Source organism: Dasypus novemcinctus, chromosome X (assembly GCF_030445035.2).
Source record: "Dasypus novemcinctus isolate mDasNov1 chromosome X, mDasNov1.1.hap2, whole genome shotgun sequence".
Taxonomy (NCBI): domain Eukaryota; kingdom Metazoa; phylum Chordata; class Mammalia; order Cingulata; family Dasypodidae; genus Dasypus; species Dasypus novemcinctus.
The window spans coordinates 131,974,118-132,262,475 of NC_080704.1; the positions used below are offsets into that span (position 1 = coordinate 131,974,118).

Sequence of the window (288,358 nt, forward strand, 5' to 3'; positions counted from 1 at the left end):
AACTCAGATCCATATTCTTTAGATTGCATTCATACCCTGATATGCTTCACATTGCATGATATATTTCCCTAACAGTTGTATGTAAATTGAATTTTGTTACTCAATCATGGAAAGTGACAAGGAGTTCATTAATTTCTTACCAGATCTAGAAAAAACCCCAAACACATATATTCTCTGCATTCCGAATTACTAACCTGCAAATTTTAAAATAATTACAACTTTTTCATCTACATAATGCATTTTTTATTCTTAAAGGTTGTATTAGTAAGGGTCCTCTAGGAAAACAGAATCAGCAGGCGCTATCTGTCAATAGTATGAGATTTTATAACAGTCTCTCACATGACTGCGGGGATGCACAAGTCCAGGTTCCTCAGGCAGGCTGCAAACCAGGGGCTTCGATGAAAGTCCAATGATGTTTCTTTTTTTTTTTTCATTTGTATCATCCTTGTTAAGGACAGAATTCTCAATTTTTTTTTATTGATTTTGTAATAATATTACATTAAAAATATATATGTGAGGTCCCATTCAACCCCACCCCCCCACCCCACCTCTCCCCCCCCCCCAGCAACACTCGTTCCCATCATCATGACACATCCATTGGATTTGGTAAGTACAACTTTGGGCACCTCTGCACCTCATAGTCAATGGTCCACATCATGGCCCATGCTCTCCTACATTCCATCCAGTGGGCCCTGTGAGGATTTACAATGCCCGGTGATTGCCTCTGAAGCACCATCCAGGGCAGCTCCATGTCCCAAAGACGCCTCCACCTCTCATCTCTTCCTGCCTTTCCCCATACCCATCAGCCACCATGTCCACTTTTCCCAATCCAATGCCACCTCTTCTATGTGGACATCGGATTGGTTGTGTCCATTGCACCTCTATGTCAAGAGGAGGCTCAGATTCCACATGGATGTTGGATGCAATCCTCCCATTTTCAGTTGTAATCACTCTAGGCTCCATGGTGTGGTGGTTGTCCTTCTTCAACTCCATCTTAGCTGAGTGTGGTAAGTCCAATAAATCAGATTGTAGGTGCTGGAGTCTGTTGAGGCTCAGGACCTGGCTATCACATTGTCAGTCCAGAGATTCAAATCCCCTAAATATATCTTAAACCCCAACATTAACTGCACCTCCAGCACATTAGCATGAAAGTCTTATGAAGGAAGATCCCATCTGAGTCCACATTCATCACACATAAACACCAGTTCCAAAAAGGGGCCATCTGACCTGGTAGTTAACCCCATCGGCCATGACCATAATTCCCATGGGTCTCTTTAGCCCTCGAAGGAACCGATATCTGGGGGTTGTATCTGCTTTATCTGTCTCTCTGACTCTGCTCAGTTGTGCATGAGGGCAATCCTTCTGCCAGCCTCCAGACTCTTTTTTAGAAACTCGTAGCCATATAAACTCATTTCTCCTTTCCATTTCCCCCTTACTTTAGGTCAAACAGCATTTTAAAGTCATGGTATTTTATGTAGACATGGATATTCTGCTGATCCGCATTGACCCTTCCATATAAGGTCATTTTCCAGTTGCATCATCAGTTGGTAGTTGATAGTGGTCCCCCGGTGCCAGGGAGGCTCATCCCCGGGTGTCATGTCCCACACTGGGGGGAAGGCATTGCATTTACATGCTGAGTTTGGCTTCGAGACTGGCCACATTTGAGTAACATGAAGGCTGACAGGAGGAAATTCCCAGGCACAATGTTGCTCTAGGCCTTGTTCTTATTTTAGGCTTATCAGCTCACAAGCATAGTCATTAGCATCAGGGGCTCACTGTTGAACCCTCACTCCCTCTCGGTCCCCGCCACTGTACCTGGGAGACTGTCGCTGCTCCCCTAGGGACCACAACAGAGCACCACTGGCCAGGAACCCAGTACCCCCCCCTGCTGTGGTTTTTAATTGTTGCCACTATGAGTATATCCAAACATTACCATGCACCCTGGACATATGTTCTGTACAGCTCCCTGTCAGCCATATATCACCTGTCATTGGTATCCCATACCAGTATCCCTCCATTGCCATTGTTGAAACACTCTGTGATCCAGAACTCCCCGAAATTTGAAGCCCAATATACAATGATGTTTCTTGATTAGTTTACAGGAGACATTGGCTGTCCAAAGACGAAGTGGAAAATTCTTTCTGAATGCTGATGTACGACTTCCCCTTTTAAGGCATTCACCTGATTGGATAAACCTTCACTCATTTTTTATGGAAATCTCCCTGATTGTTGTAGATATAATCAGCTCTCTATGCTCTAAACTCACTATTGACTAAAGTTCATAATGTCCTTGTTTTACAATTAGCCCAGTGCTTCCTTGACCAAACAACTGGGCACAATTACCTCCAGAGTTGACACATTAGCCTAACCATCACAATCCACCCCTTGTCAACTAGGCAACCATGCATGTTACCTTAAACCATACTTAGGGGGGAGGCGGGGCAAGATGGCATCTGAGTGAGTGAACCTTATAATCTCTCCTGCAAAGAAGCGGCTGAGTAGGGTTGGAATTTTGCTGGACCAGGCTGTTTCAGGTGTTTGCAGGAGAGGAGGTGTCTGGACATCAATTTAGTTGGACGGTGACAGAGAAGATTCTTGTAAAAGGTAGAATTTTGGGTCTCTTTTATGAAGATCGAGGCTGAATGTAGGACACTTCCCCCTGATGCTTGTGGCCTGGAGGTAGTGATTCCTGGAAGTTTTACTGCACTGGGGAGTTCCCAAGCCTTGAGCGGGCTATTCCGGGGCTTGCAGGGTGGGAGGTGTCTGGAAGTCGATTTGATGAGACAGAGACAAAGGAGATTTTTGCAAGATGTGGAATTTTGGGTTTCAGACACAGAGATCAGAGCTTCTGGGTAGAGCCCCTCCCCCTAGGGCAGATGGCCCATCTGCAGTGTCCCCAAACTGCTTGTAGTACAGCAGCGCCCCCAGCAGGCTGTTTTGGGGGCTTACAGGGCGGGAGGTGTCTGGAAGCTGATTTGGTGAGACAGAGACGGAGGAGATTTTTGCACGACGTGGAATTTTGTGCTTCTGACACAGAGATCAGAGTTTCTGGTTAGAGGCCCTACCCCTAGGGCTGGTGGCACATCTGGGGCGGTCCCTGAATTGTTTGTAGTACAGTGGCACCCCCAGCAGGCTGTTTCAGGGGCTTGCAGGGCGGGAGGTGTCCTGAAGATGATTTGGTGAGACAGTGACAGAAGAGATGCTTGTGAGAGGTGGAATTTTGGGTTTCTGACACAGAGGTCAGAGTTTGCGTGTGTGACCCCTCCCCCTAGGGCTGGCGCCCAGCTTCAGGGATCCCTGAAGGCTGTGTTGTGCTGCGGTGCTCCCAGGCTCCCTGTTAACCAGATGTGCGGTTCCCAGGTCTGTGTCCCCTAAACCCTGGTGGCCCACACCCCAGAGACTCACACCTCTTGAGTCTGCAATATCACAGACTTTCCATCCCTGAATCCACCATGCCCTGAGGTCCATCTGAGGTCCATGATTGTCCTAGCCCTTGGCGTTTGTGTTTTTATTTTCTTTTTTCTCTTTTTTCTTTTTCTTTTTTAATTGCCTTGGTTGCTAATATTGCATTATCTCCTGGTCTTTTCTCCCATTGTATCCCCCAAGGTCATTTTTCATTTCTTTCTTTCTTCTTTTCTTTTTCTTGCTTCTTTTCTTTTTCTTTCTTCTTTTCTTTTTCTTGCTTGTTTCCCTCCCTTTTCTTTCCCCATCCCCTTTTTTTCTCTATTTTTTCTTTTCTCTCTTTTTCCTCTTATTTCATTTTATTTATACAGTAGGTGCTGCAGGGAGCACCTCACATTTGCTGTGTTTCCTTATCCTCAATTTCCTCGTTTCTGTGTGAATTGATTTTGACCACCTACACTACCCCTTTCCCCCACATCTTGTTATCCTCCATCATCTACTGTCTCTCTTACATTCCACCTCCCTTTCTTTGGTCCCCAAATTGTCTAACTTTTAATTTCTAATATCTTTGTTCTGTTTTCTCTCTTTTATCCACTCTTGATATTATTGTCTTTCTTTTCTCTTTCCCTCTATCATGAAAACACTGGCTTTTTATTCATACTGTATTCCTCCCCATATTCAGTTGACTATCTCATTATAGGTACTCTACTTACTGCTATAACTCTACACAACTTACATGAGTCTAATATCCGTTCTTCCAGATCTCACATTGTTGCTCTGTTAACATTTATTACCAAGACTAATTTGCACATTTTCTTTTCTTACACAGTTTCCTTTCCCTGGTCCTAATATTTTCCTTCAAAGTGACCTCAGCCAGCAACAAAAAATTAGAATAAGAAGAACAGAGTGACAAAGAGAAGACATAACACATAAGCAAGAGCAACAACTAATTAATCCCAAAGACTAGACAAAGAAGCTAAGGAACTGATTAAACCCATCAAGAGAAAATGATGACCAGACTGCAACAAAAAACTAGAAACAAAACCAATAATCAGGAAAACATGGCTGAATCCAATGAACAAACTAAAAACAAGGAAGGGGAGTGGAACTTCGGACAAGTAATTAAAGATCTCAGAACATATATCAGAGAAAAACTTAATGAAGTAAAGGAAGAGTTTAACAATATGAAGAAAACACTTGGAGAGGAAATTGAAGACATATGCAAAAAGATAACCGATATGATGGGAATGAACATCACAGTTCAAGAAATGAAAAATACACTCACAGCAAATAGCAGCAGATTAGAAGAGGCAGAGGAGAGATTAAGTGATGTGGAAGACAGTACATTGGAAATCAAACAGATAGTAGAACTGATCAATAAAAAGATAGAAAAAATCCAGCTAGGACTTAGGGACCTGAATTACAATGCAAAATGCACAAACATACATATTATAGGCATCCCAGAAGGAGAAGAGAAGGAAAAGGGGACAGAAGGGGCATTGCAGGAAATAATGGCTGAAAATCCCAAATCTACTGAGTGAGATGGATGTACATATCCAGGAAGCACAACACACCCCAAACATCATAACCCCAACAGGTCCGCCCCAAGACATATACTTGTCAACTTATACAATGCTCAAGACAAAGAGAAAATTCTAATAGAAGCAAGAGAAAAGAAAACCATCACATAAAGGGGAGGCTCCATAAGATCAAGTGCTGATTTCTCATCTGAAACCATAGATGCAAGAAGGCAATGGTATGATATAGTCAAGGTACTAAAAGAAAAAATTTCCAACAAAGAATTCTCTATCCAGCTAAACTAGCATTCAAAAATGATGGAGAGTTCAAAATATTCACAAGTAAACAGAAATTGAAAGAGTATGCAAACAAGAAACCTCCCCTTCAAGAAATACTAAAGGGAGTTCTGCAGGAAGAAAGGAAAAAAACAGGAGAGGCAGAGTTGGAGGAGAGTGTAAGAGCAACAAAAAAGACAAAAAGAGAAGGAAAAAAAAACAAACAAAATATGAGAAACACAAGTCCAATCAAAATATGACTAACATAAATGATTCCATGAAAGTAATAATACTGAATGTCAACAGATTAAACTCACCTATCAAAAGATTCAGTCTGGGACATTGGATAAGGAAGTATGACCCATCTATATGCTGTCTACAAGAAACACATCCTAGACCCAGGGATTCATGGAGGCTGAAAGTGAATGGTTGGAAAACAATCTTACAAGCAAACAATAACCAAAAAAAGGTAGGAGTAGCTATATTAATATCAGACAAAATAGATTTTAAATGTGAAACAATTTTGAGAGACAAAGAAGGATACTATATATTAGTGAAAGGAACAATCTCTCAAGAAGAACAAACAATCATAAATATTTATGCTCCTAACAAGGAGCCTCCAAATATGTGAGGCAAACACTTTAAAAACTATGTGAAAGAATAATTGCCTCTACAATTATAGTGGGAGATTTTAGTACACCACTATCAACTTTGGACAGAACATCTCAAAACAGAATCACTAAAGAAACAAAATATTTGAACAGCATAAAAGAGGAGCAGGATCTAATAGACATATACAAATCATTACACCTGAATACAGCAGGATATACATTTTTCACAAGTGCACATGGATCATTCTCCAAGATAGACCATATGCTAGGGCACACAGAAAGGCTCAATGAATTCAGAAAGATCAAAATCATACAAAATAATATCTCTAACCACGGTGGAGTGAAGCTGAAAATCTGCTAGGGCCAGAGGCCCAGATTTCACACCAAGATATGGAAATTAACCAGCACACTCTTAGAAAAACAGTGGGTCAAAGAGGGAATCTCAAAAGCAATTATTAACTACCTTGAAACTAATGATAATGATAACACAACATACCAAACTTTATGGGATGCAGCAAAAGCAGTACTGAGAGAGAAATTTAAAGCCATAAATTCATACATCAAAAAAGAAGAAAGAGCAAAAATTAAAGAAATAATGGTACATTTGGAGGAATTAGAAAAAAAAAAAGACCCCACAGGAAGAAGAAAGAAAGAAATAACAAAGATAAGAGCAGAACTAAATGAAATAGAAAATAAGAAAGCACTTGAAAAGATAAAAAAGACCAAGAGCTGGTTCTCTGAGAAGATCAATAAAATAGATAAACCCTTAGCAAGACTAACAAAGAAAAAAAGAGAGGATATGCAAATACACAAAATAAGAAATGAGAAAGGATATATCACCACTGACCCCTGAGAAATAGACTATCATAAGAGGATACTTTGAAAAACTATATTCCAACAAAAATGACAATTCAGAAGAAATGGACAAATTCCTAGAAACACATAAGCTGCCGATATTGATGAAAGAAGAAATTGATGATCTCAACAAACCAATTAAAATTAAAGAGATAGAATCAGTCATTAAAAACCTCCCAACTAAGAAAAGCCCTGGGCCAGACGGCTTCACAGGTGAATTCTACAAAACATTCCGGAATTAACTAACACCAAACCTGCTAAATTTCTTCCAAATTATCAAAAAAGAAGGAATATTACCAAACTTATTCTATGATGCCAGTATTACCCTAGGACCAAAGCCAAACAAAGACATCACAAGAAAGGAAAATTACAGACCAATTTCTCTAATGAAGCTAGATGCAAAAATACTCTACAAAACACTTGCTAACCATATTCAAAAACACATTATATGAAGAATACACCATGACCAAGTGGGATTCATTCCAGATATGCAAGATTGGTTCAACATAAGAAAATCAATCAATGTAATACACCATATAAGCAGATTGAAGGAAAAAAATCACATGATTATATCTATAGATGCAGAAAAAGCGTTTGACAAAATACAGCACCTTTTCTTGATAAAAACACTCCAAAAGATTGGAATACAAGGAAATTTTTTGAACATGATAAAGAGTATATATGAAAAAACCACAGCCAACATAATTTACAATGGTGAAATCCTAAAATCCTTCCCTCTAAGATCAGGAACAAGACAAGAATGCCCACTCTCTCCCCTTCTATTTAACATTGCCTTAGAAGTACTTGCTAAAGCACTGAGGCAAGAACCAGATATAAAAGGCATTCAAATTGAAAAGGAAGGAGTAAAAATTTCATTATTTGCAGATGACATTATCCTATACATAGAAAACCCCAAAAGGTCTACAACAAAGCTTCTAGAACTCATAAATGTATTTAGTAAAGTCGCAGGGTATAAGATCAATGGGCAAAAATCAGTAGCATTTCTGTACACGAATAATCAGCTAGCTCAGGAGGAAATCAAGAAACAAATACCATTTACAATAGTAAACAAAAAATCAAATACCTAGGAATAAATTCATGAAAGATGTAAAAAACTTATACACAGAGAACTACACAAGACTGTTCAAGGAAATCAAAGAAGACCTAAATAAATGGAAGAATATTCGCTATTCATGGATAGGAAGACTAAATATTATTAAGATGTCTATCCTACCAAAACTGATCTACACATTCAATGCAATCCCAATAGAAAACACAGCCTTCTTTAAGGCACTAGAAAAACTAACTATGAAATTTATTTGGAAAGGAAAGATGCCCTCAATAGCCAAAGACATATTGAAAAAGAGAAATGAAATTGGAGGAATCACACTACCTGCCTTCTAAACATACTACAAAGCTACAGTAGTGAAAACAGCATGGTATTGGCATAAGGAAAGACACACAGACCAATGGAACCAAATTGAGAGTTCTTATATAGAACCTCATATATATAGCCATATAATATTCGATAAAGCCACCAAACCCTCTCAACTGGGAGAGAATGGCCTGTTCAAATAATGGTGCCTGGAGACTCGATATCCATATGCAAAGAATGAAAGAGGATTACCTTCTCATGCACTATACAAAAATCAACTCAAAATGGATCAAAGACCTAAATATATGAGCCAAGACCATAAAGACTTCAGAAAGCAGTGTAGGGAAGCATAAACAAGACATTGCAATAGGAAATGGCTTCATGAACTTCACATCAAAAGCACGGGCAGGAAAAGAACAAAAAGATAAATGGGACCTCCTCAAAATTCAAGTCTTCGGCACCTCAAAGGAGTTTCTCAAGAAAGTGAAAAAGGAGCCTACAAAATGGGAGAAAATATTTGCTAACCATATATTAGATAGGAGTCTTATAACTTGCATATATAAAGAACTCCTGTATCTTGAAAATAAAAAGATTAACAACCTATTTTTAAAATGGGAAAAAGATTTAAACAGACACTTCTCCAAAGAAGAAATACAAATGGCTAAAAAGCACATGAAAAAAATGTTCCAAATCTCTAGCTATCAGGGAAATGCAAATCAAAACTACAAAGAGATATCATCTTATTCCCATAAGATTGGCAGCTATGAAAAAAAGAGAAGAATACAAATGCTGGAGAGAATGTGGAGGAATGGGAACACTCATCCACTGCTGGTGGGAATGCAGAAGGATCCAGCCATTCTGGAGGACAGTTTGGCGGTTTCTCAAAAACTAACCATAGACTTGCCATATGACCCAGCATTTCCACTGCTGGGTATATACCCAGCAGAACTGAAAACAAGGACACAAACTGATATATGCACACCAATGTTTATAGCAGAATTGTTCACTATTGCCATAAGTCGGAATCAACCCAAATGCCCATCAACAGATGAGTGGATAAATAAAATGTTGTGTATATATACACTGGAGTACTACTCAGCTTTAAGAACAAATACACTACAAACACACATCATAACATGGATGAATCTTGAGAACCTTATGTTGAGTGAAGCAACCCAGGTATTGAAGGACAAATACTACATGACCTCAATGATATGAAGTAAGTAAACCAAGCTGCCTCACAGAGTTAGAGACTGGATGATAGGCTTACAGGAAATCGGGGGTAGAAGAAGGACGTAAGCTGACATCTACATGGGTGAAATCTATGATAAGCTGGAGGTAAGTATGTGTACGTGGAATGGATAAAATGGGGGCATAGGGTTACCTTTGGGTGGTGCTTTGCAGGCCAGAGGGAGGTTAGGGATGGGAGGATGGGTAATATTGCCCAAGAAATTGGGGTGAGGGTGGGGCAACATATGAACATCGGAGATTGTCAGGTGTTCATTTAGAGTATAATGCTGAGAAAAACTTTTAAAATTATAATAAGGAAAGTTACCTGTTTAAGATTCTTAAAGGGGATAATCTGACACAGGACAGACTCTTAGCAATATGTGAAAGCTCATTTTGCCAGAGTGGGTTATATCATTGGGTAGAGCCCATATAATGAGAGTGAAGGTATACCCACATCCTGGGGAGGACTGAGACCATCAAATAGAGGGAACTGTATCTCTCAAGAGTAATGATGGCTCCCAGGGCATTAGGGCAGTTCAGCATATCAAGCACTCAACACTGTTGCAACTATCTCTGAACATGGCTCTTCAAGAAATGAAGAATTGGCTGTCACTGTGGGCCCTCAGGGGAGGGGGAAGTAAGTATTGAATAGATGGAATCAATGTAACTGTGTGGGCAATAGAAGTGTTTCACAGGAGTACGCAAGGATGGATATAAGACATGTAAAATTACACCAAAAATATATAGGGCCTGATAGGCTAAAATGTAAATCATAATGTAAAACATAAGATAACTAAAAATTTAGAAAATTGTATAGTCTAAAATACAAACCACAATGTAAACACAAATGTTACCTCATTTGAAAGCTATTGTCTCAATATGTGTACATCAGTTTCAGTAAATATGGTATGAATATGTTAAAAGATTATTGCTGTGGAAGGGAAAAGGTTTTATGTTGGATATGTGGTAGTACTTTATATTGTATAGATGAATTACTGTGATCTAAGACTCTTGTGAGGATAAGCTTAATAATTAGAAAAATGAAAAGAAAAAGATAGGATGCAGAATTTTTCCAAATTATTACATATTCTGTATATAACCTTTAAGCTCATTGCTATGTTCCATTTTACTATTAAGGGAACCTGGCAATGTATGGGGCTTCACTTTTCAGGAAGTTTTGGATCACAGAGAGGTTCAACAAGGGCAGTGGAGGAATATTAGTGTGGGATGTTATTGACAGGGGACATATGGTTGGCAGGGAGTTCTACAGGGCATATATCCAGGGTACATAAAAATGTTTGGATATTTTCATAGTGGAAACAATTAAAAACAACTAAGGGAGTGCTGAAATTCTAGACAGGGGAGCTCTATCACAGTCCCTAAAGGAACAGCAACAATCCCCCAAGTGCAACGGCAAAGAACAAAAAAGAGGGAAGGTCCAACAATAAGCCTTGAATACTAATGACTATGCTTGTGAGCCTGTGCACCTGAAATAAGAACAAAGCCTAGAGCTGCAGTGTGCCTAGGAGTTACCTCCTGAGAGCCTCTGTGTTGCTCAAATGTGGCCTGTCTTGAAGCCAAACTCAGCATGTAAATGCGTTGTCTTCCTCTCAGCCTGGGACATGACTCCCAGGGATGAGCCTCCCTGGCGCTGAGTGAGTACTACCAAGTACCAGCTGATGATGTAACTAGAAAAGGACCTTGAATAAAATGTTCAACTCGGACCAGCAGAATATCTCAGTCTACATATAATAACAGGAGTTAAAAGTTCTTTTTTTTTTTTTTTTTTTTTTTTTTTTTTTTTTTAATTTTTTTTTATTGACTTTGTAATAATATTACATTAAAAATATATATGTGAGGTCCCATTCAACCCCACCCCCCCACCCCCCCTCTCCCCCCCCCCCCCCAACAACACTCGTTCCCATCATCATGACACATCCATTGGATTTGGTAAGTACATCTTTGGGCACCTCTGCACCTCATATACATTGGTTCACATCATGGCCCATACTCTCCTCTATTTATCATGTAGGCCCTGTGAGGATTTACAATGTCCGGTGATTACCTCTGAAGCACCATCCAGGGCAGCTCCATGTCCCGAAGACGCCTCCACCTCTCATCTCTTCCTGCCTTTCCCCATACCCTTTGTCCATTATGTCCACTTTTCCCAATCCAATGCCACCTCTTCTATGTGGACACTGGATTGGTTGTGTCCATTGCACCTTTATGTCAAGAGGAGGCTCAGATTCCACCTGGATGCTGGATGCAATCCTCCCATTTTCAGTTGTAATCACTCTAGGCTCCATGGTGTGGTGGTTGTCCTTCACCTCCATCTTAGCTGAGTGTGGTAAGTCCAATAAATCAGATTGTAGGTGCTGGAGTCTGTTGAGGCTCAGGATCTGGCTATCACATTGTCAGTCCAGAGATTCAAATCCCCTAAATATATCTTAAACCCCAACATTAACTGCACCTCCAGCACATTAGCATGAAAGTCTTATGAAGGGAGATCCCATCTGAGTCCAGATTCATCACACATAAACACCATTTCCAAAGAGGGGCCATCTGCCCTGGTAGTTAACCCCATCGGCCATGACCATAACTCCCATGGGTCTCTTTAGCCCTCAAAGGAACCAATATCTGGGGGTTGTATCTGCTTTATCTGTCTCTCTGACTCTGCTCAGTTGTGCATGAGGGCAAACCTTCTGCCATCCTCCAGACTCTTTTTTAGAAACTCGTAGCCATATAAACTCATTTCTCCTTTCCATTTCCCCCTTACTTTAGGTCAAACAGCATTTTAAAGTCATGGTATTTTATGTAGACATGGATATTCTGCTGATCCGCATTGAACCTTCCGTATAAGGTCATTTTCCAGTTGCATCATCAGTTGGTAGTTGATAGTGGTCCCTCGTTGCCAGGGAGGCTCATCCCCGGGTGTCATGTCCCACGCTGGGGGGAAGGCATTGCATTTACATGCTGAGTTTGGCTTCGAGACTGGCCACATTTGAATAACATGAAGGCTGACAGAAGGAAATTCCCAGGCACAAAGTTGCTCTAGGCCTTGTTATTATTTTGGGTTTATCAGCTCACAAGCATAGTCATTAGTATCAGGGGCTCACTGTTGAACCCTCACTCCCTCCCGGTCCCCACCACTGTACCTGGGAGACTGTCGCTGCTCCCCTAGGGACCACGACAGAGCACCACTGGCCGGGAACCCAGTACCCCCCCTACTGTGGTTTTTAATTGTTGCCACTATGAGTATATCCAAACATTACCATGCACCCTGGACATATGTTCTGTACAGCTCCCTGTCAGTCATATATCATCTGTCATTGGTATCCCATACCAGTATCCCTCCATTGCCATTGTTGAAACACTCTGTGATCCAGAACTCCCCGAAATTTGAAGCCCAATATAATGTCATGGTCCCTTACTAGGGAATGGCATATAGCGATGAGTTTAAAGGATAGATAAAGAACTTGGATAAAGTTAGATAAAGAACTTAGATAAAGAATGTTGACTTGAAAAAATTTCCACATCCTATTTCCCCCCCCCCCCCCTAATTATTCAGCTTTTCTTCACAGGAGTCCTAGACCACAGCAATGTATATATATAATATACAGCACTCCCACACATCCACCAGAAAACCTTTTCCCTTCCACAGTGATACTCTTACGCCCTATTCATATCATATTTACTTAAAGTGATGTACAGAGTCTGAGACATTAGCTTTCTAACAAGGTGACATCTGTATTTACATTATGGTGCATACTTTAGGATACACAGTTCTTTACATTTTTAGTTATCCTATGTTTTACATTATGGTTTACATTATCAGTCTGTCATCTCCTATATGTTATGGTGTAATATTACATGTTTTATATCCATCCTTGTGTACTCTCAAGAAACTCCTCTCTTACCCCCCATTTACTTTGGTTCCACACATTTAACGTCCATTTTCCCTTCCACCTTAGTGCCCTCAGTGATAGCCAACCTCCGTTTCCTGAGGAGCCACTTCCAGAGATAGATGGAATAGTGTTCAGGGCCTAACTTGCTCAACTGCCCCAATGCCCTGGGAGCCACCCTTTCTCTCGAGGGATACATTTCCCTCTATTGGATGGCATTAGTCCTCCCCAGGATGTGGGTCCACCCCCACTCTCACTACTTGGGTTTCTACCCCATGGTGTCACCCACTCTGGCAGAATGAGCATTTAGACATTCCCCAGGAGCCCGTCCTGCATCAGACCCTCCCCTCCGAGCATTCTAAACAGGTAACCCTCTTTATTATATTTTGATATGATTTTCTCGGCATTTTACTCTCCACCAACACCTGACCCTCTCCTGGTTCGTATGCTACCCCTCCCTCCCCCCACTTTTGGGCAACGTTACCCACCCGTCCCTCCCCAGCCACCCCTCAAACCCGCAAAGCCCCAAGCAAAGGCAACCCCTTGCCCCCCTTTTATCTCTTCTTTGTGTTCATACTTACCACCATCTCGTCTTAAATTCCACCCCTGCAGACATCGGCTCATATCCTTCCTCCACCCTCCGATTTCCTGCAAGCCTATCGTTCAGTCTCTTGCTATCTAGGGCAGCTTGTTTATTTCATATCATTGAGGTCATGTAGTATTTGTCCTTCAATGTCTGGGTTGCTTCACTCAACATAAGGTTCTCAAGATTCATCCATGTTATCACATGTGTTTGTAGTGTGTTTGTTCTTACAGCCGAGTAGTATTCCATTGTGTGTATATACCACATTTTATTGATCCACTCGTCTGTTGATGGGCATTTGGGTTGATTCCAACTTTTGGCAATAGTGAACAATGCTGCTATGAACATTGGTGTACATATATTGGTTTGTGTTCTTGTTTTCAGTTCTGCTGGGTATATTCCCAGCAGTGGTATTGCTGGGTCATATGGCAAATCTATGGCTAGTTTTTTGAGAAACCGCCATACTGTTCTCCAGAATGGTTGGATCCTTCTGCATTCCCACCAGCAGTGGATGAGTGTTCCCCTTCCTTCACATCCTCTCCAGCACTTGTATTCTTCTGTTTTTTTCATAGCTGCCAATCTTATGGGTGTAAGATGGTATCTCATTGTGGTTTTGATTTGCATTTCCCTGATAGCTAGAGATTTGGAACATTTTTTCATGTGCTTTCTTGCCATTTGTATTTCTTCTTCGGAGAAGTGTCTGTTTAAGTCTTTTTCCCATTTTTTAAATGGATTGTTTATCTTTTTATTTTCAAGATGTAGGAGTTCTTTATATATGCAAGTTATAAGTTTCTTATCAGATATATGATTGCCAAATATTTTCTCCCACTGTGTGGGCTCCCTTTTTACTTTCTTGACAAACTCCTTTGAGGTGCAGAAGGCTTTAATTTTGAGGAAGTCCCATTTATCTATTAGTTCTTTTGCTGCTCGTGCTTTTGGTGAGATATTCATAAATCCATTACCTATTACAAGGTCCTGTAGATGTTTCCCTACACTGCTTTCTAAGGTTTTTATGGTCTTGGCTTTTATATTTAGGTCTTTGATCCATCTTGAGTTGATCTTTGTATAAGGTGTGAGATGGTAATCCTCTTTCATTCTTCTACATATGGCTATCCAGTTCTCCAGACACCATTTGTTGAATAGGCCACTCTCTCCCAGTTGAGAGGGTTTGGTGGCTTTATCGAATATTATGTGGTTGTATATGTGAGGTTCTATATCAGAGCTTTCAATTCGATTCCATTGGTCTATATGTCTCTCCTTATGCCAATACCATGCTGTTTTCACCACCGTAGCTTTATAGTATGTTTTGAAGTCAGGTAGTGTGATTCCTCCAATTTCGTTTTTCTTTTTCAGTATGTCTTTGGCTATTCGGGGTCTCTTTCCTTTCCAAATAAATTTCATAGTTAGTTTTTCTAATTCCTTAAAGAAGGCTGCATTGATTTTTATTGGGATTGCATTGAATGTGTAGATCAATTTTGGTAGGATAGACATCTTAATAATGTTCAGTCTTCCTATCCATGAACAAGGAATAGTCTTCCATTTATTTAGGTCTTCTTTGATTTCCTTGAACAATCTTGTATAGTTCTCAGTGTATAAGTTCTTTACCTCTTTAGTTAAATTTATTCCTAAGTATTTGATTTTTTTTATTTACTATTGTGAATGGTATTTGTTTCTTGATTTCCTCCTGATCTTGCTCATTATTGGTGTACAGAAATGCTACTGATTTTTGCGCATTGATCTTATAACCTGCGACTTTACTAAACTCATTTATGAGTTCTAGAATCTTCGTTGTAGATCTCTCAGGGTTTTCTATGTATAGGATCATGTCATCTGCAAATAATGAAATTTTGACTTCTTCCTTTCCAATTTGAATGCCTTTTATTTCTGGTTCTTGCCTCAGTGCTCGAGCAAGTACTTCTAAGACAATGTTAAATAGGAGCGGCGACAGTGGGCATCCTTGTCTTGTTCCTGAGTTTAGAGGGAAGGAGTCTAGGATTTCTCCATTGTAAACAATATTGGCTTTAGGTTTTTCATATATACTCTTTATCATGTTCAAAAAATTTCCTTGTATTCCAATCATTTGGAGTGTTTTTATCAAGAAAGGGTGCTGTATTTTGTCAAATGCTTTTTCTGCATCAATAGATATAATCATGTGATTTTTTTCCTTCAATCTGTTTATATGGTGTATTACGTTGATTGATTTTCTTATGTTGAACCATCCTTGCATACCTGGGATGAATCCCACTTGGTCGTGGTGTATAATTCGTTTAATGTGTTGTTGAATACGATTAGCAAGTATTTTGTTAAGTATTTTTGCGTCTAGGTTCATTAGAGAAATTGGTCTGTAATTTTCCTTTCTTGTGATGTCTTTGTTTGGCTTTGGTACTAGGGTAATGTTGGCATCATAGAAGGAGTTGGGTAATGTTCTTTCTGTTTCGATGGTTTGGAATAGTTTCAGCAGGATTGGTGTCAGTTCTTTCCGGAATGTTTTATAGAATTCACCTGTGAAGCCATCTGGCCCTGGGCTCTTCTTAGTTGGGAGATTTTTAATAACTGATTCTATCTCTCTGCTTGTGATTGGTTTGTTAAGATCATCAATTTCTTCTTTTGTCAATATGGGGTGTTTATGTGTTTCTAGGAATTTGTCCATTTCCTCTAGATTGTCATTTTTGTTGGAATATAGTTTTTCAAAATATCCTCTTATGATAGTCTTTATTTCTGTGGGGTCAGTGGTGATATCGCCTTTCTCATTTCTTATTTTGTGTATTTGCATCTTCTCTCTTTTTTTCTTTGTTAGTGTTGCTAAAGGTTGTCAATTTTGTTAATCTTCTCAAAAAACCAGCTCTTGGTCTTGTTTATCTGTTCAAGTGCTTTCTTATTTTCTATTTCATTTAGTTCTGCTCTTATCTTTGTTATTTCCTTCCTTCTTCTTCCTGTTGGGTTACTTTGTTGTTGTTTTTCTAATTCCTTCAAATGTGCAGTTAGTTCTTCAATTTTTGCTCTTTCTTCTTTTTTGATATATGAATTTATGGCTATAAACTTCCCTCTCAGTACTGCTTTTGCTGCATCCCATAAATTTTGGTATGTTGTGTTATCATTATCATTTGTTTCAAGGTAGTCATTGATTTCTTTTGAGATTTCCTCTTTGACCCACTGTTTTTCTAAGAGTGTGTTGTTTAATTTCCAAATCGTGGTGTGAAATCTGGGCTTCTTTCCCTTGCAAATCTCCAGCTTGACTCCACTGTGGTCAGAGATAATGTTTTGTATGATTTCAATCTTTCTGAATTCGTTCAGCCTTTCTTTGTGGCCTAGCATATGATCTATCTTGGAGAATGATCCATGTGCGCTTGAGAAAAATGTATATCCTGCTGTGTTTGGGTGTAGCGATCTATATATGTCTATTAGATCGAGCTCCTCTAATATACTATTCAGATGTTTTGTGTCTTTGGTGATTCTCTTTTGAGATGTTCTGTCCAGAATTGATAGTGGTGTATTAAAATCCCCCCACTATAATTGTAGATGTATCTATTCTTTCACTTAGTTTTTCCAGCGTTTGCCTGACGTATTTAGAGGCACCCTTGTTAGGGGCATAGATATTTATGATTGTTCGATCTTCTTGACAGATTTTCCCTTTGACTAAAATGTAGTATCCTTCTTTGTCTCTCACAATTGTTTCACATTTAAAGTCTATTTTGTCTGATATTAATATAGCTACTCCTGCCTTTTTTTGGTTATTGTTAGCTTGTATGATTGTTTTCCAGCCTTTCACTTTCAATCTCCATGCGTCTCTGGGTCTAAGATGTGTCTCTTGTAGACAGCATACGGATGGGTCATATTTCCTTATCCAGTGTCCCAGTCTGAATCTTTTGATAGGTGAGTTTAATCCATTGACATTCAGTGTTATTACTATCAAGGAATTATTTGTGTTAGCCATATTTTGATTGGATTTGTGTTTGTCATATTTTGTTTGTATATTTTTTTTGTCTTTTTTGTTGTTGTTGTTGGTCTTATACTCTCCTCCAACTTTGCCTTTCCTGTTTTTTCCTTTCTTCCTGCAGAACTCCCTTTAGAATTTCTTGAAGGGGAGGTTTCTTGTTGGTATACTCTTTCAGTTTCTGTTTGTCTGCGAATATTTTGAACTCTCCATCATGTTTGAATGCTAGTTTAGCTGGGTAGAGTATTCTTGGTTGGAAATTTTTTTCCTTTAGTACCTTGACTATATCATACCACTGTCTTCTTGCCTCCATGGTTTCAGAAGAGAAATCAGCACTTAATCTAATTGAGCTTCCCTTGTATGTGATGGTTTTCTTTTCTCTTGCTGCTTTTAGGATCTTCTCTTTGTCTTGAGCATTGGATAATTTGACAAGTATATGTCTTGGGGTGGGCCTGTTGGGGTTTATGACTTGTGGAGTGCGCTGTGCTTCTTGGATATGTACATCTGTCTCTTTCAGTAGATTTGGGAAGTTTTCAGTCATTATTTCCTGCAACACTCTTTCTGACCCCTTTCCCTTCTCTTCACCTTCTGGAATGCCTATAATACGTATGTTTGAGCGTTTTGCATTGTCATTCAGGTCCCTAAATCCTAATTGGATTTTTTCTATCTTCTTATTGACCCCTTCTACTATCTGTTTGATTTCTGATGTACTGTCTTCCACATCACTAATTCTCTGCTCTGTCTCTTCTAGTCTGCTGATATTTGCTGCAAGTGTATTTTTGATTTCTTGAACTGTGGTGTTCATTCCCATCATATCTGTTATGTTTTTGCGTATGTCTGCAATTTCCCCTCCAAGTGATGTCTTCATGTTGTTAACCTCTTTCATTACTGCATCAAATTTGTCAGTGATAAATGTTCTGAGATCTTTCATTGCTTGTGCCAAGTTTTGCTCCCCTTCGTGATTATTGGTTTGTTGATTGGATTCAGCCATGTTTTCCTGATTATTGGTTTGGTTCGTAGATTTTTGTTGCTTTCTGGTCATCTCTTTATTTTGACGAATTTAATCAGTTCCTTAGCTTCTTTGTCTGCTCTTGGAGGTTAATTAGTTGTTATTTTTGCACAGGTGTTATATCTTCTCTTTGTCACTTTTTTCTTCTTATTCTAGTTACTTGTTGTTGGTTAAGTTCACTTTCCACCCAATCGATGTCCAGGCACTTCTGCCCTGCAAAAATCCCGAAAAAGTCCCGCCTTGGAGAACCTGCAGCCACGCCCAGCCGTCTCTTCCCGGGACAGACCGCAAAGGCAAGTTCACTCAGCGACCATCTTGCCTCCTCCCCCCGCATCCCATAACTTTTGCTATGTTGTTCTTCTTTTCATTTGTCTCCAGCATTTATTATTTCTCTTGAAATTTCTCCTTGTGTTGTTTAAATTTCACAAATTAATAAATTTTCCACTTCTCCATTTTTTATTGACTTCCAGCTTCATTCCATTGTGGTCAGAAAAAATGTTTTGTAAAATTTCAAACTTTTAAAATTTATTGAGACATGTTTTGTGAACCAACATGTGGTTTATCCTTGAGAATGAAACAAGCACAGTTGAGAAGAATGCATATTCTGCTGCTTGGGGTGAAATGCTCTTTATATGTTTGTTAGGTCTCGATCATTTATTGTATTATTCAAGTTCTCTGTTTCTTTATATATCCTCTGTCTAGATGCTCTATTGATGAAACTAGTGCATTAAACTCTTGTTTTTTATTTTAATTTTAATTAATTAATTTTTAATGCTACATTTAAAAATATGAGGTCCCCATATTGCTCCCACAACCCTCACCCCAATCCTCCCACATCAATAACCTCTTTCATCAATGTGGCACATTCATTGCATTTGGTGAATACATTTTGGAGCACTACTCTACCTCATGTATAATGGTTTATATTGTAGTTTACATTCTCCCCCAGTCCACCCGGTGGGCCATAACAGGACCTATGATGTCCAGCAACTGTCCCAGCAGTACCACCCAGGACAACTCCAAGTCCTGAAAATGTCCCCACGTCATATCTCTTCTTCCCTTTCCCTACCTTCAGCAGCTACCATGGCCACTTTCTTCACATTAATGTTACATTTTCTTCCATTACTAATAACCATAGTTCCAGAATAAAATATCAGTAAGTCCACTCACAAACTCTTTATTATTGTAGAGACATCTATTTCTCCCTTAGGTTTGCCAGTGTTTGCTTCATGTGTTTTGAGACACCATGGCTAGGTGCATAAATATTTATCATTGTCATTTCTTCTTGTTGTATTGCCATCTATATTCATATATAGTGTCATTCTTTGTCACATATTACAGTCAGTTTTGAATAGCTTACAGTCATTTTTTCCAATACTACTATGTCTACCCCATATCTTTTTTGGTTGCTCTTTGTGTGAACATCTTTTGCCAACCTTTCATTTTCAAATTAATTGTGCCTTTTGGGTCTAATGTAAGTCTGTTGTATACAGCATATAGTTGGGTCATTCTTTTGTGTCCACTTTGTCAATTTGTCTTTTGATTGGGGAGTTTAATCCATTTACATTCAATGTTATTACTGCAGAGGCACTACTTACGCCATTTTATCCTTTAGTTTTTATATGGTATATATTTATTTTGTGTCTCTTTGTATCAATTTAGTTAGCCTTACTGACAATCTTTCTTTCTTCATACTAATTCAAGCCACTCTCTCCTGCTTTTCCTTTCAGCCTGACAAGTTACCTTTAGTAATTCTTTTAAAACAGGTATCTTGTGGAGGAACCCTCTCAATTTCTACTTACCAGTGAATATTTTAAACCCTTTCTGATTTTCAAAGGACAGTTTTGCTGGATAAAGAATTTTTGGCTTCTGTTTTTCTCTTTTACTACTCTAAATATATTGTACAACTCCTTTCTTGTCTCCATGGTTTCTAATGAGAAATTGCCACTTAGTCTTATTGAGGTTCCCTTCTTTGTGATGAATTGCTTTTCTCTTGTTGCATTCAGAATTCTCTCTTTATCATTGGCATTTGTCATTATGATTAGCTTGTGTCTCAGAGTACGCCTGCTAAGATTTTATTCTTTTTGGAATATACTGCACTTCTTTGACATGTGTATTTATGTTTCTTATTAGAGTTGGGAAATTTTTGGCCATTATTCCCTCAACTATTCTTTTTACCTCTTTTCCATTTTCTTCTCCTGGGACACCCATGATTTGTATATTTGCATTCTTTATTTTGTCATTCAAATCCCTGATACTCTACTCAATTTTTGTCCATTCTTTTCTCTAACTGTTCTTCTGTCTATAATATTTCAATAGTCCTGTTTTCTAGTTTGCTGATTCCTTCTTCTTCCTATTCTATTCAATTATTCTGTTCTATGACTCTACTGTATTTTAATCTCTTCTATTTTCCCTTTAATTCCCATCATTCCTTTTTATTTCTTTTTATAAATTCAAATTCTTTATACTCACACAGTGTCTTCCTCATATACTTTATTTGCTTAAATATATTTCATTCAACTCCTTGAACTGATTTAGCAGATTTGTATGAATGTCTTTTATTAGTTTTTCAATTGTTATACACCCCAGGAGAACGCTTCTTTTTGTCTGCTCCTACTCTGGGAATCTTATTCTGCTCTGTTTTAATTTTGCCTTTAAAATTTTTTAACACTCCTTTCATTGTCTCTTACTGCTTTTTCCTGGAGGGCAAATTCTGGAAGGATCATCACCCCAGAGAGGATTTCCACAAGACAGCATTTCCCAAACAAAACAGGTCCAGGAACCCATGATTGGGGCATAGAAAACTTCCAAAGTACCCTGGGGAGGGGACCAGGAAGAATGCCAAACAATTCTTTCATGGCTCCCCAAAGATGTGTTTGTGAAATTCTGTGTAATGATTTCTTTGACAACTCTTTCTGCCTCTTTTTTTCTCCTTTTGGGCCTTGCATAATGTGTATATAATGTCCCAGGGCTGCTTTAGTCTATTTTCACTTGTAATAATTCTTTTATCTCTCTGTTCCTCAGCCTGACTCATTTCACATATCTTAGCTTTGACTTTACTTATTCTTTCTTCTTCTAGCTCCAATATGTCCTTGAAACTCTTCTGGGCATTTTTTGTTCTTTTATTTTATTCTTTAACTCAAGTAGATTGGTTAGATTCCATTTATCTATCTATTTAAATTTACTTTTTTACCTTTTTAAAAAGATACTTAGATTACATAGGTGTTACATAAAAAATATGAGGGATTCCAATATGCCCTGTGCCCTACTCCTCATGTGTTTTCACACATTAACAACATCCTTCATTAGTATGATAGATTTGTTACAATTAATGAACACATTTTGGAGTATTGCCACTAAGCATGAATTATAGTTTAGATTGTAGTATTCACTCCTGCACAATTTTTTAAGTAATGAAAAGATATATAATGGCCTGTATCTGTCATTGCAATATAATTCAAGACAATTCCCAAGTCACCAAAATGGCCCCATATTACACTTGTTTATCCATCTACCTCCCCTCAGAACATCCAGTGCCACTGTCTCCACATCAATGATAACAGTTCTTTTATTGCTAGAATCACAATAAGTCTATAGTAGAATAACAGTAATGCTATTCTGATCCATCATTCATTCCCCAATCCTGATGATTCTGGGATGGTGAGGTACACTTTGCCTCTAATTGAGAGAGACTTTAAATCCCATGGGGCAGAAGGATGGGAGTATCTGGCTTGCAGTTGCAGACTCTCTCTGATACTTTGGATGGTCATTGTCCATCCTCTTGTCCTTGTTAATTGTTCTAGATGAGTCCAGTGCACTGGAAAGTAGGTGTTGCAATGCTTTTGAGATTCAGGGCTCAACTAGCACATGTACAGCCCACAGATTTAAGTCTCTTGGGCATCCACCTATCCTTGAGTATCAAATAGTTTCAACTAGAAGAGGCAGAACAGTCATATGTAGGAAAAACACAACTGAGTCCAACTCTGTCACACTGGGGAGCATAAATTCCAAAGTAAGGCCTACTGACAGGGTGCCAAACTCTGGAGCTGTCTACCCTGCCTATAGTTTCTGGGTGTCTCCAGAGCCCCCAGGAGGTCAACTATGTGAGATAATATTTACTGTGGCCATCAATGAGATCCTCCTGAGACATGCATAAGTGTAACTTCTGGAATGACCTCCTGACTCACTTTGAAATCTCTTAGACTTATAAACTCTTTTGCCTTTTCCCTTTCCTCCTTTTCATCAAGGTCTTTTTCCAGTTGAATTGCTACTTGGTGCTTTGTAGTAATCTTTGCATGTCAGGGAGGCTCATCCCCAGGAGTCATGTCCCATGCTGGGTTACTTTTAAGATTTTCTACCTCTTTAATAAAGCACTCATATTGTCCATTAACTGTTTTCCTGATATCCACAATTCTTTCTGCTTCATCAAGTTTAAACATGTATTTTGAGTACAGCATACCTGAAGCACACTTTTTCCTGTAAAGCATGGGGTATATTTACATTTTTCCCTCTTTTTTCTTATTACAGAATTTGTGGGTTTACAGAACAATCATGTATACAATAAAAGATTCCCATACACCTCTCCACCATCAACATCTTGCATTGGTGTGGAACATTTGTTATAATTGATGATAGCACTTCTTTATAATTGTACTATTTTTTCAGTAGTTACCTTTGTTACAATTCATGAAAAATTATTAAAGTAGTACTATTACCTACTGTCCATAGTTTACATTCAGTGTATTTCTCCAATGTACCACCCTAGTAACACCTTTTATTAGTGTCATTCATTTGTTATAATTCATGAAAGAATATACTTATATTTGTACTGTTAACTAGACTCCATCATCTATTACTGGGTTCACTGTATTAAAACGTCCAATATTTTGCCTTTTAAATTCTTAAATTTTATTGAAGTATATCATTCATACATGAACACACATAAACAATGAGAGTATAGTAAAAGTTGTGAACTTACAAAACAAACACGCATAACATCATACATGAGTTCCCTACATCACACACAAACCAAGATCTTGCATTGTTGTGAGACATTTGTTACAGGTTATGAAAGAATGTCATCAAAATATTGCTACAACTATAGTCCATATCTTACATTTGGTGTCTTTTCTCCCAACCTACTCTATTATTAGTTTTTTTTGTTTTTCTTTTTAAAAACACTTTTCATTTTGAAAAAAATACTTAGATTACATAAAATGCTACATAAAATATATGAGATTCTCATATGCCCCACTCCCCACAACTCCCAATTTTTCACACTTTAACAATTTCTTTCATTGCTGTGGTACATTCCTTGCTATTGATGTACACATGTTGGAGCACTGCCATTAAGCATGGATTATACTTTATATTGTCGTTTACACTCTCTCCCACTCAATTCTGTAGGTTATGGCAAGATAGGTAATAGCCCGTATCTGTCATTGTAATGTTTTTCAGGACAATTCCAATACCCTAAAATGACCTCAAATTACACCTATTTTTCTCTCTCCCTGCCTTCAGCACTGGCAGTGGCCTCTGTCTACAAATCAGTGATATAATTTCTTCCATTGCTGGAATCACAATAAGTTTATAGTATAATAGAGTACCAGTAAGTGCACTCTAGTCCATATTTTATTCCCCTATTCGGGGTATTCTCTGATGGTGATGATCACCCCACCTAAAATAGAGAGAGGGTTTTGATCATATATGGTTGATGGAAGGGATTCTCTTGCTTGCAGTCATAGACCCTTTCTGTGCATTGGTATGGTAGTTGTCCATCCTAACTTCCTTGTTAGTTGTCTTGGGCTGGTCCAATGAAATGGAGAGTAGTAAGTGTTGCAACTCCACTGAGGCTCAGGTCCAAGATGGCCCATTAACATCCCAAAGATTTAAATCTCTTGGATGTACATCTACTAACTCCAGCACCAGTGTTAGGGACAAATAGAAGGAAAAGAAGAGGCATGTGTAGAGAAATCACAACTGAGTCCAACACTGTCACACTTAGGAGCACAAGCTCCAAAGTAGGGCCCACTGGCAGAGCACCAAACTCTGGAGCTATCTACCATGACCATAGGACCTGGGTGTCTCCAGAGCTCTCAGGACCCCCACTATTTGGGGTAGTATCTACTTTGTCAGTCTGTGAGATCTTGCTGAGATTTTCTTAAATGTTACCTCTGGGATGTCCTCCCAACAAACTTTGAAGTCTCAACCATATAAGCTCATTTGTCTTTAATTTTTACACCATTTATTCAAGGTATTTTTCCAGCTGCATTGCTAGTTGGTGCTTGGTAGTAATCTCTCTGTGCCAGGGTTCTCATCCCAGCGAATCATGCCCCACACTAAGGGGAAGGTAATACATTTATATTCTGAGTTTGGATTAGAGAAAGGCCACATTTGAGCAACTTGGAGGATCTCAGGAGGTAACTCTTAGGTACCATACAACAATAGGCTAAGTTGCAATTTCAAGAGCAAAGGCTCACAAGCATAGTCATCAATATTAAGGGTCCATCAATGAACCAATCTTCTAGACTAGTCATTGCCCTTGTACTTGGGAAATTGCTGATGTTCCACTAGAAAATGTGGCAGAGTTCCCAAGAATGTGAATTCAGTATTCTTTTGGTTATTGTGTGAAACTCTACCTGCTGTGACAGTATCCCAAGAACAATTAAATGTATTTATATTCCTTATATGTACCTGCAGGTGAAATTCCTAACATGTATGCCAAACAAATGATCCTCCCCTGGCACAGTTGTAACCCTTCTGTGATCCAAAACTTCTTTAAAAAATGAAGCCAAGTTGAAATTCCAAGCACACAGAATCATAAGCATAGTCATCAGGATCAAGGGCCCATCATTGGACCTCCCTTCTTCACTGGTCTTTGCCCTTGTCCTTGCTCCAAAATGTATTTATCAAATGCAATAAATGTGCCACACTGATGAAAGGTTGTTGATGTAGGAGGAGTGGGGGTGGGGTGGGGAGTGTAGTATATAGCAACCTCATATTTTTAATGTAACCCCTTTGTGTGATATATGTATCTTTAAAAAAAAAAGACAAAAAAATGAAGCCAAGAATATTACCAAGTATGATTAATTGGAAAATGAAATAATAATGATAAGTTTCACCATAAGAAATAAAATATGTAATAATTTATAAAAACTAAAACCAAAATAAAATTTTAAAAGTTTTAGATCACAGTAAGGTCACATACACAAAATAAGGGCCTCTTCCATATACAATATCCACCCCCTTTTCCTTTCCCATATTAATAATCTTTTTATATGCTGGTGGTACATTTGTTACAACTGATGTACAAATATTGAAACATAGCTACTAATCATGGTTAATGGTTTGCATTATATTTCATATTTTAGACCATACACTTTTTAATATATTTTTATTTTTTAAAAGACACATAGATCACACAAAATGTTACATTAAAAAATATAAGCTTCTCCCAGTTTCTTTTGCACAGTTCAGCATGCAGCCAGAAGCCTGCCTAGGCTTCAGCCCCGCTGGCTCTGGTGGGGAGAAAGCTGAGGATACCTGCACCAGCCTAAATAGGTAACTGCAGGTAACTTTGGCTGCCACAGACTGAAAATCAGAAGTCTACCAGGGCAACTGTGGTCTTCTTGGACCTGAACTGCATAGATTGCTGCCCATACCTGCAGCTCCATCACAGTCCCAGGTAGGGGAGAAAGGGATGGGAAGCTTCATCAGTCTCTCTGGGCAACTGCAGTCTAGGCCTGCATGTGGATTATTCCACGTAGCTATGACTCTGTCCTTACCCCTGGCAAAGGAGAATGTTGGAAGAGGCTTCATTGGTCCCTGGTGCAATGAGAGCAGCTTGAGCCTCCACAGCTTACAGCACCAACAACATACTTGGCTCCAACTGCACAACCAGCAAGACAGAAAAGATAGGAAGCCCTAAACTAAAGAGAAAAACTGCACCCAGAATATATACCCTAGTAAACCAGAAGAGAAAACACCAACAAAAAATTACAATCCACACCAAGAACCAGCAAGCTATGGCCCAGTTAAAGGAAGAAGATAAGCCTCCAGATGACATAAAGAGGTTGAGACAACTTATCATAATGTTCAAACAAATCTCCTTAATAAATTCAATGAGATGGCAAAAAAGATTAAGGATATTACGAAGACATTAGATGAGCACAAAGAAGAATTTGAAAGCATACACAAAAAAATAGCATATCTTATGGGAATGAAAGTTGCAATAAATGAAATTTAAATAAACATTGGAATCATAGAATAGCAGATTTGAGGAGGCAGAAAAAGGATCGGTGAGTTTGAAGAAATGACCTCTGAAAGTGAACATACAAAAGAACAGATGAAGAAAAGAATGGAAAAAATTGAACATGGTCTTAAAGAACAAAATGACAGCAAAAGACATGCAAACATATGTGTCATGGGTGTACCTGAAGGAGAAGAGAAGGGAAAAGGGGCAGTAGGAATATTTAAAAAAGTAATGGTAGAAAATTTCCCAACCCTATTGAAGGACATAGATATCCCTGTACAAGAAGCACAACGTACTCCCATCAGAAAAAAAATTCAAATAGGCCAACTCCAAGGCACATACTCATCAAAATGTCAAAGGCCAAAGACAAAGAGAGAATTCTGAGAGCAGCAAGAGAAAAGCAATGCGTAACTTATAACAGATACCCCATAAGATTAAGTACTGCTTTCTCACCAGAAACCATGGAGGCAAGAAGACAGTGGTCTGATATGTTTAAGACACTACAAGAGAAAGATTTCCAGCCAAGAATCTTATATCCAGCAAGACTGCCCTTACAAAATGAGGGTGAAATTAGAATATTCATAGATAAACAGAGATTGAGAGAAATTCTAAGCAAGAGACCAGAACTTCAGGAAATACTAAAGAGTACGCTAGAGCCTGAAAAGAAAAGACAGGAGAGAGTGGCCTGGAAATGAGTCTAGAAATGAAAATTATATCAATAAAAGCAACTAAAAGTGTCCAAAGAATTTTGAAAATAAAATATGACAGATTAAACTTAAATAGTCAGGAATAAAGTTAACCAATGATGTAAAGCACTTGAATTCAGAAAACTGCAATTCAATGCTAAAACAAATCCAGAAACTATAACCCCAAAATAACTGGAAGAACATTCCATGATCATGGATTGGAAGACTAAATATCATTAAGAAGTCAATTCTTCTCAAATTGATATACAGATGTAATGCGATCCCAATAAAAATAATACCACCATTACAGAAAAAAATTGAAAACATGATCATTAATTTTATTTGGAAGGGTAAGGAATCCTGAATAGCCAGAAACTTCATAAAAAGGAAAAATTAACCCTCCCCTCCAGACTTTGAATCATAATACCTTCTTATAGTGGTAAAAACAACATGATACTGGCCTAAAGACAGACACAATAGACCAATGGAGCCAAATTTATGGTCCCCAAAAAGATCCTCAGAGGTATAATCAAGTGATTGTTGACTAGCCTGTCAAACTTACACAGCTCAGGCATAACAATCCATTCAAGAAATGATGCTGAAAAAATTGGACTTCCATAGCTGTAAGATGGAAAGATGACCCCTAACTAAAAATAAGTGCAAGAACCATAAAACTTCTAGAAGAAATTATTGGAAAATATCTTCAAGACCTGGTGGTAAGTGATGAAATCTTAAAGGAGATAAGAGAAGGACTGAGTGGACTACTGATATTTAACGTATACAGAAGTTTTAACTAGCTTTACTGTAAAATTGTGGAAATGTATATGGAGGATCGTAACACACAGTGAGTAACAGCTGATTTATAAATGGTGATGTGACTGAAAATGGTAGTCTAGTTGTGTAAATGCCAATTGGTGGAATGCTTGGGAATAATCTAGGAACTGGATAGCACAGTAAACCAAGAGTTGGGTGAGAATTGTGGTTGATGGTAGAGATGCAAGAGTGTCCTTTGTTAGCTAGAACAAACGTATATCACTACTGCGGGGCGATGGGAATGTGGAGAAGCATGGGAAAAGAAAAGTACAGCTGGAGTGACCTATGGACTGTGGTTAGTAGTAATAATATAATATTCTTGCATTTGTGCAAAAGATATACTCTGTTAATACTGAGGCAGCATGGAAAATATGAGCTAAATGTACACTATGGACATGGTAGGAATCAGATGAAATTATTTTATCTGTAGCAAATGACACACCACATTTGTTGTTGGAGGGATGTTGATGGAGGGATGTCGTTTGGGAATTCTGCACATGTTCATGATTGTTTTATAAGTTTACAACTTCTGTCATAAAAATATATTTAAAAAATAATAATAGGGTGGGTTGGGGGAAAAACACACCAAATGTAAGATAAGGACTATGATTAGTACTAAGATTTTGACAGTGTTCTTTCATAGTTTATAACAAACATCTCATGACAATGCAAGGTGTTGGTGGAGGGTTTATGTATGGGACCACTGTATGATGTTATGAATTTTTGCTTTGTAAGTTCACAACTTTTACTATACACTTAATTATTTATGTATGTTCATATATAAATGATATAAAGATAATAACAATTGGATTGGTTAGGGGAAAACTACTTTGTTTAGTAGTGATATTTTGACAATGCTCTTTAATCATTAGTTAAAAAGTTTAAAAACAATGCAAGTTATTGGTGGTAGAGTGAGATGTTATATATGTCTGCTTGATGTTATATATGTTTGCTGTGTAATTTCACAACTATTATGCGTTTATTGTTTATGTATGTTTATGCATGAGTGATATATTTCAACAAATTTTTTAAAAAGTAAAAAATACATTATTGGGGATTCAAAAAAATATGCATTTCCCATATACCTCATTCCCCAAAACTCCCACTCATCCCACATGGACAACTTCTTTCATTAGTGTGGTACATTCATTGCATTTGATGAGTACATTTTGGAACACTGCCACACAGCATGGATTATAGTTTACTTTGTAGATTACACTCTCTCCCAGTCCATTTGGTGGGTTATGGCAGGATATATAATGTCCTGCATCTATCCATGCAGCGTCATTGAGGACAACACCAAGACCACAAAATGTTCCAATATTACCCCTCTTTGTCCTTCTCTCTGTCCTCAGCAACTCCTGTGGCAACTGTCTCCACAACAATGACATAATTTCTTCCATTGGTAGAGTCATTTTTCTATACCAGAATTCCAGTAAGTCCACTCTAATCTATATTTTATTCTTCCATCCTGTGGACCCTGGGATTGTGATGCTCACTCCATCTCTAAATTCAGAGGGGACTTAGATCCCACATGACTCACGCATAGACCATAAACATTTATAAATTTTAGATAAAAGTTAATATGACCTGAATCCATCATTGCAAGATCATGCATAACACTTCCATTGCTCCCTAAATCACCCTCTTCCATCAATTCTACTGATCCCTCCCCTACCCTCAATGCACAAGGCGAACACCAGGCTTCACTCCATGAAGGACAAGATTCATAGTTACTTACAACAACACTGAGGGCTTGACACACTGCGCTCTCCTCCCCTATTTGGAACTGCCCATGCTGTCAAGAAACACCCTGTTTGAGAACAGATGGGTCCTCCTCAAAATGGGAGTCCAAATCCTCATTATGTAGGTCTCCACCCACTGATCCAACATGGTATGACAAATTGATCACTCGCACATTATTTTGAATACTGCCTCAGGTGTGCCCTATACTGAATGAGCCCCCATCCAACACCCTAAACCAATAACCCTTCCTTGTCATATTGCCAAAAGAGCTTTCCTAACATTGTTTCAACCTCATACTCGGCAATCACCAGTTTTCACCAGCTCCCTGCCCCAATCCACCCCCCAATTCCATGGTCTGTCCAACCCACCATCTCTACCCCACCCCCCTGCCAAACTTGCACCACATAACCCAATAATATCACTATACAACTGTCATATCCCTTCACTGCACAACTGTTCAATTCCACCTTACCATAGATTTTCCCTGTATGGGTGTTGGCTCACAAATTTCATCTCCCTTTCTATTTCCTGTAAACCTATCTTCCTGACTCTATCTCTCTGAGACTCCTTGAATTGCTTAATTCATATCAGCGAAGTCATAATATTTATCATTCAATGCCTAACTTGCTTCACTCAACATAAAGTCCTCAAGATTCATCCATGTTATCCCATGTGTTAGTACTGTATTCCTTCTTACAGCTGAGTAATATTCCATTGTATGCATATACCAAATTTTGTTTATCCATTCATCTGTTGAGGGGCTTTGGGTTGATTCAAATTTTTGGTAATAGTGAATAATGCTGCTATGAACATTGGTGTGAATATATCTTTTCATGTCCTTGCTTTCAGTTTTTCTGTGTGTATACCAGACAGTGGAAATGCTAGATCATATAGTAAATCTGTAGTTAGATTTTTCAGGAAATGTCGAACTGTCTTCCACAATGACTTGATCATTCAATATTCCCAGCAACAGTGGATAAGTGTTCCCATCCTCCACATCCTCTGCAACACCTGTAGACCTGTTTTTTAATGGCCACAAGTCTAATCAGTGTACGATGATATCTCATTGTAGTTTTGATTTGCATTTCCCTAGTACCTAATGACGTTGAGAATTTTTCATGTACTTTTAGCTATTTGTATCTCTTTTTTGGTGAAGTGTCTGTTCAAATCACTTGTCCATTTTTTAAATGGTTTGTCATTTTTTTTATTTTTCAAGATACAGGATTTCTTTATTTATGTTGTTATTAGGCTCCTATCAGATATATGATTACCAAATATTTTCTCCCATTGAATAGTCTGTCTTTTCACTTTCTTGACAAATTCCTTTAAGGTTCAAATTTTTTTAATTTCAAGGAGGTCTCATTTATATACTATTTCTTTCAGTTCTCATGCTTTGGGTGTGAAGTTTATTAAACCATTTCCTATTTCAAAATCCTGTAAAAGCTTCCCGACATTATCTTCTAAGGTATTTATGATCTTGGCTCTTACATTTAGATCTTTGATCCATCTTGAGTTGATTTTTATATAAGGTGTTAGGTAGTGTTCCTCTCTCATTCTTTTGGATATGGATATCTAGTTCTCCAAACACCATTTGTTGAACAGACCATTCTCTTCCTTTTGAGTGGGCATGGTGGCCTTGTCAAATATTACATGACTGTAAATGTGAGGATCTATATAAGAATTCTCAATTCTGATCGATTGGAGGGTATATCTATCCTTGTGCCGATACAATGCAGTTATGATCACTGTAGAGTTGTAGTATGTTTTAAACTCAGGTAGTGTGATTTCTCTGATTTCATTTTTCTTTTTCAATATCTTTGGCTATTTGGGGCCTCTTGTCCTTCCAAATAAATTTCACAGGTAGTTTTTCCAATTTGTTTAAAAAAATGCTGTGGTGATTTCTATTGGGATTGCATTAAATCTGTAGGTCATTTTGGGTAGGATAGACATCTTAATGATGATTACTATTCCCATCCATGAACAGGGAATATTCTTTCATTTATTTAACACTTTTTATTTCTTTTAACAATGTTGCATAGCTTTCTGTGTATGTCATTTACTTCTTCAGCTAAATTTATTCCTATGTATTTGATTCTTTTAGTTTCTCTTGTAAAGGGATTTTTTTCTTGATTTCTTCCTCAGATTGATCATTATTGGTTACAGAAATGTAACTGATTTTTGAACATTGATACTGTAACCTGCAACTTTACAGTATTTATATATAAGCTCCAGCAGCTTTGTTGTAGATTTTTGAGGTCCTATATATAAGATCATGTTATCTAGAATAGTGAAAGTTTGACTTCTTCTTTTCCAGTTTGGATGACTTTCTTATCTTTTTCTTGCCTAAGTGTTCGAATAAGTACTTCTAACACAATGTTAAATAGGACCAAAAAGAGTGGGCATCATTGTCTTATTCCCGATCTTAATGGGAAAGCATTTAGGATTTCACTATTGTATATGATATTAGCTGTGTGTTTTTCATATATATCCTTTATCATGCTATGAAAGTTTTCTTCTATTCCTATGCTGTGCAGTTTTGTTTTTTTTTAATCAGGAGATGTTGCTGAGTTTTGTTGAATGCTTTTTCTGCATCAATAGAAATGATCATGTATTTCCTCTCTTTTCATCTGTTTATGTAGTGTATTACACTGATTGATTTCCTTATGTTGAACCATCCTTGCATACCAGGGCTGAAACACACTTGATCATGGTGTACAATTCATTCGATGTGTTGTTGAATATAATCAGCAAGTATTCTGTTGAGGCTTCTAGCATCTAGGGCCATTAGAGAGATTGGTCTATTATTTTTCTTTCTTGTGGCATCTTTGGCTTTTGTATTAGGGTAATTTTGGCATGATGGAAGAGGTAGGCAATGTTTCTTCTACTCCTAATTTTTGGAAGATATTAAGCAGGATGGGTGTTAGTTCTTTCTGGAATGTTTGGTAGAATTCACTGGTGAAATAGTCTGGCCCTGGGTTCTTCTTAAGTGGGAGGTTTTTGATGATTAATTCAAATTTGTTACTTGTGATTGGTATGCTGTGTTCATCAATTTCTTCTTTTATCCTTGTAGGCTGCTTGTGTGTTTCTAGGAATTTGTCCTTCTTGTTGGCATATCATTTTTCAAACTATCCTTTTATTTCTGTGGGGTCAGTGGTGATATCCCCTTCCTCATTTCTTATTTTGTTTATTTCCATCTTCTTGGTTTTTTTTTTCTTAGTTAGCTAAGCGTTTGTCAATTTTATTGATCTTCTTGGAGAAACAACTTTTGGTTTTACATATTTTTCTAGTGTGTATTTATATTTATTTTTTCTAGTGCCTTATTTCCTATTTCTTTTAGTTCTCCTCTAATTTTGTTCTTTGCTTCTTTCTAGTTCCTATGAGGCTAGTTTGTTGTTATCTAAATCATTAAGGTGTGCACTCAGGTCATCAATTTTAGCTCTTCTTTTTTAATATATGTATTTATGGCTATGAATTTAATTCTCAGTAGAACTTTTGCTGCATCATATATGTTTTGATATGTTGTGTTTTCATTTTCATTTGTTTCAAGGTAGTTACAGATTTCCTTTAAGATTTCCTCCTTGAATCACTGTTTGTCTAAGAGTGTGTTGCTTAACTTCCATATCTTTGTGCCTAATCTAGTTCCCTGGCCCTTACTGATTTCCAGCTTTATTCCATTGTGGTCAGAGAAATTACTTCATATAATTTCAATCTTTCTGAATTCACTGAGAATTGTTCTGTGCCCTTGCGTGTGATCCAACTTGGAGAATGATCCACATGCACTTGAGAAGAATGTATATTCTGCTTTATTTGGATGTAGTGTTCTGTATATGTCTGTTAGGTCCAGATCCTTAAATCTATTATTCAAAGTCTGTTTTTTTATTGATTCTCTGTCAAAATGTTCTGATTAATGGTGATAATATTGTATTAAAGTCCCCCAATATAATTGTAAGGGTATTTTTTCTCCACTTAGTTTTTCCAATGTTTGCCTCATGTATTCTGTGGTTCCCTGGTTAGGTGCATAAATGCTTATCATTGTTCTTTTTTCTTGAAAGATTATCTCATTTTCTAATATATAGTGTCCCTCTTTGTCTCTTAGAATAATTTTACATTTAAAGTCTACTTTATCTGGTATTAGTATAGCTACTCCCACCCTTTTTGGTTATTGTTTCCTTGTAAGATTGTTTTCCATCCATTCAGTTTCAGCCCGCTTGAATCCATGGGTCTAAGGTGGGTTTCTAATAAACAGTATATAGATAGGTCATATTTCCTTATCCATTATGCCAATTTGTATCTCTTGCCTAGTGAGTTTAATTAATTAACATTCAGTCTTATTACTCTCAAGGAATTACTTACATAAGCCATATTTTCTTTGGGTTAATGTATGTCACATGTTGTTCTTATTTCTCTCTTTTAAAATTTTTTTTCTTACAATCACCTCCACATCTCTCTTGTGTTTTTTTTCCTTTCAACCTGCAGATCTCCCTTTAGTATTTATTGAAGGGCAGGTTTTTTATTGGCATACTCTCTTAATTTCTGTTTATTTGTGAAAATTGTGAACTCTCCATCATTTTTGAATGCCAGGTTTGCTGTATAGAGAAGTCTTGGCTGGAAGATTTTTTTTCCTTTTGCACCTTAATTATGTCATACCACTGCTTTCTTGCATCCATGGTTTCAAATGAAAGACCAGCACTTTATCTTATTGAGTTTCTTTCATATGTGATGGTTTTCTTTTCCCTTACTGCTTTCAATATTCTCTCTCTTTGTCTTGAACATTGGACAATTTGACAAGTATATGTCCTGGAGTAAGTCTGTTGGGATTTATACTGTTTGGGGTGTGCTGCACTTCTTGAACATGTGCATCCTTCTCCCTCAGTATGGTTGTGACATTTGCAGGTATTATTTCCTACAATACTCCATATGTACCTTTTCCCTTCTTTTCTCCCTCTGTGATGCCTATAATATGTGTGTATGTGTGTTTTGTGTTGTTGTTCAGATCCTTAAGTCCTAGCTGGATTTTTTCTTTCTTTTTATCTATCTTTTCTACTATCTGATTTCAGATGTATTTTCTTCCACATCACTAATTCTTTCCTTTGCCTGTTCAAATCTGATGCCGTGTTCTTCCAGTATATTTTTTCTCATATTGTGCCATTTATCAATAAAATATCTGTTATCTTTTTATGTATGTTTATAATTTCTTCAGTATGTTCCCTCAGTGTTTTCTTAATATCCTTGATCTTTTCCTTCACTTCATTAAGTTGGTCCATGATATTTGTTTGGCCAGCTCTGATTACTTGCTCCATGTTCTTCATCTGCTCCTGGTTTTTAGTTTGTTCTTTGGTCTGGACTATGTCTTCCTGTTTCTTAGTATTGTTTGTGATTTTCTGTTGGTGTTTAAGCAACTTTTTATCTTGGTGATTTTATTCCGTTGATTAGTTCCTATCTCTACTCTAGGGTTGTATTTAATTGCTGTTTGTGTGTGTGTGTGGTAAGTTTTCACTTGATTCTTTGATATGCTTATTCTATTCCCATGCTTTTGTATATGTTCCTTTGAAAGAAAAAGATTACAGTAAGGGAAAGGGAAAGTGGTCAAGAAGAGAGAAAGGGTAATGATAATAGTAATAGTAAAATGGAGAAGAGGAACAATATAAGACCTATGACTATGAATAGTTAACTCATATTAGAACTGTAGAGGAATAAGAATAAAAATTGAGGTACAAAAAGAAATGAAAAACTGAATAGAGAAAAATATGTAGAATGATTTTAAGTCCTTTTAAAGGACAGAATGATAAGAAGAGAGGGAAAGAAAAGACAATAAGCAAAAAAGTTTAATAAAAAACAAAATGGAGACTAGAGTAGATAGAAATAAAAATAAGAAAAATTAAAGATTAAACAAAAAGAAGTTTAATGTAATAACAAAAACAGAAAACAGAAGATAAGAAGATGAAGGAAGGAAAAAATAGCATTAAGAAAGAAGGTTAAAAAAGAACGAAAAATAAAGCAAGCAAGCAATCAAACAAAAACTTAGGAAAAACAGCTTTCACTCCTAGTTGCCTAAGGAGCTTCTAGGGCTGTTAGTGTTCATCAATTAATTATCCTGCAGCCTGCCCTCTGCAGGTTTTGAGTCAGGTTTTAGTGAGTAAATTAATTTAACTTTTCTTAAAAAGGAAAAAATAAATTAAGAAAAATAAGAAACCCAAGAGATCTAATACAAAAATAATGCCTATGTGTTCCCTGTCCTAAAATATCAGCTCAGTGTTAGATAACCCGATGGATCACTACTCTAAGGAGAGCTGGGAATCGAACCAGGGACCTTGTATATTCAAAATGGAGAATCCTCCACTGAACTAAGCTTTCTAGTTTGGGCTGTTAGCTAGAGAGATATCCATTCACTTTCCCTAGGGCAGGTTTGACTCTGCACTTGGGTAGATTCCTACTGATTAGGAGTCTTTCTATCCCTGCCTCTTTCTATTCTTATTGCTTTCTCTCCCAGAGCAGCACGATGTGATAGCCTGTGTGGTTTGATCCCTCCTCACCTCTCCTGGTCAAGTTTAGTTCCTTTCTGAAATTCCAGTGGGACTCTGGTATCAACACTCTCTGCAGAGAAACTCTTAACCTTCTTTAAGACCTCCCCCTCCAACCAGGGGACCCTTAATAGGACCTTGGAAGGTTATTAAGCACTTCCTACTGCTTGCCTCCCTTAAGGGAATTGGAATTTTGATAGTTTTCAGCACCACACCAGTGGTGTGGCAACTGACTCCACCCTCTCCCAGACCAAGTTTCTCTCTCCCAAGTCAGCTAGTAAATCAGGCTGACTACGCAAATTTACCTCTTTCCTCTTCTTGGGTCCACCTCTTATTAGCTGTTATGCTCCTTAATGTTCAAAAGGCATCTAGATAATTAATCCCACAGAAAGGAAACCACTCTCCTGTCTTCACCAGAATACTCTTACTCCCAAAGTACACTCCCTTCCTCTTGGTGGCTGGTTGGAGTTGGGTTTAACAGCAGCTTTTTGCCTTGAGGGGGGTTAGCCTCCTGCCATTTCCAGGCATCGGGGTGAAAAACTCATCGTTTTTCTTTGGGCTTTTTATATTATTGTCCAGTTCCCTCCAGATAGATGCCCTGAAGCCTCCTGCTATGTGGGTTCCCAAAACAGCTCACTCAAATAGGATTTTGCCCCTTCTCAGCCATTTTTTTTGTGAGAGAGCTCATGAGTGCCCATTTAAACTGATGCCATCTTGCTCAATCTTCTCTCAAGAAACCCTATTATTTGTTTTTTAAATATATTTTTATTACAGAAGTTGTGAACTTACAAAACAATCATGCATGTATAGAGAATTCCTATATAACATCCCTTTGCTGACACACCACAATGTGGTGGAACATTTGTTACAGATTTTGAGATAATACCGTCAGATTATTACCACAACCATGGTACATAGTGTACAATTTGGCACACTTGTACCATACTCTCCCATTATCAACACAATATATATTTGGCATTGATACAAGAATGTTACAGCATTGCTATTTACCACAGTCCATAAGTCACACCAACTGTATCTTTCCTATGCTTCTCCACATTCCCACCACCCTGCAATACTGATGTACATCCACTCTAGCTCACAGAAGGACACTCCACTATCATTATCATTAACAATTCCCATACACCTTTGGGTTCAGTCCCTAGAATATTCTCTAGCTTTATTTTAATTGACATTTATGTGCCTAGACTACCCCTTCCAACCACATTCCCATTTATAAACCAGCAGTCACTCACTATAATGTGTTACCATCAACTCTATTCATTTCCACACATTTACAGGCAAGTTAATTAAGTTTTCTACATACGTTAAGCATCAGTAGTCCTTCTCAGCCCACTTCTTATCTCCTAATAACTTACACAATAAATTTAGCTCCATGAATTACTCTTCCTATTTAGTTCATATTAATGAGATCATGCTGTAGTTGTCCTTTTGTGTCTGGCTTACCTCACTTAGCATAATTTCTTCAAGATTCATCCATGTGGTCATCTGTGTCTCAATTTCATTTCTTCTTACTGCAGCATAGTTTTCCATTGTATGCATATACCACATTTTGTTTATTCACTCATTGGTTGATGGACACTTGGGTTTTTTCCATCTTTGGCAATTGTGACTAATGCTGCTATGAACATTGGCATGCAGATGTCTGTTCATGTCACAGTTTTCAGTCATACTTCCAGGTATATTCCTAGTAGAGGAATTGCTGAATCATATGGCAGTTCTGTTTTTAGCTTCCTGAGGAACTGCCAGACTCTCTTTCACAGAGGATGTACCATTTCATAACCCCACCCAAAATGAAGGACTAATCTTATTTCTCCACAGCCTCTCCAGCACTTACTGTTTTCTTTTTTTATATAATGGCCATTATTGTCATTTTGACTTGTATTTCCCTAATAGATGTGTCTTCTTTTTTTTGGTCATTATTATTTCTGCTTTGAAGAAATATCTATTTAAATCTTTTGCCCATTTTTAATTGTATTACTTGTTCTTTTATTGTTGAGTTGTATGATGTTTTTTGAATTTTTATTCTAACATATATAACTTAAAGTTAAGATAATTTTTTAAAAGGCTTTCCTCAGTATGTCCATATTCTTATCTTTATTTTTGGTGTTTCTTGGATTTTTATCCTCTTTCTTTGGCTGATCATCATTTCCTGTTTCTTTCTTTGTCTTGTACATTTTTGTTGCACACTGAACATTTTAATATTTTTAAATGTTAACTCTGGAATTTATTCTGGGATGTTTATTTCTTAATTTTTTAACCATGTGGTGATGAGACAGATTTTCCTGAGCATCAGTCTTCCTATCAGGAAGATTTGTCCATGGTGAATACAGTGTGTATGTTTTTTCCTGTCTTTCTGGACCTCTGTTGTATCCTGTGGTTTTGCTAGTTAATTGGTTTGAAGCTTACCTGTTTACAGAATTGGTTGTCCACTGTTTCCAAGGAGATAAACTTCCCTCTCCTAGATGTTTAAAGGTGGCAGGCATTTGTCCCAGACTGTTCACCTCTATAGTTTCTTACATACCTTTCATTGTCTCAAGGCAGTTTTGCCTGGAGGGCAAGTTCTAGGACAGGCACACAGATAGATCTTTCTCAAGTCAGTATTTCCTAGTCAAAACAGGGCCATGGATACACTAAGGCGATACAGTGTAGCTTCAAAATGCCCTTGGGAAGGGATCAATAAGGGCACCAGAGCTTTACTGATGGATCCTCAAAGCTGAGCTTTCATGACCTTGAAGGGAATCCACTAAATGTCCCACCAGTTGTGAAGAAGTGCAGCATCTTTAAACCTCCCTCATGGCTGCCCCTGTCTGAGGAAGGGTGAAACAATACACACTGCTTCCTTTGTCCAAGTAGGTTGAAATAATACATACTGCTGTCACCTTTCTGGGCTGGCTGAAACAATGGCTGCTACTGACTTTATCCTGGGTGGGTTGAAACAAAGGCTGCCCTCAGAGCCGGCCTTCTAGAAATCTGAAGTTGTTAAATAAAACCTATGGTTAATGATTATCCATGCCCACCCCTGGTCTTAGGGAAGGGGATTTTCATGTCACTTTCTGTCTCCAGAAAGCTACTCATGAACTAGACCCCATGTCAGCCTGCTGTGAGACTGGGATATGGGTGATGGTAACCTCAGCATGGAGAAAATAATTTACTGTTCTTTACTGTAATTATCAGCATCTTCCAGTTCTTCCCTGGATGATGTACAGTGTTCTGTCCTCTGGAGTTTCAAAGTACCTGTTTCAAATCCTTCCTGCCTGTTTAATAATTCTTTTGGTGGAAGAGCTGGATCTTGGAGCTCACTACTTCACTATCTACCCACATGCACCTCCCCAGTAGATTTTTTTTACAGTTCCATATATTTTTATTCTGTTGCCATATATACAACCTAATATGTCCTTTTTAACCACATTCAGATAAATATTTCACTACTGTCAATTACATTTACAGTATTGTGATACCACCTCCACCATCCATTATCAAAATATTTTTATCACTCCAAATAGGAAACTTGTATGTTTTAAGTCTTAACTTTTCATTCCTTATCTCCACCCATTATTCTCATTGGGAAAATAGTAGTTTCTTCAACAAATGCTGCTGGGAAAACTGGATATCCATATGCAAAAGAATGAAGAAGGGTCTCTACTTCACACCATATACAAAAATAAACTCAAATTGTATCAAAAACCTAAACATAAGAATAAAAACTACAAAATTCCTAGAGTAAAACATAAGAAAACATCCTTCAGTACTGTCTGTTGGGCAATGGTTTCTTAGACTCTATACCAAAAACACATGCAGCAAAAGAACATAGACATACATAGGTCTTCAACAAAATTTAAAAACTTTTGGGTCTCTGGGCTCTCAGGGCTGAAGATTGTGGCCACTTCTGACTGTGGACCTTACTACCGGGACCATCCTGATGCATCAAACTGCCTGGAAAATGCTGCCGCTGCCCTGAGTGTGGCTCCCAGCTCGAGACCCATGATGCCTACACAAGAGTTGAACCTGCATGTTGTAGACCATGCTCCATAGTGTACTGTTCCCTCAGATACAGCCATTGCTCCAGGGGTGGAGGCAGTGATGTGACCTCTCTATATGGATATACAAGCTATATCGCTTCTGGACCCACTGGTGCTCTATGCCATGCTCTCTTACCTTGTCAACTACTATGAGAACTCACATTCCTGATCACATGCTTATGACTGGGAGAGCGAGGCAGTTGTAGAATATACTTGCAAGCAAGTAGTATCTCTGATTGGAGCTGACCCCTGTGAGATCCTTTTCCCTAGTGCATATGAGTCATTTTCTGGGGATCAACTGGAATGACGCCTTCAAGAGCAAGCATCATCAACTGAGATTTAATTTTTTGTGACTCCAAAGTTTGCCTCTTCACATAAATTGTAGACTGAACAATGAGCTACTTAGAAGGCTTGTCTCCTTTCTGAAATCATCTTTCTTTTCTCCTAATACTGCTAGAAATACCTATATGACTCCTCCTTTTTTTTCCCAAGAATTTCTTTCCTTGAAATTTGTTAACTTGCAGATTTGAAGAATGAATTAACTTTCTTGTAAAAAAAACTTTTGGGTCTCAAAGGACTTCATGAAAGTAAAAACAATGTACACAATGAGATAAAATATTGAAAAATCACATACAATATGGGTTTAATATAAAGAATATATAAAATTTCCTAGAATTTAGCAACAAAAAGAAAAACAACCTGGGGAGCAGATGTAGCTCAACTGGTTGAGTACCTGCTTCCCATGTACAAGGTCTTAGGTTCAATCCCTCATACCTCCTAAAAACAAACAAACAAAGAAAAACTCTTTGGGGAGTGAATGTAGCTCAGTGATTGAGTGCCTACTTCCTATTATGAGATCCTGGGTTCATTCCCTGGTACCTCCTAAAACAAACAAAAAAAGACAACCCAATTTAAAAAATGGGCAAACCCTTGAATAGATATTTCTCCAAAGAAGATTTAGAAATGTCCAATAAGAGCGGAAAGGGTGCTCAACATCATTAGCCATTAGGCACATGCAAATAGAAACCACAATGCATACTACCTCACATCAACTAGAATGGCCTTATTCAAAAATGGAAAATAGCAATTTGGAGAGGGTATGGAAAAATAAGAGCATTCATTTATTGTTGGTGGTCATGAAATATGGTGGAACTGCTGTGGAAAACAGTCTGGCATTTCCTCAGAATGTTAAGTATAGAATTACCATATGACCTGTGAATTACATCCCTAAATATATACCCACAAGAATTAAACAGAGGAACGGATATTTTCTCACTAATGATCATAGCAGTTTTATTCAAAATTGCCCCAAAATGGAAGCAACCTGTATGTATATCAACAGATGAATGGATGAACAAAGTATGGTATACACATACAATATAATATTCAGCTATAAAAAGAATGAAGCTCTGATACACCTGAAAACATGGATGAATCTTGAAGACAACATATTGAGTGAAATAAGCATGACACACAAGGAGAAATACTGTGCGAACTCACTGATATGAAATAACCAGAACAAGTAAATTTGTAGTGTGAAAACCTGTAATAGAGTTTACCAGGAGCTGGGTTGTAGGGAATGGGGAGACAATACTTTAATCAGAACAGAATTTCTCTTTGGGATGATGGAAAAGTTTTTGGTAATGGATGGCAATGATTGTAGCACAAGATTGTGAATTTAGCTGTCAGCATTTTATTATATATCTATATGTAGTTAAAAGGGGAAATTTTATGTTTTTTATATATAGTGTTAGAATAAATATTAATAATATCATAGGACTATACAACCAAAGCAGTGAACCCTAACTCAAAGTACAGACTATAGTTAATAGCACAGTTATAATAATCTTGCATTAATCATAACAAAACACTACAGTAATGCAAGTTGTTAATAACGGGGGTGGAGTTATGGGTGAATTATCTACTTTCTGAATGATGTTTTTTGTAAATCCACAGCTTCTCTAATAAAATATATAATTTAATTTAAACATATAGGTGGACATCAATTTGGATAGACAGTGACAGAGGTAGTGCTTGTTAAAGGTAGAATTGTGAGTTGCAATAACAGAGGTCAGAGGCTGTGGGGAAATGGTACCCTTCCCCCTAGGGCTGGCTACCCTGGTGTTCCCTGAGAACTGTGGGTTGTGCAGTGGCGTACCTGGGCCCCATGATCCCCAGATGTGTGGTCCCCAGGTCCATGTCCCCTAAACCCCCATAGCCCACATTCCACAGACGTACATACCCTGAGTCTTCAGTGTCCCAGACTTCCCTTCCTGAGTGCAGGATTTGGTAGGGGGTGTACCAGAAGGGCCAGTGAGTGCAGGTTAAATTTTCTGTTCCCCTCCTTTTATTTATTTATTTACTTTTTGCACCTGGAGGAGCATACTGGTTGGCTTGGAGGGAGTCTGGGAAGAGAGGAGTGGTGAATCTGCTGAGAAAGTCCAATTCACCAAAATACCCTGGGATAGGAAACTTGGCCCGGGAGAAGGTGGAGTCAGAAATTCAACTAACCCTATTGTAGCACAACTAAAGGAGATGGGCTGTTGGAGGTGCTTTCCATGCTTCCAATAGAATACTTGGGGGTTTCTGGTGAGGTTGGACTCTCTGGAAATTAAGAGTCATTGTTTTCTATGCAGAGATGATTCAATAAGAACCCACTTGAATCTCCTACTGGACCTCTTAGGCAGTTTTCCTGCTGTCTGAGAAAGAGGGAAGTGAGGAAGGGAGAAAGGGGGAATGTCAGATACCTAAGCATTTTATTTAACTATAAAGAGGATTCCTTGCTTGAATCTTTGCCTAGTATTTTGTTGGTTTGTCTTCTTATTTTTCCTTCTTCTTTATCCCCCCAAGGCCCTTTTTTCTTTCTTTTTTCTTTTCTTGCTTACTTTCCCCTTCCTTCTGTCCTTTTTTTTCTCTTTCTTTCTTTCTCTTCTTTTGTATTATTTTTATATTAGGTGCTTCAGAAAGCATTCCACATTTGCTGTATATGCTCTTGTCTGTGCGTATTGATTTTGGCCACCAACACTATCCCCTTTCGTCTACATCTTTCTATCCTACATCATTTATTGTTTTTTTCACATTACACCTCTCTTTGTTTGCCCCCTAATTTTCTGACTTTTTATTTCTAATACCTTTGTTCTGTTTTCTGTCTTTTATTCACTCTTTATATTCTTTTCTTTTCTTTTCTCTTCCCTCTCTCCTGAAAAACACTGGCCTTTTAATTCATACTATATTCCTCCCCATATTCAGTTTACTATCTCATTATATGTACTCTACTTTTCTTACTGTTATAACTCTACATAGCTTATGTGAGTCTAATATCAATTCACGTATATCTCACATGGTCCCTGTGTTAACTTTTGCTATCAATACTGCTATTATACATTTTCTTTCCTTACACATTTTGCTTTCTCTGGCCCTAATATTTTCCTTGAAATGAACATAGCCAACAACAAGGAAATAGAATAAGAACAAAACGACAGAGAGAAGATTTAACACGCATGCAAAAACAACAACTAATTAAACCCCAAGACCTGTGGTTGGCATTTGGGTTGGTGTATACTCAGGAGACCTGAATCTCTGGACAGTCCATGTCACAGCCAGACTCTGGGCCTCAGCAGACTTGCAGTTCCTATCTTCTAGTTTGTTGGACTTACCCTGGCCTGCTGACAGGGAGGTGAAGAGGGTCAACCACCACACCAGGAAGCCAAGAGTACCTACAGCTGCAAGCAGGAGAATTGCATCGGTCATCTATGTGGAATCTAAGGCCCCTATTGAATGTACAGGGGGATTGGACATAATCATCCTAGGGTCTACAGGATGAAGGACTAGAGTATGAATTAGAGTGGACTTACTGGTGTTCTGCAGGGGAATTATTGTGATTAGTAAGGAAAGAAATTGTAATATTGACATGAAGAATGTGGCCATGGTAGCTGCTGATAGTATGGAGAGGGAAGAAGTGGTATGATACAGGTGCATTTTCAGGATTTGGAGTTGTTGTGGGTGGTGCTGCAGGGATGGATGCTGGATGTTGTGTGTCCTGCTGTGGCCTACTGGGTGGACTGGGGGAGAGTGTGGACTACAGTGTGGATCACTGTCCATGTGGTGCAGCGGTGCTCCAGAATTTATTTGCCAGGTGCAGTGGATGTGCTGCAATGATGGAAGAGGTTGTTGATGTGGGATGGTTGGGATGGGTGGTTTGGGGGTATATATGGGTACTTCATATTTTTTTAATGTAACATTTAAAATAAAATAAAGAAGAAGAAAAAAGAATAGATGGTAGCAAGGTAACTGGGACAATGGATGTAAGTGCTCCATAAGATCATATAATGATGGATATAGGACATATTAATATACACCAAAAATATTTAAAAGTCTTTAAGCAAAAATGTACATCATAATGTAAAATATAAGGAAACTAAAAATTTAGAAATTTGTACAGTCTAAAATATAAACCATAATATAAACAACAACAAAAAAAGAAGGGCATGTCCAAGACTGAATGTTTTCTCCTTAAGCTCAGGAACAATGCAAAGATATCAGCTCTCACCACTTCCATTCAAAATTGTACTAGAGGTTCTGTGCAATAAGACAAGTAAAAGAAATAAAAGTCCTCAAGATTGGAAAGAAAGCAGCAAAGTTGTGTTTACTTACAGGGACAATATAATTATTCATAAAATTATTCATAAAATATCTTCAAAAAAGCTACTAAAACTAGTAAGTGATTTTATCAAAGTTGCAAGATAAAAGGTGATTATACAAAAATCAAAGGTAAGAAATGTCTACTTCCAAGAAGGTTGAATAGATCTATATCTCCCTAATCCTCCCAGTACCTACATCTTAAAATCTTTAATTTTTATGTATATATATATATAAATTATATATATATATATATATGCAAACAAAAATTGGAGAGAAGGCAGAACAAATCAAGAAATTGGGACCCATGCAATAACATGATGGTGAGTTCCCTGGGTTTTCTTTTTGTCTCATATATCAAGATGTTTTGCTGAAGAAGCCAGCAACTAGGAAATACCAATAGGCAAATACAAAACAAGCAAACAACTCTGCCCTTTCCAGACAAAAGACCAGGAACAGAAACAACCTAACAAGGCAATAAGCATTGAGACAATAACCATTCTACTTTAGCCAAACAAACAAACAAACAACAACAAAGAAAAAACGCATGGTCCCACCATTACTTATTCTGGCAAAAGCCAATTGGAGAGCCTAGACTCATAACCCGCAAGGTTGTGATGAAGCACCCAACACTTTCACTGAGGTGGTGTCAGAGGAGACCAAATAGAGATCCAAGATTTTCATGATTACATAGTGTAAGCAAACTCTAACCCAATGGTATTAGTGGAAATGACATGAGGAGCCTGTACTGCAACACACACCTGGAAGTTATGAGGCAAACTTCCTCTTCTTTGTTGGTATGATATGAGAGGAGGTATAGAGGAGAATCATGACTTTCATTACCTCCAGTGGCAATGAAGCCACCCCCACAGTGGCGTCAGCAGAAACCATGTGGGAAACCAGAACTTCCACCTCAATCAAACAGAAATGAAAAACTCTCCCTAGTGGGTGTCAATGGAGACTGAGTTGTGAACCCTCATTTGGGATTAATGAGGCAGGAATCACTCCCCCTTCATCTGCCAGAGCAATGTCATAAAAAGCCAGTTAAAACATACCTTTTTAAAAAAGTCCAGAATCTCATTACATAATATGGAAATGTCCAGGTTTCGTGAGAAAATCATTCATCATACCAAGAATCGGAAAGATCTCCAATGGAATTAAAAACTACATTCAATAGATGACAACACAAATATGACAGAGAAGTTAAAATCATATGAAAAAGATTTTAAGGCAGATTTAATAATATTTTGACCAGCAAGTGCAAACTTGCTTGAAATAAAGGAAAATACAGAAGCAGTTAGCAAAGAAATAAAAATCTCAGCAAAGAAAGAGAAGATATAAAGGAGAACCAAAATGGAAATAGTTGAACTGAAAAATATCAATTACAAAGCCAGTGGATGGATGCATTGGATGAATTCAATGGAAGCATGGAGAGGACAGAGGAAACAATCAGCAATTGTCCAATCGTACAACAGAGATAAAACAGGTCTAAAAAAATCAACAGTCCTCAGAAACTTGTGCAGTTGTAACAAAAACTCTAACACATGTGTAACCATCAGAGTCCTGGAAGGAGAGGGGAAAGGGGTTGTAGCTTAAAAAGAACTAGAAAAAAATAGTAGCTGAATACTTTCTGAATTTGGCAGGAGACATGAACCTATAGGTTCAAAAAGCAGATTTAACCTGAAACAAGAGAAACCCAAAAGAAATTCACACCAACACATATGAAATTTCTCCAAAATAAAAACGATGACAAAATCTTGAAAGTTTATAGAAAATTATGACACCTTATAGGTGAAAAAATGTGAGTGACAGTGATTTCTCATAAGAAACCATGGAGGTCAGAAGGAAATGACACAATACATTTCACATGTAGAAAGAAAAATTTGTCAGCCTAGAATCCTATGACCAGGGAAAATATTTCCCAGGAATTAAGTGGAAATCAAGGTACTTTCAGATGAAGGAAAACTACAAGAATTTGTCACCAGCAGGACTACCCTAAAAGAATGGCAAAAGGAAGTTCTCTAAACAGAAAGGAAATATAATAAAGTAAACTTGAAACATCAGGATATGAGAAAAATGAGGGCAATAAAAGATATGATTAAATCTAATAGGATTTCATTATCTTCTGGACTTTTCTAAATTATTGTTGACAGTTGCAACAATAATATGATGCTGTCTAACATGGTTCTAAATATATTTAGAGGAAATATGTAGACACAATTATATTAAAACAAAGAAGGAAGAATAGGCAAAGGGAGGTAAGATTTCTACACTTCACTCAAACTGGTAAAATGATGCCATTAAAAGACTGTGTGAAGTTATGAATATATAATAAAATACCTAAAGCAACTACTAGAAGAGCTATAAAAGAGATATATACAAGCACAGTATGAAAAAAATCAAAATAGAAATCTTAAAAATGTTCATGCATCCAAAAGGAAGGCAGTAAAAGGAAACAGGAGAAAACAAGAGAGAAAAAACCAAAAAGAATAAAATAGCAAACGAAGTTCTAACATAGTAATAATCATATTAAATATAAATTATTCAAATATACCAATTAAAAAAAGATATTCATTAATGTCTACCCTACCCAAATTAATCTACAGATTTAATGCAATCCCAATAAAAATCAACACATCATTTTTTAATGAACTGAAAAAGCTAACAATGAAATTTATTTGGAAGGGAAAGAAGCCCTGAATAGCCAAAGAAATACTGAAAAAAGAAAAATGAAATCACACTACCTGACTTTAAAACATACCACAAATCTACAGTAGTTGAAACAGCATAGTATTGGCATAAGGATAGAAATACAGACCAATGGAACTGAATTGAGAGTTCTGATATAGATCCTCACATATGCAGTCACAAGGCCACCAAGCCCACTCAACTAGGAGAGAATGGTCTCTTCAACAAATGGTGCTTGGAGAACTGGACGTCCATATGCAAAAGAATGAGAAAGGATTACCATTCCACACCTTATACAAAATCAAAGCAAGATGGATCAAAGATATAATATAAGAGCCAAGACCATAAAAACCTAGGAAAACAAAGTATAGAAGCATCTATAGGATCTTGTAATAGGAAATTGTTTCATGAACTTCACACCCAAAGCACAATCAGCAAAAGATAAAAAGGAAAATGGGACGTCATCAAAATTAAAGCCTTTATCACCTTAAAGGGGTTTCTCAAGAAAGTCAAAAGAGAGCCTACCCAATAGGAGAAAAGATTTGGGAACCACATATCTGATAGAAACCTAATATATAGCATATAAAAAGAAATCATATATTTCAAAAATAAAAAGACAACCCATTTTAAAAATGGGGAAGAGATTTGAACAGACGATTTCCAATGAAGAAATACAAATGAATTAAAAGCATGGAAAGATGTTCAACATCACTAGCCATAAGGGAAATGCAAATCAAATCTACAGTGAAATATCATATCACACCCATTAGACTGGCATCTATTAAAAAACAGGACTATAAGTGTTGGAGAGGATGTGGAGTAATAGAAACCCTCATCCACTGCTGGTGGAAAATTAGGAAGATCCAGCCATTCTGGATCTGTTCTGGAGAACAGTTTAGCAGTTTCTCAAAAAATAGCTATAGATTTGGATATGGTCGAGCAATTCCACTGCTGGGGATTTACCCAGAAAAACTGAAAACAAGGACACGAACTGATATATGTATGCCAACACTCATAGCGGCATCAATTGTTATTACCAAAAGTTGGAACCAACCCAAATGACCACCAACAGATGAATGATAAATAAAATGTGGTATATACATACAATGGAACACTACTCAGGTGGAAGAAGGAATACAGTATTAACACAGCATTAATACGTAGGCAAGGACAGCTAGTATGTCAAGCCTTCAGCATTGTTGCAAGTATCTGTGAATCTTGTCCTTCAAGCAGTGAAGCTTGGTATTCACTGTGGACCCTGAGAGGAGTGTGAGAGAGAAATAGGATAGTTGGAAGTGGGGTAAATTGGGGGCAATGGAAGTGTTCTGTATGATCCTGCAATGATGATACAGGCCATGTAAAATATCTCCAAAAACTTTAAAGGTCTATAGTCTAAAATGTAAACCATTATGTAATAAAAAATTTATAAAAGTGTACAATCTGAAATGTAAACCATAATGTAACCATGGTTAGTAGCTATTTTTCAATATCTGTACATCAGTTGCAGCAAAAGTTACATCCACATGTATAAAGGTCACTGGTGGAGAAGGGGGAATAGGGTCTGATGTTCAGTGTATGGGAATTTCCTATATTCTATATGCAACTTTACTGTGACATAAAATTTTTTTGAAGACATGATAAAAAAATGAAGTAGACACTGAGGAAGAAATGGAAGAGATTGCCTTGCCACTGTATGTACAGGGCAACACCTATTATAGTGACAAAAGGCAAAATTTCAGAAACTTTTTTCTTATGATATTTTTCATTTTTTAATACCCCAATTTATTTTTTACTTTATTTTAGTTTTTATAAATTATTATATATTGTATATCTCAACTTTAAACCTATCATTACCATTTCATTTTCCTATTAATTGAATTTGGCAATATATTAGACTTTATTTTTTAAGAAGTTTTGGATCACAGATGGATTCAACTATGTCAGGGTAGGAGAAGTGATGTGGGTCATCATTGATGATGGATGCATGGGTGGGAGGAAGTTCTTCAGGGTATGATTACAGGATACATGGGTATGTTCAGATATTCATTGGGTATTGTCATGGGTGTAAAATGTCACATGATAAGTGAGGGGGTGCTGAGTGCCCATTCTTGGAAACTCTGTTGCCCTCCCCAATGCAGGACCAACAATCCCCCAAGTACAGGTGCAAAGACCAGTGAAGAAGGATGGTCCAATGATGGGCCCTTGATACTGAAGACTATGCTTATGAGCCTGTGTGCCTGAAGTTTCAACTAGGTCTATAGTTTCAGGGTAGCTAAGAGTTACATCCTAGGAGCCTCCAATTTGCTCAAATGTGGTCATTCTCTAAGCCAAATTCAGCATGTAAATGCATTACCTTCCCCCAGAGTGTGATATGACTCCCAGGGATGAGCTTCCCTGGCACCAAGGGATTACTACCAAGCACCAGCTGGTGATGCCACTAGAAAAAGACATTGAATAAAAGGGGGAAATGGTAAAGACACATGAGTTTTTATGGCTAAGAGACTTCAAAATGAGTTAGGAGTTCATTAGATGGGTTGCACTTACTCATATCTCAGCAGGATATCAGAGACAGTCAAAGTGGATACAACCCCAGGTAGTGGTGCTCCTGAGGTCTATGGAGACCCTCAGGCACTACAGTCATAACAGATGGCTCTGGAGTTCAGTGCCTTGCTAGTGTGCCCTACTTTGGACTTTGGGCTACTGAGCGTGGTGGGGTGGTAGTCTGATGTGACCTATCTATGCATGACTCTTTTCTCACTTTTACTGAAACTGTGTTTTGTGCTGGAGCTGGTGTATGCTCAGAAGACTTGAATCTTGAGACTGTCTATGGGCGAGCTGGACCCTGAGTCTAGCAGAGTTGCAACACCTACTCTCTGTTTCATTGTTCTTACCCAGGTAAGCTAACAGGGAGTTGATAATGGTCAACCACCACACTAGGGAACCAAGAGAGTCTACAACTGCAAGCAGAATTTCATCCATCATCCATGAGGGATCTAAGAGTCCTCTCAATTTAGAGGTTGAGTGAAAATCCCCATCCCAGTGTCTTCAGGATGGAGGAAAAAATATGGATTAGACTGGATTTACTGGTATTCATCTATAGAAATATTGAGAACCTGGAATGGAAGAAATTATATCATGATGTAGAGATAGTGGCCACGGATTGCTGAAGGCAGGGAGAGGGAAAAAGAGGGATGATATCGGGGTATTTTCGGTACTTGGACTTGTCCTCAATGATATTGCAGAGGGAGATGCAGGACACTATATATCTTGCCATTACCCACTGAAGGGACTGGGAGAGAGTGTAAGCTGCAGCATAAACTATAATCCATGATGTATAGCAATGCTCCAATATGTACTCATCAAATGCAATGCATTTACCACACTAGTGAAAAAAGTTGTCAATGTTGGAGGAGGGGCACGGGAGGGTAGTGGGGTATATATTTTATGTATTTTAATGTAACACTTTGTGTGATCCATGTATCTTTTTTAAAAGAGAAAATAGAAAGATTTTGGTGAGATGAAATTAAAAATATATTACCCTTTATCAGATATGTGATTTCTAAATAATATTTCCTTTCATTGTGTAGGTTGCCATGTTACTTTCTTGATAAAGGCTTTTGAGGCAATTTTTTAAAAATTTCATGAGACCCCATTATCTACATTTCTCTTTTGTTTCCTGTGCTTTGGGATTAAAGTCTGAGGAACCATTTCCTAACACAAGGTCCTTAAGATGCTTCTCTACACTCTATAGGATTTTCCTTGTTATAACCCTTTTGTTTTGTTCTATGAACCATTCTGAGTTGATTTTTTGTATACAGTGAAATGTAGGGGTCCTCCTTTTCTTCTTTTTTTTAAGGATGCCCGGTTTTCAAAGCACCATTTGTTGAAGAGACTATTATTTCCCAAATTTGTGGTCTTTACCCTTTGTCAATTATGATTTGACCATAAAGGTGAGAGTTCATTTCTAAGCTCTCAGTTGTATTGCATCGTTCTATATGTCTGTCTTTGTGTCAGTACCATGTTGTTTTCACTACCACATCTTTGTAAGAACTTTTAAGTACTAGAAGTATGATTCTTCAAATTTAGATTTTCTTTTTAAAGATGGTTTTGATTCTTTGAGACCTCTTGCAGTTCCATTTAAATTTGATGATTGGCTTTTCCATTTCAGCAAGAAGGCTCCATTATAATTTTGATTGGGATTTTATTGAATATATCAATATTCAGTCTTCCAATCCATGAATATATAATTTCCTTCCATATTCTTAAAAAATAATTCAATGTGTGGGAATATCCAGGAATAATAGCTGTGTATGGCAGGGGAAGCACAGTGAGATTTGGAGGTGAAGAATTTTCTTGTTTTTCTGTTTCTTGTTTCTTACTATTAGTATTACTATTAGTATTAGTATTATTAGAGCAATTAACTGCTCTAATAATGGTTGAAGTGATAAATGCACAATTATGTGAATATACCAAATACGATTGCTTATGTGCTTTGGATGAATTATGTAATTTATTAATATGTATCAATAAAATTGATTTGCTTAAAAAACTGGAAAAGATTAAGATGTTCCCAATTACACAAAAGCTGAAGAAGTTCATTGCCACTAGACCAGCAGAAAACCTGTGCCAGATCTTCACTAAGTAATATGAATAGGCGTTCTTCAGACTAAAATGAAGACACAAGGCAGTTGTTCAAATTAGCATAAAGGAATAAAGACCTGTGTTAAAGGTAATCATTTGGGTAATTATACATGCCATTATTATTGTATTGTATTTTTTGGTATATAACTCAACTTCTTACTTCCTACACATGCTAAAATTCAAGTGATAGATCACAAAAAATGTTGTATTAAAAAAATATAAGAGGTTCCCCTATAGTCCCCACCCCCTCACCCTACTTCTCCCACATCAACAATTTCTTTCATCATTGTGGCACATTCATTGCATAAAAACTAATGGTAAGTCAATATTTTGGATATATAATACAACGTACAAAGATATCAATGGAAAGAAGTTGAAAATGGGGAGAGGAGACAGAGGTTTACAGGGAAAGTATGCATGCATGCTCTTGAAGATAAGTTGGTATCAAATCAAATATAATTCTTATAGATTTAGAATGTTAATTTTTAACACCATGGTAACCACAAGGGAAGCAGAAGAAAAATATGTCCAGGGAGAAATGAGAAGGAACTCAATATGGTATAACACATGAAAGAAAATAAATATAAAAGGAGGCTTTACTGGAAATGAGGGACAAAAGAGTTAAAAGATTTACAAAGGTTAAATAGAAAAAAAAACCAGAAGAAATCTCTGTATAATCAGTAGTGATTTTGAATATAACTGGATTAAACTCTCCAGTGAAAAGGCAGAGATTGGCAGAATGGATAGAAAAGTATGAACCAACTATATGCTATCTGCAAGAGGTTCACCTTAAAGTTAAAGTTACAGGTAGGTTGATGGTTAAAGGATGGAAAAATACTTCATGTAAGTAGTAAACCATAGGGACTGGAGTGGCTGTTCTACTATTGGATAAAATACTTTAATTAAAAAATAGTCATGAGGGATAAAAATGGTCCTCACATATTGATAAAGGGTACAGTTCTACAGGAAAGTATACAATTATAAACATATATACACATAAGAGCAGAACCCCAAAATAAAGGATGCAAATACTGATAGATTTTTAACAAGAAATAGATGGTTCTACATTAATCGTAGAAACAATCTCAATAATGGATAGAACGTCTAGTCAAAAGATCAGTAAGGAAGTTCAGGAATTGAATGATATACTAAAACTATTGGAACTAACAAACATATATAGAATATTGCACCCAAATTAACAAAATAAGCATTCTTCTCAAGTGCACATGGATCTTTCTCCAGGATAGACCCCATGTTGCATCACAAAACTAGCCTCAATAAACTAAAACTATTGAAATCATACAATATATATTCTCCAAACACAACAGAATGAAGCTAGAAATCAATAGCAGAGGGAGAAATAGAAAATTCACAAATATGTGAAAATTTAAAAAATGTACAAGTAAACAACCAATGACTTAAAGAGGATATCAGAAATGAAATTAGAAATATTTTAAGGCTAATTAAAATGCAACATACCAAACCTTATGCAGTGACAGTAGTAAATGGGAGGGAAATATATAGCTCTAAATGCTTGCATTCAAAAAAGAAGAAAGATTTCAAATCAGAACTAGAAAAAAGAAGAGCAATCTAAAGACAAAGCAAGCAGAAGAAAGGAAATAACAAAAATTAGAGTGGAGATAAGTGAAGTGGAAAAAAAGACAATAGAAAGAATTAGCACAACCAAAAGTTGGTTCTTTGACAAAATCAATATAATCAATAAACCTTTAGCTAGACCAAAAAAAAAAAAAAAAAGAGAGAGAGAGATGGATACTACTGAACTATTGAAATAAATTTATGTAATTTATACCAATAAATTACATAACCTAGATGAAAGGGAAGATTTCTTAGAAACACACAAACTATCTCCATTGATTCAAGAAGAAATATAATATCTCATCAATCCAAGAGAATGAATCAGTAATCAAAAATCTTTCAGTAAATAAATGCCCAGGATCAGAAGGCTTCACAAGGTGAGTCTACCAAACATTCCAACAAAAATTAACTCCACAGCAGCACAAACTCTTCCAGAAATTTGAAGAGGAGAGAATACTCCCTTACTCATTCTACTAGGCCAACATCACCCTCACACCAAAGCTGGATAAAGATATCCCCAAGAAATGTAGTTTTTGTCCCTTTTCATATCTTTTTATGAATAGATATTTGCACACTGATATACACAAAGGTATTGTTTACGATTACCAAAAGATAGAAACAACCCAAGTTCCCATCAAACAATGAATGGATAAAAAAATGTGGTGTTCGTTATATAATATTAATACAATATTATTCAGCCATAAAAATGATAGATGCAACAACATGGAAAAACCTGAAGACATTGTGTTGAGTGAAAAAAAAAACAGACACAAACGGACACATATTGCTGATCTCACTGATTTGAAAAATTTGAATAAGCAAACTCCTTGATTCAGAATGTAGACTATAGGTTATCAGGGGATGTGGTGGAGGTAGAGAATGGGAAGTTCAGCCATGTAAAAATGTATGGAGTTCCTGTTTGTAATGAGGGGAATATTTTGGTGGTGGATGGTGGAACAGCATTGTGAAATATATACCTGAATGTGACTAAAAGGGGAAAGGTTTGATTATGTGTATGGTACTAGAATATTTTTTTTAAAATCCTTCAATTATCAGTTATAACAAATGTTCCACAACAATGCAAAGTATTGGTGGTGGAGTGGTATATGGGAATCTTATATTTTACACATGATTGTTTTTATAAACACACAATTTCTCTAATAGAGAAAAATATGTTTTTAATTTCCTCTTATTTGCGAATTTCCCATTTCTCCCCCTTTAATTGATTTATGGTTTAATTTCATTGTGGTCAGAGTAGGTACATTATATGATTTCAATAGTATTGAATTTACTGAAACTTGTTTTGTGACAACCTATGATCTATCCTAGAGAATAATCCATGTGCCCTAGAAGAATGTGCATTCTGGTGCTACGGCTAGCTTAATTACTATATATATATATATTAGGTCTAATTCATTTAGAGTATCATTCAAATCTTTAAGGCTTTACTGATACTTTGAAACTGGTGTCTTAAAGCCTCCTACTATTAATAGAACTGTCTATTTTTCTCTTCATATTTGGGGGCTCTACTGTTAGGTGTATATATATTTATAATTGTTATATCTTCTTGTTTAATTACACCTTTTATCAGTGCTCTTCTTTTGCTTCTAAAAGTTTTTTAATTAAACTTAATTTTAGCTGATACTCTTATAGCTACTCCTACTCTCATTTTGCATAGTATATGCATGCTTTTTCCATCATTTCACTTTCAAGTGGCTCATGTCTTTGAATTTAAGGTGAGTCACTTATAGAAAGCAAACAGTTGGGTCATGCTTTTTTATCCATTCTGCCATCTGTCATCTGCTTTTTGACTATAGCATTTATTCCTTTTAAATTTAAAGTAACTACTAATAATGCATTACTTTCTTCTGCCATATTGATGTTTAGTCTTTGCAGATCAAATCTTACACCTTTTTTAATTTAATTTTTAAATTCATTTTTAAAAAATATTACATTAAAAAAATATGAGGTCCCATTCAACCCCACCGCCCCCACCCCACCACTCCCCCCACAGCAACACTCTCCCACATCATCATGACATATCCATTGCATTTGGTGAATACATCTCTGGGCATCATTGCACCTCATGGTCAATGGTCCACATCATAGCCCACACTCTCCCACGTTCCATCCAGTGGGCCATGGGAGGATCTACAATGTCCGGTAATTGTTCCTGCAGCACCACCCAGGACAACTCTTCCATTAATGTCAATTGTTAATATTTTCTGGCTGCCAAAGCAAATACCACATAATGGGTTGCCTTTAAGAACTGGAATTTATTGTCTCGTGGTTTTGGGTTTAGGAGAAGTACAAAATAAAGGCATCATTAAGGTAATGCATTCTCCCAGAAAACTACTGCATTCTGGGGCTGACTACTGGCAGTCCTTGGTCCTTAACTTTTCTGTCACACAGCAATGCACACCCTGGGTTCTCCTGGTTTCTTGGTTATGTTAATTTCCAACTTCTGTTTGCTTCCTGTGTGACTTTCCTCTCTGTGTCTGAATTTTATTCTGCTTAGAAAAGCTTTCAGTAATAGGATTATGGCCCATACTCATTCATTTGGGCCACAATTTAACTGTAATAAGTTCATCAGAAGTACTATTTACAATGTTTCTCATCCACAGGAATGGATTAAATTTAAGAACATTTTTTTTTCCTGGGATACATAGTTCCAAGGCACAAGTCTATTTTCATATATATTTGATTTTTTCTTTTATCATATTGAGTCCCTTCTCATTTGTTTCAGTATATATTTTTTCACATATTTTTGTTGACACTCTGAAGTTAAAATTTGACATCCTAATATACAGAGCAATCGTTTTTAATTTGGTACCAACTTAACTTCAAGAATATACACATATGCTATTCTTACACCCCTCCATCCCACATATTTTTGTACTTGTTACAAATTGTATCTTTGCATATTGTATGTCCAAACCCATGGATTTATTATTACAATATAGCACCTGTGAGAATTAAGAAGTAGAAGTGGAATTACATACCAAAAATACAATACAATAGTATTGACAGTTATAATTACCCAACTTGTTACCTTTACTGAAGATCTTTATTTCTTTATGTCACTTTTATCCACTGTATATTTTCCTTACCTTTCAGTCTGAAGAACTTTCTTTAGCATTGCTTCTAGGGCAGGTTTATTGGTATTGAACTCCTTCATCCTTTATTGGGGAACATCTTAATTGCTTCCTCATTTATAAAAGTCTAGCTGAATATATAATTCTTAGTTAGTAATTGTTTTTCCACAGGACTTTAAAAATTTTAGCATGCTGCCATCTTGCCTGAATGGTTTCTGATAAAAAATCAGAGCTTATTCTAATAGGGACCCTGTTGTACATAACACATTGGTTTTCTCTTGCAACTTTTTTTTTAAACCATGAACTGGGTGTCTTTATTCTTCAGACCAGAAGAGATTTTCAAGATCACTTTGATTTTTAAAGCCAATCAAATATCAATCACATCAGGGAAGAACACTCTGACTGGTCTTTTTTTTTTTTTTGTCTTAATTATTTTTTTAATATTACCTTCAAAAAATATGAGGTCCCTATATATTCTCCACCCCCCTCTTCCCACTCCTCCCCCCATAGCAACAATCTCCTCCATCATCATGAGACATTCATTGCATTTGGTGAATACGTCTCTGAGCACCACTGCACATCATGGTTAATGGTCCACATCATAGCCCACACTCTCCCATGTTCCACCCAGTGGGCCATGGGAGGACATACAGTGTCCGGTAACTGTCCCTGCAGCATCACCCAGGGCAACTCCAAGTCCCAAAAATGCCTCCACATCTCATCTCTTCCTCCCATTCCCCACACCCAGCAGCCACCATGGCCACTTTCTCCACAACAATACTACATTTTCTTCGATTACTAATCACAATAGTTCATTAATAGAATATTAGTAAGTCCACTCTAATCCATATTCTATTCCTCCATCCTGTGGACCTTGGATTGGTTGTGTCCACTCCACATCTATATCAAGAGGGGGCTTAGATTCTACATGGATGCTGGATGCAATCCTCCTGCTTTCAGTTGTAAACACTCTTGGCTCCATGCTGTGGTGGTTGACCTTCTTCAACTCCATGTTAGCTGAGTCAGGTAAGTCCGATAAACCAGAGTGTAGGAGCTGAAGTCTGTTGAGGCTCAGGGCCTGACTATCATATGGTCAGTCTAGAGATTCAGATCCTCTGGGTATATATTAAATCCCAGCACCAACTACAATTCTGGTAATGTAACAGGAAAGGCTTGTGAAAAAAGATCACATGTGAGTCCAGCTCCATCACACAGAAACATAAACTCCAAAGAAGGACCAACTGACATGGCACTGAACTCCATCTGCCATGACCATAGAACCTGTGGGTCTCTGTAGCCCTCAGAAGAACCAATACTCGGGGTTGTATCTACTTTGTCTGTCTCTGGGACTCTGCTCAGGTGTGCATAAGGGCAACCCCTCTGATAACCTCCCGGCTCTTTGTGGAGACTCATAGCCATATAAACTCATTTGTCCTTTCCATTTCCCTCTTGATCTAGGTCAAAAATCATTTTTAACTCCTGGTGTTATATGTAGACTGAGATATTCTGCTGGTCCGAGTTGACCCTTTTATTCAAGGTCATTTTCTAGTTACATCATCAGCTGGTACTTGGTAGTAATCCCTCAGTGCCAGGGAGGCAACTTTTTGACCTCTTTCCTTGTCCTTTGCAATATAACCACCATGCGTTTCTGCGTATTTTTGTTCAGGTTTGCCCTATCTGGAATTTGATGTTCTCCTTAGATTGCATATTCATGTCTTTTGCCAATTTTTGGAAGTTTTGGGTATTTTTATGTTATTGTTTCTTTGAGCATTCCTTCTACTTTCTCTCCTTCACCCTCTGGGATTCCCATAATGTCTATAGAAGTTGTCCCGGAAGTGTCTTAGGCAGTTCTTCCATTTATTATTTCTTTTCTTTTTCTGGTCTTCAGCCTGGCTCATTTTCATTGTCTTGATTTCAGTTTCTGATTTTTTTTTCTGCCTCCTGCTATCTGTTGTTGAAACCATCCTAGAAATTTTTCATTTCAGTTATTGTGGTCTGTGACTCCAGTAGTTCTGTTTTGTTTGTATAATTTCTGTCTTTATTGACATTCTCTTATTTTCCATTCATTGTTTTACTAATATCCTTTACTTCTTTCTCTGTATTTTCCTTCATATTCTTGAGTATACTGAAGGTCATGTTTTAAAACTCTTTGGTATGGTCACAGTCTGGGTTTTTTCATTGATATTTTCTGGATTTTTATTCTTTTCCTTTGGATGGGTCACCATCTTCTATTCTTTGTTTATCTTGTAATCGTTTGTTACACACTGTATGCTTTAATATTTTAAAATATAAACTCTTAATGTGCAATCTGAGGAAGAAGTCAGGAAAAAATTTCCTTTACAATAGCAACTAAAAGAATCAAATATTTAGCAATAAACTTAGCGAAGGATGTAAAGTATTCAGAAAACTACAATGCATTGTTAAAAGAAATGAAAAAGACTGAAATAATTTGAAGAACATTCCATGCTCATGGGATGGAACACTAAGTATCATTAAGATGTCAGTCCTACCCAGATTGATATACAGATTCAATGCAATCCCAATAAACATTTCACCAGCATTTTTTAAACAAATGTAAAACACAATTATCAAATTTATTTGGAAGGGTAAGTGACCCCGACTAGTCAGAAACATCTTAAACTGGACAAGTGAAATTGGAGGACTCTCATTTCCAGACTTTGAATCACATTACCCAGCTACAATGGTCAAAACAGCATGGTATTGACATAAATATAGACACATACACCAATGGAACTGGACTGATGGTTCAGAAACGGACCCTCACATATATGTTCAAGTGATTTTTGACAAGCTTGTAAAACCTACACAGCAGGGGCACAATAGTCCATTCAACAAATTGTGCTGGGAGAACTGGATATCCATAGCCAAAAGAAAAAAAGAGGGCTCTTATCTCACACTTATACAAAAATTAACTCAAAAAGGGTCAAAGTCCTAAATATAAAAGCAAGAAAAATAAAGAAGAAAATGTAGGAATATCTCTTCAAGTCCTGGTCGTAGGTGGTGGATTAGTAACCTTACACTGAAAACACAAATAATGAAAGAAAACATGGAAAAATGGGGTCTCCTCAAACTTAAAAACACTTTTGTGGTTCAAAGGACTTCATGAAGAAGGTGAAATATCAGCCCACTCAATGGGAGAAAATATTTGGAAAACACATATCCAATAAGGGTTTGATTTCCATTCTATATACAGAGATTACACAACACAAGAGCAAGCAATCCAATTTTAAAAAGAGAAAATATTTAAATGGACATTTCTTCAAAGAGTAAATACAAATGGCAGAAAAGCACATGAAAAAATGTTCCATATTGCTAGCTATTAGGGAACTGTAAATCAAAGCTACAATGAGATATCATCTCACACTGCATAAAATGATCATTATTTTTAAAAAATAGAAAACAACAAGTGCTGGAGAGGATGTGGAGAATAAGGAATATTCCTTTACTCTTGGAGAGATTGAAAAATGGTGCAGCCTCTGTGGAAAACAGTTGGGTAAATCCTCAGGAACTAAATATAGAACTGCCATATGATCCAGCAATTCCTTAAGAATATAGCCAGAAGAACTGAAAACTGTGATATGAACAGACATTTGTACATCAATATTCATAGCAGTATTATCCACCATTGCCAAAAGACAGAAGCAACCCAAGTGCCCATCAATCAATGAATGGAGAAGAAAAATGTGGTACATACATGTGATGGAATAATATGCCACAATAAGAAGAAATTAAATTGGGACACAGATGATAACATGGATGAATTTTGAAGACATTGTGCTAGGTGATGTAAGTCAGACACAAAAGGACAACTATTGCATGGTCTCATGAATATTAACTAAATATGAAGAATAAATGCATGGATTTAAGACCTAGAGTATAATTTATTAGGAGATATGAGGAGGGTTGAGAAGAACTATTGATGCTTAATGTATGTAGAAATTTTAATTAACTTGACTGTAAATGTGTGGAAATGTATGGAGCTGATGGTAACATTTTAGTGAGTAACAGCTCATTATAAAATGTCAATTGAAAGAAAGCTAGAAGATAATCTAGGGACTGAATAACACAGTGAACTCAGAAAAAATTAAGAATGGTTGTTGATGGTACAGATGCAAGAGCATGAACTAGAGCAGATATATGTAACTATATGTAACTATTAGCAGGAGGTGGGAATTTGTTGAAGCATTGGAAAAATACAATTGGTGAGACCTATGAACTGTGGGAAACAGCAATATTGTAACATTTTTGCATCAATTCCAAATGTGTACTGTGTTGATAATGGGGATATGGAAAAAGTGTGCCAAATGTGTACTATGGCCCATGGTTAGTGGTAGTAGTCTGATGAAATTATCTCATAAACTGTAACAAATATTTCACCATGGTATGGTGCATTGGTGAAGGAGTGATGTATTGGAATTCTACACATGCACATGATTATTTTGTAAGTTCACAACCTCTGTGAAAATATATTTTAAAAAGTTGGGTGGGAGTATTAGTCAGACAAAGGGGTGCTGATGCGAAATACCATAAATTGGTTGGTTTTTATTAAGGGTGTTTATTTGGGGTAGAAGCTTACAGACACCAGGCCATAAAGCATGAGTTACTTCCCTCACAAAAGTCTATTTTTACATTTTGGAGCAAGTTGGCTGCTGACATTTCTAGGGTTCAGGCTTCTTAGGTTCCTCTCTTCCAGGGTCTTGTTTCTCTCTGGGTTCAGGGTTCCTCTCTTCCCAGGGCTTGCTTCTTCCTGGGTGCAGGGTTCCTCTCTTCCTGGGGCTTGCTTCTCTTGCCTCTGTGAACTTACTTCCCAGGGCTGGAGCTTAAGGCTTCAGCATCAAACTCCAACATCAAATCTCCAACATCAGATTCCCTCAACTCTATCCTTTGCCATGCCTTTTATCTGTCAGTCCCCATCCACCAAAGGTTGGGGACCCAACACCCTAATGACATGGCCCAAACAAAGCCCTAATCATAACTTAATCATGCCCAGGTACAGATCAGATTACAGATATAATCCAATATCTATTTTTGGAATTCATAACCATATCAAACTGGTACATTGGGTTAGTGGGAAAATATACCAAATATAAGATATGAATTATAGTAGTAGTAATATGTTGTTAATAATTTTGCATAGTGTAAAACAGTTGTTTCACAATAATGTAAAGTGTCAGTGGAGGGGGGATGTATGGGTCCCCTCTATGATGTTATGTGTTTATTTTGTAAGTGTAAAACATTTTGGATACACTTATGTTTATGCTTGTTAATATATCAATGATATATTTCAATTTAAAAATAATTTTAAAAATGTAAACTCTCAGATTTTGTCCCTAAGCTGTTTCTTATGTTTGTATTGAGTTACTGACATGCAGAGATACTCTTGAATGTTAGCAGCTAACAAACAAAACAGTGCAAAAATGAAAAGGAAAGGAAAAGAAAAGGGAAAAGGAAAGCAAAAAGGAGAGGAAAGGGAAAGGAAGGGAAGGAAAGGAAAGGAAAGGGAAAAAAAAAAACAAAGAGCTTTCACATTCTTCACAAATTGCTTTTGTGTTGGCTGGTGCTCTCCTTTGGAGTTCAGGTCAAGGTCAGCCCAAGCAAATGAAAAGTGTAGGGTCCTTCATGTCTTTTCTGGGCCTGTGTCTTTCCATGGCCTCTTGTTTATAAGTTGCCTTAGGAGTTCCCCTGTTTACAGGAATTTGAATTCCCCTTCCACTCCTTAGGAAACAGAATGTCTCCACCTCCATTGTGCTCCACTGCAGGACTTTCCGATGCCTTATGACTCAACTATTTTTCTTCTGCTTTTGCCTGGATGACAATGTCTTAGAGAGGGGTAAGCAGCAGAAGAATTTTCCAATGTAGACTTTCTTTGCTGGAACAAGGCCAGGGATACGTAAAGGGAGTGCTAGCTGTCTCCACAGTGCCTCTGTGGAAGGTTTGGGGAAGGGGCCAGCAAGGGTGCCAGGAGCTTTTTCTATGACTCTTTGAAGCTGCATTTTCTTGATTTGGCACTTGCACAATAAATGCAGTCCTTTAACACTTTTCTGTAATTTTGAGGAAGACCGATATCTTTAAGTCTCTTATATTATTTTTGCCTGAGGCCAGTTGGAACAATGGATACCCTCAGAGCCAGTTCCCAAGCAATCTGAAGTTACTAATCAAAAGCAGTGATCAGCAAGTGGACTGCACACCCCTGGATTTTGGGAAACTAGGTCTTATATCCAGCCCTGGCACCATTAACCTGCACCAGGCCTGGGACTGTGTACCTCACTATTGTCTGCCATGAGGCTGGAGAATATGTGATGGTGGCCTTTTCAGGGAGAGTGAAATTCACTAGTATTTACTCATTTATCAACATCATCCACCTGCCTTTCCCTAGATGCAACATGGTATTCTATTAAACTCCAGAGTTTCAAAATATTTGATTAAGACTGTTTGTGCCTGTTAAATAGTTGTTCTGGTGGACAGACTGACACCTGGGAGCTTCCTATACTCTCATCTTTGGACAATCCTCAACTTTATTTCCACTTTGGACGTATTTTATTTCTGTTTCTTCCCTGATTGTTCTGTCTTGATGTTCCAGTACAATGTTAAATGCAGTGGTAATATTGGGAATACTTGCATTGCTCCTGATCTTAGGAGGAAAGCTTTTATTATTTCACAATTAGGCATGATGTTAGCAGTGAGATTTTCCTATATGTTCTTTATCATGTTGAAGAAGTTTCCTTCTATTCCTAATGTACTAAATGTTTTTATCCAGAAGATATACAGGATTTTGTCAGATGCCCTTTCTGCATCAATTGAGGTGACCATTTTTCTCTTTGTTCTATTGATGTGGCAGATTATATTAATTGAGTTTCTTATGTTGAATTATCCTTGCATACTTAAGTTAAATCCCAATTGCGAGACAAGATGTGGCTCTAACAATTGAGAGCCCACCTTCCACAAGGGAGGTTCTGAATTTGGTTACCAGTGTCTCCTAAAAAAAATGAAAACAAACATCATGCAAACAAATGAAAAAAACAACTCAAGGGAGCCAATGTGGCTCAGTGGTTGAGCACCAGCCTCCCTCATATGAGATTCCAGTTTCAATTCCCAGTCCTGGTACATCAAAAAACAATCCCAGTAGATCATGGTATATAATTGTTTTAATTTGCAGTTTAATATGGTTTGCTAATATTTTTTTGAGATTTTTTATGTCTGCATTCATAAGGTATATTGGTCTGTAATTTTCTTTTCTTGTAGTAACTTTATCTGGCTTAGGTAACACGGTGAGGGTATTAGCCTCATAGAATGAGTGAGGGAATGATCCCTCCTCCTTAATTTTTTGAAAGAGTATGAGCACGATTGGTTTTAATTCTTGGAATGTTTGATAAAATTCACCAGTGAAGCCATCTGGGCCTGGGCTTTCCTTTGTTGGGATTTTTTGTGTTTTTTATTTAAAGATTAATTTTATTTATCCCCTCCCCCCACCTAGAGTTTGCACTCACTGTCTGCTCTCTTTGTCCATTGTGTGCTTGTTTTCTTCTTTGGAGACCCTGAGAATTGAACCTTAGACCTCCCAAGTGGGAAGGAGGCACCCAATGACTTGAACCACCTCTGCTCCCTGCTTGTTGTATCTCTCATTGTGTGTCCTCATTGTGTCTCTTCATTGAATCATCTTATTGCATCATCTAATCATGTCAGCTTGCTATCCTGCTCATTTTCTTCAGGAAGCACTGGGAACTGAACCTGAGACTTCCCATATGGTAAGTGGGCACCCAAGTGCTTGAGCCACATCAATTTCCACATGTTGGGAGATTTTTAAATTACTTATTCTGACTCTTTACTAGTTATTTGTCATTTAAGATTTTCTATTCTTTATTTTTTTGAGGTACTGGGGGCCAGGGATTGAACTCGGGACCTCATATTTTGGCAGCTGGTACTCTACCACTGAGCCACGTCTCTGAGTTGTTTTTTTCATTTGTTTTGCTTGGTATTTGTTTTTGTTTTTGTTTTTGTTTTCAGGAGGCAGTGTAGACAGTTTGTATGTTTCTAGGAATTTGCCCATTTCATCTAGGTTATCTAATTTATTGGCATACAGTTGTTCCTAGTATCCTCTTAAAATCATTTTTATTTCTCTAGGTTCAATAATAACATTCCCCTTTTTATTTCTGATTTTGGTTATTTGCACCCTCTCTTTTTATTTTTTTCAGTCTAGCTAAATTTTTGTTAATTTTATTGACCTTTTCAAAGAACTAATTTTTGGTATTGTTGATTTTCTTATTGTTACTCCCTCTAGGAAAGAGGCCTTTCCTGAAATCCATCCTGATTTAGGTATCTGTCATCTCTGTTTACAAATAAATTATTCAGCACTTCTCTCTTTTTAGCATTTACCACAATGTAATTGGAATTTTACTAGACTGTTTTCTACATTGTGGTATAAGCTCCAAGACGGCATCGACTGTGTTTCTCTTGTCCACAATTAACTCATCAGAACTTTGCACAAGTACCTGACACATAGTAGGAACTTAATAAATATGCAAGAAGAGCAGACAGAAAAGGAGGGGAGAAGTGTGGAAAAGATTAAAAATTCAGTCCAGAAGAGTGCTCACTTGTTTAGTGTTCATTGGATACAAATAACTTAAGGCACAATATAGAATTTGCTTTGAGTAAAAACTTTTTGTTCATGCAATTGATTTATAAATTTTCTTATTGAGGGAAGGAATAATTTTTCCCCAACTCCATCTTACCTCTACAACCCCATACTTCTGATCAAAAATAAATTCTGTCAACAACCTGCTAGTTCACAATTCTATCTAAAAGAAGCATTGCAGTGTCATTAAAATCAATTAAAAATTTCAATTATCTTGTAAGAAAGTCAAGCCCTTATTACTACAATACAGTTAATCTCATTAATATATTAATTACACAGAGACATGGGAGGAACATCACTAACATCACTAACTCCTCAAACATTAAATATTACTTGTAGCGTAATATATTTTAAAAACACAATTGCAAATTTTCCCTAGCCAATTTATAGCACTTTGCAATTTTTAATTTTTATAATTATATCAAAAACAAAAGGGAATCCCACATAACTCATCCCCTCCCCCCTCACATTTTCCTCTATTAATAACATCCTATATTAGCATGGTGCATTTTTTAAAATTGATGAACACATAATGAAGCATTGTTACTAATCATGGTTGATAGTTTACATAATGCTTTACACTTTACATCATACAATTTTATAGGTTTTGACAAAATGTATAATGGACTATATCTGCCCTTTATTTAATTTTTAAAAAAATAATTAATTAATTAATTAATTAATTAATTAATTTCTCTTCCCTTCCCCTCGCCCCGGTTGTTTGTTCTCTGTGTCTATTTGCTGCATCGTCTTCTTTGTCCACTTCTGTTGTTGTCAGCGGCATGGGAATCTGTGTTTCTTTTTGTTGTGTTATCTTGTTGTGTCAGCTTTCCATGGGCAGGCTGCACTTTCTTTCGTGCTGGGCGGCTCTCCTTACAGGGCATACTTCTTGAGCATGGGGCTCCCCTACACGGTGGACACCCCTGTGTGGCAGGACACTCCTTGCATGGATCAGCGCTGCACATGGGCCAGCTCCACATGGGTCAAGGAGGCCTGGGGTTTGAACTGCGGACCTCCCATGTGGTAGATGGACGCCCTAATCACTATGCCAAGTCCACTTCCCTCTGTCCTTTAAATACCATGCAGAACAACTCCAATGCCCCCAAAATGCCCCTTGTTTCACCTATCCTTCCCTCCTCCTCCCCTCAGAACCTCTGATAACCACTATCTTTACATCAGTGTTACAAGTTATTTTCTTAATACTATGATAATTCTACTTTGGTCCATGGTTGCGTTTCTCCCTTTTGTTTGTTCATGCCTAAATCTTGATAACTTTGAGATTGTGATGCCCACTTCTGCATCTTACCAGGTTGATGGAAGGAACTGTCTTGCTTGCAGCTGTAGATACTCTCTGTGTTTTGGGATGGGTGCTGTTCATCTATTTTGAAAACTTAGCACCATTAATTTCATTTCAAGGATTGTCTTTAAAGACACTGAGCGGAAAATTTATTTATCCAAACCCATAAGCAAATAATCAGATTTTCCACTCTTCTCCCAAATCATTTTCCTTTGTGTATTACTAAGCTTTATCATTTTAATTTATCTTATACAGTCTTTCTTCAGATATTTAATCCCAATAATTTGTAACCTTGCCTCTGTCCTTAGTAATCCATTTCATTCCAGAGGTTTCCATTTTCTTTAGAATTTTTTGAGAGATTACTTGTCAGAGTCCAAGGGAACCATCCACATGAGTAACTCCAGGCAGGTAAGATAACTCTGCAATCATCAGTATAGCTCTTTGATTCACATAAAAACAAAACAAAACAGATACAATCTTCTTCCTCATATTATTAGTTCAATATTTTGCAGAGCCTGTCCTAAAGAACTGAGGGAAGAACAGACAAAGCAATATTTGCTATTTTAGGCTCTAAAAAGTAATTCTGTGTCTACAGAGCTAACTCCAAATGTTTGTACAGAGGAAAAATCCTGTTAAATTTCTACTTTGTCTTACTTGTCCACAGGACCTGAACAATCAGTTTTACTGAACACTATCACTGAATTGATCAATTTCTTACAGATAGTGCAGGAAATAAGAATGTAATGAAGTGTTTCTGAGTAATGAAACTAGCTTCAGATCACTGATCTGATTGAGTAGTCCAGACAATCTAAAACCATTTCCATTATGACAACATCGTTTTGGGCAGATTTAGACAGAATGGATTTGTATATCTTCTTGTATCCAATTAGCTAATACACATAAACATTGCCAGTGTCTGGGGAACATTCTAGTCCTTGAAATATAAAGTCATTGTTGACTTTGTTCCTTCCTGCACCGCCTCCCCTGTCACAGTCACTGCTTTTCTCTCTGTCCCATCTTATTGCTTTTGTTTCCAATGTGAAGTTTTTTCAAATAGCATAACTTGGCAGTTTGATGTTATTTATGAATTCCAAAGAGATATTGATTATATTTTTAAACTGGTCTGTTCCTCTGGGTGTGATACCCTTTGATTGTATTAAATGTAAGTGTTTTATCTTTCTTGATTATTTTAAGATTAGGGCTTTGATTCAACCACATCATTAGGGTATACAGGGTTGAATCACTTCCCCCTTGGTGGGCTATATAAATGGACACTCAATCAAGGAGATTGAAGCAGATACTCAAGAAAAAGTAAGCTCCATAGACAAGGAAGTGGTTCCAGAAGCCCTGGGAAGAGAGATGAGCCATTAGTCTGGCAGTTTTTAGTGCTGAGAAGCCCCTGGAAGAGTGACAAGCCCTATACCAGCCTACAGCTGAGATCAGAGGAACCTAGGACCATGACATTTTAAGAGGAAGAAGGAAGGCTGAACCCTTACAGACATCAGCAACCATCTTTGGTGAGAAAGTATCTCTTATGGTACCTTCAGTTGGACTCTTTAGGACCTTGTAATTGTAAGATTCTACCCAAAATAATTACACTTAAAAAAACTGACAGATTTCTGGTACTTTGCATCAGCACCCCTTTGCCCGACTAATATAGATTTTGGTACCAGGAGAAGTGGGATCATGCTTTTGCAATTACCAGAGATGCTGGAATGGTTTTATAAATGGATAAGGGGTATTTTTTGGAGGAATTGTGAGATACTTGATAGAAAAGACCTAGATTTCTGTGAGGAGGTTGACGCTAAAAATATGTATGCTAAGAATACTTTTGATAAGGCTTTAGAAGAAAATGATGAAGCTATTATTGGAAACTGGAGGAAAAATGATCCTTGTTTCAATGTTGCAGAGAACTTAGCAAAATTGACTCGATGTTATATGGAAGGCAGAATTTGAAAATTACAAACTTGGACATTTAGCCAAGGAGATTTCCAAACTAAATGTGGAAAATACATCCTGGCTTCTCCTTGCAGCTTATAGCAAAATGTAAGAGGAAAGAGATAGGGTGATAACTGAATTCTTGGCCACAAAGAAACCAGAAATTGATTCTGGAAATTCCAAACCTCTAGAAATCACACCCCCAGAAGACAGCACCCCATTTGAGGAATTAGCTAAACTTGGAAATTGTAAGCCAGTATTGAAATTGCAGTTATCCAGGAAGGACTTGTTGAAAATCTTACAATCTGATGGCTTGGGTCTCTGCTTCCTGTATGCTAAACCAACAAGCTTGTTGAGCGAGCTGTACAAACAAAGCTACTCTTAGCCTGGACCAAAAAGGACAGGGAGGGGAGAGATGGAAGGGAAAAAATGACTTTAAGAGGAAAACCATGGAAGCTGAGGTAAGGAATTAAGATATCTCCTTGGGCCAAGAGAGGAACATGTGGCAGTTTTATATCATTCATGAATTCCAAAAAGAGATATAGATTGTGTTTGTAAACTGGCCTATTCCCTGAGTTTGAAACCCTTTGATTGTATTAGATTCAACTAAGACATCTGATTAAATTATATTAAGATTAGGGCTTTGATTCAACCATGTCATTAAAGTGTAACTCAGCATTGAGTCCCAGCCCCCTTGGTGGGCTGATTAAACAGACTCTCACACTAAAGTAGATACACTGAAAAAGACATGGAAGAGAGGATTTAGTTCTGACACTGGAGTCTCGGAAAGAGATGAGACATTTCCCTCAGAGTTTATAGCTGAACTTGTGAAGATAACAGAGTAGCTGAGAAGCACTGAGAGGAATCTTATTCCAGCCTACAGCTGAGATTAGAAGAAGCTGGGACAATGGAGCCTTAAGAGGAAAGGAGAAGGCTGAACCCTCACAGACATCACCTGCCATCTTGCATCAACAGGTGGCAACTGATTTTGGGTAAGAAAGTTAACATATGGTACCTTAAGTTTGCCTTTTTAGGGCCTTGTGACTATAAGCTTCTATCTTAAATAAATACCCTTTATAAACACCAACATATTTCTGGTACTTTGCATCAACCCCCCTTTTGGCTAACTAATACAGATGCCCACCCATGTGCTAAGAAAGAATGAGTTTTCCCCTGCAATTGAAGAGGGTGGAAGTTCCAACCTGCTGTTCAGAGAAAATTTAGCCACCCCAGGCTACAGAGTGTGTGGAGCATATTCCCCAAGGGTTGGGGAGAGTGTGGTTGACACCCCTAATCTATGTCCCCTATAGGTTAGGGAAGGTCTGTCCCCCATAGATTAGGGGAGGCCAGGTCATGAACTCATTGCTCTGAGAAGGTTGGGCCTGTAAGCCAGAGATTAGGGAGATTGTTGCTATCACCTCACTGTACTAAGGGTGTTGAGACTCTACCCCAGAGATTGGGTAAATTGTGGCCAAAACCCCGACATTCTTGGAGTGTGGGCTCTAGAGCTTTATCAACACCCCAGATACTTGATGATGGTGGAATCAAGAAAATGGCCATTGGGAAAGCTTTTGAAAATTGTGGGCCCCCATGAGGCCAAGGATGAGAAGAAACCATCATCTTAAGAATGACTTTCAGAATTTGAAATCTAATGAAGTATGTCCCGCAGTTTTTTACAACTGTAGGGGACCAGTGACTCATATTTCCTTCCCAAATTTTCCTTATGTTAATGCAAATGTTTATTCTATGTCATACACTTTGTATACTGGAAGCAGGTAAATTGCTTTGTAAGTTTCACAGTTCTATAGCCAGATCAAAATTTGTCCCAAGACAAATTATTTCTTTAAACTGTCATGTGATTTTGTACTTAACATTGCTACCGAAAGGATTTAAGACTTTTTTGAATATTGTAATGTCTTTTTGGAAATCAGAAGATGGAGTGTGGCAATTTGATATTATTTATGAATTCAAAATAGAGATATTGATTATGTTTTTTCCTCTGGGTGTGATATCTTTTGTTTGTATTAAATTAAAAGGTTTTACCTTTACTTGATTATGTTAAGATTATAGCTTTGATTCAACAATGTCTTTAGGTAATGCAGGGTTGAGTCCCTGGCCCCTTGGTGGGCTATATAAATGGACACTCAATTAAGGAGACAGAAACAGATATATGAGAAAAAGAGAGTACCATATACACAGAAGAAGATCTAGAGGCCCGAGGAGGAGAGATGAGCAATTTGCCTGATAATTTTCAGAACTTAGAAAGCCCCAGGAAAAGAGACAAGCACTATGCCAGGCTACAGCTGAGATCAGAAGAAGGTAGGACCCTAGAGCCATAAGAGGAAGAAGGAATGCTGAACCCTCACAAACATCAGCAACCATCTTCATTGAGAATGTACCTCTTATGGTGCCTTGAAGTTGGACTCTTTAGGGCCTTGTAATTGCAAGCCTCTACCCTAAATAAAAACCCTTAATAAAAACAAGAGATTTCTGGTACTTTGTATCAACACCCTTTGACTGACTAATACACATAATTTATCAAATTCGTCATGTCAACATATTTCATTAAGTGACCTCCAGTCCTCTTTGGAATAAAAATTCCAAATACCCTATGTATTTGTAAAAATTTTAATAGTGTGGTCACATGGAATAGAGCACAAGCAGAATTATACCTAAAATTACCTAGTTTGGCAAATTACCATCTGTAAAACTTTGAAGAAGATTACTAAGCCTTTAAAAAATGTATGTTCCTCATTTTGAAATGGGAAGAATAATGATCTCATAAAGTCTTAGTAAGAATTAAATGAAAGCATATTGCATATTGGAAGTACTAAGTAGTTCATAGTTCCTTCCACCTTCTGTTTTGTGAACCTACAAATTTAGTTTTCCAAGCACTTTATTTTTTTTTAATTTTTTCATTCATTTTGTAAAAATTTTACATTAAAAAAATATGAGGTCCCATTCAACCCCACCGCCCCCACCCCAACACTCCCCACAGCAACACTCTCTCCCATCATCATGACATATCCATTGCATTTGGTAAGTATATCTCTGGGCATCGCTGCACCTCATGGTCAATGGTCTACATCATAGCCCATACTCTCCCACGTTCCATCCAGTGGGCCCTGGGAGGATCTACAATGTTCGGTAATTGTCCCTGAAGCACCACCCAGGACAACTCCAAGTCCCGAAACGCCCCCACATATCATCTCTTCCTCCCATTCCCCAAACCCAGCAGCCACCATGGCCACTTTTCCCACACCAGTGCCACCTTTTCTCTGTGGACCTTGGATTGGTTGTGTCCATTGCACATCTATGTCAAGAGGAGGCTTAGATTCCACATGGATACTGGATGCAATCCTCCTACTTTCAGTTGTAGGCAGTCTAGGCTCCATGGTGTGGTGGTTGACATTCTTCAACTCCATGTTAGCTGAGTGGGGTAAGTCCAATAAATCAGAGTGTAGGAGTTGAAGTCTGTTGAGGCTCAAGGCCTGGCTATCATATTGTCAGTCCAGAGATTCAAATCCCCTAGATATATCTTAAACCCCAGCACCAACTACAATTCCAGTAAAGTAGCATGAAAGCCTTGTGAAAAGAGATCCCATCTGTGTCCAGCTCCATCACGCTGAAGCACCAGCTCCAAAGAAGGGCCAACTGACATGGCAGTGAACCGCATCTGCCATGACCATAGAACCTGTGGGTCTCTTTAGCCCTCAAAAGAACCAATACTTTGGGTTGTATCTACTTTATCTGTCTCTGAGACTCTGCTCAGGTGTGCATAAGGGCAATCCTTTGACATCCTCCAGACTCTTTTTTAGAGACTCATAGCCATATAAACTCATTTCTCCTTTCCATTTCCCCCTTACATTAGGTCAAACAGCATTTTTAACTCCTGTTATTATACATAGACAGGGATATTCTGCTGGTCCACGTTGAACATTTAATTCAAAGTCATTTTCTAGTTGCATCATCAGCTGGTACTTGGTAGTGATCCCTCGGTGCCAGAGAGGCTCATCCCTGGGTGTCATGTCCCACACTGGGGGGAATGCATTGCATTTACATGCTGAGTTTGGCTTCGAGACTGGCCACATTTGAGTAACATGAAGCCTGTCAGGAAGAAACTCCTAGGCACAGTGCTGCTCTAGGCCTTGTTCTTATTTCAGGCGTATAGGCTCACAAGCATATTCATTAGTATCAGGGACTCACTGTTGGACCCTCATTCCTTCCTGGTCCTTATCGTTGCGCCTGGGGGACTGCCGCTGCTCCCCTAGGCACCACAACAGAGCACCCCCAGCCAGGAACCCAGTATCCCTCCAGCTGTTGTTTTTAATTGTTGCCACTATGAGTATATCCAAACATTACCATGCACCCTGGACATATGCCCTGTATAACTCCCTGTCAACCATATAGCGCCTGTCCATAACATCCCATACCAGTATTCCTCTGCTGCCATTGTTGAACCACTCTGTGATCCAAAACTTCCTGAAAAGTGAAGCCCAATATAATGTCAGGATCCCTTACTAGTAAAATGGAATATAGCAATGGGTTTAAAGGTTAGTCCAAGCACTTTAAAAGAGGACCATAGGTCCTTCATTTTCTCTAGTCGATAAAATAGAGGGTTTTTGTAGTTTGACATTGATACAATGTCCATGTTTGATATTGAGTCTTAGCACATTGAAGTATACACCCAATGAAGTTTTATTAGTTTCTGAGATTCTACTAGTGAAGCATTTTTCTTACTCCATATGGCTTACTGTCCTTTCCTTTCATACTGAATGATTCTGGCAGCACTGATGTCCTCCTGCAATTCTAATCATCCTGAAGGGGAACTTTAGAAAATCTAATAAATAAACAACCACTCAGCCATGCTCCTTTAGTTTTCATCCATTTCAATCCAACAGCAGCAATAATTGAGACCTCCTAAATGTTTAAGCAATGTAAAAATTTGAAACTATGTCTCTCACAAGCTACCTAACTATATTCCATAGTCATGAGCAAAAGTTTCTGTGTTTCAGAGTAGAGTGGTCCATATATAAAGTCTTGGCTTAATTCAGTGTTGTAAATGGGCATGGAATCTAGCATTTGAGATCCTCCCAGACCTTACTCTAAGCATCTATTCTTTCAGCCTCTCATATATATCATTTTACTGTATTACAACTATCATCAGCTTCTCAAGAGAATATTAGGAAGTATAGAGGGAAATGCAACAGACAAACAAAAATCTGGCATTCTGACAAAGTCTCACTATTGGGAAGGTGAAAGCCCTTGTAAAAAATTCTATAAGACTCCAGATCTCAGTTTCTCCATCCTTAAAATGAAAGAGTTGGACTTGATGATCTGAGGACCATCTTTGAGTTTGTTCTATAGCTTTAATATAGCTAATGTAGTGACAGATTATTGATTTTCCTACTTTAAAAAATGTTGGTCTGAACATTTCCAACAGAGACAAAAAATTACAATAACTACTATGCAAATGCAGGGCTATGGAAGAATGGAAATTAGCATCCAATGGCAAGTAATATTGTTGAGAGACAATTTAACATGGATCTCAAATTTTTGCACATTTTCTGAGCAGAGGCATTTAATTTTAGTTCAAGATTATCTTATCAAGTATGTTTGTATAGAAAATAGCCTGAAAGATGGACATAATATCTCCCTCCAGGGCAGAGGGCAGATATTTTGATGTACACAAGGAATAAGGTAATGTCTCCCTCCAGGGAAAATTTTGGGAAGGTTAAAATATTGAGGTTTCCTAATCTTGGGGATTCTCAATTGTGAAGAAACTCATTGAATGAGCAGGAGCCCCCTACTTGAGCCATTCCATATTACCCTTTCTGGACTTGAGGGGCAAAGTAAACAGATACAAATATGATCAAGCTGTCTGATGAGCCATGAGTAATACAATCCTTTGTCTCTGACCCAGGAATCTCCTGTTTTCTGCCAGCTTCCAGCTAACACTGGCAGGTTAACCTGTTAGCTTATGAGCAAGATAAAACCTCAAACATTTCATTGTTCTTGACAGTTATGACACTGAACATTCTTGGAATTCTCTGAGCTTCAAATCACTTATTTGTAATGGATAAATGATAATCATATACCTATATTTACCTTATAAAGCTATTAAGAGATTAAATTAGATACCAGTAGTGAAAGTTAATTGCAAGCTATTGAGCACTTTAGTAACAATTTGGATATGAATCATCATTGCCATTTAATTTTATCTATCATTAAAATCATTTTAATTTTCCTCAACTCCTGACCTGTTCCCTATTTCCTAATAGTTGCTGAGTAACTCAATTTGTTACCAGATTTGTTTATTTAGTTATTTCCTATTAATATCTTGCCTGAATTTTTCTATTGGTGAATGTAGTAGTCACCCCACCTCCATTCTTACAGCTTTCAAATTCATTTTTGATATGCAGTCAGATTGAGCTTTATAAAACATGAGTCTGATCATATCTCTTTCTTGCTTAAAAACCTTTTTTTCATTTTTAAAAATTAATTTATTGAAGTATATCACTCATGCATAAATATACATAAACAATAAGTGTGTAATAATAGTTGTGAACTTACAAAACAAACATATATAACATCTTTAATGCTTTCTCCTAACACTTAGGATAAGTCTCAAATTCACAAACTTACTTACCAGGCTGTGCTTCTTTCTCTAATCTCCTACTCATACAAGTGAATTATATGCTTCTACTGTTTTGAATTCCTTTCAGTCCTTTAAAAATGCTGTATCATTTTTAATCTCAGGGTCTTAGCATACCCTGAACTCATTCCTACCTTCCTAGTCCTTGTTCACTTACCTAACTCTTACTATTTCTTTAGGCTTCAACCTAGAAAGGCAAACAGTGTTGGAAGGTCTACTCTGAAATAAGTAACACACATACACACCCAAATACACGCTCATATACAAACCTCCATGTGGAATGAATCACTCTAAATCCATGCAAGGAGTTCCTTCCTCTCTTTTAGTGGTGACTTTAGCCATCACCAAGAAAAGTTGTTCTGTTTTTCTTTTTTCCCACAGCAGTAACAATGATGTACCATTGCTATTTAATAATTTTACTATGATTGCATCCAACCAAAACAGACATTAAAGGGTGACTAGTCTGAAATCATGAATTACATTTCCATTCAGAAATGTTTGTTCCCTTGGACAATCAAAGTAAGGAAATTGTGTCTTCCTCTTAGAGAGATTTTTTAAAATTCAATAAGGTCATTCGAGTTATAAAGAACTTTCCACAACAGGATTTGTTCTTTGCTGACATGTTCCTAATGTCTTAATATTTTCTTAAAGTACAACACCCATAATATCAGTATTTTCAGGAAACCTTAAAAACAAGATGATCTCTCTAAGAATTTTGCCTAAGAAGACAATTCTTATATAACTCCTGTCCCAACAGTTTGGCTTTATTTTTTCCTGAGAGTTTTTCACTCAGACCCTAGTTGCTCAGAGTACAGAATACTACTACTTAAAACTTCTTGAGGTTTTTCCAACTCCCCTCCAGTTAAACCTTCATAAAGAGAGGCCATATCAGTGGGTTCCATCACATAAGATGACTAACATTTCTTCAGCCTGGACTGTGGACTGAGGTTAGAAATTGTTTCATGAACCTCAAAATTCAGCACACAACACAAAGAAAGTTTTGCCTGGCAGACACTAGAATTTCCTACTAAAGGAAATATTTTTTCCAAAGAAGTACATTCTCAAATCCTAGAAGCACTTTTAACTACAGAAGTAGAAAGTGCAAAGAAATTATATAACTTTTGGAAATGGCCAACCATATCCTCTTCTAAAGCTGTTATTACTCAAAATAATAACAAAGTGATGGAAGAGGAAAAATGAGAAAGTTGGACATTTAAGGTATTGATTATTTGCACTAATGGTGGGGAGCACTGCTTCAAAGAATTTGTTAGAAAGCTACAGATAATCCAATAAATATTCTAGGTAATTTTAGTCTATTCCAAGGTAGAAATAATTACTAGGTTAATATAAAATATCCACTCAGGCATTAATTTTTCATTGTGTACGTTTTTTATTCCATTACTAAATGGTCAGTGAGTAAGATGAATAAATTATAAGACAGAAAACTGTACCAAAATACTGATGGGAGAAAATAAAACCCTGGAAAATAAAAATGTAACAAACCTCATATGTTTACCAGCTAATGTAACAAATTGACTACAAAGGGCCAATCTTATTTTCAGCTCAAACTTATTAAACTTCAGACTAAATGCCATGGATTCGCCTTGACATGTCATCCTTAAACTTATAATGTTCCAGTTGAAATGTTTAGGATCCTTCTTGTGTCATAAACTGAGAGGAAGTTCAGATCCACACGTTTCTGATTCATTTACACTGACTCATCAAAATGTACTTCCTTTTGTGGCACTTGATACACAAAGAATCCTTAGATTACTTTGATGCACCAATTCAGCATTTCCCCTTGTATAAACAGGAAATCACATGTTTTTCCATGAATAAAATACCATAGATGAACTCATCAAGAGATGGACTCAAGTTTAAGGGATATAAGTAATTCCATAAAGGGTGTTATTTGAGGGGTATATCCACCCCAAATTGTTTCCTGCCTTTTCTCTCTACAACAGTGCTCACTCTTCCTCCTGGGCAAGATACTCTCATCTTCAGTGATTGCTCTAAGACTTAGACCACAAATTCCTTTAAATATATCTTGGCATGTTTTCAAAGAATCTACCTTATTGCTTCCCTTTTTCTGGTAGACTCTTGGCCACCTTCACAATTCATGCCAATGAAATTCATCTTTGGTTTTCCATTATCCAAGGGCAGCAGTCTGTCTTTCAATACAACAAATTTACTAATTTGATCAGTGATCTGTGCTAGTCATTTAAATAGTGACCTTTGGGATATAATTAAAGATCAAGGTTCCAAACAGTCAAATAGATGGCTATGATATAAATTTTCATCCTCTTTTTATTTATAGCTGGTACTGTGGATTCCAAAGGAAATTTTTATGAGTGCAACCATCAGGTTCTCAGCTCTTATTCTGATTATTAATTTATTTAATTCCGAAATGGCTCTAGCCTTTATAATTTCCATTTTGATAAATTTGTATATGTGTGCATGGCATTCATTTAATATAAAGTACAGAGCCAATGGAAACTAATTTCATTAACTCTCAAGAAATCTTTGAAAATCTGTCATAATCTACATGATATTGTATTATCTAATTGGTACACTCTTTTATTGGTTCTCCTCATGTCAGAAGTAACTTGACAACTTTCTTTTTAAAATTGCTTTTATCTTTTTATTCTGATTGCAAAAGTAAAATAGGCACTTAGTTAAATACTCAAACAACACACATGCAAATGAACACAAATTGAAAATTTCTTGTAATTCCACCCCACCCAAATCTCAAAATATAAATCTCTCCTCCACTTCATTGAAGTTCAATCTGTACACTCATAAATGACACATGTCCATTTAAAAAAATGGCAGATTTCTACAAGTTCACTATGTCATATGCATAATTTCCCTAAAAACGTTCTAGCATGTACTGGACACTGGTGATATATATTAGATGAAGATGTGAATATACGGCATTTTCCATTGCTTGACTACACAATAAACATATGAATATATATTCATATCATGCAAACATAAATAAGCAATGCACATGAATTTTTATATATGTATATACACATGTACACACACACCTGTTTGATATGCATAAGCATTTAAATGAATTCAGCTCCCCAGCTAGCAATTCTCCCAAATTGCTTCCCTCAGGTGTATCATGCCTCCAAAATAAATAAACATTTTGACCAGAGAAAAGGTATAACTACAATCAATATTATTTGTATTTAAACAAATGGGGTCAAAATTTAACAGTATAATTTAAACTATTTCCACCTTACTTTCTGGGATGTAGAGCTCTCAAAGACAAGAAAAGTATATATGTGTCTGTGTTTGTATATGAGCATGTGTATGCACTTGTGTGTAAATCCAACTGGTATAACTAACAATGAAACATGGTGTACTATTTTCTTCAAAAATAGCTGTTGGCAGACATGTCACTGTACATGTAGACTATAAATAACCAACCACTGGTGCTATTTAGTGCATGGTAAAAAAAAATTTCCTCGTCTCAATCACAATATTCATTTGGATATGTTGATTTATAAATGTCCTTTGCATACACTCATTTCCAGCCTGTCCTTAAGGAGCACAAAGCCTATTGGGGAGCTAGGCAGGTAAACAGAAAATATTGTCTCATAAGTATTGAGATAGAGGATAAACAAGATGCCGTGGTAGCACAAAGATTGTGCATTAACCCAGATCAGGAATGTAGGAGGTTCGAGGAGCACTTACCAATATAGGCGATGATTGAATTAATCGTTTAATTCCAGAAAGCAATTACAGAAAGAAGAGTACATAAAAAGATATAGATATAAGCATGCCTAAGTTTCACAACACTTTTGTCAAGTAAATAACATAATTTACATTTAGTAAAGGGAAAAATGCTATTCTTAAGAGATATTAAGAAATCTTCTATACAGCAAGTAAATTGTGGAGTCATAAATTGAACACAAATTTGATTCTATGGCCACTATCTACAGTACATTACACTGCTGCTGTTTGTATATGAGAGTAATATTATTTGATGAAAGATAAGAGATATATTGGTATTATCCTATTTTTTCTTCAAGGAAAAAATGGGTGACACAGAAGTTCATAATTATTATTTAAATAATGGTTTAATGAACGAGCACTTTTCTAGGATTCCACATTGACTTATAAAGAACAAGTCATACCAAAGTAATCTCATTTCCCTTTCTGTTAGGGTTTGTGTGTCTAGTAGATCGGGGAAAATGATGTAGTCAAACCATATCTGACCTTTGAGCAGGGCATCTGACAATATCATTAATGGACAAAGATTGCAAAATACGGACTGGTTGCTGATAGAGTTAGATTGATTTTTGTCTGAGATACCTTACAAGAATGTGATAATTGGTGAAATAGTGTCAACATAAAACTTCAGTGACATTCTATGGCCATTATTGTTCAAAATTGTTATTAATTATTTGGAAGACAATTATGTGTGGTTTATCAATTTTGTCAATGATATGAACTTAGATGAGAATTACCACATTGCATGACATAGGCAAGGGCCAAGATATTAAAGAGATGAATTATACCTAGAAATACTGCAGAATTTTGCCCTTGGGTCTAAATAATAAAGGTTTTCAAGTAAAGACTGGGGATATCATGGTTCCACAGTCACATATATCAAGAAATTAAAGTTGGGTGGACTAACCATATATTTAACATGTCAACTGTTTAAAAATGGATGTGATCATGGGATGTAAACCAAGGAATACAGTTAGTAAAACAAAGGAGATGTTAAAACTGTTCTAATCTATGATAATCCAACTTCTGGGATAGGTCTTTTCTGGACTCCACAGTGACAAACCACATGCCCAGAGGAGGGTAAGAAAATTGGTGAGGGGCAGAAGCCATATTAACTGAAAAATAGTTGAAAGAACTGTGGCTATTGGGCCTAGAAAAGAATATAATTATCAGTGGATTTAATTATCTGATGGATTGCTACATAGAAAAGGAGATCAGATTTGTTCCAGTTACTCTCTAGTATCAATGAATGTGAGTTTTAGCAAATCAGGTTTTGTTCTACATGAAAAGCTGTTTTCTAATGAGTAGAGATATCTACAATTGAAATCAGGTAATTCCACAGATAATGAAATTCTTGTCACCACAGGTGAGTAGGGATGTTAGAGTCTTATCTTTGAGTCATGAGAGTTGGAAGGGATCTTAGTGTTGATCTTCAAGACCAACACCTTCATTTCGCATGTATAGAACTGAAACTAGAAAGAGGAAATGACTTGCCTATGGTGTATTCATTTGCAAAGTGGCTGCAGATGCAACGTACCAGAAATTTCTTGACTTTTATAATGGGGATCTACTTGTAGTAAAAGCTCACTGTTCCAAGGCCATGGAAAGTCCAACTCAAGGCACCATAAGAGATGCTTTTTCACCAAAGTCAGCTGGCACATGTTGAAGCATGATCTCTGCCTAGGTTTCGGCCCTACCCTCTGGGCTCACCCTTTCCTCTTGAGCTCTATGGGTCCAGCCTCCTAGGGATACATACTTAAGTAATGTTGTAGTCGTCTCTCTCCTGGCATTAGGCTTGTTTCTTTTTTGGGGGGGGCCTCCTATATCACCCTTGGCTGTTCTGCTCTCTTTCCAATTTTAGTTGTAAGCTATCAGGCTAATGGCTCTTCTCTCCTGGGGCCTCAGCTGTTTGAACCTTCTTCTTTCTGCAACATGGCAGAATAGAAAATGGCAGATCTCTCTTTTTCTTTGTCTGACTGTGTGAGTCTATTTATATCAGACTCAGCAAGGAGGTGGGGACACAACCTGAGTTATGGCTTACTGACTGTCCAATTAAAAGCCTCACAGCACTCTTAACAGGTAATATAATCAAAGTCCCCTCAGCTGAATTTGATGCAATCAAAGGGTACCACAGCCAGAGGAATAGATTAATTTACAAACACAAGCTTTCCCTTTTGGGGATTTATAAAAAAACCTCAAACTGCTTCATATGGTGTCATAGGCAGTAATTAAATCCAGATTTTGGGGCTTCCAGTGAAGTGCTGTTTTCACTATATGTATGATAAGCATGAGTGTTTTAAATCACCCTTTTAAAGTTTAACCATCAGTTTTTGTTTTAGGAGATATCTGGGATTGAACCCAGGACCTCATACATGGGAAGCAGGTGCTCAACCACCTGAGGACATCTGCTCCCCCGCATGAGTGTTTTATTTTATTTTATTTTTTTAATTTTTTTATTTTTTATTGACTTTGTAATAATATTACATTAAAAATATATATGTGAAGTCCCATTCAACCCCACCCCCCCACCCCCCCTCGCCCCCCCCCCAACAACACTCGTTCCCATCATCATGACATATCCATTGGATTTGGTAAGTACATCTTTGGGCACCTCTGCACCTCATATACATTGGTTCACATCATGGCCCATACTCTCCTCTATTCCATCAAGTAGGCCCTGTGAGGATTTACAATGTCCGGTGATTACCTCTGAAGCACCATCCAGGGCAGCTCCATGTCCCGAAGACGCCTCCACCTCTCATCTCTTCCTGCCTTTCCCCATACCCTTTGTCCATTATGTCCCCTTTTCCCAATCCAATGCCACCTCTTCTATGTGGACACTGGATTGGTTGTGTCCATTGCACCTTTATGTCAAGAGGAGGCTCAGATTCCACCTGGATGCTGGATGCAATCCTCCCATTTTCAGTTGTAATCACTCTAGGCTCCATGGTGTGGTGGTTGTCCTTCTTCACCTCCATCTTAGCACCATCTCGTCTTAAATTCCACCCCTGCAGACATCGGCTCATATCCTTCCTCCACCCTCCGATTTCCTGGAAGCCTATCGTTCAGTCTCTTGCTATCTAGGGCAGCTTGTTTATTTCATATCATTGAGGTCATGTAGTATTTGTCCTTCAATGTCTGGGTTGCTTCACTCAACATAAGGTTCTCAAGATTCATCCATGTTATCACATGTATTTGTAGTGTGTTTGTTCTTACAGCCGAGTAGTATTCCATTGTGTGTATATACCACATTTTATTGATCCACTCGTCTGTTGATGGGCATTTGGGTTGATTCCAACTTTTGGCAATAGTGAACAATGCTGCTATGAACATTGGTGTACATATATTGGTTTGTGTTCTTGTTTTCAGTTCTGCTGGGTATATTCCCAGCAGTGGTATTGCTGGGTCATATGGCAAATCTATGGCTAGTTTTTTGAGAAACCGCCATACTGTTCTCCAGAATGGTTGGATCCTTCTGCATTCCCACCAGCAGTGGATGAGTGTTCCCCTTCCTTCACATCCTCTCCAGCACTTGTATTCTTCTGTTTTTTTCATAGCTGCCAATCTTATGGGTGTAAGATGGTATCTCATTGTGGTTTTGATTTGCATTTCCCTGATAGCTAGAGATTTGGAACATTTTTTCATGTGCTTTCTTGCCATTTGTATTTCTTCTTCGGAGAAGTGTCTGTTTAAGTCTTTTTCCCATTTTTTAAATGGATTGTTTATCTTTTTATTTTCAAGATGTAGGAGTTCTTTATATATGCAAGTTATAAGTTTCTTATCAGATATATGATTGCCAAATATTTTCTCCCACTGTGTGGGCTCCCTTTTTATTTTCTTGACAAACTCCTTTGAGGTGCAGAAGGCTTTAATTTTGAGGAAGTCCCATTTATCTATTAGTTCTTTTGCTGCTCGTGCTTTTGGTGAGATATTCATAAATCCATTACCTATTACAAGGTCCTGTAGATGTTTCCCTACACTGCTTTCTAAGGTTTTTATGGTCTTGGCTCTTATATTTAGGTCTTTGATCCATCTTGAGTTGATCTTTGTATAAGGTGTGAGATGGTAATCCTCTTTCATTCTTCTACATATGGCTATCCAGTTCTCCAGACACCATTTGTTGAATAGGCCACTCTCTCCCAGTTGAGAGGGTTTGGTGGCTTTATCGAATATTATGTGGTTGTATATGTGAGGTTCTATATCAGAGCTTTCAATTCGATTCCATTGGTCTATATGTCTCTCCTTATGCCAATACCATGCTGTTTTCACCACCGTAGCTTTATAGTATGTTTTGAAGTCAGGTAGTGTGATTCCTCCAATTTCGTTTTTCTTTTTCAGTATGTCTTTGGCTATTCGGGGTCTCTTTCCTTTCCAAATAAATTTCATAGTTAGTTTTTCTAGTTCCTTAAAGAAGGCTGCATTGATTTTTATTGGGATTGCATTGAATGTGTAGATCAGTTTTGGTAGGATAGACATCTTAATAATGTTCAGTCTTCCTATCCATGAACAAGGAATAGTCTTCCATTTATTTAGGTCTTCTTTGATTTCCTTGAACAATCTTGTGTAGTTCTCAGTGTATAAGTTCTTTACCTCTTTAGTTAAATTTATTCCTAAGTATTTGATTTTTTTATTTACTATTGTGAATGGTATTTGTTTCTTGATTTCCTCCTGATCTTGCTCATTATTGGTGTACAGAAATGCTACTGATTTTTGCGCATTGATCTTATAACCTGCGACTTTACTAAACTCATTTATGAGTTCTAGAATCTTCGTTGTAGATCTCTCAGGGTTTTCTATGTATAGGATCATGTCATCTGCAAATAATGAAATTTTGACTTCTTCCTTTCCAATTTGAATGCCTTTTATTTCTGGTTCTTGCCTCAGTGCTCGAGCAAGTACTTCTAAGACAATGTTAAATAGGAGCGGCGACAGTGGGCATCCTTGTCTTGTTCCTGAGTTTAGAGGGAAGGAGTCTAGGATTTCTCCATTGTAAACAATATTGGCTTTAGGTTTTTCATATATACTCTTTATCATGTTCAAAAAATTTCCTTGTATTCCAATCATTTGGAGTGTTTTTATCAAGAAAGGGTGCTGTATTTTGTCAAATGCTTTTTCTGCATCAATAGATATAATCATGTGATTTTTTTCCTTCAATCTGTTTATATGGTGTATTACGTTGATTGATTTTCTTATGTTGAACCATCCTTGCATACCTGGGATGAATCCCACTTGGTCGTGGTGTATAATTCGTTTAATGTGTTGTTGAATACGATTAGCAAGTATTTTGTTAAGTATTTTTGCGTCTAGGTTCATTAGAGAAATTGGTCTGTAATTTTCCTTTCTTGTGATGTCTTTGTTTGGCTTTGGTACTAGGGTAATGTTGGCATCATAGAAGGAGTTGGGTAATGTTCTTTCTGTTTCGATGGTTTGGAATAGTTTCAGCAGGATTGGTGTCAGTTCTTTCCGGAATGTTTTATAGAATTCACCTGTGAAGCCATCTGGCCCTGGGCTCTTCTTAGTTGGGAGATTTTTAATAACTGATTCTATCTCTCTGCTTGTGATTGGTTTGTTAAGATCATCAATTTCTTCTTTTGTCAATATGGGGTGTTTATGTGTTTCTAGGAATTTGTCCATTTCCTCTAGATTGTCATTTTTGTTGGAATATAGTTTTTCAAAATATCCTCTTATGATAGTCTTTATTTCTGTGGGGTCAGTGGTGATATCGCCTTTCTCATTTCTTATTTTGTGTATTTGCATCTTCTCTCTTTTTTTCTTTGTTAGTGTTGCTAAAGGTTTGTCAATTTTGTTAATCTTCTCAAAAAACCAGCTCTTGGTCTTGTTTATCTGTTCAAGTGCTTTCTTATTTTCTATTTCATTTAGTTCTGCTCTTATCTTTGTTATTTCCTTCCTTCTTCTTCCTGTTGGGTTACTTTGTTGTTGTTTTTCTAATTCCTTCAAATGTGCAGTTAGTTCTTCAATTTTTGCTCTTTCTTCTTTTTTGATATATGAATTTATGGCTATAAACTTCCCTCTCAGTACTGCTTTTGCTGCATCCCATAAATTTTGGTATGTTGTGTTATCATTATCATTTGTTTCAAGGTAGTCATTGATTTCTTTTGAGATTTCCTCTTTGACCCACTGTTTTTCTAAGAGTGTGTTGTTTAATTTCCAAATCGTGGTGTGAAATCTGGGCTTCTTTCCCTTGCAAATCTCCAGCTTGACTCCACTGTGGTCAGAGATAATGTTTTGTATGATTTCAATCTTTCTGAATTCGTTCAGCCTTTCTTTGTGGCCTAGCATATGATCTATCTTGGAGAATGATCCATGTGCGCTTGAGAAAAATGTATATCCTGCTGTGTTTGGGTGTAGCGATCTATATATGTCTATTAGATCGAGCTCCTCTAATATACTATTCAGATGTTTTGTTTCTTTGGTGATTCTCTTTTGAGATGTTCTGTCCAGAGTTGATAGTGGTGTATTAAAATCCCCCACTATAATTGTAGATGTATCTATTCTTTCACTTAGTTTTTCCAGCGTTTGCCTGACGTATTTAGAGGCACCCTTGTTAGGGGCATAGATATTTATGATTGTTCGATCTTCTTGACAGATTTTCCCTTTGACTAAAATGTAGTATCCTTCTTTGTCTCTCACAATTGTTTCACATTTAAAGTCTATTTTGTCTGATATTAATATAGCTACTCCTGCCTTTTTTTGGTTATTGTTAGCTTGTATGATTGTTTTCCAGCCTTTCACTTTCAATCTCCATGCGTCTCTGGGTCTAAGATGTGTCTCTTGTAGACAGCATATGGATGGGTCATATTTCCTTATCCAATGTCCCAGTCTGAATCTTTTGATAGGTGAGTTTAATCCGTTGACATTCAGTGTTATTACTATCAAGGAATTATTTGTGTTAGCCATACTTTGATTGGATTTGTGTTTGTCATATTTTGTTTGTATATTTTTTTTTGTCTTTTTTGTTGTTGTTGTTGGTCTTATACTCTCCTCCAACTTTGCCTTTCCTGTTTTTTCCTTTCTTCCTGCAGCACTCCCTTTAGAATTTCTTGAAGGGGAGGTTTCTTGTTGGTATACTCTTTCAGTTTCTGTTTGTCTGCAAATATTTTGAACTCTCCATCATATTTGAATGCTAGTTTAGCTGGATAAAGTATTCTTGGTTGGAAATTTCTTTCCTTTAGTACCTTGACTATATCATACCACTGTTTTCTTGCCTCCATGGTTTCAGAAGAGAAATCAGCACTTAATCTAATTGAGCTTCCCTTGTATGTGATGGTTTTCTTTTCTCTTGCTGCTTTTAGGATTTTCTCTTTGTCTTCAGCATTGGATAATTTGACAAGTATATGTCTTGGGGTGGGCCTGTTGGGGTTTATGACTTGTGGAGTGCGCTGTGCTTCTTGGATATGTACATCTGTCTCTTTCAGTAGATTTGGGAAGTTTTCAGCCATTATTTCCTGCAACACTCTTTCTGACTCCTTTCCCTTCTCTTCACCTTCTGGAATGCCTATAATACGTATGTTTGAGCGTTTTGCATTGTCATTCAGGTCCCTAAATCCTAATTGGATTTTTTCTATCTTCTTATTGACCCCTTCTACTATCTGTTTGATTTCTGATGTACTGTCTTCCACATCACTAATTCTCTGCTCTGTCTCTTCTAGTCTGCTGATATTTGCTGCAAGTGTATTTTTGATTTCTTGAACTGTGGTGTTCATTCCCATCATATCTGTTATGTTTTTGCGTATGTCTGCAATTTCCCCTCCAAGTGATGTCTTCATGTTGTTAACCTCTTTCATTACTGCATCAAATTTGTCGGCAATAAATGTTCTGAGATCTTTCATTGCTTGTGCCAAGTTTTGCTCCCCTTCGTGATTATTGGTTTGTTGATTGGATTCAGCCATGTTTTCCTGATTATTGGTTTGGTTCGTAGATTTTTGTTGCTTTCTGGTCATCTCTTTATTTTGACGAATTTAATCAGTTCTTTAGCTTCTTTGTCTGCTCTTGGAGGTTAATTAGTTGTTATTTTTGCACAGGTGTTATATCTTCTCTTTGTCACTTTTTTCTTCTTATTCTAGTTACTTGTTGTTGGTTAAGTTCACTTTAGAGGAAAGTATTAGTGTTGGGGAAAGGCAATTGTGTAAGCAAGGGAAAAGTGTAAAGTTGTATTGGTGATGTATGTTAAAAAAGCAGGAATATGAGATCTGGAAGGATGGAGGTTAGATTCATGTAGATTGTATAGAGTTATAGCTGTAGGTAGAGTACCTTTTATGAAGTTGATGACTGAATTTGGGAGGAATATGGTATGAACTACACAGCTATTGTTTTCATGAGAGAGGGAAAAAGAAAAGAAAGGTAATAGTTTCAAGAGTGGATAATAGACAGAAAACAGAACAAAGGTATTAGAAATTAAGAGTTAGACACTTTGTGGATCAAAGAACGGGAGGTGGGGGGTGGAATATAGGAGAGACAGTAGATGATAGTGGATATCTAGATGCAGGGGAAGGGGGATAGTGTAGGTAGCCTAAATCAGTTCACACAGAAATGAGGCAGTGGAGGATGGGAAAACCCAGCAAATGTGAGGTGTTCCCTGTAGCACCTTCCCTCCAAATCGATGTCCAGACACCTCCGGACCAGCAAAAATCCCGAAACAATCCGGTCCCAAAGAGTCTCCAACGCCGCCCAGCCGATTCCCTGCAGAAGACTCTAACAGGGATGTTCACTCAGCCGCCATCTTGCCCCCCTCCTCCCCGCATGAGTGTTTTAGATTACATGTTTACTGCACAGTCTACCAGTGTAAAAATTCTATTGTGCTTAGGCTCAAACTTTATTAGATAGAGAACTCGTAGAAAGAAAGGTCCACATCCAGAAACAACCTGAGAAGAAACCTGTTTTATTTCTGCCTGTGACATACTTAAGAGATACTCTCTATCCTTCACTCAAATGCCATTCACTCTACTACACAAATTCCTTGGGAAGTGCTAATTGAGATAACCTCCTTTCTGTATCACTGTCCCTTACATTCATCTATACCACTGCACTCATTCCAAATAATCTTTCTTCTTAAGTGTTGAGAATTTCTTGCACAAGGACCCTCATGAATCTCACTGTGACACTTTGGTAACATCCTTTTGCCTTTCTGGATCTCTGTTTCCTCACCATTAAATGAGAAGATTGGGCCAAAGAATTGCTAATTTTTCTTCCATTTCTGATATATAATAATTCTATATCAAATTACTTTCCATTCTGTTGATAAAATCAAGTTACAGAACAATTTACTGCAATTAAAAACATCTAATCATATATCTAATCACATATACTATCATATATACTAATCTCTAAAAATATCTGAATATTTGATTGCTCAGTTTATTTTACTTTGCATTCCTCTTCTATAAAGGATCATTCACTCTGATGAGAGATATCATAATCAGGAAATGAGTTTCTTTCATTAAAAAATAAAGAGAATACGACTAATATTTATACTAACATGCTATAGTTGGCTTTTAATGGACGGAGTTGTTATAAATCCTGTAATATATTTGACCAAAGGACGTTTAGGGCTGTGTAATAGTACTCAAGGGCTCTACTCTCTTTGATGTAAGCATGGTAAACAGCAAATCTTTTAGAAGTGAGTATCTAAATAGAGATTAGGCCTAACATTCCTCCTTGTGGGTTAAATTTTCTGAGTCCATATTCAATTTTCAATTTTATTGCTGTCACTTTATTTATTTTTTAAGATTTATTTTATTTATTTCTCTCCCCTTTGCCCCCCACCCTGGTTGTCCACTCCCCATGTCCATTCGCTGTGTCTTCTTTGTCCGCTTCTGTTGCCACCAGCAGCACAGGAATCTGTGCAGCGCGGGAATCTGTGCCTCTCCCTGCTGTGTCATGCTGTTGTGTCAGCTCTCCGCGTGTACAGTGCTACTCCTGAGCAGGCTGCACCCTCCTTCGTGCTGGGCGGCTCTCCCTACGGGGCGCACTCCTTGTGCTTGGGGACACCCCCACACGGGGGACACCCCCACGTGGCACGGCAATCCCTGCGTGCATCAGCACTGCGCATGGGCCAGCTCCACATGGGTCAAGGAGGCCCGGGGTTTGAACCACGGACCTCCCATGTGGTAGACCGATGCCCTAACCACTGGGCCAAGTCTGCCACCTGCTGTCACTTTAAAATCTAAGTTTCCAGAGCAAGCATTTGATTTCAAGGAGTGTTAGCCTCTCTGCCAAGACAGCTGACATGAAAGCCACTATTTACCTGTGTAAGCAGAATCCATTTTCCAGTGTGTATCTAATCCAGTGCTCTGAAACTTTCTTTGCTCACACTCAAACTTCTTAGGACTAGGGTCTTTATCTCCAAGAGTTATTTCTCCTGCTCATGCTCCTATGTTTCCTAGCAGAGCATAAAAGCCAGAGGTTTAGCAGCTATCATTATGCAATTAATCTCTATGATCAGAATAAATTAACTAGCTATCATGTATGAAAACAATTGGAAACGAGATAAGAAGGAATGGTATCACAAAGTGACATAAATATGTGATAATGTGATAAGTTTGGGACATTCTTGGAATTATGCTGTGTTTGATAGCAGTCTGGTGTAGTGCAGACACCAGTAAACTTTCTCTGTAAAGGACCAGTAGTAAATATTTTGGCTTGGTGTGTCATATAATCTTTCTAGCAACTAATCAACTCTTCTGTTGTATGAAAGCTTCCATAGGCAATTATGCAATATATAAAGAATTGAGCATGGCTATATTTCAACAAAACAAGCAGGGGATCACACTTGCCCATGGACTGTAATTTGCCAACCCTTGGTCTAGTCAAATAAGTCTCAGAGATGTGGGCTTAAATAACACTTATTAGCTCTGTGACCTTTAGGCAGTTAATTAATATCTATTAGATTTCATTTCATCATAGGTAAATTAGGAGTAATATTCCATAGATTTGTCATTAGGATTAGCTATGATCAAATGAAGATTTTAGTATAAGACTGGTGACATGGTATAATGGTTTAACAAATGCTAGTCCAATTTCCAACTCCCCATAGTCATAAAGCTATCTGTAGATCAACAGAATAAAACTAGAAATACTATCCAAATATGCCTTGCCATGAAAGTTTCATTTTAACATACAAAGAAATTGTGAAAGAAAACATTTTTACCAATGCTCTGATGGACTCCAGTGCTGAATGAGTTCCATCAATACATTTCTATAGCATAAAAGTAGGCTTCATTTTATTTCCTAGTTGAGTCTCATGATTCATTTTTTTTAACTTACCAAACATATACCAAGCCTCTTTATTCACCTGCCTTGGTCCAGGCACTCATTCTGTTTGCCTGGAAGACTGAAGCTTTACTTTCCTAAGTGGCTTCCTTGCCTCTAACTTTGTCCCCATTTACATTACAACTGCAATGATGTATGTAAATTGAAAGTGTAACTATGTTTAAATGACTCCCCATCAGCTGTAGGATAAAGTCTAACCTCATACATGCAACCATGTAGAATAACTGAGATGGACCTATATGTATGGGCATAGGAATATGCCCAACAGACATTAACTAAAAAAGCAAGTTACAAAAAATGCATGTTATGGGGACTTCCAGGAAAGATCTTAGAATAGGGAGTTCCAGGACTCAGAAATTACACACAAAAAACTACTGAACAGTCAGGAACTATCTGAAACCACTATATGAAATTCCAGAGGCCAGAAGAACATCCATGGAAGAGTAGAGTAAGTGAAATCAGGGGATACTGGATTCCTCTAGTGTCTTGGCTATGTCACATAAAAGAGTTTAAGAACATGCCAGTTTAATTAGACTAGTAAAAGAGTTTATTGAGAAATGGGAGAAAAAGAAAGAAGAACACACCCAAGATGTGGATGTGGACTCTGTCAGGCAAAGAGGGACATTTGGGTTAGGGGATTGCCTTTATTAAGGCTGTTCTTCACTCCTCCTCTTTCCTAATGTTAGGGGAGAAGCCCCAGCTGTTTGCTGTTTTGATTGGTTGCCCCACCTTTTAGTTCTTAGGGACCCAATGGTGAGGTCTTTCATTTGGAGTTATCAAGGAGCACTGGGGAGACCTGTTTGGAATCATTCAGGGCTTCTCCTTGACCTTGGAAAGAGTTTCAAAAGGGACTTTGTTGCCAGGATCATAGAGGTGTCTTTACAGCTTTGTTCTTAGTAGCAGCCTTCCCTCAGGGGGTTTCTGGGCAGGGATTCATGGTAATTTTCTCTGCTGGATCCCAGCTGTGATTTGTCTCTCCTCTTCTCCCTATACTAGCCTGCCTCAGAAGAGACTGATAAATTATGGTAAAGAACTGTAAATGTTTCCCTCTGTGTGGCAGCTAATACCTCCTTACCCCATTCTTATGGCATGTTGTCACAGGGTCCAATCCTTAGTTAGCTGCTGGAAATAGAAAGAGACATAAAAATCCTCTTACCAAAGAACAGAGGTGGGCGTAGTTGATCACTATTCAAAGTTTTTGATTAGCAAATTCAGATCCCTGTGTCCAGGCTCTAAAAGTAGCTATTGTTTCAACCCACCCTGGAGAAAGGCAGCTACAACCAGTGTTTCAAACTTCCACAGATAGCGGCAGAGGCAACAGAGATTTAAAAATGCAGTGTTTCCTCAGTCCTGCCAGCAACAGTCAACTGAAGGGCTACATTCTCTGGGCAGGCTAGGAAATTCAGCTTTGGGGAGCCATAAGAGAAGTTTTTGGGGCCCTTCCGGACATCCTCCACAGGGCAAATTGGAGCTGGTCAGCAACCCTTTTGTGGGTCGCTGGTCTGGTTTTAGCTTAGAAAGACAAACACTGGAATAATCCTCCTCATGGTGACACACCTGCCAGAACTTTCCTCCATACAAAACCAACATGAGTTAACAAAAGGAGTATAAGAACTGTAGAAGTGGACAGTCTGGGACAAAAGCCAGACAGCTTCAAATATCAAGGAGAGGTAGCTTTGTACCATAAGAAACAGAGGGACAAGCAAAATCCTATAAACAGGGGAATTCTCAAATAATTAACAAGCAAAAGCCCAGGACAAGACAGAGGTCCAGACAGACAGGAAAACCCCTAATAATGTATTTAACCTGGTCATACTTTCCTGATTGTGAAGCTCAAGAAACTCTCTCTGAGAAACTGCCAGACTGTCCTCCAGAATGGCTGGATCCTTCTACATTCTCACCAGCAGTGGATAAGTGTTCCCATTCTTCCACATCCTCTCCAATATTTGTAGTCTTCTCTTTTTTCATATCTGCCAATCTTATGGGAGTAAGATGGTATCTCATTGTAGTTTTGATTTGCATTTCCCTGATGTATATGTGAATTACTGTGATCTAAAACTCTTGTGAAGATAAGCTTAATAATTAGAAAAAAGAAAAGAAAAAGATAGGACATAGACACTGAGGAAAAGACAGACATATTTACCTTGCCAATTTGCATACAGGGCAACACATATTGCAGTGATGGAAGGCAAAACATCGAAACAAAGCTTTTGCATTTTTTAATTATTTGATACCCCAATTTATTTTTACCTTCATTTTTCCAAGTTAATATGTATTCTATATCTAACCTTTAAACTCTTCGCTATATTCCATTTTACTATTAATGGAACATGGCAATATATTGGGCTTCACTTTTCAGGAAGTTTTGGATCACAGAGAGGTTCAACAATGGCAGCGGAGGAATACTGGTGTGGGATGTTATTGACAGGGGACACAAGGTTGACAGGGAGTTCTCCAAGGCATATAACCAGGGTACATAAAAATGTTTGGATATTTTGATAGTGGATGCAATTTAAAACAATAACTGAGGGAGTCCTGAGTTCCTAGCCAGGGGAGCTTTATCACAGTCCCTAAAGGAACAACAACAATCCTCCAAGTGCAATGGCAAAGACCAAAAAAGAATGAAGGTCCAACAATGAGCCCTTGATACTAATGACTATGCTTGTGAGCCTATACACCTGAAATAAGAACAAGGCCTCGACCTGCAGGGTGCCTAAGAGTTGACTCCTGAGAGCCTCCATGTTGCTCAAATGTGGCCAGTCTCAAAGTCAAACTCAGCATGTAAATGCGTGCTTTCCCCCCAGCGTAGGACATGACTCCCAGGGATGAGCCTCCCTGGTGCTGAGGGATTACTACCAAGTACCAGCTGATGATGTAACTAGAAAATGACCTTGAAGAAAAGGGTCAACTTGGACCAGCAGAATATCTCAGTCTACATATAATATCAGGAGTTAAAATGCTTTTTGACCTGGATCAAGGGGGAAATGGAAAGGGCAAATGAGTTTATATGGCTATGAGTCTCCAAAAAAAGAGCTGGGATGTTATCAGAGGGGTTGCCCTTATGCACACCTGAGCAGAGTCCCAGAGACAGATAAAGTAGATACAACCCCAGGTATTGGTTCTTCTGAGGGCTCCAGAGACCCACAGGTTCTATGATCATGGCAGATGGAGTTCAATGCCATGTCAGTAGGCCCTTCTTTGGAGTTTGTATTTCTGTGTGATGGAGCTGGACTCACCTGTGATCTCTTTTTCACAAGCCTCTCCTATTACATTTACCAGAACTGTAGTTGGTGCTGGGATTTAATATATACCCAGAGGATCTGAATCTCTGGACTGACCATATGATAGCCAGGCCCTGAGCCTCAACAGACTTCAGCTCTTACACTCTGGTTTATTGGACTTACCCCACTCAGCCAACATGGAGTTGAAGAAAGTCAACCAGGACACCATGGAGCAAAGAGTGCCTACAACTGAAAGCAGGAGGATTGCATCCAGCATCCAGGTGGAATCTAAGCCACCTCTTGATATAGATGTGGAGTGAACATAACCAATCCAAGGTCCACAGGATGGAGGAACAGAGTATGGATTAGATTGGACTTCTGATATTCTCTTCATTAACTATTGTGATTAGTAATTGAAGAAAGTGTGGCATTGGTGTGGCAAAAGTGGCCATGGTGGCTGCTGGGTTTGGGGAATGGGAGGAAGAGATGAGATTTGGAGGCATTTTCGGGACTTGGAGTTGTCCTGGGTGGTGCTGCAGAGACAATTACTGGGCTTTTAATGTCCTCCCATAGTCCACTGGGTGGACTGTGGGAGAATGTGGACTGTGATGTGGACCATTGACCATGAGGTGCAGTGGTGCTCAGAGATGAGCTCACCAAATGCAATGAATGTCTCATGATGATGGAAGAGATTGTTGCTATGGGGGGAGTAGTGGAGTGAGGGGAATGAGTGCTATATGAGGACCTCATATTTTCTGAATGTAAAAAAAAATTAAATGAATTAATTAATTTAAAAAAAAGAAAGGAAAAAGCACATTTACTGAAATAGGGGCAAAATATTTGGAAAAAAAAAAGAAATAAACTCTCTCTTATTGCAAGCAGTTTAAAAAGCCAAAAACTCCCAGAAATCCTGGGTGTAAACAGAAAATAGTGGTCTAATAAAAGGAAAATGATAGAAATGCAAAAAACACCAATGAAAATGAGAATGTGGACATACCAAATGAAACCTTTAAAGATGATCTTAAGAATGCGAGAAGATGAAAGTACAAAGAAATAACTAAAGTTTATTAAGATAACAACGAATTAACAATATGGGAGTATAACTAAGGAGATAGTTTTTTTTTTACAGAAACCAAGGAGAACTACTAGAGTTGAAGTCCACAGATACGGAAATGAAAAATGCCTTGGAGGTTTCTGAGAGCTGATTGAAGCTGGCAGGAGAAAGAACCAGTGAAATTAAGGAGACGATATTTGAAATGAATTAGCCTGAGAAGCAGTAAGAAAAAAAGAAACAATATGAATGAAAATGTCCTAAGACTGCTAAGGGACACCATCAAGTACACCAATATATCCATTATTGACTTCCCAGAAAGAAGGAGTCAGAGAAAGGGACAGAAGGAAGAGGTAAGTAAATAATGACACAGAACATCACAAACTCATCTAAAGATGTGAATATCCACATCCAAGAAGTACAGAGAATATCAAACAGGATCGACATGAAGAATAATACATTCCATAATATATTTATTACACTAACAAATACAAAGCACAAGGAGAGTGTTCTGAAATCTGCAGGAGAAAGTCAGATCCCAATTCCTCATGAGAAACCATGCAGGAAAGAAAAGAATGGGTTGAAATATTTAATGTCCTGATATAAAACAACTATGTGCCAGGAGTTTTATGTCTGATGAGACTCTCCCAAAATTTAGGGAGAGTTTAGGAAATCCTCTGATAAACAAAAGGTTAGAGAGTTCTTACCCTCTAAGCAATGATAAATGGAGTTCTTCAGACAGAAATGAAAGGTCACTAGACAGTGCTTCGGAAGAGCATAGAGAAAAAAAGACCAGTGGTAAAGATAATCATTTGTGTAATTATAAATGCAAGTATTGTTGCATCATATTGTTTGTACTTACTTCCTAGAGGTGCTAAAATGCAAATGAATAAAAGTCATGATGAATCTATATTTTTGGACATAAAATGTACAGAGATATAAATGTCAACAAGTACAAAAAATAGTGTGGGGGTGAAGGGATATAGGAAAATATGTGTGCATGCTATTGAAGTTAAGATGGTATAAAAAATATATAATTGCTGCATATTTAGGATGTTAAATTTAACCCCATAGTAGGCACAAGGAAAATAAATGAAAAATATATTTAAATATAGATGAGAAGGCATTCAGTATGGTCCAGCATAAGAAAGCGAATGAATATAAAAGTACACTTTAAGAGAAGTGAGGGATAAAATGAGTATAAAACTTACAGAGGCTAAATAGCAAACTGATGGAAAGAATACCTATATTATCATTTGTGATTGTAAATGTAAATGGATTAAACTCTCCAATCAAAAGGCAGAGATTGGCAGAATGGATTAAAAAAAACTTTATCCAAATATAAGCTGTCTGTAAAAGATTCATCTTAAAGTTAAAGTTACAAGTAGGATGATGGTTGAAGGATGGAAAAAATATATCATGCAAGTAGTAAAAATAAAATAGAGCTCTTGTGGTTATACTAATATCAGATAAACAGAATTTAATTTAGTAACAGTTATGTGAACAAAGATGGTCATGACACACAATAAAGGGGAAAATTCAACAAGAAGATATAACAATTATAAATATATGTGCATCTAATAGCAGAACCCAAATATATGATGCAAATACTGAGAGATTTGAAAGAGGAAATTGATAGTTCTACATTAGCAATAAGAAACTTTAACACACCACTCTCAATAATATATAGAACATCTAGTCAGAAGATCATTAAGAAGCTCATGAATTGAATGATACACTAATCTAACTTGACCAAGCAGACATATATAGAACATTTATTCAGAATATCAACACGGAAGTACTGGGCTTGAATGATATACTAAACCTACTGGACTTAAACGTATAGAACACTTCATTCAGTGAAAAGAGAATGCACTTTGTTCACAAGTGCACATGGGCTATTCTCCAGGATAGACCATATTTTGGATCAAAAAACATCATAGTAAATTTTAAAAATTGAAGTCATACAATATAAATTATCACAACAGCATGGAGCTAGAAATCAATAACAGAAGGAGAAAAGGAAAATTTACAATATGTGGAAATTAAAGTACATATTCCTTAACAATAAATGATATAAAAAGGAATTCAAGAAAAAAATTAAGAAATATTGTGAGGAGAAATAAAATGAAAATGCAACATACCAAAGCTTATGGGATGCAGTGAAGGCAGTGCTGAGAAGGAAATTTATAGCTATGAATATTTATATAAGAAGAAAGACTTCAAGTCCAAAACTTAACCTCAAAACTGGAAGAACTAGCACAAGAAGAGCAAACTAAATGTAAAGGAATCAATAGGAAGGACATGACAAAGATTAAACCAGAAATATGTAAAATATTAAACGAAACACTAGAAGAATGACCACAACCAAAAATTGGTTCTTTGAAAATGTCGATAAAATTGACAAACTATTAGCTAGACTGACAAAGAAAAGAAAGAGGATAATAATAATAATCAAAAATGAAAAGGGAATATTACTACCAACCTGGGTGAAATACAAAAGGGCTATAAGTGGATACTGTGAATAAATATATGCCAACAAATTATATAAGCAAGATTAAGTGGACATATTCTTAGAAACACTCAAATTTTGTACATTGAAAAACAAGAAATATAAGATCTCAACAAATAAATCATGACTGAAGAGATTTAATTAGTAATAGAAGACCTCCCAACAAAGAAAAGCCAGAACCAGTTGGCTTCACAGAAGAATACTACAAAACATTCCAGGAAGATTTAACTATTTTACACAATCTCTTCAAAAAAATTGAGGACAAGGGAACACTCCTTAAGTCACACTATTAGGTCAACCTTCAAACCAAATATTGATAAAGATACCACAGGAAATGAAAGCTACAGACCAATATTTTTCATGCATATAGATGCAAATTTCCTCAAATAAATGTGTGTAAATCAAACCAAGAGCACATTAAAAGAATTAAACATCATCATCAGGTGGGTTTTATCCCAGGTAAGCAATAGTGTTTCAACACAAGAAAATTAATTAATGTAATACACCACATTAAAAAAATTCAAGGGTAAAAAAAACACATGATCATCACACTAGGTGTAGAAAAGTTAATTGGCAAATCCAGTATCCTTTCTTGACAAAAATACTTTCAAATATCAGAAAAGAAGGAAACATCCTCAACATGATAAAGTGCATATATATGATAAAAAAAAACAATTAACATCATATCCAATTGTGAAAAATGGAAAGCTTTCCCTCCAAGATCTAGACCTATAAGGATATCCACTGCCACCATAGTTATTCAACTTTTTGTTAGTCATTCTATCTAGAACAATCAGGCAATAAAAAGAAACAATAGGCACTGAAATTAGAAAGGAAGGAGTAAACTACCAGTATGTAGATGACATGATCCTATATATAGAAAGTCCCTGAAAACTACAACAAAGCTACTAGAGCTAATAAAAGAAAGTGACAGGATACAAGATCAACAAGCTGAGATCAGTAGTTTTTCTATACACTAGTAGTGAGAAATCTGAGGAGGAAATCGAGAAAATATTTTCACTTACAATAACAAGTAGAAGAATCAAATATCCAGGAATAAACTTTACCAAGAATAGGATCTGTACACAGAACACTACAAAACATTACTAAAAGAAACAAACAAAAAACCTAAATAAATGGAAAGGTCCATGCATCTGAAGACTTAATATCATTAAGATGTCAATTCTACCCAAATTAATTTATAGATTCAGTTCAATCCCAATTAAAATTCCAAAAGCCTACATTGCCAAAATGGAAAGGCCAATTATCAAGTTTATTTGGAATGATAAGGAGCAGCAAATAGCCAAAAACTTTATGAGAAAAAAGAATGAAGCTGGAGAACACACATTTCCTGTCTTTGAAGCATAATATAAATCTACAGTGGTCTAAACAAAATGGTTCTAGCACAAAGATAGATGTATTGACCAATGAAATAGAATTGAGAGTTCATATATAGAGACCCTCATTTGATTTCTGACAATGCTGTCAAGTACACTCAACTGGGACTGAATAGTTTCTTCAATAAATGATTCAGGAAGAACTAAATATCGGTATCCAAAAAAATAAATAAAAGACTATCCTTTCTCATGCACAGTTTAACTCAAGATGGATCAAAACCTAAATTTTTGAGCCAGGATCATAAAATCCTAGAAGAAAAAAATTTAGAGAAACATCTTCAAGAACTTGGCATAGGCAAAGTTTTATTAGGCTTTACACCCAAAGCACAAACAATGAAAAAAAAAACCTGAAAAGTAAGACTTCCTCAAAATTGAAAACTATTATGCTTCAAGGGTATTTATCAAGAAAGTGAAAAGGCAGCCTACAAAATGGGTGACTGTATTTGGAAACCATATGTCTGATAAGGGTGTAATATCTAGAATATGCAAATACTACAACTCAACAAAAACAGAAAGGACAAACAACCCATTTAAAATGGGCTATGTACTTGAACGGACACTTTTCCATGTAGATGAAGTACAAATGGCTAATAAGCATATGAAAAGATGCTTCATATCATTAGCTAATAGGTAAATGCAAAAAAAATCACAATGAGATAACATTTCACACTTAGTAGCATGGCCACTATTTTTTAAAAAACCAGAAAGCTGCAAGTGTTGGAAAGAATGTGGATAAATAAGAACATTCATCCCTTGCTTTTGGTAATATAACATGGTTCAGTCACTGTAGAAGACAGTTTGTGGGTTCCTCAGGATGCTTAGTATAAATTGCCATATTAGCAGACAATCCCATGACTAGGTATGTACCCAGAATAACTGAAATCAAGGAGGTGAACAGTCATTTGCATACTGATGTTAATAACAGCATTTTTCCTATTGTCAAAAAAATGGAAACAACTCAAGGTCCAACAAGCAATGAATGGATAAACAAAGTGTGGTATATACATATGATGGAATATTATTTGTCTGTAAGAATGAATGAAGTCCTGATACATGTAACAACATAGATGAACATTGAGGACATTATGTTGAATAAAATAAATCAGACACAAAAGGCCAATACTGTATCACTAATATTAATTAATTATTATAAGCAAACTCACAGTATTAAATCTAGTATATAAGCTACCAGGAAATGGAATGAGTGTGGAGAATGGAGGTAATGCTTTATTTATATGGAATTTCTAATTAGGTTGACTGTAAAAGTTTGTATATGAATGGGAGTGATAGTATCACATTATTTTTGGTATAATGAACAGCACTAATTTGTGTGTGAACATGGTTAAAAGGGTAGGTTTAGGGTATAATTCATTTCTGGAGTAATGAATATGTTCTAAAACTTTTTTTTAAAATTTTATTCATTTTGTAAAAATATTACATTCAAAAAATATGAGGTCCCATTCAACCCCACCACCCCCACCCCACTGATTGTGGTAATGAACACACAACTCTGTGGTTATAATGAGAGACATTGATTCTACGCTTTGGATGGATTGTATGGTGTGGGAATATAACTCAACAAAGTAAAAAAAAATGGTATTGGCACAAGGACAAACATAAATAAATGGGACAGAACTGAAAGCTCAGAATTAACCCCTCATATGTATGACAAAATAATTTTTGACAAGGTTGCAAAGGCCACTCAATTTGGAAAAAATAATCTCTTCTACAAATGGTGCTGGGAAAACTGGAACAAGGAAGGAAGGAAGGAAGGAAGGAAGGAAGGGAGGGAGGGAGGGAGGGAGGGAGGGAGGGAGGGAGGAAGGAAGGAAGGAAGCAGCTCCCTACATAACTTCTTATACAAATATCAATTGAAAATGAATCAGAGACTAAAATATGACAGATAGAACTATCAAACTCCTAGAAGAAAATGTAGGGAAGCATAATCAGGACCTTGTGTTAGGCAAAGTTTTCTCACAGTTTACAGCCAAAGCATAGGAAACAAACAAACAAAAAAAGATAGATAAATGGAACCTCACCAAAATTAAAAACTTTTAGTCTTCAAAGGAATTTATCATGAAAGTAAAAATACAGCCTATACAATGGAATAAAATATCTGGATATCACATATCCAATAAAGGATTAATATCCAGTATGTATAAAGTAATCCTTCAACACAACAACATTTTAAAAATGGGCAAAATACTTTAATAGAGAGCTCTCCATGAAGATATACAGGAAAAATTGCTAAATAAAGTCCTTGTTAGTGAAATCTTGCTTGTAAGGGAACTCTCTGTTAAAGCGTTAACTAAGATAAGGAAACTATTCTGGCAGCAACTCTGCAAACCGCCTGCTGCCTACATGATTATGTAGATGTGGGCTCCTGGGGGTTAATAGAATTAAGCTGCTGGAGGAGGAGAAAAACATAGCAACATTGGTGTTCTGTTTTGTTTCCATGCTGACTCTGAATGGGCCTATTAGGCCAAATTAATAAAATTAGTACAAAACTTTTGTCAATGTGTTAAAAAGAATTTTTGGTTTTGAACCAATAGCTTACTCCAGAACTTCAAGTCTCAGTGTAGTCTAAAAGAGCAGAATCCAAAAAATGAGTGCTAACTGTCTGTCTAAACTGTTAAATAAAAAGCTTAACTACATTTATGCTGCTCAAGTTATCTTAACTTGTTGCTAATAACTAATAAAATTGTTTCCAAAAACAAGCTTGCATGCTACAGGCAACATGGATTCCAAAAGAAATTTTAAAAGCAGTAAAATCTAATATGTAAAGTAGTGGAGAACTTAAAAACAACTAAACCAAAAGGGTAAGAATCATGAGTCAAACTGTAAACTTTATGTTTCTATTGGTGTGTTGTATGTGTTTTGTGTTTGTCTGTTTGTTCAATGTCAGTGTATATTTTGATAACTTCAGATGGTAATATAAGTTAATAAATAAAAATTATTAAAGAGCTCTATTCAAAAGGTCAAAAATTAAATAAGCACTTATATTAATACATAAATTTAAATGCTGGTAAGATCTCTACAATGATAAAAATTATAAGTCTTGATTAACGAAATTACTATCAGTCTCCTCATAAAGAATAGTTCTTGCCTAAATTGAAATGGTTTATTTTTCTTCACAGGATAAAATGAAGGATGTAAAACTTAAATGAATATTTAAATAGATAAAAAGTTTGTGGGAGTGCTGATTGAAATTTAATAATTTTGTTCAAAAATGTGTGTTTTAACTTAAAATAAGATAGATAGTTTTCATAAAATCAAAATGTCTATAAGGTGCAGAGGTGCCCAAAGATGTACTTACCAAATCCAATGGATGTGTCATGATGATGGAAACGAGTGTTGTTGGGGGGGGAGAGGGGGGGTGGGGGGGTGGGGATGAATGGGACCTCACATATATATTTTTAATGTAACATTATTACAAAGTCAATAAAAAAATTAATTAAAAAAAAATCAAAATGGAAATATGCAGGATAAGACTTGAATACATATGACAAGTTGTTAAAGGTATTGTGGTAACTTTAAGTAAGGAAATGTGTTCTGTAAAGATAAAATTTGTCCTAAAATAATAAAATTATAGTCTATGTAGTTATAAATAATTGTAAGAAGTTTATAGAAGCATTGTTTAAATTGAGGTGTTTAAATGGCTAATTCCAAAAAGTCACTATTAAACAAAAACTGAATTGATAATAATAATAAAAGGTGATTTTATCTTATTTTTTAAATTTAATTTATTTTACTTTTTGTCTTTATTTTTTTAATATTACGTTAAAAAAATATGAGGTCCCCATATATTCCCCACCCCCCTCACCACACTATTCCCCCCATAGCAACAATCTCCTCCATCATCATTGAAACATTCATTGAATTTGGTGAATTCATCTCTGACCACCACTGCACATCATGGTCAATGGTCCACATCATAACCCACACTCTCCCACGTTCCACCCAGTGAGCCATGGGAGGACATACAAGGTCCGGTAACTGTCCCTGCAGCATCACCCAGGACAACTCCAATTCCCAAAAATGCCTCCACATCTCATCTCTTCCTCCCATTCCCCACACCCAGCAGCCACGATGTCCACTTTCTCCTCACCAATGCCACATGTTTTTCAATTACTAATCACAATAGTTCATGAATAGAATATCAGTAAGTCCACTCTAATCCATATTCTATTCCTCCATCCTGTGGACCTTGGATTGGTTGTGTCCATTCCACATCTATATCAAGAGGGGGCTTAGATTCTACATGGATCCTAGATGCAATCCTCCTGCTTTCAGTTGTAAGCACTCTTGGCTCCATGGTATGCTGGTTGACCTTCTTCAACTCCATGTTAGCTGAGTCAGGTAAGTCCAATAAACCAGAGTGTAGGAGCTGAAGTCTGTTGAGGCTCAGGGCCTGGTTATCATATGGTCAGTCCAGAGATTCAGATCCTCTGGGAATACATTAAACCCCAGCACCAACTACAGTTCTGGTAAAAGTAGCAGGAGAGGCTTGTGAAAAAAGATCACATGTGAGTCCAGCTCCATCACACAGAAACACAAACTCCAAAGAAGGGCCTACTGACATGGCATTGAACTCCATCTGCCATGATCATAGAACCTGTGGGTCTCTGGAGCCCTCAGAAGAACCAATACCTGGGGTTGTATCTACTTTATCTGTCTCTGGGACTCTGCTCAGGTGTGCATAAGGGCAACCCCTCTGATAACATCCCAGCTCTTTTTGGAGACTCATAGCCATATAAACTCATTTGTCCTTTCCATTTCCCCCTTGATCCAGGTCAAAAAGCATTTTTAACTTCTGATATTATATGTAGACTGAGATATTCTGCTGGTCCAAGTTGACCCTTTTCTTCAAGGTCATTTTCTAGTTACATCATCAGCTGGTACTTGGTAGTAATCCCTTGGCACCAGGGAGGCTCATTCCAGGGAGTCATGTCCCACACTGGGGGGAAAGCAATGCATTTACATGCTGAGTTTGACTTTGAGACTGGCCACATTTGAGCAACATGGAGGCTCTCAGGAGTCAACTCTTAGGCACCCTGCAGGTCGAGGCCTTGTTCTTATTTCAGGTGTATAGGCTCACAAGCATAGTCATTAGTATCAAGGGCTCATTGTTGGACCTTCATTCTTTTTTGGTCTTTGCCGTTGCACTTGGGGGATTGTTGTTGTTCCTTTAGGGACTGTGATAAAGCTCCCCTGGCTAGGAACTCAGGACTCCCTCAGTTATTGTTTTAAATTGCATCCACTATCAAAATATCCAAACATTTTTATGTACCCTGGTTATATGGCTTGGAGAACTCCCTGCCAACCATGTGTCCCCTGTCAATAACATCCCACACTGTATTCCTCCGCTGCCATTGTTGAACCTCTCTGTGATCCAAAACTTCCTGAAAAGTGAAGCCCAATATATTGCCATGTTCCATTAATAGTAAAATGGAATGTAGCGAAGAGTTTAAAGGTTAGATATAGAATACATATTAACTTGGAAAAATGAAGGTAAAAATAAATTGGGGTATCAAATACTTAAAAAATGCAAAAGCTTTGTTTTGATGTTTTGCCTTCCATCACTGCAAAAAGTGTTGCCCTGTATGCAAATTGGCAAGACAACTACTTCCATCTTTTCCTCAGTGTCTGTGTCCTATCTTTTTCTTTTGTTTTTTCTAATTATTAAGTTTATCTTCACAAGAGTTTTAGATCACAAAATTCATATATACGATATACAATACTCCCACATATCCAACATAAAACCTTTTCCCTTCCACAGCAATAATCTTTTTACATATTCATTCTATATTTACTGAAACTGATGTACGGATATTGAGACAATAGCTTTCAAACAAGGTAACATTTGTGTTTACATTGTGGTTTATATTTTAGACTATACAATTTTCTAAATTTTTAGTTACCTTATGTTTTACATTATGATTTATATTTTAGCCTATCAGCCCCTATGTATTTTTGGTGTAATTTTGCATGTCTTTCATCCATGCTTGCATACTCTTGTGGAACATTTCTATTGCCCACACAGTTACATTGGTTCCAAAAAGGTAATTTCATAACAGGAAAACTTCTTAGCACCAACCTCCCCTGCCAGCTTGTTTCTAAAATACTGTTTCTAATATTGCATGCTAAAAAGTATTTAAAGTGAAAAAAAATTCATTACTTTAACAAATTTGTTTAGTGTTGATGGTAAATATATATTGTAAGAAGTTTGCCTGGAGGCAGTTTCCAAAACTGCTTTGGTAACTTATGTATGTAGAATGTGTAGAATGTGTTTTTATTATTAAGGAAACAGGAAATAATTTTGTCCTAAAATAAAATGATTGGTTATTCAGAAAGAATAAAATGTGGGACAAAATATGAATAAGTACAGAAAGTGCAAAAGGTTTGTGGAAAAGGAATTTTTATGGTTAAAGTTAAGTAAGGTTTGATGGATCTATCTATAAAGTTTTAAAAGGTTTAGTATCAAGTTGTATACTGAGGCAAATTTAAGATTTAGGTCTTTCTCAAAGTTTCTGAACTCATTAGTCTGTTTTAGTAAAAGTTTATTAAATGATTTTATCCTGTATAATCAGTATAAAAAGAAAGTCTGTTTTATCAAAATAGCTTCTTGTGTTTTAACCTTATTATTTCCTTGGTGTTCTAAGAAGAAAAGGTAATCTCTTTTAAAGGAACATAATGTTTAAACCCGCTTTCTCAAAATCAAATCCTCAAAAGTATCTTTTAATTTCATACTATTTACAAAAGATTTATTCTTTTACCTTGAAAGAAAAATTAAAGTAATAAAACAGTTGAGTTCATTTAATAATATAAGTTGAATGGAAAGTGTTTAAAAGTGCTATAAAATTAAAAGGATTTTTTAACTTTGTGAATTAAAGTTGTATGAGTAAAAAGTTCATATGAATACTTAAGAGTGTACAAATTTACCAATATTTCAGCATAATAGTAAACAAAATACAATATGTTTAATTATGGTGTTAATTATTATAAAAAGGTATGTGTCACAGAAACAACCTCTTATCATAAATTAAAATAACAACACTGTAGTATTCAGCAATCCCAAATATTGCTAGTTTGTTGCAATAAATTGCTAGTTTGTTGTGTCACTAACACTTTGTTTTAAAACTTGCTAAGACTTTCTTTAGTATCTTCTTAAACAAGACAAACCAGGCTGCATTTCCCTATCTGTTGAAAACCCAGCAAAAGGCTTTTGCAGTGTTTCCCAAAGGCTGTGTGCATAGCCCAACCATCTGTCCTGGCACGGTGATAAAAAATCTGGGTGTGTAGAAAGAATCTGTGGCTGAAACCCTACTGATAACATTATGTTAACCAGTAATCCTTTTTTTTAGAATTAAAGGAAACACCAGAAAGTATAATATTTTATCTTAAAAGCCTAAAATAGGCAAACAATTAGAAGAGGCTGCAAAGTCCCTTCTGCTCTATCAAATTATTAAATGTTGTTTGGTTGGGTAAAACAAAATTAAACTCTCTGCTGTAATTGATAAAGTACAATGTTTTCTCATGTTAATAAAGTTTGTAATATTTGTTGGAATACTAAAAATCTTTCATCCCTCACTTAGCTCAAGTATTAAAACCATTGTAAGTATTAACTGGGAAAAGCCCTTCATGGAAGTAGGAAAACTTCCAGCAAGCTGCTCTAAGTAATAACAATAAGGAGGGTAAAGGTAGACATTAACTTAGCTTATGAATTGGATGTTGTCAGCATCAATACTGGCTTTGGGTGGGGTTTGTTGTGAAGGCAAAATTCTAAACAAGTTCCCCTTGGGTTTTCATCACAATTCTGAATAGAGGCCAAAAGTACAATATAAAAAGGCAATTGTGTGCATCATAGGAAGCCCTGCTGAAAGTGAAAGATTTAACCCAATATTATTTGGTCACTCTGAAGACTGCCACCCCTATCTGGGGTTGATTGCAAATACTAAAAGCAGTACTGAAATAATGGACTGTTTTAAATCACCCTCAGATTTATGGAAAAACATCTGGAATACCTGCTAGTTGTAACAGGTAACTGTCTGTCATGTCCCTGCCCACTCCTCTAACATTCCTTTTTAGGACTATTGAGGCAGATGCCTTCATAAAAATCCAGTCATACCACTGAAACCTGAAAAGTTGTTGAGTGGCTCTACTGGCTCATGAACATCACCTGTGAGTGTCCTTTATGCTTACTCCAAGGACTGTGGCACTGACACCTCCTGCTCTTGGGAGGAATGAGGTATAATTTCACTGCTACAGACAATGCATCAGAACTCTTATAACAAAACGGCTACCATTCTCTGGTATGTAACTGGCATTTCATACACTCCCCAAGGACAGGCTATCATTAAACATGCCAATAACACTCTTAAAACTTTGCTTAATAAAACATAAATGGTGAAGAAACGTGGGAAGAGCTAATAAACCCACAGCACTACATGACAGCTGCGTTATTCACTTTTAATGGCACTGTGTTTATGTTCACAACATCACAGAATGCCATACGGTATTGTATACCTGGGCTCATCGTGTTAACCATATACATCCGCACTTCCATTTTCTGTCAGCCGGAGATTTTGTCAGCAATGTTTTCACCAGCCCAGAACATGTACTCCAGTGAGACCTTTGGCAATTGGTGGCTGCCAGGAATCATATTAGCTTTACAAAATCCTGGAACTACAAGCTTATATTTTCTGTCTGCCTAAGGGCTTCAGGACTGTGTGTGCTGTTGTACATTGTTTGCATTGTAATTTAACTAACTGTTACTACTGCTAAATGGGATGATGATCTCTTGATAGTACATCAGCCTCCTTTTTTCATGATTCCCACACACTTAAACACTCCCTGGTATAGTGAAACTGGAGGGAGAGTACTTTACATTATTCAACAGCAATTAGCCCCCAGGTGCCCTCTAAACTTAGGTTTAATTATAATCTGCATTATCACACTTATAAAAATCATTGCATCCTCCACTACTGCTGGACTTGTGCTTTCTCAAAATATTCAAACGGCAAATTTTGTTAATTCCTTAGCACATAGTACTTCTGTAGCTTTCAAGACCAGGAACATATTCATCACAAATTGGAAAAAAAACTAAATGTTTTAGAAGAAACTGTAATCTCCTTGGGTAATCAACTTGATGTTTTACCATATCAAATGCATTTACAATGTCATCCTCAAAATGTTTTTGTTTGTGTTACCCCCCTATTATTCAATGATACAATGTGGAATTGGACTACTGTCTGTCTCCATTTACAAGGGATTTGGGATCATGAAAATATTAATATAGATTTATGGAGCCTGCAGGATGAAATCCTAGCCCTGCAATCAGCTCATCTCACTACGGTAAATCCTGAATCTATTGCTAACAGTCTGTTAAATAGTTTGCATAAGTTCACCCCTTGGGATCTCCTCCATAAATACTTTTGGTATTTGTTAGCCCTGGTCAGCTTTCTGTTACTTCTCTGGTGCCTATTTCCTATAATCTGTGTGCATTTACAACAGCACATATACCACATACAAACTGAAAGCACCCAATTATGTCTAACTCGAAAGGCCTTGTCGCATAATAAGATGTGAACAGTCCCTGTGAATAGGAGCTGCCTGGGACAAATTTACTGTCCTCGCTGGCTGGTAGTCAATGATAGGTAAGAGCCTCAGAGGAGGCCAACCTATGAGAGACACAGTCATAGCTGGCAGTCTTTTTCTTAATTTTATAACAAAAAGGGGACTATGTGAAGAGCGATGCAAAGCAGGCTCCAAGGTTCACAGAAAGAATGTAGATAAAGAAGAAAGTGCACCTGGAGAGACTGGACATAAGGAAGGAGATAAGGAAGGAAGGAGAATTGGTATTGCAACTCTGCTAATGCTCAGGGCCCAGGTAGCACATGAACAGTCCAAAGAATCCAGTTTCTTGACTTTTAGTCACTATTGTCAATGGATTTTTTCCTGACTTCCTTCTAAGATTGAGCATTACTAGTGTCTTTTAAAGCATAGTTCATCTGATACAAGTATAGCTACTCTGGCTTGTTGTTGTTGTTGTTGTTGTTGTTGTTGTTACTGTATGCATGGAATATATTTTTCCAGACTTTCATTTTCAATCTATTGGTATCCTTGGTTCTAAGGTGAGTCTACTTCAAACAGCATATAGGCTCATATTTTCTTATCCATTCTGTCATTCTGTGTTGTTTGATTGAAGTATTTAATCCATTAAAAATTCACTGCTATTACTGTAAGGCAGCTCTTATTGCACCCATTTTGACCTTTGGGTTTTACCTGTCATATTTTATTTTCACCACATTTTTGAGGTTTTTCAGTCAGTTTTTACTGGTAAAATCTTCATTTCTAGACTCTCTTCCAGGCCTCTCTCTACTGTCTTTTGTTTTCAACCTGTAGCACTCCATGTAGTATTTTCTGCAAGGCTGGTCTCTTGGTTACAAACTCTCTCATTCTGTTTATCTGTGAATATTCTAAACTCACCCTCATTTTTGAAAGACAGCCTTGCCAGATATAAGATTCTTGGCTGAAAGTTTTTCTCTTGCAGTATTTTATTTTATTTTATTTTATTTTTTAATTAAAATTATTTATTTTTACGAATTACATTCAAAAAATATGAGGTCCCAATCAACCCCACCGCCCCCACCCCCCACCCCCCATAGCAACACTCTCTCCCATCATTGTGAGACATCCATTGCACCCAGTAAGTACATCTCTGAACATCACTGCACCCCGTAGTCAATGGTCCACATCATAGCCCACACTCTCCCCCCTTCCATCCAGTGGGCCCTGGGGGGGGTCTACAATGTCCTGTAATTGTCCGTGAAGCACCACCCAGGACAACTCCACGTCCCGAAAACGCCTCCACATCTCATCTCTTCCTCCCATTCCCCAAACCCAGCAGCCACCATGGCTACCCTTCCCACACCCATTCCACATTTTCTCTGTGGACATTAGATTGGTTATGTCCATTGCACATCTATGTCAAGTGGGGGCTTAGATTCCACATGGATACTGGATGCACTCCTCCTGCTTTCAGTTGTAGACACTCTAGGCTCCATGGTGTGGTGGTTGACCTTCTTCAACTCCATGTTAGCTGAGTGGGGTCAGTCCAATAAATCAAAGTGTAGGAGCTGAAGTCTGTTGAGGCTCTGGGCCTGGGTGTCTTATTATCAGTCCAGAGATTCAAATCCCCTAAATATATCTTAAACCCCAGCACCAACTACAATTCCAATAAAGTAGCATGCAAGTCTTGTGGGAAAAGATCCCCTCCGAGTTCAATTCCATCATGTAGAAACACCAGCTCCAAAGAAGAGCCATCTGCCATGGCAGTGAACCCCATCTGCCATGACCATAGAACCCGTGGGTCTCTTTATCCCTCAGAAGAACCAATACCTGGGGCTGTATCTACTTTATCTGTCTCTTAGACTCTGCTCAGTTGTGCATAAGGGCATTCCTTCTGACAACCTCCAGACTCTTTTTTAGAGACTCATAGCCTTATAATCTCATTTCTCCTTTCCATTTCCCCCTTATATTAGGTCAAACAGCATTTTGAAGTCATGTTATTATATGTAGACAGGGATATTCTGCTGATCCATATTGAATCTTTAATTCAAGGTCATTTTCTAGTTGCATCTTCAGCTGGTATGTGGTAGTGATCCCTCGGTGCCAGGGAGGCTCATCCCTGGGTGTCATATCCCACGTTGGGGGGAATGCACTGCATCTACATGCTGAGTTTGGCTGTGAGAGTGGCCACATTTGAGTAACATGAAGGCTGTCAGGAGGAAACTGCCAGGCACAGTGCTACTCTAGGCCTTGTTCTTATTCTTGCAGTATTTTAAATATACCATACCACTCCCTTCTTACCTCCATGGTATCTGATGATAAATTGTCACTAAATTTTATTGGGTATCCCTTATGCGTTATGCATTGCTTTTATCTCGCTCCTCTCAAAATACTCTCTTTGTCTTTGGCATTCTGATTAGCATGTGTCTTGGTGTTGTTATATTCAGATTTATTCAGATGGCTGTATGTTGTACTTCTTGGACATGGGTATCTATGTCTTTCAACAGCATTGGAAAATTTTCTGCCATTATTTTTTCAAATATTCATTCTGTCCCTTTTCCCTTCTCTTCTCCTTCTGGGTCACCCATGACACATATGTTTGCTCATATCTTGTTGTCATTTATGTCCCTGAGAACTTGTTGAATTTTTCTATTCTTTTCTTCCTCTATTCTTTCATTGGAGGCCATTTATTCATGCTCACCAATCCTTTCTTTTCCCTCCTAATATCTGCTATTATAGGATTCCAGTGCATTTTTTCTTTCATTTATAGCACCTTTCATTCCTGTATGTTCTGCTATATTTCTATGTATGCTTTCAAGTATTTCTTTGTGCTTATCCAATATCTTCTTAATATCCTTAATCTCTTTAACCATCTCATTGAATTTATTAAGGAGATTTGTTTGAAACTCTATGATTAGATGTCTCAACTCCTTTATGTCATCTAGAGGCTTATCACATTCCTTTAACTGGACCATATCTTCCTGTTTCTTGATGTGGATTGTAATATTTTGTTAGTGTCTTGGCATCTGGCTTACTAGAGTATTTATTCTGGATGCCATTTCTCTCTTTGGTTTAGGGCTTTCTTGCCCTTTCTCCCTTGCTGGTTGTATAGTAAAAGCCAAGGACGTAGTTGGTGATGCAAGCTATGGAATCTCAAGATGCTCTCATTGCTCCAGAGACCAATGAAACTTCTCCAAACTTTCTCCTTGCCAGGAGTAGGGACAGAGCTACAGCCATGTGCAATATTCCAAGTTTTGCAGGCCTAGAATGTAGTTGTCCAGAGAACCTGATGAAACTTCATGCCCCTTTCTCCCCTATCTGAAGTGGGGATGGAGCTGCAGGTGTGTGCAGCAATCTGTGCAATGTGGGTCCAAGATGACGACAGTTGCCCTGGTAGACTTCCAATTTTCAGTCTGTGCCAGCCAAAGGTAACTGCAGGTACCTGGATAGGCTGATGCAGGGCCTGCCAGTCTCCTTCCTGCCAGATGTGGGGCTGAAGCCTAGACTAGGGCTGCAGCTTGACGTGGGTGAAAGAAGCTGGTTCCTACCTTTATTGTGATTTGCAGTCAGCTGGGTTTCCACTTATGCCAGGATGGAGTCAAAATGTTGGCTACTTGTCTCTTTCCAAATTGGATAGCTTTCAATTTCAGCTGTTCTTAGGGTTATAATTAAGTCAGCTGAATTTACTAATCAATATCTGAAGTCAATGACCAACCATCACTTCCTCCTTTGTATTTGGCAAATGGAGTTTCCCATTCCAAGCAAAGACTATCTCTTGAGGCTGCTTGCACTGCCAGAGTAGGATGAGCTCTGGCCTTGAAAGTCTGGCCTATGTTTTCCTAGAGAGGCTGGCACATGTACCCCCAGTTTCTTCCCTCCCAGAGGTGGGTTAGGGGCTTAGTCTAGAGCTGCAATCTGAACTGGATGGAAAGAAGCCAGTCCTTATGAGCACTATGAATTTCTGTCTTCCCCACTTCCCCTCATGCAGGGATGGAGATAAAATGGTGGCTACCAGCCTCTTTCTGGTTTAGACAGCTTCAAATTTTAGCTGTTCTTAGTATTATAATTTAGTCTGCTGAATTTACTAATCAGTAGCAGAAGTTGGTTCCCAACTATCTCTTCCTCTCCAACTTTTGGGAAGTGGAGCTTCCAATTCCAGCTGTGGAATAGCTCCTGAGGCAACTTTAGCTTCCAGTGGACTATGGGCACTAGCTTCTGTGGCGTGGAGTGCTCTACTTATGAATCTTCTCTGCATATGGGTAGTCTACCCCTTCCATTCCTTCAAGGATGTTAATGGATGCTCTTCTTGTCTCCTGGATCCCCCAAACAGGTGCTTTAGATATCTCTGGGTGATACTAACTGCTCTGTAGCACAAGCTGACTCTAGGAGCTCCTTACTCTCCTGCCATCTTGCTTGTTGTCCCTCAGCATTATTTTTGAAAGGAAATTTTGCTGCATAAAGAATACTTGGCCAGCAATTTTTCTCTGTCAGTTTCTTAAACATATTATACAACCGTCTTCTTGTCACCATGGTTTTCTAATTAGAAATCTTCACTCTCTTATTTTATGTCCCTTGTATGTGATGAATCACTTTTCCCTTGTTGCTTTCAGAATTCTCTCTTCAACTTTTGCATCTGACATTCTGAATAGTATATCTCTTGGAGTGGGTTTATATGGGGTTATTCTTTTGTGAGTACATTGTACTTTTTGATATGTACATTCACGTCTTTCATGAAAGTTGGGAAATTTTCTGCTATTATTTCCTCAAATATTCTCTCTGAACATTTTCCCAACTCTTCTTCTTCTGGAACTCCTATGGCATATATGTTGGTGTACTCTGTGCTATTATTCAAGTCCCTGAACCCCTGCTTACTTTTTTCCATTTTTTTTATCTATCTTTTCAATTTCAGCTGTACATCTTCTAATTCACTATTTTTTTATTCTCTCATTTCAAATCTGTTGTTGCATGCATCTAGTGAATTTTTAAAGTAGTTTTTAAATTTTTAATTTAAGTTTATCATTCATACATGAACATACATAAACAATAAATGTATAGTAAAAGTTGTGAACTTGTAAAATAAACACACATAACATAACATCATACAGGGATCCCATGCTCCACCGCCACCACCTTGCTTTTTTGTGAAGTGCTTTATGTATCTTTAATCTAATCCATTGTGTCTTTCATTCTCATAAGTTCTGTTATTTTCTTTTTCAAACTTTCCAATTTTTTTGTGCCTAACCAGTGTCTTCTTAATGTCCTTTTCATTTTACCCATATATTCCTTCAACTCCTTGAATTGATTTAGGAGCTATGTACAAAAACAATTGATTAGTTGTTTCAAATCTTGAGTCTCATCAGAATTTTTTATTTGATCCTTTGGATGGGCCATTTATTCTTGTTTCTTAGTATGGTTTGTAAACATTTTGCTGATGTATAAACATTTGATTATGATGATGAGTTTACTTGGATGATCAGTTTCTCTCTCTTGCCTAGGGAATTTGTTATGAGTGGCTTTGTATTATGACTCTTCTTTGATTCTCAGTTTAACTTATTCTAGATCTTCAGTATTGCCCCTGTTTAGCTTCTCAATATAGGGCCAGGAACCCACTAATAATGTGCAGAAGAGTTTTCAGGGACCTTGTGGAGTGGGGCAGTAAAGGAACCAATATGCCTTGTTTACTTACTTATTTTCCCCCTGGAGTGCACTTTCCTGGCCTTCCAGCAGATGGCACTTTTTAGCAATCCTGTTCACTCAAACGCTAGGGGGTAATGTGTTCACTGGAACCCAGCCCACAGGTGTGATGCAGAAGCAGTATCACAGAAAGTTCCCCTCCTAATGGACTATTAAAAGCCAAGCCTCATGATTCAAGCCCCCCCTCCCTTGGCCACATCCTCCCTTTTCCCAGGGAGGAATGCTATTTCCACACCCTTCTCTTGACAGCTGCCAGTCCAAGTCAGTAATGATGGTATTTGAAAGAAGGCAGCCTATCTTTAGCTCTCCATTGGCTCTTCTGGGAAGGCATGAAGGGCATGAAGCTGAAGGTTGGAACCCATGGGACAGAGCAGAATCACAGACCTAGTCTGGATGACAGCTTAACAGGAGAGAAACGTGCTGGGGAGCAGGGTTGTGAGCAGATGCTCAATATGGGTAAAATCTGTAATAAGGTGGAAGGATGGAATTGCACAGTGGATGGGTGTGATAGTGGTGTAGTGATGTGATTGGAATCTATTGTGTAGGAATATGAGGTTTTGTAGGGAGGGGAAATTGGGTTGGTCTATTCATAGAAAAGGGGGAGGGATGGAAGAAGGAGCAGGTGAACTCTGGAGATTTGCAGGTCTGTGGCCAAAACTACAATGGTGAGAATGTTCTTTTGGTAAGTATGGCAGGGTCTCCTAGTGTGGGATGTCATGGGTAGCAGTCATCTGTGATAGGACACACCTGGGGCATGCTTATATGGAATATGAAAGTTTTCATTGTGTCATCATGTGCTATCTCACTAGGTGGAGGCCACATGATAAAAAAGGAAACATTAAACTCCCACTGGGGGAGTCTTGCTTTGTGCTCAGTTATAGCAGAAAGAGTCTCTCAAGAACATAGGCAGGGTCTAACAGACGAATATGAAAAGCCCTTAATATTATTGCATGTAACTATGAAACTTATTCTTCAAAAATTGAAACTTAGAAGTTATCATATGTTCTGAGGTAAGGGGAGGGAAGAATGGAATAGATGGAACATAGAGCATTTTAAGGCATTAAAATTGTTCTATGTGATATTGCAGTATCACATACAGTACATTTTATTTTTTTCAACACCTACAGATGGGTACAGTGCACAATGTAAACCAAAATGTCAACCATTGACCTTGGTTATTAGCAATCCCTAAATATTTGTATATCAAGTGTAACAAATGTGTCATCCAAACATAAAATGTTATGAATAGGGGAAAGTGAGAGAGGGGTAGGGCATTGGTATACGTGAATCCCAAAAATTCCTTGTGACTTTTTTGTAACTTAAAGATTCTTTGAAGAAAAAGCAAAAAAATAAAAATAAAAATAAGACAGTGGAGGAACATATGGAAAATATTGTCACTGGACATAAAAGATAAGAGCTCTTAAGTGATGAAAAACACAATGAATACTTTTTAATGTTGTATTTTTGCTTTATATTTTACTTGTTACTTATTTTTAGTATTATTTTATTTTCTTATTAATATTAAATGGTTATTTTTTGGCTTTGTTTTTGGGGAGGTTTTGGATAACAGATGGGTCACAAATGTGGAAGGGGAGAATCACAGGTATGGGATGTCTTTGATGGGGGAATGTGTGGGGAAGAGTGCACCTTGGGCATGACACTAAGTCATATTAAAATGTTTCACAACAATGCAAGGTATTGGTGATAGGGTAAGGTACAAGAGTTCTGTATGATGTTATATATGTTTGCTTTGTAAGTTCACAACTATTGCTATACACTTATTGTTTGTGTATGTTTATATATGAGTGATACAGTTCAATAAATTTTAAAAAGTTAAAAAAAAACTGTATTGGCAGTAAGCTGTGTCCCTCCCTCTTCCCTTTCTTGGGGAAGCAGACCTCTGCAGCACTCTCAGTTCATAGCCACTGGCCAGGGACCAGGGGACCCCATGTTGTCTGCTCCAAGAATGGCTACTGACAGCAACAGACCCAAGAATATCTTTTACTTCTACGCTGTCTCTTCTGGGTGATGTCCAGCCTTCTACTCGTCTCCTGAGCCTTAGAAAATTTTTTTACAGATAGTTTTCACTTGTCTTTTAGCTGTTTTTCTGGTAGAGATGTAAGCCCAGTGCCTCTTTCTTCCTAGAAGTACAATATGATTTTATGTGTGTATACTTTACTAAAGACATAATTATCAATCAGCAAGATTGATAGATAAGTAGGTAGATATACAGATTGATACATTCAACTTTCGTTTTATGCTTTATTTATTTCTGTAATGATTAATTTTTATCACTAATGTGTTACTTTTCTAAGCAGAAAACGCAATACAAACCTTAAAGTCCAAATTCTTTAACACGACGTTCAAAACCACTGGTACCTACTGACACAGCCTATCTGCTACTTCTAACACATACTCTGGGGATCTAGGCCTTCTTGTGGTTCTCCACATGTGACATGCTGTTTCTTTCTGCATTGTCTTTGCATATGCAATCCTTAAAACCTTTACAACAATTTCCCTTCTGACATTTAATTAAATCCTATGCATTCAAGTGTTAGTGCAAGTGCCATCAGTTCTAGGTTTTTGACAACACAATCTGTCTAACAGAGTGTTAGATTAAATGTTCCACCATAAAGCTTCAAGAGTCTTATATCTATCATTATATTAACCACTACTATGTATATTTCTAAGTCTTCATGACAAGATTATACCTTAATCCTCTTTATTTCTGTACAAATTAGCTCAGTACCTGATTAAATAGGTGGTCACTAAATATTTCCTGGCTGTACTATATTATCTTTAAGGATTATTTTAACTCTAAATTTAGCTCTAACTGCTCTGAAAGATAACATATTTATAAAACTCTAATCAATGGCAGGGAAACCCATGGGCTAGCACTTAAACTCATAAAACAATTCTAATAATGCAGACGGAGGTATGGATCAGTGGTCATGAACATTAGGAACATGAAAAATTGTACTTTTAAAAAAAATAGCTTAAATTATTTTGCAATTTTACCAATCATAGAACAATAATATTCAAGTACTATTCATAATCAATACAGAAACAATGTTTGACAGAATGAACCAGTCAGGGCTTTCAAAGTCTCATATTGTGTTTATTCTTTAGTCATTATGTAAATCCTATAGTCTGTTATCTATGCAATAAATAAGATCTAGTGAAAGAGAAAAAAACAAAAATAAAAAAATTAAAACAACAAAAAACAAAGCAAAACAAAAAAAAGATATGATGTTATATTTTTCGTAAGTTCATAACTATTACTATACACTTATTGTTTATGTATGTTTATGTATTGGTGGTATACTTCAATAAATTTTGAAAAGCATAAAAAATAAAATGAAAATTTGATTACAGTATGGATTTCTCAAAACGGAAAAATGTCGCAGAAAGATATTTATGTTTCCTTTTAAATCAAATAACTTGGAAAGTTATCAGTCTAAGAAAAAATAGGTTGACATTTCCAATCCTGGCTAAATCAGTTTAAGTAAACCACAGTTTCTCTCTCCCACTGATTATAAAGAAAAACCTTGAAAAAATATAGAAAAAAAATAATATCTGTGCGCTCTGAAAAATTGTTTTGTTTTTGCTTTTGTTTTTATTCTGGACATACTGCTATACTTTCCATGCTGCAAAACTTTAGTGCTGTTGGTCATTAACAGGGAAATCATAAACTAGCTCTCTGGCCCTTATTTCTGTCCTACTGCACTGCATAGATAGTGCATTCCCTTGTCTGATAGACTGTAACAGAATTTACTTCAACCTATTAGAAAAAAAAAACATCCTCTATAAGGAGGGGCACAGCATCCCAGAACAGCTCTAAGTGCTTTCAATTCTTTGTAAAAAAGGTTTTATATAATTTACTTATTCAGAATAAAAGCAGCCATCCTAAACTCACCTATTTGGAAATTCCATCTCCTGTATAATAAAATGGGAATATCTATTATTTCCAGTTTGATTATATATTCTTAAAAATACTTTTCACTACTGTAATAACTTTTAGCTGAGACTCAAGGGGATTGCTGCTCAGGTAATAAGCCAGTTTTTTTTTTCAGGGCCCAATATACATGCAAATAAAATTCCCTTACATTTATATATTCTCAAAAAATTTTGTAATTCTCTTACATTTAACACCATTGGATTCTCCTAACACAACCTTGGATGTTAGTCAAGACGTGTTTTAGTATACTCATACAGAAGGAAACTGTAGCTCAGGGAAGCAATATGATATACACAAGATCATACAGATCATAAGTAAAGCAGTCAGAACAAGATTTAGATGTTGTGACCATGATGAAGTTTTCAAAATATTTTCATGCAAAGCAAAAACTGATTTTGGTTTCACCTCTTAATGAAAAAAAATCTCAACACAGGATTTTAAAAATTTGTTTGTTTCTCCAGCTTTGGGAAGAATAATACACTGAGAAAATTTTAATCATTCTCGGATGATGGAAAACATTACAGTGCTTCAGGTGCCTCAGTTTTCATCATGAGTCATAAAGTTATTTATTATCAGGGAAAATATAAGAGTTTTGGTTGAAGAAAGTCAAAGCATTGGTTAAAGAGTTTGATTCCCTGGCTGGGAAACCCTCAGGTTGACTCTAACCTCAGATGATTGGACGCTCTTTGACTCCTGCTGCAACCTCCTGGTAAAAAAGTCTCACCTTTTTTAATATAAAAATATTTTAAAATAAGATTTAGATGACATAAATGTTACATTGAAAATATAGGGGATTGTCATATACCTCACCACCTCCCTTGCACAAATTCCCCCATTAACTACATCTTTTATTAGTGAGGAACATTTGTTTCAATTGAAGAACACATATGGTAGCATTGTTACTAACCATTGTCTATATTTACATTATGGTTTACTCTTTGCACCACACAATTTTCTAGGTTTTGACAAAATATGTCATGGCCTGTATCCATCTTTGCAATGTCATGCAGGGCAATTCCAATGTCCTAAAAATGCCCCATAATACACCTATTCTTTCCTCTCCCTCTTCTCAGAACATCTGGTCATCAATGTCTTTATATCAATATTATAATTTCTTCCATTTCTAGAACGATAAATCTACTTTAGTCCGTACAATAAATCTACTTTAGATGTATTCTCACCCTTATGATTATTCACTCCTCAAGCTTGAGGATTTTAGGATCTTAGTACCCACTCTGCTTCCAGCTGAGAGGGGGCTGAGATCCTATGTGGCAGATCAATGGAACTGTCTTGCATGCATTTGTAGATACACTATGTTTTTGGGGATGGGCATTGCCCTTCACCATCATTTTGTTAGTTGTCCTGAGTGAGTACAATGAACTGGAGACTATGTGTTGGCTGCAATCTTGCTGAGATGCCGGGCTCAACTGGCATATGAACAGACCAAAGATTTAAGTCTCCGGGATATATATTTAATGGGTATAGTGATAATTATAGGTTCAAATAAAAGGGACAGAAGAATCATGTGTAGGAAAATTAGAAATGAGTCAAACTCCAATACACTGTGAAGACAGGTTATCATATGTTCCAAAGTAAGGGTCACTGACAGGGTGATAATTTCCTGGGATTGCCTGCCCCACCTATAGTATCTAGATGTCTCTAAAGCCCTCGGGAGCACCCCTGCTTGAGTCACTGTTTACTGCGGCAGTCAGTGAGAACCTCATGAAACGTAAAATAAGTGTAACCTCTAGAATAACTTCCTGACTAACTTTGAAATATCAGCCTTAAAATGGATTTAATAGTTCCCCTTTTTCATCCAGATATTTTCCAAACTTGTCACTAGTTGGTGCTTGGTAATAATCACTCAGGACCAGGGAACCTCATCCCTGGGAGTCATGTCGCAAGCTGGGAGGAAGGTAGTGAATTTATATGCTGAGTTTGGCTTAGAGAGAGGCCACATTTGAGCATCAACGAGGCTTTCAGGAGGTAACTCTTAGGCAATATATATTGCTAGGCTAAATTTCAGTTTCACAAGAACAAGGTTCATAGATACAAGCATCTATATCAAGGGCCTGGAAAATTAGTCTATCCTCCTATGCCAGGCACTGCCATTGTACTCTAAGTGTTCTTGCCACTCTATTAGAGAAAGTAGGAGAATGCACCAGGACGGGAATTCAATATTCTGTTGGTTATTGTATTTATCTCCATCTACCAAGACAACATCCCAAGAATACATGGACACATTAATCTTCCATAGAGCCAAGCCCCAGGTGCCCTCCTCCCCATAATCCCCCCAACCCCAACACCCCACACCAGTAATCATTCCCTACTACATTTGCAAACTTTCTGCAATCTAAAGCCTCCCCCAGAACAAAGTCAAAAAATAAGAGCATAAAATAAAAAATAAAAAAACAAATAATTTTTTTGCATTGTGTCTTTCGTCCTTGTAATATGTTATCTTTTATGTATATTGACAAATTCTTCTGGATGTTCCCCCAGTGCCTTATTTTTTTCACTTTAGTTTCAAAGAAGCTTTAAATTATAGAAAAGTCACATAGAAAATATAGGGGATTCCTACTACCCCCCATCCCCTACTTTCTGACATCTTCCCCTACCAGTAACATCCTACATATGTATTGTACATTTGTTTCAATTGATGAACAAATATTAAAGCATTGCTACTAAGCATGGTGAATGGTTTACATTATGGTTTACATTTTGTACTGTACACTTTTACATGTTTTGACAAAATTTATAATGGTTTGTTTCTGCCATCATTGAAATGACTTGCCATCATTGCAAGATTGTGCACAATTCCAATGCCCCAAATATGCCCTATGTTTCAGTCATTCTTTTCTCCTCCTCCCCTTGGAACCTATGGAAACCACTAAGGTTCAATTTTTGAAAGACAAGATTAATAGTCACATACATTAATACTGAGGGCCTGATAATACTGGTCTGTTTTCTGTTATTAGGGACCACTTATGTTCCCAAGAGATTCTTGTCCCTCTAATTGAGAACATAGCAGATGTTCCAGGATGGGAGTTTAATATTTTCTTGGGCACCCACTGAGTTAACACCCTATGATAAGATGAACACATTCATATTCCGTGGAAACATCCCCCAAGTGTACTTTTTCCCACATATCCTCCCACCCTGGATGCCCTGCACCAGTGACTATTGCCTGCCATATTGCCAAATAATATTCCCACCCTTGTAGTTTCAACCATAGACCTACAAATCCCCAGAGTTCACCTCTTCCTTCTTCAAGCCTTCCTCCCAGTTCCATGGGTAGTCCAAACTAAGACATATTCAGTGATTACCCTCAAACTCCAGCACCATCAGCCCCACTCCCATCCATCATTCCCATCCATGCCAAACCACTTCCTTCCACCTTGTCATGGGTTTTGACAATATTGAGCATCAGAGACCTTGTCTTAATTCCAGCTGCTTCTCCCTCTCCAAACCCTGTTTAAGTTCTAAATTTCCATTTCTTACATAATTTTCTTCCCAAAGTGGAACTGCAACACCCTCACCCCATTTAATGATTAAAAGGCTAGAACACCTTCCTGGTTCATTCTCAGTCTAAGTCTTAGCCCACTGCCTAATAACCTCAGTATCACACAGAGCTATAACTCAGACTATTAGAAGTATTTTGAACCATATTAAATCCCCTGCACTTAGTAGAGCTTTGGGTATATAATACAAGCTAAAAAATATTTGTTGAGAAAATAATTGAACAAACCAATGGATTAATTAACTAAGTATAAAAGGTTCTTTATTTTCATGACAGAAATTTGACAAATGAAGGTATTTTGATAATTACTTGCTGCCAAGAAACGATGCCACAGTGGCACACTGAGGAATACTTGCAGGTGGCCAGGGAATTAAAAAGAAGCAAACAAACAAGGATAGCTACAATTGTGCTCAGATCCAGGCTAGAGGAGATGTCAGAAATCTAGGATCACTGAGCTGTTAGACTCATTTTGAGTCTTTTTACTTTCTATAAAACAGAATTTCATTGATTTTTTAAAAATTAGATAAGCCTTGAATAACCGTAATTTAAAAAATTTGGTTGTTAAAAATGATACAAACATTTAAATTTTCTCTTTAAAGTCCTGTTTGAAATTTAAGAAACGCACAAATGTTGTCAATCTAAACAAACAGCTCTGATTGAATTTTCCTTCCTGAACACTCATTGAAGATTATGCATTTAAAGGTTTTATATAACTTAATTTGCATAACCTTGAAGAGTCTCTCTTCATCCATTAGATGATTAAAAATATTTTTCATAGCCCATAAAACAAGATATGACTACATTCTATGTGTATGTAATAGAGGAAATATGCTTTATGTGCTCCATTATGTCATTTGTGAAATTGTATTATTGCCATACCATTAGTACACCTCTTTCAGATACATCTGTGGCCCTATCATGATAGGAAAAGTAGTACTTTCATCAATCTACCCAGAGGTTTTAATGACCTTCCAATACAAAGAAAATGCTTATCATATCAGGAATTACAAAAGAAATCAAACATAATTTTCAACAGAATGCCATAGAAATGAGTGGGAGAAGACAGTATCACACTTCTAGACAGTAATGACATATTTTAGAAAGAATAAATTATATCCATATTAAGGTTAAAAATATCAAAATACAATATGCAGGTGGAAATTGCTAGTAATAGGATAGTGTTTAAAATATGATGAATTTTTTAAATGCCAAGAAAATTATTAGAATAAAAATCATTTGTATCCATAGCATGAAAACTGTTCAATCACAAGCATATCATGTTGATAGTATCCACACAGCAAGTTTTCCTTCCAAAAAAAATCACATTACTAATTCCAATCTTTTTGCTATTGTCTGAAAGTCTAGTATTGTAGCATAATGGCATCATTTTTCTGCTCAAAGTTTTCAATATGATTCATTAATCTTTCAAAGATAGATTTCAGATTTCACTTCCCACTTTCCTTCTGTCTTTAGTTCTTTGTTTTTTTGAATATTTACTGTTAGTGTATATTGTTTCCACAACAATAAATCACAGAAGAAGCAAATTTTACTGATGCATCCTTGTCTCAAATCATCTAACATCTTTCCAATATTTTTGGCATCCCAATTCCACCCTTACCTCCCAATATTTTCTTGTTAATTGTGGACACACTGGCATCACCACGAATTTCTCTGTGTTCACCCCAATCCAAACTGCCCTCTTTTTACTCTGAATTTTGACAGCACTTACTGTTTATTCAACTCATTTCATAAATGCTATTTGGTATTGTTAATAAACTTTTCTATAGATATGTAATTTTTCTCCCCAACTGGAGTGTAAATATGGGCATATGAAATATGGCTAAAGCATGGGCTCTATAGCAGCAGTCAGCCTTGGTGTCAAATCCTGTATTGGCCATTTGAGTAGTTGTGACCTTGGACAAGTTGCTTCACCTCTCCAAATCCTGGTTTCCTCATCTGTAAAATAAGGATGACATAGGAATATACATTATAGGATTATTGTATGCCCCCACAATGTTTATCACTGATATATAAGTAGAAAAAGCACCATAAAAATGATTTGATTACAAAAAAAATCCCCTCTGATTTCAGTGTAAACTTCAAAAGTTACTGATAAAAATTTTGCATGGTTGAAATTATAATTAATTCATTTTTAATTTAAAAATTTGAGTTTCAATCTCCTTTGTCTAAGACCACTAAAGAATTAGAGTCCATCAGGAGAGATATGCTAGGACTGCCTCTGATTAAATCCTACCTCTGCCATTCATAATCTAAACTTGACTAAACTTTTTAAGCTTCAGATTCTCCATCTATAATATGGGGTTGATTATAACAATAACTACTTCCTAATGTTATTGTAAAGATTGTATGAGTTAATGAATGTGAGGCATTTAAAACAAAACCTAGTGCTCAGAGTTGTATTCACCAAATGCAATGAATGTTTCCTGATGATTGAGGAGGTTGTTGTTATGGGGGGAGGAATGGGGTGAGGGGGGTGGAGGTATATGGCCACCTCATATTTTTTTAATGTAACATTAAAAAAATAAAGACAAATATATATATATATATATATATATATATATATATATATATATATATATACACACACACACACACACAAAGAATCCCACCATTGACCGTGCTACAAATAAAACAAACAAACAAACAAAAAACATCACCTGGGACTTAGAATTCAATAAAATGCTACTAATTAATGTTGTATGTGTTTTCTTCTTTCAGATATAATGGATTCTTAATTTTGGACCCTTATGAAATAGAAAATGTAAGATTAGAATGTAGGGAGAATTTATTATGGGAAACCTCATAGAAGGTGGTCAGAACTTGAAACTCCTATCCCTAAATTCTGTTTTCAGTTATTTACAATCTGTAGTCAAAATATTTTTCAGAGTGAGAAATTGAGCAATGTTTATATTGGTTGCTCAAAGAAGATAAGAATTATCAATTTAAGATTTGTCAGCAATTCATTCTCAAATACCTAGCTCATGCCCCACCGTTTATAGGAAGCTCACCATGCTAATTAGCATCCTTTTCTGAAATCTTCCAGCACTTTTTCATCTGTAGAAAGGATAGGCAAACTGTTCTTTCTGGCCAAATCCAATTACAGGTCTGCTTTTGTACAGCCTTTGAGCTAAGAATGGATTTTATATTTCAAAATATTGTAAACAAAAAGGAATATGTAACAGAGCACATGTGGCCTGAAAAATCTAAAATATCTGTCAAATGTTCCTTCACATAAGAAAGATCCCTGTTCCTTAGCCCTCAGTTGCCCTTTAATCACATACTCTCTTAGAACATACCCTGTGTTCACTGTTATTAATAGATAATAACAATAATAACTATTATTAATATAATAGCAACTATTATTATTATAATAATAAAAACATGACTATTAAGTGCTTACAGTGTTTGAGGTATTTTGCTAAGTATTTGAATTCATTATATTATTTTTCACCATAGTCCAAAGAGTCAGGTAATATTAATTACCTACCTGAGACAAAGCAGCATCATGCCAAGGTTCCATAGATAGCCAGGATATAAAGTATATCTATCTTGTTTGAAAACTCATGTTTTTTTGTACTGTGGACCACTGCTATTTCTTGTGTTCTCATTTTTATATATGTAAGTATTATGTGAGATATATATTTTTTTAAATAATTATTTCTCCCCACTCATTTTTTGTACTTGCTATCTACTCAGTGTGTCTGTTCATTGTGTGCTCTCTGTGTCTGTGTCTCTTCATCTTCTTTATTTTAGGAGACACTGTGAACCAAATCCAGGACCTGCCATATGGGAGGGAGACACCCAATTGCTTGAGCCACATTTGCTCCCTGCTTGTTGTGTCTCTCATTGTGTTTCCTCATTGTAACTCCTTGTTGCGTCATCTCGCTGCACCACCCCATTGCACCAGGACATCAGTTCATCTCACTGTCTTGCTCACTTTCTTTAGAACCCACCAGAAAATGAACCTGAGATCTCCCATGTAGCGTGTGGGCACCCAACTGCTTGAGCCACATATGCTTCCCTCTTTGTGTTTTCTTAAATCGTTTAAATTATGTGCATGTGAGTTTAAGACTTGTATATAAACTCCTTAAAGGCAAAGATCCTATGCCCCCACAATGCTTAGAAAATTTGATCTATACATTGGTTATTCAATAAACATTTATTAAATGAATGAAAAAATATTCAATGCCAACATTCGATCTATTGCAAAAGTACTGGGAGAATTATTAAAGGATATACATTTGTACTCATAAATTAGAATTGTACCTATCAATTCGTATCTTTCCCCCAATCCCTAAACAAACCTTTCTATTTTGCCTTTTATTTTCTTATGCTTAGTTTTCATTGACATCCAGATGTCAATTGGAATTATCTTCCACTTATGGTCTAGGTAAGTTAGGCATAAAAGGCCAGTTGCCTTGTGTTTTAGTTAGCCAAAGGCATGTTGTACATAATACCAAAAATCTGCTGGGCATCATAAAGGGTATTTATTTGGGGTAGGAGCTTACAGTTACCAGGCCATAAAGCATAAATTACTTCCCTCACCAAAGTCTATTTCCACATGTTGGAGTAAAATGGCAGCTGAACATCTGTGAGGGTTCAGGCTTTCTGGGTTCCTTTGGACTAGCCTCCTCTGTTTCCTCCACAATATCAGCCTTTTATCTGTGAGTCCCCACCCACCAAGGGGTGGGAACTAAATGCCCTAATCATAACTCAGTCATGCCCAGGTACAGAGCAGATTACAAACATTATCCAATATTTCTTTTTGGAATTCATCAATAATATCAACTTGTTACACCATGGGAATCTGATACATCTGACTAATAATTCTGCATATACTGTGGATTTAAGTTTTTAAAAATTCTCTCTAGCTCTGATTCATGGTTTCTGCAGTATTACTTTTATTTTGCATCATCCTTCTGTCTTTTATCACTGCACAGGCTTCAGCAATTACTAAACTGGTAAATGTTTTAAAGCAGCTTAAAAACTCTCCCATTCCATTGTACAAAAGTGCTACCAATAGAAGAAAAAGTAGTGAATAAGTGGAAATCCTTATTTTCAACCAAGTTCATTCTTTGGACCAATTTTTCATTTCTAGTCATTGTTTTACAAACATTATGCTTTTGATCAATTCACCTGAGGGTGCATGGTTGGGATTATTTCAGGATTTGCTCAACAGTGATATGGATATAGATCTTGATTATAGCAAGGGCTTTCTTTTGATGTTCTGAAATGTAGAAAGGAGTGGGTGTGGTCTAGTATGTTCAGTGGTGGTACGCATATAGAAATAAGAGCACAAGTTTGAGAAGAGTGCGGATTGTAGTACTTGTAATGTAAAAGAACTGGAAGCAATCTAAATATCCATATATAAAGCTTTAAATAAATTCACTACAGCATATCCATGTTATACAGCCATAAAAATTTAAGGAAATCTATATGGACTGCCATATAAAGGTGACCTATGTGCACCCTTCTTTTGGAAAGAGGGGGAAGAAAAGATACCATTTTAGTTTATCCTGTATTGACAAATCTTGTAATCTTTTCAGAAATATTTTTTAACTTTTTATTTTAAAATACTTTCATACTTACATAAGTTACAAAAGTAATACCAACCCCTTACAGAGAGTTCCACCATATAAAAGACGTCAACCAAGCCAAACTTTTACACTCTCAATTCCACTTCTCTGCGCGATCTATCCAGAGGCTCTTTCCAGACCTCCCCATCGAAACATGCAAACATCTTGTGCGTTCCTGCCGAACATGCGCACCTCTGCTACCCCTTGGACCCTTGCAGCCCCGCGGAGCTAATCCCCGCGGCCTGCGGCCTAACTCCCGCTGGCAGCTAGACGTCACCCATGTTAGTGCTTTTGGGCGCCTTAAATATCTTCATGTTGCAGTTGATACCTTTTCGCACCTATGCTACGCCGTGCCCCTCACAGGAGAGAATGCCAAACATTGCATCAAAGCGCTTCGGCAAGCCATTCTATTCATGGGAATTCCCTGGGATCTCAAAACTGACAATGGACCAGCCTATCGCAGTGCCACCTTTGCCAGCTTTGTGCAGATGTACCACATCACACACCATTTCGGCATCCCCTACAACCCGCAAGGGCAAGGAATTATTGAGCGTACTCACCAGCAGCTCAAGCTACTCATTCAAAAAGAAAAAGCTTCCTCTCCCCACAAGGCCCCTGCCGACGTCATTATTGCCTGCCTTATCCATCACAATCTCCTGACTTTCGATGACAAAGGACTCTCCCCAACCCATAAACATTGGGGACCCATGTGGCAACCTTCGCAAGTTCCCCTTGTTCATTGGAAAGACCCTGCCACAAACCTTTGGCAAGATCCAGCTCCCTTGCTAGCACAGGGGAGAGGTTTTGCTTGTGTCTTCCCAGACTCCGAGCCACAACCGCTCTGGGTTCCTGGGCGCTACATCCGGCCTGCCACCGACCCCAAAGTTCCACCGAATGATGAACACACTATGCCCTCCGTAAGAGACAACATCGACTGCGGAGGCCCAGATGTCACCCCATTCGCTCAAATCCAGCACCAACCAGCCCCTCCCTGAAATGTTTATATTAGATAAGTGCTCTCTCCGAGTTTCTTTCTGCTGATTATCCCTCCCCTATGAGGGCTCTCTTCTCCTTTCTTTGTCTTTACAGATTCCGCAAAAGGACTCACCTCTGCACAGTCTACAAGAAGAGCCTTATTGCCGCCTCTACAACCTGCTGCTGACAAGTGCCTAACCTCCACCGAAACGTGCCTTACAATTTATCAGAGAAAAACTCTCAGTGCAGATGCTCTTCCCACTCCCCTCGCACCCTCACCCACTTTTATACTTCTTTTTTATAGTCTTCATTTTTTTAACAATCTTTTCAGCTGTCTGTCTCGCAGCCACAGCCCCAACAGATTGGAACCTTCGTCAACGCCTTCTCCTCGCTGTCGCCTGGCTGCTTCTGATTGGCATCTTCACTTCCCTTGTTGTCCTCCTCCCATGGCTACTATGCGCCCCCAAGTACATTCATCTGAGCCTGCTACTCCAACACCGTCGCCCATGGGGACCACACCAGCTCTCTCTCGCCGCGAACGACGTCGACAACGCTTCTTTGCCCGCCGCCTAAGCCGTCTTTCTCTTGAAGATGATGACCCCATCGAGCGCCAAGTTCTCCAGCTCCTCCGACAGGCCCGCTCTGTTCACACCCCCGCCTCCTGTTCCCCTACCCTTCCCTACCTCATCCATCTCCTCATTCTCATGTTGTCTCTAGCCTCTTCTGCCCAAAACTCCTCATCCCATCAGCCATTCAACTGGACCTTGCAGACATTCCCGAAAAAACGCATTCTCGCTTATAATGTTACTAGTGTCGCTCCCTCCTTTCTCACACACGTCTGCCCTCTTGCTGGAATTTCCTTCCGTCCCGAATGCCAAGTAAACAACATCAGAAAAGCGAAAGTAGGCCACCACTCCTCCTCATCCTGTCGAGGCGGGAATACAGCATGCCTGCTTTCTCGAAACAACCGTCTCCTTGGCCCTCAATTCAACCCTGTGTCTGGTTTTTACATCTGTCCTGCTAGTGCTCGAGGTTGTCATGACCCATCACACTTCTACTGCCCCTCTTGGGGATGTGTGACCATGGCCCATGGATGGTCCGGCGCCCCCAACAGAGACCCGTATCTCTCTCTCCAAGTAGCCAACAATTCCTGTTGGGACTTCATTTGGCTGACAGTAAAAAACCCAAACGACGATACATGGCTGGCCGCTCGCCCCTATGGACTCCGGTTGTACATGAGCAACTATGATCGTGGCGCTTTGTTTGAAATCCAAAAGCGTGTTGTCTCCGCCCCACGCTCTGCTATTGGTCCCAACCACATCCTTAACCCTCCTCCCTCACCCACTGTTCACCTTCTTCCGTCCTCATCTACCCCCCTCAAAATCTCTTCCACCTCGGCCGCCGTCGTCCCTTCTACAAGCCCCACTTCCCCCCCCCGCTTCAGGTATACAACCACATCCTCTCATCCCCTCTAGTCCCTACTTCAAACTCCTAAACGCCTCCTATTCCTCTCTCAACGCCTCCCACCCCAACCTCACTCGCTCTTGCTGGTTGTGTCTTTCCCCCAGCCTCCCCCTCTATGATCCACTTGCTATCCCTTCACCACTCTTTACTTCCTCCACCGACGATTCCCCCTCTTCCTGCAATTGGAATCAATCTACTCATGTCCCACTCACTTTTACGCACATCTCTTCCAAAGGTTTATGCATTCACCCCCGTTCTTCCCACACTCCTAGCCTTACTGCCTGTACCAACTATACCTCCCCAAACATCTCTGCCAAATACTTAGTTCCCCTAAACACCACCCAATGGCTCTGCTCTTCCACCGGACTTACCCCATGCTTATCTGTTGCCACACTTAACAAGACCAAAGAAATGTGTGCTCTCATCCTCCTCACGCCTCGAGTCATCTATCACACTCCTCTACATTTCTTTGAAGCCTTTGACCACACTCAAGAAGCTATTTACCTCCACAAACGCAAACCTATTACTTCCCTCCTAGCTACAGCTGGAGCTGCCACTGGTGTTGCAGCCCTAGCCACACAAGCCTCCGCCCTCCAAAACCTCAGACAAGCAGTAGACTCTGATATCATCTACCTCTGAGATGCAGTCAAATATCTTAAAGACTCCCTCAATTCCCTTTCAGAAGTTGTCCTACAAAACCGCCGAGGCCTTGACCTCCTCCTCCTCAAAGAAGGTGGCCTATGTGCAGCTCTGGGAGAAGAATGCTGTGTCTATGCCAACTATACCGGTTTAGTAGACTCCAGCTTAAAAGAACTTGAAAAAGGTCTCAACCAACGCCGACTTGAACGAGCCCAAACTGCTGGTTCCTGGGGCTTCCTGCAGCCCCTCCTCCCCTATCTCCTCCCGCTAATAACCCCAGTTCTGCTCATCATCCTAGGTCTCACCGTTGGTCCTTGGGCCATTCGACGAATCATCCGCCTTGCCAAAGATCACGCTGACAGTGTATTTTCCTCGTTTGTTCAAATCCATTACCACCATCTTGCTACCTCTGATCTCGCTCCTCAATCTCGCCCTTGTCCTCGCCCCCCTTCCCACCATACTTCCCGCCTGTGAAGCTGCTTGCTGTGAAACTCCCTGACTTTAGCCGCCGGCACGGGTTTGTTTCCCTCGGAGTAAAGGGCTTGGGTGCACCCTCCGCCCCCCTTTATTGCTATACGTCTGAGAGTCCTTCGCGGTTAAGCCAGCCACAGCGCTATCCACCCCAAAAAAGCGTGCGCAACATCATGTTAGATATTTCGTCTAGCACCGGCATGCACCGACCCTAAGGGCTATGCATACATTCTGGCCAAATGATATGTCATTTGCCCATCGCCAGTCGATCCTACCCCCTTTTTTCTCTCACCCTCCACAGCCCATCCCCCTACTCTCTCACGCCCTTTTTTTAAATAAAACAAAAGGAGCAATTGTTGCTGCCTCCCTTCACCCCTCCTCCTAGCCTTTGTTATCTCCCTTTTCCAGCCGTTGCTATCCTTCCCGCCAGTCCCGTCCACTTAGCCAACTCATAATCTGCCCCCTTTCTTAATCACCGCCTACTTCATAGCTGCCTGCACAGTTCCGCCTATCCACTACCGCCCCGTAGTTTACCCGCCCCAATTCCTACCCCTCCCTTGACCCGACCTTATATAATCAAGTGTATTTCCGCAAAAAAGTAGACTAGCTCATTCTCACAGGCTGTCTCCGTGGTTTTTACCGCGCGTCCCCCACGCCTGGAGAACCTAGGCTTACGCGCTGGCCTAGGGGCTCACCGCCGAGCCGTGGAAGCCCGCCCGGTCCTCGTAGGTTGCTAACTTAGAATAGCAGCCCACAGCAGGGGTTGCTAACTTGGAATAGCAGCCCACAGCAGGGGTTGCTAACTTGGAATTGCAGCTCACAATTTAGGATTATTTTTAAAAAGTATTTGTCTGGTATGTTCCAGGTCATATCATCCTTATTGATGCTTTCTAAGGTTTTTATCTTCTCCTTTGTTTAGATTATCACTTAGTATTTCTTGGTAAGTTTTGTAATCTTTTGTTGAAACCTGGATCTTTTTATTTTTTAACATGTAGACATGCAGGGCAGTGTTTGGGAAGGTGAGTCCTTCAGGCCACCACCAAAGAGATTGAGACAAACATACTTGCTCCCAGTTTGTGCATGAGGGATACACAGCTACCTCCAGAACCAGGAACAGGGATTCGCCTTAAGATCACAGGTCAGTGTGGAGCCATTGAAGTGGAGGATGGAACAGTCATGGTACCATGAGATCTTACTGCTTTTAAGCAGCCTTTTTCTTGTTTCAGCATTAATCCTATAACTGTAGTCCAATTGTATTTCCTCCATTCCTAAGGTGCTTAATTTGGTATTTTCCAAAATGAATAAATAATTCTTCTTATAAGGTACTCCAAAGTCAGCTGTTGAACTATAAAGTAAGCACAAACCATTCACTATTATTCTTTTCTTCTGTGCTTATATTACAACACAAGGTCATGCACATAGCAGTTACTCCATAGTAGTCCAATGAAAGAAAGAGAAACTTCTATAAACTGGACTCTTATGCAGCCATTAAAAACAATATAGAAAATAATTATTGATTCAAAAATATACTCATATTATTTAGGCAAAAGCAGATTACAGGATTACAGATTATAAAATCACCCCATTTTGAAAGGTATTATACAAAAAAGATTGAATGGTAGTGATTAATTCTGGGTAGAGGAATGTTATGGTTGCATTTTAATTTATTCTTTATATACTCTCTGTCTTTAAAATTTCCCATAATTAGCTTGAAAAATATTTTTTATAAATATAAAGTATTTTTAATAAAGTGAGAAAAAAATATTCTTTAAAGGGATTTTTTTTAAAAAAAGTTAAGCTACTGCCTTAAATCTTTAATCTTTATATTATAAAATTAAAGAAAGTAAGAGTAATACATAAGGAGAAAAGGTAAGCTTACTATAAGAAGGAACTGCAACTTTACACACATGAGGGATAATGAAGTAGGAGACTTCATTAATTATATTTACTCTTCAAAGAATAAGGCAGGAGAAAGAGCTAATTTTCTGGAGTTAGGAATGCATTAGTTACCAGGATCCAAAGTGAGGTAGTGTTGCTCACCATGGATTCAACCAAAACATTATTTTTTCTTAAGGAAAGAGCACTAAACTCTGAATGACCAAGTCTACCCTTATGATTTCAGACATCCCCTCTTTCAGTTTCAGTTCCCCTGTTCTGTAATTTCCTTCAAATCCAGGCACTGCCTTATTCGTCTTTGGGTTTCCTGTGGACAGAGTACATAGCACAGAGTTGTCATATTATAAATGTTGATTGCATGAACTATAAAATGAGGAAGTTAAATTAAGGGATTTCTAGGTTCATTTCCAGTTTATTCAATAAAATACTTACTTAGTACATACTATTTATAATGTACTGTGTTGTGTAAAGTAGAAGTACAAGTTAAAATTATTAGTTTCAAGGAACTGATTATTTAAGGGAGACCATATTCCTTGGTGACTTTCTAGCATTTACCGATGGTGCATATGTATAACTGTTTCTGGTAAAATCAATCTGCAAAAAGAAGAGTAGAAGTTGATGCAGCCAAATAACTTTCTTTAAGTGAATAGATCTGCTCTCCTTCCTATCTCATTCCCAAATTGGAGAATATCTGCTGGATTATTTACAAGGGAATCACAAATCACCAAATTATTTAGCTCACTCTGAAGCTTAAAGTAGACCCTAAAACATAACCCCTGAATCTAAGGTATTTCTTAAGCAACAATTATCTCATTTCTAAACTACACATTTCTAAGTTTAACTGCCAAAATTGCTGGTTATAGGAGAGAAAGAGAAAGAATATAGATGAAGACAGTTTTACAGTGATCATGTGGCACTGAAAGATTCCAATATATATATATATTTATTTTTATTTTTATTGAAGTATATCATTCAGACATGAACATGCATAAACAATACATATATAGTAAAGATTGTGAACTTACAAAATAAACATACATAACATCACACAGAGATCTCATACATCACCCTTCCAACAACTCTTTGCTTTGTTGTGAAACATTCATTACAAACTATGTAACAGCGTCGTCAAAGTATTACTACCAACTACAATCCTTATCTTATATTTAGTGTATTTTCCCCCAACCCACACTATTTTTTAAAAAATATATTTTTGTTACAGATATTGTGAACTTGCGAATCAATCATACAGATGTGTAGATTTCCCATACAACTCCACACCCTGGTGGAATATTTGTTAAAGATTATTAGACAGTATCATCAGACTATTACCAAAAATCATGGTCCATAGCATTCATTTAGCACACTTTTCCATACACCTCCATTATCAACACAGTACAGTTTTGGCATTGATGCAAGAATATTATTGTATTGCTGCAGATCACAGTCCATAAGTCACACCAGTTGTAGTTTACCCATGTTTCTCCATATTCTCACTACCATGCAATAGTGATGTACATCTGCTCTAGCTCACAGAAGGACTCTCTTGCATTTGTACCCTTAACCACAATTCTCAATCACCTCTGGGTTCAGTGTTATTCAGTCCCTAGATTATTCTTTAGCTTTCTTTCTAGTGACATTTACATCCCCAGACTACCTTTTTCAACCACAATCCCATTTATAAACTAGGTGCTACTCATTATAATATGTTACTATCAACTCTATCCATCTCCACACTTTTACAGTCAAGTTATTTAAAGCTTCTACATACATTAAGCATCTGTAGTTCTTCTCAACCCTCCTCTTATCTCCTAATAACCTATGCTCTAGGTTTTAATTGCATGTGTTTATTATTTGTATTCAGTTTATATTAATGAGACCATGCAATATTTTTCCTTTTGTGACTGGCTTACTTCACTTATTATAATGTCTTCAAGACTCATCCATGTTATCACATATGTGCAATTTGATTTCTTCTTACTGCAGTGTATATACCATATTTTGTTTATCCATTTATTGGTGGATAGACTCTTGGGTTGTTTCCATCATTTGGCAAAAGTGAACAATGCCGATATGAACATTGGTGTGCAGATGTCTGTTCATGTCACAGTTTTTGGTTCTTTTTGATATATTTCTAGTAGAGAAATTGCTGGATCTAATGGCAGTTCTATATTTAGCTTCCTGAGGAACCGCCAAACTGTCTTCCACAGAGGCTGCACCATTTTACACTCCCACCAACAGTGAAGGAGTGTTCCTATTTTTCCACATCCTCTCCAGCACTTATTGTTGTCAGCTTTTTAAATGGCCATTCTATGTGGTATTAGATATCTCACTGTTGTTTTAATTTGCATTTCCCTAATAGCTAGTGATATGCAAAATTTTTAATGTGTTTTTTGGCCATTTGTATTTCCTCTTTGGAGAAATGTCTGTTTAAATCTTTTACCCATTCTTAATTGGATTACTTCCTCTTTTATTGTTGAGTTGTATGATCTCTTTATATAGAATGGAAATTAAACTCTTATCAGATAAGTGGTTTGCAAATATTTTCTCCCATGTACTGGGTTGACTTTTCACATTCTTAATGATGTCCTTTGAATCACAGAAATGTTTAAGTTTGAATCACAGAAATGTTTGATGAGGTCCCATTTGTCCATGTTTTATTTAGTTGCTTGTGCTTTTTGGTGTAAGGTTCAAGATTCCACCACCTACCACCAGGACTTGAAGATGTTTCCCTAAATTTTCTTTTAGGAGCTTGTAGCAGTTTGATATAACTGATGAATTCCAAAAAGAAATATTGGATTATGCTTGTAATTTGATCTGTACCTGAGCATGATTGGGTCATGATTATGGAATTGCCTCCCCACCCCTTGGTGGGTGGAGACTAAAGATAAAGGCATGGAAAATAACAGATTGGGAATTTCTGATGTTAGAGTTTAATACTGAAGACGTGGGAAGTCATCACCCAGAGGAAAGAGAAGCCAGCACCGGGATGGAAGGAAATTTCAACCCAGAGAAAAGCAAGCCCCAGCAATGTAGGAATCCAGGAATCCTGAACCCTCACAGACGTCAACAGTCATCTTGCTCCAAATGGACTTTGGTGAGGGAAGTAACTTATGCCCTATGGCCTGGTATCTGTAAGCTTCTACTCCAAATAAATCCCCTTTATAAAACCAACCAGTTTCTGGTGTTTTGCTTCAGTGCCCCTTAGACTGACTAATAAAGAATTTGGTACCGAGGAGTGAGGAAGAGCTTTTGCAATTACCAAAATGCTGGAATGGTTTTCTAAATGGGTAATGGGTATTTTTTGGAGGAATTGTGAGATGCCTGGAAAAAAAGACCTAAAGTGCTTTGAAGAGACTGTTGATAGCAATATGGATGCTAAAGAGACGTTTTATGATGCCTTAGATGTAAATGATGAAAAATTGGAAACTGGAGGAAAGGTGGTTTGTGTTTTAAAGTTGCAGAGAACTTAGCAAAATTAACTCCTGGTGTTGTACAGAATGCAGAAATTGAAAATGGCAATCCTGGGCATTTTGCTGAAGAAATTTCCAAAGTAAACACAGAGAATGCAGCTTGGTTTCTGCTTGCAGCTTATAGCAAAATGCTAGATGAGAGAGATAACCTAAAGACTGAACTGTTTGACACAAAGAAAACAGAAACTGATTCTAGAAATTCCAAGCCTCTGGAGATCAAGTTCCCAGATGAAAGTGCCCCACTGGAGGACTTGACTAAACCTGGGAATTGTAAATCAGGATTGAAGATGCAGTTATGCTGGAAAGACTTGTGGAAAGTCTTACTGTCTGATGGCTTGGACCCCTGCTTCCTGCATGCTAAATCAACAGACTTTCTGAGAGAGCTGTATAAACAAAACCACTGTCAGCCTGGAATAAAAAGTACATAGACACCTCCAAATCCTGAAAATGCTCCCACACCATATCACTTCTTCCATCCCTACCATCAGCAGGCACCATGGTCACCCTCTCCACATCACTATTACAATTTTTTCCCTTACTAATCACAATAGTTCCCTAGCAGAACACCAGTAAGTCCACTCTAATCCATACTCTATTCCTCCATTTTGTGGACCCTGGTATGATTATATCCAGTCTCCCTCTACATCAAGATGTGGCCTGGGGTAGACTGTGGACTATAATGTGGATCACTGTCCATGTGGTGCATCAGTGCTCAAGAATGTATTTGCCAGGTGCAGTGGATGTTCTGTGATGATGGAAGTGTTTGTTGATGTGGGAGTGGTGGGATAGGGGGTATATGGGGACCTCATATTTTTTTGAATGTAACAATTAAAAGGAAATAAAGAAGAAGAAAAAAGGACATGAAAAGGAGATTGAAGGGGAAACAACTTCAGTAGGAAAACCATGGAAGCAGAGAACTGGAATTAGGACATTATCTTGGGCCAAGAGAGGAACCCCACCCATGTGCACAGAGAGGATGAGTTTGCCCCAGCAGTTGAGGAGGGTGGATGTTCCTGTGAGATGTTCTGAGAGAGTTTTGCCACCACAGGTATAGAGAAGGAGGAGCACATTCCCGAAGGATTAGGGTGGTTAAGGTCAACACGCCTCAGGTCTGAGAGGGATGGACCTGTCCCCCATAGTTTAGGGGAGGCCAGGTGGTCAACTCATTGCTCTGAGCGAGTTGAGCCTGTATGACAAAAGTTAGGGGAGAACTAGTCTTCACATCACTGTGCTAGGGGGGTTAAGTCTCTAGCACAAAGATTGGGTAAGGTTTGGCAATCAACCCAACACTCTTGGAACGAGAGGTCTGGAGCTTGGTCAACATCCAGATGCTTGATGAGTGTGGAACCAAGAAAATGGCCATTGGTCAAACATGTGGAAAAGGTGGGTTCCTATAAGGCCCCAAGGAGAAGAAACCATCATATTTAGAATGACTCTCATACTTTGAAATCTAATATAGGATGCCCTGCAGGTATACTGAACTGCAGAGAAACTGTAACTCATGTTTTCCTCCAATTTCTCCTTATTGTAATGAAATGTTTATCCTTTTTCTATCCATTTGTGTATTGGAAGCAGATAAATTGTTTTGTAAGTTTCAGAGGTCTATAGCAGACAGGACTTTGCCCCAAGACAAACTATATTTCTTTAAATTGATTATGATATGATTTAGTACTTGCACTGTCACTGATTTAAGGCTTTTTTGAATATTGTGATGACTTTTTCAAATTCAGAGGGTGGAATGTAGCAGTTTGACATAATTGATGAATTCCAAAAAGAAATATTGAATTATGCTTGCAATCTGGTCTGTACCTGAGCATGCTTGAGTTATGAATAGGGTGTTGTGTCCTCACTAATTGGTGGGAGGGAACTCACAGATAAAATACATGGTGAAGAACACATTTAGGGATTTCTGATGTTAGACTTTGATGCTGAAGACCTGGGAAGTCAGCACCCAGAGGAAAGAGAAGCCAGAACCGGGATGGAAGGAAACTTCAACCCAGAGAAAAGCAAGCCCCAGGCACATAGGAACTCAGGAAGCCTGAACCCTCGCGGATGTTGTCAGTCATCTTGCTTCAAATTGACTTTGGTGAGCAAAGTAACTTATGCTTTATGGTATGGTATCTGTAAACTACTACCCCAAATAAATCCTCTTTATAAAACTAACCAGTTTCTTGTATTTTGCATCAGCACCCCTATGACTGATTGCAGAGCTTATTGTACTTTCTTTTATTTTTAGATCTTTGATGCATTTTGAGTTAAATTTTGTACAAGGTATGAGGTAGATATCTTCTTTCTTTCTTTTGGCTATGGATATCCAGGTCTCCCAACACCATTTGCTGAGTAAACTGTTCTGCCCCACTTGGGAAGCCTTGACAGATTTGTCAAAAATCACTTGGCCGTAAATGTGAGGGTCTGTTTCTGAACCATTAATTCGGTTCCATTGCTCTAGGTATCTCTATTTATGCCAATACCATGCTGTTTTTACCACTGTAGTTAATATGATTTAAAGTCTGGAAGTGAGAGTCTTGCAATTTCACTTTTCCTTTGAAGATGTTTCTGGCTATTCGGGGTCACTTACCCTTCTGATAAATTTGATAATTGTGTTTTCCATATGCTTAAAAAATGCTGCTGGAATTTTTATTGGGATTGCATTGAATCTGTATATCAGTTTTGGGTAGAATTGACATCTTAATGATATTTAGTCTTCCAATCGATGAGCATGGAATGTTCTTCCAATTATTTAGGTCTTGTCTTTTATCAATGCATTATAGTTTTCTGAATACAACTTCTTTGCATACTTGGTTAAGTTTATTCCTAGATATTTGATTCTTTTACTTGCTATTGTAAATGGAATTTTTTCCTGATTTCCTCCTCAGCATTATTAGTGTATAGAAATACTACTGATTTTTGCTTACTGGTCTTGTATTCTGAAACTACTGAAATCATTTATTAGCTCTAGCAGCTTTGTTGTAGATTTTTGGGGGACTTTCTAGATATACAATCATATCATTTGTGAATAGTGAAAATTTTAATTCTTTCTTTCCAATTTGGATGCCTTTTATTTCTTTTTATTGTATGATTGCTCTAGCTAGAAACTAGCACTATATGAACAACAGTGGTGACAGTGGGCATTCTTTCTTGTCCCTGACCTCAACAGGAAAGCTTTTAGTCTTTCATCATTGAGGACAATATTATTTGTGGGTTTTTCATATATGGTCTTTATCATGTTGAGAAAGTTTCCTTCAATTCTGACATTTTGTAGTATTTTTATCAAGAATGGATGCTATATTTTATCAAATGCCTTTTCTTTGTCAATTGATAAGATCATGTGATTTTTCTTCTTTGATTTATTAATGTGGTGTATTATGCTGACAGATTTTTTTTTGTGTTGAACCAGTCTTGCATGCCTGGTATAAAACCTACTTGATCATGATGGATAATTCTTTTAATGTTTTGTTGGATTTGATTAGCAAATATTTTATTGAGGATTTTTGCCTCTGTATTCATTAGAGAAATGGGTCTCTAATTTTCTTTTTTTGTAATATCTTTACCTGGATTTGGTGTTAGGGTGATATTGGCTTCATAGAATGTGTTTGGTAGCTTTCCTTTTTGTTCAATATTTTGGAAGAGCTTGAATAAAATTGGTATTAAATCTTTGAATGTTTGGTAGAACTCACCTGTGAAACCATCTCATTCTGGACTTTTGATTTTGGGGAGCTGTTTGATGTCTGCTCCAATCTCTTTACTTGTGATTGATTTGTTGAAGTCTTCTATTTCTTCTAGTGTCAGTGTAGGTTGTTTGTACATTCCTAAGAATTTCTCCATTTCATCCACATTGTCTAATTTTTCAACATAAAGTTGTTCATAGTATCCTCTTATGATCTCTCTTATTTCTGTGGGGTCAGTAGTTAGGTTCCCCTTTTCATTTTTTTTGTCATTTATTTGCATCTTCTCTCTTTTTTTCCTAGTCAGTCTAGCTAAAGTTTTGTCAATTTTGTTAATCTTCTGGAGAACCAACTTTTGGTTTTATTAATTTTCTCTCTTGTTTTTTATTCTCATTTTCATTTATTTCTGCTCTGATCTTTGTTATTTCACTCCTTGGGCTTGCTTTAGGATTAGCTTGCGGTTTTTTTCCTAGTCCCTCCAGCTGTGTAGTTAGGCCATTGATTTTAGCTCTTTCTTCTTTTTCAATGTAAGCATTGAGGGCTATAAATTTTCCTCTCAACACTGCCTTTGCAGCATCCCATAGGTTCTGATATGTTGTATTCTCATTGTCATTTGTCTTGAGATATTTATTGATTTCTTTTGAAGTTTCTTCTTTAACCCACTGACTATTTAAGAGTGTTTTGTTTTATCACCATATACATGTGAATTTTCTCTTTATTTGCCACTTGCTGATTTCCTGCTTTACTCCATGATTATCAGAGAAAGTGCCTTGTATAATTTGATTTTTTTGAATTTATTGATATCTGCTTTGTGTCCCAACATATGGGCTATTCTGGAGAATAATCCATGAGCACTTGAAAAGAATGTATAGACTGCTGTTTTGGGGTGCAATGTTCTGTATATGTCTATTAGGTTTAGTGCATTTATCAAATTATTTAAGCTCTCTGGTTTCTTTATTGATCTTCTGCTCAGATGTTCTATCCAATGGTGAAAGTGGTGTATTGATATCTCCAACTATTATTGTAGAGATGTCTATTTCTCCCTTCAGTTTTGCCAGTATTTGCCTCATGTATCTTGGGGTATCCCAGTTAGGTGCATATATACTTATGATTGTTATTTCTTCCTGGTTACTCATCCCTTTTATTGATATGTAATGGCCTTCCTTGTCTCTAATAACAGTTTTACTTTTAAAGTCTATATCATCTGATATAAGTATAGCTACTTCAATTTTTTTTTTTCTTTTTTGGTTACTGCCTGTGTGGAATATCTTTTTCCAACCTTTCACTTTCAAATCCTTGGTATCCTTGGGTCTAAGATGAGTCTCTTGCAGACAACAAATAGAAGGCTTATATTTTCTTATCCATTCTGCCAGTCTCTTTCTTTTGTTTGGGGGGTTTAATTCATTAACATTCAATGGTATTACTGTAAAGGCAGTTCTTATTTCATCCATTTTGATATTTGTGTTTTATCTGTCATTTTATATTTGACACTTTTAGTTACTGTTACTGATAGATTTGTCCTTTCTGGACTCTCTTCCAGGTCTCTCTCCCCTGTCTTTTCTTTTCAGGTTGTAACACTCCCTTTAGTATTTCCTGCAAAGCTGGGCTTTTTCTTATAAGCCCTCTCAGTTTCTGTTTATCTGTAATTATTCTAATCTCATCCTCTTTTTTAAAAGATAGTCTTGTTGGGTAAAAAATCCTTGGCTGGCAGTTTTTATCCTGCAGTATCTTAAATATATCATACCACTACCTTCTTGCTTCCATGGTTTCTGACAAGAAATCGGCACTTAATCTTATTGAGCATCCCTTATATGTTATACATTGCTTTTCTCTTGCTGCTCTCAGAATTCTCTTTGTCTCTGGCATTTGACATTCTGATTAGTATGTGTCTTGGAGTTGGTTTATTTGAATTTATTCAGATGGGAGTATATTGTCCTTCTTGGACATGGATATCTGTGTCTTACATTAGGATTGTGACATTTTCCACCATTATTTCTACAAATATTCCTTCTGCAGCTTTTCCCTTCTCTTCTCCTTCTGGGACACCCATGACAATATGTTTGCATGTCTCTTGCTATCATTTAGTTCCATGAGACCCTGTTCAATTTTTTCCATTCTTTTCTTCATCTGTTCTTTTGTTTGTTTGCTTTCAGAGGCTATGTATTTGAGCTCACCTATCCTTTCTTCTGCTTCCTCAATCCTCCTGTTATACACCTCCAGTGTATTTTTAATTTTGTTTATTGCACCTTTCATTCCCATAAGGAATGCTCTCAAATTCTCTTTGTGCTCATCCAATGTCCTCTTAATGTCTTTAATCTCTTTAGCCATCTCATTGAATTTATTAAGGAAAGGTGTTTGAACATCTAAGATTAGTTGTCTCCACTCCTTTATGTCATCTGCAGGCTTATCTTGTTCCTTTAATTGGGCCATCTCTTCCTGTTTCTTTGTATGGATTTTAATTTTTTGTTGGTTTTTCTGCATCTGGCTTGCAAGATGTATTTTTTCTGAGTGCAGTTTCTCCCTCTAGTTAGGGATTTCTTATCTTTTCTCCCTTGCTGGTTGTGTAGTAGGAGTCAAGGATTTCATTGGTGCTGTACGTTATGGAGGCTGAAGCTGCCCACATAGCCCCAGCAAGTAATGAAGCTTCTCCCACCTTTCTGCTGTGTCATTGGTAAGGACAGGAGCTGCAGCAGTGTGCAATAATCCCAGTTGGGCACAAATTTGTTTTTAGTTGCCCAGAACAACTGATGAAGCTTCAATCCCCTTCATCCCTTACCTTAGGTAGGGATGGAGCTATAGTTTTGGTCAGCAATCTATTTTCTGTGGGTCCAAAATGACCAAAATTGCTCAGGTAAACTGATGTATCACCATACCTTCTCCCTGCTGGGAGTGGGAATGGACCCTCTGGATTGCCCAATAATCTAATCTCTGTGCACCAAATATGCCTGCAATTGCTCTGATAGGCTTAGTGAGTACTGTCCTTCTGCCCTTAGGGGGTGGAAACAGGACCCCAAATGCTCAACATTTCAGTCCTGTAGGCTGAAAATACCCACCATTGCCAGGAGAGGTTGAGGTTCTATGGATGCTCAACAGTTCCATCCCTTTAGGCCAAGAATACCTGCTGTTGCCTGGAGAGGCTGACGAAACACAAGCTCCCTTCTATTCTCTTAAAGCATGGTGTTGTGTGTGGTTGGATCCACAGGCCCCTGACAGTTCAGTCCCTGTTGGCTGAAAATACCACCATTGTACAGAGAGGCTGTGGAGACACCAGACCCTTCTTATCCTATTGGGGTGGGGGTGAATTCATAGACATCCAATAGCTCAGTCCATGTGTGCTGAAGGTCTGCTCTTGCCCAAAACGTCTGTGGAAATACCAGACCCCTTCTTTCCTATTGGGGAGTGAGGGTGGGTCCACAAGTAGCCACAAGACCAGGTTGTGTAGGCCAAAAGCACCTGCAGTTACCCAGAGAGGTTGGGCAAACACAGTCCATCTATTGTCTTATTGGGGATGGAAATGGAGTCACAGGTGCCCAACAGTCAGGCTTGTGCAGCCCAAAGCTATTGTCTGAGAGGTTGAAATAACACCAGCCCCCTCTTATCCTGTGGGGGGACAGAGGTGGAGATGGGTTCAAAGGCACTCAACAAATCTGTGTGGGCTGAAAACTCCTGCCATTGTCTGGAGAAGCTGAGGACACCCAGCTCCTCTCCTATTCTCTTGGGGTACAAGGACACATCCCTAGGTGTCTGACTATTCAGTCTCTGACAGCGGAGAGCACTTGCACTTCCCTGGAAGAGCCTGGTGCAGTTTCCTCCAGCTACCTCGCTGCTGGAGGTAGGGATGAAGCCTAGACTAGGGCTGCAGTCTGATCTTGGTGGAAAGAAGCCTGTCTCTAACTTCACTGAATTTCAGTCAGCCAGGCTTCCTCTTATGACAGGAGGCATAGTCAAAATGGTAGCTACCAAACTCTTTCCAGGTAGGACAGGCTCAGACCCTAGTTGTCTCTAAGAATATATGTTAGACAGCCAAGTCCACTAATAAGTAGCTGAGGCCAGTGGACATCTGTCTCTTCCTCCACCATTTATGAGAAATGGAACTTCTAACTCCATCCACATAATAGCTCCTGAGGTGACTTGCTCCCCTAGATTAGGATGGGCATCAGCCTCTGCAATGTGTCTTGCAGCTTCCCAGAGAGTTGGTGCAGGTCACCCCAGCCTCCTCACTTCTGGAAGTGGTACTGAGGTTTAGGCTAGACCTGCAATCCAGCCTGGGTGAAAAGAAGCCAGTCCTTACAAGCACTATGATTTTCAATCAGGGCTGTGGCGGCTTGCTCGGTCGGTAGAGGTGGGGTCTGGCTGCGGACGAGGGGTCGGTCCCACCTGGGACGAGGGATCGGTCCGGCAGCAGACGAGGGATCGGTCTCACAAGGGGTTGCGCGGTTCGGCTGAAGGGGTCGCCCGGCGAAGCCGGTGACGAAGGGGTCGCCCGGAGAAGCAGGCGACGAACTTGGGACAAGGGAGGCCAGGCCCTTGTCGGGGGCTCTCAGGACTGGAGGGCGCACGGCAGAAGAACTACCGCGGAGACAAGGTAAACACGCAAGTCCACTTTACTGAGGGAGAGGCAACAGTTTTATAGGGGCTGGGGAAGGCTGATTGGTCGAAGCCACGCCCTGTTCTGATTGGTTGCTGGCGAAAGGTCAGTGGGCGGTACTGGACGGGGGAGGGGTGGTGGTTAGGGATTGGCTGTCGCTGTTGCTGGGGGAAGGGGCAGGGTTTAGGGATTGGTGGCTGCTGTTGCTGGGGTGGAGGGCAGACTGGATTTTTCCGCCCACGCCTGGCTGTTGCTGCTGTCGGGGGAGGGGAAAAGGGCGGGCTGGATTTTTCCGCCCACACCTGGCTGTTGCTGCTGTCGGGGGAGGGGAAAAGGGCGGGCTGGATTTTTCCGCCCACACCTGGCTGTTGTTGCTGTCGGGGGAGGGGAAAAGGGCAGATTGGAATTTTCTGCCCTGCGCCTGCGCAGGGAGAAGGAAGAAGAAGGGTGCCACCCCACAAGGCATCGGGTGGCGCCATCTGGGAGGAGGGGCGGCCGTGGAAGCATGGCTGCCGAGAAGGGGAGACCCGAGGGCACTCTGCGCCCATGCCGAGCTTCCTTCAGGGGTGGTGGTGAGTCCGACCAGCCACCCTATTATGGGGGCAGCGGAATTAGGCCTACCGCGGCCGCTCCCCTGCCAGGCCAGCAAACCACACTTCAGCCCGAGGGGTGACCGCACAGCGCCACTTCCCCTCATGCCTGGGGTGGAGTCAAAATGGTGGCCACTGGCTTCCCTCTTACTTGGACAGGCTCACAGCTTAGTTGTTCCTAGGATTATACTTTAATCCACTGAATCCACTAATCAGTAGCTGAAGTCAGTGCCACACCGTGTTTTCCTCCCGTTTTTATTGGGGTAAATTGAACTCCTGAGGTGACTTGCACGCTACAGTCACCGACCTCCGTGGTGTGGAGTGCTCTACTCATGATTCCTCTGTGCAGATGGGTAGTGTCCTCCTTCCACACTGTCAAGGAAATTGCAGGATAGTCCTCTGGTCTCCTGGGTGCTTTAGGTAACTCTGGGTGACCACCAAGTGCCCTGTTTCACAAGCTGACTCCAGGAGCTCCTTACTCTGCTGCCATCTTCTCTACTATATATTTTTGCAATGCTTTGACATTCAGTGAAAGAAGGATAGAGGGGACATGTCTGCATCTCTATTGCCTGCAGGGTAGGGCACTTTAATACTTTCTTCTTGTTGCATAGTGCCTGTCTATAATTTCTTTTTTTCTTTTTTGCAGTTTCTCAGAACTTTTAAATTAATGTTTCCTTTTGCCAAACTTTAAACCCCATTCACTTTCTGTAGTATGTTTATAAATAAAAATATTTTAAAATACTTTAAAAATAAAATTATTGATATACATAGTGCAAAGCAGGCATGCTTTTCTCCATACCTCACTTCCCCAAAATACTAATAGTGAGGGATCAGAATGGTAAGATATAAAGAGAAGAATGGGTCCACCTATGATCAAATTATTATAAAATTAAGAATTAATGAAATGATAATAACCTTGTATGAGACACTTACTGAGTTTTATAAGAGTGTAAATGAGAAATTTTATCTTGACTAGTCATGAACGAATTCAGGAAGAGGGTAGAATATGAGTTGTGATATGAAAGATGAGTGGGATTATCAATAGGTAGAATTCAGGGGCATGAGAATAGATAGAGACTGAACAAAGCCCAGAATGTATGTGGGAAATAGCAAGAAGACCAGTTTGGCTTGAGTGAAAGAAAGTGTCACCTAAGAGGATTATAGGATAGAAGATTGGTAATGAAGTAGGAATCAGAATCTAGAGTAATTACTTTCTTTTTTGTTGTTGTTGTTTTATTTTGGTCCAAAATTCTCCAGGAAGGATCAAGACATCCATCAACAACAGTAAACCAAACAGCAATTCTTTCTTGGAAGCCTGTGAGAGTGGGGATGGTATGCAACCCTGGGACAACTATGAATATGTACTGTAAAGAAACCGCAATTTTGTAAAGAGTCTCTTTGTCATGATAAAGCATTCCCTCCCCTTTACCAACAGTATCAATATATCTTTCTTAAAAGTCAATAAAAATTCTAATTAAAAAAGTTTATATATGATTCTTGAAATTGGAATATTTGTTCCAAGAGTTTATATATAATCTTTGAAATTGGAACTCACATATTCAACAAATATTTTTATGGAAAACCTACTAAATGTCAGAAAGTTTTGTTAGATACTAGGGACATGGAGGTAAACAAATAGATGGTTCTCTAACTTCCTGGCATTTATAGTTTAGTGATGGCGACAAGAATAAATTACCCCCACAAATAAATATTTTAAGTTGAAAAATATGACTCTGCCAATACTTGACAGTTTTTGACCTATGTAACTACTACATAAGGATTCATAAAAGTCAACTTAATATGACATAATGTGATAACCAATATGAAGGAGAAATAGAAGGGATAATTAGAGCTAATAATGTGGAGATCTTACAGATTCTGGGATATCATGGAAGGTTTCCTTGAGAAATTGATGCCTAAACTGAGATCTGAATGATGAGCGGCAGTTACCTAGTGAAAGTGCAGTTGTGTATGTGTGGTTCATGTCAAGTGAAGAAACCAAGATAGTAGGAGAGGCATTCACTTGGTTCCTCAAACCTTTCCTTTGATTCTTCATGAAATCACAAAAGATGTTCATGATGGCAAGCTCATGGACTCAGAGGACAAAAGTCAGATGATGGTAAAGGAGAGTTAGCAATGGCCCTGAAGATGAAGAGCAATGAGAACCTTGCCTCAAAGCAAGGTGTAATTCCTGTGCATAGTTTCTTTTTATGTATACAGTTTTAAATGCCAAATGTTACCAGATCTTTTATTCTCAGAATAGAGGTCACTCCAGTGGCTCAGAAAGTGAGAACTTCCTTTCTTGCAGTAGCAATTCAACAAAAAATCTGATCAAACTACAGCTAATCCCATATACAATGGTATGTTCACATGATAATTGTCTGAAGCTAGATTTTAAAACTCACATTAGATTAATTTGTCATCCTGATAGGTTGTTTTGTATTGAAGATGCATCAATAGAAATGGGGGAACACTTAATTATCAAGCATTCTCTGACAACTGCTTGGGAAAATGTTCAGGGGCTGCATTTTCATGAGAAAATAACTATTATTTTGGTATGATTCATTTTTTTTCTCTTCCATCTTTTTCTCAGGCTGTTGGATTGATCTTACGCTCATAAAGGGAAATACATCACTTATTAAAAAGAAGGATTCAGCATTATATAGTGCCATCTTAGATGTCATTAAAAGGACTGAGAAATTAAAATACCTTGAAGACTTATGACAAAGCTATCTCTCCCAAAATGTAGTTCCACAACAGAGCTACAGTGGGATCTCAAGGCTAATAAAAAAAAATACAATAAATAAATAAATAAATAAATAATAGTGACTACAAGCAGAGGCAGCATTTCTTAACATGTACATTTAGATTTAGCTCTTGACAACTTATAAGTTCTAGTCACACATATACTTAGGCATATTATTTTGAGTTATGCATATTTCATTTAACCAAAAATTTAAAACACACATACATATATATATACAATTACAGTAACACTTACATATATATATATATATTATGTGCTATAGACTATGTATTATGTATTGCATTTAATCCTCAAAATAACATTATAAGACTGGATCTAAGGCCCCTGTAAATTAGAGGTAAAGTGGGCATCACCATCCCTGAATCCTCAGGATTGGGGAATGAATGATGGACTATGGACTAGAGTAGACAATATTATTCTACTACAGAGTTATGTTTTTCTAGCAATGAAAGAACTTTTATCATTGATGTGGAGGCAGTGGCCACCAGAGTTTCTGAGTAGAGAGAGAGAGAAATCTATATGTAATATGGGGCCATTTTTGGACTTTGAAATTGTCCTGAATGATATTGCAATGACGGATACAGGCCATTATATATCTTGTCATATCTTACAAAATTGTGCAGGACAGAGTTGAAACTGTAATGTAAACTATAATCTACACTTAGTGGCAGTGTTACATTGATTGTAACAAATTCAACACACTAATGAAGGATATTGTTAAGGTAGGAAAGTGTGGAAGGGGTAGGTAGTGGGACATATGGGAAATCCATACAGGTTTTTGTGTTGTTTTTTTTTTTTGCATTTACCTTTTTTTTCTTTATTTTCTTTAAAATGTTACATTCACAAAATATGATATCCCCATATACCCCCCAACTTACCCACCAAACCCTCCCATATCAACAACCTCTTCCATCACTGCAGCACATACACTGCACCTGGCTAATACATGCTGGAGCACTTCTCCAGCACATGGACAGTGGTCCAAATTGTAGTCCACACTCTCCCCCAGTCCACCCAGTGGGCCATGACAGGACACACAATGTCCAGCATCCATCCCTGCAGCACCACCTAGGACAACTTCAAATCCTGAAAATGCTCCCACACCATACTCTTCTTCCCTCTCCTGACCATCAGCAGCCACCGTGGCCACCCTTTCCACATCACTACTACAATTTCTTCCCTTACTAATTATAATAGTTCCCCAGCAGAACACCAGTAAGTCCACTCTAATCCATACTCTATTCCTCAATCCTGTGGACCCTGGGATGGTTATGTCCAGTCCCCCTCTACCTCAAGAGGGGGCTTAGATTCCACTTGGATGATGGATGCAATTCTCCTGCTTGCAGCTGTAGGCACTCTTGGCTCCCTGGTGTGGTGGTTGACCCTCTTCACTTCCCTGTCAGCTGGCCAGGGTAAGTCCAAGAAACCAGAGGGTAGGAACCACAAGTCTGCTGAGGCCCATGGCCTGGCCATTATATGGACAGTTCAGTAATCTAAGTATCTTTTAAAATATTTTTAAAATGACGTACATTCATTTTCCCCCATTTCATAGATGATCATACTGAGGTTCACAGAAGTTAAGAAACTCACACAACCAGTCAATGTCACAGCCAGGATGTGAACCCATGTCTGGTTCTTTCTAATATGCCATATTGCCTAAACTGCACCAGCCCCATATAGGGAAGTATACTTTTTGTCTAAGAAAATTCTGCAAAGCTTCATAGTGTAGAGATTTTAATGGCAAAATGTCACCTTAGCAGAGGTAAACATAGAATAATCTGTCAGCAGGTACCTGTACCTCCCAGACTAACAGCCTTCTTCTGGTTTGTGATTAAAGACCTTAAAGACACCATCAAACAATGCAATTACTTAGAATATATAATATAAAGCTAAATCCTTTTAGTGTGCATTATCTAACAGTCAGTAGATTTCTTTGCCTGTTGAGGACAATAATGATAATTGTACCACTAGAGAAAAATGGTTTTGTTCTTAGCAGCAGAATTCCTTACTTTAGCTAGACCTGTTTATTTACGTAGGGGCTGGGAGCAGGAGGAGGCTGGAGTGGGAAAGTGGAATGGAACTTCAAATTCATGTTTGGAGAGAATTGAATTACTCATACACTATGGAAACTTTAAGAATCTGCGTAAGGGAAAAGTGAAAAGGAGGAACTGAAGCAGCAGATTGCCAGTTAGAACATTTAAAAAAAGAGTAGAAAAATATCTCATGAAAAGTGTTGGACTATATTTTCTGTGTGGTATGAAATTAACTTTCTCCTTTGTAACCCCATGAAACAAGAACAGTAACATTTTATATTTATACTACTACTAAAAGCTGTTAACATTTGAGTATTTACCTTGTGTCCAGCTCTTATGTCATTTGATCCTTATTACAACCTTACAAGATAAGTAATTTTGTTATCACAATTTGACTGTGAGGAAATTGAGGCTTAATGAGGATAAATAACTTTACCCAAAGTCAGGAAATACTGAGTAAGGATGTTATTCTAATGTACCTGTTTCCTAAGTCCATGCTACTGGAAACAATGTCCAAGAAGTAATGAAGAGCAAGAAGAAACAGGAAGGAACCAATTCCTTTCTGCTTTCTCTTCTAATGCAACAGTCACTAATTCTGTTCAAGAAACCCTTGCATTACATTGCATTCTTGTAGATATCCATTTGTCTTGCATTCAACAAAAAACAAGCAATTCTGTTTCTGAAAAGTTTTCTTAGGGTCTCTTTTTCAATCCTCACATCTTTTGAAAACGCTCCACAAATGAAGCCAGTTCCCAAAAGGAGAACAATAAATAGAAAGAAACGAAACTGAGATTCAAAATGTACTTGCACCTGCCATTTGCGGAATACTTTAACATGTTTGTTTTTGTTCTTTGTGTGTGTTACAAATACAACTAGTCACTGAGTTTCTGTTGTGTTGGCAGCAGAAATTTGGAAACGTTGATTCTGAAAAGGAAGAGGAACAAACCCTAGCCCTTCTGCATTAATTAGCAATTCCATATGTAAAAGCTGCACAATTTTCAGGTTAGCTAAAAGAAAAGGATCACTTTGGATGTTACCAGAAGGAATGAAGACAGTTTAGTGGGAGATGGTATTGAAAATGATAACAGGAATTAATTTGTTTATAAGCCATTCAAATTTTGTGAATTCTGAACTTTAAATTGAATCCTAACCTTTGGGTTAAGTATTGTTGTCTTAATTAAAAAAGAGAGAGAGCAAGACAGATTTAAAACATGTGGGATCAGATCTACTTCTGATATAAGGGCACTTAAATAATTATGGTACAAAAGAATTTTATGAATTAAATTGCTCTTGAATTCTTTATGAGCATCAAAGTATAATAAAATCTTAAGACTATACCACCACCAAGAACCTAGGTATGAGGGCAGACAGGGGGAAGAAGAGATGGGATATGGGGACATTTTCGGGACTTGAATTGTCCTAACTGATATTGCTGGGACAGATACTGGATATTATATATACTGTCATAACCAACTGAGTGTACTGGAGGAGAATGTAAACTACAAGGTAAAATATAATCCATGTGGTGCAGCAATGTTCCAAAATGTATTCACCAAAAGCAATGAATGTGCCACAATGATGAAAGAGGTTGTTGATGTGGGAGGAGTGGAGGTTGGGGGGTGGGGTTCGTGAGAACCTCATATTTTTTTAACACAGCATTTTTTGTGATTTATGTACCATTTAAAAATTGACAATTTGATTTAAAAAATAAAAAGAATATCCTTTACTATAGAACTATTCTCACTGTAGCAATGGAATAAATTGTATCATTGATGTGGAAACAGTGGCCACAGGAGTTGCTGAGGGCAGGGAAAGGTAGGAAGAGGTGTGATATTGGGGCGTTCTTGAGACTTGGAGTTGTCCTGAATGATATTGCAGGGAGAGATGCAAGATATTATATATCCTGCCATAACCCACTGAATGGACTGGAAGAGAGTGTAAAGTACTATGTAAACTATAATGCATGTGGTATAGCGGTGCTCCAAAATGTATTCATCAAATGCAATGAATGTGCCACAATTATGAAAGAAGTTGTTGCTGTGGGAGGAATGGGGGAGGGTAGGGAGTAGGGTAGATGGGAACATTTTATATATTTTTTACTGTAAAATTTTGTGTGATCTATGTATCTTTTAAAAAAAGATTAAAATTTTTTCATTTTCAAAAATAAAAAATATCCTTATATATATATATATATATATATATATATATATATATCCAGGAGTACTAACATGACATTTTTAGCACATACAAAGTCTCCTGACACCTGAATATATAGTGATGGAAGAGTTGATAAGTAAAATTCACAATCATATTTTTTACAGGCTGGGTAGCGATATAGGTCTATTCCAGTCTAAAATCATCATATTATATTTGAAGAAACAGCTGCAGGGAGAGTGAGATGATTTTCCCAAGATCACACAGATAGATAGCATGGGCAATATATGAGATATAAGAGGGGGAGTAGCAAGAGGAGTATACGAAAAATCAGGCAGAATTGGGGGAGTGCCCAAGGAATCTGAAAGAAATCAGACAAAGGCTAGTGCTATACGTCTCCTTAGGGAGTTTAAACTTGAACTTAAAGCCTTTGTGAAACTACTTAAAGTTTTTAACTGGGGAAACAACATGATTAGATTTATATTTTAGAAAAACCACCCTAAGGAAGTTAGGAAACATGTTCAAAAGGACTAACCTTATGGAAGAAAAGATTAGTTAAAGTACGATAACATAGCAGCATTATTCACAATTGCTAAAATATGGAAACATTCCAAGTGTCCATCAAGTGATGAATGAATAAACAATATATGGTATATACACACAATTGAGTACTATTCAGCTGTAGGAAGAAATAAAATAAGAATGCATATGTCAACATGGATGAACCTAGAAGATATTATGTTGAGTGAAATAAGTCAGACACAAAAGGACAAGTATTGTATGATGTTACTAATATGAACTAAATATGATGAATAAACTCATGAAAGTAAACTAGAGTATAGGTTACTAGGAAATAGAATGTGCATTGACAATAGAAGGTGATGCCTAATGCGTGTAGAATTTTTAATAAGGTTTATTGTAAAAGTGTGGAAATGAATAGCATTGAGAGTAACACATTATAGTGAGTATAATTAACAGCTGATTTATAAATTTGATTTTGGCTGAAAGGGGTAGTCTGTGGACTTAAATGTCAATCGAAAGGAATCTAGAGATAATCTAAAGTATGTAAAACAGTAATTTTGGTGGTGGATGAAGATGGTGGTTAATAGTATAAGAATGTCCTTCCAATAAAAAGTGTTAAGTATATGGTGATACAAGGGAAAATTACAACTAGTGTCATTCATGGGTGATAGTTAACAGTAACATAATATTTTATAGCAATTGTAAGAAGAAATTATTTCAATACTAAGGGACAACAATTAGAGATGATAAGTGTGTATGGTATTTTTCCTTCTGTAGTAATGAAAAATTATACATTTGACTGAGGTGATAACAGCACAACTCTGATGAAATTGAGAGCCACTGGATGTACACTTTGAATGGAGTATACAAAGCATTGGACTGTATAACATAGGGAATCCAGTGGTGGAGAATGGACTGTGGTTAACAGGACAAATATGAGAATATTTTCTTCTGAACAATAACAGATATATAATACTAATATAGTGTGTGAATAATTGTTTGGGTTGGAGGGAAAACACACCAAATGTAAGATATGGTCTATAATTAGTAATAATATTTTGATAGTGCTCTTTCATTATTTGTAACAAATATTTCACAACTGTGCAAGTTGTTGGTGGGGAGATGTATGGGACTCTTCTATGGTGATTTGCATACTTGTTTTATAAATTCAAACATTTTACTATACTTATTGTTTATGTATGTTCATGTATGTAGGATTTAGTTTGGTAAAATTTATTAAAATACAAGAACAAAAAAAAACAAGAAGAAAAGAAATGAGAATAGAAAAAGAACATAAAACATGAGTTGGGAACCAGGGATAGGGAAATGGAATGCCAAAATTGTCTACAAGCATGAAGAAGAGGGAAAAGAATTGCAATTTATGACTGAAGTAAAGGGAGACTCAAAAGCATTTGGTGGCTGCCAAATTAGATAGGAAAGGGGAGGGGACACTTTTATCATTGATATGGAGGCAGTGGTCACTGGAGGTTCTCAGTCGAGGAAGAGGGAAAAATAAGTGTAATATGGGGGAATTTTCAGGACATTGGAATAGTCCTGAATGACACTGCAATGACAGAAACAGGGCATTATATATCTTGTCATAACTTACAAAATTGTGTGGAAGAGAGTGTAAACTATAATGTAAACTATAATCTACGCTTGGTGGCAATGCTTCATTGTGTTCATAAATTGTGACAAATGTACCACACTAATGAAGTATGTTGCTAATGTTGTAAATTGTGGGAGTGGTAGGGCATGGGGCATATGGGAATCCTCTATATTTTTTATCTAACATTTATGTAACCTAAGTACCTTTAAAACTAATAAACATTTAAACATTTTAAAAAGTAGTTTAAGGTAAATGTCTATGACTCAATGAACACAGGAGTTCATATATAGATTAAACATTGCCATATTTGAAACATTAACAATTATATTGTGTAGTCCTTTTAACATTTTCTACTGCAAATCCATTACAGAACAGGATAGAAACATGGAGATAAACATTATGTCATTTTTATACACAAGCACACAAACCAATTTATGTAAATATTTTTATTTAGCTATGGTATTAAACACTGACATACCATAAAAAAAGGGTATCTGGCTAGCAGCTCCTGACCCAACCTCTTACAACGAAGTCATTGAGAAAGAAAAAAAACTGATAATGTTGCCTAATATTAAGAATAAAATGTAACTATTATTGGAGTTTGGGAGGTATTGATCTCCAATCATGAGGTTAAGAAGGCAATTCAAAGGATAGCCAAGTGGAAAGAGTCAGGCCAGAGGCAGACTTTCCAAGACCCTTTTTTATCTCTTGTTCTCTCTCTGTGTCTCTCTATGTCTGTCTCTCTCTCTGTATATGTATATGTGTGTGTATATATATATATGTGTGTGTGTGTGTGTAATATATAAAATATATATTTCATTCTCTATATAAATTTATGCATACACATATCACACACGCATATATATATTTATACATATATATATATTTCTTGTTCTTTCATTACTGACCTATGACCTCAACATTCACTCTCAGCAGGTTAACTTGCCTCTTACTTCACAGAAAATAGAAGCCAATAGGTGTAGGATGAAGATTGTTATTTTCCCATCACTATTTCTGAAAATTTTCTTGCATTTATACCCATCTTTTCCCCCTACCTTATTGTTACAATGAAATAGATACCTCTTCTGTCTAAGGTTAATATTTTCATTTATTTATGTTTTCCATTCCATCAATCATTTTTAAATTCTTCAGAAAACTTAGTACATGGATTGACCTTTTCCTTCTTTTATCTTCAACCTGTCTTTATATACTAGGTCCTTTCCTCTGGCATTCAATTAAGCTCAGTTTCTCACATCTTAAGAAGAGAACTGCCTAGGCCTCTCCAGTTACTATATCTTTCTCTCCTCCAGGTCATAGTAAAAATTTTTGTAAGAGGTAAGTACAATTGCTATCTCCACTTCAAATCTTCACTCATTACTCATCTTATCATAATCTGCTTTCTATCCCCAGTAATCCTCCAAGGCCTTTCTCACTAAGGATATCCAGGAGCTCCTTATATTAAATTCAATGGATATGTACTTGTCATTATCATACTTGTCCTCTCAAAAGCATTTGCTATTGTTAACAAAGACTTGCTTCTAGAAATACTATCTTCCTTTGATTCTCCTGCTAAGATTTTCAGCAGGGATTGTCTTTCTATGTTCACCTTCTGTTGTTCCTCAGGGTTTGGTATTGATTCCTCTTCTCTCTTCATTACATTTCAGCTGGTGGATGATCTTGTCCACTCCCAGAATTTAAATTGCCGTGGATATGCTGAATATTCCAAAATCTATATCTCTAACCATCTTCTCTATCCTTAGCTTCAGACACATATATCCAACTTCATACTAGGATAGGCTTCTCAATGATTAATATCCAGAATGACATTTCCCATATTTTTCTCTCCTTTAAAGATCTTATCCCTGAATTTGTCTGACATTCTTAATGGTTCGCTTAAATCATCTGCTGTTTATAGTGTCCAACAGGCGAACTCAGTGTATTCAAAACAGAAATTTTGATTCTTTCTCCCAATTTTGTTACTTTCCAAGTCTTAAATATTTCCATCTAATAATTAGTCTAAATTAAAAGCAAAGATTCCATCCGTAAGGCCTCCCTTACCCATATCCCCTAATGGAGGTCTCTATAACATTGTAATAATTCTTTGGGCAAATATTTGTTTTAATTTTACTTTATATTTTTTATAATAAAATATACACCCTAAACTCATTAATCAAGCTCACTGACAATTCTGGATAATGAGGACTTGTCAGAAACAATTCCCATATTTTCATTTACTCAAAGAATTTTCTATGCAGCAAAATGTCCATCATATTCTACTAAATCATGGGCTATATGACATTGAGAAACATGAAGTTGTCTGATAAAACAGTACACAGCCCATATTAAACAAAAAAGACCTTTTCCAGGGTCAACTCAATAATCTGTGCTACTATAGTAGTATTTTGCTTACAGATTCATTACTACTAATCCCATCAGGCCTACCCACCAGCATTTCCCTAAATTTGTCCTGTCTTTCCAATCCCCATAATTACCACCGTAGCCTATGCCAACACTATTGTTTGTTTAAGATCTCCCAATGGTCTATTTCTTGCTTTGAAGTTGGCCTCCTAATGTTTATTCTCGACATAGCAACTAGGGTATATCTTTCCAAAGGACAAATCACATCACATGACTCCCCTGTTTCAAACCTTTGAAAGGCTTACCATTGTACTAGGAATAATATTAACACCGCTTGCCATGACCTACCTGATTTCTTCTTACCTGTCAAAGTCATTTCTTGTCACTGTCCTCAATCCCCTACATATACACTCAGAAGGGAATCAAGATATATTTAGGAATTAAACCAAAATAATCTGTAGGATAGGTATAACAAATGTCATATCAAACAAAATTTTTGGTAAAACAATAGTACCTAATAAATGCCCATTACTTTATGGGTTATAAAGCATTATTACATATATTAATTTATTTGGACCTAAAAGTGTATAAAATAGGTGGAACACATCTCATTATGTCCACTTCATAAACTATAAAACTGAGGCAATGGCAAAAGCCTAGAATTACCTTTCCTGTCTCCTAGTCAATCCTGTATTATATTGCATTATATGTTCATAGTAATGTGAAAAATGGCACATAGAAATGTGAAAATATCACCTTATTTAGAAGCTTCTTCTACTAACAAAGCATTTATTCTGTCATTATTCTTTTACCATAGCTTGTAAATTGTAAAGCCAGGTTTACGACCAAAGTATTCTATTTTATTTTATATTTATTTATTTGTTGGTTGGTTGGTTTGTTGGTTGGTTGGTTGGTTGGTTGATTGATTGATTGATTGATTTTTCTTCTTTACTTTCTTTTAAATGTTACATTCAAAAAATATGAGGTCCCAAATACCCCCCATCCCACCCACCAACCCTCCCACATCAACAACCTCTTCCATCAATGCTGCACATCCACTCCAACTGACGAATACATTCTGGAGCACTGCTTCACCAGGGGGACGGTGGTCCACATTGTAGTCCAAACTCTCCCCCAGTCCACCCAGTGGGCCGTGGCAGGATGCACAATGTTGAGCATCATTCCCTACAGCACTGCCCAAGACAACTCCAAATCCACAAAATGCCCCCACACCATATCTTTTCTTCTGTCTCCCTACCATCAGCAGCCACCTTGACCACCCTCTCCACATCACTACTGCAATTTCTTCCCTTACTAATCACAGTATTTCCCCAGCAGAACACCAGTAAGTCTACTCTAATCCATACACTATTCCTCCATCTTGTGGACCTGGGATGGCTATGTCCAGTCACCCTCTACCTCAACAGGGGGTTTAGATTCCACATGGATGATGGATGCAATTCTCCTGCTTGCAGCTTTAGGCACTCTTGGCTCCCTGGTGTGGTGGTTGACTGTCTTCAACTCCCTGTCAGTTGGCCAGGGTAAGTCCAACAAACCAGGCAGTAGAAATCACAAGTCTGCTGAGGCCCAGGGCCTGGCCGTCACATGGACAGTCTGGAGATTTAGGTCTCCTGAATATACACCAACCCAAGTGCCAACCACAAGTCCAGTAAAAGTTATAGAAGAGACATATGTAGAAAGGTCGTATCTGAGTCCAACTCTGTCACACTCAGGAACACAAACTCCAAAGTAGGCTTAACTGACATGGCCCTGAACTCCAGAGCCACCTGCCATCACCATAGAATGTGTGGGTATCTGCAGCCCTCAGGAGAACCAGCACCTGGGTTTCCATCTACCTTGCCTGTCTCTGGTACCCTGCTGAAACGTGCATAAGCATTACCCCTCTAATGACCTCCTGACTCTTTTTTGGAGACTCAAAGCCACATAAACTCACTTGTCCTTTCCATTTGCCCTTTTTATCCAAAGTCAAAGAGTAATTTTTAACACCTGTTTTAAATGAAAACTGAGATATTCTGCCAGTCTGAGTTGATCCCTTTATTCAAGGTATTTTTCTAGTTACATCATCACCTGATGTTTGCTAGTAATCCCTCAGCACCAAGGAGTCTCATCCCTGGGAGTCATGTCCCACACTGGGGGGAAAGCAATGCATCTACATGCTGAGTTTGACTTAGACAGTGGCCATATTTGAGCAGCATGGAGGCTCTCAGGAGGTAAATCTTAGGCTCCCCTCAACTCTAGGCCTGGTTCATATTTCAAGCACACAGGCTCTTGAGATTTTTCGTTGCTATGGAGACTTTAAACAAAATAGGATCATTATTGCTAAAAATCAATTATTTTTTTTAAGGCAGGGGTTCTTAAATATTTTTTCTTCCACAGACCCCTTTGCCATTCAGGTGAAAACCACAGACCTCTTACCAAGTCCATACTATACTGTGTATTATTTAATAAATATATCACATTTCCACCAATATGTCCCCTGAAAAATAATGTATTATTTTTGAATTTCATTTCAAGCTCATGGAGCCGTTGTTAAGAACTCCTGCTTTTTTTTTTTTTACTGACTTTGTAATAATATTACATTAAAAGTATATATATGAGGTCCCATTCAACCCCAACCCCCCACCCCACCTCTCCCCCCCCCCCCCCCCCAGCAACACTCGTTCCCATCATCATGACACATCAATTGCATTTGGTAAGTACATCTTTGGGCACCTCTGCACCTCATGGTCAATGGTCCACATCATGGCCCATACTCTCCCGCATTCCATCCAGTGGGCCCTGTGAGGATTTACAATGTCCGGTGATTGCCCATGAAGCACCATCCAGGGCAGCTCCATGTCCCAAAGATGCCTCCACCTCTCATCTCTTCCTGTATTTCCCCATACCCATCAGCCACCCTGTCCACTTTTCCCAATCCAATGTCACCTCTTCTATGTGGACATTGGATTGGTTGTGTCCATTGCACCTCTATGTCAGGAGGAGGCTCAGATTCCACATGGATGCTGGATGCAATCCTCCCACTTTCAGTTGTAATCACTCTAGGCTCCATGGTGTGGTGGTTGTCCTTCTTCAACTCCATCTTAGCTGAGTGTGGTAAGTCCAATAAATCAGATTGTAGGTGCTGGAGTCTGTTGAGGCTCAGGACCTGGCTATCACATTGTCAGTCCAGAGATTCAAATCCCCTAAATATATCTTAAACCCCAACACTAACTGCACCTCCAGCACATTAGCATGAAAGTCTTATGAAGAGAGATCCCATCTGAGTCCAGATTCATCACACATAAACACCATTTCCAAAGAGGGGCCATCTGACCTGGTAGTTAACCCCATTGGCCATGACCATAACTCCCATGGGTCTCTTTAGCCCTCAAAGGAACAAATATCTGGGGGTTGTATCTGCTTTATCTGTCTCTCAGACTCTGCTCAGTTGTGCATAAGGGCAATCCTTCTGCCAGCCTCCAGACTCTTTTTTAGAGACTCGTAGCCATGTAAACTCATTTCTCCTTTTCATTTCCCCCTTACATTAGGTCAAATAGCATTTTAAAGTCATGTTATTTTATGTAGACAGGGATATTCTGCTGATCCGCATTGAACCTTCCGTATAAGGTCATTTTCCAGTTGCATCATCAGTTGGTAGTTGATAGTGGTCCCTCGGTGCCAGGGAGGCTCATCCCCGGGTGTCATGTCCCACGCTGCGGGGAAGGCATTGCATTTACATGCTGAGTTTGGCTTCGAGACTGGCCACATTTGAGTAACATGAAGGCTGACAGGAGGAAATTCCCAGGCACAATACTGCTCTAGGCCTTGTTCTTATTTTAGGCTTATCAGCTCACAAGCATAGTCATTAGCATCAGGGGCTCACTGTTGAACCCTTACTCCCTCCCGGTCCCCGCCGCTGCACCTGGGAACTGTTGCTGCTCCCCTAGGGACCACGACAGAGCACAACTGGCCAGGAACCCAGTACCCCCCCTGCTGTGGTTTTTAATTGTTGCCACTATGAGTATATCCAAACATTACCATGCACCCTGGACATATGTTCTGTACAGCTCCCTGTCAGCCATATATCACCTGTCAATGGTATCCTATACCAGTATCCCTCCATTGCCATTGTTGAAACACTCTGTGATCCAGAACTCCCTGAAATTTGAAGCCCAATATAATGTCAGGGTCCCTTGCTAGGGAATGGCATATAGCGATGGGTTTAAAGGTTAGATAAAGAATACGTGTTGACTTGGAAAAAATTCTACATCCTATCTTTTTCTTTTTTTTTTCCCCTAATTATTGAGCTTCTCTTCACAGGAGCCCTAGACCACAGCAATGCATATATATAATATACAGCACTCCCATACATCCACCACAAAACCTTTTCCCTTCCACAGCGATACCCTTACACCCTATTCACATCATATTTACTTAACGTGATGTACAGCGTCTAAGACAATAGCTTTCTAACAAGGTGACATCTGTGCTTACATTGTGGTGCATACTTTAGGATACACAGTTTTTTACATTCTTAGTTATCCTATGTTTTACATTATGGTTTACATTATCAGTCTGTCATCTCCTATATGTTATGGTGTAATATTACATGTTTTATATCCATCCTTGTGTACTCTCACGAAACTCCTCTCTTACCCCCCATTTACCTTGGTTCCACACATTTAACGTCCATTTTCCCTTCCATCTTGGTGCCCACAGTGACAGCCAACCTCCGTTTCCCAAGGAGCCACTTCCAGAGATAGATGGAATAGTGTTCAGGGCCTAACTTGCTCAAATGCCCCAATGCCCTGGGAGCCACCCTTTCTCTCGAGGGATACAGTTCCCTCTATTTGATGGCATTAGTCCTCCCCAGGATGTGGGTCCACCCCCACTCTCACTACTTGGGTTTCTACCCCATGGTGTCACCCACTCTGGCAGAATGAGCATTTAGACATTCCCCAGGGGCCCGTCCTGCATCAGACCCTCCCCTCCGAGCGTTCTAAACAGGTAACCCTCTTTATTATATTGTGATATGATTTTCTCGGCATTTTACTCTCCACCAACACCTGACCCTCTCCTGTGTTAGTATGCTACCCCTCCCTCCCCCCACTTTTGGGCAATGTTACCCATCCGCCCCTCCCCAGCCACCCTCAAACCCGCAAAGCCCCAACCAGAGGCAACCCCTTGCCCCCCTTTTATCTCTTCTTTGTGTTCATACTTACCACCATCTCGTCTTAAATTTCACCCCTGCAGACATCGGCTCACATCCTTCCTCCACCCTCCGATTTCTTGTAAGCCTATCGTTCAGTCTCTTGCTATCTAGGGCAGCTTGGTTATTTCATATCATTGAGGTCATGTAGTATTTGTCCTTCAATGTCTGGGTTGCTTCACTCAACGTAAGGTTCTCAAGATTCATCCATGTTATCACATGTGTTTGTAGTGTGTTTGTTCTTACAGCCGAAGGAATTCTTGTTTTAAGGACAATGGGAAACATGAAATCTTAATTAGGATTTCACACCAATAGTGTGAACTACACACACAGACTAAAAAATTTCAGTGCTTACTTTTAAAAACAAGAAAAATATCCTCATCTCTAACAATCTATGCTTATCCATTGCCACATATCCTCATTATAATGTGATCTTCTCCATTGAAGTTAGGCATGTTTAACTCATCATGACATATCTAATATCTAGTACAGTGCCTGGCACTAAGAACATTCCTAAAATATTAGTGTTAAATAAATATATTCACTAGAAAATCTTTCAGGTTAAGTGGCTATGAACACAAAAAAAGAAAGATAAATCATGGTGTCTTGACAATTTAGTAAGTCTATTTGTCTGTATCTCTATCATTGTGATCATCAAATGACCATATGATTTTTAATTTCTGTGGGCATCCACTAAACTTTCACTAGGATTACTTACCTACAAATTTTTTCTCCTACATTTTATTGTGTTGTACCATGGCCAAATATGTTTACTAGTTTTGACAGAGAGTGCTAATTGTCCCTTAGTGTCCCTTCTTTCCTTCTCCATTTTAACTCAGCACAGGGGTACACAGCTAGAACCTATATTTCCCAGCTTCAGTGCATTTAGACCTGACTATGTTACTATATTCTACACAACGTGGTGTGGACAGAATATATACTATGTACAGCACCTGTACCATTAAGGATAAAAGTACCTCCCCTGGACCTCATCATTTCCCCTTTCAGGAACCCAGATTGGGTAACATCTCATCTTTCAAATCACCGATTAGATAAACATCTAGGAGATAGTGGAAGCAAGTTGGAAGGAATTTTCAACCGATGATCCTGAATGATTGTGTGGAGCATGTTAACCTGCCAGCTCCAGTCTATTTTGTAAAAGAGAAACTTACTTATCTTCTGTTAGAACTACTAAGTTTTTTTTCTTTTAAAGCAATTTTTTTAGATATATTCATATATCATACAACCTATCCAAAGGATGCATTCAATGGCTTTTGATATAATTGCAGAGCTGTGCATTCATCACACACAATCAATATTAAAGCATTTTCATTACTCCACAAAGAAAACTCCCCACCCTTATCCACTATGTTTTAGACACATTTTATAATAGCAGCTTAGCCGATTCCTTAACCAATGGGCTAGATTACATTCGTTAATGAGAAATATTACAAGGCCAAAAAGTGACATTTTATATTGAGACTAATTTAAATGTAAAAGTCTCTGTTTTGAGTTGGCTTTGACTTACATACTGAATGTTTTGTTTTTCATAATGTGAGTAGTTAGAAATCAAAAGCCTATTATATAACATCTAAGAGAGATACCCATTGTAAAGTTATTGACTGCCTGAAATTTTAAATAAGTTTCCTGAGAAAAACATTTACCACATTCCCACAGATCACTAACATCCCACAAGAAGTAAATAGGTGCTGTGTGTTTCATTGTATCCATGTTCTGACACACAGATATGAAGGAGGGGTAGTGGTATTTGGAAAAGAAGACACTTTTATCAAATTTGGAAACTCTTCATTAAAGAAGTTTCTTGAAAATAAAGTATTTCTCAGAGCCTTTAATATGTTTTTATAGCCAATTAACTTAATTTTTTGTCACTATAATCTAATAAGTTGCCATGTGAGAATAGTCATGATGTTGAAAAATCCATTAAATAGTGTTACAAGCTCACTTGAATTTATTTAAAAGAGGGAAACACTCTCCAGTTCACCACAGGCCTTACCATTACTTAAAATCCCACATTCAATCTGTTTACAAATTTATTAGCTGCTTAGTTCTTAAAATCATTTACATTTGTAATCTCTGGTTTAAACAAGCAATTCTACTCAGCAGAGTTGCAGCTCCCACCCTCTGGTTTCTTGGATTTACCTTGGCCAGCTGACAGTGAGTTGAAGAGGGTCAACTACCACACCAGGGAGCCAAGAGTGCCTACAGCTGCAAACAGGAGAATTTCATCCACCATCCATGTGGAATCTAAACCCCCTCTTGATGTAAAGGGGGACTGGACATAGCCATCCCAGGTCCACAAGATGGAGAAATAGTGTATGGATTAGAGTGCACTTACTGGTGTTCTGCTGGGGAAATACTGTGATTAGTAAGGGAAGAAATTGCAGTAGTGATGTGGAGAGGGTGGCCACGGTGGCTGCTGATGGTCAGGAGAGGGAAGAAGAGATATGGTGTGGGGGTATTTTCTGGATTTGGAGTTGTCCTAAGTGGTGCTGCAGGGACGCATGCTGGATTTGTGTGTCCTGTCGTGGCCCACTGGGTGGACTGGGGGAGAGTGTGGACTACAATTTGGACCACTGTCCATGTGCTGCAGCAGTTCTCCAGAATGTATTCGCTGGGTGTAGTGGATGTGCCACAATGATGGAAGAGTTTGTTGATGTGGGAGGGGTGGCGTGGGTGGGGTGGGGGTTATATGGGGACCTTATATTTTTTGAATGTAACATTTAAAAGAAAATAAAGAAAAAAAATGAAAAATAAAACCAAACCAAACAAACAAACAGAAAAAGCCAAGCAATTCAAGAATTAAGCCTAAACTAGTCTTCTAGACTTGCCTTGAGCCCCAGGCCAATTTACTTTCAAGGAAAGTTTCTGAACTCTAATGGTTTAAAGTTTATTAAACTAGCAGGAGTGCTTCTCTTTGAATGCCACCTGATAAAATATGGAGAACTCTAGCTTTGGACACTGAACACTCCCTTTTTTTGGTTATTTCACTGACTAAAACAAAAAGGATTTACTTTGCATGAAGTTTCTTGACACTGGAAAACAACTTTACCTTATTTTGCAACCAAAGAATAAGTGGAAAAATGTCTTGTCATCGATTTCCATATGACCAAATTTGTCTCAGTTTGCTATTGCTCCAAAAATCATAAAATCTAATTAAGCAAGCTAGCTAGAATTTGATAATACAATAAAGCTTCCGTTGAGGAATTATGGAAGGATGCTGAAGAGAAAAAAATATCCAGCCTAGTCATTGAAGCAGCAAGGATCTTAAATATTTGTGATTTCCTTCCCACTTAATAAACTTTAAAAAAATGTATGATGGTATTGGTTGTCATTTATATTAAGCAGGCTGGAGAATTACATGTTCCAGATATATGCCTCAGAGCAAAGTGATTTTTATGTATCTGAGCACTTAGCCAAAATTGATCAGCAATGTTCCATCAATGAGGCAATTTACATGAGGTGAGGAAATGGTGTCACTTGTGTCACTCTCTTTATTTCAATGAAGATATTTCGCCTCCTTCCCTGTCTTTCATCTCTAAATTTTATAAAAACAAAAATGAAATGAATTTTCAAGCTAGTTGAGAGGAAAAAAACCTTTGGGGTAGAGTCCCTTAAGTGTATTTTGGAGTTCATTATGGATGGTAATGAAATGAAAAGACACTGAAATGAATCCACGATTCACTGCTGTGAACTTCCTAGCATTCAGAGGACCCCAGGGTGATTGCTCACCAAACCTACTGATTTGTTCTTTTCAACCAATCTCTTTGCTTTGGAATCTTCACTTGGTGCAACTAAACAAATGGTTAGAGTCTCTACTTTTAGGAAACATCTGGATTTCTCCCAAAACAGTTAAATTGCAAAAGCACAGTATTTGACTTACAGCTACATAATGAATACACAATGTGCTTTCTCATGGAAACTGCTGTGAACATTTCCTTTCATTTTTCTTTTAAAATAAAATTTTAAATGACTATATAAACCATGTAGACATATGAACAAAGTTTTCAGTGTCCAAGCAGAATATAAATATTCCATTGTGGTTCCCCCCTTTTATTTAACAACTTTGTTATGTGCAATTATAGAAATAATCCAGTTTCTTTTCAGGATCTATTCTCAGATGTTCTTAGACATTTTTCTCAAATACAGTATACATGTATGAATTGTCAAAGGCAGAATTATTCTGGATTTATTTCACATATCTTATAGTATAAATGCAAAATAACCCTATAATTGGAATTAATGAAATGAGAAAAATAAATATCATGAGCTACAAAGGTTGCATATGTGTAGCTATGCTCACAAAGTAACAAAGTGAAAACCAGAACAGTGACAACAATTCCATATATCCGAGAGATTTGAGATTTTGTCATTCACAACTTTACTTTTTCTATACAATTGTATTTTAAAAATTGAACTTTTTAGAATTTCCAGTAGGATGTAAACAACAGCCATTGATTTGTGGTCCAAGAAGGCATAAAATTGAAGTCAGGGAGGTCTAGTAATAAAAACTTGGCAAATTGCCCTGACATAGGTGGAATAAAGTCTTACAAAAGTCAAAAAGAGAGGGTAGTTTTTCAGCACATAATAGGTAAAGATCTAGTTAGGGCTGCCTCATTGCACAACTCCAGGGGGCATGATTCCCATCATATCCTTCACAATGGTGTCCTCTGGAATTGTGCAGTACACAGCTTGCATAGCCATATGGGACAGTCCTGAGGTCTTTGCAGATAAGCAGGCATTTTCAGGTAAATCAGATAGCACTTATCAGGAGTCAAGTCACTGAGAATAAAATTTTGGGTCCGGATTGTAGTCTGTAGATATATACAATAATAACGAAAAAGTAAGAACTGAATTGCAAAGAAATCAGAATATTTGACAGAGGAGCAATCAAAGGAAACAGAGGGACCTAGTTATAGGCATTGTAGAAGAAAGCAGAGATCTACCTGACCATAGGAAAAAAAGCAAGAAAGAGGTCAGTTATTGTACAGAGTCAGAATGTGATCCTTAGCAAGAATACCTTGATTTTTAGTTATTGGCCACCACTTACCTAAATTCCCTTTACAAGAGAATCAGATGATTACCAGAACTTGAGGAAATTTTGAAACTACTTATAGTAGATAATGACAGTTTCTGGAGTTCAGATGGTGTAGCCGTTTGGTGTTATTGATGAATTCCAAAAATAGATATTGGATTATGTTTGTAATCTGATCTGTACCTGTAATCTGATCTGGGCATGACTGAGTTATGATTAGAGGATAAAAGGCATGGCAAAGAAAAGAGTTGAGGTTTTTCTGCTGTTAAGAGTTTGATGCTGAAGACTTAAACTGGAGTTTGGGGAAGTAAGCTCAAAGAGGAAAGAGAAGCCAGCCCCAGAAAGAAAGAAACATTGAACCCAAGGAAAAGCAAGAGCATGGAAGGGAGGAATCCAGGAAGCCTGAACCTTCACAGCCATCAGCAGCCATCTTTCTCCAACAAGTGAAAATAGACTTTGGTGAGGGAAGTAACTTACGCTTTATGACCTGGTATCTGAAGGCTCCTACCCCAAATAAATACCCTTTATAAAAACCAACCAATTTCTGGTATTTTTCATCAGCACCCCTTTGGTTGACTAACACAAATGGATTCAAGGACATACTTCAGTCAAACTTCACTCAACATACCAGCTTCCTTGTTTAATCTTTGTTCCCAAAATATTATTAAAATATAAAGCCAGTTTCACATCTATATGACATCAAACTACCTGTGAAAAAGTGAAAAAATCTCTAACTACAGAGAGAGTTGAGTTGCCAATGCCAAAGACCTATGTATTTACAAACACGGTGAAATAGAGACAGATATCTGGATGGCTAAAATATTATTTCTGGATGACTAAAATATTATTTCTCATACTAATTATTTTAAGTTTCTTATCTAAAACATTTCCCCCATGTCTGCATTTAACTAGCTCTCTGGTTAACCTCATAGAGATTTTACTTTGAAGCACTTGCCATTCATATAACTTTTATCTCAAGGAAGACATTTTTCTTTGTACAAGTTACCAAAAATTTACATTACTTGTGAAGTTCTACGAAGCACTAAAAGACAGCATCAACAAAGGAGAACTTTTGCCAAATGACACATGCCCTGGCAAAGTATTTAAAACAGAAGATTATTAGCAAGAAAGCATTGAAATTAATCTGTAATATTTATGATCGATTAATTCATGTTCAAAGACCTGTGTACATGTCATTATATTAAAGTAACCAAATTCTGCTTTAAAAATTGTGGGGTTTTTGGATAGACATTCTCAAACATTGGTGAATCAGAACTATGAAAACTCATTTTCGATTATTTGTGCTTAGAGTTGGAGATATAAGGAGGTGGGGAAATGGTAGTTCTATAAGGAAGTGGGGAAAGTAAAGAAAAGTTCTCAGGATTTAGGATAGGAGTTTAATTTTAAACTTGGTGTATTTTAAGTGACTTGGCATACAGAAAGGCAGCTTATAGCAATAATTGATCCCTTGAAGTCAGAATAAATGAGTTCAAATTTGAGCTCCAACACTTACTAGTTTATGTGAACTTGGAAAACTTATGAAAAGTTTCAAAACTTGTGACCTCTTCTATATAAGGATAATGATAGTACCTACCTCACAAGGTTTTTGAATCAAATGAGTTTGTACATTCAAAACATTTGGAGCAGTTCCTAGCAGTGCTCAATAAATAATGATTCTTATTATTGGTGATGTTTTTGGCTATTTCTGCTGTTTCTATTGTTGTTATTGCAGTTACCGTTATATTCAGAGATATTGTCCAGCAAATTTTTATAAAAGCAGAAACAGATTGGGAAAGAGATTTGGATCTGGAAATATAGGTTTGTCATAGCACTGGTGAATTTTAGGAGTATAGATTTAGTAGAATGGTGGAAATCAATTTCTGATGAAATTTATTTCATTTAAGGGGTTAAGGAGGGACTGGATGTTGAGGATAGAAAGACAGCTTGTAAGGAGAAGATTAGTTGTAAAAGGAAGGAAAGAAACAAGGAGGAATATAGAAAGAGCATAAGGGTAAAGTAAAGATGATTTTTCGGATAAGGAGAATGTATGAAAGAAGCCAATAACTACTATTTCAGTGGATTCCATTGGCTTTCTTAGTTCAGGTAACATATTTTCTCTCAACGCCACCTCGCCATATATACAATCAGTTCTAATGATTCAGCAGTTTGTAAACTCCATTATTTTCCTAACTCTTCCTCCTGATTTTGTGCTCCAATATTTTCCTTACTTGCTTTGTTAATAGGCTTCTCCCTCCCTCAAAGAGTAAGGAGAGAGTATGTAATTTTCACAGAGGGCACAATTGTCCTCAAAGAAAGAACAAACAAATGTTCTAATTTCCTCTGCATCTGGACTCAGCATGCTCTTTTTGATGACCTACTCTCAGAAGTAAATTTTCCACTGGGGCCTCTAATTTTGCTCATATGCTTCTTCTCAAGGTTACAATCTGTTTGCAGGTGCAAAAAAACTGCATGCGAGGGAAAATATTCAAAAGAATCTATGGCTAATCAAGCTGTCTCTGCCTTTTTGAAAATTTTTACTTCAACACTCATTTTTTTCCCCTGTGCCATAGAAAATATGTAATATGACAGTATGGTAATCAGTCGTGACAAGGACAAAGCCGGTTGATAGTTTTAAGGTGGCTTTCACATATCAGTATACTGTAGTGGAGTATTTCCTAGTCCAGGATTTGGTCCTCAACTCTGTAAATTATAAAACTATGATTCATCCAAGTCTAAATAACAGAAGACTGATTTATGCATAGAAATGAGAATGCATTATATTCTGACAGGGTATAAAGTTATTCCCAGTGACATCTCTGTCAGGGAATTCATATCTCAGCATCATGGCACCTTGAATATAAAATTTGTAAAGTCTCTTGAATGTGAACCAAGGAAAAATGTATTTCCATTTTGAGTGTGATGAAAACTAATGATAGTTATTTTTCTAACTATCTTCTTCTCTAAAATAGAATGTATTCTAGTACTAATTGTGTATATTCTGAATCAGGGTCTGCATGCATAATTCTAGGGGATGTCATTTGCATCGTATTCTATGTGAGTGAAGCCCCACAGAGTTGCACAGTGCCCAGTTTGTGAAGCTGTACAAAGTATCCCTGATGATGCTATGCCCCTCCTTTGTATGTACGGGGCTGGCCAATTTCTGTAGTTTGTTCATGTATATTTCAAGTCATTACTACAAGGTTTCCAAGTCATGATACAGTTCCCAAAAGTAATTATGTGAAAGAAAAGAAAAGCAGTCCTTGCTTAAAATTCAGATTTCAAGAACCCACATCTAGGGTCTCTGCTTCAGTAGGTCTGAGGTGAAGCAGACAAATATGCATTTTAAAAAAGTCTAGTTGATTCTGAAGAAGGGGGTCTTTGATAAATAACGACTAATACATGCAGATTAATCTCTTCATTTACGTTTTTCCAAAGCAACTCTCTAAGATGTGTTACTGCTGGGCAGTTTTCTCTGCATAACTGATTTCATCCATGATGTAGAGTTTTTGTGTGTTTCACTAATAGCTGTGAAATTCTGATCAGTAGGTCTATCTTCAAAGACAGTGGTTCTTTGTCCCTTGGCTTCACCAACACTTAGAATAACACTTCAAAGTAAAATATGTTTGTGTGTGTGTGTGTGTGTGTGTGTGTTTAGAGAGAAGTTAGGAATTCAGTATGAATATTTTCATTCCTTGCTTGAGAATTTTACTTAGCCTAATTCTATTCTGGTGTGAGTCAAATGTTCACAGTATGGCTGATTTCCAGCCAGTTTTCTCCTCAGTCTGATTTATCTTATTTTTAAAATCATTTTCCCTATATGAATCTTTCTACATGATAGGGCAAATCTGGCTTTTGTTTCTACTTACGTCCTTAACCTGTCCCTGAGATGTTATTGTTCGGATTTTCAATAATATTCACAACACTTTCTCCTTTACTATCACTTCAAATTTAATCAACATGCTATTCAACTTCTTTTCAAAGTCATTAATGAAGATGTTAGCCAAATGCAGACATAAGAGCCCTCCATCTGCAACTGGAAATACTGTCATTGAGAAAATAAGTGCATGTGTCAATTTCTTCAGCTCCATTTCAAGGTTTCTACAAATATAGGGCCACTTACTGGTAACAAATATCTATAAGAAAAATATTTATTCAAACAGACTACATGCATATAGAACAGAAACAACTAATAATTTGAATTCAGACAAACACCTAGATCAAAACTAAATCCTTATTTTTCAGGGTGCTTTTGAAGGGATATGTGGTATTATGATCCAATTGGCTCCCTGTGATCAAGACTTGTAACTGGAATCTGCATTATCTCCACAAGTCTTAATCTTCAGAGTAATCCATTTCCACTAAAACTGGGACTCTGACTTCCTCTATCTCAACTTCCTCTCTCTAGAATCCAGGATTAGAAACCAAGATCAGACCCAAGGATGCAGTTACTCCTGGCAGATGTCCAGATTACTTACTATCTTCTTTCTACCTGATCTCAGACTTCCATTGTGCATTCACAAAGTAATTTCAAAGAGAATTTTTAAATTACTGTTGTGATAAGAAATATGAAGAAACAGAAAAGTGTGGTGAGATGTAAAATAAAATACCTAACCTAGGATGAGCAAGTAAGATTCCTCAAGCGAGTAACTGACATTTAAGATAACCTCTGAAATTAGCTAAAAGAAAAAGGGAGGAGAAAGAGCACTTCAGGCAGGTGCACAGGATAATTGAAACCTATCTGATATTTCCCTCTAAGAGAAATACCATATTTTATATTAGTAAAGTTGAAACATTTTTTCTTCACCTCCTACCACCAAAACTGTGCCTTCTCTACCCCTGCCCATTTCAATAAATCACACAGCCCACGTCCTATTTGTCTAAGCTTAAGATCTAAGTCATACTTGATTGCTCTTTTCCTTCATCAACCACATTCAATTCTTCAGCAAATCCTCTCAGTTCCACTACAAATTCTCATCATATCAATTCTCTCCCACTCCACTGCTATCTCCTACTCCAAGACACCATCAGTTCTCCTCTGCATTACTGCAATAGCCTTTCTTAACTGGTGCTCTAGCTTTCTACTCTTGCCCTGCCCGATAGGGCAGGAAGTGTAACCTTAAATTGCAAATAAGATCTTTTCATATTCTGGATCAAAACCCTATAATGTCCATAGTACTAGAGTAAGTAGCAACTATTATAGGTATTATTTGGAGGAGATAACTAAACCATATAGATGCAACTAATTATTACACTATGTGTGCCCTGCGGAGTGCCCTAATGATAAAAACAGGAAATACTTATAATGCAAACCTCCCCTACAAACAGTGGGCTTCTCAAATTTATAGCATCTGGACATTCCTGATCTGCATTATACAAAAAGTCCTGAACCTCTAATTTGATACATAATCATAAATAGATTGTATGTAGAGACATTATATTGTGTTCTTATAAAATAATTTTTTACTGATAAAGCCAAAACTGGTCATGAATCCTAATAGAATGTTTGAGGATCTTAAAAATTTATTCTTCCAAAATGAAAATAGATTTTAAAATTTAATATTGCTAAGCAAATTACATAAACTTAATTACATAAACTTAATGTATAACAATATAATCTTAATATATTAAAGATACACATATAGAATATTCAAGATTATGGAAAATTATAAATTAATATTTGTTAAATGAATTACTATTTTGGTGACTAGTTTGCTAAAGTTTTCCAAACTGTGTTATGCCAAAGAGTAATTTCAGAAAGGTCAATAAGTGATCTTTTAAAATAATGTGTATTAAAAATTTTAAGTATTCCGTATTCAAATAAGTTTGGGAAACATTGCATATTGCATGGCTTTCTTGGAAATGCATAATGCACACTAGCATTTTAAAAGCTTAGAAAAATGTACAGAAAATAAATGTTTAATCATGTTTTTAACCTGTATTTACAAAGCACAACTTTTAGAAAAGCCTTTATTTTTTTCTCACTGATCATCTATAAACACTCTTGAACAGTTCTGAGAAACATCATTTTGGAAAAGCATCTATGCATAATTTTATATGAATGAAAACAAACATACTTTCATAACGTGACTTTTCCTCAATACCATATTGTCAAGAGCTTCAATATGAGTGAAAATAACCTGGTCTTTTAAAAATTTCTGAAATATTCCAAAATGTTGGTGGATGATTATCATATTTAACCAATGTCACACTTAAGAACATTTCCAACATTTAGCTATTAAAAAATATTCTGGTACATATACCTTTGCACCCTTGACATATTATATCCTAGAGTACAATTCTGAAGTTTGATTTTTGGAACAAAGAATAAACACATTTAAAATTGTGATATATACTGCCTTCCAGAAATTGTGTATCAATTTACATTCTTGTTAATGTTTTCTCATATATTCCCCAACATTTGGTAATATCTTGTTTTTAGCTTTTGTTTCTACCAATGTGATAATAAAATGTGAGGTCTGTTGTATTTGAACTTCTTTGATTAATAATGTGGTTAACATTTTTGGTCTTTAAATTTTGTGTGTTTCTTTTTAAGTTTTTTTTTTTAATTTTATGTTTCAAAAATCCTTACATTATCATATATGTTGTGTCTTTTCTACAATGGTGCTGACATTCACCTGTGATAATAGTATTTTTTCTGATTGTGAACTTTTTTTTAATGCACTAAATGTACCATTTTTTTTCCGTTATCGGTCCCAGTTTCCTCAAAATAATTCTAAAGATTTCCTCAAAACATGATCATATTTCTATTCAGCTATATTTGTATTCCTATTTTCTTTACTGTTTACACATTTAAATCTTTGATCTACCTTCGATTTATTTTGATTCAAGGAGTGTTAGAAGAATCCAGAAACGACCACTTTTTGAGAATTTACTGTGTGGTAGGCACAAACATTATTTCATTGTGAAGTAACTATTATTGTTTCATCATTCAGATGATGAAACTAATGTTCAGAGAGCTTGAGTAGGTTGCTCAAGGTCATAAAACAAGTCAATGGCAGAGCAAGACTTTGAAATCAGGACTGCCATGCTTAATAATTAGATTAACTCTAAAATTGCGATGCTGTGTGCCATTGGATTATGAATCTTTAGTGTACTTACTAACGTGTCTGAAGTCTCTAATCAATTCCATTGCTGTGGCAACACCAACTGTTTTAATTTCTGTATAGTTTTGTAGTAGGTTTTAAAATATGAGATCACTTTTCAGAAGTTTTCTGGCTATTGAGATATGTTTTTTTTTTTTTAGATAAACACTAAAATCATTTTCCAAGTTTTAAAAGTGACTCAATGAAATTTCAATTGAGATTGCATTCATGTATGCATTAATTTAGGGGAGAATTGAAATATTTACGATCAGAGAAAAAGGCATCTTTCCATTATTCAAGTATTTTATATGTCTTGTTAAATTGTATAGTATTATTCAAGTTCCATTTATTTGTTGTCTATTGAGATTTTGTTAACGAATTTTAATATTTGTGAATGGGATTTGATTATGAGTATGTATATATGTGTATGCATATACAACTTTTCCTTCTAGATTTTACTTTATACATAATTTTTATATAAATGTTATTAAATATTATAGTCATTGTATATGATTTTGTTTAATATTTTCATAAGGGTTTACCCAATCAACATTATCTGTACTGAAAAATAATTAACAAAATACTTTAAACATACAAAATTAAATATATATGACATATTTAAAGGATAAAGAAAATTTACAGTGTGCTAACAATATAATAATTTTAGCAATTTTTATCTATTAATTGGTGTTAGAAAAATTAATAGCCAACTATTTTACTGATTACTCATATTGCGTCTAGGCTTTTTTCTTTTTTCTTTTTAAAAAAATCAATTTTATTGATACATATTAATAAAGCATAAATCCATCCAAAGTGTACAATCAATGGTATTAAGTATTTCTTTTAGTTGCTCTTGTTTTTATACAAGTATACAATGATCAGAAAATAGAGGTAAATTTGAAAATTTATTTTAAAATATTTATACTTTTCATGTTATATTATTGCTTTAGATAGTAATTGCAGAAAAAATGTAAATAATAATAGTGATTTACACAATACTGGAGGTTTCTGGAACCATTGTTTTGTTTTTAATTATATGGTTGTAATATCTGACCATTCAATATGATGCATACTACTACATGAAAGAAGAATCCCTTTATTTGTATTTTATTAATTAAGTGTTTTATCTGTAATAGATGTTGAATTTTATAATTTTGGCATCTGTCTACATGAGCATATTCTTTATTTTTTCTCTTTGGACCTGCTATTACTGTTGTGAATAAGATCAGCTTTCCTGACACTGAACTATCTTATATCCTTGGAAAAAAATTCACTTATTTAATAATATTTTGTTTTAGATGTTCATATCTATATTCAGAAGTGAAATTTATAACTACTTTTATTTTTTAACTGTTGAGTTTAGTTATTTGGATAATGCAGGCTTCATAAAAAGAACATCTCATATCTCTATGTTCTGATACAATATCAGAAATTTTTCTGACTGAAGGTCTGAAAGAATTTTCCAGTGAAATAGTTTGGGTTCAATATTTTTAGTGACTCTCTCATTCTCCCTCCCATGGCAACAATTTTTCTTAACTTTTTCTCTTATTTAGCCCATTTTGGAAATTAATATTTGCATACAAAATTATTTGTTTATCCAGGTTTTCGAAGTTATGTGCAAAATAGCATATAATGCATTATCTTAATACTTTTACATGTGATAATTTTTTTATTCTTTATGTTACATATCTGTTTTCTTTTGTACTTTTTCATATTTATCAGTCATTAGTTTAACCTGCTTATTGTTTATTAACATACTTAGAATCAACTTTATATTTCTATTGTTTATTTTTCTGCTTTCATTTTTATTTATTCACTTTTATTTTTATCAATTTCTTCATTCTCTGTTTAAATTTAGTATTTTATTGTCTAATTTCTTGACTACAAATAGGGGTTCATCTTTTCTTCTCCTAATGAAGATGTTTAAGGATTGAATTTCCTTTCAGTACAACTTTTTCTCATCCCAAGTATTTTAGTACATCACATTATTTCCCATGAATATCATCCCCAATTATTTTATAAATCTGATTTACCTTTTCACTTTTAGCAAGTATATTTAAGGAGAGAATTTTTAAAAATAATATTATTAAACTTTTCATGTACTTGGTTTTTGTGCACCTTCATTTAAATTTATTTCTAGACATATTGTTTTATGGGATAAAATCTCTCTTATACTATTATCCTGGCAAATTCATTGAGGTTTGTGTTGAAAACTATTCAATTTTATAAAAGTAACACAAGAACTATATAAGTAAGAGCCAAGGCCATAAAGCTCACAGAAGATAATATAGGGAAGTATCTATAAGACCTGGTAGTAGGAAAAGGTTTCATAAACTTTACAACAAAAGCATGAGCAATGATAGGAAAAGTAGATAAATGGGACCTCCTGAAAATTAAAAACTTTGTTTCATCAACAGAGTTTGGCAAGAAAGTGAAGAAGCAACCTATTAAATGGGAGAAAATATTTGGGAAACACCTATCTGACAAGGGTCTAATATCTAGCACATATAAAGAAAAATTACATATCGAAAATAAAAAGACAAACAACCCATTTTAAAAATGGGCAAGAGATTTGAATAGACCCTTTTCCAATGAGGAAATGAAAAGGCTAAAATGCACAGGAGAGAGAGGGTTAGAGGAGAGGGTAGAAAGGAATATTATAAGTAACAGTAACTAAAAGAATAAAAGAGAAATAAAAGCAATATATAACATACATAAACCTAAAGAAAAATGGCTTATACAAGTACTGCCTTGACAGAAATAACATTGACCGTTAATGGATTAAGTTCTCCAATGAAAATATATAAATTTGCAGAATGGATAAGGAAACATGACACCCTTATATGCTATCTACAAGAAATTCACCTTAGGCCCAGGGAAGCAAGTAGGCTACAAGTGAAAGTTTGAAAAAAGATTCTTCATGAAAACAATAACCAAAAATGGGCAGTAGTAGCTAAACAAATATCGGACAAAATAGACTTTAAATGAAAATATTGTAAGAGACAAAGAAGGACACTATTAATAAAAAAGGATAATGTATCAAGAAGGAAGAATAATCATAAACATTTATGCAAATAACTAAGTTCACTAAAACATATGAGATAAGCATTGGCAAAAAATAAGGGGAGAAGTAAATGCCTTTACAATCATACTGGGGAGCATTAATACACGATTACTGCTATTAGAAAGAACACCTTGGCAGTGGTGAATAATGAAATAGATAAATTGATTAGAACATTAAAGGAACTAGACTTAATAGACACATAGAATATCATGCGTAAATACAGCAGGGTATACATTCTTCTCGAGTGTACATGGATCATTCTACAGGTAGGACTACATGCTAGGCCATAGAACAACTCTCATTGAATTCAGAAACACTGAAATTGTACAAAATAGTTTCTCTGATTACAATTGAATAAAACTGGAAATTAATATGGGGCAGAGAACAATAATAGGCACAATCATATGGAAGTAAAACAACACCGTCTTAAAAAATCAGTGGATCAAGGGAGAAACTGCAAAAGAAATCAGTAACTATGTTGACATGAATTAAAATGAGAACACAACATACCGAAACCTATGAGATGCAGCAAAAGCAGTGTAGAGAAGGAAATCTATAGCCATGAATACCTATATTAAAAGGAAGAAAGAGCTAAAATCAAAGTTCTAATTGCACACAGGGAGGAATTAGAAGAACAATAAACTAATCCAAAAACAAACAAAGTGAAGAAAATGACAAAGATTGGTGCAGAACTATATGAAACAGACTATTTAAAAACCCCTAGAAAATTTAACAAAACCAGAAGCAGTTTCTTTGAGAATATTAATAAAACTGGCATACCCTTAGCTAAACTATCAAAGAAAAAAAGAGAGTAGAAGCAAATTAATAGCATAAAATACAAGACAGGAGATATACAACATGATCAAGTGGGTTTTACCCCAGGTAGCAAGGATGATTAAATATAAGAAAATCAATCAACATAATACACCATATTAACAGACCAAAAGAAAAAAAATTACATGATCATCCCTATTGATGCAGAAAAACATTTGACATAATATAGCATCCTCTCTTGATAAAAGCACTTTGAAAAGTAAGAATAGAAGGAAAAATCCTCAACATGGAAAGAGTATAAATGAAAAAGCCACAGCTAACATAATACTCAATGGTGAAAAGCTAAATCCTTTCCCTCTAACATCTGGAACAAGACAGGGAAACTACTGTCACTGCTCTCTTTTGAGAAGAAGAAATTCAAATAGAAAGGAAGAAGCAAAACTTTCACTATTTGCAGATGGCATGATCCTATGCACAGAAAACTCTGAAAAATCAACAAACAAAGCTTCTAGAGGTGATTAAAAAAAAGTGCAGTAAAGTGGCAGGTATAAGATCAACATGCAAAATTCAGTAGCATTTCTGTACATTAATAACAAGCAATCCGGGTAGGAAATCAAGGAAATTAATCCATTTACAATAACAATTAAATGAATCAAATATCTAGCAATAAACTTAACTAAGAATATAAAGTACACAGAATTTCTGTACACAGAAAGCTACACAACATTTTTAAAAGAAATCAAAGAAAACTTAAATAAATGGAAGAATATTCCATGCACATGAGTTGGGAGACTAAATATCATTAAGATGTCTATGCTACCAAAATTGATTTACAGATTAAGTACATTCCCAATACAGATTGCAACAAAGTTTTTTACTGAACTAGAAAAAGCCAATTATGAAATTTATTTTGAAAGGCAAGGAGCCCCAAATAGCCAAGAACATATTGATAAAGAAAACAACATTAAAGGAATCACGTCACCTGACTTTAAAACATACTATCAAGATACAGTGTTCAAAAGTACATGGTATTGGCACAAGGACACACATACTGACCAATGGAATCAAATTCGGAGTTCTGATATAGACTCATGCATAAAGAGCGAGCTGATCTTCAACAAGGCCACCAAACACACTCAACTGGGACAGAATAGCCACTTCAAAAACTGTTGCTTGGCAAACTGGATATTCATATCCAAAAGAATGGGAGAGGATCACCATCTGATGCCCTATACAAAAATTAACTCAAGATGTATCAAAGGTCTAAATACAAGAACCAAGATGATAAAGCTCCTAGAAGATAATGTAGGGAAGAATCTACAAGATCTTGTGGTTGGAAATGGTTTCATAAACTTTAGGCCCAAAGTACCATTACTGATAGAAAAAATTAGATAAATGGAACCTCCTCAAAATTAAAAACTTTTGTGCTTCAAAGGAGTTTGTCAAGAAAGTGAAAAGGTAGCCTACCTAATGGGAAAAAATATTTGGGAACCACTTAACCAGTAAGGGTCTAATCTAGAGCATATATCAAGAAACCCAACATCTTGAAAATGAAAAGAGTAACAACCCATTTTAAAAATGGGTAATGGCATTTCAATGATGCATACAGGCCATGAAACATTTTGTCAAAATCTATAAAATTGTGTGGTGCAGTGTATGAACCATAATTTAAATTATAGACCATGGTGAGTAGCAAAGCTTCAATATGTGTTCATCAATTGTAACAAATGTACCACACTAATGAAAGATGTTGTTAATAGGAGAATGTGGGAGGGAAAGTAGGTGGGGTATATGGGAATCCCCTATATATTTTATGTAATATTTATGAAATCTAATGGGTCTTTAAATTTTTTACCAAAAAATTGGTAAAAGATTTGAATAAACATTGTTCCAAGGAGAAAATACAAATGGCTACAGAGCACATGAAAGGGTGCTCATCATCACTAGCTGATAGAGAAATGCAAATCAAAACTTCAATGTGATATCATCTTTCCCTCATTAGAATGGCAGCTTTAAAAAAAAAAGAATACTCGTGATGGAGAGAATGTGGAGGAATGAAAACAGTCATCCACTGTTGGTGGGAATGTAGTATGGTACAGCCATTGTGGAGCACGGCCTGGGGATTCCTCAGAAACCTAAATACAGAATTGCCATATGATCCTACAATCCCACTACTAAGTATATAACCTGAGGAATTGAAATGAGGGATATGAATAGTTATGCACACACCTATATTCACAGTGGCATTATACACTATTGCCAAAAGTTGGAGGTGACACAAGTTTCCCTCAGCAGAATATTGGATAAACAAAATGTGGTATATATACACAATGGAATATTATTCAGTTGTAAGAAGGATGAGTTGTTTTTTATCAGATTTTTTCTTTATTTTCTTTTAAATGTTACATTAAAAAAATATGAGGTCCCCATACACCCCCTACCCCCCTACCCCACTCCTCCCACATCAACAACCTCTTCCATCATTGTGGCACTTTGAAAATACAATTGTAGGAATGTTCCATTAACTAATAGAGCTGGGGATGGTCACTGGTGCACAATATCAGTGTCGGGGGAATATGTGGGAATGGGTGCTCCTGTTACACACTTCTATGGAATATGAATGTGTTCATCAAGTTATACAATTACATCTCAGTGGGTGGAAACCCACACAATAAACAACAAAATATTTAACTCCCTTCCTGGGGAGTCCTGCTGCATTCTCAAATAGAGAGACAAGAATCTCTTGAAAATACAGGCAATGCCTAACAAAAGAAAACAGACCAGTATATCAAGGCCTCAGTGTTAAGCATGTAATTATGAACCTTATCTTTGTACAATTGAAACTTACTCTATTAATAACTATTGCCTAATAGCTGCCTCATGAAAACCTCTTTGTTATGCAAATGTGGCCCTTTTCAAAGCCAAACTCAGCATATAAACTCACTGCCATTCACTCAGTTTGGGAATGATTCCTGGGACCTGGGCTCCCTGACACCAAGGGATTATTATCAAGCACCAACTAACAATGTACTTGAAAAAAGACCTTGACCAAAAAGGGGAAACATTAAATACAAAGGAAGGTTTTTTCGTGCTTTGTTTATATTTTTTTTTATTTGTTATGTTTAAAGAAGCTTTAGATTATGTAAATATTACATAAGAAATATAGGAGACTCGCATATACTCCACCTTTCCCCCTCCCTCACTTTCTGCCATTAACAAAATATTTCATTAGTGTGGTACATTTGTTACAATTGGTGAACACATACTGAAGCATTGCTACTAACCATGGACCATAGTTTACATTATAGTTTACACTCCATCTAACAAAATTTTGTAGATTATAACACTCCTCCCCACACATACTCCCATCACCAACATCCTACACTATAGATCCTTCCTTGCCACAGTTATGACCCTTCTGTGATCCAAAACCTCTCCAAAAATGGAGCCAAAAAATAACCATATGAAATAAATAAGAAAATGAAGTAATAGCTTTTGAAAAATTTTAAAATTTTCTTCTTATTATCATTTTTTATAAAAGATACATGGAGGAAAGAGATGTGGCTCAACCAATTGGGATCCTGCCTACCATATAGGAGGTCTAGGGTTCAATGCCCAGGGCCTCCTCATGAGGGCAAGCTGGCCCACACAGCAAGGTGACCCATTTGGAGTGCCAGTCCATGATGGAATGTTGCCACCCTATGTGGGAATGCCATTCACTGCAGGAAAGCTGCCCCATGCAAGAGTGCCAGCTGACTGAGAGCTGGCACAAGAGGATGATGCAACAGGAGACACGGAGGAGAGAACATAAGAAGATGTAGCAAAACTGAGAGTTGAGGTGGCACAAGAGAGTAATCACTTCTTTCCCACTCCGGAAGGTCCTAGGATCGGTTCCTGGAGCTGCCTAATGAGAATACAAGAAGATACAGAAGAACACACAGAGAATGGATACAGAGAACAGACAATGGGGAAAACGGAGGTAAGGAGAAATAAATAAAATAAATCTAAAAAAATATAAAAAGATGCATGAATCATGCAAAATGTTACACTAAAAAATATAAAAGATTCCCATATACCCCACTCCCCACACCCCCAACTCTTCCTACATCAAAAACTTCTTTCATTAGTGTGGCACATTCATTGCATTTGATGAGTACATTTTCAAGCATTGCTACCCAGCATGGATTTTTTTAATGCTTTATTTAGAAGTTGTTTTAAACATGCTTGGTATCCCCCTTCCCCAAGATGACTCCCTCATCTGTTTGCTCATTGTTTTTGCTTGTTGTTTGTGCACATTGTCTGCTCATTTTTTTCCCTCATTGTCTGCTCATTGGTCGATTGTCTTCTTTAGGAAACATCAGGAACTGAACCAAGGTCCTGTCATGTCAAAGGCAGTAGCTCAACTGCTTGAGCTACATATACTGCAAGTAATACTTTTAAAAATAACAATAAAATACAAAAAAAAATTTAAACTGAAATGATATGAAATTTTTTGGACATTCTATCTACAAAATAATTTTTACACCTAAGAAATTTCAAAATATGTTGGAAGAATATCCTAGAATTTACTCTTATGAATGTCTCAGGAAGATCTCACTCACTGCCACTTCATAAAAAGCCACAAATAGGAGTATTCCTGAGGACTCTAAATCCATCTGGACATTATACACAAGGCACACAACCCCTTGAAATCAGCACATTGTCAGTAGGCCTTACCTTGAACCATATAAAAATCTCTTGCCCCAGTGTAAAACAATTACACTCATATATAATTTCCCTACACATGATTTTCTTCCCCTTTTATTTAAGCCTATAATTAGCACACTATACATATTAAATATATGTCTCTGATACTTAAATCTTTGGTCTATTAATGTGCCAGTTGTGATTGTTAGACTAATATATCAACTCAGCCAAGTAATTTTGTCCAGTTGTTAGGTCAAGCAAGCACTGGGCTAATTGTTATACAAGGACATTTAGGGCCTTTAGTCACCAGTGAGTTTATTACATAGATGGCATATTACATTTACAATTAACCAAGGTAAATGTTGTCAGCAATGATTGACATTTTATCCAATCATTTGAATGCCTTAAAAGGGGACGTGATTTCAACATTCAAAAAGAACTTTCCATGCTTAGTGGTTCAGTGGAAGAATTCATGCCTTGCATGTAGAAATTCCCTGATTTGAGCCCTGGTACCTCCTAAGGGGAGGGATCTAAGGCATGATCCACCACATTATCAGCTAGTCCCCTATAATACAGTCATATAGATTGAGATACTGTTGTTTGATTTTATGATTTTTTAGATATGCTACTTTATAATTTTTCTATATGATGTATTTTTTTCTCTTTCCTTTATTTTATTTATTAAAACTGGGTACGCCACCTGCAGAGGGCAGACTGCAGGGTGATTAATTGATGAGCAAAAGTGGATGGAGAAGATCCCTATGGGTCTAAGAGGGAAGGTGTTTTTCTCGGGTTGTTTATTTTGTTACTGCTTTCTTTCTTGTTAAATTTCTTTTCCCTTTCTTTGTTTCCACTTTCTGGTTTGCTTTTTTTTTTTTTAAACCTACATTATTTATTTTATTTCCTTCATTTTTCTATCTTCTGACTTTTGTTACTTTTCTTTATTCCACATCTCTTGTTTGGTCTTCATTTTTTTCTTTTTCTCTATCTCCCTTCCCCCCTCCCCTTTTGTTCTTTTCTCATTTGTCTGGACTTTTAATTCATTCAGTTTTTTCTCTCTGGTTTTTTTATATTTAATTTTTTATTCCACTTGTTTCAGTCTTATTCTTTGTATTTTTTTATGATTTTCCCTAGTATTACTTATTTAATCTCAGGAGATCTTCTACAGCTCCTCTTCTAAATTATTATTTTTTTCACTTCTTATCTCTTTCCTGTTCTCTGGTCCTAAATTTTATTCAAGGATACACATACAATTGCAAGGATATAGAATAAGAGGAAACAATTATCAAAATGGAATCTTAAAACACACAAAGAAAAAAAACAAAAATAAAACCCTAAATTAGAAAGACAAGCTAGCAAACAAATAAGCACATCAAGATAAACAGATTCCTAGACACCAACAAAAAATTACATGTCATTCTAAGAAACAAGAAGACATGGCCCAGTCTAATAAAAAAAAAACTGAAAAATAGGAGATGTAGAACATGGAAAAACTATTCAAGGATGTTGAAACTAATATGAACCAACTTAATGAAGTAACAGTGATGTGGAGTGGACACAACCATTCTAAGGTCCACAGGATGGAGGAATAGAGTATGGATTAGAGTGGACTTACTGATACTCTATTCATAAACTTTTGTGATTAGTAATCGAAGAAAATGTGGCATTGGTGTGGAGAAAGAGGCCATGGTGGCTGCTGGGGGTAGGGAGTGGGGGGAAGAGATGTGATGTGGGGGGCATTTTTGGGACTTGGAGTTGTCCTTGGTGGTGCTGCAGGAACAGTTACTGGACATTGTATGGCCTACCATGGCCCACTGGGTGGACTGTGGGAGAGTGTGGGCTATGGTGTTGACCGTTGACCATTGACCATGAGGTGCAGCGGTGCTCAGAGATGTATTGACCAAATGCAATGAAAGTCTCATGATGATGGAGGAGATTGTTGTTATGGGGGGCATAGTGGGGTGAGGAGGGTGGGGGGTATATGGGGACCTCATATTGTTTGAATGTAACATTAAAAACTAAAGGCAAAAAAAAACCACTGGAGAAACATATGAAGAAAATGTAAACATACATAAAATTATAATGGATATGATGGTCCATTAATGGCACAATGCAATAAATCAAAAATACACTGGAAATTTGAATATTTCCATAACAAGACATTTGAATAGGCAGAAGAAAGTATCAGTGATGTTGAAGACAGCACATCTGAAATCAAACAGCTAGATAAAAAAATCAGAAAAAATTCACCAGGTACTTATGGATTTGAATGACTACATAAAATGCACAAAAAATGCACATTATAGGCATTCCAGAGAGAGAAGAGAAGGGAAAGGGGCAGAAGTAGTGTTAGAGTAAATAATGGCTGAAAACTCCCCAACTCTTTTGTAGGATATTATATTAGTCAGCCAAAGGGGTGCTGATGCAAAATACCAGAAATTTGTGGGTTGTTATAAAGGGTATTTATTTGGGGTAGAAGCTTACAGTTCCTAAGCCATTAAGCATAATTTACCTCCCTGATCAAATTTATTTGCCATGTGTTGGAGCAAGAGGGCTGCCCACATCTGTCAGGGTTTAGGCTTCCTGGGTTCCTCTCTTCCCAGGTCTTGCTTCTCTCTGGGATCAGGTCCTTTGTTTTCTCCACAAGGTCAGTTCTAGACTATGAGGCTCTAGGCTTTACCTTTCTCCACAATGTCAGCTGTAGAATATCACATGAATAGCTCTGTCTCTCTCCCTGGGGTTTCTGCCATGTCTAAGGAGCCATGTCTACTCCTTTTGTCTACTCTTCTGATTCAGGTTTTCTCTTCCTGGGGCTTGCTTCTCTTTCCTCTCTGCTTATTTGCTGGTGCTCCAGCTCAAAACCAGCATCAAACTCCAAATCAAATCTCCAACATCAAAATCTCCAACTCTGTCCTTTGCCATGTCTGTCTGTGAGTCCCATCACCAAGGGGTGGGGATTCAACACGCTAATGAGGTGGCTCAAACAAAGCCCTAATCATAATCTAATTATTCCAAGGTACAGACCAGTTTACAAACAAAATCCAATATCTATTTTTGTAATACATAATTATATCAAACTGCTACACTTCACCCTCTGAATTCCAAAAAGAGATTACAATATTCAAAGAAAACTTAAATCATATAAAATGCAAGTACTAAACATAGTACAATCAATTTAAAGAAATACAGCTTGTTTAGGGGAAAACTCCTGTCTGCTATATACCTCTGAAACTTATGAAATGATTTATCTGCTTCCAATACACAAATGAACAAAGGATAAACACTTTCCTTACAATTAGTAGAAATTCAGAAGGAAAGATGAGTTATAGATCCAGAGCAGTTCAGTAAACCTGCAGGACCTCCTCCATTCAATTTCAAAGTCTGAGAGTCATTCTTAAGATGATGGTTTCTTCTCCTTGGAGGCTTATGGAAACCCATCCTTTCCACAGGCTTGCCCAATGGTAATTTTCTTGGTTCCACCCTCATCAAGCACTTGGGTGTCAACCAAGCTCCAGACCTCACCCTTCAAGAGTATTGAGATGATAACCAACCTCACCCAAACTTTGGGTTAGAGTCCTAAACCCACTAGTACAGTGACATGAAGAAAACATTCCCCCCAACTTTTGGCATACAGGCTCAACCTTCTCAGAGCAATGACTTGACCACCTGGTCCTCCTTAATCCATGGGGGACAGGTCCACTCCTCTCAGACCTATGGGGCATTGAGCTCAACCTACCTAATCCTTGCAGAATTTGTTACACTGTTTTTTGTAGCCTGGGACAGTAAAATTTTCCCCAAATATCTTCTGTTAACATCCACCCTCCTTAACTGCTGGAACAAACTCACTCTCTCTGTACACATGGGTGGATTTCATCTATTGGCCCAAGATGATGTCTTAATTCCAGATATCAACTTCCATGGTTTTCCTCCTGAAATCATTTTCCCTTCAATCTATCCTTTCCATATTCCTTTGTGTTTCAGGTTGACAGTGGTTTTGTTCACACAGCTCTCTCAAAAAGTCTGATGGTTTAGCCTGCAGGAAGCAGGGGTGGAAGCCTTTAGACAATAAGACTTTCCACAAGTCTCTCAGAGCTAATTGCATCTTCACTCCTGATTTATAAGTTCCAAGTTTAGTTAAGTCCTGCAATCGGGCACTATCATCTAGGAGCTTGACTTCCAGAGACTTTGACTTTCCAGAATCAGTTTCTGTTTGTTTTGTGCCCAACAGTTCTGTCTTCAGCTTATAGCTATTGTTGAGTATTTTATGAGAAGCTGCAAGGAGAAGCCAAGTGGCATTCTGCAGGTTTATTTTGGAAAGTTCTTCAGCTAAATGCCCAGGCTTACCATTTTCAAATTCTCCTTTCTATAAAACAACATGAGTTGATCTTGCTAAGTTCTCTGTAACTTTAAAACACATATTGCATTTCCTCCAGTTTGCAGTAATAGTTTCATCATGTACTTTTAAGGCATCATAAAAAGTCTCTTTAGCATCCATATTCCTATCAGCAATCTCTTCAAAGCCATCTTGGCCTCTTCCATCAATCATTTCACAATTCTTACAAAAAATCCCCCTTACCAATTTATAGAACATTTCCAGAATTTTGGTAATTGCAAAAGCACTACCCCATTCCTGGTTCCAATTATGAATTAGTCAGCCAAATGGGTTCTGATGCAAAACACCAGAAATTGGTGGGTTTTTATAAAGGGTATTTATTTGGGTTAGAAATTACAATTCCTAGGACATAAAGCATAAGGTACTTCCCTCATCAAAGTTGTTTGCCATGTAGACTATCAGGTGAATGGCACTGTCTCTCTCCCTCAGGTTTCTGCCATGTCTAAGGGGACATGTCTATTCATAATTTAATCTTGCCCAGAAACAGACCAGTTTAGAAACATAGGAAAGTCAATATTTTGTAATTCGTAACTATATCAAACTGCTAAAGACATGCATGTCCATGCCCAGGAAGCACAACACATGCCAAACATTATGAACGCTAACAGGTCTGCCACAAGACATATACTTATCATATTGTCCAGTGCTCAGAATACTGAAAGCAACAAGTTAATACAGATCCATCACATACAAGGGAAGTTTGATAAGATTAAGTGATGATTTCTCACCTGACACCATGAACACAGGTAGGCAGTGGAATGACATAGTTACTATGCCAAAAGAAAAAAGAAATCAGCAAAGAATTGTATATTCAGAAAAGCTGTGTGGTTGAAATTTCAACTAGGTCTAGAGCTGCAGGGTGCCTATGACTTACCTCCTGAGAGACTCAATGTTGCTCAAAAGTAGCTACTTTCTAAGCCAAATTCACCATATAAATGCATTACCTTCATCCCAATGTGGGCCATGACTCCCAGGGATGAACCACTCTGGCACCAAGGGATTAACATCAAACACTGGCTGGTGAGGCAACTAGAAAAAGTCCTCGAATAAAAGGGGGAAATGGTAAAGAAAAATGAGTTTATATGGCTAAGAGACTTCAAAATGAGTTGGGAGGTTATCAGAAGGGTCACAATTATGCACATCTCAGCAGGATCTCAGAGACAGCCAAAAGTAGATACAGAGACAGCCAAAGTAGATACAAACCCAGGCAGGGGTGCTCCTGAGAGCTACAGAGACACCAAGGTTCTAGTCATGGAAGATAGCTCTGGAGTTCAATGTTTTGCCATTGGGCCCTACTTTGGAATCTGTGCTCCTGATTGTGATGGTCTTAGACTCAGACATGATTTCTCTACATATGCTTCTTCTGTCAATTTACTGAACCTATGGTTGGCACTCAGATTGATGTATGCCTAGGAGACTTGAATCTCTGAACTGTTCATATGCAAGCTGGTCCCTGAGCCTCAGTAGAGCTGCAACTCCTACTCTTCAAAACCTTGGACTTATCCAGGACAGCTAAGAAGGAGGTGAGGATGGTCAACCAACACACCAAGAAACCAGGAGAGTCTACAACTGCAAGAAGGAAAATTCCATCCATTAGCCATGTGGGATCTAAGTCTCCTCTCAATTTAGTGGTGGAGTGGGCATTGCCATCCCAGGGTCTTCAGGATAGAGGAATAAAATATGGATTAGAGTAGATTTACATGTATTTTACTATAGAATCTTTGTGACTCTAACAATGGAAGAAATTATATCATTGATGTGGAGACTGTGGCCATGGTAGTTGCTAAAGGCAGGGGGAGGGAAAAAGGGATGTCATATGGGGGCATTTTCTGGACTTGGAGTTGTCCTGAATGATATTGCAGGACAGATGCAGGGCATTATATATCATGCCATAATCCACTGAATGGAATGGCTATGTAAAACTATAATCCATGCTGTGTAGCAGTGCTCCAAAATGTATTCATCAAATGCAATGAATGTACCGATCTAATGTAAGAAGTTCGTGAAGTAGGAGGAGTGGGGATGTAGGGAATGGGGTATATGGGAATCATTTTCATTTTTTAATGTAACAATTTGTGTGGTCTGTGTATCTTTAATAAAGATAAAAAATGAAATAGAAATAAATGAGGGAGAGTTCAAAATATTCACAGTTAAATAGAAATTAAGAGTTCGTCAATAAGGAACCTGCCTTTCAAGAAATGCTAAAGAGAGTTCTGCAGCTTGAAAGGAAAAAAAAAAAAAACCAAGAGAGAGAGGATTGAAGGAGGATATAGGAAGGAGGATTATTGGTAAAAATAACTTAGAAGATAAAAAGAGAAATAAAAACAACACATGGCATATATAAACCAAAAGAAAATATCATTAATGTAAGTAATGTCTTGACAGTAATTACATTGAATGTTAATGGCTTAAATTCTCCAATTGAGACACAGATTTGCAGAATGGATAAGGAAATATTACCCATCTATATGTTGCTTATGAAATTCAAGTTATATACAGGAATTCAGGGAGGTTGAAAGTGAATGGTAGGAAAACAATTTTACTTGTAAACAATAACAAAAAATGGCAGAGTATTTATATTAACATCAGATAAAATAGACTTTCATTGAAAACTATTTTAAGAGACAAAGAAGGGCACTAGATATCAATGAAAGTTGTAATCTATCAAGAAGAAAAAACAATCATAATCATTTATGCACCTAACTAGTGCACATCAAAATATATGAGACAAACATTGGAAAAACTAAGTGGAGAAATAGATATATTTACAATTATTGCAGGGGACTTTAATACAACATTATCACCATTAGACAGAATATCTTGGCAGAAGATCAATAAAGAAGCAGAGACCTTGAATAATATGTTAGAGGATCTAGATTTAATAGACTTATACAGAGCATTACACCCAAATACAGTGTGATATACATTAATTTCAAAGGCACATGGATCATTCTCCAGGATAGACCACATGCTAGGCCACAGAACAATTCTCAATTCAGAAAGACTGAACTATACAAGATCTTTGCTCTGACCACAATGGAACATAGGTGGAAATCAGTAAAGGGCAGAGAAACAGATTAAGCATAAATATATGGAAGTTAAACAGCACTCTTAGACAATCAGTGGGTCAAGGAGGAAATTGCAAAAGAAATTAGTAAATACCTTGAAATGAATGAAAATGACAGCACAATATATCAGAACCTATGGGATGTAGTGAAATCATTGCTGAGAATGAAATTTATAGCCCTAAATGCCTATTAAAAAAAAAAGAGAGAGGTAAAATCGCAGACCCAACTGCATAAGTAGAGGAATTCAAAAAACATCAACAAATTAATCCTAAAGAAAGGAGAAAGTAGGAAATAACAAAGATGAGAGCAGAGATATATGAAATTGAAAATAAGAAAGCACTAGAAAAAATTAAGAAAACCAAAAGGTGGTTCTTTAAGATTAATAAAATTGACAAACTCTCAGCTAGATTAATAAAGAAAAAAGAGAGAAGATGTAAATACATAAAATACAAAATGAGGAAGTGGATATCACCAATGATCCCACAGAAAGGAATGTGTCATAAGAGAATACTTTCAAAATTTGTTTGCCAAAAAGGATAATTTAGATGAAATGGCAAAATTTCCAGAAACACAAAAGCAGCCTACATTGATGAAAGAAGAATTTGATGAACTCAGTGGATGAATTACAATTAATGAGAGTGAATTAATTATCAAAAACCTCCCAATTGAAATGCAAATCAAAACCACAATGAGATACCATCTTACACCCATAAGATTGGCAGCTATGAAAAAAACAGAAGAATACAAGTGCTGGAGAGGATGTGAAGGAAGGGGAACACTCATCCACTGCTGGTGGGAATGCAGAAGGATCCAACCATTCTGGAGAACAGTATGGCGGTTTCTCAAAGAACTAGCCATAGATTTGCCATATGACCCAGCAATACCACTGCTGGGAATATACCCAGCAGAACTGAAAACAAGAACACAAACCAATATATGTACACCAATGTTCATAGCAGCATTGTTCACTATTGCCAAAAGTTGGAATCAACCCAAATGCCCATCAACAGACGAGTGGATCAATAAAATGTGGTATATACACACAATGGAATACTACTCGGCTGTAAGAACAAACACACTACAAACACATGTGATAACATGGATGAATCTTGAGAACCTTATGTTGAGTGAAGCAACCCAGACATTGAAGGACAAATACTACATGACCTCAATGATATGAAATAAACAAGCTGCCCTAGATAGCAAGAGACTGAACGATAGGCTTACAGGAAATCGGAGGGTGGAGGAAGGATATGAGCCGATGTCTGCAGGGGTGGAATTTAAGACGAGATGGTGGTAAGTATGAACACAAAGAAGAGATAAAAGGGGGGCAAGGGGTTGCCTTTGCTTGGGGCTTTGCGGGTTTGAGGGTGGCTGGGGAGGGACGGGTGGGTAACGTTGCCCAAAAGTGGGGGGAGGGAGGGGTAGCATACGAACCAGGAGAGGGTCAGGTGTTGGTGGAGAGTAAAATGCCGAGAAAATCATATCAAAATATAATAAAGAGGGTTAACTGTTTAGAATGCTCGGTGGGGAGGGTCTGATGCAGGACGGGCTCCTGGGGAATGTCTAAATGCTCATTCTGCCAGAGTGGGTGACACCATGGGGTAGAAACCCAAGTAGTGAGAGTGGGGGTGGACCCACATCCTGGGGAGGACTAATGCCATCCAATAGAGGGAACTGTATCCCTCGAGAGAAAGGGTGGCTCCCAGGGCATTGGGGCAGTTGAGCAAGTTAGGCCCTGAACACTATTCCATCTATCTCTGGAAGTGGCTCCTCAGGAAACGGAGGTTGGCTATCACTGAGGGCACCAAGGTGGAAGGGAAAATGGACGTTAAATGTGTGGAACCAAAGTAAATGGGGGGTAAGAGAGGAGTTTCTTGAGAGTACACAAGGATGGATATAAAACATGTAATATTACACCATAACATATAGGAGATGACAGACTGATAATGTAAACCATAATGTAAAACATAGGATAACTAAAAATGTAAAGAACTGTGTATCCTAAAGTATGCACCATAATGTAAACACAGATGTCACCTTGTTAGAAAGCTAATGTCTCAGACTCTGTACATCACTTTAAGTAAATATGATATGAATAGGGCGTAAGAGTATCACTGTGGAAGGGAAAAGGTTTTCTGGTGGATGTGTGGGAGTGCTGTATATTATATATATACATTGCTGTGGTCTAGGACTCCTGTGAAGAAAAGCTGAATAATTAGGGGGGGGGGGGAAAAAAAAAAAAAAAAGAAAAAAATAGGATGTGGAATTTTTTCAAGTCAACATTCTTTATCTAAGTTCTTTATCTAACTTTATCCAAGTTCTTTATCTATCCTTTAAACTCATCGCTATATGCCATTCCCTAGTAAGGGACCATGACATTATATTGGGCTTCAAATTTCGGGGAGTTCTGGATCACAGAGTGTTTCAACAATGGCAATGGAGGGATACTGGTATGGGATACCAATGACAGGTGATATATGACTGACAGGGAGCTGTACAGAACATATGTCCAGGGTGCATGGTAATGTTTGGATATACTCATAGTGGCAACAATTAAAAACCACAGTAGGGGGGGTACTGGGTTCCTGGCCAGTGGTGCTCTGTCGTGGTCCCTAGGGGAGCAGCGACAGTCTCCCAGGTACAGTGGTGGGGACCGGGAGGGAGTGAGGGTTCAACAGTGAGCCCCTGATGCTAATGACTATGCTTGTGAGCTGATAAACCCAAAATAAGAACAAGGCCTAGAGCAAATTTGTGCCTGGGAATTTCCTTCTGTCAGCCTTCATGTTACTCAAATGTGGCCAGTCTCGAAGCCAAACTCAGCATGTAAATGCAATGCCTTCCCCCCAGCGTGGGACATGACACCCGGGGATGAGCCTCCCTGGCAACGAGGGACCACTATCAACTACCAACTGATGATGCAACTGGAAAATGACCTTATACGGAAGGTTCAATGCGGATCAGCAGAATATCCATGTCTACATAAAATACCATGACTTTAAAATGCTGTTTGACCTAAAGTAAGGGGGAAATGGAAAGGAGAAATGAGTTTATATGGCTACGAGTTTCTAAAAAAGAGTCTGGAGGCTGGCAGAAGGTTTGCCCTCATGCACAACTGAGCAGAGTCAGAGAGACAGATAAAGCAGATACAACCCCCAGATATTGGTTCCTTTGAGGGCTAAAGAGACCCATGGGAGTTATGGTCATGGCCGATGGGGTTAACTACCAGGGCAGATAGCCCCTCTTTGGAAATGGTGTTTATGTGTGATGAATCTGGACTCAGATGGGATCTCCCTTCATAAGACTTTCATGCTAATGTGCTGGAGGTGCAGTTAATGTTGGGGTTTAAGATATATTTAGGGGATTTGAATCTCTGGACTGACAATGTGATAGCCAGATCCTGAGCCTCAACAGACTCCAGCACCTACAATCTCATTTATTGGACTTACCACACTCAGCTAAGATGGAGGTGAAGAAGGACAACCACCACACCATGGAGCCTAGAGTGATTACAACTGAAAATGGGAGGATTGCATCCAGCATCCAGGTGGAATCTGAGCCTCCTCTTGACATAAAGGTGCAATGGACACAGCCAATCCAGTGTCCACATAGAAGAGGTGGCATTGGATTGGGAAAAGTGGACATAATGGACAAAGGGTATGGGGAAAGGCAGGAAGAGATGAGAGGTGGAGGCGTCTTCGGGACATGGAGCTGCCCTGGATGGTGCTTCAGAGGTAATCACCGGACATTGTAAATCCTCACAGGGCCTACATGATGGAATAGAGGAGAGTATGGGCCATGATGTGAACCAATGTATATGAGGTGCAGAGGTGCCCAAAGATGTACTTACCAAATCCAATGGATGTGTCATGATGATGGGAACGAGTGTTGTTGGGGGGGGGGAGAGGGGGGGTGGGGGGGTGGGGTTGAATGGGACCTCACATATATATTTTTAGTGTAATATTATTACAAAGTCAATAAAAAATAAAAAAATTAAAAAAAAAAAAAAAAAGAGCAACTTAGTGTTTACCATAGGTTATGAGGTGAGGGGTAATTAGAATAGATTAGATGAAATGTAAGTATTTTTACTGCATTGGAATTGTTCAGCATGATCATGCAATAACAGATATAGGACACTTCAAATATTGCAAAACTTATGAAAGTGTGCAATAAAAATGTAAACCATAAATTAAACCATTGACCATGGTTAGAAGTGATGCTTCTATATTTGTGTCTCAATTTTAACAAATGTACCATCTGTATGTAAAATGTTATTAATAAGGGAGAGGGAAAATGGGGAGGGTGCTGGGCATATACAAATCACGTGTGTTCTCTATGTGACTTTTCAATATTCTAAAGCTACTTTGAAGGTAAAATGGGAAAAAATAAGACACGGGGAATATATGGAAGAAAACATCGCTGTACACTCAAGACAACAGATCTTGTAGTGATGAAAGACACAACATCAAAATTTTTAAAAATTATTTCAAATTGTATTAATTTAAAAATTTTATTGTTATTTTTTAATTATTATTTCATTTTCTTATTAATTTTATTCAGTTATTTTGTTGGGTTCATTTTTGGAGAGGTTTTGTATCACAAAAGGGTCACAGCAGTGGTGGGATAGGACCCTGGTGTGAGGTGTCAGGGATGTGAGGATGCATAGGAAGGGATTCACCTGGATCATGCCTCTTAGACATATGAATAGGTTCAAGTTGTCCATAGGACATTGTCTTGGTGGGTGAAGATCCACACAATAACTGAAATAATATTGAATTCACACACTGGGGAGTTCTGCTACATTCTCTAATAAGACAGTAAGAATCCCCCAAGTGCAAGGGAAATGTCTGCTGAAGGAAGACAGACCATTATCCAGGCCCTTGACATTGATGATTGTACTTATGACCCTTTTCTTGTGAAATTGAAACTTCGCCTACTATTATATACTGTGAAAGTGTTACCTCCTGAAAGCCTCCTTGTTGTTCAAATGTTCCATCACTCTAACTCAAACTCAGCTTATAAACATACTACTTTTGCCTTGGCATGTTGCATGACTCCTGGGGATGAGCCTCCCTGGCACAACCAAAAAAGAGGCACAATGCTTAGTTCGTTCTCTTCGTATTTTGGAGACAACACATTTCACACTTATGTCTGCTACTTTGACCCATTACTGAGTGCCCAGAAAAGCTACTAATTTTGATTAGGAGTCAGAACAAGAGGAGGGTCTGTGACAGTTTCAGGATGCTGTGGAAGTTATACTACCAATTGGGCCATATGATCCAACATTTGAATGGTGCTTGGAAGTTTCAGTGGCAAATAGAAATGCCGTCTGTAGTCTTTGAAAGTCACCTATAGGAGAATCACAATGCAGACCTTTAGGAATTTGGAGCAAAGCTCTCTGCATCCTCTGCAGATAACTACTCTCCCTTTGAGAAATAGCTTTTGGCCTACTAATGGGCCTTAGTAGATACTTAACATTTAACCATGGACCATCAATTTACCATGAGACCTAAGTTACCTACCATGAGCTGAGTATTGACTGTCCCACAAAACTATAAAGTTGGGCATGGGCAGCAGCACTCTGTAGTAAAGTGGAAGTGGTATATAGGAGATAGGGTTCAAATGAGTCCTGAAGGCACAAGTAATTTACATGAGGAAGTGGCCCAAATGCCCATGGTCACAACCTCTGCCATCTTACCTTCTCTTTACCAACCCACAACTTTGGCCTCTTGGGAAGTCCCTTACAATTAGCTGACTGAGAAAGAGAAAACTCAGGCATGGTTTATAGATGGTACTACACAATGTTCAGGTATCACCCAAAAGTGGCCAGCTGCTGCACTGCAGGCCCTTTCTGGGATGTCCTTGAAGGACAGTGGTTAGGGCACATCCTCCTAGTGGGCAGAATTATGAGAATGCACCTGGTTTTTCATTTTGTCTGGAAGAAGAAATGGCCAGAGGTGCATTTGTATACTGATTCATGGACTGTTGCCAATTATTTGGAAGGAGGATCAAGGATTTGGAAGGAACATCTTTGGAAAATTGGTGACAAAGAGGTCAGGGAAAAGGTATATGGATAGACTTTTATGAGTGAGCAAAAAAATGAAAGTATTTGTGTCTCACATGAATACTTACCAGAGGGTGACTTCAGCAGAGGAATATTTTAGAACTCAAGTGGATAAGATGACCTGCTCTGCTCTGTGACTAATATTCAGCCACTTTCCCCAGCCACTGCTGTCATTTCTCAAATGGGCTCAAGAAAATAGTGGCCATGGAGGTAGGAGTTTATGCATGTGCTCCGCAGCAAGGGCTTCCGCTCACCATGGCTGACTTAGCTAAAGCCACTGCTGAATGACCAATCTGCCACCAGCATTGACCCACACTCTCAGCTCCCTATATGGCACCATTTCCTGAGGTGATCAGCTTGCTAGGTGGTGGCAGACTGATTACATTGGACCACTTCCATCGTGGAAGAGGCAGAGATTTGTTTGACTGGAATAGACACATACTCTGGATATGGGTTTGCATTCCCTGTATGCAATATTTCTTCCAAAACTGCCATCTGTGGATTTACCATCATGACTTTCCACAAAACATTGCTTCTGATCAAGAAACCCATTTCAGAGCAAATGATGTAAGGGAATGGGCTTGTGGCTGTGGAATTCACTGGTCTCACCATGTTCCCATCATCTGAAAGAAGCTAGATTGATAGAACAGTGGAATGGCCTTTTTTCTTTTTAGATTTTTAAAAAGTTATTTATCCCTGCTCCTGCAGCTTGCTTGCTGTCTGCTCTCTGTGTCCATTCACTGTACATTCTTCTGTGTCTGCTTGTCTCCCTGTGTTGCATCATTTTGCTGCACCAGCTCTCCGTGAGCATGGACAATCAGCTCTCCGTGGTTGTTGGGCAGCTTGCCTTCACAAGGAGGCCCTACAATGCGAGCCCAAGGCCTCCCGTGTGGTAGACGGGAGCCCAATTGATTGAGCCACAGCTGCTTCCCTGGAATGACCTTTTGAAGACTCAATTATGGAAGCACATGTAACCTTGATATAAAGATATTGGTTGTCAGAGGTTCTGAGAGGAAGTGAAAGGAAGAATAGGTGGAACATAGTGCACTTTGAGGGCATTGGAATTAAATGTAACCCACAATGCAAACTTTAGATTTTGAATAGCAGCAATTTTTCAATATTTATTCACCAATCATTAACAAATGTACCACAGAAATGTAAGATGCTATCAATTTGGGAAGATGTGGGAGGGGGAGGCATTTGGGTGTACGGGAACCCCTTATACTGTCATTGTAACTTTTCTGTAAGTGAAAACCTCCTTAAAATCATTTATTACATTAAGAAAAAACCCTTAATTTGTGGAATATAACTTTGAATTTATGTCTAATCATAACAAAATTATTAATGGATTAGTCAGAATATATTTATTCTTATTTATTATCTACTTGTTCTCTAATTAACTGAGATTTGCAGACAGAAACTATTCTTATGCTCTTCATTTATTCAGGAGCTTATAACTATTGTCAACTTTTAACCTGTGCAATGTTTCAGGTACCACTTTTTGTGTTTTATATGTACAAATCATTTGATACTCATAACATTATGAGGCAGGCATTTTTACTCTCCCTATTTTACAAATGACAAAAATTGATGCACAGTGAGGTTAAGTAATTTTTAAAGGTCACACAGCAAATTTGAACCAGGATTTAAACCCAGAAAATCTAGTCCTAGAGTCCATGCTCTTAACTGTTATAGGGTTCTCTGTGTATGTATTTTATATTTCATATTTAATTATGATGTTATCTTTTGCATAATGGTTCATGAAGATGTTAATCATTACTCTGGAATGCACCCACCATCATTTTGATGTGACTATTTTTCTCATGTTTAATGTTTTTTTTCCTCAATTCCACTTTGCTTGAATTAAGAGGGCAATCACCACATTTATTTGCACTAGGAGGAACCATTCAAGAATGGTTGAGTCTATAAATTAAGACATATCTACTATTATAGACATATCTACTATTATAAAGCTGGTATGCAGGGTGAGCATTTCTGGAATTAGTCATGTACAAAATAGGCTACTTATAGTGTCTACTTCACAGTTTTTTTAAGTACTAAAAGACAGAACACCAAAAATTTTAGCAGCAGCTGACATATAGCAGGCATTCAATAAATATTATAAATGATGATGATGGTGATGTTGATAAGAATAAAACCAAAAATATACTCATATACATAATGGTCCAAAGACCAATGCCAGGCAGAAAGTGCAAAAATAGAATTATTAAATAAAGATCAATTAAAACCTTGTAAAAAAGTCTTAAAATTTCTAGAAGCAGCATCAGATGTACCTAAGTAGGAATGGGAAAACTAATACATTAATATGTTGGTCAAATAAAAACTGTTCATTTTCTTAAGTAAAATTTAAAAATCTGGTTATGAAACATCACAAGTGCTGTGGTATATTGTGTGTGCATATTCACATACACAAACAGTAATTTACATGTGTTGACATATGAAATAGCTATTTAATATGATTTAGCTTCCAGTGGGTTATGAGAATTATGTGGGATTTCTTTGGTTGGATGGAGTGAGATATTTTAGTTTGCATTTTCAAACTTTTGAGTAGTATATATAAAATGTTTTAGTTATAAGAGTAATATATAAAAGACCATTTAATTAAAAAGGTACAGGTGGGGTGAGTTCTGGGAAGATGGCAATCAAATAGCTCAGCAGGGCTCAGCACTCTTACAAGAACAATGGAGGAAGGGCAAAAGCTATATGAGGGAACGGCATTGGGTATCTGCTGACCAGAAGAGTGCCACATGTATTGTTCAGGGAGGAGAGGGACAGAGAGACAAAGAGGCAGAAATGAAAGCTGTGAGTTACTTGTCCCTGCAGCTATGAATAACACTCACCCTCAGGGTGAAAATCCTTGGTAAAACTCAGAGCTGACAGTGACCAACAGAGGGGAATTAACATTTTCCCACCTGAGAGTAGGAAGGATGTAACAGAAAGCTGAGTGTGGTTTCTGTTCAGTGAGTTTGGACAGCAGGGTCCCACTTTGAATTGTGACTCTAGCTAGCCCAGTAACATCAGAAAGCAGAGGTTGCCAGTCACCTCCATGGGAAGGTTTTCCAAGGAGTGCCATCTGCTGGCAGTCTGGGAAAGTGAAAGAGGAAAAAAACATTTTGAAGTTTTTCACATCCTTATCTCTGGACCCCCTTAGATCTGGTCTGTATCACATTAGTGGGTCTCTAGCCCTGTTTTGATAAATTAAGCAGGGCAATTTAAAAGTTTTAGAATAAGTTGAACCAAAAACCAAGAATATCCATGAAAACAAACTATTAAGCAAGAGAAAGAAATTGACCATCAGAGTAAATTCACCAACATAATCAGATGCAAATACATAAGAAAAAAATAATCACAGCTATACTAAAAAACAGAAACATATGGGAGAGTCAAAAGAATGAATTCAAAATCCTGAAGAAATATAGGATATAAAACAACTAGTCAATGATATTCATACAAATTTCCTAAATCAATTCAAGGAGTTGAAAGAAAATGGTTAAAGAGATAAATGATCTTAAGAAGACAGCAATTGATCAAAAAAAAAGAAATTGAGAGCTTGCCAAAAATGTACATGTTCTTATGTGAATAAAAATCACAATGGATGAGAATAAAAGTATATTAGAGGCATATAACAGTAGAAATTAAATGACAGAAGAACAAATAAGTGAAATCAAAGACAGAGAATGTGAACTTAAATAGACAGAAGAACAGAGAAAACAAAGACTGTAAAAAATTGGGCAGGGCCTCAGGGAATTGAATGAAAACATGAAATGAACAGCTATAAATATTGTGCATGTCCTGGAAGGATAGGAGAATGCAAAAGTGGCAGAAATAATATTTGAGGAAATAATGGCCCCAAATTTCCCAATAACTATTATAAACATAAATATCAATATCCAGGAACAACTACAGACACCAAACAGAATAAATCCAAATAGGCCTCTTCCAAGACACCTACTACTCAGAATGTCATATGCAGGGATGAAGAGGTAATTCTGAAAGCAGCAAGAGAAAAACAAATCACCACATAGAAGAGACACTAAATAAGTCTAAGTTTCAATTTATCATCAGAAACCATGGAAGTGAGAAGGCAGTGGTATGATATATTTCAGATAAAGAAAAAAAAACCCTGCAAGCCAAGAATTTTTTATCTGGTAAAACTCAAAAATCAGTGTCACTTTAAGTCTTCACAGATAAACAAAACCTGAGAAAGATTGTCACTAAGGACTGAACTTACAAGACATCCTAAAAGGAATCAAACAGACTGAAAGGAAAAAAGAGTTGAGAAAGGCTTGGAGATGAGTGTAGAAATAAAGATTATAAGTAAGGATAACTAAATGGGTAAAAAGACTGACCGTAGTAAGATAAAACAATGGAAACCCAGGGGATATAATGAATGAAGTAAGTAATGCCTTTACAGTAACAACTCTGAATGTGAATTGAATAAATTCCCCAATAAAAAGATGCAGAATGGCACAATGGAGAAAAATATGAACCACCTATAAGCTGTATACAAGAGACTCTCCTTACATTCAAGGATAAAAATAAGCAGAAAGTGAAAGGCTGATAAAAGGTATTCCCCACAAATAGTAACCAAAAAAAAAGCTGAAAAATCTACAATAATATTGGAAAATATAGATTTTAAATATGAAATTGTTATAAGAGATGAGGAAGGCCATTATATATTAATGAAAGGAGTAATTCAACAAAAAGAAATAACAATAACAAATATTTATGCACCTTACTCGGGTTCCTCAACACACATGTGACAAACACTGGCAAAACTGAAGGGATAAATAGACATATCTACAATAAGAATTGGAGTCATTGATACACCATTTGGAACATTGGGTGGAATATCTTGACAAAGGATGAATAAGAAACAAGAGAGCTTAAATAATATGATAAATAATCTCCTCCTAATGAGCATATATATATAGAACATTGCAACCAAAAACAGCAAGATATACATTTTTTTCTCAGGTGCTCATGGATTTCAGAGCAGACTTCACCATATATTATGTCACAAGACATGTCTTAAAAATTTATAAGGTTAAAATTATACAATGTACCTTCTTTGATAATAATGGAACAAATCTGGATAGAAATAACAGGCACAAAAAGGAAAATTCAGAAATATATGGAGATTAAACTACATACTCAAACAATCAATGGGTCAAAGAAAAAAATTGCAAGAGATATCAGCAATTATCTTGAAAAAAAAAGAAAATGAGAACACAACATATCAAAACATATGTGATGCAGTGATGGCAGTGCTGCATTGGAAACTTATAGCCCTCAATGCTTACATTAAAAAAAGGAGAAATAAAAAATAGCTAAAATCAAAGCTCTAACCTCCCATCAAGAGCAAGTAGAAAAAGAACAGCAAACTAATTCCAAAGCTAGCAGAAAGAAAGAAACAACAAAGATTAGACCAGAAATAAATGATATGAGAACAAAAAGAAACAATAGAAAGAATTATCAATACCAAAAGTTGGTTCTTCCAGATTAACAAAATTGACAAACCCTTAGCTAGACTGAGTACCATTCATTATTCACAGACACCATCCTACACATAAAAAAAATCTTTAAAAATCTACAACAAAGTCAGTGGAGTAAATAAAAAATTCCAGCAAACTTGAAGGGTGCAAGATTAAAACCTGAAAATCAGTATCATTTCTATATAGTACCAATGAGCAACCTGAGGAGGAAGTCAGGAAAATGTTCAATTTAGAATTGTGACTAAAACAATCACATGTTTAGGAATAAACTTAACTTTGGACATACAGGAACAGTTTTCAGAAAATTACAATCATGGCTAAAATAAATCAAAGAGACTTAAATATATGAAAGAATGACACATGTTCATGTATTGGAAAACTAAATATCATTAAGATGTCAATTCTACAGAAATGAATTTACAGACAAATGCAATCTCAATAAAATTTCCAACAGCCTTTTTTGCAGAAGTGGAAAAAACAATTATCAAATTTACTTGGAAAGGTCAGGAACCCCAATAGACAAAATATCATTAGAAAGGAGAAGAAAGTTGGAGGATTCTTACTTCCTGACCTTAAGGCATATTACTTAGCTAAAGTGCTAAAAATAATGTGATACCAGCATAAAGATAGACACATCACCAATGGAATTGAATTGAGTATTCAGAAATATGCCCTCACATCTATGGTAAAGTGGTTTTTGAGACGGTTATCAAACCCATCGAGCTGGGTTAGAACAGTGTATTCAACAAATGGTGTTGGGAGAACAGGATTTCCATAAACAAAAAAATAAGAACTCTGCTTCACACCTTATAGAAAAAAAATAATGCAAAATGAATCAAAGATCTTAACATAAAGCTAGAACCATAAATCCACTAGAAGAAAATGTAGGGAAAAGCTTTAAGATAGTGTGCTAAATGATGGTTTCTTTTTTTTTCTTCCTATTTTTTAAAAAATCTTACATTAAAAAAAAATAAGAGGTCCCCATATAGCCCCACCCCTACTCCTACCACATCAACAACCTCTTTCATCATAGGGGCACATTCATTGCATTTGGTGAATACATTTTGGAGCACTGCTGCACCACATGCATAATGGTTTACACTCTCCTCCAGTACACCCAGTCGACCATGGCAGGACATACAATGTCCAGCATCTGTCCCTGCAGTACCACCCAGGACAACTCCAAATCCTGAAAATGCCCCCACATCATATCTCTTCTTCCCTCTCCCTATCCTCAGCAGCTACCATGACCATTTTTTCCACATCAATGTTACAATTGCTTTAATTACTAATCACAATACTTCCATAGTAGAATATCAGTAATCCATACTCCATTCCTCCATACTGTGGACCCTGGGATGGTTACATGCACTCCACCTCTATATCAAGAGGGAGTTTAGTTTCCCCGTGGATAATGGGTGCAGTTTTCCTGCTTGCAGTTGTAGGCACTCTTGGCTCCCTGGTGTGATGGTTGACCTTATTCACCTCCGTGTTAGTTGGCCGGGGTAAGTCTAATAAACCAGAGGGTAGGAGTTGCAAGTCTGCTGAGGCTCAGGGCCTGGCTGTCACATGGACAGTCCAGAGATTCAGTGGTTTCTTAAACTTTTCACCCAGGACATGAGCAATGAAAGAAAAAGTAGAAGAATGGAACCTCTTCATAATTAAACACTTTTTACACCTCAAATGACTTTGTCAAGAAGGTGAAAAGACAGCATGATTAATGGGAAATTATTTGGAAAACAAATATCTGATAAGGGTTTGGTTTTCATCTTATATTAGTAGCTCATACAACTCAGCAATAAAATAAGCAACACAATAAAAATAAATGGGCAAAAACATGGATAGAATTTTTTCCAAAGAGGAAATGCAAATGGTCAAAACCCATGAAGGAAAGCAGATTTGGCTCAACAGAGCATTTGCCTACCACATGGGAGGTCCAGGGTTCAAACCCAGGGCCTCCTGAACAGGTGATGAGCTGGCCCACCCACAGTGCTGATGGGTGCAAGGAGTGCCCTGCCACGCAGGGGTGTCTCTCACATAGGGAAGCCCCATGCACAAGGAGTGCACCCTGTAAAGAGAGCCACCCTTTGCAAAAAAAAGTGCAGCCTTCCCGGGAGTGGCATTGCACACACGGAGAGCTGATGCAGCAAGATGATGCAACAAAAAGAGACACAGAGTCCCAGTGCTGCTGTTGACAAGAATATAAGCCGGCACAGAAGAACACACACCAAATGGACACAGAGAGTAAACAACTGTGGGGGGGGGGGGAGAGAAATAAATTTTAAAAAATAAATCTTAAAAAAATTTTTAAAAAGCACATGAAAAGGGGTTAATCATCACTAGCTATTAGGGAAATTCAGTTCAAAATTACAACAAGATATCATTTCGCACCTGAGAGAATGGTCCTTATTAAAAACAAAGAACTACAAGTGTTAGAGAGGATGGGGAGAAATAAGAACACTCCTTCACTTTTGGTGGGAATGGAGAATGGTGCAAACTTTGTGGAAGACAGCTTGTGCATTCCTCAGTAAGATAAATATGTATCTGCCATATGATTTCGTTATCCTGCTATTAGGAATATCCTAGATGACCTGAAAGAAGGGATGTGAGCAGATATTTTCACACTGATGTTCATAGCAGCATTATTCACAATTACTAAAAGATGGAAGCAACTTGTGTCCATCAACTAATGAATGGATAAACAATATATGGTATAAACATACTATGGAATAGTATTCAGCTGTAAGAATAAATGAAGCTGGGATGCACTTGATAACGTGGATGGACTTTGAGGACATTATGTTGAGTGAAATAAGCCAGATACGAAATGAAAAATACTGTGTATTCTAACTAATATGAACTAAAGGTGATTGGTAAACTCATGGAATTGAACTCTAGTGTATATGTTACTGGGAGATAGAATGAGGGTTGAGAAGGGGGAGCTGATGATAAATGTTTGTAGAATTTTTAATAAGGTGGATTTTAACTGTATGAAAATAGAGTTGATAGTAACACATTATAGTGTGTATAACTAACACTGAATATGTATAAATGCAAATCTGGCTGAAAAGTGTAGTCTAGGGACATGAATGTCAATTGAAAAAACACTAGAGAATAACCTAATTACAACAGTGAATTCAGTGGTATATGAGGATTGCTGTTAATGGTACGAATAGAAAAATGTTCTATAAGCAAATGTATGTCACTATCACAAGATATTAAGAATATGGTGATACATGGGCAAATACAACTAATGTAACTTATGGAGTAACATTAATATTGTAATATTTTCTCAGCAGTGGCAAAGAAAGTACTATGTAAATGCCAAGGATCAACAATGGTGAGTGAAAAGGGAATGTGAACTTTCCTTTTGGAGTAATGGAAATGGTCTGAAAAGGACTCAGAGGATGACAGTTGCAACTTTGATGAAACTGCCGTCAACTAAGTGTACACCTTGGATGGATTGTACAAGGCATGGAACCATATAACACAGTGAACCGCATGCTGAAAAGCGGACTGTGGTTAAGAATACAAAATACAAGAATGTTCCCTCATAACCACAACAAATATACAATACTATTATATAGTGTTAACAATAGGGTAGTTTTGGGGGAGTATACACCAAATATAAACTATGGGCCACAGTTAGCAGTAATTTTTAATGATTAACTTTCATAATTTTTAACAAATATTCTACAATTCAAGGTGTTGGTGGTGGGGTGAAGTATGGAAATCCTGTAAGCTATGCATGATTATTTTATAAACTAGCAAATTCTTTAATTAAAAAAAATTAAGAATGCAAAAGTTTTATATGATCTGAACGGAAACCAGAGTTTTAATGGGGGAAATTGCAGGGAGGGGTGTGGAATATGGGAATACCCTATATTGTAACTGGAAGGTAATGGAAGTGTTCTTCATGATCATGCAATGATGGATACAGGCCATGTTAAATATCACCAAAAATTTATAAAGGTCTATAGTCTAAAATTTAAACAATAATATAAATCATAATGTAACAAAAAATTTATAAAAGTGTACAGTTTAAACTGTAAACAATATGGAACCATGGTTAGTATCTATGCTTCAATATCTGTACATCAGTTGTGGCAAATGTAACATTCACATGTAAAAAGATCATTGCTGGGGAAGGGCGAAAAGGATTTGATGTTGGGTATATGGGAGTTCCCTATATTCTATATGTGAATTTACTGTGAATTACTTTCTTGAAGACATATATAAAAAAAGGATGTAGACACTTGGAAGAAATGGAAGAGATTGTCTTGCTACTGTACATAAAGGGCAACCCTTATTACAGTGATGAAAGGCAAATTGTCAAAAAAATTATGATATTTTTCATTTTATAATACCCATTTTTAAAATTTATTTTAGATTTTCTACATTATTATGTATTCTATTTCTAATCTTTAAACCTATCATTACTATTTAATTTTCCTATTAATTGAATTTGGCAATATATTAGACTTCATTTTTGAAGAACTTTTGGCTCACAGAGGAGTTCGGCTATGGCAGGAGAGGAGCACTGATGTGGGCCACTGATGGGGGATGCATAGGCGGAGGGAGATCTCCAGGGTATACATATAGGGAATATGGATATGTTCATATGTTCATTGGGTATTAATGTGGGGATAGAGCTTGACAAGACAACTGAGGGAGTGCTGAGTTCCTATCCTGGGGAGCTCTGTTGCATTTCCCAGTGGAAGAGCAACAATCCCCCAAGTGCACAGGAAAAGACCAGTGGAAAAAAATGGTCCAATGATGGGTCCTTAATAAAAATGACTATGCTTATTAGCCTGTGTGCTTGAAATTTCAACTAGGCCTAGAGCTTCAGGGTACCTAAAAGTTACCTCCTGAGAGCCTCTACATTGCTCAAATGTGGCCAATCTCTAAACCAAACTCAGCACATAAATTCATTACCTTCATCCCAGTGTGGGATATGAATCCTGGGGATGAGCATCCCTGCCACTGATGGATTAATACCAAGCACCAGGGGGTAATGCTACTAGAGAGAGACCTTGAATAAAAGGGGTAAATGGTAAAGACAGATGAGTTTATATGGTGAACAGACATCAAAATGCATTGGGAGGTAATCAGAGGGGTCGTGCTTATACATATTTCAGCAGGATCTCAGAGACAGCTAAAGCAGATACAACCCCAGAGAGGGGTGCTTCTGAGGGCTATGGAGACACCAGGTCCTATTGTCATGGCAGATGGCTCTGGAGTTCAGTGCCTTGCCACTGGGCCTGGGCCCTACTTTGGAATGTGTTCTCCTGAGTGTGATGGACTTGGACTCAGATGTGACCTCTCTATGCATGAATATTCTGTTACTTTTAATGAGCCTAAGGTTGGTGCTGGGTTTGGTGTATGCTGAGGAAACTTGAATATCTTGACTGTCTATGTGCTAGCTGTGCCCTGAGCCTCAGCCGAGTTACAATACCCACTCTCTAATTTATTGGACTTACCCAAGGCATCTAACAGGGAAGTGAGGATGGTCAACCACCACACAAGTGAATCGAGAGGTTCTACAGCTGCAAGCAGCAGAATTCCATCCATCAGCCATGTGGGATCTAAGCCTCCTCTCAATTTAGAGGTGCAGTGGATATCGCCATCCCCAGGTCCACAGGATGGAGGAATAAAATATGAATTAGAATGGACTTACTGTTATTCTACTATAGAATTATTGTGACTCTATCAATGGAAGAAATCATGTCACTGATGTGGATATAATGACCATGGGAGTTGCTGAAGGCAGGGAGAAGGAAAAACAGGTGTGATATTAGGGCATTTTAGGAACTTGGAGTTGTCCTCAATGATATTGCAGGGATGGATGCAGGACATTATATATCCTGTCATAACCCACTGAATGGACTGGGATAGAGTGTAAATTATAACATAAACTATAATACATGCTTTGTAGCAATGCTCCAAAATGTACTCATTAGATGCAATAAATGTACCACACTAATGAAATAAGTTGTCAATGTGGACGGAGCGGGGAATGTGGGGAGTGGGATATATGGGAATCTCATATATTTTTTAAATTTCATATTTTGTGTGACCTATGTATCTTTAAAAAAAAGATAATGAAAAATATATAAATATATAATGAAAAAGTTGTATGTGTGATATATGTAACAATAAAATAATATTAAAATATAGTATTTGATGAACAGGACTTAGACGTTGTTAGGTAGTACAAAGTGAAACATAGCTTCGACATGTCATTTGATTTACTGTCTCCCACAACACAGTGTTTAAATTATGATTTTAAATTCTTCCCTCACCCTATCACATTATGCATTCAACTATGCCATCTGTATAAAAAAGTTCTATCTCAATACTTCTTAAGGGAAAGCATACATACCTTTCATCTTTGAACAGATCAATAGCATCAAAACAGAATCTGCAACATGGTTTAATAATAATGAAGTTTTGTTAAATAATGTAGTGAATTATCCTAATTAGTAATCAAACTGTGAACATAAAAAGTGTCACAAAGAAGACATAATGTTTTGAATATAAAACTGTACCTGATGGCTGCTTCCAGAGGCAGTTCTACTCTAAATCAAATGTTCTATTGGAGCCATGTTTGATAATTTTATTTTGATAATAGGAGACCAATTTGCCAGCAACCTATATATCAGTTCAGCAGCATCTTTTCCATGATTCATAGCACATAACCCTCATTTTTTTTTCTGAGCATTTGCTCATATGTTTGTATAAATTTAAGTCTTTTTGACCAAATTACTTTGTTTGCCTCCTCTATGCAGGATTGGACTGGCTATTTGACTAGGCAAGAATTTAAACAACTTTTTCTTTCAAAAACAAATGTAGATTGTATTACCATATGTGTGTTGACTAAGGCATAGGGACATTTCTTTAATCAATAACAAAGATATTGGTTCTTCAGTCATTTATCTGAGAGTTCAGTTAAGAACTATGTGCAAACTTGTTCTTGATTATAGCCTATTGAAGACATCAGACATTTGAGAGACCATATAAGGGATGATGTTAACTATATTCTTTTCCATGATTTTACATTCATGTTTGTTTAATATTAGAACATGAAATATCAGGATATATGGATATGAAATCATTGAGTAACAATTTAATTTCTTCCCAAAATTGCCATTAATTTAGTTGCTACTCTGAATTCTGTGTTGAAAGATATAAAAAATGAACCAATATGGATCTTAATCTTCAGGGCTTGATAAGATGATATGTGAGAGATTATAAAAAGAAAATGATATGTAAAAGAAGGAAATTCCTTGGCAATTAGAGAAAGGAAAGACTGCTTCTGTCTGTAGAATCAATGATGGCTCCATCAAGACTGTGACATTTTAACTGGACCTGATTAATAGGGAGGTTTTAGATATGCCATAATGGGAGATAAGGGCACCCCAATAGAGTGAAGAGCAAATATATAAATACAGGGAAACATAGGGGATTTATTCAAACCTGTGACTATTTCAGTTTCACTGACACTTAGAAGTTGTGAAGGAGAATGCCCTCATAAAAATGAAAGCCTAGATTCCAGCTAGGTGAAAGTGAGCCATAGATAGAATAATGAGAAGAATGAACTTTACTTTCCAAGCTACTGAGGGAGTGTCAATTTCTTAGCAGGGAAGTGGAAAAAAAAGATGATTAATTCAGGGACAGAATATAGTACAGACTGGAAATAAGTAGACCTATATTTAGGGATAAAGTGAGATTATTCAGGGAATGAGGAATGAGTTACAATTTAGGTAGTGGCAGTGGATTAGGATAAAAAGGATTTGTAAGAGTTATTTCACAGATGAGTCAATAGGACTTAGCAACTGATATTATGTTAGGAACAAAAGAGAGAAAAATTAATTATTATGACTGAGGTTTCAAAACTGCTTGAACTCAAAAGATAAAATAAATCTGGGAGGGAAATCGATGAGCTCAATCATTACCTGATCATGTTCTGTTGGTTTTTATTATTGTTCAAAGAATATTCATATTAAGTGTTACCATTTATTTACTCGCATGTGATTACCTTATTTGATTCTTACAACAACCCGGAGAGGAATGAGACATTTGTTGCTTGTGTGGTATTGCTGAATTGAGCTCCTTCCAACCAAGAAATAAAAAGTGAAATTGCCCTCTGAGAATAAATAAAAAATATGAACATATAATATATGAAAAGAAAATAAGTCTTCTAAAGGAGACAAACAACTCTCAGGCCAGCAAGTATTTTTAACTTCTTTAATGTATTAGCATATCTAATGGATTACTTTCAATTTAAAGGGAGTTTAGCAGAGAGCGAAGCATATAAAATATATAGTGATAGAGGGAAATGTCAGCAATGTCCATTTCCTACCTTTCTTGGGAAGAGGGAAATTCAGTTACTGGAATGTGAAAAATCCCATTCTATTGGCTATTGGCAATGGCATTCCTATGATGAAATGAATATTTTAATCTATTCTATCCTCATACATTAAACATTACAGATCAGTTATATCTCCTCTTCCTCATTCCATGTTCACCAAGCAAACTTCTGAATGTCTTGATTGTAACTGGTATCTAATAGATGATTTTCTTCCTCTTTCCACACCTCCAGATTTTGCTGAAGCACCTTACTTACCCACCCCTTCCCACATGATCATTTGCAGTCCATGTGATATGGAAGGTATTGAAGATTGAATCATGTCCCTCAGAAAAAAACACAATCAAGTCCTAGCCCTCAATCATGTGGGTGTGCTTACAATTGTAAATAAGATTTTTGAAGATGTTATTAAGATGAGGCCAAACTGAAACAGGGTAGGCCTTAATCCAATATTATAGGAGTCCTTATAAAAAGAAGAAATTTGGGCACAGGAGGAATCGGATGGGAAAGATACCCACATAACAGACACAGAGATTGAGTTAAGAATCCACCACCAGCAATCCACCACCAGAATGCTACAAGCTTCAGAGAAAGCATTACCCAAATGACATCTTGATTTTGAAGGTCTAGCCTCAAAATTTATGGGGCAATAAAACCTGTTGTTTAAGTCAACTAGTCTATTTTACTTTGTTACAGTTGCCCTGCAAATCTAAGACAGCGGGATTAAACCCAGCCACATGTTCAAGAAATAGGCACTTCACTAGTGTCTTGCTAATAAAAGAATTACTTTACTCTGGCTGCAGTGATTGGTTTAGGGATAGCTACAATATACAATCTGGTCCAATGAAATTCAAGTTTGTTCTTTGGCTGGAACTCTTGGGAAAGAGGTCATCTTTTCTAGAACATTGATTGCATGGTGAAAGAAGACTGAAGATGCCTGTAGTCATCTTTGCCTGAGAATGAAGCTAACTCTGATGAAGAGAAAAAGGAGTGCTGAGGGTACGATTTGAAGCCGTGGATCCATCCCCAAACTTTAATTCATGTTAGCTTTTGCATTCTCCCTCTTACACAGTAATATCAAAGCTTCTGCATTTATTATTATATCTATTGACTTAAAGATAATTATTCCTAACTTGCAGATGGAAAACTAAGATAGGGAAACATTTCTATATCTTTTGCAAAACTATTTATTAAAGACATTGGCCATTGTATTATGTTATGAAAGTTTCTTCATATAAGGATCAACTAATAAATTCATTCTAAAACTTTAATTTTAGGGGTAAGAAACCTCTTTCTCAAGACAAAGTTGTATATTTCATTTTATGCAACAATAAGATTAAAAGAACCCAAATTATCTCACATAACACATTTCCCTTATATTCCAGGATGCTCAGAAGCAAATATTTTTAGTATTATTTTGTTTTCTTAAAATAGAATTTTATTGAAGTATGCCATTCATACATGAGCATACATAAACAATAAATATATAGTAAAATTTGTGAATTTACAAAACAAGCATGCATATCATCATACAAGGCTCCAGTCCATCTCCCCACAACCAACAACTTGTTGTGAAACATTTGTTAAAAACTATGAAGGCAAATAGTCAAAATATTACTACTAACTAAAGCCTACACTTTATATTTGGTGTATTTTCCCACAAACCCACCTGATTATTAACACCTTATATTAGTATTATATATTTGTTATCATTCCACAGAAAACAATCTCGTATTTGTCCTATTAACCACAATCCATTCTCCATCACTGGATTACTTGTGTTATACAGTTCCATGCTTTTGTTAAGTCCATTCCAAGTGTACACTCAGTGGCTTTCATTTTCATCAAAGCATTGTGCCATCATCACCTCAATCAATTTTAAAATGTTTCATTACTCCAAAAGGAACAATCCCTTCTATTGTTTTCCCTTGGTATTAAAAAATAACTTTCCCTTGCTGCAAATTATTATATTACTGTTAACACTCATCTGTAAGTTATATTAGTTGTAATTTTCCTGTATATCATCATATTCCTAGTACTTCATAAAAGAAGAGTCACAATCTTTATCCACCACTGAAATTACAATATTATACATACCCTAGATTATTCTTATTTCCTTTCAATTGACATTTACTTCCACACTTTAAAAAAAAATTATTGTATTTTTTAAAGATACATAGATCACACAAATTGTTACATTAAAAAATACAAGAGGTTCCCATATACCCCACTCCTCACACCACATACTCCTCCAAAATTAACAAATTCTTTCATTACCATGGTACATTCATTGCAATTATGAGTTCATTTGGGAGCATTGCCACACAGCATGGATCATAGTTTATGTTGTAGTTATACTCTCTCCCAGTCCATTCAGGGGGTTATGACAGGATGCCCTGTATCTATCCTTGCAATATTATTGAGGACAACCCCAGTCCCAAAAATGTCCCAATATCACACCTCTTTTTCCCTCTCCCTGCCTTCTGCAACTTCTTTTGCTAATGTGCCCACACCAATGATAAAATTTCTTCTATTTTTAGGGTCATAATAATTCTATAGTACACCAGTAAGCCCACTCTAATTCACATTTTATTCCTCCATCCTGATGTCCCTGGGATGGTGATGTCCACTCCACCTCTAAATCAAGATGGGCCTTTGATCCCATGTTGTTGATGGATGGAATTCCCTTGCTTGCAGCTGTAGACTCTTAATACCATGTTTACCCAATATCGCATTTATAAATCAGCAGTGTTACTTATACTTATTATAATGTGTTACTGTCAACTTAATTTATGTCCACACTTTTACATAAACCGAATTAATAATGCTACATACATGAAGCATCATCTCCCATTCTCAACATATCTTCAATTTCCTAGTAACTTATACTCTAGAGTTTAGCTCTGTGAGTTAAGTCATCATACTTAGTTAATATTACTGAGACCACACAATATGTGTCCCTTTGTGTCTGGCATATTCCATTCAACATTATATCCTTTATGTTCATCCATGTCACCATATGCACCCAAGTTTCTTTTCTTCTTACAGCTGTGTAGTACTCAGTTGTGCGCAAATATCACATTTTGTTTGTCCATTCATCAGTAAAGGACAGTTGGCCTGGTCCCATATTTTAGCAATTGCGAATAATGCTGCTATGAATTTCAGTGTGCAAATGTTAGTTCATGTCCTTGCTTTCAGTTCTTCTGAATATATTCCTAGGAATTGTATTGTTGGATCCTATAGCAGTTCTATATTCAACTTCTTGAGGTACTGACAAATTGTCGTCCTCAGAAACTGCACCATTTAAAATTCCCACCAATAGTGAAGGAGGGTTCCTGTTTTTCCACTCCTTTCCAGCACTTGTAGTTTTCTGTTTGTTTTATTTAAATAATGGCCATTTTGTAAGGTGTGAAATTGTACTGCATTGTGGTTCTGACCTGCATTTTCCTAATAGATAGTGATTCTGAATATTTTTCCATGTGCTTTTTTGCTATTTGTCTTTTCTCCTTGGAAACATTTCTATTCAAAACTTTTTCCCATTTTTAATTGTTTTGCTTGGATTTTTATTGTTAGGTTGTATGGTCTCTTTACGTAATATGGATATCAAACATTTATGGAATATGTGGTTTCAAAATATTTTCTCCCACTGAGTTGGCTGCCTTGAAGAATGAAAGTTTTTAATTTTGAGAAGGTTCCATTTATCTATTTATTTCCTTTGCTGCTCATGCTTTGGTTGTAAAGGTGAGGAAACAACTGCATACTACAATATCTTTAAGATTTTTTCCTACATTTTCTTCCAGGGTTTGTAACGTTGTAGGTTTTATATTTAGTTCCTTGATCCATTTTGAGTAAAATTTTCTGTAAGGTGTGAAATAAGGTTCCTCTTCCTTACTTTTGGAGAATGTCTCAATGAATTCAGAAAGACTGAAATCATACAAAATCATTTCTCTGACCACAATGGAATGATACTGGAAATCTGCAAGGCCCAGTGAACCAGATTAGGCACAAAGATTTGGAAGTGAAGCAACACACTCACAGACAAACTGTGGGTCAAAGAGGAAATCTCAAAAGAAATCAGTAACTACCTTGAAACAAATGAAAATAACAACAAAACATAAGAAAACTTATGGGATGCAGCAAAACCTGTACTGAGAGGGAAATTCATAGCTATAAATTCATATATCAAAAAAGAAGAAAGAGCTAAAATTGAAGACCTAACTACAAAGTTGGAGGAATTATTTAAAAACAACGAACTCACTTCAGAGGAAGAAGAAAGAAAGAAATAACAAAGAGCAGAACAGAACTAAATGAAATAGAAAATAGGAAAGCTCTAGAAAAAATAAAGCAAAGAGCTGATTCTTTGAGAACATCAACAAAATTGAAAACTCTTAGACTAAATTTTTCTTTGGATCATACAATATGTTTCACAAATATTTGTTTCATAGTAATGCAATAATACAGTATTTGTCCTTTTGTGTCTTGCAATTTCTACTTTGTCCCAGTGATTGTTTAAGAGTGTGTTGTTTGATCTCCATATATTTATGAATTTTCTCTTTTTGCTATCTGACACTGATTTCCAGCTTCATTCCATTATGATCAGAATAAGAATTTTCTATAATTTCAGTCTTTTAAAATTTATTGAGTCATGTCTTATGACCCAACATATAGTCTATCCCACAGAAGGATCCATGAGCATTACAAAATAATGTATATATTGTTGTTTTGGGAGTATAATTCTTTATAAATTTCTGTTAGTTCTAGTTCATTTGTCATATTATTCAAGCTCTATATTTCTTTATGTCTCCTCTGTCTAGGTGTTTTATTCAGGTTAGGTGCATAAGGATTTGTTTTAGTTATTTCTTCTTGACAAATTGCCCTTTTAATAATGTATAATGAACATCTTCATTTCTTATAAAATTTTGCATTTAAAATCAGTTTTGTCTGATATTAGTATTGCAACTCTAGAAAATTTTGGATGTTATTTGTGTGGAATGTCTTTTTCTAAAATTTCAACCTGGCTGTGTCCTAACGACTGAATTGAGTCTCATTTTGACAGTAGATAGAGGGCGCACATTTCCTTATCCATTTTTCCAGTCTGTTTTGATTGGAGAGTTCAAACCATTAACATTCATTCCTATTACTCTAAAGGCAGTGCTTTGTCCAATTTTTCCTTTGGCTTTCCATTTTCATATCTTGATATTATCTATCTGTTTACCCAGAATTGACCCTTCTTCATGTTCATTTCTACACTCTTCTCTTAGTCTCTCACTCTTGATTTTTCCTTTCTGTCTGTTACACTCCTTTTAGAAACTCTTATAATTCTTGTCTTTTAGGAATATATTCTCAGAGTTTTTGTTTGTCTGTGAAAATATTACACTCACTTTCCTTTTTGAAAGACAGATTTGTCAGAAACAGAATTTGTGCCTGGTAGATTCTCTCTTTTAGTACCTTAAAAACATCAGACCACTGTCTTCTTTCCTCTGTGGTTTCTAATGAGAGATAGGCACTTAATCTTATTGAAGTTTGTGTATATGATGCTTTGCTTTTTTCTTGCTGATTTCAGAATTGTTTTCTGAATTGTAGGTGTCTCAGAATAGGTTTATTATAATTTATTCTGTTTGGGGTGCCTTTTCCTGCTTGGATATTGATATTTGTGTCTTTCATAAGGTGTGGGAAGTTCACAGTTACTATTTCATTAAAAATTTTTTCTGCCTCTTCTCCATGCTCTTCCCTTTCAGAGAAACCAATAATGTGAATGTTTGTGCTTTTTGCATTGTCATTTAATTCCCTGAGACCCGGTTCCATTGTTTCCATTCTTTTCTATTTCCATTCTCTATCTTTTCAAGTTCAGATGACCTGGCCTCAATATCACTAATTATGTGTTCAGTAATTTCAACTAGGGAGTAATATGCCTCCAATGCATTTTTAAGCTTATCCTTTTTATCTTTCATTCCTATAACTTCTATTACTACTCTTTTTATTTTTTCTTTTAAAATATTTTTATTTATAATTTGCATACAGAAAAATCTGCTTTTATTAGTGTATAGTTTTATGAGTTTAGTCAGATGCATAAAGTCATGTAGCCCCCACCATAATCAGCATATAGAACAGTTCCTTCACACACATACACCAATTCCCTTGCTAGCACATATATTATTATTTTCCATTTTAATTATCTTTTTTAAAGATACAGAGATCACAAAAAATGTTACCTTAAAATATATAAGAGGTTCTCATATACACCACTTCCCATATCCATCCAACTCCCACATTGGCAATTTCTTTCATGAATGTGGTACATTCATTGCACTTGATTAATACATTTTTGAACGCTGCTACACAGCATGGATTATAGTTTATGCTGTAGTTTACACTTTCTCCCAATCCATTCAGTGGGATATGGCAGGATATATAATGTCCTGCATCTGTCCCTGCAATATCATTCAGGACAACTCCAAGTCCCCAAAATACCCCAATATTGCACCTAATATTCCCTCTCCCTACCCTCAGCAACTCCTGTGGCCACTGTCTCCACATCAGTGATATAATTTCTTTCATTTCTAGAGTCACAATAGTTCCATAGTAGAATATCAGTGAGTCCACTCTAATCCATACTCTATTCCTCCATCTTGTGAACCCTGTGATGGTGATGTCCACTCCACCTCTAAATTGAGAGGAGCTTAGATCCCACATGGCTAGTGGATGTGATTCTCCTGCTTGCAGGTGTAGGCACTCTCTGTTCCCTGGTGTGGTGGGTGACCATCTTCACCTCTTTGTTAGCTGACCTGGGTAAGTTCAATGAAACAGAGAGTAGGTGTTGTAACTCTGCTGAGACTCAGGGCCCAGCTGGCACATAGAGAGTCCAGAAATTCAAGTCTCCTGGGTATACACCAACCCCAGAGCCAACCACAAGTTCAGTAAAAGTGACAGAAGAGGAATGCATAGGGAGGTCACATCTGAGACCAACTCCATCACACTCAGGAGCGCACATTTCACAGTAGGGCCTACTGGCAAGGCACTGAATTCCAGAGGCATCTGTCATGACTGTAGGACTTGGGTTTCTCCATAGCCCTCAGGAGCACCACTACCTGTGGTTGTATATACTTTGGCTGTTTCTAAGATCCTGTTGATATGTGTGCAAATGTGACCCTTCTGATGACATCCAGACACATTTCGAAGTCTGTTAGCCATATAAACTCATTTGTCTTTACCATTTACCCCTTTTATTTAATGTCTTTTTCTAGTTGCATCACCAGCTGAGGATTGGTATTAATCCCTCTGCACCAGGGAGGCTCATCCACAGTAGTCATGCCCCATGTTGGGGGGAAGGTAACATATGTACATGGTGAATTTTGCTTAGAGAGTGGCCACATTTGAGTAATATGGAGGCTCTATGGAGGTACCTCATAGGCATGCTGCAGCTCTTGGCCTAGTGGAAATTTCAAGCTTAAAGTCTCATAAGCATAACATTAGTGATCATTGGACCATCCTTCTTCTCTGGTCTTTACCCTTGTACTTTGTGGATTGTTGTTGCTCCATTGGGGAGTGTGACAGAGTTTTCCAGAATGGGAATTCAGCACCCCCTCACTTGTCATGTGAAATTCTACTTACTATGTCTACCACCAACGAACATACAAAAATATCTATACACCCTATATGCATGTCCTGGAGAACTCCCTTCCACCCTTGCGTCCCCTATCAATGACACACTATATCAGTGCTCCTCACCTGCTATGGTTGCTACCGCTCTTCAATGCAGTACTTCTTCAAAAATGAAGTCTAATATATTGCCAAATTTAAGTAATAGGAAAATGAAATAGTAATCATAGGTTTCAAGATTAGAAACTAGAATACAAAATAATTTAGAAAAACTAAAATAAAGTAAAAATAGATTGAGGTATTAAAATATGAAAAATAGGAGGCAGGCAAGATGAAGTCTGAGTGAGTGCACTTATAGTCTCTCCTGCAAAGAAGTGGCTGGGCAGCGTTGGAAATTCTTCAGGACCAGGCTGTTTCAGGATTTTGCAGGGCAGGAAGGTGTCTGGACATTGATTTGGTGGGACGGTGACAGAGAAGCTTCATGTAAAAGGTAGAATTGAGGCTCTCTTTCACAGAGATAGGGGCTGCGTACAGGACGCTCCCCCCTGGGGTGGGCAGCACCACGGTGGCGATTCCTGGAGGCTCCACGGTGCTGGGGAATTCATAAGCCCTGAGCGGGCTATTCAGGGGCTTGCAGGGCAGGAGGTCTTTGGAAACCGATTTGGTGAGACAGAGACGGAGTTTTTTCAGGGTGTGGAATTTTGGGTTTCTGACACAGAGATTAGCAATTCTGGCTAGAGTCCAGCCCCCTAGGCCTGGCTGCCAATCTGCAGCAGTCCTTAAATTGGTTGCATTAAAGAGGCATCACCAGCAGGCTGTTTCAGGAGCTTGCAGGGTGGAGGTGTCTGGAAGCCAATAAGGTGAAACAGAGACAGAGGAGTCTTTTGCGAGGCATGGAATTTTGGGTTTCTGACATGGAGATCAGAGCTTCCGACTAGAGACCCACCCCCTAGGCCTGGCTGCCAATCTGCAGCGTCCTTAAATCGGTCGCAATAAAGTGGCATCACCAGCAGGCTGTTTCGGGGGCTTGCAGGTTGGGAGGTGTTCTGAAGTCAAATTGGTGAGACAGTGACAGAAGAGACTCTTGTGAGAGAGGGAATTTTGCGTTTCTGACACAGAGGTCAGAGTATGCAGATGTGACACCCCCCCAAAGGGCTGGCACCCAGCTGCGGGGATCCCTGAAGATTGTGTGCCATTGTGGTGATCCCAGGCTCCCTGTTAACTGGATTTGAGGTCACCAGGTCTGTGTCCCCCAGACCCTGGTGGCCCAAAACCCAGAGACTCAAACTTCTTGAGTCTGCAATATCACAGACTTCCCATCCCTGAATCCATGATGCCCTGAGGTCCATCTGAGGTCCTTGATTATCCTACCCCTCGATGTTTGTGGTTTTTTTCCCTTTTTTTTCTTTCCTTTTTCTCTTTTTTTCTTCATTGTCCTGGTCGCTAATATTGCACTCTCTCTTAGTCTTTTATACCACTGTATCCCCCAAGGTCTTTTTTCATTTATTTAGGGTTTTTGTTTGTTTGTTTGTTTTTTCTCTTTCTTCTTTTCTTTTTCTTGCTAGTTTCCTTCCCTTTTCTTTGCCCACCCTCCTTTTTTTCCTTCCCTTTTTTTCTTTTCCCTCTTTTTCTTCATATTTTATTTTATCTTTATTATACAACAGGTGCTGCAGGAAACACCTCACATTTGCTGGGTTTCCTCATCCTCCATTTCCTTGTTTCTGTGTGAATTGATTTTGGCCACCTACACTATTCCCTTTCCCCCACATCTTGACATCCTCCATCATCTACTGTCTCTCCTATATTTCACCTCCCTTTCTTTGGTCCCCAAATTGTCTAACTTTTAATTTCTAATACCTTTGTTTTGTTTTCTGTCTTTTATCCACTCTTTTTTTTTGAATGAAATATCATGTCATTTTATTTTTTTTTTTTTACGTTTTTTTTTTTTAGACATTATTTTTTTTTATTTTTTTTTTATTTTAAATTTTTTTATTTTTTATTGACTTTGTAATAATATTACATTAAAAATATATATGTGAAGTCCCATTCAACCCCACCCCCCCACCCCCCCTCTCCCCCCCCCAACAACACTCGTTCCCATCATCATGACATATCCATTGGATTTGGTAAGTACATCTTTGGGCACCTCTGCACCTCATATACATTGGTTCACATCATGGCCCATACTCTCCTCTATTCCATCAAGTAGGCCCTGTGAGGATTTACAATGTCCGGTGATTACCTCTGAAGCACCATCCAGGGCAGCTCCATGTCCCGAAGACGCCTCCACCTCTCATCTCTTCCTGCCTTTCCCCATACCCTTTGTCCATTATGTCCCCTTTTCCCAATCCAATGCCACCTCTTCTATGTGGACACTGGATTGGTTGTGTCCATTGCACCTTTATGTCAAGAGGAGGCTCAGATTCCACCTGGATGCTGGATGCAATCCTCCCATTTTCAGTTGTAATCACTCTAGGCTCCATGGTGTGGTGGTTGTCCTTCTTCACCTCCATCTTAGCTGAGTGTGGTAAGTCCAATAAATCAGATTGTAGGTGCTGGAGTCTGTTGAGGCTCAGGATCTGGCTATCACATTGTCAGTCCAGAGATTCAAATCCCCTAAATATATCTTAAACCCCAACATTAACTGCACCTCCAGCACATTAGCATGGAAGTCTTATGAAGGGAGATCCCATCTGAGTCCAGATTCATCACACATAAACACCATTTCCAAAGAGGGGCCATCTGCCCTGGTAGTTAACCCCATCGGCCATGACCATAACTCCCATGGGTCTCTTTAGCCCTCAAAGGAACCAATATCTGGGGGTTTGTTTTTCTTTTCTTTTTCCCTATCTCATGAAAACACTGGCTTTTTAATTCATACTACATTCCTCTCATATTCAGTTGATTACCTCATTATAGGTACTCTATTTACTGCTATAACTCTACACAATTGCTGGAGGTGCAGTTAACGTTGGGATTTAAGATATATTTAGGGGATTTGAATCTCTGGACTGACAATGTGATAGCCAGGTCCTGAGCCTCAACAGACTCCAGCACCTACAATCTGATTTATTGGACTTACCACACTCAGCTAAGATGGAGTTGAAGAAGGACAATCACCACACCATGGAGCCTAGAGTGATTACAACTGAAAATGGGAGGATTGCATCCAGCATCCATGTGGAATTTGAGCCTCCTCTTGACATAGAGGTGCAATGGACACAACCAATCCAATGTCCACATAGAAGAGGTGGTATTGGATTGAGAAAAGTGGACATGGTGGACGATGGGTATGGGGAAAGGCAGGAAGAGATGAGAGGTGGAGGTGTCTTTGGGACATGGAGCTGCCCTGGATGGTGCTTCAGAGGCAATCACCGGACATTGTAAATCCTCACAGGGCCCACTGGATGGAATGGAGGAGAGTATGGGCCATGATGTGGACCATTGACTATGAGGTGCAGAGGTGCCCAAAGATGTACTTACCAAATCCAATGGATGTGTCATGATGATGGGAACGAGTGTTTTGGGGGGGAGAGGGGGAGTGGGGGAGTGGGGTTGAATGGGACCTCACATATATATTTTTGATGTAATATTATTACAAAGTCAATAAAAAAAAAAACTCTACACAATTTACATGAATGTAATATCCATCCTCCCAGATCGCATACTGTTGCTCTGTTAACATTTATTACCAATACTACTTCACACAATTTCCTTGCTTACACAATTGCCTTTCCCTGGCCCTAATATTTTCCTTCAAAGTGAATTCAGCCAGCAATAAGAAATTAGAATAAGAAGAACAAAGTGACAAAGAGAAGATATAACACTTACACGAGAACAACAGCTAATTAATCCCCAAGACGAGACAAAGACGCTAAGGAACTGATTAAACCTGTCATGATAAAATGATGACCAGACAGCAACAAAAAACTACAAACCAAACCAGTAATCAGGAAAACATGGCTGAATCCAATGGACAAACTAAAAACCAGGAAGGGGAGCAGAACTTTGGACAAGTAATTAAAGACATCAGAACATATATCAGAGACAAACTTAATGAAGTAAAGGAAGAGTTTAACAATATGAAGAAAACTCATGGAGAGGAAATTGCAGACATACGCAAAAAGATAAGAGATATGATGGGAATAAACACCACAGTTCAAGAAATCAAAAATACACTTGCAGCAAATAGCTGTAGATTAAAAGAGGCAGAGGAGAAAATTAGCGATGTGGAAGACAGTACATCAGAAAACAAACTGAGAGTAGCATTGATAATAAAAAGATAGAAAAAATCCAGCTAGTACTTAGGGACCTGAATGACAATGCAAAATGCAAAAACATATGTATTATAGGCATCCCAGAAGGAGAAGAGAAGGGAAAGGGGTCAGAAGGGATGTTGCAGGAAATAATGGCTGAAAATTTCCCAAATCTACTGAGAGAGATGTAAATATCCAAGAAGCACAACGCTCCCCAAACATCATAAACCCCAACAGGCGCACCCCAAGACATATACTTGTCAAATTATCAAATGCTCCAGACAAAGAAAAAATTCTAAAAGCAGCAAGAGAAAAGAAAACCATCACACACAAGGGAGGCTCTATAAGATAAAGTGCTGATTTCTCATCTGAAACCCTGGAAGCAAGAAGGCAGTGGTATGATATAGTCAAGTTACTAAAAGAAACAAATTTCCAACCAAGAATACTCTACCCAGCTAAACTAGCATTCAAAAATGATGGAGAGTTCAAAATATTCACAGATAAACAGAAATTGAAAGAGTATGCCAATAAGAAACCTCCCCTTCAAGAAATACTAAAGGGGGTCCTGAAGGAAGAAAGGAGAAAACAGGACAGAAAAAGTTGGAGGAGAGTGTAAGAGCAACAAAAAAGACAAAAAGAGAAGAAAACAAACAAACAAAATATGACAAACACAAGTCCAATCAAAATATGGCTAACATAAATAATTCCTTGAAAGTAATAACACTGAATGTCAATGGATTAAACTCATCTATCAAAAGATTCAGACTGGGACATTGGATAAGGAAATATGACCCATCTATATGCTGTCTACAAGAAATGCATCTTAGACCCAGAGACGCATGGAGACTGAAAGTGAATGGTTGGAAAACAATCTTACAAGCAAACAATAACCAAAAAAAGGCAGGACCAGCTATATTAAGAACAGACAAAATAGACTTTAAATGCAAAACAATTGTGAGAGACAAGGAAGGATACTGCATATTAGTGAAAGGGAAAATCTCTCAAGAAGAACGAACAATCATAAATACTTATGCTCCTAACAAGGGCACTTCTAAATACATGAGGAAAATGCTGGAAAAACTAAGTGAAAGAATAGATGCCTCTACAATTAGAGTGGGAGATTTTAATACACCACTATCAACTCTGCACAGAACATTTCAAAAGAGAATCACTAAACAAACAAAATATTTGAACAGTATATTAGAGGCACAGCATCTAATAGACATATACAGATCATTACACCCAAATACAGCAGGATATACATTTTTTTCAAGTGCACATGGATGATTCTCCAAGATAGACCATATGCTAGGCCACAAAGAAAGGCTTAATGAATTCAGAAAGATCGAAATCATACAAAATAATATCTCTGACCACAGTGGAGTGAAGCTGGAAATCTGCAAGGGCCAGAGGCACAGATTTCACACCAAGATATGGAAATTAAACAGCACACTCTTAGAAAAACACTTGGTCAAAAAGGAAATCTCAAAAGAAATCAATAACTACCTTGAAACAAATGATAATGATAACAAAACATACCAAACCTTATGGGATGCAGCAAAAGCAGTACTGAGAGGGAAATTTAGAGCCATAAATACATACATCATAAAATAAGAAAGAGCAAAAATTGAAGAACTAACTGCACATCTGGAGGAATTAGTAAAGTGATGGAACTGGACTCAGAGGGGATCTCTTCACAAGACTTGCATGCTACTTTACTGGAATTGTAGTTGGTGCTGAGGTTTAAGATATATTTAGGGGATTTGAATCTGTGGACTGACAATATGATACCCAGGCCCAGAACCTCAACTGACTTCAGCTCCTACATACTTCAGCTCTGATTTATTGGACTTACCCCACTCAGCTAACATGGAGTTGAAGAAGGTCAACCACCACACCATGAAGCCTAGACTGCCTACAACTGAAAGCAGGAGGAGTGCATCCAGTATCCATGTGGAATCTAAGCCCTCTCTTGACATAGATGTGCAATGGACACAACCAATCCAATGTCCACAGAGAAAATGTGGCATTGGTGTGGGAAGGGTGGCCATGGTGGCTGCTGGGTGTGGGGAATGGGAGGAAGAGATGAGATGGGGAGGTGTTTTCGGGACGTGGAGTTGTCCTGGGTGGTGCTTCACAGTCAATTATGGGACATTGTAGATCCCCCCAGGGCCCACTGGATGGAACGTGGGAGAGTGTGGGCTATGATGTGGACCATTGACTATGGGGTGTAGCGATGCTCAGAGATGTACTTACCAGGTGTAATGGATGTGTTATGATGATGGGAGAGAGTGTTGCTGTGGGGGGAGTGGGGTGTGGGGGCTGTGGGGTTGAATGGGACCTCATAATTTTTGAATGTAATAGTTAAAAAATAAAATAAAATAAAATAAAATAAAATAAATTGATAATCAGAAAAAAACAACAACAAAGTAATCCCATAGGAAGAAGAAAGAAAGAAAGAACAAACATAAGAGCAGAACTAAATGAAATAGAAAATAAGAAAGCACTTGAAAAGATAAACAAGACCAAGAGCTGGTTTTTTGAGAAGATCAATAAAATTGACAAACCCTTAGCAAGACTAACAAAGAAAAAGAGAGAAGATGAAAATTCTCAAAATAAGAAATGAGAAAGGATATATCACCACTGACCCCACAGAAATAAAGACTATCATAAGAGGATAATTTGAAAAACTATATTCCAACAAAAATGACAATTCACAGGAAATGGACAAATTCCTAGAAACACATAAGCAGCCTATATCGATGAAAGAAGAAATTAATGGTCTCAACAAACCAATCACAATAAAGAGATAGAATCAGTCATTAAACAACTCCCAACTAAGAAGAGCCCAGGGACAGATGTCCTCACAGGTGAATTCTACAAATCACTCTGGAAAGAACACCAATCCTTCTGAAACTCTTCCAAAAAATCGAAACAGAAGGAACATTGCCTAACTCATTCTATGATGCCAACATTACCCTAGTACCAAAGCCAAACAAAGACACCACAAGAAAGGAAAATTACAGACCAATTTCTCTAGTGAACGTAGACGCAAAAATACTTAACAAAATACTTGCTAATCGTATTCAACAACACACTATCAAATTATACACCACGACCACGTGAGATTCATTCCAGGTATGCAAGGATGGTTCAGCATAAGAAAATCAATCAATGTAATACACCATATAAACAGATTGAAGGAAAAAAATCACATGATTTTATCTATAGATGCAGAAAGAACATTTGACAAAATACAGCACTCTTTCTTGATAAAAACACTCCAAAAGATTTGAATACAAGGAAATTTTTTTGAACATGATAAAGAGTATATATGAAAAACCCACAGCCAACATCATTTGCAATGGAGAAATCCTAAAATCCCTCCCTCTAAATTCAGGAACAAAACAAGGATGCCCACTCTCTCCCCTTCTATTTAACATTGTCTTAGAAGTACTTGCTCAAGCACTGAGGAAGGAACCAGATATAAAAGGCACTCAAAATGGAAAGGAAGAAGTCAAAATTTCATTAGTTGCAGATGACATGATCCTAAACATAGAAAACCCTGAGATGTCTACAACAAATTTTCTAGAACTCATAAATGAGTTTAGTAAAGTTGCAGTTTATAAGATCAATGCACAAAATCAGTTGCATTTCTGTAAACCAATAATGAGCAAGATCAGGAAGAAATCAAGAAACAAATACCATTTACAATAGTAAATTAAAAAATCAAATACTTAGGAATAAATTTAACTAAAGATGTAAAGAACTTATACACAGAGAACTACACAAGACTGTTCAAGGAAATCAAAGAAGACCTAAATAAATGGAAGAATATTCCTTGTTCATGGATAGGAAGACTAAATATTATTATGATGTCTATCCTACCAAAACTGATCTACACATTCAATGCAATCCCAATAAAAATCAACACAGCATTCTTTAAGGAACTAGGAAAAATAACTATGAAATTTATTTAGAAAGGAAAGAAGCCTCAAATAGCCAAAAGCATATTGAAAAAGAAAAATGAAATTGGAGGAATCACACTACCTAACGTCAAAACATACTACAATGCTACATCAGTGAAAAGAGCATGGTATTGGCATAAGGAGAGAAACACAGACCAATGGAATCGAATTGAAAGTTCTGATATAGAACCTCATATATAGCCATATAATATTCGATAAAGCCACCAAACCCTCTCAACTGGGAGAGAATGGCCTATTCAACAAATGGTGCCTGGAGAACTGGATATCCATATGTAGAAAAATGAAAGAGGATTACCATCTCACACCTTACACAAAGATCAACTCAAGATGCATCAAAGACCTAAATATAAGAGCCAAGACCATAAAGACTTTGGAAAGCAGTTTAGGGAAACATCTACAAATCCTTGTAATAGGAAATGGCTTTATGAATATCACACCAAAAGCACGAGCAGCAAAAGATCAAATAGATAAATGGGACTTCCTCAAAATTAAAGCCTTTTGCACCTCAAAGGAGTTTGTCAAGAAAGTAAAAAGGGAGCCTACAAAATGGGAGAAAATATTTGGCAACCATATATCTGTTCAGAGATTTATAACTTGCATATATAAAGAACACCTATATCTTGAAAATAAAAAGATAAACAACCCATTTAAAAAATGGGAAAAAGATTTAAACAGGCACTTCTCCAAAGAAGAATTACAAATGGCTAAAAAGCACATGTAAAAATGCTCCAAATCTTTAGTTATCAGGGAAATGCAAATCAAAACTACAATGAGTTACCATCTTACTCCCATAAGATTGGCAGTTATGAAAAAAACAGAAGAATACAAATGCTGGATAGGATGTGAAGAAATGGGATCACTCATCCCCTGCTGGTAGGAATGCAGAAGGATCCAACCATTCTGGAGGACAGTTTGGCGGTCTCTCAAAAAACTATCCATAGATTTGCTATATGACCCAGCAATTCTACTGCTGGGTATATACCCAGCAGAACTGAGAACAAGGACACAAACCCATATATGGACACCAATGTTTATAGCAGCATTGTTCACTATCGCCAAAATTTGGCATCAACGCAAATGCCCATCAACAGATGAGTGGATTTATACAATGTGGTACATACATACAATGGAATACTTTTCAGCTTTAGGAACAAATACACTACAAACACATGTGATAACATGAATGAATCTTGAGAACCTTATGTTGAGTGAAGCATCCCAGGCATTGAAGGACAAATACTACATGAACTCAAAGATATGAAATGAGTAAACCAAGCTGCCTCAGAGAGCTAGAGACTAGATGATAGGCTTTTAGGAAATCGGGGGGTAGAGGAAGGATGTAAGATGACATCTACATGGGTGAAATCTATGATAAGCTGGAGGTAAGCATGTGTACAAGGAAGGGATAAAATGGGCGCATAGGGTTACCTTTGGGTGGGGCTTTTTGGGCTTGAGGGGGGCTAGGGATGTGCGGATGGGTAATATTGCCCAAGAAATTGGGGGGAAGGTGGGGCAACATATGATCATAAGAGATTATCAGGTGTTGGTTGAGAGTATAATGTTGAGAAAACCTTTTCACAATATAATTAATAAAGTTACCTGTTTAAGATACTTAGAGGGGATAATCTGATCTAGGAGAGACTCCTAGGGAATATGTGAATGCTCATTTTGCCAGAGTGGGTTATACCATTGGGTAGAGACCCATATAATGAGAGTGAAGGTATACCTACCTCCTGGGGAGATCTAATGCCATCAAATAGAGGGAATTATATCTCTCAAGAGAAATGGTGACTCCCAGGACATTAGGGCAGTTGAGCAAGTCAAGCCCTCAACACTGTTGCAAGTATCTCTGAACATGGCTCCTCAAGAAATGAAGATTGACTGTCACTGTGGGCCCCAAGGGGAGGGGGAAATAGATATTGAATAGATGGAACCAACATAACTGTGAGGGCGATAGAAATGTTTCACAAGGGTACGCAATGATAGATATAAAACATGTAATATTATGCCAAAAACATATAGGGACTGACAGACTAATAATGTAAATCATAATGTAAAACATAGGATAACTAAAAATTTAGAAAATTGTATAGCCTAAAGTATAAACCACAAGGTAAACACAAATATTAACTTGTTTGGGAGCTATTTTCTCAATATCTGTACATCAGTTTCAGTAAATACGTTATGAATATGTTAAAAGATTATTGCTGTGGAAGGGAAAAGGTTTTATATTGGATATGTGGGAGTAATGTATATTGTATATATGAATTACTGTGATTTATAACTCTTGTGAAGAGAAGCTTAATAATTAGGAAAAAAGAAAAGAAAAGGATAGGATGTAGAATTTTTCCAAATTAATATATATTCTATATCTAACCTTTAAAATCATCGCTACAGTCCATTTTACTATTAAGGGAACCTGACATTATATTGGGCTTCACTTTTCAAGAAGTTTTGGATCACAGAATGGTTGAACAATGGCAGTGGAGGAATACTGATATGGGATGTTATGGACAGGGGACAAATGGTTGACAGGGAGTTATACAGGGCATGTGTCCGGGGTGCATGGAAATGTTTGGATATACTCATAGTGGAAACAATTAAAAACAACAGCTGGGGGGGTACTGTGTTCCTGGCCGGGGGAGGGGAAGTCTCTGTCATGGTCCCTAGGGGAGCAGCGGCAGTCCCCCAGGTGCAACGGCAGGGGCCAGGAAGGAATGAGGGTCCAACAGTGAGTCCCTGATACTAATGACTATGCTTGGGAGCCTATACACCTGAAATAAGAACAAGGTCTAGAGCAGCACTGTGCCTAAGAGTTCCCTCCTGACAGCCTCCGTGTTACTCAAAAGTGGCCAGTCTCATAGCCAAACTCAGCATGTAAATGCAATGCCTTCCACCCAGCGTGGGACATGACACCCAGGGATGAGCCTCCCTGGTGCCAAGGGACCACTACCAAGTACCAGCTGATGAAGTAACTAGAAAATGTCCTTGAATAAAAGGTTCAATGCGGATCAGCAGAATATCCCTGTCTACATATAATAACAGGAGTTAAAAATGCTTTTTGACCTAAAATAAGGGTGAAATGGAAAGGACAAATGAGTTTATATGGCTATGAATCTCTAAAAAAGAGTCTGGAGGTTGTCAGAAGGATCACCCTTATGCAGACCTGAGCAAAGTCTCAGAGACAGATAAAGTAGATACAACCCCAGGTATTGGTTCTTCTGAGGGCTAAAGAGACCCACAGGTATTATGGTCATGGCAGATGGAGTTCACTGCCATGTCAGTTGGCCCTTCTTTGGAGTTGTTGTTTCTGCATGATGAAACTGGACTCAGATGTGATCTCTTTTCACAAGCCTTCCCTGTTACTTTACTGGAATTGTAGTTGGTGCTGGGGTTTAAGATATATCTAGGGGATTTGAATCTCTGGACTGACAATATGATAGCCAGGCCCTGATCCTCAACAGACTTCAGCTCTTACACTCTGATTTATTGGACTTACCCCACTCAGCTAACATGGAGTTGAAGAATGTCAACCACCACACCATGGAGCCAAGAGTGCCTACAACAGAAAGCAGGAGGATTGCATCCAGTATCCATGTGGAATATAAGCCCTCTCTTGACATAGATGTGGAATGGACACAACCAATCCAAGGTCCACAGGAAGGAGGAATACAGTAAGGATTAGAGTGGACTTACTGATATTCTATTCATGAACTATTGTGGTTAGTAATTGAGAAAATGTGGCATTGGTATGGAAAATGTGGCCATGGTGGCTGCTGGGTTTGGGGAGTGGGAGGAAGAGGTGAGATGTGGAGGAATATTCGGGACTTGGAGTTGTCCTGGGTGGTGCTGCAGTGACAATTACCGGATATTGTAGATCCTCCCGTGGCCCACTGGATGGAACGTGGGAGAATATGGGCTATGATGTGGACCACTGACCATGAGGTGCAGTGATGCCCAGAGATGTACTCACCAAATGCAATGGATGTGTCATGATGATGGGAGAAGATGTTGCTGTGGGGGGAGTGGTGGGGTGGGGGAAGTGGGGGTGAATGTGGACCTCATATTTATTGAATGTAATGTTTTTTAAAAATGAATTTATAAAAATAAAAATAAAAAAATAAAATATGAAAAAATCATAAAATTTTGTGATGTTTTTGTCTTTCATCACTGTAATAGGTGTTGTCCTGTATGTACAGTGTCAATGCAATCTCTTCCATTTCTTCCTCAGTGCCTACAGCTTTTTATTTATTATTATGTATTCAGAAAAGTTTTAGGTCACAGTAAATTTACATGTAGAATATAGGGAACTCCCATATAAACAACATCAAACACTTCCCCCTTCCCCAGCAATGATCTTTTATACATTTAGATGTTAAATTTGCTATAACTGATGTACAGATATTGAAACAGAGTTACCAACCATTATTCCATTATGGTTTAGATTATGGTTTGCATTTTAGACTGTACACTTTTACAATTTCTTGATTACATTATGGTTTACAATAGAGCTTATATTTTAGACTATACACCTTTATAAAGTTTCGAGATATTTAATTAACATGGCCTATATCCACCATTGCAGGATCATGCAGAACACTTCCATTGTCCCACAGTTACCCCTTTTTCCAAATATTCTAGTCCTCTCTCCCCCTCTTCAGGGCCCCCAGTGACAACCAAGTTTCACTGCTTGAAGGATAGATTCATAGATACTCACAACAATGCTGAGGGCTTAATGCACTAGTCTTTCCTCCCCCATTGGGAGCCACACATGCTCTCGAGAGAAAACATACCTTCTGTTTGAGAACATCAGCCTCACCAGCATGGGGGAATATCTACTTCCCACTCATTTTATGGGTCTCCACTCACTGATATAATGCACTATGACATGATGAGCTCTCTCACATTCCCAATAAGACTTCCTCAGGTGCACCCTGTTCTAGATGACCCTGTTAAACACCTTCAACAAGTAACCATTCCTTATTTTATTTTCTAAAGAGTCTTCTCAAAATTCTTGCTTGAACCACATAACCAAAAGTCTCTCAGGCTCACTTGTTTCCCCCCAACCCTCCATCCAATTCCTTGGACCATCTGGCCCATCCTCCCACCCCTAGCCCCCTTCAAGCCTACAAAGCCCAACCCAATAATGTTGATGTGCGCTTGTCTTATCCCTGCATTGCTCAAATACTTACTCCACTTTATCATAGATTTTGCCTGTGTGGGCATTGGCTCACAACTTTCCTTGACCCCCTGTTTCCTATAAGCCTATCTTCCAGTCTCTAGCTCTCTAAGATGCATTGATTTGCTTAATTCATATCAGAGAGGTCATGTAGTATTTGTCTTTCAATGCCTGAATTGCTTCATTTAAAATGTGGTCCTCAAGATTCATCCATGTTTGTTAATTTTCTTTCAAGACTTTCATATCATTCCTTCTGCTCATTAACTCTCTTCTTAATTTCCTTTATTTCTTTTTACATATTTTCCTTCAATTATTTGAATTGATTTAGGAAATTTGTGTCATTATCATTGATTTGTTTTCTTTTTTTTTTTAAGATTTTTAAATTTATTTCTCTCTCCTTCCCCCCTGCCCAGTTGTCTGTTCTCTGTGTCTATTTGTTGTATGTTCTCCTTTGTCTGCTTCTGTTGTTGTCAGTGGCATGGGAATCTGTATTTCTTTTTGTTGCATCATCTTGTTGTGTCAGCTCTCCCTGTGTGTGGTGCCATTCCTGGGCAGGCTGAACTTTCTTTCACATTGGGCAGCTCTCCTTATGGGGCACACTCCTTGCACTTGGGGCTCCCCTATGCGGGGACACCCCTGCATGGCATGGCACTCCTTGCATGCATTAGCACAGCATGTGGGCCAGCTCCACACGGGTCAAGGAGGCCTGGGGTTTGAACCGCAGACCCCCATGTGGTAGACAGATGCCCTATCTTTGGTCCAAGTCCGCTTCCCTGATTTTTTTCCTTATATCCTGCATCATGTCATTATATTTGGTTAGTTCTTTTGTATGGGCCATCTCTTCCTGTTTCCTAGAAGGACTTGTAATTTTTTGCTTATGTCTAGGCATCTGAATATTTTGGTGAATTTACTCTAACATCCAAATTCGTTCCCTTCCTTAGTGTTTTTATTTTCACAGTTTTTATTTGATTTTTGTTTCATTGGGCCAGACATTCATATGGTGTGACTTACTGACTGGTTAATAACAATGCTGTAATATTCTTGCATCAATGCCAAAGAGGTACTGTGTTGATAGTGGGTGGATATGGAAAAATTATGCCAAATGTATGTTTGGTTGTGGTAATAGTCTGATGGTATTATCTCATAATCTGTAACAAATATTCCACCCTAGTGTGGTGTGTTAGTGAAGGGGTGTTGAATGGGAATTCTACAAGTGTGTGGTTGTTTTGAAAGTTCACAAACTCTGTAATAAAAATATATTAAAATAATATGGTGAGTTGGGGGAAAATACAGCAAATGTAAAATATGGGCTATTGTATTTGTCAGCCAAAGGGTGCTGATGCAAAATACCAGGAATTGGTTGTTTTTTATAAAGGGTGTTTATTCAGCACAGGAGCTTACCGATACCAGACCATAAGGCATAGGTTACTTCCTTAACCAAAGTCTTTTTGGAGCAAGATGGCTGCCAATGTCTGCAAGGATTCAGGCTTCCTGGATTCCTACATTCCTGGGGCTTACTTTCTTCTGGGTTCAAGGTTCCTTTCTTCCTGGGGCTGGCTTCTCTTTCTCCTGTGAGCTTCCATGCTGGGTCTCCAGCTTAAGTCTTCAACATCAAATTCCAAAATCAAACCTCCAACATTAAAAGCCCTCAAAACTGTTCATCATGCCTTTTATGTGTGAGTCTCCACCCACCAAGTGTAAGGACACAATGCCCTTTTCATAACTCAGTCATGCCCAGGTACATATCAGATTACAAGCATAATCCAATATTTCTTTTTGGAATTCATAAATGATATCAAACTGCTACACTTCACCCTCTGAATTCCAAAAAGTCATTACAATATTTAAAAAGCCTTAAATCAGTTACAATGCAAGTGCTAAATTATATTGTAATTAATTTAAAGAAAAACAGTTTGTCTTGGGGCAAAGTCTTGTCTGCTATAGACCTCTGAAATTTACAAAACCATTTATCTGTTTCCAGAACACAAATGGACAGACACAGGATAAACATTTTCATTACAATAAGGAGAAACTGGGAAGGAAACATGAGGTCCTCTACATTTCAGTAAACTTACAGGGCATTCTCCATTTGATTTCAGTCTGAGAGTCATTTTTAAGATGATGGCTTACAACCTGTTTAATGCCTTCCTTTGGTTATCCACTTTAAACGGGTTTACCTACGAACCCCCACAGGATGTAATCCCAGGAGAGAAGACCAAGGCATGGGATCTCTCTGTGTCCACACCATGTGCCCTGGCTTGTGAGATATGACCCCAGCTAGGAATGTTGAGGAATAGGGTAATGGCTCAAATCATGGCCGTGCTGAGACAGAGGTTCCCTGTCATAGCATCAGGCACTGCAAAGCTTCTTTTCAAGCCCTTTTAGCAGCCAGCATCTTTGCCCTCCAGCCTGGCTACCAATGCACTCTCCTGCTCTCTCTTCTCAATAGCCACAAGACAATAATTGAGAGCTGGGTCTTGCCCCTCCCAACAGGTCCACTCCTTTTCAAGCCTGCCTTCCAAAACTGGTCTGGGATGAATTGGGAAGGTGGCAGACAGGGACAAAATGGGTGCCATGGGAGTTCCCTTTCCCAGGCGGGTCACAGGCAAGGACACCCTTGCATGATTAACTTTTATCCACATTTTACCTTCCTACTTCCTACTACTGAATTTGTCAATAAAGGTTCATGTTCAAATATTTTGGGATGTCTTAAAAACAGTAAAACTGAAAATGCCTTTGCTAGCAATGAAGTAATTGCCTCAGGGCCCCAAGGCCTGTTAGCTAGAGCAATTGATCCCTAATCACTTAATGGACTTTTGGTGACTGTTCTAACTGGGATACACCTAGACAGTAAAGTCATAAAACTAGAATGACTTTAAAGACCTGTGTAAGATGGGAAGTGGATTTGGTTCAACTGATAAAGCATCTGCCTACCACATGGAAGGTCCAGGGTTCAAACTCAGGTTCTCCTGACTTGTGTGGTAGGCTGGCCCATGTGCAGTGCTGATATGCACAAGGAGGTCTGTGCCATGCAGGGGTGTCCTCCACATAAGGGAGCCCCACGTGCAAGGATTGCACCCTGTAAGGAGTGCCAACCCATGCAAAAAAACTGCAGCCTACCCAGGAGTGGTGCCACACACACAGAGAGCTGACACAGCAAGATGACACAACAAAAAGAGACACAGATTCCTGGTACCACTGAAAAGAATCCAAGTGGACACTGAAGATCACATGCAGCGGATGGACACAAAGAGCACACAATAGGAGGAGGGGGGAAGAGGAGAGAAATAAATAATAAATAAATCTTAAAAAAGGTTTATCAAGGGCAAAATCAAAATTAATTTTTAAAAAGATCTCTGAAAGAATACAAAGAAGAAGCTATTTGCCCCTTCTCCAAGTAGGAGCACTCTTTGGCATGACAGCTTCAGGTTGAAATCTGTTCAACCCCAGGATCGATTCAGCCTGTCTCCCAAGTCCAGAATGGTCCCAGAAATTCCTGGCAGCAGGGTCTCTGTGATTCCTGGGGTGTCAGTAATCAAAGAAGTAACTCTGAATGTCCACCAAGACTTGAAGGCATGGGCACTTCAATTAAGAGAGCAGCCAAAAGTTCCCTGAGATTTAGCTCACGAGTTTCTGTTTGGGTAACAGAGAAGCCATTCTCATACCCTGGAATGTAGGGATGTTGAGAACCAGCCCAATATACTCTGAATGATCCCCATTCCTTGGGCCCTCCTATTCAAAGGGCAGCTAAGTATCCCCTGAGACTTATCTCAGGTACTTTGATTTGAGGTAACTGCTCAGAATGTCTCCCACCAATTAATATTAGGTACTGTGGCCTGAACTTCAGTGTTTTCAGGCATTCCCCAAGACCCAAGTTGGCAACAGAAGGAACTATGGACAGCGTTCTGGATTAAATTCTCAAAATGCTAAAACCAGAGCATCAGCTCCAAAATATGTGGAGTGGTGAACATTTTAGTCAGACTTGGACTATGGGATATCAGATCAGCTGACTAAAAAGTGCTTCTTCATTCTTCCTAGAATAGTGTATATTCTCAAGAATCAGGAAAATTTGACCTCTACTGGTCCATGTGGCCACAGTATAGCTGAGAACAGCCTTTGTATGAAACCCTGAATTCCAGTTAAACCAGTCTAAGAAAAGAGGACAGATAGATCTGAGGCCCAGAAATCTCATGTTGTGTCTCCTTAAAGAAATGAGGAAATAAGCCCCAAACTTTGACTAACTCCCTTTTAGGATCAGCCTTCTTAGTTTAATCTTTGGTGTGCCTATAAAATGTGTGATTAGAGATTAAGATCCAGACCAGTTATTAAATCTCTCCTGGAAAATAAGAAACCTCATAAGTCATCAACTAAAATCAAAGAGTTCCTAGAAATGCTAAAGGTATAAAATTCTTCTGTTTTAATCTGAGCTTAACTTTGTATTCAACTTTGAAATCTGTTTCTAAATTTGTAAGTTTGCTTATATCTAATAAATCAGATTTGAGGTTCACTTGTTACAAATTGGGTAATGGTAAAAGATAACCTCTTTAAATGTTAGTACTGTCTTGGGAGTTGGTTTAATGTATAAATCACAAGTGGAATTGATTCGACTGCTAGAAAAGGAGAGAAACTTCATAAAGTTGTTCAAAAGATAGACTTCAGCATTATTAAACTATCTTGTGCATTAATACCATGCTTTCAATACACTGCAGCGTGCCTCTCCATATGTTATTTGCTAGATTGATCACTGACCCCTAAAACAATAAAGGTGTCTACTACATCTCTGATTGTGCTTCTTAAGTCGATGGAGACTGCATTGCAGTTTCAAACTCCTGAAGCATCCAATGATGGCTTGACATAGCCAATGTACAATGAATATCACTTCCAGACTGCACAGATTCATAGTGCCAAAGGGTGCTATGCATCAGGCTGGTGGAAAACTGGAACCTTCCTTCCTAGCTTCTCTCTAGGGTCCATGGTGCTGCAGCTTGCTGGCTGTGTGAAGAACATACCATGTAGAATAATGATCACCATAGCACTGTGAGTAAAACTTAAACAAAATTGGCTTTATGGCCTGCTCCCATGGAGAGATAACATGTAAGGTATTGCAAATCTGGAACTTGAATCTATTAATTGCAGCTCAAAACAACTTATGCATTGGGTAGTACATTAATTAGTATTAAGTACTGTACCTATATCTCCTCCTCTAAGTGTATGCCTGATGATTATGATATCTTTTCTATTCTAGATCATATACAGAGAAATATTAAACATGTTAAAAGTCCTGGTAAACTTCATTTTCTAAGTAGTTAATGAACATGTTTGTTTATAAGATAAAGGAATGGCTACCTTGCCTGTGAGCAGTGGGAGCAATAGTGCTTTTAATTTAAAAAGGCACCAAATTAGCTTGGGAGTGATGTCTCAGTATTCACCCACACTAAGTGGGAGACCATGTGTAATCCAGGTCTCCCTCTGAGCTTTTATTCCAGAACCTGTCTATGTATACCCTGGGGAGGACATGGCATCCTACAGGGCTATGCATTTCCCACCGGAAGAGAAACAGCAAATGAAGTGGCTAAGACCCACTTCAGCTTAGCTCCTGTGAGATGGTCCATGGACAACGTTTCCTCACCCACGACCTGCAAACCAGGTTCTGATTAAAATTTGGCAAGAAAACAAGCCTCACTCTGAATTAGAGCCAAAATATAAGGAACTTTGCTTTGTAGTTCTGATCACTCCAACAGCTATTAAAGTTAAAGGAATTATCTGCTTGGTGAACTAATCCTGAGTGAAGCTAGCTGCCCAAGGAAGGGCCATCTCACCAGATGTACCTGACAGGATGTACAAATGCCAGTCATTGGATGGCCTGAAACCCCTCTTCAAGGAAAAAAGCTAAGTAGTATATTCTCAAAATTCTAATTAAGTTTATTTCTTCCAGAATCAACATCTTGTTAGCCATATGTGGATTTCTTCCAGCTTTGCACAGGTTGCCATATCCATCTTCCTACAAGCAAGATAGAATAACTTGGGAGTTATACACCTTGTCAGGTAGGGCCTACTATTCCTAACCAGCAGGAAGTAGCTACAGAAGAATGACTATAATACTTCAGCACTCCTCTAAAATAAAGGTGTAAACTCTCTGAGGGGGAAATAAGGGCAGCTAGTAAGATAGGGAGTCAATAGATGGATCTGGAACCTGGCAAGAAGTCCATGTGGACATTGATACCCCCAAGATGGCTGTTGGAAGCCCCCTAATATTCTGCCACTTGGAAAAAGATTTCCTCTGGAAGCCAGGAGAAGTCCCAGATATTCCCCAAAGATTTTATTATTGGGCACCCCTGGCAGATTGATTGATGGAGTAATCAATCAAAATAGCAAAAACCTGGGACTCCTCCCCAGCTATTAGCAAAGGGGCAGAATATTTAATGCTTTTAAAAGCAAGAACCAAGCTCTCTTGTTCTCTCTTTCCTTCCCCTTGTCCTGGTGCCAGTCACAGTACTGGATCATTTGCCTGTTCCTGCACTCTGTGTACCCTGCTCTCACCATTTTTCCCCTGCCATGGTCATCACACAATTAAAACCTGGACATTTATAATCTATAATGGGAAATTGTAGTCTGTAAATCAGTCCACTTTTTCACTTTTCAGTCCCTTCCTCTCTACCTGGAATCCATGATTTGTTATTTTCTCCCATTTCTCTTCCCTCCCTACCTTAATAAATTGCTAAACTAATTCATCTGACATACTCTTGAAATTCATTTCTGCAGCATATTCAAGAACCTAGACAAAATCCAGTTACACAAGTATTGTATTTTATTTACTTGGCATTCCCTCTAGAGTTCTTTATGTTAAATATACAGGTCACAGTTGCTTTTGGAACTTTGAATTCTCCTCAATAAGTCCAGGTTTTCAAGGTGAAGACTAGTGTGCCTGGATGGATGACAAATTTTGAACAGATTTAACCATGGTTATTTCACTATAAATATTGATGAGGACATATTGAAGAATACTTGGATATACATGTCTTGTCATTTCATTGTGTAAAATTCCCTTCTAGTAGATTTTATTTAGCCCACTGATCTGACACTAAGTGGAACTGGAAAGCATATATCAAAACAGGATATTCCACAAGTCTGGAAAACTGTTTCCCTAAAGGACAGGAAATGCTGTTCTTTGTTTCTCCTTTTGCGTCCTGTCTCTTATCATCTTTGACTGGTCTCTGAATTCTAAAGGAAAAGCAAAACTAATCAGGAAGCATTTGGAAGAGTATTGAGAACTCTAATTAGTTGGCAGTGGAAGATTTTCCATTTGCTAGCACATTGCAATTTCCATATCCTTTACCTTACTCTGCATTTTTACTGACTACTGCTGACATGGCCTCTCAGCAGAAAGACACATAATTATTTTCTCTGCTGCTTGGTCAGAAAAGCTTTCCTTTTCTGCAGTTTTCAACAGGAAGTAAAAAAAATAACACCTGGTAGAAAAGTGATATATCAGTAAATTTACTGCTGTTTTGTCAATATGGCACATTAATAAGATAGGCTAATTGCATATGTATGCACACATATTTGCATGCATATGTGTGTGGCATATGTATAGTGTGTATGTATATTTTTATATGTAACAAATGTTTGAATTTTCATCATGTAAGTTTAGCAGGCCAAAAAGTAGCTCTCCAAAATGTTATGAAATATGCAACTTGTGCTCTTGTACTCCATAAAGTTCTTGATGTCTTAACTAGTTGTGCCCTGTGTTTATCGCATTCCCTACTGGCAATTTTCTCATCAAATATAGCTGGGCTCTGAGTCTCAGAAGAGTTGCAACACTTACTCTCCAGTTCATTGGACTTACCCAGGACAAGTAACAGGGAGGTGAGTATGGACAACCACCACACCAAGGAACCAAATGAGTCTTCAACTGCAAGCGAGAGTCCCATCTGTCAGCCATATTGGATTTAAGTCCCCTCTCAGTTAGAGGTGGTGTGGGCACCGCCATTCCAGGATCCTCAGGACTGGGGAATAAAATATGGAGTATAGAGGACTTGCTGGTATTCTGTAGAATTATTATGATTCTATCAATAGAATAAATTATATCATTGATGTGGGGACAGTGGCCACTGGCAGTGCTCAAGGCAAGGAGAAGGAAAAAGAGGTGTAATATGTGGACATTTTCAGGACATGGAATTGTCCTGAAGGATATTGCGAAGACAGATACAGGGCATTATATAAATGGCCATAATTTGCAGAATTGAGTGTGAGAGAGTGTAAACTACAATGTAAATAAACCATGATTAGTGTCAATGTTCCAAAATGTGTTCATAAATTGCAATGAATGTACCACACTAATGAAAGAAGTTGTTAATGTGAGGAAGAGTGGGAAGTGCAGTCATTGGGACATATGGGAATCACTTTTATTTTTTATGTAACATTTTATGTAATCTAAGTATCTCAAGAATCAATAAAAATATATTTTTTAAAAATCTAGATGTGATAGTTAGGCTAATGTGTTAACTCAGCCAGGTAATAATGCCCAGTTGTTTGGTCAAGGAAGCACTGGGTTAATTGTCATACAAGGGTATTTCATGCACTTTAATCATCAGTGAATTTATTGCATAGATGACTGGTTACATCTATAATCAACTAAGGAGATTGCCATCAACAATGAGTGACGTCTTACCCAATCAGTTGAAGGCCTTAAAAGGGGAAGTGATTTCAGCATTCGGAGAGAGAAGACTCCCATTTCTACTTCACACAGTCAGTGTCTCCTGGGAACTCATCAAGGACCTATATCAGAGCCTCTAGTTTGTAGACTGCCCTATGAAATTTGGACTTGTCCATCCCCACAGTCATGTGGGACACTTTTATAAAATTGTGTACTATTTCCAGATATCTCCTGTCAATTCTGTTTACCTAGAGAACTCTGGCTAATACATCTTGGTGCTGGGGGTGGATTTTTTGAGAAACAGAATCCTAAAAATGGTATTTCTGAATTAGTTCTGGGATTTCTGCAATTGGCTTTCTACTCTGGTTAGATTCAAGGGCACTAATGACTCTCTTTCCAATAATCAAGAGACCATTGACAGTTCATGGCATGAGGTGGCAATAGAGATATGAAAAATATCATTACTAGATATGACCACTTCCATGCTTATGAGAAACAAGTATCTGGGAGAGAGTTTTTTTAATACCTTAACTGAGTTTTGTGGAGTTAAAAGTTACAGTGATGTTGACTGACTGTTCCTAAATATGCTGGATAGAGTTACAAAAGAAAAGGATGTGCTGAAAGCTTCAAATTTGCAAATTAAGCACAGCATGAATAATGTGAAATTTTCTATGTGTGCTCTGAAAGAACATTTTGTTTTGTGCAGCTGAGAACTTGAGATCTCTGGAAATCAGACTTAGATTCTCATTGTACAAGTAGCAGATTTACAACTGAAACTAAAATCTCAACCTTGCAGAAGTTGTTAAAGTGAGGGCTTTGATTGGAAAAAAAGTGGAGCCATCAGGGTTGGTGGTATTTTACTGTAGAATTATTGTGACGTATGGTTTGATGATGTTATCAGTGGAGACACTGAAGCACTAAATTCTGCTGAGACTGCCAGATTAACATGTAATGGTCTGCACTGTGGAGACCACCCAACATCAAACTTGCATCACCCAACCTCCAGCCTGTTCCAAAGAGTCCTGACCTCCTTCCAGCATGAGATGGGTATTATTCTACCTCACCCCTGCACTGCTCAATCTCTGGCCTGCCCTAAAATCTCCAATTTCTCCCTGTCCTAAAGAAACCATCACCCAACCTCCACCCTGCCTTGAGGAGTCTGTCATCCAACCCCCATCTGAAGAGATTAATCATTTCAACCAGATGAAACTGCAAGGGAATAGCTTAAGGTAATTAGCTTACAAAACACTTTTAATCCTTCCCCTTACCCATCCCCATGACTCCTCCTCTGTTCCTAACAAATAACTAGATTAAATCACAGCAAGCCCCCAGAGGTAAAGTATAACGTGTGACCTATGAGAAAATGTATTATACTGTAAAAGAACATCATGAGTTTTCCAATTTATAAAGAAAAAAATCAAGGGAATGTGTGTGGGAAGGGATGCTAATGACATGGGATAATGGTGGAAGGAATATAAAGTTGGATCTGGCTGAATTTATTGATTTGGGTCCACTAAGCAGAGATTTTGGATTCAACAGTGTAGCTCTAAGGGTAAGAAAAGGCTCTAATAACTTGTTCAGTTAGCTGACTAAAACATGGACCAAAAGACGGCCTACAATGCCTGAGGTCAAGATGCCAAATTGGCCCTGATGTGTTGTAGATGAGGTCATCCAAAAACTTAGAGTGTTGGAATGCTAGAATGGATTTGCCATTTAAGACCTGCCCACCCACATCAGGAATGTCCAGAGGACTGAACTTTTTCAAAGACTGAGGAATAAATTTGTAAAACTAAGTCCATCTTTCCTAAAGAGCTCTGGGGTTAGGTCAGATATTACTGTGAAAACTCCTGTCACAGAACTAGAATATTTAAACATTTTGGTGACAATCAGATCCTGGACTGGCAGAAACCAAATAGCAGCATTTTAATTGCCAAAGACAAAGTGGGTGTGCCTACCACAATGAAAGGCAACTCAAAGCAACAATGAAAAGTGTCTGAATTGCATAAACTTATGGTACTGGGGTACCTAAAAGTAAAATAGATGGGCAGTTTACTAAATCCCTGCTTGATCTGTGTAAGCAGTAGAGTTCTATGTAGAGTGAATAACACCCTAACTTGAATTATGGAAACAGAAAGTCACCATCTTGTAATCAATTCCTAGACTTAAGGCAGCAGTCCCAGAGCACTTTGAATTAGGGGAAGGCCAGGTCCCTTGGGGAAGGATCCTGTTACTATGCCAAAAACTTATACTGTTAATCTTCTTCCCAGATTTCCTCATAGAGACCTATAGTGGTTTTCCAGGGTAACTTGTGCATTGGGGGAAAGGAAATGGTTAGAGATTTCAAGGATTATTAGATCCTGGCTCAGAAGTGACATTAAATCCATGAGACCCAAAACATCAGTTCACAGGCAAGAATAGTGGCTTATGGAGGTCAGGTGATCAATGGAGTTTTAGTTCAGGTCCACCTCACAGTGGGTCCAGTGTTTCTCCAGACCCATTTTGTGATTATTTCCCCAGTTCCAGAATGTATAATTGTTATAGACATACTCAGTAACTAGCAGAATCTGTACATTGGACTCTGACTTGTTGAGTTCCAAATTGGTATCAAAGTCCAAGAGAAAACCACTAGAACTGCCCCTACCTAGTAAAATGGTAAATCAAAAGCAATACCAGATTCTTGGAGGGATTGCAGAGCTTAGTGCCACCATCAATGATTTGAAGAATGCAGGGGTGGTGATTCTCACCACATTCCCATTCATCTCTCCTATTTGGACTGTGAAGAAACCAGATTGTGGCAAACCAGCCTGCCTCTGTGAGATCCTGATGGAAGTTCAAGGGAAACTTTGAACACAGATGGTTGAAAATGACCATTGCCATCATGTTTGGCTGAGGAGACTTGTAAGTCACATAGTATCCATAGAAATTTGTTAAGCACATAAGGGAATGAAAATGACTGTGATGTTTGGAACATAGCCTGCTTGAAACAGACAATAAGACATTTAATCATGAGCTGTACTAAGTTAGACGTGCTTATGATTAACTAGAAAATAGATTCATGAGTTATGATTCATTGTTAATTCTGCATCAAGGCTAGAAACAGGGAAATATATACGGGGAGAAAATTTAATTTAAAAAGCTTCTTCTTTGAGCGTACAATACTGTGTATGCACATACTTTCTTCATGTGTCTGAGTCTTGCTGGGCAAGACTCTTCCCACTTCCGAACCCCAACACCAGATGAATCTTGGAGGATGACAATAGATTATTATAAACTTAACAGGTGCTGACTCTAATTGCAGCTGCTGCTGTAGATGTGGTATCACTGCTTGAACAAAACATATCTGGAACTTGCACTTAATGATCTTGCAAATGTTTTTTTTTTCTCAATTGCCATTCATAAGGACCATCAGAAACAGTTTGTTTCAGATGGCAAGGCCGACAGTATACCTTCCCTGTTCTGCCTCAGGGGTATATCAACTCTCCAGCCCTATATCATAATATTGTTCAGAGCGAACTTGATCATCTCTCTCTCCCAAAAGACATCACACTCTCCCTTATATTGATGATATATTGATAGGACCTAGTGATCAAGAAGAGGCAAAGATTCTAGACTTACTGGTAAGACATTTGTGTGAGAGAGGATGGAGATAATTCCAACAAAAATACAGGGGCCTTCCACCTCAGTGGAATTTCTAGATGTCCACTTGTGTGGGGCATGTCAAGATATTCTTTCTAATGTGAAGGATAAGCTGTTGCATCTGGCCCCTCCTATGACCAAAAAAAAGAGGCAAAACACTTAGATGATCTGTTCAGATTTTGAAGACAATATATTCTTTATATAGGTGTGCTATTCCTGCTCATTTCCTGAGTGAACAGCAGAACTGTTAGTTTTGAGTGGGGACTAGAACAAGAAGAGGCTCTGTGACAGATACAGGCTGCTGTGCAAACTAGTCTGCACTTTGGCCATAAAATCCAGCAGATCCAATGGTTCTGGAAGTGTCAGTAGCAAACAGAGATGTCATCTGGACCCTGTGGCAGGCCCCTGTAAGAGTATCACAATACGGACACTTAAGACTTTGGAGCAAAGCCTTGCCATCCTCTACAGAAATCTATTCCCCTATTTTAGAAACAGCTTTTGGCCTGTAAATGGGCCTTAGTAGAGACAGAATGCTTAGCCATAGTCCATTATGAAACCTGAGTTGCCTATCATGACCTGGGTACTGCCTGTTCCACCAAACCATAAAGTTGGGCATGCACAGCAGCATTCCATCATAAATTGTAAGTAGTATAATTGAGATTAGGCTCAAACAGGTCCTGAAGGCACAAGTAAGTAATATGAGGAAGTGGCCCAAATGCCCATGGTTACCACTCCTACCAAGTTACCTTCTCTTTCCCAGCCCACAGCTATGGCTTCTTGGAGAGTGCCTTACAATCAGTTGTCTGAGGAAGAGAAATCTCAGGCTGGATTTACAGATGTTTCTACATGATATGTAGGTACCAATTGAAAGTGGACAGCTGAAGCACTGCACCCCTTTCTGTGATGTCCCTGAAGTGCAAATCCTCCCAGTGGGCAGAACTTTGAGCAGTGCAATTGGTTTTACATTTTGCTTGAAAAGAGAAATAGCAGGAGGTCTGTTTGTACATTGATTTATGGGCTGTTGCCAATGGTTTTGCTGGATGGTCAGGGACTTGAAAGGAACATGATTGAAATTAGTGACAAAAAGTCTTGGAAGAAGTATGTGGATAGACCTTTCTGAATGGGCAAAAAAGAAGAAAATATTCATGTCCCAAGTAAGTGCTCACCATAGGTTGACTTCAATCCAGGAAGTTTTTAATAATCAAGTGGATAAGATGACCTGATCTGTGGCTAGCAATCACACTCTATCACCAGCCACTCCAGTCATTACCCAATGAGCTCAGGAACAAAGTTGCCATGGTGGTATGGACCAAAATTATGCATGCACTCAGCAATATGGACTTCCCCTCTTCAAGACAAACTTGTCTATAGTCACTGCTGACTTGTCAATCTGCCAGCAGTAGAGACACATTCTCAGCCCCCAATATTGCACCATTCTCTGAAGTGATGGCCTGCTACCCAGTGGCAGGATAATCACATTGGACTATTTCCATCATGGAAGTGACAGTGATATGTTCTAATTGGAATATCTACATACTCCAGATACAGGTTTAATTTTCCTGCACACAGTGTTTATTCCAAAACTACCATCTGCGGATTTATCAAATGTCTTATCCACCTCATTGATTGCTTCTGATCAAGGAACCAACTTCACAGCAAATGATGAGTGGAAATGGGTACATGCTCATGGAATTCATTGGTATTACCATGTTCCCCATCATCCTAAAGCAGGTGGATTGATAGAACAGTGGAATGGCCTTTTGAAGACTCAATTATGATGCCAACTAGGTGGTAATACCTTGCAAGGCTGGAGCAATGTTCTCCAGGAAGCTGTGTATGCTCTAAACCACTCTATGGTGCTGTTTCTCCCATAGCCAGGATTCCGGGGATAAGTAGGCTATGGTAGAAATGGGAATGGCACCACTCACTATTACCCATAGGGATCCACTAGGAAAAAGTTTGCCTCCTGTCCCTGCAACCTTAAACTCTGCTGGAGTACAGGTCTTAGTTCCAAAAGGAGGAGGACTGCCACCAGGGAACATAACAATTCATTTGAACTGATGCTGGACTTTGTTTGTCCTGTCGTGGCCCACTGGGTGAACTGGGGGAGAGTGTGAACTAAATGTGGACCACTGTCCATATGCTGCAATGGTTCTCCAGAATGTATTCACCAGGTGCAGTGGATGTGCCACAATGATGGAAGAGTTTGTTGATGTGGGAGGGGTGGGGTGTGTGGGGTGGGAGGTATATGGGGACCTAATATTTTTTAATGTAACATTTGAAAGAAAATAAAGAAGAAAAAAAATAAATAAATTTCATACTGCCACCTGCCCACTTTGGGCTCCTCATGCTTCTGAATCAACAGGTGAACAAGGGAATTACAGTAGTGACTGCAGTGATTGATCCTGACTCTCAGAGGGAAATAGGACTACACCTACACAATGAAGTTTAAGAATACTGCCCAGAGATGTACTTGCCAAATGCAATGGATCTGTCATGATGATGGGAGGGAGTGTTGCTTGGCGGGGGGGGGGGGAGAGGTGGGGTGGGGGTGGTAGGGTTCAATGGGACGTCATATATATTTTTTTTTAATGTAATATTATTACAAAGTCAATAAAAAAATAAATAAATGGGAAAAAAAAAAAAAGAATACTGCCTGGAATACAGGAGATCCCCTAAGGCATCTCTTATTACTACCATGCCCTGTGATTAAAATCAATGGAAAATTGTAACAACCCAAACCAGGCAGGACTAACAATGGCAAAGAATCTTAAAAAATGAAAGTTTGGGTCACACCCGAGGCAAAGGACCACAACTTGGTGATGTGCTTGCCAAAGGTAATGAGAACATGGAATGTGAGTAAAAGAAGGTAGTGATAAATACAAATTTGGAACACATGAACAGTTAAGAAATGAGGACTGTATTAATCATGAATATTTCTTCCTTATTTTGTTATGTGTTTTTATGCATACATAAAATGAATATATCTTTTCCTTCTCTGTCCCTTCTCCTGATCATATAAGTTGTATTTTTTTCATATTGTAGTATTAAAGGATGTCAAGTTTAAGAGTGAATATTACCCAAGGACTTGCTCTCTATTCTGGAGGGATTTAGTTAGCATATTTCTGATTTTATGCAAGACAATTTAACATCGTTAGGTGGAAATTATTGTTTTTATTTACAGACTATGTTTTACGGTGATGTATATTCCTGCCAAGATGACAAGGAGTGGAGAGTGATGGTTAGTTAAACTAATGTGTCAACTCAACCAAGTAGTGGTGCTGAATTGTTTGGCCAAGCAAGCCTTGGGATAATTTTATAACAAGGACATTTCACAGACTTTACTCACCAATGAGTTTATCACATAGATGGCTGGTTATGTCTACAATCAATTAAGGAAATTGCCATCAGCAATGAGTGGCATCTCATCCAATCAGTTGTTGCCCTTAGAAGGAGATACGATTTCATCAGACAAAGAGAATTCCCATCTCTACTTCAGATAGCCAGAGTCTCTTGGGAACCCATCAAGGACCGTCATCAGAGCCACTGACTTGCAGCTTCTCCTACAGAATTTGGACTTGTGCATTCCCATAGTGGTATGAGACAATTTTATGAAATCTCATACTATTTCCAGATATCTCCTTTTGGTTCTATTTCCCTAGAGAACAATGAGAAATACACTAGTCTTCTCAGGTCCCACCCTATGCTTTCAGTTTTAGGCCTGGTTCCCAGATAAGCAAATTCTGAAATAGATATTAGCATACAGTAAGTATTAATATATAGTAGAATGCTCTCTGGATCAACACACCTGTAGGGTAGTGGAAAGAAGCAGGGCCAAAAACAGGGAATATTTGAGCTGCCAGGCAGTTCCAATAAAAATCACAGTGAATCCCAATGGGGTGGGCTTTCAGAGTTGACCAAGGGTAGGACAAGAGACTCAGACCTTTCTATCTCTTAGATATCAGTCAATGGATATGAGCTGCCCCTTAGAAGAAACAATTTTCTTCCTCCCTCTGCAGTAGAAGTAATAAATCCTTCATTTCTGAGGGTATATTTGGGTGGCATAGCGTAGTGTACAGCACATCCTCAATCAAAGACGATATGATTGGGAATTTTAATTAAAATCCATTCCTGTTAAATATTATCAACACCAGGTAAAATAAACACACGTGGGGAAGTGGACTTGGCCCAAGGAATGGGGAGTCTGTCTACCACCTGGGAGGTCCGCGGTTCAAACCCCAGGCCTCCTTGACCCGTGTGGAGCTGGCCCATGCACAGTGCTGATGCATGTAAGGAGTGCCGTGCCATGCAGGGTCCCCTACATAGGGGAGCCCCACGTGCAGAGTACACCCTATAGGGAGAGCTGCCCAGCGTGAAAGAAAGTTCAGCCTACCCAAGAATGGCACTGCACACATGGAGAGCTGACACAACAAGATGCAACAAAAAGAAACACAGATTCCTGGTGCCACTGATAATGATAGAAACGGTCATAGAAGAACACAGTGAATGGACACAGAGAGCAGACAACTGGGTGGGAGGGACGACGGGGAGAGAAATAAATAAATAAATAAATCTTTTAAAAAATCAACACACATTTCCGTGAGATGTCACTTAAGGAGCACTGCTAATCTGGAACATTTCAAACTCCATGACACACTGGCAGAAGTGATTTTTCAGCCTTTTCAAATTGTTCCATAAAAGCAAATGCTCACTTTACTAACACTTAAAATCAGACATTAAAATCAAAAGTGTTGCTGAGTGGAGGAAACATGGAATTTGTAACAAGACAGACTTGTGTGAGATAATTGACTCTTAAGCCAACTACTTTCTTGGACTTGTTCAAGTAAATTAAATGATCTGAGCTTCAGTTTTGTCAGAATTAAACTTGGCCTATAAGTAGCATCAGCTCCATAGAGTTTTCATGATCATTAAATGAGATGATCTAAGTGGAGTACTTAGTATAATGTCTGCTTGATAGGAAGTGGGGCAATGCAATGAAGAGGTTCAGAAACACAGCTTTGGAGTCAGAGATAAACAGAGAAGAGCTTCCTGCCTTCACTTTTATTATCTGTGTGATGTTGACAAGTTATTTAATCTATATAAACCTCAACTTCCTCATCTATAAAATGGGGATAATAATAACTTATTTATAGAGCTGCTCTGAGAATTTAATGAAATGATGTACATAAAGCACTTACCACAGTTCTTGGCATATAATAAGTGTTAAAAAAATGTAAGCTATTATTAAATGAGTCCTTTAAGGGAGCTTCAGGAAGTCACAGAATCAGAATACCCAGTTTGCATTGCAATATGGACAAGCAGATGCATTTATTCTTTTGATAATCATATGTGATGGTTAGGCTATTGTGTCAACCCAGCCAAGTAATTATGCCCAGTTGTTTGGTCAAGCAAGCACTGGGCTAACTGTAACACAAGGGCATTTATGGCCTTCAGTAACCATTGACCTTACTGCAGTGGTAAATCATAGATAGCTGATTGCAATTACATCAGTTAGGGAGATTGCCATCAGCAATGAGTGCCACTTTATCCAATCAGTTGAATCCCTTAAAAGGGGAAGAGATTCCAGCATTGAGTGAGAATTTACCAGCTCATCTTTGGACATCCAACATCTCCCAGAACTCATCAAGAACCTTCATTGGACTTTCACTGGAGTGCCTGGTTACAGCCTGACAGCAGAACCTGGAATTCTACATCCTCATGGTCACACGAGTGACTGTTATAAAATATCATAATATGGACAGGTATCCCTTCTTGATTCTGTTTCCCTAGAGAACCCTGACTAAAACAGCTTGGTACCAGAGGTGGGGTGTCTGTGGTGGTCTGGAAGTTTTGCAATTTGCTCTCTGCTCTAACTGGACTTAAGGGTGTTGAGGACTACCTTTCCAACAACAAAGAGGCTGCTAATAGTCCATGGCAAAAGTTGGCTGTTGAGATATGCAAAATATCATCACTGTCTTCCCCTGTTCCACACGTCTAAGAAGCAAGGATCTGGATGAGAGGGTTTTCAACACCTTAAAAGAGTTTTGTGGAGTCAAATGGTATAACAATGTTGGCTGGCTCCTCCTAGATATTCTGGATACTGTTACAAAAGAAAGAGAAGAGATAAAGCCTTCAAATTTGAAACTTAAAGAGCATGAATGATGCAAAAGTTTCTATATGTGCTCTGAAAGATAATCTTGTCTTCCGTAGCTACAGGCTTGAAATATATGAGAACCAAACTCAGACTCTCATTGTAGGAGTAACGGAGTTACAAAGGAAACTAAAATATCAACTCTGCAGGGTTTCTGCAGTTAAAGTGAAGTCATCGATTGGAAGAGAGCGGAATCCAGAGAATTGGGATGGAGACTTATGGGATGATGATAATATTGGTGGAGACATTGGAACTCTGAATTCTGCTGAGACTTACCAGATAAGCCTGTCAAGGCCTACATTGTCCAGACCACACCTTGTCAACCTTGTTTCATCCAGCCTCCAGCCTGCCTCATGGAGTCTGAAACAATTTCCAGCCCTGAGATGGGTCCCAGCCAAAGTGAAGCCTGCTCTGCCCAACCTGCAGCCTGCCCCAAGGAGTGTGAACCTCCTCCCATCACTGAGGCACATACCAGCCAAAGTGCAGAATGCTCTGTGGAGCCTCCAGTCTGCCCTGAGGAAACTGTTTTCCAGCCCCTGCCTGAAGAGATTAATCCTGCCTCAACAGAAGAAAATGCAAGGTAATGCCCTAAGGTCACTTGCTTGCAAGGCATTTTTAATTCTTCTCCTTACCCAACCCCACTGTCTTTCTGGTTTTCAAGATGTATTACTAGACTAAAATCACAACAAACCCCTAAAGGTGAAATACAAAGTGTAATCCCTGTGGAAATAAAGTATAGTCAGAAAGAACTGCATGAGTTTTCCAATTTATATAGAGAGAAATCAGGGCAATCTGTGTGAGAATGGATACTAAGGGTATGGCATAATGGTGGAAGGAATATAACGTTGGATCAGCTGAATTTATTAATATGGGCCCACTAAGAAGAAATTCTGGATTCAATGCTGTAGCTCAAGGGAAAAAGAAAGGGCTCTAACAGTATGATTGGGTGGCTGACAGAAACATGGACCAAAATATGACCTAGCATGTCTGAGGATGAGAAGCCAGATTTGCCATGGTACACAGTACAAGGGGAAATTCAGAGGCTTAGGGACAATGGAATGCTAGACTGGATTTACATTTTGAGAATTGCCCACCCACACCAGGATTGTCCAGAGGGCAACTTTTAACCAGGACTATGGGAAGTAAATTTGTAAGACTAACTCCATCTTCCCTGAAGAGCTCTATGGTTGCTTTTCTCTGTAGTCCAGGTACTACTGTAGGGAGGGCTGTGATGGAATTAGAATCCTTAAACTTTATGGGAATGATTGGATGTTGGTCTGGCAAAAGTCAAGTATCAGCAGTTAATCGCCAAAGTCAGTGGGGCGTGCCTACTGCAATGAAAGGCAGATTCAGAAAAGCATTCAAAATAGTTTGAGTCATATAGAGTTATGGTGTTGGCTGATTCATCATGGAGTACCTAGGAGTGAAAGAGACAGGCAGTCTAAAATTTCTGTATAAACAGAAGAATTCTAGGTCAGTGAACAAAACCCTAATTCAAATTATAGACATGGAGAATTGCGGCCCCTTCATCAATTCCCAGACTTGAGAGAGTACACAGATTCAGAGCCCCTTGAATGAGGAGAAGGCCAGGTCTCCTTGGGGAAGGATCCTGTTAATCTGCCCAAAATTTATACTGCTAATCTTCCTCCCACCTTTTCCCAAGGAAATTTGCGGTCTTTTACCAGAGGAACTGTGTGCTGGGGAAAAGGAAATGATCAGACATTTTGGGGATTATTAGACACTGGCTCAGAAGTGACATTAAATCCAGGAAACCAAAAGCATCACTGTGGCCCACTAGTGAAGGTAGGGGCTTATAGAGGTCAGGTGGTTAATGGCGTTTTAGCCCAGGTCCTTCTCACAGTTGGTCCAGTGTGTCCCCAAACCCATTCTGCAGTTATTTCCCCAATTCCAGAATGTATAATTGGAATAGACATACTCAGTAACTTGCAGAATCCCCACATTGCATCCCTAATGGAATGAGATCTATTATCATTAGAAAGGCCAAGTGGAAGCCATTAGTACTGCCCCTACCTAGCAAAATAGTAAATCAAAAACAGTATCAGATTTCCAATGGGATTGCAGAAATTAATGCCACCATCAAGGATTTGAAGGAAGCAGGGGTGGTGATTCCCACCACATCCCCTTTCTACTCTCCTATTTGGCCTGTAGAGGAAACAGATGGATCTTGGAGGATGACAGTAGATTACTCTAAACTTAATGAGGTAGTTACTCCAATTGCAGCTACTGTCCCAGATGTGGTATCATTGCTTGAGCAAATCAACACATCCCCTTGTACCTGGTATGCAGCTGTTAACTTGGCAAATCTTTTTTTCTCAATAGCTATTAGTAAGGACCACCAGAAACAGTTTGCTCCCAGCTGGCAAGGCCAGCAGTATATCTTCACTCTTCTGCCTCAGGGATATACCAAATCTCCAGCTCTATGTCATAATATTGTCCACAGGGATCTTGATCATCTCTTCATCCCACAAGACATCACCATGGTCCATCATATTGATGATATCATATTGATGGGTCCTAGTGAGCAAGAAGAGGCAAAGACTCTAGATGTGTTAGTAAGGCATTTGTGTGAGAGATGATGGGAAATAATCCAACTAAAATACAATGGCTTTCCACCTCAGTGAAATTTCTCTTCTAAAGTAAAGGATAAGCTGCACCTGACCCTTCCTTTGACTGAAAAAGAGGCACAATTCTTAGTTGGTCTCTTTGGATTTTGGACACAACACAGTCCTCATTTGGGTGTGTAACTCTGGCCCATTCCCCTGGTGACCAGAAAAGCTGCTATATTTGATTGGGCACCAGAACAAGAAGAGACTCTGTGTCAGGTCCTGGCTGCTGTACAAGCTGCACTACCACTTGGGCCATGTGATCCAGCAGATTTAATGGTGCTGGAAGTTTCAGTGGCAAATAGAGATGCTATCTGGAACCTTTGGCAGGCCCCTATAGGAGAATCACAATACTCTTAGGATTTTGGAATGAAGCCCTGCCATCCTATGCAGATAACTACTTCCCTTTTGAGAAACAGCTTTTGGCCTGCTACTGGGCCTTAGTAGAGACTGAACACTTAACCATGGGTCATCAAGTTACCATTGGATTTGAGTTGCCTATCATGAGCATGGTATTGTCTGACACACCAAACCATAAAGTTGGGCATGAACAACAGTACTCCACTACAAAGTAGAAGTGGTATATACGAGATAGGACATGACTGAGTCTTGAAGAAACAAGTTAGTTACATGAGGAAGTAACCCAAATGCCCATGGTCACCACTGCTGCCATGTTACTCTCTCTTTCCCAGTCCACAGCTTTGGTGTCTTGGGGAGTCCCTTACAATCAGTTTACTGAGGGCAAGAAAACTCAGACCTGGTTTACAGATGGTTCAGAATGATATGCAGGTACCACCTGAAAGAGGACAGCTGCAACACTGCAGCCCTTTTCTGGGGCATTCCTGAAGGACAGTGGTGAGTGCAAATCCTCCCAGTGGGCAGGATTTCAAGGAGTACACCTAGTTGTTCATTTTGCTTCAAGGAGGAAATGGCCAGAGGTACATTTGTACACTGATTCATGGGCTGTTTTCAATAGTTTGGCTGGAAGGTCAGGGACTTGGAAGGAACATGTTTGGAAAATTGGTGACAAAGAGGTCTGGGGAAAAGGTATGTGGAGAGAACTTTTTGAGTGGGCAAAAAAAGAGAAAACATTTGTGTCGCACATGAATGCTCACCAGAGGATGCCTGCAGTAGAGGAAGATTTTAATAATCAAGTGGATAAGTTGACCCACTCTGTGGTTAATGCTCAGCTTCTTTCCCCAACCACTCCTGTCACTGCCCAATGTGAATCTTCATTGGACTTTCAGTTGGGCTCCTGGTTGCAGTCTGCCTGTGGAACCTGGACTTGTGCATCCCCACAGTCATGTGAGATACTCTTGCATAATTGCAAGCTATTGTCAGATAACTCTCATTGATTCTGTTTCCCTAGAGAACCCTGAATAATACACCATATTTGCTTTAATTTATTATCAATTCAAAATAAACTGGATTTCAAGAATCAATAGCTCATTACAATTGTAGACTTTATGAAGTGTTCTAGAGATAGATGAATCAGACCTTCTTATTAGGTTTAAGTCTTTAGGAATTCTTTTCTGTTTTGCTAATGGCGGGAAGAAAATTGTATGAGATTAACAAGACCCAAGATACCATGTATCTTCTATATTCTAAGTAATAAAATAATAATCCTATTGAAACACAAGAGAGACTAGAACAAAGTTAATATGTATTTCTTTTCACCTTTGACCACAGATGATATCAAAGGGGTAAAGGTCAGGTCACTTTGTATAAGTGAATGTTTTAAGGGAAAAAAAAGAAAAATTAGACAACAAATCACAGCATAAACATTTTCAATTTTATGGATTATTTCAATTTCCTTAAATTAAAAATTCCCCAAATGCACTTAATTGTTTTAGATGTATTATGTGACCAGAAAAGCTTATGAAAACAGATAATATTAAAATCACAAAGTTATTTTTGAGAGGAGTGTTATCAATCCAACTAACCTTATATTGGTTGAATCCTCTTTATAACATCTTCCTTGAAAATGTCTACGAACAGGGAACTCACAACATTTAAGAAGCTCTGGCTGTTAAATGTTATTTCTAAAGTTATTTTGATATTGGGTTAATATCTCTTTGTATCTCACCTATTGGTACAGGTTATAACCCTTGAAATTAGGCAGAAGCAATTTAATCCTTCTAGTCTATGACAGTCCTCCTATTAGAATTTTGGCAGCCACATCACACTACTGTCTCTTATCAAACAATGTCAATTAAAACCTTTAATTATTTATTCTTCCAGGCATTCAACTATCCATCCTTTCCATCCTCACTTCCTTCCATTCATTCACTAAATTATTTATTCAACAAACTGCTTATTATATACCAACTACTAAGCTAGGTGTTCTCAATACTACAAAATAAAAGGTAGACATGATCTTTGTGGTCATGTACTAAATATTATAATTAAGGGAATATATTTAATAAGCAGTTAAAAATTACAATTTCTGAAGTTGCCATAAAACAGATAATAGAGTTGTGATAAAGAATAATTGTAGAGGAGTCATTAGGTAAAGTTTCCTTGGAAGGTCTTTCTTACAAATTGACATTAAGCTGATTCATCTTTTTACATATATATTCAATTTAAAGATAAATTAGTTCAAAACACTGACAATTATTTATGCATCCTAAATTAACTACAGTCTTCACGGAAATCATAGTTAATAACAAGAGGGAAGAATTTGACTTACCAAGAAAGAAGGTAGATCGAGAAAGAGAGAAAGCAGAAGGCCCAAAGATGGAAGGAAGGAAGGTAGGCAGGGAGGGAGGGAGGGAGGGAAGGAGGGAGGAAGGAAGGAAGGAAGGAAGGAAGGAAGGAAGGAAGGAAGGAAGGAAGGAAGGAAGGAAGGAAGGAAGGAAGGAAGGAAGGAAGGAAGGAAGGAAGGAAGGAGATTGATTTTAAGAAGATATTTTTCAAAACAGTATTTCCCACTGGTTGGTCAATATTTCCCCTGCTATTCTGAGGAATTTAAAATCACCAAGGATAGCTAAACTCTTGAAGGGAAACATAAGATAAAAGGGCAATCAATTTCTGTCCCATGACTGGGGGGGATAGTGAGTTAATATTTTGAGTTTTGCTTAGAGAGAGGCCACATATCAGCAACAAGGAGGCTTTCAGAAGTAAACTCTTAGGTAATATATAATACTAGGCTAAATTTCAATTTCACAAGAAAAGATTCATAAGTGCAATCATCAGTATCAAGGACCTGATGCATTGGTCTTTCCTTCTTCGCTAGGCACTGCCCGTGTACTATAAGGATTCTTGCCATTCTATTAGAGAATGTGGTTGGACTTACCAGGATGGAAATTCAAGTTTCTTTTGGTTATGTGTAGGTCTCTACCCACTGAGACAACACTCCATGACCACTTGAACATATTCCTATTCCATAAAATCATGACCCAGCTTAACCCCTCCCCACACATCCCCATCACTGACACCCCTCAATACTGATCCTCCCCTGCCAGAGTTGCAACCCTTGTGCAGACCAAAACCTTCCCCAAAATAAAGCCAAAAAATAAATGAATTAAAATAAAAGACAATAAAAAAATATAAATATAATGAATAAAAAATAAAATAAATGAATTCATTTTTTTCAAAGTTCTGAAGACTTGGTGGTCACAAGAAAGAATATTTACACTTATTACTGATGGCATTTACATTGGATTTATATAAGTTACCAATTTATTTATTTCATATGATCTCAACAAGATAGTTCACTGAAAATATTTGTATTATGTAGTATCATACACATAAAAAGAGATGAGATTTGACAAGAAGATAAAATATTTGAAATTGGGAATACTCTTCTACACCCTCCAACTATAAAGATGTCTTGCATTCTGCCTAACCAATACAGGGCTTTGTACACATTAGATGCTCAATAAACATGTGAAAGAATGAACTAATGTAAAACACTATGGTTGGAAATACAGTACTGACAGTTTGAATAGCATTTGTTAACAATAACGTTTAAGAGCAAATTTTTTAGAATGACTTTAAAATTGTTTAGTAACTGAAGAACAGAAATAGTATAGAAATGCAATGTCATCAATTAGAAAGGATTAAAACAGCATGGATTTACTGGGTTGAAAAGAAAATGCTTAGTATGTATATTTTTACAATAGTCTCCAATGAATTGGGCCTCCATATACCCATGCCTTAGTGCTGTCCCTTCTCACATTTACTCTGTACTTGCCATGTGACTTGCATTAGCTAACGGGACAATTGTAAATGTGAACAATGCAGAGGCTTTGTAAATTTTTCACATAGAGAATCTTGCCCTTTATTGCCGCTTGGAAATCTAAGAATGTAAAAAATCTAAGGCTATCTCCTAGAGCTTGAGAGAGGATATGGAAAGAAGCTCTAGTCAGTCAAGCAATTCCAGCTCTCCCAAGCAAGGTCCAAATACACAAGTGAGTCCATCTGATGTTTATTGGAGCAGAACAGTGTGACCCCCACTAATCCTATCTCAAACTGCTAAATCACAGAACTGAACACATAAATGGTTGGTTCTTAAAAGACATCAAATTTTACAGTGGTGTATTGTGCATCAATAGAAAACTGTTTCAATAGATAATTTAATAAATGCACATATACTGCATCTTCTCCATATCCATATGCACATTTTTCACATCATAACACTTTCTGAAATCAGAATGCTGACTAAAATTGCTATGTAGATTTCTATTAGTAATGACTTTTTGTTATTTCTTCCCCAAATGTTATTATTGGATTTGGTAATGCATCTTATAATCCTTAGTATGATAAATTGAATAAATATGATATTCATGTGGAGATGATTAGAAGAGGGAACATTCCCTAATTCATTCAAAAAGGAAAACATCACCTACATATCAAAGCCAGATAAAAATACCACAAGACAAGAAAACTAAAGATCAATATTTCTTATTACTGTAGATAAAAAACTCTCAACAAAATACTATCATGCCAAATCCAACAGCATATTAAAAGAATTACACTTGATGATCAAGTATGGATATATAATTGGTAGCAAGGTCAGTACAACATAAGAAAATTAATTAATGTAATAAGCCACATTAACACAATGAAAGAAATTGATGCAGAAAATATATTTGTCAAAATCCAACACAGCTTCTTGAGAAATACACTGAGAAGATTACAAATAGTAGGAAAGTTTATCAACAACATAAAGAGAATATATTAAAAGTCCACAGAAAAACATCCTACTTAACTGTGAAAGACTGAAAGCTTTCCCTTTAACATTGGGAACAAGACAAGGATGCCACTGTCACCTCTTGTTGCCGCCTTTCTCCACCCCTCCTCCCCTTCCAGCCCCCGCCGTCCTTCCCCCCAGTCCCGCCCATATTACCAACCTACAATCTGCCCTCTTCCCCAGTAACTGCTTATGGCGTATTACCAGAGGTCTGCCCCCCCAGTTTTAGCCAATCCGCAGCCACCCCTCCGCCCTGCTCTCCCCTTCATACTCCACCCTCTTCCCTGCCTATATAACCAAGTGTACTTCCGCAATAAAGCAGACCTGTTCTTGCGCTCAAGCGGTCTCCGTGGTTTTTCCCCAACCGCGCGTCCCCCACGCCTGGAGAACCGGTGCTCCCTCTTGGGGCACCCCCCGCCGGTGGTTCGGCAGGAGCAAGCCCCCCCGACTCTTGGGCCTGAGCGAGGACGAAACCCTCTCGCTCAGCTACAACCTCTGTTATTCATCATTTTGCTGAAAGTTCTTCCAAGAGCAATTAGGCAATAAAAAGAAATAAAAGACATCCAAATTTTAAAGGAAGAGGTCAAATATTCGCTACTTGTACAAGAAATGATCCTATATTTGGAAAGCATTGAGAAATCCACAATAAAGCTCCTGAAGCTAATAAATGAATTCAGTAAAGTGGCAGAGTACAAAATCAAAACCCCAAACAACTAAGGTTTATATACACAAAAGATGAACAACTGGAAGAAGAAATCAATTAAAATTTCCATTCACAATAGCAACTAAAATTATCAAATACTGAGGAAATAAATCTAACCAAGTGTATTAGCCAGGGTTATCTAGGGAAACAGAATCAACATGAGATATCTGTCAATGGTATGCGATTCTATTTTCAGGACTTGGAGTTGTCCTGGGTGGTACTGCAGAGAAAGATGCTGGACATTGTATGTCCTGCCATGACCCACTGGGTAGACTAGAGGAGAGTGTAAACTACAATGTAAACCACTATCCATGTGGTGCAGCAGTGCTCCAAATGTATTCACCAAATGCAATGAACGTCCCACGATGATGAAAGAGGTTGTTGATGTGGGAGGAGTGAGGTGGAGGGGGTTGGGGGTATATGGGGACCTCATATATTTAATATAATATTTTTTAAAATAAAGTAGAAAAAAAGGGTCTCTCATATATCCATGGGAATGCACAAGTCCAGGTTCGACAGGTAGGCTGCAATCAGGGGCTGCAAAGAAAGTACAACAAAGGTTCTTGATGAGCTCTGGAAGTTGTTGGCTATCCATAGATAAGCTGGGAAATTCTCTCTCAATGCTAGAATCACTTCCCCTTTCAAGGCATTCAATTTATTAGGTCAAGCATCACTCACTGCTGATGGCAATCTCCCTGACTGATTAAATTATAACCAGTATCTATGATTTACCACTGCAGTAACTCAATGGTGACTAAAGTCCATAAATGCCCTTGTATTACAGTTAGCCCAGAGCTTGCTTGACAGAACAACTGGGCACAATTACCTGGCCAAGTTGACACACTAGCCTAACCATCAAATCAAGGATATAAAGGACTCATACACAGAGAAGTATATTAAATGAAGTAAAAGAAGACCTAAATAAATGAAAAGGCATTCCATGTTCATGAATTGAAGATCAAATATCATTAAGGTATCAGTTCAACTAATTGAAATTTCATTAACCTACATGGTACTGGTACAAGGACAGATATATAGACCAATGGCACTGAATTGAGAGTTTAGAAATCAATCCTCCTGTATGTAGTAAAGTGATTTTTGGTAAAGGGTTAAACAAAACTCAACTGGGAAATACTAACCTCTTCAACAAATTGTGCTGGGTAAACTGGATCTCCATTTGCCAAAAAAAAAAAAATGACCCTTACCTCACAACATATTTTTAAAAAATCAACTCAAAATGGATCAACAACCTAAAAATATGAACTAGAACTATTTAACTCCTAGGGGAAAATATTGGGATGCATATACAAGACCATGCTTTAGCCACAGTTTCTTAGACTTTACACCCAAAGCACAATCAACAAAAGAAAAAAAATAGATAAATAGACACTCATTAAAGTTAAAAACTTTTGCTTCTCAAAGGACTTTATCATGAAAGTAAAGTGACAAACTACACCAGGGGAGAAAGTATTTGGAAACTATATGCACAATAAAATTTAATAGCAAGAATAGATAAAGAAATCCTTTTTAAAAAACAACATAAAGACAAACACAAGAAAAGATGCTCCACATCACTAGTCATCAGAGAAATGCAAATCAAAACCTTAATAAGACACCATTTCATACCCATTAGAATGACTGCTATTTAGAAAAACAAAAAATAGCAAGTGCTCGAAAGAGTGTGGAGAAATAGAAACATTCACTGCTGGTGGCAATGTAAAATGGTGCAGCTACTGTGGAAGACAGTTTGACAGTTCTTCAGAAAGCTAAGTATCAAGCTACCACATTACCTGGTACTCCCACTGGTAGGTATATACCCAAAAGAATTAAAAGCAGGAACTCAAAGAGATATTTGCACAAGAATGCTCATAGAGGTATTATTCACAATTGTCAAAAAAGGAAAACAACCCAAGTGCCCATCAACCAATGAATGATTGAATAAAATGTGATATATACATAGAATGGAATATTATCCAGCTATAATAATGAAGTCCTGATAATGTGCCTTCAGGTTGAATGAATAAAGTAAGGCACAAAAGTACAAGTATTGCATGATCTCACTGAATAAAATAATTAGAATAAGAACACTCACAGAGTCAGAATCTAGAATATATATTACCAGGGAATAATAAGGTGATAGAGAATGGGAAATTAAGGCTTGAAATTCCTGTTTGGAAAGATGGAATTGCTTTGGAAATGGATTGTGTTGATGTTAAGACAACATTGTGAACACAATTTAGATCATTGAAATATGTATCTGAATATGATTTAAGGGGGAAATTTTAGATTGTATAGATGGTAGTAGAATAAAAATTTCAAAAATATGTATGGAACTTCACTACATAGTGAACCCTAAATTTTCATGGACTATAGTACATAGTACAATTATAAAAATCAGTTATCATGAATTATAACACATTTCACACCAATGGAAGGTGTTAATAAAAGGGTGATATATGGAAATTCTGTATTTTATGCATGATTACTCTTTAAACCCATGACTTCTGTACTAAAGGGGAAAAAATTAAAAGCTTTTCTTCATCAAAGGACAGTATTAATAAGATGATATAAAACATTAAACTGTGAAAAACTATTTAGAAATCATGTATCCTATAAGGGACTTGTATCCAGAATATGTAAAGAACTACTACAACTCAATGATAAAGGAGACAGTTTAGCCAAATAAAATGGTAAAAGGATTTGAATAGACATTTCTCCAAATAATATAAACAAATGACCAGTACTCAGTATCATTAGCTATTAGGAAAATGAAAGTCAAAATCACAAAAAAAATACCACTACACACTCATTAAGATGGTCTTGACATAGAGGTGCAATGGACACAACCAATCCAATGTCCACATAGAAGAGGTGGCATTGGATTGGGAAAAGTGGACATGGTGGCTGATGGGTATGGGGAAAGGCAGGAAGAGATGAGAGGTGGAGGCATCTTTGGGACATGGAGCTGCCCTGGATGATGCTTCAGAGGCAATCACCAGACATTGTAAATCCTCACAGGGCCCACTGGATGGAATGGAGGAGAGTATGGGCCATGATGTGGACCACTGACTATGAGGTGCAGAGGTGACCAAAGATGTACTTACCAAATCCAATGGATGTGTCATGATGATGGGAACGAGTGTTGCTGGGGGGGGGGGGGGGGGGGAGAGGTGGGGTGGGGGGGTGGGGTTGAATGGGACCTCACATATATATTTTTAGTGTAATATTATTACAAAATCAATTAAAAAAATAGAAAAAAAGAAAAAAAGAGAAAAAAAAAGATGGCTTGAATAAAAATGATAGACAATAACATGTGTTGTTAGGAACACGGAGCAATTGTAATTGTCATATAATACTGGTGGGAAGATAAGTCACTTTGGAAGACAGTTTGACATTTCCTCAAATTGTTAAATATAGAGTTACCATATGACCCAACCATTCCTAGGTATATACCCAAGAGCAATGGGACAAAAAGTCCTTATACAATATATGCACAAAAATATTCATAGCACTATAATTCATAATTGGCAAGATTTAGAAAGAGCCCAAATGTTCATCTACTGAAGAATGGATGACCAAATATGAATAATCCATAAACAGTGGAATATTATTCAGCCCTAGAATGTAGTGGTACATGCAAGAATATGAATGAAATAAAAAGCTGTGTGCTAAGTAAAATAATCCAGGCACTATGGAACATAATTTATTATATCATTTATATGAAACGTCTATAATGGAAAATGCACAGGGAAAGAAAATAGATTCCTGGTTTCCTAGGCATGTGGAGACAGAGGGGAACAGAGACTGATAGCTTAATGGGTATGGGGGGTTTTCTTTTGGGAGATGATGAATCTATTCTAAAGTTAGTATGCTGATCATCGCACAACTGTGAATATACTAAAATCCACTGAATTTTACAGTATAAATCGGTGACTTTTATTGTGTATAAAAAGTGGGGTATGTAGGACTCTTCTACTTTTTATTTCTTATTAATTTATTGAAGTATATCACTCATATGTAATTATACATAAGCAATAAGTGTATAGAAATTGTTGTGAACCCACAAAACAAACATGTATAACATCACACAGGACTCCAATAATTTACCCCACCACCAATACTTTGCATTGTTATCAAACCATTTCAACTAATGATCAAAGAGCATTGTCAAAATGTTACTACTAACTAAAGTATTTCTCCCAACCCACCCTATTATTATTACCTTTATATCTTTTATATATTAATATACATAAACAATTAAGGGTATAGTAAAAGTTGTGAATTTACAAAGCAAACATGCATAACATCATACAGGGGTTCCATACATCAACTCTCCACCAACACCTTGCATTGTCATAAGAACTTTGTTAACAATTATGAAAGAATATTCCCAAAACCTTACTACTCTTTATAGTCCCTTACCTTACATTTGGTGTGTTTTTCCCCCAACCCACCCTATTATTATTTTTTAAATATATTTTTATGACAGAATTTGTAAGCTTATAAAACAATCTTGCACATGTGCAGAATTCCCAAACAACACTCCTCAATCAACACACCACACTGTGGCGGAACATTTGCTACACATAAGATAATATCATCTGATTATTAGAACGACCATAGGGTACATTTGGCTCACATTTTCCATACTTTCCCCTTATCAACACAGCACATCCTTGGCATAGATGCAAGAATATTGTATTATTGCTGCTGACTGCTGTCCATAGGTCATTCTAGTTGTATTTTCCCATGCTTCTCCACATTCACAACACCCTGCAATAGTGAGATACATTTGCTCTAGCTCACAAAGGACACTCTTGCATCTGTACCATCAACCACAATTTTCATCCACCTCTTGGTTGATTGTGGTATTCAGTTATTAAGTTATTCTCTAGCATTCTGTCAATTGACATTTACACTCTGAGACTACCATTTTCAGCCACATCCCCATTTATAGAATAGCTGTTAATTACTAATTGTTACCATCCATTCTATACATTTCCACACTTTTACAGTAAAGCTAATTAAAATTTCTTCATACATTAAACATCAGTAGTCCATCTCAGTTCTGTTCTTATATCCTTTAGGAATCCACCAGCTACCACAAGGTCTTGAAGATATTTTCCTACAATTTCTTCTACAAGCTTTATGGTTATTGCTTTTATTTTTAGGTTTTTGATCCATTTTGAGTTAATTTTTGGATAAGGTGTGAGATAGGGATCCTCCTTTCTTCTTTCAGCTATGGATATCCTCTTCTTTCAGCATCGTTTTTGGAATGGACTGTTCTGCCTGAACCATGTGGGTTTGACAGGCTAGTCAAATATCACATGACCATACATATAACGGTCTGTTTCTGAACTGTCAATTTGGTTCCATTGGCCTATATGTCTGTCTTTATGCCAGCACCATGCTGTTTTTTACCACTATATCTAGGTAAAATGATTTGAAGTCTGGAGATGAGGGTTCACTTTTCCTTTTTATGATATTTCTGGCTATTCAGGACCCCTTACCCCTCCAAGTAAATTTGATAATCGTGTTTTTAATTTTTTTTTAAACTCTGATAGAAATGTATAGGGAATGCATTGAATCTGTATATAAGTTTGAGTAGAATTGACATCTTAATGATATTTAGTCTTCCAATTCATAAGCATAGAATATTCTTCCAGTTATTATTCCAGGTCCTTTTTAATTTTTTTTAACACTGAGTTGCAGTTTTCCAAATACAAGTGCTTTACATCATTGGCTAATTTTATTTCTGCCTATTTGAGTTGTATCTGTCATATTTTATTTTCACCACTCTTTAGACACATTTGGTTATTTTATTGATATAATGGTCATTTTTAGACTCTCTTCCAGACTTTCTCTCCAGTATTTTCCTTTCAGGCTTTGGCACACCCTTTAGTATTTCCTGAAATTCTGGTCTCTTGCTCAGAAATTCTCTCAGTTTCTGTTTATCTTTGAATATTCTAATCTCACCCTGATTTTTAAAAGACAGTCTTCCTGGATATAAGGTTCTTTGCTTGATGTTTCTCTTTTAATATCTTAAATATATCAGACCACTCTCTTCTTGCCTTCATGGTTTCTGGTGAGAAACCAGCACTTAATCTTATTGTATATCACTTATATGTTATGCATTGCTTTTCTCTTGCTGTTCTCAGAATTCTCTCTTTGTCTTTACCATTTGACATTCTGATTAGTATGAGTTTCAGAGTTGGTCTATTCAGATATTTTTAGATGAGAGTACCTTGTGGTTCTTTGACATGGATATCTATGTCTTTCAATAGGTTTGGGAAAATTTCTACCATTATTTCTTCAAACATATCTTCTGCCCCTTTTCCCTTCTCTTCTTCTTCTGGGAAACCCATGACATATATTTGTATGCCTTTCCTGCCATATATTTCCCTGAGACCTTGTTCAATTTTTTTTATTCTTACCTTAATCTCTTCTTTTGTATGTTCACTTTCACATGTTCACTTTCAGAGGCCATTTCTTTAAGCTCACCAATCCTTTCTTCTGCCTCCTCAAATCTGTTATTATATGATTCCAATGTTTTTTTTTAATTTCACTTATTGCACCTTTTCTTTTCCATATGATCTGCCATTTCTCTATGTATGCTTTCAAATTCTTTGCTCTTCCAGTGTATTCTTAATATCCTTAATCTCTTTAACCATCCCATTGAATTCGTTAAGGAGATTTGTTTGAACATCTATGATTAGGTGTTTCAACTCCTTTTTGTCATCTGGAGGCTTATCTTGCTCCTTTGACTGGACCATATCTTCCTGTTTCTTGATGTGGATTTTAATTTTTTGTTGGTTTCTTGGCATCTGGTTTACTAGACTATTTATTTTGGTTGTAGTTTCTCTCTTTAGTTTAGGGCTTCTTGCCCTTTCTCCCTTGCTGGTTGTATGGTAGGAGCAAAGGATGTAGTTGGTGCTATAAGCTGTGGAGGCTCAAGCTGCCTGAATTACTACAGGAACCTATTAAACTTCTCTTAATTTTCTCTCTTGCCAGAGATAAGTGCATATTTACAGCTATGTGGAATAATCAACATTGTGCAGACCTAAAATGTAGTTGGCCAGAGAGACTGATGAATCTTCATGCAACTTTCTTTACTGCTTTGGGCAGGGATTGAGCTACAGGTGTGGGCAGCAATCTATGCAGTGTGAGTCCAAGATGGCTGCAGTTTCCCTGGTAGACTTCTGATTATTCAGTCTGTGCCAGCAAATGTACCTGCAGTTACCTGGATAGGCTGGTGCAGGGCCTGCCTGCCTCCTCCCTGCCAGAGGTGGAGCTGAAGTCTAGTCTCAGGCTGCAGGCTGATTTGGGTGAAAGAAACCAGTTCCTACCATCACTGTGATTTTCAGTCAGCCACATTTCCCCTCATGCTTGGGGAAGTGTCAAACTAGCAGCCACCAGCCTCTTTCCAACTTGGATAAATTCACAATCTAGCTGTTCCTAGGGTTATACCTTAGGCAGCTGAGTCTACTAATCAGTAGTGGAAATCGGTGACAAACTGTCTCCTCCTCCCTTGTTTTTACAAAATGGAGCTTCCAACTCCAGACACACAATGGCTCCAAGGGTGACTTGTGCAGCCAGAGTAGGATAATCACCAGCCCCATGGCTTGGCTGGTAATTTACCACACAGGCTGGCACAGGTCTCCCAAGCTTCCTCCCTGCTGGAGGTACAGCTGGTGCCTAAGCTAAAGCTACAATCTGATCTGGATGGAATGAAGGCAGTGTGATTTTCAGTATGCCGTACTTACCCTCATGCCAGGGGTGGAGTTAAGATGGTGGCTACCAGCCTCTTTCTAGCTTGAACAGGCTCAAACTTTAACTGTTCTTAGGATTATACTTTAGCCTGCGTATGTTACTCATCAGTAGCTGAAGTTGGTGTCCAAGCATCTATTCTTCCTCCATTTTGGAGAAGTGGAGCTTTCAATTCCCACCATGGAAGAGCTCCCAAGGTGGTTTGTCCCTCCAGTGGAGGGTGGGCACCAGTCACCATGGTATGGAGCACTCTACTTATGAATCCTCTCTGCAGATGTGCAGTCTTCTACTTCCATTCCCTCAAAGATGTTGCAGGATGCTCTTCTGGTCTCCTGAAACCCCCAAACAGATTCTTCAGTTAGCTCCAGATAGCTCTGCATGTTTACTAACTGCTCTGTAGCAAGAGCTGACTCTAGGAGCTCCTTACTCTGCCACCATCTTGCTGGTACTTCCACTTATATATTTTTAATGTAACATTTTGATCTATGTATTAAAAATGACAATAAAAATTTTGCAAAAAAAAAAGCATTAAAATTTTGCCACTTCTAATACTTTTTCTCTCCCTATTTGTTCCCTTTATATGCTAATGTTTTAGCTATGTAAGCTCACTGATTATATTCAAAGGGTATCATGTTGAGTGAAAATAGCCAGACACAAAAGGATGAATATTGTATGGTCTCACTAATACGTGCTAAATACAAAGAGTAGACTTATGGAGCTGAACTATGAAGTATAGTTGGTGGGATATGGAATGTACGATGAGAAGGGGGAGACAATGCTGGATGTATGCAGAATGTTGAAAAAGACCAAATGTAAATATGTGGTAATGGTTGGACTTGATGGTAACACATTATAATGAATGGAACAAACACTGTGAATTTATGGATGTGATTGTGACTGAACTGAATAATCTAAGGAGATTAATGTTAATTGGAGGAGAGCTGGAGGATAATATAGGGAAAGTAAAACCATGATTTTGGCAGTAGCTGAGGACTGTAGTTAAGGATATAACATACAGGAATGTTCTTCTACTACAAGGTCTTAAGAATATGGTGATATATGGAGGAAATATAACTAATGTAATTTATAGACTATAGTTAACAGCTTTGGAATGTGTAGGAAAAGCAAAGTTCATACTTTATTAATGCTAAAGGTAAAATAAAAGGATATGGGATTTGGTTTTGTGAGATATGAATACGATTAAGCTTTTTTTGCTTCATTTTTTTCCCATTAATTTGAAGACCTTGACTATGTCATTTATCTAATCTGTGTTCATCTGTGTATCTTTCTGGACACTAGAGAGAAACAATTGTGTTAGCAGTTGGAATTAGATGAAATAAAAGTGCCAGAAAGGAAATTCTTAGGAGGAATGATTCCATAACTTCTTGCCATTTAGTTATTTTATTTTTTTAATTTGAAATAAAGTTATTTAATAAAAAAGGAAGTTATTTGCATATTTCAAGTTACTTTCAAATGAGCCTCTACACACATATTTCATACTGCTGATATCTAGTATTTTAAGCTGCATCTTGTATTTAAATACATAAAAACATAGTTAATTTTGTACTCATTCTTTTTCTTAATTTACCAACAAAATTTATGACTTTTCTCATGTTTGCTTCTTTAATTAACTTTTCTTTCTTATTCAATTACTGATTTTAAAAATGTCCCTTACTATTTCTTCCCAGTGGTGGTCCATGGGCAGTGAAAGTTCGAAGTCCTTGCATATCAGAAAAGATCATTTTCTTGCCTTCACACTGAAATGATAATATAACTAGCTACAAGTTTATAGATTAGTATGTAATTGCTCTCTGCATTGTGAATATATTACTCTATTTTCCTCCAGTATATATAATTTTTTCTAATAAATCATTTTCTCTCTGATTGACAGTCCACTGCAGGTAATCTTTCTTTTTGTCTATGTTTTTAAATAGCTTCTCTTTATCCTTCATGTTCTGTAGTTTCACTATCATATATTTGCATATTTAGTGGAAATTGTGAATGTTTGGACATATACACTTGTACATTGAAGGAAAATTATCTCCCAATTTCTCTTTGCATATTTTCCTTCCCACAATATCTCTATTCTAACCTTTCTTCCATCCTTTCTCTTTATTTTTTTTCTATGATATCTTTTGGAGATAGTCTCTATTACCCTTCCAAGAGACAATCATTAATTTGAATCATATTATCAGAGGGAAATATTTTTCTTATTTTTCCTTTTTAATTTTAATTTTTTTTCTTTCTTAAATTGAATTTTTTAAAAAAAGATATAGATGACAAAAAATTTTACATTAAAAAATATAAGAGGTTCCCCCATACCCCACATCCCAGTCCCCCACTCCTTCCACATCAGCAACCTCTTTCATCATTGTGGCACATTCATTTCATTTGGTGAATACATTTTGGAGACATGCTGCATGGCATGGATATAGGTTACATTGTAGTTTACACTCTCTCACAGTTCATTCAGTGGTTTATGGCAGGATATATAATGTCCAGCATCTGTCCCTGCAATATCATTTAGGACAATTCCAAGTACCAAAAATGCCACCTCATCTCATCTCTTCTTCCCTCTCCCTGCCCTCAACAACCACCATGGCCAATCTCTCCACACCAGTGCTACAGTTTATTCCATTACTAGTCACAATAGTTCTATAGTGGAATACCAGTAAGTCCATCTAATCTATATTCTATTCCTCCATCCTGTGGACCCTGGGTTGGTGATGTCCACTCCACATCTATATTGATAGGGGGCTTAGATCCCACATGGTTTATGCAGTGATTCTCTTTCTTGCAGTTGTAGGCACCCTCAGTTCCCTGGTGTGTTACTTGACCACCTTCACCTCCTTGTTAGCTGACCTGTGCAAGTCAAACAAAATGGAGAGTAGAAAGTGCAACTCCAGTGAGACTGAGAACCCACGTGGCGCATGACCATTCCAGAGATTCAAATCTCCTGGGTATACACCAACCCCAGTGTCAACCACAGGTTCAGTAAAAGTGACAGAAGAGACATGTGTAGAAAGTTCACATCTGTGTCCAACTCCATCACGCTCAGGAACACAAATTCCAAAGAAGAGGCCCCTGATAAGGTACTAAACTCCAGAGCCAACTGCCATGATCATAGAAACTGTGTGTCTCCATAGCCTTTAGGAGTGCCAGTACCTGGGATTGTATCTACTTTGGCTGTCTCTGGGATCCTGCTGAGGCATGCGTAAGTGATGAACTACTGACTCTTTTTTGAAGTCTCTTAGCCATATAAAATAATTTGTCTTTACCATTTCCCCCTTTCATTCAAGGTCTTTTTCTAGTTGCATCATCAGTTAGTGATTGGTAGCAATCCCTCTGAGCCAGGGAAGCTCATCCCTGGGTGTCATGTCCCATGGTGGGGGGAAGGCAATGTGTTTACCTTCTGAGTTTGCCTTTGAGAGTGGTCACATTTGAGCAACATGGAGGCTCTCAGGAGGTAATTCTTAGGCACCCTTAAGTTCTACTCCTAGTTGAATTTTCAGGCACACAGATTCTTAAGCATAGTCATCAGTATTAAAGGGTAATCATTGGAGGATCCTTGTTCACTGGTCTTTACCCTTGCACTTGGGGGATTGTTGCTGTTCCATTGGGGAATGTGACAGAGCTCCCCTGGTGAGGAACTCAGCACTCCCTCAGTTGTCATTTCTGACTGTAACTACTATGAAAATACCCAATATGTTTCTGAAAATTTTTATGTACCCTATATACATGCCCTGGAGACCTCCCTCCCAACCATGTGTCCCCTATCAATAACACCCCACACCTGTGTTCCTCCCCTGCCATAGTTGAACCCCTCTGTGGTCCAAAACCTCTTCAAAAATGAATCCTAATATGTTGCCAAATTCAATAAATTGGAAAATGAAATAATAGTGATAGGTTTAAGATTAGGAATAGAATACATACTAATTTAGAAAAACTAAAATAAAGTAAAAATAAATTGGGGTATTAAAAATGAAAAATATCATAAAGCTTTTTTTTTGACATTTTGTCTTTCATCACTCTAAATGTTGTTGCCCTGTATGTACAGTGGCAAGGCAAATTCTTTCATTTCTTCCTCAGTGTATTCATCCTTTCTTTCTTTTATCTTGTTTTTAATTTTTTCTTCAAAAAAGTTTTAGATCACAGTAAAGTCACATGTACAATATAGGGACTCCCATATGTCCAACATGAAACCCTTTCCCCCTTCTGATCCTGATCTTTCCCCTGATCTTTTTACATGTTCATATTATATTGCTGCAGCTGATGCACAGATATTGAAACATAGTTATTAAACACGGTTTAAATTTGGTTTACATTTTTGGTTTATATTTTAGACTGTACAATTTTCTATATTTTTAGATACCTTATGTTTTACATTATGGTTTACATTTTTACCTATGGACTTTTATGCACTTTTGGTGTAATTTAACATGGCTTGTATCCATCACTGCACAATGTTGCAGAACACTTCCATTGTCCCCCAGTTACCTTGCTTCCATCTATTCCTCTCTCACTCTCCCCTCAGGGCCCACAGTGGCAATCAATTTTCACTGCTTGAAGGACCAGATTCACAGACACTTGCAACAATACTAAGGGCTTGATATAATAATTTGTCGTCCCCCATTGGGAGACACCAATTCACTCAAGAGAAACAATTACATCTATTTCAGAATATCAGGCCTCTCCAGGATGTGGGTACCCCTTCCCACTTATTTTATGGGTCTCCATCCAATGACATAACACACTGTGACAAGAAGAGCACTCACACACTTCCTAGAAACCAGCTACTGTGGCAGATGCCCTCTCCTTAAGCACCGTAAACAGGTAATCTTCCTTATAATATTTTCTGAAGAGTTTTATCAATGTTATAGTTTCAACCACATATTCGGCAATCTCCCATGTTCAACTGTTTCCCCAGCCTTCCCCCCAATTCCTTTGGTAATCTGACGCATCCTCCCAAGCCTAGCCCCCTTTAGCCTGCAAAGCCCCACCCAAAGTTATTCTTATGCCCCCATCTTACCTCTTCCCTATACATATACTTTCAATTTATCACAGTTTTCACCCATGTAGGCATCAGCTCAACACCTTCCTCTCCCCCGCCCCCCCCATTTCCTATAAGTCTATCATCCAGTCTCTAGCTCTCTGAACCTGTTTGGTTTGCTTATTTCATATCGAAGATGTCATGTAGTATTTGTCCTTCAATGCCTGGCCTGCTTCATTCAACATAAGGTCCTCAAGATTCATCCATGTTATCCCATTGTTTGTACTGTATTCCTTCTTACACCTGAGTAGTATTCCATTGTATGTATATACCACATTTGGTTTATCCATTCATCTGTTGATGGGCATTTGGGTTGATTCCAAATTTTGGCAATAGTGACTAATGCTGCTCTGAACATTGGTGTGCATACTCGGTTTGTGTCCTTGTTTTCACTTCTTCTGTGTACATATCCAACAGTGGAATTGCTGGATCATATTGCAAACGTATAGCTAGTTTTTTGAAAAACTGCCAATGTGCCCTTCATAATGGCTGGATCCTTCTCCATTCCGACCAGCATTGAATGAGTCTTCCCATTCCTCCACATCCTCTCCAAGACTTGTAGTCTTCTGTTTTCTTGATAGTTGCCAGTCTTATGGGAGTAAAATGGTATCTCATTGTAGTTTTGATTTCCATGCCCCCAATAGCTAGTGATTTTGAGCACTTTTTCATGTGCTTTTTAGCCATTTCTATTTCTTCTTCAGAGTAGATCTCTTCAAATCTCTTGTCCATTTTTTAAAAATGTGTTGTCTTTTATTTCGAGATAGAGGATTTCTTTATATATGAAGGATATTAGTCTCCTACGACATGTATGGTTATCAAATATTTTCTCCCATGGTGTAGGCTGTCTTTTCATTTTCTTGACAAATTCCTTTGAGGTGCAAAAGGCTTTAATTTTGAGGAGGCCCCATTTATCTATTTGTTCTTTTGCTGTTTGTGCTTTAAGTGTGAAGTTCATGAGGCCATTTCCTATTATAAGTTCCAGTAGAGGCTTCCCTACATTGTTTTCCAGGTCTTTATGATCTTGACTCTATATTTAGGTCTTTGATCCACCTTGAGTTGATTTTTGTATAAGGTGTGAGATGGTAATCCTCTTTCATTATTTTGCATATGGATATCCAATTCTCCAGGCACCATTTACTGAAGAGTTCATTCTCTCCCAGTTGAATGGACTTGGTGGCCTTGTCAAATATCAGGTGACTGTATATATGAGGATCTTTATCAGAACTCTCAGTTTGGTTCCTTTGGTCAGTGTGTCTAATCTTGTGCCAATATCATGCTCTTTTCACTTCTGCAGCTTTGTAGTATGATTTGAAGTCAGGTAGCGTGATTCCTCCAATTTCATTTTTCTTTTTCAATATGTCTTTGGTTATTTGGAGCCTCTTTCCTTTCAAAATAAATTTCATAGTTTCTCTAGATCATTAAAAAATGCTGTGTTGGGGAAGCTGACTTGGCCCAGTGAATAGGGCATCCGTCTACCACATGCAAGGTCCGCGGTTCAAACCCCAGGCCTCCTTGACCCGTGTGGAGCTGGCCCTATGTGCATTGCTGATGTGCACAAGGAGTGCTGTGCCATGCAGGGGTGTCCCCCGTGTAGGGGAGCCCCACGCACAAGGAGTGCACCCCATAAGGAGAGCTGCCCAGCGCTAAAGAAAGTTCAGCCTGCCCAGGAATGGAGCCACACACACGGAGAGTTGATGCAGAAAGATGATGCAACCAAAAGAAACATTCCTGTGCTGCTGACAACAACAGAAGTGGGCAAAAAAAAAAAAAAGAAGAAGAAGAAGAACACACAGTGAATGAACACAGAGAACAGACAACTGGGGGCGGGCACAGGGGAGAAGGGGAGAGAAATAAATAAAATAAATCTTTAAGAAATGCTGTCTTGATTTTTATTGGGATTACATTGAATATGTAGATCAGTTTTGGTAGGATAAACATCTTAATAATATTTAGTCTTCCTATCCATGAACAGGGAATATTCTTCCATTTATTTAGGTCTACTTTGATTTCCTTGAACAGTGTTGTGTGTAGTTTTCTGTGTATAAGTCTTTTACCTCTTTAGTCAAATTTATTCCTAGGTATTTGATTTTTTTATTTACTATTGTGAATGGTATTTGATTCCTAATTTCCTCCTCAGGTTGCCTATTTTTGGTGTACAGAAGTGCTACTGATTTTTACACACTGATTTTTAACCTGCATCTTTACTGAACTCATTTGTAAGTTCTGAAAGCTTTGTTGTAGCCTTTTCAGGGTTTTCTCTACATAGGATCATATCATCTGCAAATAGTGAAATTTTGACTTCTTTCTTCCCAATTTAGATGCCTTTTATGACTGGTTCTTGCCTCAGTGGTCAAGCAAGTACCTCTAAGTCTATGTTAAATTAGGAGGGGTGATAGTGGGCATCCTTGTCTCGTTTCTGATCTTAGAGGGAAAGATTGTATGATTTCATCATCGTAAATGGTGTTAGCTATGGGCTTTTCATATATACTCTTTACCATGTTCAGAAAGTTTCCTTCTATTCTGATGTTTTGCAGTGTTTTTATCAAGAAAGTGTACTGTATTTTGTCAAATGCTTTTTCTGCATCTATAGATATGATTAAGTGATTTTTTTCCTTCAATCTGTTTATACGGTGTATTACATTAATTGATTTTCTTATGTTGAATCATCCTTGTATACCAGGAATGAATCCCACTTGGTCATGGTGTATAATTTGTTTACTGTGTTGTTGAATATGATTAGCAAGTATTTTGTTGAGGATTTTTGCATCCAGGATCATTAGAATGTTTGGTCTGTAATTTTCCTTTCTTGTGGTGTCTTTGTTTGGCTTTGGTACTAGAGTAATGTTAGCATCATAGAATCAGTTAGGCTATGTTCCTTCTGTTTTGAGTTTTTGGAAGAGTTTAAGCAAGATTGGTGTTAGTTCTTCCCAGAATTTTTGGTAGAATTCACCTGTGAAGCCGTATGGTCCAGGCTTTTCTTAGTTGAGGGTTTTTAATGATTGATTCTATCTCTTTACTTGTGATTGGTTTTTTGAGATTGTAAATTTCTTTTTTCATCAGTATAGGCTGCTTATGTGTTTCTAGGAATTTGTCCACTTCCTCTAAATTGTCCTTCTTGTTGGAATGTAGTTTTTCAAAGTATCCTCTTGTGACAGTCTTTATTTATGTGGAGTCAGTGGTCAAATCTACTTTCTCATATTTTATTTGGTGTATTTTCACCTTCTCTCTTTTTTTCTTTGTTAGTCTAGCTAAGGATTTGTCAATTTTATTGATCTTCTAAAAAAACTAGCTCTTGGTTTTTAAAAATTTTTTCTAGTACTTTCTTATTTTCTATTTCATTTGGTTTTGCTCTGATCTTTGTTATTTCTTTCTCTCTTCTTCCTTTGTGATTAGTTTGTTGTTGTTGTTTTTTAAATAATTCCTCCAAGTGTACAGTTAGGTTTTCAATTTTAGCTCCTTTTTCTTTTTTGATGTATAAATTTATGACTATCAATTTCCCTCTCAGTACAGCTTTTGCGTCATCCCAAAAATTTTGATAAGTTATATTATCATTTTCACTAGTTTCAAGGTACATACTGATTTCTTTTGAGATTTCGTCCTTCAACCTCTGTTTATCTAAAAGTTTATTGTTTAATTTCCATATCCTGATGCCAAATCTGGGTGTCTGGCCCTTGCAGATTTCCAGCTTCATTCCACTGTGGTAAGAGAAATTATTTTGTTTGATTTCAATCTTTCTAAATTAATTGAGACTTTCTCTGTGGCTTAGCATGTGGTCTATCTTGGAGAATGAGCCATGTGTGGTTGAGAAGAATCTATATCCTGCTGTATTTGGGTGTAACATTCTGTATATGTCTATTAGGTCCAACCCCTCTAATATATTGTTCAATAACTTTGTTTTTTTAATTGATTCTCTATTCAGATGTTTTGTCCAATGTTGATAGTTGTGTATTAAAGTTCCCCACTCTAATTGCAGATGCATTATTCCTTCACTTATTTTTCCAGTGTTTGTCTCATGTATTTGGAGATACCATTTTTAGAGTTGTAAATGTTTATGATTGTTCTTTCTTCTTGAAATATTATCCCTTTCACTACATATTAGTGAAAGGCTAGTTTATTTTCTGACTCCACTTTCTCCCTGACCAAATTTCCCTTTCCTAAGGCATTTAGGTAAATCAGGGTCTCTCAGAAGATTCACTTCTTCTCTTTTCCTAGTCTCTCCCCAAGTCAGCTGGTATTCTTTGCCAAGCTCAAGTTTGTGGAGTGCTGAGTTCAAAGAACATGGGCCTGGGGGAATGTAGGCTCTTGGTACATGGGTTTGGGAAATATGGGTTACAGGGAATGTGACATTCAGGGAACTTGAGGTTCAAGGAACATGGGTTCAGGAATCCTATATTTGGGGAACACAGTGCTCGGGAATCGTGCCATGTGACCGGCAGTGTTCAGGGAATGCTGCAGCTCTCAGTCATAGGGGAATTGTTTGCCTTCCCACAGCTTCTGGCTTCAGTGTCAGAAACCCAGTTTTACCTTCAGTAATCATTACCTTTGTCACAGTCTCTCCAGATCAACATCCAGACACTTCCTGCTTTGTAAGTTCCCAAAACTGCCCACTCAGGCAAGATTCTGTCTAAACTCAGCTGTTTTTTTTGGAGTAGAAATGGTGAGGGTGCACTCACTCAGATGCCATCTCACCCTGCCTCCCTCAGTAAACTTTGCATGTAACAGAATTTCATATATTTTAAATTATATATTATATTTTATTCATATGTATTTTAAGTTTCCTTTCATAATACTATAATCAAAAGTCCTTGCATGTGAATTTTCTATATTACTGGGTATGTGGATGGTGTTTCATGATTCTATGCTTCTTCATATGCTTTGTAATATTGGTTTGTGTGTTAATCTTCCTGCAGAGTAATCTTCTACTGGAGTTTTCTTTGATGTATGTCCTAATTTGTAGAGTTCTTACTATGTGGCAGTTGTGTATTGTTGCCTGTTCAGTTTCAAGAGGGTTCATTGACTCTGAAAATATTGTATTGCAGGCTCGGTCCTCGAATTTATTTCAGATAGCCTATGCTGTAAAAGCTATTGCATCAGGGGAAAGCTAAGTAGAAATGTCTGAAGATATCCCCCCTCTAAGATAGCAAATTAAAAGTAATATGACATCAAGAGGAAATGAAGAGACTAACACCCACTCTTATAGATCTAAATGATGAAATTTAATTTACCGTTCTGTTCACTATGGAATCCAGACAGATGCTAATGGATGACAATGTGCTACCATAAATTTAATCAAACATTAGCCCAATTGCAACTTCAATGCCCTTAGGCACACTTCAAATACTTGCTATGTAGTCATTGATATAGTAACTGTCTTCTTTTCTATCCTTATCAGAAAGGAGGAATAAAACAGATCAAGGTCTCTTGGGATTGGCAAGCATTTACCATCTTACCCTAGGGGGCTATGCTAACTCTTTCAATCTATGTCATAATATACTGTGAAGGAGTCTAGACTATCCAGAAATTCTAGTCAGTTTTGCACACATCACTATATTAATGATACAATGTTAAACTGAAGAGAAGAGCAAAAGATGGCAACTGTGTTTGAAGTCTTCATAAATACATATGCAACAGAAAATGGGAGATAAAATTTTCGAATAGTCAAAAGTGACCACATCTATAAGGTTTTAGAGATACAATGGTCTAGCAAAGTGGAGACATTTCCGTTAAAGTAAGAACAGATTATTAAATAACAAATTTTTCTCCACTTCAAAGGAAACACAATTCTTGGTAGGCCGTTTTAAGTTCTGTAGGAAAAAATATTCCATGTTTGGAAATACTATTCAAATCCATATATGTGATGGCTTTAAAAACTAATATTTTTGTGTGGAGCTCAAAACAAGGAGGAATTTACAGTAGGTCTAATGTACTAGAGGAAGACCTTGATATGTACAGTAAAACACTATGCACTCTTGGAGACACAAACTCTGGTGTGCTACTGGGCCTTAGTAGAGATGGAATGAGTGACCCTGGGTCATGAACTAAATATGCACTCATATGTCAGTTTCACCATTTCATAAAGGTAAGGTGAGCCACACAATACCCATTGTAAGACGGGAAGTGTACATCCAGAATCAAGCATAAGCAAGACCAAAGTGCACAAATAAATTTCAGGCATCCATAAGTCCCATGGCATCCACTACTGTTGAACTAACATCTGTTCTTTGCCTCACGTTCATGGTCTCATGTGAGACCCTTATGATTAGCTGACTGAAGATGGAAAGAATGAGGCTGATTCATAGATGTGTCAGATAGGTATTTAGGCACAATCCCCAAATTAACAGTAGCTGCACCACAACTCCACTCAGGGATGGCTCTGAAAGACAGTGTTGTGGAGAAATCCTCCCAATGGGCAGAACTTCATATGATGTGCCTGTTAACTTCCTATGGAATGAAAAATGTACTGATGAAGAGATATACATGACTTCATGGGCAGCAGTGAATGGCTTGACTAGTTCTTGGGCTGTTAGGAATATTAGAGCATAAAGAATAAGAACGCCTGAGGATGAGGTATGTGCATGGAACTATGGAGTGGAAATAAATTATGAAGATCTTTGTATTATATATCAATGCCTACCAGAGAACATCTACTACAGACGAAGTGCTAAATATCAAAATAGAATGACTTGATATTTTAAGTCTTTCTCACATTAGCTACCACAGAGTTCACAGAATGGAAACATAAATGAAGTAGCCATGGTGAAAGGGATCAAGGCTATGCATGGACCCAAAAACTGGGTTACACTTTTCAAAGCTGATTTAGCTACTGTAACTGCCAAATATCCAACCTATTGGCAACAAAGAAAGCACTGAGTGTCCAATATGATCCCATCCCTCAAAAAGAATGAACGAGTCACTTGGGTGTTATGCTAGGTAATCTAGTCTTCTTCTACCATAGAAAGGACAGTGATTCATCCTGAATATAGGAGACACATATTATGGGTTTGAATTATGTTTCCTGCCTCCAGGTACATGGCCATTACCATTATCTGCAGTCTTACAGATTACTTTATCCACTGAGATAGAATACCACTAATATTGCATTGGACCATCAGCACCACTTTATATCAAAGAATTATGGTATTGGGACATGACCATGGGACTGATATACTGGTATAATTACTTATTGTATCTCTCTGAACCTGATGGCTGGATAGACAATCAAATAGCCTGTTGAAGGCACTGAGGAACCAGATCAGAATATGCAGTGTGCACTTCAAGTAAATGAAAGACCTGTGTTTAGTGTTATGTTCCCAACAGGTAGAATACATAGGTTCAAGAAACAAAGTATGAAACTAGGAGGGGCCCTGCTTGCTTTCATTCCCAGTAACCCAATTCAGGAACATGTGCTTTCTGTCCCTACAATTGTGCAATCTGTAGATTTAGAAGTTCTAGTTACCAGAGGATGTTATTTCCAATATGGAATGCATAAAGTGTCCCATTTAATCTCAGTCTATGGCTGCATCCTTGTCACATTGGAATCTTCATGCCAAGATATCAGCAGGTAAGGAAAAGAATAAACAAACTGGCAGATATAATTTACCCTAATCATCAGGAAGAGGTGGGGCTTCTTTTATTATGACAGCAGAGAAGAATATGTTCAACACCCAGGTAATCCATTTGTCTTTTTTTTTGGTATTTCCTTGTCCAATTCTGGCTGTAAATGGACAAGCAGAGTAGCCACAGCCCAGGAAGTACACAGCAACTATGAGACAGACATTTTAAGGATGAGGGTCTGTATAGTACCACCAAGTAAGCAACCAAGAGAATCAGAAGTGCTAGCCTATGGTGAACAGAATCTTTATGTTCGGTGGTGATGGAGGAGGATGAGTATCAGTTATGACCTTGCACCACCTGTATCAGTAGAGGTTCAGTTCACCCAACTAACCTCCCTCTTGCAACTTTTCCCCAGGAATAAAATGCCCACTAGAATATTATAGGAGGGTTCAGTGGCTCCAAGTTACATGGAGTAAATGCTAGTCAATCCTGTCATGTGATTTCCATACTTTTGTCCTCACCAAAACTAAAGCAATCATTCTGCCAACTGCTGAACTTGTTCATAGTAGACAGCTATCGGGTAAGTTCCTCTCCAGTAATTGCCTTTGGCTGATGAAAACTATCTCACCAAAGGTCACATGCCCTTCCCAGGGAAGCCTATATCTAATGACTAATCAAATTCTGGCAACTTTCCCCAATGAGAAAAAACTCTGAAGGGAATTTCCAGCTTCAGAGCTCCCCATACAATTAACTGAAGCCTTTGTTACAACTGAAACACAGATAAGCTTCTTGCTCTATTCAATCTGGTATCCTTCACCCCCCCATCTGGTTTGAAATAAAAAGTACTACTCAATAAGTTTTCTGCATGCAAATCTCTGTCTCAGAGTCTGCTTCCTGTGCAATTTGACCTTCCCCCTGGTGGTCATCTGTTACTTCTGGCTACCCAATATCTTTTATATAGCTTTCTTACAATGTAATCGCTCCTCACATTCTAAGGTCTACTTTGCTAAGGTAGAATCAGAACACTAACTTCCCTACTTTTCTTTTCAGCTTGGTTGCAGGCATGTGACCTAGTTTCTGTCAATGAGATGCATCCAAGCAAGACTTTGATTCATAAGTGAACAACATGAGGAAACAACTTCTAGTAGGGAATCTGCTTTGTTTGTCTATCATCTACAAGTGATATCTGAGTTTGTAGCAACAGCATCAGTGTCTTCATTCAGCTGGTTTAGTTATGTGCTTTGTTTCTATTATAGAAATTGTGAAAAATTAGCCTCAAGTTTGTTTATCTAGCTCTCTCAACAATTCTATAAGCTACCTAATATCTTTTAATAACTTCAATTTGTCCTTTGTCTAAGCATGGTAGATTCTGATATTTGCAAGTGAAAACTTCCTGACACAGTAGATGGTGCCAGAAATGCCTACAGGCAACAGATCTTTAAGGAAATGGAATTTGGGGATGGGTTATTTGACCTGAATATCTTTGAATGAAAAAGGTATACACTTGGTATGAGAGAAATGGAATTTTGTTAGTCGATTTCATGGAGTGGCAGTAAGTGCAATGAATGTCCCATGGTGATGGAGGAGATTGTTGTTATGGGAGGAGTGGGATGAGGGGGGGTGAGGGGTATATGGGGACCTCATATTTTTTTTAGTGTAACATTAAAAAAGACAAAAATAAAGTAAAATAGAACAATAAAATAATAAATATTAATTAAAATATCACCTATGGTAAGAGAACCACAAAGAGTGTTTCCTCTCAGGATCTGTAGTATGGCATGTGAGAAAAATACTTTTCATTTGGCTACCATTTATTTGTGGGTTTTTGCTTTAGAGCAGCTTAACATTAATAATCTTGAATAATACAATAGGCACCTTCAAAATGTTTTCCCAGCAGGATTTGAGAATCGTTATGAATCATTAACTACAATGTATCTCTTATTCTTCTCTTTCCTAATGGGAGAGTGTATTGAATTTATTCTTTTCCTGATCCACCACTGATTATGGGGTGTGCAAGGGTGGCATACAATCTCCATTTTTGTTCACAGGTCATTCAAGAAGTGACATCAGTACCTGCTAGAGAATAATGCTTATCTTCCAAAGATCTTGAAGTTTCAATTGGGTATATTGCTGAGAATCATAGACTACCACCCGTGCAGAGGGTGTGAATGTGTTCTAATTGTGGGAGAAAGATTGAAGTGGATATTTAGTAATCAGAAGAGCAGACTGTGCTAGATGTTCACCAATTTCATTTTATACTCCTGTCAATAAAACATTCCTTGCAATTTGATGAAACCACATGACCATTTCTGGCCAATGAAATATGGATTGAATTGATGTATACAGTTTCCAGGACTGATCCCTAAAATCTTCTCTGATATCCTCAGCTCACTCTTTCTCCTACATCTGTGCAGATAGATGTGAAAACTTTTTTAGATATCAGAGCTATGTTATACAATGAGCTCAGATCCTTGCATCACTACTTGGAGAAGAGTCAACAGAGAAATCTCTTTTATTAAATCACTGAGATTGAAGATTTGTCCTATCACAGCACCTAGCATTAATAATCGTGACTAATACAAGAACACATTAGAGGATTAAGGTGGTTCAGAAAACCCTAGACTTCAAATCATCACAGAGTGAGTATAAACCTTTACTTCCAAATATCACCAAGAATTCCTTGACAGTAACCCCTCCCCCCCAAAAATATATTTGAAAACCTCTGTCAAAACCTCTCTTGATGTAATAACAGTGCAAGGGGATGGCAATTTTCCTCATAAACCACTTGTAACAGCCCTCAAGGTCGTTGAAATATGAAACCAGAATCAGATCACAGAATGCCCAAGGTTACAAATTTCAGTGTCACAATATGAATAAAAATGTTTACCTATCAAAAGAATCACAAAAAATTCTTAATTATCTCAACAAAATTGAGAGTATAGGTATGGAAATGAATTCTGAGGATCATAGATGAGAAAGAGAAACACAGTTTTAATCAAGATAAATTTATTGATATGGGCAATCTTACCAGAAATTTTGGATTATAAGTGCTAATCTAGGCAGTTGTGAGTATTTTTGTGCTCTTAATTTGTTGACTGAACTAAGTATGTTGCTAACTGAGGTTAAAATACAAGAAATCCCTACTTATAATATAGAGGAAAAATAAAAAATCTCATGAAAATAGGAAAATTGGAAGGGAATTATGTGTGACACAATAACCTACCCTTTGACGTGGAGTTGTCCTGGATAGTGCTTCACGGACAATTACGAGACATTATAGATCCCCCCAGGGCCCACTGGATGGAACGTGGGAGAGTGTGGGCTATGATGTGGACCATTGACTATGGGGTGCAGTGATGCTCAGAGATGAACTTACCAGGTGCAATGGATATGTCATGATGATGGGAGAGAGTGTTGCTGTGGGGGGAGTGGGGGGCGGGGGCGGTGGGGTTGAATGGGACCTCATATTTTTCATAATGTAATTTTTAAAAAATATAATAAATAATTAAAAAAATAACCTACCCTTTAATTCTGTACTACAAGAGCATAAAAAGTTACATCTTTCATCACATCATTGAGAAACCCATTGATGAGGGGAGAAGCAATATCTTTGAAAGGCTGTGTAATTGGTGTCCTCGCTAGACTGAGGATGAAGGGAGAAGATGGTGCCACTTAAAAGAGTTCCATAATTTAATGCACATGATATTTAAAGGTGCCAAACAACATCATTTGATTGCCAGGTGTGATGTCAATGTAATGGACATGGTCAGATTTTTTAAATTATATTTTTTTAACTATTTATTTTGAAATAATTACACAAAAACAATACAAATGCCATACAGGAACTCCAGCATACCCCCAAACCCCAATAACCTATCCACCAATTCCAACATTATTCCACCTTTGCCATTTCATTCTTTCTTTTCATCCATCTATCCATCCATCCATCCATCCACTCCTCTGTCCATCAATTTTCTGAGCCTTTTAGAGAAGGTTACACACACACACTACTTGATTGCATAATACTCCCATGTACATTTCCTACAAAAAAGGACTTTCACCCAGGCAATGACCTTAAGGGCAGTCACCAAGTCCAAAAATATTAAACATTCATATAAAACTTACATTCTATATTACCAGTTATTTTAATGTCCCTATAATGTCCTTTTGAATCTTTTGTGTTCCATTATTAAATACCATCCAGAGTCATACATTGCATTTAATTGTCATTACCTTTTCAATTTCTTTTTCTTCTTCTTTAAATCATGGAAACAGACACAGTCACACCTTGGAGATGTGGCAAGTTCAGTACTAGATGAGTGCAATAAAGCAAATATTGCAAAAAAAGTGAGTCCTGTGAACTTTTTGGTTTCCCAGTGCATATGAAAACTATGTTTACATGATACCATAGTATATTAAGTGTTCAATAACATTATATCTAAAAAACAATATACATACCTTAATTAAAATGTGACACAGAGACACAGATTGAGAACATGCTATTGGAAAAAAGGCACCAATAAAGTTGATAACACATGGCTGACACACACCTTCAATTTGATTAAAAATATATATATCTATGAAAAACAATAAAGTGTTGCAATAAGATGTGGTATGCGTGTATACAAAAAATAGCCTCCAATTCCAACCTCTCCCAAACACAACATTCAGTGGGATTAATCACATTCACAATGTTGCTATACTCTAACAACATCCATTATTATAACTTTTTCTTTACTTTAAACAGAAAATCTATACTCAATTTACATTTATTGTACATTGCCCCTATCCTCCAGCCCTGATAGTCTGTACTCTACATTCTGTCTCTATGTTTTTGAATATTCTCTAATATATTCTTCATGGTTACCACAGGATTTATTTATTTATTTTTATCATCCTTTTTTCTTTATTTCTTTAATGTTATAATAAAAAAATGTAAGAGTGTCCCATAGACCCCTCACCCCCCTCACCCCACTCCTCCCACATCAACAACCCCATTAAACTTCGTGGCACATTCATTGTATTTGGTGAATACATTTTGGAGCACTGCTGCACCACATGGATAATGGTTTACATTGTAGATTACACTGTCTCCCAGTCCATCCACTGGGCCATGGCAGGAAATACAATGTCCAGTATCTGTCCCTGCAGTACCACCCAGAACAACTCCAAGTTCTGAATATGCCCCCACATCATATCTCTTCTTCCCTCTCCCTGCCCTCAGCAGCTACTATGGCCACTTTCTTCACATCAATGCTACAATTTCTTCCATTACTAATCACAATAGTTCCATAGTAGAATATCAGTAAGTCCACCTATTCCTCCATCCTGGGGAGTCTGGGATGGTTATGTCCACTCCACCTCTATATCAAGAGGGGGCTTAGATTCCACATGGATGATGGATGCAATTCACCGGCTTGCAGTTGTAGGCCCTCTCGGTTCCATGGTGTAGTGGTTGACCACCTTCACCTCCTTGTTAGCTGACTTGTGCAAGTCAAACAAAATGGAGAGTAGGAACTGCAGCTCTTCTGAGGCTCAGGGCCTAGCTGGCACATGACCATTCCAGAAATTCAAATCTCCTGGGTATACACTAACCTCAGCACCAACCACAGGTTCAGTAAAAGTGACAGAAGAGGCATGTGTAGAAAGTTCACATCTGTGTCCAACTCCATCACACTCAGGAACACAAACTCCAAAGTAGAACCAACTGACATGGCACTGAATTTCAGAGCCATCTGCCATGACCATAGAACCTGTGGGACTCTGTCGCCTTCTTGAGAACCAGTTCCTGGGTTTGTATCTACTTTGGCTGCCTCTGGGACCCTGCTGAGGCATGCATAAGCATGACTTCTTTGACGACCTCTCAAGTCTTTTTTGGAGACTCATAGCCATATAAACTCATCTGTCCTTTCCATTTATGACTTTTCTTCAAGGTCAAAAGCTTTTAACATCTGATATTACATGTAGCTGAGATATTCTTTTGGTTGGAGTTGACCCTTTTATTTAAGGTATTTTTCTATTTACATCATCAGCTGGTGATTGGCAGCAATCCCTCAGGGCCAGTGAGGCTCATCCCCCGGAGTCATACCCCACACTGAGGTGAAGGTAATGCATTTACATGCTGAGTTTGGCTCAAAGGGTGACCTCATTTGAGCAACATGGAGTCTCTTAGGCACCCAGCAGCTCTAGACCCAGTTCATATTTCAGGTGCACAGGCTCACAAACATAGTCATCAGTATCAAGGGCTCATCATTGGACCATCCCTCTTTATTGGTCTTTGCCATTGTACTTGGGGGATTGTTGCTGTTCCATTGGGGGATGTGATAGAGCTCCCCTGGCTAGGAACTGAACACTCCCTCAGTTGTCGTTTTTAACTGTAACTACTATGAAAATATCCAAACATTTTTATGTACTCTGTTTACATGCCCTGGAGAACTTCCTCCCAACCATGTGTCCCCCATCAATAACACCTCACACAATATTCCTCTCCTGCCATAGTTGAACCTTTCTGGTCCAAAACTTCTTTAAAAAAATGAAGCCTAATGTAGTGCCCAGTTTCTTTAATAGTAAAATGGAATATAGTGATGGGTTTAAAGTTTAGATATAGAATCCTTACTAATTTTGAAAAATTAAATAAAGTAAAAATTAATTTGGGTATCAAAAAATGAAAAAATGAGAATGATTTGTTTTTCACATTTTGCCTTTTATTACTGCAATACATGTTGCCCTGTATGTACTGTGGCAAGGCAATTTCTTTTATTTCTTCTTCAGTTTCTACATCTTTTCTCTAATTATTAAGTTTGTCTTCGCAAAAAGTTTTAGATCACAGTCACTCAGATATACAATATAGGGTACTCCCACATATCCAACATCAAACACTTTGTCTCTTCCCCAGCAATGATCTTTTTACATATTCATATTATATTTGCAGCAACTGATGTATAGATATTGAAACATAGCTTTCAAACATGGTTCCATTTTGTTTTACATTATGGTTTATATTTTAGACTATACAATTTTATAAATTTTTAATTATCTCATGTTTTACATTATGGCTTAAATTGTATCCTGTGGATCTTTAAACATTTTTGGTGTCATTTAGCATATCCTATATCCATCATTGCATGATCTTATGGAACAGTTCCATTGCCCCACAGTTACACTGTGTCAGATGTCCCCTCATAAATGTCTTAAACAAATAACCTTCCTTATTATATTTTCTTAAGTGTTTTCTCAATGTTATAGTCTCAACCACATACCTGACAATCTCCTATGTTCAAGTCCCCTCTCCCTTCCCCCCAATTTCTTGGGCTACCTGACCATCCTCCCATTCTTAGCACCCCTCAAGCCAGCAAAACCCCTCCCAAAGTTTTCCCTATGCCCATTTTATCCCTTCCCTGTACAAATACTTACCTCCAGCTTACCATAGATTCCAAACATGTAGGTGTCAGCTCACCACTTTCCTCTCCCCCAACTTCCAAAAATATGGAATGCTTCATGAATTTGCATGTCATCCTTGTGCAGGACCCAATCTTCTCTGTATTGTTCCAATTTTAGTATATGTGCTGCTGAAGTGCGCACTGCCACAGGATTTAAATGTCACATCCTAAATCTATAACAAGCATGCTAGCTTAGATGCCAAACTAAACAACTTCAATAGCATTTGTAATCTATCTTCTTATAGCCCATAAAATTTATCCAGTTCTTGGAACAATTACATGCTTATACATTATGAACCAAAAAAACATTGATTTATCATTACATTTCATGCATTTGCCTTTTAGATCCTGTAGAAAATAAAATGTGTAATTACAAAATAAAAATGAAACAATACTGGTATTTATATTTTCCCATGTCATTTTTGCCAGAAATCTTTATTTCTTCATATGGCACCAGTTGATTGTTGAGTGTAATTTTCTTTCGAACTGTAGAACTCCCTTGTGCAGTGATCACAAATTTCCTCAGCTTTTCTTTATCTGTGTATGTTTTAATTGCTCCTTCATTTTTTCCTTTAATTAATTTATTTTAAATACATTTTTATTACAGGGGTTGTGAACTTACAAAACAATCTTGCACATGTGTAGAATTCCCATACAGCAACCCTTCACCAACACACCACTCCATTGTGAAATATTTGTTACAGCTTATGAGATATTATCATCAGACTATTACCACTGCTATGGTTCATAGAATACATTTTGCATACTTTTTCATTCCCCCCTTCTTTCCTAATTTTTGAAAAATAGTTTGTCACATAAATAATTCTTAGTTGGCAGTATTTTGCTTTCAGCATTTTAATATATGCCTTCTTGCTTCCATAGTTTTCAGTGAGAAATTGGTACTTAATCTTATTAAGGCTCCCTTGTATGTGACACTTTCATCTCTCTTGCAGCTTTAAGAAATCTCTCTTTATCTTGGCAATCAACAGTTTGATTATAACACGGCATGGTGTGAGTATGCTGGGGATTATTCTCTTTGGAGATGTATATTCATGTCTTTCTTTAAATTTGGAAACTTTTAAGCATTTATTTCTTTGAATAGTCTCTCTGCTCCTTTCTTTCCTTCTTCTGCGATTCTCACAATGCATGGTTGATGGTATCCCACAGGTTCCTCACATTCTGCTCACATTCCTTTTTTTTTTTTTTAAGGGTATTTATTTTTATTGTCTTTTTTTGAAAAGATAAAGAGATCACACAAACGGGTGCATTAAAAAACATAAGTGGTTCCCGTATACCCCATTCCCCATCCCCCCATTCCTCCCACATCAACATACCCTTTCATCAGTATGGCACATTCACTGCATTTGATGAATATACCCTGGAGCACTGCCAAACTGCATGGACCATAGTTTACATTTCACACCTATTATGACTGGCTATTCTTAAAATGTCAGAAAATTGTAGAGGTTGGAGAGAATGTGGAGAGATATAAATGCTTCCTTCATTCTTTTAAATATGGATATTCAATTCTTCCAGCATCATTTGTTTTTTCTCTCTTTATTTATTTTAAATGTTACATTTAAAAAATATGAGGTCCCCATATACACCCCACCCCCCTCACTCCACTCCTCCCACACCAACAACCTCTTTCATCATCATGACACATTCATTGCATTTGGTGAATACATTTTGGAGCACTGCTGCATCACATGGATAATGGTTTACATTGTAGCTTACACTCTCCTCAGTCCACTCAGTGGGCCATGGCAGAACATACAATGTCCAGCATCTGTCCCTGCAGTACCACCCAGGACAACTCCAAGTCCTGAAAATGCCCCCACAGCATATGTCTTCTTCCCTATCCCTGCCCTCTTTCTTATTTCTACTCCTCAGACCACATGATTTTGTCTCATTTTCAAGTTCACTGATTCTTTCTTTTTAAAAGTCTTTTTCTAGATCATCCCAGATCTCATCTTCCTCACTGATGGTTTCTAATGCTTTATTCTTCTCCTTTGCCTGGGCCATCACTTCCTGTTTCTTTGTATGTTTTCTAATCTTATATTGAAATCTGGATTTTTGATATTGTAATGTGTTATAACTATAATTTAGACTCTGAGCGGACTTTTCCTTAAATTGAATCCAGCTAATGTCATGACAGAGCTTTCCTTGAATGCCTGGGGCTAACAAAAAGAAAGAAGGAATAAAGAAAATACCTTCCCCAGTTTTTGGAGACTGACCTGTATGAATGCTGTCCTTCAGGGCTTATCCATAGAAAGAATTGGAGAATAGCTTCAAGCCAAATCTTCAGGCCCAATCTGATCCTTTTTACACATGGCTCCTGTCTTGGGTATACAAGTGTGGCCCTAGGAATCCCCTCATTTACATGGATGCAAAAGTCCCATCTTCTCTAAGAAACAATTTTCTCATGGTCCCAGACACTGCACTGTATGTCCTAGAGCCAGCATTCCCTTTCCCCAGGCATCATGACTTGGCTGCTCTCCTACAGTTTTCTATGGGAGACCTCAACAAGCCACCTTCAATATGCAAGGCAAGT

The 288,358-nt window shown here is 37.7% G+C and overlaps 1 non-coding gene across 1 annotated transcript; it reads right to left on the reverse strand.

Annotated features, from left to right (window-relative positions):
* Nucleotides 1-285,844: 285,844 nt before the first annotated feature.
* LOC111762193 (U6 spliceosomal RNA) lies at nt 285,845-285,946 on the reverse strand. Its single transcript, XR_002795369.2, has one exon. It is a non-coding gene; the product is annotated as a U6 spliceosomal RNA (small nuclear RNA).
* Between the last annotated feature and the right edge of the window lie 2,412 nt (nt 285,947-288,358).